Here is a 287,668-nt window from a genome sequence, read left to right as displayed (position 1 = left end):
AAAAAAAAAAAGGTAAATTTGGTATGCAAGGAGAGGATTCTTGAAATGCGACTAAAGTTCAACTGTGATTGGATAATAAAAAGAAACATAAATGAAGAAAAACAATTATTTTCATTGATATAAGACGTTGTACGTTGAAAAAGAAAAGAAAAAATAAAACAAGTTGTCTCATATGGTCTATATGCCCAAAGGAAACAATATTATTTGTAAGAAGTATGGATTACAAATTTTGTAAAAATTCAAAAACTAATATATAATAAATATACAATCTCAAAAACCAAATGATATAATTCTTACCCAAAATGTACTTTGCCTTCCTAAAATTGAAAAGATATATATAAATGAATAGTTCATAATTCTTAATTAAAATTGGATAAATTATGTCAAGATATGAATTATTCTTCTCATTTAACTTGAAGATGAGAGGTTCGATGTATTTTTTTACTCCAAATGTTAAAAAAGAAAGCGATAAAAATAACGTTGGAGAGATTCTATCAACCACAAAAAAAAAAAAAAGAAATTATATATTAAAAATCAGTTTAAGAACCTTTGGCTTTTGATTTTTCGTTAAATTTAAACAAAAAGATCTTCGAAGACTTTTCTTAGATTTATACTTTTTTTTTAATAAAAAGGAAATCAAACTATTTCTAGAATAACTTGTTTTATGACTAAAAGTGTTGCTTTCAAAATTTTAAGGGTCAAATTGACGTTTCTTAGTTGTTTGAAACTTTATCAACTAAAAGTATATTTTACTTTTTCTTTTCTAAAGTTTGAAACAATGCTTTAAATTAATTAAAGAGAAAAACCAGTTTCAAACCATAAACATTCAATTTTGGCTAATTTACTGACTGAATTTTAATTAAAAAATTCTTCATAATTCACTAATTTTGATAAAATAAAGTTTTATTGACTAATTTCGTTAAATAACTTTGCCAAAGTTCATAATTTCAACTAAATAGAAGATAGCTTGTTTATTGTAATATTTGTTTTTCACCATTCCGTCAAATTTCATAACTTCGAATGAACTTTTAAATTGGGACATTTTTAAAATTGTAAGGTTAAAATTGTAACATTCATCCAATAAAATTATTTATCAATAGAAAATGATAAATTTAGAGTCAAAATTAATCCATCTTTTTATCCAACTTTATATAGTAAGTACTACAGAAATGCTACGATATCCTCTTCTTTTTTTTCTTTCCTTCTTGTTCTTTTGCTTTTAAAAGAAGAGGAGAGAGTACTTCTTCATTCGAAAATTCCTTGAAAGAAACATAAAATAAATAAATAATAAATAAGAGTGGTTTGACTGATTAAAGAATATTATAAAAGTTGAAGGGATCGAAATCTATTTTCATTTATCACCTTAGGAATAACTTTTAAAGCTCTTTTTTAAAGAAAAATAATGTAAAATTATTGTCAACGACAAAACTGTAAAAATACTTATATATATAATATAACAATTTTATATTTTATTGATGTTTATAACACAATTGCAAATGACTAATTTATCCTTTAGTTCATGCATGCGATACCACTACGGATGTGTACTACTTTTTAAACTATATTGTGCTTCATTGATTATAGGACGTGATAATTCGAACGTTAGTGTCTTTTAAGTTGAATAGGTGCAATTGATGATAGAACGTGTTTATTTAAATAAAAGTAGTTGTGCATCGAATTGGTGAGCATTCATTTATCGGAGTATATATATGAGTAAAAAATATGTCAATACGTAAATTATTCCATCTTAAAAAACGTTATGAAAATTTTATTAAATGTCATAATCTCTATATTATATAAAAGGAACGAAGAAGAGAGAATCTTTTTTCCTTTTTTTACTTTGGCCCTACTTTATCAATAAAGGTTAGTTTTAACGTTTTGTTGATTGACACGGCTATTTGAATGTATGTGTCTTTTAAGCTACATATATTCATGTATAGAATGCGATAATTAAAGTGTAAATGTCTTTTAAGTTCAATAAGTACAATTGATGATGAATGTGTTGGAATAGCTTAAATTTGTTATCCAATGCTTTGAATGTTATTTACATATTTTTCATCTTTACTTTATTTATGTTTTAAGCAGCTTAATCTTAGAGGAGTGTTTGTAATGTATTCTAAAATATTTCCTCTAATAAAATCGATTTCTCTTTGTATCTCGTGAATGTAGCTAGCACACTGTTAGTAAATCTATGTAAATTTGTATGTTGATTCTCTTCTATTTTACATTCCATCACATGGAACACATGCTTGTTAGAAGGAAGATCTACACATAGAATTGATACATTTATTTACATATCCATTATAAGTACTTTTTAAAAGATAGAAGAAAAAAATATTTGGTAAATTATACTCTTTACGATAAATGTCCACAAATAGAAAAATATTCAAATATTTACAAAACCATAAACTTTTATCGACCTCTATCAATGCTAATACTTAATATTAATTAGTCTTTTATCGATGGATGTCAGTTGAGCTAAGCTCAGACTAAATTTATCTATTTATTTATTTTTCTTTAAATAACCTCTTGGTTTCTTGAAACAAAAAAAAAATCTTATTTAAGGTAAATAAATAAAAAAAAACATCCTAAAATGCTAAACCTTCCTAAAATGAAAATTTTAAATGACCTTTATCTCGGTCGTGATTCACTAAAAGATTCAATCATTTGAATTTACAATAAAAATGATAATTTTTTTATTCAAGTGAATCTTAGTGGTCACTAAGAAGAACTAATAAAAACTATTTCAACCTAAAGTTTTAAAGTTAATTCTAACAATATTTCACTTATAATAGTAGCCATACTTGAAACCTAACCTAAGTAGTTGATGACCAAGCAACAAATAAGAGATTGTAGGAACATTTGACCAAATTATATCTATTTGTCTCCTTTCGTACAAACTTTAAAATTAGTCCAATTAGACTTTCTAGGTATAAAATTGAAAGTGAAGATTTTCATCATAAATAAAATGCAAATTACATCTAATAATCTATTAGTTATAACGGATTTTTACTGTCCTTTTGAAAGTCTACAAACCATTTAAACACAAATTTCAAAGGTTACGAATACTAAACTTCTAATTCAACGTAAATTTGTAACTATGTATTTTCCTTGTCAGCTCATAAATTGAGTTTGAAATCGATAACTTGAGGATTTGGAAATTAGAACTATCTTCCATCACTTCTTTCAAGTGATTTTAGTCCTTCTGGACTTTAATTAGAAAGAAGTTTTAAGACGTAAAGCAAGGACGAGAAGCAAACATCGATGTTTGGACACTTAATAAATAATGTTGACGTTGATCAAAGATATCAAAATCAACATTTTCATCTTGTCATTTTGGGTTGGAAAAAATATAATCTGATTTCAAAAGTAAATAATAGGAGTAAGTTCGATCTCTTGTACTAAAAAAATTTTAAAGTCATTGTTAGCAGGTAATGTTCACTGATCTATTCTATCAGTTCTCTGATACTACACCTGATAAAGATATGTTAAATTTCCTTATAGTACTCAGATTCAAAGGAGATATTGACAAACCTGAAACAATTCAAATTTTGGCAGCGTCGTTCGGATCAGCCGTGAGGGGTATTTACGGTTTTCATCAGTACAAAATTACTATAAGCCTGTGGGCATGTTTTCATCAGTACAAGAAAACAGTAACATATTGAAACCATTGCTCTCAAAATGGCAGAAATCTATCATTTTGTATCATCAAAAGAAAATTCATCAATGGAATTAAGGAAAGCAATGCACCAAAACACCTAGAATTGCATTATCAAGTTGAAGTTCACACACAAATTTGAAAATGTAAAAGGCATAACAGAAAATCAATTACCTACAAAACTTTTACAAGCCAATCGCTTGAAATGGGGTTGTTGGTGCCAATTATTAAAATTAATGCAGTTTTATTCAACTTTTGGAGAAAGTTGCCTAATCCTAATGTGAATGACTTTAATCTGTCTAACCCCACAGATTATAAGCCATTTTGAATTTCTCTACATGCTTAGTTTCAGTGAAACTTTGTCTGACGAAGTCTCCAGAATATCATAATGACCATACCCATGGAACAGCACGTTGATAGGACTTTCTTCACCTTTCTGATACTCTTGACCATACTTGGCTATGTTTATCAGACCATCTGAGCTCCTCTCTCTCATGAATACTGATATTGGAGTCCTGCCAAGTGCAAAGTGTTCAAAGAAAATGCAAAAAGTTTAGTAACTAAATCCCCTTTGACAACCAATTTTGCTTTTGAATATTAAACTTGTAAATACAGCTTTCACCTATGAGGTTTGGGTACAAAGTGCAGTGTTCAAGAAAAAAAAAAAAAAAAGAGTTTAGTTAACAAAGTGTTCAAGAAAATGCAAAAAGTTTAGTAACTAAGGTTTCTTAGACAACCATTTCGGTCTCTTGTTCTGTTATCTAATTTCTTTCAAACCATCTTTTCAAAATCAATTACAGGTTTTAAAAACTAGACAAAAAGATGAAACTTAAACAAAAACTTGCTTTTGATAAGAAAGACATGCATAAAAACCAGTGTAGGAAACTCAGAATTTTCAAAATCAAGGCCTAAATGATCGACTTAAAATCCAAATTCAGTTTTCAATTACAGTTGTTTTCAACTCGGTAGAAGTGTCACACATCAAGACAAAAAAACCATGCAGTATGTCATGCAATACAAAGCTGTCTCAACAAAAAGCTCCCTATGAATGTAAAACTACAAATGTCTATACTTGGAGAGTTTAACCCTTGTGATGGAACAGACATGTGTTAGAGTGTTTGTTGTGGTTCTTGAAACAACCTACCTGATTAAAATCCCTATTAAACTTTTTATTATGTTTTGTTCTTAACAGTTCAAAGAATTTTTGGAAATTTATAAAACAGATTAGAGTAAATTTAGTTATATGGCTAAAAGTAACATATGACTTTGACTTTTGAGAGTATTGCTTTTGAGTGAAAGTAACTTTTTATAAATACTTCAGAAAATATCTAAATACACATTTTGAAACTACTCTTTTTGTAAAAAAAAATTTAAAAGCATAAAGGATAAATAGCTTTAAAAACATTCTCCACTACCCTAAAAGTAAATGTCAAATCCAATTTAATTGTTTTTTTACTAAAAGTACTGATTATTAAACTGAAAATACTTTTAGCCAGGTAGCCAAGTATAACGATAGTTTTTTATTATAATGGTTAAAAGCACTTTAAAAGTTTGGTAATGTCAAGCACACTTGAAAAAATATAGTTAGATTGAACACTTAAAACTGCTATTCTCAAGAACTATACCAATGTGTTTGAATATTTGACTCACAGTTTACGCTGGTGTTACTAAGGTTAAAAAGAACATATATTCTAATAGTGATTTCCTTATTCTAAGTTATCAAGTGATATACAAAAAGTTAAACCCCAAATAATACATACAGTCTATTCTTTTATAAAAACTCTTTAAAATAAACTTCAAAAGTTAATAACACAAAAGCTCTCTGGCTTTTTCACCACTTAAAGTGCTTGAAGAAAAATGAAGTTTACACCAATAAGAACACAAACTAAAATGCATCAAAGTAACACTAATTTAATCTTTTAGGACTCCAAATGCCTTAAGTGTACCCTTAACTAATATCAGGAGACAATCGGCTGGACCCTACTACATTTCCACTACATTTTGGATGTTAAAAAAACTCGATATTAAATCTTAAACACATGGCCAACATGCATTCAACCCATCATCCCCTCTTAGCTCCCTACCATTCGTGCCCTTAAATTTCCACCAATACCAGTTCCCTGTTTGTCAGAACAAAGTGTTTCAATTTTGTTTCTTACTTCTCCTTTTTTGTTTTGAGTTACCATTCGTTTCTTACTTCCTCTTTCTTTGTTTTGGATCAATTTTTTATATAAAACAGTGAGACAAATTTGTGGTTAGCAATATAAATAAAAACTTACTTCAGAACATGAGATGCCATAAGTAACTCAGGTTCTCCACCCCACACGAAAGGTTGCTGAATTCTCTTCACATACGCATCAAAATCTCCTTCAATATACCTAAAGGCATTTTCAATCATCACAATCACAAACCACCCATTTTCTGATTCAACCAAATATATGAAATCCGTGTAATGTGTATCAGATGAACTGAACTTACCACTCTGTTTCCTTCCGCCTCTTTAAGAGCTCATCCACAACCTGTAGTTTTGCATATTACCCATGTTATTCAACATAGTAACCAACAAATGGATGATTATGCATGAATTCTAATCTTACCTTAGCCCTTAATTCATCAGCGAGTTCTCTTTGACGATCATCATCAGGAGCTTCTTCCCCACTTCTCAAACAAGCTCCATGAGCGATTGCCCTAAACAAGCACCGACCATCCGCTAGCACACCTGTAGCAGTTCATTTCAATCTATCTCATATCAAAGCAATTAATAAAAATAACATAGAACAGAGATAAATGGTAAACCCTTATTTAAACTGAACTTGAATTGATATTTTCGATGGCTTCTCTAATGGAATTTTCATCAAATCAAGATAAATTGCCACGCAAATTTTCCACAATACCTGTCACCCTGTAATCAGCAGAGCTCTCATCGTTTTGATTAAATTCAGGGCCGCTCGATTCACACACTTCCTTCTTCTGATCTAACGATACAGCCTCATGACTTGCATCCACCCAATCAAGCGGCGCAATACAGGCACAGACACCAAACAGCAGCCAAGCCGAATCGGGACGGTGGAGCCAACGAGCCGGGCGAGCGTCCCAGGCGACGTTCCAAGATCCCTCTCCTTTGCGCTCATGGCAGTGAATCGCCGGACGGCAGAGATTGCTACTGCTTCCCGCACCAGAAGGCATTATAGCGTGCCATATCGAAGCAGCACCACCGCCCGCAAGCTTGCAGGCGCTGGAATGGTGGCGCTGTCGCCGATCGAATTGGATGGGACTCTGAACGAGTAACCGGCTTTGATGATGGTGGTGATGGTAAACGGCTGAGCCGTGAATGAAATTGGATAGGGAAACGAGAATCCAAGGCTTAGGACGAGCACAAAGTACTCCGAGCATCAGTCACTTACAGCAGTCGAGGCAATCCTGCGCTGCCAGGGACCTGCCCCTTGCTGTGCCTATGCGGCCATAATTAGAGCTCCGGCGGCCAGTTAATCGCTCAGCCTCTCTTCTTTCTCTTTTCTCTTTTCTCTTTTCTCTCTCTCTCTCTCTATCTCTCTATCTCTCTCTCCCACAGAAATCAGAGCAGCTTTTTCTTCGATGATCTGCGACGGCGAAGCATTTTAGGGAAGAGAGAGAAAGAAAGAGATTCAGAAATACTCCTACAGTGGGGCCCACCAGTGCGAAAATGGTTCATTAAATAATTATTTCTTTTTTAGTTTTATTTTTTTCTCTTTTTTCATTTTCTTTAAAATGTAAATTGTTATTAATTAATATTTCCTTTACGAAAAAAATGATTGTTTGTATATTATTTCTATTGGTAGAAAATCAGTACACGCAAGTCAGTGATTAGAATTTAATAATTATTTTTTAAAAAAGAAAAAGTCGATCTTTTTTTATTTGATTAATATAAAAGAAAATTATAATAATATCATTTTTTTTAACAAATAAGTTTGGTGCGCGAATATACCTTAAGAATTTTACTTAATTCCGTCTCTAAAGTCTATGATATTTTATTTTCGATTGCATGTGTCACACGAGTTGAGTTATGTTTAGATCGTTAATAACGAGTTTTAATGAATTAGATTAAAAATTTATTTATCTCGGGAAAAAAAAAATCTCGACCCCTTGTAGTTGAGTCAAGAAACAACACAATTATGATAGCATTAAATATTTAGATTTGTTACTAAATTAAACTTTCAAGAATGAATTTATAATTTTTTAAATACTTTCAACGGCAAAAAGATACAAGAACTTAAAAATTAGAAACTAAATTTGTTAAACTTGTTTTTCGTTTGGAGTATTTGCTAAAATATTGAGTTCGATGTTATTTAGCTTCGAGAGCCCAGTAGGTTTTGAAGTTAAATTTGTGTTTCATGTTTAATGTTGTTTAATACGACCAATTTTTGAATAATTTTAAAAGTAGCAAAATAAATTAAAATATTTATAAGTTATAGTAAAATTTTGGATTCTATAAATGATAAAAACTGACTTCTATCAATGTCACTAATAGAAAATTATCAGCAATGTCTACTATTAATATAATCTGAAATATAATTTTGATATATATTGTAGATATTTTATCAAATTTGTTATTTTTGACAATTTTTTATCGACTTCTAATTTTTTTTGTATTACGTAGAAGTACGTTGCAATCACATTTTTCAATTATAACAAAATTGATTTCAACATTTTCTTTTACCTTTAAATTTTTTAGTTCAACTCCCGTTTGATTTTGACAAGGGATTCAATACGTAACCATTGTAATCTTTTAGTTTGTTATCAACCATATATAGTTTGACTAATTTGGATTTTACCTCTTTACAAAATTTTGTGATAAAGTTGAATATGTCCATATTTGATTTAATGTAAAATCTTACATACATCCTATCAAAAAAAATTCAAAAAATCTTATTTGGTAAGATTCCAATTAATTTGATGGGATTTCTAATTGGCAAACCTATTTTAAATTATTTTACAATCAATTTAAGAAGCAAATAATGAGTTGAATATTATAGCTGCATCTACCTCAAATTGTAGTACAAATGTTAATTGATTGAGTTATTGGATTGTTGTTATTATCATTATTATTAACCAGTTTAAATTAATTAAGTTAAAGAAAAGATAATTTAAATGACCATTTTCAAGATGTGATATTTTATTATATTTTGTAAAATTTATATGAGTTTCTTTTACTATATTTGAAAATGTTTTTTTAAAATGATTTTAATTAAATTTATATTATCACATCTAACTAATTACTAATAATTAAAATCGTGTAATCTTAAATATCAGATATTTATGATATTTATAAAACAGTTATAAAGAAGAAGAACAAATCCTCCTAATAATCTTAAAAGAAATACATTAAAAAAATACAAATATATATATTCCAATTTGTATATATTATCGTGATTATAACCTAAAGCTCAACCCATTTAACCGACAATAAAAGGAAATTTTTAATATAATCCAATTAATGATAAAATTAAGATTGGATCAAATTCAATAGTCTACGTTGTTCCAATTGTTAAGTCATTTAAACAGTACGAACAATTAAGTTACTGTAAACTCTAAAGACAACAAAGTTGGGTTGGGTGGATAAAAAAAATTCACCTACCATTTGTTTACTAATAATTAAAGTGATTTATTACTTGGTTATTTACGTTAATACACATTTTAACTTTGTTATTCACCTCAACTTTTTCAAATATTCTCCTCCATTATTAATTATTGTTAATATCAAGCTCTTACTAATGCTACGTACCTTTGAGAGTGTTTGACTTTGAATTGCTTTTTGCTGACATGAAAACTCCTTAAAACTCTATTACTCTTTTTCATTGTGACAATCGTAACACTATTCAGATTGCTCACAGTAATAATGTTTTTCATATCGCTCACAATGATGTTTTTCTCGAGCAGACAAATTACACACATTGAATATAATTGTCACTTTATCTACTACCATCTCTAGAGCTCCAGCTCCCCCCCTCTGTCTATCCATATCTAATAACACAGCATGCAGCAAACAGACTCTCTTCCCTACTTGCTTGAGTCAATTACATGGCAAAACTCATGTTGGTCTCTACTTTACTGCCTCGAATCTGAGAAGCTGTTAATATTAATGTAATAATTTGTTGTTACATTTGTTAATTTATCATCGTTAGATCATTCTTATCAATATCTAAGTCATAATGTGTACATAAATACTTCCTTTTTGAGCTTTCCACAATTACAAACTCAACTCTACTCGAGAAGGTTTGCTAAGTTAAGTTAAGTCAGGTAGGCCAAGCTGTTTGTAAGCTCTCTGTTCTAACATTTTCGTTCATAAGGAAAGTGTGGTATCGTTGGGTTTCTTCCATCCTCCAATTTGGTTCGCCCGGATTGTTATATCTCCAACGCCATGACATTCCATTTCTTGGTACAAGTACAACCACGTAATTCCAAAGCTTCAATGTGATATGCTTTTGTTTAACATACGTGGCCAATTCTGTAGCCACTCAAATTGCAGATATTGCCCATTTTAATCAATTTATATATGAATTTATAAATTGTACAAAAAAAAATGAAATTGATTCTACCAAATTTCACCTATATGAAATTATTAATAAATAAATAAAATTTTGCTATATTTATAAGAGTTGTATAAACGGTATAAAAATTATATTTGTATTACTATGTCATGTATTAGCAAAACTAACATTAATGCAAATTTAAAAAGCATTTCTTGATATTGCATGGACCCATCCTCCAAACATCATGACAACATATTATAAAGTCATTTGATAGTTATCAATTGTTAAAAAGGAGTGTTGTTTAGCGGTAATTGGTATGCATTAACTTTTTTTAAAGTTGGTGGTTTGAGTTTCTTTATTTTCAATTATTTTATTAAACAATAAAGAAAATAAAATTTAATGTGAGATTTAATTTTTCACTAATTTAATCAAAATTAGAGAGGTCGGAATAATTTAAGTTTTACAAAAGCATTAAATGAGAATCTACCTTTAATGTTGGTATGAATTTGTTGCCTTTTTTTTTCCCTCTTACTATTTCTCTCTTGAGTGATTGAAAGTACTAATTACAATTTTGATGATTAAAAAAGCTTGAACTCTCACACTTAACAAATCAATAAATCAAATATGTGAACCTTCATTTCAAACATCATTTTTCAGTACCATTGCTCACAAGTATTAAACTTTTGGTTTAAAAAAATAAAAGAATATCATACCAATCATGTTAACAAACCAACTTTAACAAATATTCTTCTTTAGAAAAAGCCCTTAAAAAATATTGTTAATGTCAAATTTAAATTATATATATATATAACCCTCTAAACCTATAACAAAATAACTTTGATAAATAATTTTCTTCAAAAAAAGCACTTAATAAAATAAAATAAATAAAATCCACCATCACCAATAATTCACAATAGTGGGGGCTAAAAGTTCTTCAATGTCAGATCAACCATGCTGCAGCAATTTTCCACATGAGCGTACATTTTCCACTATTTTCCCTTTTCAAATTACCACAAATTTCACTATTAACTCTATTTTCGAGTAATTTTACAATTTTCACTATTAACTCTATTTTCCAGTATTTTTGTAAAACTAATTAAATTATTTGAAGACTAACACATTAGAATAGAACTTTTTTAAATTTCTTTTTGTTACAAATTAACGTTGGATAGAAAATTTCATCACGTACGGATGGTTTTGTTGATTTTATAAAGTAAAAATGGTATTTTTTAACGTTCATTTATAAATTTTGAAAATGTCTTTCCCTGTAGCTTGCATGAAAATTATTTGTCATTTATCTTGATAAAATTATACTAAAAAATTTATTATTACAAACATTTATTAAAAACATAAAAGAGAAAGATGCACACATTAAAATATAAAGAGATTTCTTAAGTGCATGATTTCAATAATTAAATTGGTATAAATACTATTCCCTGCAATATTAAAATATACCAAAGAATTAAAGTACACACATAATTGTATTAAGAGGAATATTATTTATTGAGCAAAGAATTAGTGATGTGTTATGAGATCGATTCATCCATCGTTTTAAAATAATAATAAACGATTTATGGGATTATTTATTTATTTTGACTTTACAAATATGTTGCCATGCAGATAATTGCGTGGCCGAAATGTAATAAAATTTCATGAAGGGGTTAAATTTGAATTTCCATTTCACGTGATGACTAAAGTTTGGGGAATTCCCACGTGGTTACTGATTGCCTAACGGACTTCCTTTTAAAGTGACGAGTCACGCTGTTCACCTTGCCTTACCCTGCCCATGCAACGTTTTACGCTCAATTCATACCATAAAACTTACGAAATTTTAATTATATTTTCTATTATTTTTTTTAAATAATAATAATAACATTTGACAAAATATTTTCTATTATTTAAAAAAAAAATCACAAGAAAAAAACATTTGACAAAATATTTTTAAAAAATCAAGTGTAATAAATATTGCTATTTTAATGGTTTTGTTCTATTGAGCGTAAATAGTGTCAATTTTTATATTTTTGAAAAAATCTCTAATTATAATTCGTGATGGTTTTATAAATAATAATTAAATATATAGCAACATTTTAAAATAATTGTAAATATAGCAAAATTGATTGGTGGTAGACTTCTATTTTTGATAGATTCTTATAATCTAGAGAGATTTGCATGGTCTATTAGAATTTAATTGTTATATTTGCAACTACCACATGTTTTTAAGTTTTTTAGATTTATTTTCATTTTGTATTTGATTACTAATAATATGATAAATAATAGCATCTTATGCGTTTGAAATAATTTAGTCATAATTATTTATAGTTAGACAAGTGTTTGAAAAACAGTAGTAAAAAGGGAATTTGAGAGACGTGAAAACAATGAAAAATATGATTAGATTGAAAGCTATAAAATGGAAATAAGTTTTGTATTGTATGTTGAATCTAAAACGTTCAATCCAATCGTGATTTTTGGATTATCTAATTACCATACAAATTCATTCCATTTTTGTCTTTGCAATAGAAAAGTAGATAAAAGGAAAAGTGTTTTAAATAGCAAAATTGTTAAGAATATCTATAAATACATTGACTTTTTCTTGCTCGAATAATATATATCTATTTGAGTCGTTTACAAATTAAAAAATAAAATAAAAAAATATTGCTATATTCGAAAACATTCCAAAATAAAACAAAATAAATAACTCTTCTTCCTTCATAGATAATTATATATATTTTTAATCAATTAAAATAAGTGTAATTTGACATGAAAATTGTAATTAATATAAACATAGGGTTGACGAGTTCAATATTTAATAACATTAAAAGCGGTTAAAGAATCACTATCTATTTTCCAAATTGATAATACTTTTACCCTAAAAAAATGCAAAGTTCAATGTAGACTCCCCCCCTAGTTAGTCGTTTTCGTTTTTAAATTATTGGCCCATGCAATTCCATAGAGCTTTAAGAAAAATACAAGGAAATTTTTTTGTATTTATCTACACAAATACTTAAGGATTAAAATGAGGTTGAATTTTATTGAATTGTATTTTAAAGAAAAAAGATGAACCAAAAGTACTTTTTGCATTAACAAAATTTAAAATTATGTCCTTTATACTTCGGGTGATGTAACTTACAAGCAAAAGGGGGAATGCTCTAAACGTGTTGTGTATTCCTCAAGTTTGTGCACACATCCAATTTTCCAATTAAAAACTTAAATTCACTTTAAAATAACATAAATTCGTTTTGTTCTTGTAATTTTATCAATTAAGCTAACAAATTTTCTTAAACATAAATGAAATTAGATTCACTTATAATTTCTTTTATTCCACGTGCATCAATTTTGAAGAAGTTTATTTAAGTTAGAAGAATTTATGTACATTAATCTAATAGTTTAAATTATAACAAATTAGAAATTGTATTTAATAATTTTCTTAAAAAAAGTTAATTAAATTGATAAATTCACAAAAACCTTTAAAGTTTAATGATATAAATTGGTATATTTAATTTATTTTTCAATTGTATAATAGCACAACTGGTTGAATTTAATTAATATAGTTGATTTAATGTTAATTAACATGTATTCTTGAAGAAGTTCAAATCTACAAACAAAGATAAATTTTATGGTTTTTCTTTTCATTATTGAATTAATTCATAAATCTTTTTTTATTTTTTTTCAACACGTGTTGTTCAATGCAAATCAAATTGTTGACTATCATATTTTATAATTATTTGTTTTTTTTATAATAAACCTAATTTTGATATTAACTGATATATAAATTAATACAAAATGGTGATGGATAGAGGGAAAAAAATTATTTACAAAACATAACAAAAAAAGTAAGAAGAGTGATTTGATATTGTCCATTTCGAATATATCATCGGTGTCTTTGACTTTGGTACCTTCCAAAAATTATTGTTCATGTTGCTACCACAATATATTGTGTACCCTCTTCCTCCTCTTGATTTACTTCCTATTGTTTTATTCAAAAGGAAATTGTCGAAAATGTTATCACTAGAAGGTTCTAGGCTCGACATAAAGGGATCAAATGAATTGTCATAGCAACACTTGTGTTCAATTTTTACATTTTCTTTTCATATATGAGATTCTTAGGGTTAAGACAATATACATGTTAATATCTATATTGTTCGCTCTTCACAACCATCTTCATAATTTTGCTTTTTTGATAAAACTCAGGATATCTCATGCTTTGATGATGAACTTATCTTAAAAATAAGTTTGGCTAATTTTTTGGTGGTTGTTAAATCATAGAACATGGTTTTGTCTTCTAAATTCAATGGACAGTAATTGTTAGCTAACTTAGCTTCATGTTGCTGCAATTCGGAATAATTTATCCTTTGTTTTTTCTTTGTGTAATTTGAAGTTATCATAGCAGGCGATTGATCCAAATGGTGTACTCATTTGGAAATTAGTGAAATACGCCAGGGCCGATGCCATGGGTGACGAGAAAAGCCAATTTTCAATTTGGCGTTACTTTAAAATAACCTCGGGGATTTCATCTATATACTATTACTTTTGCATTAATTGGGGTTCTTTGATTTTATTTGGTTCTATATACTTTGTGAGTTTTATAAAATATAATAAAATTTTAGATTTTATGTATATTTGAAAATGTTCAAACAATTAACTAATAAAATAAATATGGGTTACGTGGTGTGTACGGTAAAATATAACAAAGTCTATGGTAGGTTAATATTTATAGTATAGTCTATCAATGATAGAATTCTATCGTAGATAAATTTTACTATATTTTTTAAAAAAATTATCGTTATACACTTAATTATTTTGAACCTAATCGCGAACAATTCCATTTTTTCATACTAGTTTTCCTTTAATCTTACCGATCCAGCAGGGGTTGGAAATGGGTACAATGGGCCCAGGGAATACTTGGGCCAATTCCCTTTTGAGTTCTTGTTGGGCTAATGCGAATAAGATTGTTCCAACAATTTTCCCATATCTGACAATTTTCTTTTTTCTTTTTTCCTTTCATTTTACAAATTAATTACAACAATTATGAATATATATATATATAAAAAAAACTTTTACAATTTTATCCTTAACCTTTCATATCTGACTTAATTTAGAAATTTGGTTAGTGATTTGCAGCTAGATGAAGACAAGCAAGGGAAAAATGGATACCATTTATTTTGATTTTTGCATTTGTCTCTATTTTATATTAATCATTACATTTAAAAAGAGTCTTACACATGTGAAACTCTCTTTATTAATAATTTTATAATGATAATTTCTTAAAGTAAAATAAAATTATACAACTTAAGTTTATGAAAACAAATTGATTTTTTCCTGTAATTACTATTTTCTGCCAGTTCTATGGAGAAAATACATCATTATTTTGATTTTAAAAATTACCATTGCAACCTCTACAGTATTTTTTAAAATATATTTGTACAAGGACCAAAACAATAAAACAATAAAAATACATTGTGAAAGTACACCGACAAAATAAAAGGACGTTTTGAAAGAACATTCACATCTTAAAATGCTAAGATTAAATCCAAACCTTCGTAACAAATAACTTCAAACCTTCACTCAATTTTATTTCCTGCCCATGGATCAAAAAATAAAAAATAACAACCCACCCTAAATTTAAAATACATTAAACTTAATTTTTATTTTTATTTTTATTTTCTTCACAAAATCACTCTAAATCTGAAGATAATAATAATAATAATAATAATATAGGTTAGATGCCCCCTCCCAACCCCCCCTGCACCCTCGAGATTTAATCCAACCAACCCATATTTATTGGCCTTAAAAAGGTTGATAGAAATGGAGGAAAGTTAACCGGAAAATGTTGCTATGATCTTTAATATATATTTGGACTAATTTTTAAAATAGGAAGTTTTGCCATAAAATAGAAATCTTAATTTAATAATATTTAGCTTAAGACATAATTTCAAATTTTAATATTTTTTTAATATCTCTCTCTTTTTCTGTGGTTAAAATTATAATATAAACAACGTCTGTGCAATATGACAATGGCATCACGAGGGGGGAAAATTAATAAAGAAGAAATTGAAATTATTTATTACGAAAAAAACGTGACCACTCTAAGGTATACGATTTAGATTAGGCCACCAATAATTTTAAAACATAGTACCGATTACCGAAACAAAAATAGCTTTTGTCTAAATCACGCCTAGGTTCATGACCGTGGACCCCCACACACGACTTTTATATATATATATTCTTTTTTTATTTTAACCGTAATTATAATTGATGACAATTTTTTATGAAACAATTTAGAATAATACCTATGTTTTGTATATTGCAAATTTGGCAAATATAACAATAATCTACTTTTAAATTTACTATTTTTGTAAATTTGAAAATGTAAGTGACATAGACTCTATTATTATAAATTTTTTTGCTATTTTTGTAAACTCTTATAGAATAATTGCATCAGATAACAAAAATACTTATAAAAAAACAGTCCATGATATTATTTTTTTACATATTGTAAACATGAAAAATATGACAAATAATTAGTAATATCAAATTACTTTGAAAGGACTATCGGAGAGTTATTAAGAGATATCGACTTTTAAATTTGCTCATTTTTCAACTTAAAAAATGTAGTGATATTGACAATATTATCATTTATTTATTTTTTGCTATTTTTGCGGGTGTTCCTAATAATTAAGTATATAGCAACATTTTTTAAAAATTGCAAATATAGTAAAATCTATCAGTAATATACTTTTATAGTCTATTAGATTATATTTGTAACATGGTCTATAGTGAAAGATTTCTATGATTGATATATTTTGAAAAAGTTTACTATGTTTATAAATTTTTTAAAATGTTGTTATCTATTTAATTATTTTCAATCTAATTGTTATTTTTACAACTATTTAAGTGTGATGAAAGCTTCAAACTAAATATTTATTTTGATCCTTAACCTAAAATTACTATCTCAATTCGACTCTACTCAACTTTTAATATTCAAGGTTAGATTTTGGGATTGATTTTGACATTAAAAAAGGAAAAAGTAACTATAAAATATTCCTAAGTGCTTTTTATGTTTGGTAAAACAAATTATGATTAAATCTTCCAAAATCACATATCAATTACATGTTCATTTTAAGTTCTTTTTCAAAGCAGTTAGTTTATATTATTCTAAAAGTAATTATGGATATTAGTATTAAGTTCTTTTCCAAAGTAGTTATTTAATAGTGTTTATATGATTTTAAAAGTACTTGTGGATATTGGTAAGAAAAGGAAGAGATGGTCCATACAAATTAAAGGTGAGATAATTTGAATCGAAAATTTATTAATCATCAAACACATACAAATATCAGTTAAACTTTTGTTAACGATAGTTAGTAGTTAATTTACGGCGCTAACAAAGTTTGTTAAAAGAGTGAAAAATGAAGACTAAAAAGAAACCAATAAATTTTTTTTGACAATGGCTATGACCAATCATTAAGGAAAACTAATACAATATTAGTATAATTTTTGAAGTCAACTTTACATTGCCTTTTTACTAATAATTCCTGGTTTTTTTCTTCTTACTATTCAAATATTTTGATACATATGAATATAGCACATTAAAATTAAAATTATGTTTGGATTGAATTTTAAAGAAATTTTAAACTAAGTATTTTTATGTGTATAAAAGTATATAAATATTTTAAAAAATTGATCCATGCGTACTCTGCTATTTGAGAAAACGAAAAAGGGTTCGACTATTTAATGTGTTTATCTAAACACAAGACCAAATTCGTTTTTGCCTATATTCCAAATGATTTCAAACTCGCTTCCAACTTATTTGAAATTAAAATTACTAGAACTTTTGTACTATTCAAATCTACTGTTTTTTTTCCTCCAAGTCTAAATTTCAATTAATATATTTTTTAAAAATAATAATAATAATTAGTAATTGTCTTTTTAAAAAACAAAAGAGAAATAAATTATTATTAAGCACAACCAAAGTTTAAATGTCAACGAAAAGATGAAAACAATAGGCAACAATTTAATTATTTGGGTACAATACCCACATGATCAAAGTTTAGTACACCAAACTTTTCCATGTACAAATTTTCACTTGGCTTGCAATTTTGGTGTCATTTCGTGGCATCGTCACCCAACTTTCCCTTACTTTACATTTTGTCTTCTCAACTTTTCTCTTTTTATACAATTTAATAATTCAAACCAACTATCTTCCCAAAGCTTCAATCGGTAATTGAGAGAAAGAAGGAAAAAGAAAACGAAAGAGAGAAAGAAAGCAAAAGAAAAAAAAAATGATTCTTTGCTTGTACTCATAAGGGTTATGAAAATCCAATGATATATGAAAGTTGATTTAGATAATATAGTTCGAGGTCAAATTTTGATAATATCTTCAAGTTGTCGTCATTATTATCTTACATTTGTCAAATGTACTTAGGAATCATTTATAAATGAATTTTAAATATTGGAGACCAACGTAAACGTCAATTTTATCAAAATTTTCACTTTTGAAACTTTATCGACCAAATATAAATCAATATAGATCAAAAGATCAACAAAAATCAATCGATTTTTATTATTCAACGATCGAAAAAGTTTGAACATTTACTAAAGCGACTAAAGTGGGTTCGATGACAATTTAGTTAAAAGATGACTCTAATTGACCGATGCTCACTTTTAATTTGCATTATGAAAGTTTGAACTATTTCTGTCTGTCGTGTACAAATTTACAAATTTTCCATCAATTACAGAATTCGATGGTCAATAGTATTTTGTTATATATTTTTAAATATTTACAACAACTTTATCTGTATTACAAATACTTTTATATATTCTATCTATAAAATTGTTGATTTTTTATTTTAATGTGTTAAAAAAGTGCCATTTTTAAAAATAGTAAAATAAAATAAAATATTTACGAGTTATAGCAAAATTTTGGATTGTATCACTCAGAGTCTTTTATCGCATATTAATGACTATCATGATAGAATTTGTTACAGATGGTAAATATTTCGTAAATTTTACTATTTTTAAAAGTTTCCTCAAACAAATCAATTCGAATTTTAAAATAACAATAATAAATAAAAACTTATATTTTCCTTTTTATTTTTCTTAAGTATATAACTCTTAATACTCCACGATGATTGAAATTAGGGTAAGAAATTATTAAATATAAACATTTTTTTTTCAAATAACGAAATGGTTTTTAATTTTGATAAATTGAAATACATATATACTAACTTGATTGCATATTTACAACAATTTTATTTATATAACGACCAATTTTATTTATTCTATCTCTAAAATTATCTACTTTTTATTAATGCGTTAAAAAAACCAAGTCGAATTTTAAAATAACAATAATAAATAAAACCTCATTTTTTATTTTTTTAAAATTATGGTAAGAAATTATTAAATATAAACATTTTTTAGAAAAAATAACGAAATGGTTTTTAATTTTCCTTTTTATATTTTTTCAAATTATGGTAAGAAATTATAAAATATAAACATTTTTTAGAAAAAATAACGAAATGGTCTTTAATTTTGATAAATTGAAATATATATATATACACACTAACTTGATTGAATAAGTGAAATTGCCAGATGGAATACATGCCGTATAAAATTATAACATTGAACTTTAACTAAAATAATCAAACAGCCACATAGATTACATGCCGAAGATTTTTCTTTTTACGGTTACATAAAATCATAAAGAAAAACTAACGTATTTAATTTATAAGAGTATTAACAAATCAAGAGGATGGATAAGATTGAGATTCAAAAGGAAAGCTATATCTTAGTATATAATATATAACGAATACACGTATAAAAATGTGAAACTTTTTAAAACTTCAATAAAAAGTATAGTTAACTTTAACGTTTGAGGTTACGTATATTTATATCATCTCCGCCATAAAATCAACGTCATAAAACTGAAAAAACCTTATAAATAAACAAATAAAATGCAGCAAAAATTTATTAGGGATATATAATTTAGAGGAATTATGGTAGGTGGAAATAAAATTAAAGAAAAAAAACTTTAATTGATTAAAATAAGTTTGATGATTTTTTTTTGTTACGTTTTTGTAAATAGTTTTAATATTTTGTTATTTTTTAAAATGGGTTGTAATCTATCGTTCATAAGCTTCTACTAGTAATATGGTATGTCACTGATAGATTTAGAAAGCTAAATCTAAATTTTATCATATTTGTAATTTTTTTCATTATCTTATATCGGCAAATATTTAAGATTGATTGTTGTATATTTATAATTGTTCCTAATTTGCAAATATCATTCTTAAAGTACTGTTGTAGTTGTAATTACGCCCTTAAACTTTCAATTACAAAAATTGAATTTTTAAACTTAATAGATGGTTAAATTTGGGCTTTCAAATGATGATCAAAATAAAACGCTCGAATTGATACAAATGCTCTAATTTTTATAATTATGTAAGTTGAAAATTCTAATTTTAATACTTGTATAAGTTTGAATGCTCAATTTTACAATTGAAAGTTTAAGAGTATAATTGTCGCATCATCACACTTTCATTTAGACATTATTTTTACAATTTACAAAAATGAAAATAAAAATACAATAAATTTGTTCATTTTAATCCAATTATAATTATTATATTGATAAAAAAATTTAAAATTAGTTCTTAAAAGTGACTTTTTTACAAAAACAAGACGATTAAAAATTAGGAAATTTATCGTAAATGTCAAAATCGTTCGAACATTTACAAAATATAGCAAAATTTTAAATTCAGTCAATAATTAACACTAATAACGCAACATATTAACATATTATACAATTCTCAACAAAATCAGTATCTAAGAGTATTACTAAAATATATATTAGACAAGAAAGTACGGAGATTAAAATTAAAGAAAAAAAAAGCTTTGAAAGCATAGGTGCCAAAAATGATGGGAAATTTGTGTTCATGTTACTCACATTCCAACTAAAAAGAAAAAGAGATTTGAAAAAAGACAAGAGAAAAAAAAGAAGGTAGTACGAATAATTTCGGGGCGCGCCCTCCTTTAATGTACATTCAGAGCTTGTAAACCAGCCAAGTTAAAAAGCAGATTTGGCCAATCCATGTCCTTGCTTTATTAACGTGATATTCGGATTTGGTAATACCCTTTTTTCTTTTTCTTTTTTAAATTCTATAATTAAATTAATTACCAAATAGTAATATTTATTATAATTATAATATCTCGATTAGATATGAAACGCACAGTTTAATGGTTTTATTATAATTTTAAGCCAAAAAAGTTTTATGAATTTATGTCGGTTTATTGCTTCGGTTCTCAAATTTTAATTTCTGCTTTATAAATTAGAAAGGTATTGAATTTCTTAATGAAAGAAAAAGGAAGCTATTGAACGTGTATCCGAAATGGGAAAAAATAGGAGCTAATAGGAAATATTTATTAGGAAAAAAAAAGTAGAAGTAATCAATAATAATAATAATAAAAAATAGTTTTTAGGGTAAATATTTTATGAAATGTTCTATTTTTTTTTACTTATTTTTACATTTTGAGATTTATGTTTCGTTTTTCGTCTTTTATCTTTATAGTTTTTTTTATAAGAAACTTTATTAGGTTTAAAAAAAAGAAAAAGTGCATCAAATTATCAAAACATTTAGAAAAATTAGCTTATCACATCAATTTTTTTTTGCATATGACAAATATGACAAAATTAATTGTATTAGAGGGCTTTCAGACGGTAATCATAAGTTATCAAATGACTATTAGATGATAATCATAGAGTTACGAGGGTCATTACTTTTAAATTTGTTATTTTTATAAATTTAAAAAATGTTGTAACACATGCTCTATCATCATTTTTTATTTTGCTATTTTTACAAAAATATCTTTAAAAAATTCTAAAGTTATGCTTGGCTTCTTATATAATTTTCGTAATTATATAAATCTTTTAGAATGTCTAAAGAAAAAAAAATTATAAATAATAAAACGGTTGAAATTATTTACAAAATTCTAGATTTTTTTAATGATAAACTTATATTTGTGTTGAATCTTCAATTTATAAATATTTAAGTTTATATATTTGTGTTGAATCTTAAATTTATAAATATTTAAGTTAATTTGGATATATTTGAAGATACGTGAAAATGAAATAAACTGACAAACTAGTTACACTCCATAGAACATTAAAAGACAAAATTCATTATACTTAATTTTTCTATGAAGTGAAAATATTTTGTCAAATGTTCTATTTTTGACAATTTTTTTTAAATATGTATTTTAATAATTTAAATTGCAAGCACGTGCGTGTAGCAAGTTATAGACATGCATCATCTAATTAATATACATGAATAAAACATTTTTTTTCTTCTTCTTTTCTTTAGCAAAAAAGTTATCAAATGCAGCAAAATTAAACAAGTTATCAAATGCAGCAAAATTAAACGACTAGTTGATTTCTTTCTCTAATTTTCTTTTTCCTTTTTGAGTTCCATACAAATTGAGAGATTCAACTAATTATTATTTGTTGATAATCAATTGAGTTATACTTAAATTAACTATTATTTATTTATTTATTTATCAATCATGATTATTGTCCTTTAAGTAATTTGCTATTTAGTTCAACCAACTACCATCCCATTATTTTAACTAAAAAAGAAATATAAGAAGAAAAAGTCAGTCCATTCTCCCAACCATTTGTTGCCAAAGAGGCCTATCTCCATGAGCAACTTGAATTTAAAAAACAATAATAATAAATAAATAAATGATCAAGATATTTTCTACAAGTTTGATTGGTTATTGTTTATTTTTGATTGGCCTATCTCTACAAGACTTGACATGATGCAATTGGATTTTCCATCAAATATAAAACTAAAATTTACCACTCATTTTATGATAATTTCCATTTGAATTAAATACAATTTCGTGTGTGTGTATAAAACAAAATAAGAGGAAAAAGGGTGAATGTTTTGAAATATTAACCCAAAATTTATATGTTGAACGTTTAAGGGTTATTATTAGACATCCAAACTAATGAAATTATGATTTTGATACTGAAGGAGTGGGTGTAAATTTTTTAATAAAAATGATATAAATTTCTTTAATTGATTATTATCCCATTAAATTTTTATTTAGTTTGATAGTTGTTGGTGATTATGATACGAAAAGTATAACCAACCTCTATTGTACACAAGAAAGATAAAGTTAAAAAGAAAACAAACTAAATATATTTTTACAAGTTTAGTTTTCAGTAATTAATGTTTATTGAAGTTAGAGTTTGATAAAGATTATTGAATCAATTCATTTTAGTTTTTGCATCTTAATCTCTATCAACTTTTTACTATTAACTATATTGGTAGGTTCTCTACAGATTGTTTAATATATTAAATTTAATCTTATACCATAAAAATGCCATTATCAATTTTTTTTCTAAACAAAGAAAAATATATTCTTCACAAAATTTAAGTCTAAAAGTTTGTAAAAGTTTTACGCATTTAAAGAGAACAATGTCAATCAAAAACTCACTTTTTGATGGTAAAAGTGGGGACATATAAAAATAATCTCTAACTTTAATTTATATCGATTTGTTATCGTCTCAAGTTATTATCTTGTTTGATGTATTTAAGGATAAGTGACTTTTTAAATTAATATTACGTTAAATAGAATATTATTATTATTATCATCATCATCATCTATTTTATTAGTTGAAATATTATTATCTCAAACTCACTTATCCTTATTTTACTTATCATCATCATCATTTTTCAACAATGTCATCTAAAATATTATCATCTATTTTATTATTATTATTTTTGACCAAAGTAAAATATTATTATTATTATCATCAAGTAATCTCAAACTCTAAAATCAAACATCAATCCATTATCTATTAATAAAATATTAGTTGAAAATTTTATAATACTTATTTCATTTTAATTGAAAAATTCTTAAATATTCTACTTTGGTCAAAAAGCATACAAAAGCTAGATATTTAAACCACGGTCGTCATCAATTTTTCAACAATGTCATCTAATACAAACAGAATATAGCTTTTTTAAGTCGATTACTTTTGACGAGTAGAAATCTTCAAATACACACGTGTTCGAGGTCACAAGGTTCAAATAACATATAATAATTGTCAATTATAAAATTTTAATCCTCAATTAGACTCACAACTCCACTCCACTATTTATGTTTAATTCAAATAACCACACATGTTTATAGAAAGAGAAAATTGTTCACATTTTACTTTTTTTCTTTTTTTTGCTAATATAATATATAGAAATGACTTATTAATTATATATGTCTATAAAAAAAAAAAGTCCACACTTTACATATTCTAGAGTAAAAATAAATCTACTGTTTATTTATTTACTTTTTCCCTTTTTTTTCTAAGATAATTAATATAATGAAGGATTATTTTTTAAAATAAAAAATAAAAAATAAATTAAAATATTTACCAACTATAACAAAATTTTGGATCTATAAATGATAGTCATCGGTAGATTTCTATATTATAGCATAAAAGTTACTATCATAATTTAAAAAATTTGAAATAGTTTGTAAGTATTTCATAAAATTTGTTAATTTTGAATTTTTTTTATAATATTAATCTTATTAGACTTTTTAAAATAAATAAATGAATAAATGGGGATTAATAAATGAAGAACACTGTGAGAAAAGGAAGGGAAGGCATCAATCACATGATGGACGACTTTAAGGAAGGTCGTTACTGTGGATTTGTCCGCACCGAACGCCCACCCTATACGTTCAGCGCATTGGGACCAAAGCATGTGGAAATCATGTTAAACTCGTTGCTAACATTTCCATTTTTTCTCGAGGGGGACCATTTTTGTACGCTATACGCGCAAATAATAATAATTAAATAAATAAAGATTAACCTTTTTTCATCCACCCAAAAGTTTTTATTATTGCCTTCCATTTTATTTATTTTTTACGTATGTATTTAACAGAGCTTTAAAAAAAAATTATTTACGGTGCAAATATTTTGTAAAATATTTTATTTTTTATAATTTTTACTTAGAATAATTTCTAAAATAGTAAAAAAGAAAAAATTTATATATTTGTCAAATTCTCAATATATAAAAAAGGTGTAGCTGTTGTTTTTTTAATTTTGTTGTCATCTAATATCTCATTTTTCTTTTATTTATATATTTATAGAATTTTTGTAAATTTTCTTTTATTGTTTTATTTATATATTTTTTCTAAAATAAAAAAATTTAACAAACTATTTAAACTACATCCAACAAAATTATAAAAGATAAAATTTATTACGGTTATGTATGTTTTTTTTATTTATGAAATGTGTATATACTGTGTCATATTTTTTACGATTTTTCTTTATTTTCCTTTTTACGTTCCCCTTACTCCGATGGCCCCTTTCTCTGCTTCTTTCATTGCACCATTGACCCTTTTTTCCCTCCCCATTTTATTGCTCTTTAATGTTTTCTTTATCTTTTCTCCTCACCTTTAAGTTTATTATTATTATTTTTTGTATTATTGAAGTTAAAGAATTTTAATATTTGAAATATTATATATAAATAATAGAGTGAAATTTCAAACTTATAATTTAAATTGAGTGGTTCATGGGCGTACCTTTTGGTATATACCTATATATATATATATATAATACATTGTTGCATCTTAGATTACATTCAATTTTTTGCTAACTCTTTATAAAGTTGATTGCATTCATAGCTGAATTATATGCTGTGGTTTGATACTTTCTTTTTTAAATTATATTTTGTTAATATTTTTATTGCAGAAAATGTATAGGGATGATTGTAGCTTGATCTTTACTGTAAAGTAATACTTTGGAATATATTGCCTAACAATAAAAGAATGTCAACGTGAATGTGTCTCACTTGGTATAATGTTTGTATTGTTGACTGTAATATTTGAAATTCGATTTATCACTGAAATGCTTGTAAAAGTAAAATAAATAAAACTTGATTTAATAGTTGAAATTAAAACTAAAACTTTGTATTGACTAGTTCGTTCGTGGCTTGTGTATAATCTAACCGGTTCCAAGTTGATTTTCGGCCAACAAATCCTTGTGTGTTTATTCATGAAAAATAAAATTGAGGATAACCCCTTTTTTACCATGAAAATTGTTCGGAGACCAAAATAGATAAAAGTGAAAGATCAATCAAAACAAAAATAGTGTTTAGTTTGATAATAAAGTGTATATATGTATATATAAATAGGTACTAACTATTATTTAAAATGACTAATGCTTGGATGCATCTGTTTTCATATATATATCGTAGCTCTCATCATATAAAAAATGTAAAAAGAGGAAAATCACCGCCAACGACTTATGATCGATTGTATAAAGATAGATGTTCGAGATGAATTTAAGTATTTTTCTTTTAAAATATTGAATACATATTATTTGTGAGTTTTATAATTTCAGAAATATTTATTGAATAAATTGAGTTTCATTCGTAAACCAATAAAAAATAGAATGACTATTTTCTTATAACTTTGCGCTCCAAATACAAATTTCAACTTCATAACTCTAGTGTATAATCTTTAAATTTTATAACTTCAAACTCAATACTCCAACACCACATATATATATATTAAACATATTAATTTCAACCTCTATTAAAATCTATTAAACTATTTAAAATTGTTAAAACACAAAAATTATTATATTATTGTTTAATTTGCTTCCATTTTTAGTAAAAAGAATATAAAGAGTGTATAGATCTAGAGGTTGATGTTATTATATATATATAAAAGATAGGTAAAGAATATAAAGTTAGAAAGACTCGAGCCCTTGTGTACCTATATTAAATTCCTTTATATATATACAACGCACACATACATATACATGTACCTATATATTTATATATAAGGCATGTATGGTTATTTACTAGTTGTCTTCTTCATAAGGGATGTACTTGTAACGTTTTTTATACAATATATATTTTTAAATTCGGCAACAAATATATGAAATGCTAGTAATTATAATTATAAACTTTGATAAAAATATTTTTTTTACTTCATTTAGAAACTAACTTCTACAAGAGATGAGATCAAACTCTCCCATTTCTAACCATGTAACTATTTACAAAACATAGCATAAAATTCGTTAAACTATCTCTAGTTTATTTGAAAATTCTATTATATATTTTGTAATTATTTTATTTTACGTGTTAACTTCCGACAATTTTCCTATTATTTATTAGTTATTTTCTTTATAAGGATGTACAACTTTTACACCCAATTGTAATTTTTATTTATATAATAAACAAATATTTTTCTTTGTATAAATTCATATCAAACAAGAAATACAAGGCGTGTTAATAATTTTTGTTCCAAATTAAAAAAATTTCCATATACTTGTTTAAATTGTCATAAAAAGTTGATTTGAAAAAAATCAAATGGTAAAAGATTAGAAATGGGTGAATTTATAATACAAATAACTTTTTGATATAATTCACATATCTATTTTATCCGTATAGTAAAGATAACAATACAAAACCACGTATCCATTGTTACTTGAGGTTTAAAAGATGAGGATGAGACATATACATGTATCGATTTAAACTCAACTTTTATAAATGAAAATATTTAATTTTCAATTATAATTTTTTTAGTTAGGAATAGTTCATCCATCAACTTTTATTTATTTACTTTTTAAAATTCACATTTGAAAAAATTTACTACACATAAAAATCCATCCAATAAAACTTATTTTGATTCAACTAAAAAAAGTTATTTTTTTAAAATAAAACAATAAAATTTAGAAATTTAATCACATTAGGAGTTTTTGCCCCATATTTATTGAATGAAATCTAAAAGATAGTGTCAATTAATACACTTTAAATTGATATAATTCTTTACTTAAAAAATAGATACAACAATTAACTCATAGTTTTAATTGATATAACATGGTTAATTAATTTTCCTCCAAATTAACAATATTCGTTAAAAAAAAAAAAATAGTTTCAGCACATTAGACTCGACCGGATCGAACCGATAAAGAACCGGTTTCGCACCAAAACCAAGAAAAAGCCGCTAACGCTGACTCCAATGACCGAATCAGAAGTGAAGTATTTCTTTTTCTTACTTTTAATTAAGCGTCCCTGGTCCATCTCTCTTTCTCTTTCTCTCTCTTCCTCTCTCTCTCTCTCTCTCTCTCTCCTGGAAACTCAAGCTAACAACGTAACTCTCTCTTCCCTTTCTCTTTCCATCAGCATTTGGCATTTGATCGAACAAGAAACTCGTTTGCAGTACGGAGTTGCTTATGGGAGCTAATTACAGAATAACAAGCATTGGATCGGTGAGGAAATTGTCAAAAGAGGTAATTCGAATTCATCTTTGACTCACTCTCTCTCATCTATTGTGTTAATGGAACGCAAGAATATCAGAATTAGGGCTCAAATTGAGGTCTCATTATTTTATACTGTATGTTTCTGTTATCTGCTTGGATGATTCGGTTGAAGCTCGGCTAATTTCTGTAATTCTCCGGTGTTCTTCTATTTTTCTTCTTCTTTCTCTCTGATTGGAGCATTTCAGCCATTGGTGTGTACTTTGACCACTGGCTGCGAATAATTTGATATTCAGTCGAACTGGATTTGTTATGTCATTTACAATTTCGGTTCCTTTAGAAATAATCGAAGTAGATGCTATGGAGGAGGTTGATCCGGAGCTCACTTTGACGTTTTTCAGGGGATGAATCTTGTAAATTTGGTTGTGTATATAGAATAAACGCACAATTGGAAGGGATTGAAGCAGAGCTGAACAAATTCAAGGTGCATATTTCTAATTGAATAGCTCTCTTGACTCTGAGTGTGCAGTTTTGATCATTTGATTGTTTCTAACTTATTGAACATTGAAATGAATTATTTATGGAGTTCTAGTCTTCTACTCGGCTTTCGTAGAGCGTAAATTGTTCTGTCATTGTTATCTGTAACCAGAGGATTGCTTCCTCGGCATAACTTCATATAGCGATATTAATATTTGATTTCGAATTTCTTTTGAAGTTATCTTCTATAACTTTATTTGAAGTGCGTTTTAAATATTAATGCCGACTGTTCTGAGATACTAGCTTGTTTAAGTCAAAGTTTACCGTAAAATTTTCCTTTCTCTTCGATTTTTTCAAAAATCATTCAGAATTTCATATTTATAATGAAGCTTTCATGTGCCAAGGCACTTGAACAAATCTGCAATATAATCCTATTCGAGTAATCTATGTTCTCTCAATAGCTGCAGTAGTAAACTGGCCTAGAAGATTAACATTATTGAGCTGCCTCTTTTTTCTTCTCTATTTTCTTTTTAGAAATTATTTTTGGAGCGAGCATAAATTATAAATCTGATTTTATTATAGTAATGAGTTTCTCCTAGGAAGAATTTTCCACTTCCATCTCTTATCTACAATTTCATAATGTTATTTCTACACGAAAATGGAGGAAACATAATCTACCACCGCAAGTTTGAACTTAACAGTCGGCTCGAGAAATATACTTTGTTTAAGTTGAGGTGTTTTTTCGAATGTGTTTCATAGCTTTCATCTTTGTTGAAGATTGGTTTATAATTTGCGTGTTTTAATCTTATGCCTTACAAGAAGAAATGGTGCGTTTATTTTGGCAGCTTGGCTCCAAGCAATTTGGATAATTGCCTTAATGTTCGTTGCATGCGTTGAAAAAACTGAACATGAATTCTCAAGTTAACAGCAGTGGGGATTTCTATGCGGGAAATTTATTGCTTAGAAACCAAAATATTTATTCAGGTTCGAGGCCATCTACTAACAACAGCTTCGCCCAGCATGTACTCACATGTAAGTTGACAAATTATCTTTGTAATTATTTCAAGTCATATTTATATATTCAGTAAATTACAAATTGATGTCAAACAATAGCTTTTTCCCATCTCAATGATTCTGTACATAAAACCATACACACTCATTCGAGAAATCTTTATTGCTTATGTTTCAATATAAAGACCTGCTCCAGGATAGCGTGAGTAACATAATATGATCTTGAAAATGGTGATTCTGTTCGTTAATTTAGACTTACTTACTCTCATCCTTATCCATAACCAAGTGAGTTTTACACTGTAATTGGCTGAAATGATGCTTGGGTAATCTTGTTTCTTATTTCACAATTGATGAGTAATGAAATTGTGTTCTGTGAATCTTCCAGATGGACTCCCAATGTTTCAACCCAACTATAACTTGAACCCAGTATCGATGACACAAACCAACCAGATTTTTACCAACTCAGTCCATACAACACCACCTGTCTCATCGAATGTGGAAAGTGTTGCATATAATCAGGTCTCCACACCATCTTTTCTAGTAAGAGATGAAAGTTCATGTTTCAGAAAGAATGCGGACGACTTCATCAGAATGTTTCAAGATGAAGCTCCTCGTCAACACTGTGACGAACTTCTACAAAGCATTGTGGAATCGTCATGTGTTGGCAATTCTACTCCGTTCAAGGGAGTGGAATCATCATGTGTTGGCAATTCTACTCCATTCAAGGGAACGAAAGACTTCGTGAAGCAGAAAGATCTAGAAATTGATCTCAACAGGACACCAGAGCAGAGACCACCAAAAAGAAGACAGCATACTCCCACGGTATTCTCAGGAGAAAGGTTTACGGATTTACTTAATCTTCCATTGGATGGAAATTTAAGCCTTTACGAAGAAACACAGGAGAATTTTGTCACAGTTCCACTAGATGAAGCAACTCAGAAACGACATGATGAACTATTGAAAGATCTCACAGATACATTATCTGCAGCCATTTCTGAACCAACGAAGGAAGTGGAAAAGGGCAGCGATCAAGCAATTGATCTTAACAAGACACCAGAGCAGAAGACACCTAAGCGAAGAAAACATAGGCCCAAGGTTATAAAGGAAGGAAAACCCAAAAAGTCTCCTAAGCCTGTGACTCCGAAGATTTCCAAGGAAACTCCATCAGGAAAGAGAAAATATGTACGGAAGAAAAACATCAAAGAAGCTACTACTCCACCTGCGAATGTTGTGGAGATTAAAGATTCGAACACTGCAACTAAAACAAAATCTTGCCGGAGAGTAATACATTTTGAGATGGAAAAAACTGGAGATGAGGAGCAGGAAAAGAAGCAAAATGAGAAGGATGTTTCAGAAGAAAACATGGGGAACTTTTGTTTCATGACGAGACCAAACGTTCCAGACTTCTGCTCTCAAAGTACTAGTGTCTGTGGAACAAGTCAAGATGTTCATGACAGTACTCAGCTAGGACCAATGGTGGCTGAAAATGTTCGACCTACAATACCAAGTAACCCTACTCATATGAATCACATGACGACCTCTCACATCTTGCAATCTGAAAGGGAGGCAGCTGAAGTCCCACTAAACAAATCAGGATACAACAAAGCCGAAAATTGGCTCAATGTTCTTAGAATTTTACATCAGGGAAGAGCAAATCAATATCAAACTGGATTCAGTAACGGATACGCACCTGTTCAGCAAAATATCTGTGCAGAAGATATGCAGCAATTTGCGAATCAAGCTAAAAGGAATACTTATTATAAGGAGGTGATGGGGATCAACTCTGGATATTGTCAAACAGTTCCAAATCATCAGTCCAATATCAATGAAGCAAGGGGCTCAAAGAGAGGCCGCCCGCTTACAACTTATCCAACACAGCCGTGCTCGATTACTACACTGGACTCTTCAATGACGTGTCAAGAGGTGCGCCAAATAGGTGAGTTCCAGAGACAAGGCAGCAATATAAACATAGGACCCTTAGAAAATCCTGGGAAGAAATTTGAGTCTGGACTCTATGCAACTCTCCATAAAAGATATTCTACTATCCAATCAAATGAGGGTTGCTCAAGCCACCTCAATACAATTGGGTGCAATCCTACCAATTCTGTTGGCTTTACTGCAGAAATGAAGCAGGCCATGCTCAATGGTCATCATATTAGAAGTAACCAAATCACAGCGAAAGAAATTATTGGTGACAGGCATATTCACTCAGTAGTCCATGAAAACCATTTTCAAAGGCAACAAGTCTCTCACAATCTGCATCCAGCAGTAGATAGGACGTCTGTGGCCTCTGGGTTGAATAAGGTCGCCAGCTATCGCTCATTGATGACTGGTGACAAATGCAACATGATCCAACCATTTCCGCATCCGAAAGCCCCAGAACAAGGATATGCATGCAGACAATCTGATAATAGTATACTGACAGTAAGGCAAGCTTACCAACCCATGATATCAGGTTCGCTAGCAACAAATGAAGTACACAAACAAGGCTACTCGTTTGGCTTTCAGAAATTCCCTGCTAAAACAACAAGTAAGTATATTTGATTCTTCAGATGTGGAATTCGAACGTTCCGTCAAGGTACTAACTACAGCCTCTTAACATTGGTGTAGGTCTGCTAGAAAATGAGATTCTACACAAAATGAAGCGTCTCAGTCTTAATGACCATGAAGTAAGCATCAGGTCGGAACAGAATGCTATTGTTCCATATAAAGGAAATGGTGCAGTAGTTCCATATGTGGAGTCTGAATATTTGAGGAAACGAAAGGCACGACCTAGAGTTGACATCGACCCAGAGACGGAGAGAATATGGAATTTATTAATGGGTAAGGAAGGAAGCGAGGGCATTGAAAGTCATGAGAAAGACAAGGAGAAATGGTGGGAAGAGGAACGGAAAGTTTTTCGTGGACGAGCTGATTCATTCATTGCAAGGATGCATCTCGTGCAAGGTTCATTTCTTATATCTTCCTATCAAACTGCTTAAATCTCGGAAGGGAACGACACTGAGTTTTCTTACTTGAAATTTCTATTTATTAAATGTCTGATTAAAAAAATAAAACCAAAACGAACATTGCACAAGGAGGGTTAAACAGAATCAGCCGTTCTAATTATAGAGGGAAAAACCCAAATGTTTTTATCAGTTATTTTCTTGAATTTCAATCGCGTGACTTCAAATTTTGTTACAGAAAAGGTTTATTAGAATTTATTTGTGTATATATTTTAAATCAAATTTCTAGTTCCTTTGTATAGGCAGAAAATGAGTGTTTTGAAACGATTGAAAAAATGTGTAACGTGCCAATAAATAGACCAATTAATTTAGTTTATTTCTACTTTTTTTTAGTTGAAATATGCGATGAGGTTTCAAATTTCTGAACGCTTCGTCAAAAGGACATGCTTAAGTTGGCTCTTTTTTTCGTTATGCTGCCTTTTAAAAAAATCAATATAGTTAAGTTAACCATATAAAACCTTAAGCGGCCAGAAGTATTTCAGTTCCAAGTTTACACGTTTCTTGTAATTACGAGAGTTAAGAGAGAACTATTCTTGAATATTTGTGGTCAATGTATATACATATAACAAAATTCTCTTGTGCTCTTACCAGGAGATAGAAGATTCTCACGATGGAAAGGATCAGTTGTGGACTCAGTTATTGGGGTTTTCCTTACTCAAAATGTTTCAGATCACCTTTCAAGGTAGACTTATCATTTCGGTTAGAACTCTAGATCAAGGATTCAAGATTGTCTTTGAACCAAAGTTATAAACAAGTGGATCACATTTTCATTTTCATCTCTTTCTGTACAGCTCTGCCTTCATGTCTTTAGCAGCACGATTTCCAGTAAAATCTGCTAGCAACTTGCGAACTCAGGGTGAAGTTGAAACGAGCATAGTGGCCAACGAGTCAGCAGCTTGTGTACTGTATCCTGCAGAGTCTATAAGATGGCATGTTCAGGAACTATCCGTGCCAAGGTTTGAGATGCCCCAGACTTCAATAAACCATCAAAATCAAATTGCAAATTCGGGAACTGAAAAAATTTTCACGGAGCTAGGTGGTCAAATTGTGGAGGAAGAAGTCATATCCTCACAAGATTCCTTTGACTCTACAATTACACAAGGTACTGCAGGGGCCAGATCATGCTCTGGATCCAACTCAGAGGCAGAAGAACCCATCGTTAGTTACAATTCTAGCAGCACTCATTATTCAAATTTCACAGACATCAAACAAATGGAGACAACCGCCACAATACAAAAATCCTTCAGTGACTTGAATAGAAGTTCAGTTTCTGATGAAGTCTCAGAACATAAACACTGGCAATTACCAGATGGAAAACAAGGTTCACTAACATCAGAATGGAATGAGATTGACAATCTTAGCGGCCATTCCTTAATTAATTTCCTTGTAAATATTGAAAACCAACCAAAGCAAGTGCCAGATGCTCCTTCAAACAATCAGTTGCACATTACCCCCGACTGTGGGGTATTGGAGGTAGAAGGCCGTGAAGCATTTAGCGAAGAGAGCACATCTTCAGGGCCGTCGATAGTATCTGGATGCTCTACAGAAAAGAATATGACTTTTCATAGGTTAAACATTGGAGCTCTTGAACAAAGACTGGATAAAACCAGTGCTGAAGATAATGTACAAGCAAGATCACATGAAACAACCAGGATGGAGCATAGTGAATCTGTCAGTGAGCACTCAGTGCACCTGCAGGGTAATGGTATTCAATTTAGATCTCATTGTGAATATAATCTTCATGGAAAGTATGAACCATGTGAGAGGAACAATACTTCCCCGGTAGAAAGTGTGTCCGTTACGAATCCACCCCCGGAATTAGATACACCAGCCGAGAAAAGTGCCGTCTCAAATGTCGTTCATGTGCATGCTCACACAGAAAAGTTGCTGCCTGGAAAGGGAAATCTAATAAACTTTTCAAATAATGAGGCCCATTCTCTATCTCAGGCACATAATGAGGGAAATATTAGCCCTTCGAAAGCAAAAAGAAGAAAGGTCAATAGTGAGAAAAAGGGTGGAATGGATTGGGATAGTTTGAGAAAGCAGGTGGAAGCGAATGGACAAATAAAAGAAAAGGGAAAGGATGCCATGGATTCAATAGACTATGAAGCAATCAGACTTGCCGACGTTCGTGAAATTTCAAATGCTATCAAGGAACGAGGAATGAACAACATGCTAGCTGAACGAATTAAGGTATGTGCAAGCAATTAAAGTTTTTGAAGGCCCACTTTTACTTAAACCGGGAAAACCAGTTGGTAACGGCTACTCTTTCTATCATAAAATAATGTTGCAGGAGTTTTTGAATCGTCTGGTAACGGATCATGGGAGCATTGATCTTGAATGGTTAAGAGATGTACCACCAGACAAAGCAAAGTATGGATATTAAATTTTTGTATTGAAACAGGCGATTTATTTTTTTGATTTATATTTATATAATATAAATAAACGTATCTCTGCTGTAGGGATTATCTACTTAGTGTACGAGGATTGGGTTTGAAAAGTGTGGAGTGTGTTCGTCTATTAACACTTCATCATCTGGCTTTCCCTGTATGCTTTCTCGCAAACAACCAATCATTTATTCAAAAGCTTAATGGAGAGGCTTCTAATATCCATCTTAAATTGCTTTCTACCTAGGTTGACACAAATGTTGGAAGAATAGCTGTTCGGCTTGGATGGGTCCCTCTCCAACCATTACCCGAGTCACTTCAATTACACCTTCTAGAACTGTAAGTAGCAGTGGACTGATGAAACTGTCAGTTTTCAGTATTGTAATCTTCTAACCTTCACTCTGTGTAGGTATCCAGTGCTGGAGTCCATTCAAAAATATCTGTGGCCAAGATTATGCAAACTTGATCAACGAACGCTGTAACCTCTCCATACATTCATTATTTATGTTTGATGACCAAAATAACAAAAAATTGAAATTGATTTCCTTTGAATTCAATTTAAGGTTATAACTGACCAAGTGTATTGCACAGGTATGAACTCCACTACCAGTTGATTACATTTGGAAAGGTGAGTTGTAGCACCCGAATATTTAGTATATCATTGCCGTTATTTTTGTAGACTGTAGGAATTGGTCTTTTTTAAAGTACAACTAGCATATGCTTAATGTAACTATTGATCTGTAATTGTGGCGTCAGGTATTCTGCACAAAGAGCAAGCCAAATTGCAATGCATGTCCTATGAGAGGAGAGTGCAAACACTTCGCAAGTGCTTTCGCAAGGTTTGTCAATTTCTTTGGTATTGTACGCATAGACCATCACGTGTACACTGACCATTGGAAACTGACTTTCATATAGAACTACAAACTAATCTAGGTATATAGACAGAAACTAGTATCACATAATATCAAAAGAGAACAGGATAAAGGCAAGAGGAACTTCTTTTATAGCATGAAAGTTCAAAGTGCGATAAATTCTGTTCATAAATATTGTCCACTCGTGTGTCTATAGGCTTGCCTTCTCAACTCTTAACTAAAACATGAACTGTATTTAGTGCAGTGCCCGACTTGCTCTGCCAGCACCTGATGAAAAGGGCATTGTGGCTTCAACCAATCCCATGTCCACAGAGAAGCAGCCACCTATAGTCACGAATCCTTTGCCAATTCTTCCTCCTGAAGGAAGCACTTACGCGGAAAATACTTCAGGCCCCAGCAAATGTGAGCCAATAGTTGAAGTACCGGCGACACCGGAACCTGAGCCTAATGAGATAACTGAAAGTGACATTGAAGATGCTTTTTATGAGGATCCTGATGAAATTCCTACCATCAAACTCAGCATGGAAGAGTTCAAAACAACTTTACAACACTACATCCCAGAAGGCGACATGTCCAAAGCTTTAGTTGCCTTGAACCCAGAAGCTGCCTTTATCCCAACGCCAAAATTGAAGAATGTGAGCAGGCTACGGACAGAGCATCAAGTGTAAGTTTTTTGTCTCGTTTGTTCAATCTTTTTTAGTATAAACCACGGAGTCGATGAATTAAGAAAGTCACCATAACAAACACAACTTCAATAGAAGCAATAAGATTATAACAAACTAGCAGACTTTGCAAACTTACTGGGAATTTGGTTAAAAAGAAACAACAGAATCTTTTCAGGGAGGAGTAGTCTTGAGACGAGAATTGGGAGAACATTAGATTTAATACCTCGTCATGCTCTTTATTTCCCAACTTTTTCGTAGCTATGCATTAGGCTTTGATCCTTTTGAATTTGAGTCCCTTCTCGTAGTTGGTGGGCTCCATTTGTTGTATTGCGTTTTTAGTATGTGTTGTTCGTTCTTTCATTTTTCTCAATGGAACCTTGGTTTCGAATTAAAAGAAAAAAAATTAAAAACAAAATAAAATAACCAGACGATGTAATTCACTCTATAACTCAAGTATTTATCTAAATGCAGGTATGAGCTTCCAGATTCACATCCTCTCCTGAGAGAGGTAATATTTTCATTTTAGTTTGATACAAACACACATAACGCACTAGAATTGCAACATTTACTCATTTAAACATACAGATGGATAGACGAGAACCTGATGATCCAAGCCCGTATCTTCTTGCGATATGGACTCCCGGTAAGCAGCAGTCAATCTGTTCTATGAACCAATGATTTTCTGTTCCCTTTCCCCTTTTTCCATTTCGGTAATCTAGAAGGACAGTCAACCATCAAATTTTCATCGTTCATGGAAACTAACGGTTTTAAGTAGAAAAGGAGAGAACTATTACCATCAACAGCAATTTAAAAATTTCTATGTCTCTCCAGGTGAAACGGCAAACTCGATTCAACCGCCAGAACAAAGTTGTGGGTCTCAAGACCCAAACAGACTCTGCAATGAAATAACATGTTTCACATGCAATAGTAGAAGAGAAGCGAATTCACAAACAGTCAGAGGAACGTTACTGGTAAACTACAAAGAACACGAACTTGATTCGATACGATGAGAGGCTTTTAGTCTCTTAAACTATTTTTACGTCTCTCTCTTGCAAAATTACAGGTACCTTGTAGAACTGCAATGCGAGGAAGTTTTCCACTCAATGGAACATATTTCCAAGTAAACGAAGTAAGTCGCTTCTAACACCTATCATTATTGGCTGAGAAATAGATAGTCGATAGAAAATCCATAACGTTTTCATATTGGTTAATTATGATCTTTAATGCTCTCTCTCTTTTTTCCTTTCCTTTTTCCAAAAAGGAAATCTTTGGTGACTTTTTTTCTCCCTTTTCTTTTCTCCTTTTTGAAAAATGAAATCTTCAATGCTCTCTTTGTTTCCCAAAAATGACTGCTTGAATTTGAAATCTTTATATTATTTATAATAAAAAATCGGAGATGATTTCTTTTATTTTTTTTATAACTATTGGTCTTCTGATTTTTAAAAAAACATAAACCAACAGATATTTTAATCTTTATACACCATATTTGACAACTAACTTAAGTTTCCTTTTGCAAAGTTGGATAGCATCAGAAAAAGCAAAATAGATGTCGAGGTAGTAAAGTAAAAGTTTATTAGATAGACAAAACTTGGGACAAATCAATGTGAAATTGTAACGGCATTTAATAGTTTGTCTCGCACGATTTTAAAAAAAGGGTGATGATTTTACAAGACAAAACCTATTAAACGCCGTTTTGGACGATTTCCCAAAAAGAATCATAGAGAGAAGAACTACAGAAAGAGTATAAATCTTAGAGAGAATATTAGTTAAAATGAAAGACATGTTAGAAAAAAGTTGAAGTCTGAGAAATATGTTCACGAGACCATGAAGTAAGAAGAATAACGAAATATTAGAGAAAAGCATAAAAAAACCAATAAAATTTTGGATAAGAGTAGTAATTAGAGTGTTTTTTTTAATAAAACAAAACAAAGTTTCATTGAGATTATGAAGAAAGACCAATACTAATAAGTACCAGCTAACTCTGATGGGAGAGAGAAAATTAAAAGAAAGAATATTGATTACAGTTAGAGAATAAAGATATGTATAAAAAAAATAAAAGCTTAGAGGGTGAAAAGTTAAAAGGTGAGGTATGTGTTAAATAGAGAATATTAGGGAAGGAAAGAAAGAAAGAAAAAATATCGTTAAATAGAGACTGTTAAATAGAGAGTATTAGGGAAGGAAAGAAAGAAAAAATATCGTTAAATAGAGACTGTTAAATAGAGAGTATTAGGGAAGGAAAGAAAGAAAAAATATCTTTAAAGTTGAAAAGAAAAATTAGGGATAAACATTAGAGGGCAAACGATATGGTTAGAGAGTTAAAGAAAAAAGAAAGGCAAATTAGAAACCATAGGAAGTTCTACAGTGGCGAAAAGGTTTAGGAAGAAAGTGAAAAAAGAAAAAGGTAAAAGTGGCCGATACAGGATTTTAGAGAGAACTTTTATAGGAAGAGAATCATTTGGAAAAATTACAACATATATTATCTCTCTTTTTTTAAAGAAAATTTATTGATAAATCTATTGTTAGAGAGAGAGAACGCGACACGTTAGAGTGAAAGTTATTAAAATTAATTTTTTTAAAAAAGGATTACACATACACACACAAGATTTTTTTATACTCAGAATTTCCAGGATGAAAAAAAAAGTGTTTTAACCTCATGATAACATAATCGTTACTGCATAATTTCTCTTTTTTAACTTTTTCCCCAAAATCACAGATGTTTGCAGATCATGAATCTAGTATGAAACCTATTGATGTTCCAAGAAAATGGCTATGGAACTTGCCTAGACGAACTGTCTACTTCGGAACATCAGTATCAACAATATTTAAGGGTAAGAATGAGCAAAATTCAAAGATTATACTTCAAACCCAAACGAAAATATTACTTATGTACGAATTTTTCTTGCAACTAGGCCTTGTGACGGAGGAGATTCAGCAATGCTTTTGGAGAGGTATGTATTTTCTTTATTTACCAAAATTCTTGCGTTGGATTTTTCTACCGTCTGCGAGTTATGGTCTTAATTTTAAAGCTAGTGTGATATTAAAACATAAAATCCACTTAAGTAACTGAGCCCTTTTAAGTTAGAGTTTTTAAAAAATGGAATAAACCCCCATTATCACAAAATCCATGCATTGTTCAGAAATGATTTAATATTTGATCTGCATTTCACATTTTGAGAAATTTAAAATAATATATATTATCGAGAATTGAGAAGCTTTTTGGATCCAATTTAATGGTTCTTTGTTTGATTTCAACGACATTGAGAACCTCATTTTTCCGCCAAATTTCTAGAGCCAAAACTAAGAAAGAAAATACTCTATCGAATAAGATTTAATTTTTCAGTTTTGAAATTTGTACTTTTTAGTTTTAAAAAACTGAGCTTCAGTAAAACACTCCTGAAACTATAATACGGGCCATTTATACGGAAATTAAAATTTGAAATTAGAATGTTCATTTACTCTTCACAACCCCAAGACTTGTTCACCAAAATGTTATCAAAGGTTAATCCATGGTCGAACGATTGAAAAATACAAAGGGAAATATTGGTTGTTATTTTAATAGAAAATGACAATTTCACGAACGGATATATTTTATCACCTACACTAAACTCTAAAAATGTTTGCCTACTTGTTTTTAAAAGAACAACGAATATATTTCCTTTTCGTGAATATTATATACCATGAAACTTACATGCTTTTAGCACTCGCGTATTGACTAAGAGAATTTCGCATTCTGAGTCATAGCCATCTCATCTCATATTTTACTTCGTTTTTCATTTTCAAAATAGTATTCGTGTTTTGCTATGTTATACTTCCTATTTTACAAATAGATACAAATTTCAAAAACAAAAAATAGAAAAAAAATCTCAAAGGATCATACTCTTTCCGTTGGGATATGTGTCTAATAAAAGGGTTTTTTAAAAAACTTCTACCCAAGTTTTATACAGTTCACTCCTTAAAATGATATTTAGTTTACAGAGATTGTCTATTTGAATCCAATCTCGATTTTTAAAATATATAATAACATTAAACTGTTTGGTAACCTTTTTAGTTTCTTTTTTTTTTTTTAGTAATTAATTCATTTTTTTATTTTTAAAACAAGACATCTCTTTTTTTAATAATGACTAAATTTGAAAATAGAAAAAGAAAGTTTTCATTTAAATCAGATGCCAGCCATATATGTTTTTTGTTTTAAACAAAAAATTTAAAAATATAGAAAATAAAGGATAAAAACAATGCTTTTAAAGATGACTAGATTACACATAACTCTTTATTTTAAGAAAGTTACAAGCTTTACAGTTTCAAAGATCAGAGTCTCATCTACTAACCATTTTAATTACTTGATTTAATTTGTTTGTTTTTTAGATTATATTTTCTAATTTTTGTTTATAAAGATGTGTTTGGTAACTCATTTAATTTTGATTTTTATATAAACAAATTGAATTTTTTTTTAAAACAAAAATTAATTTTAAATGTTTTATTTAAAAAACAAAGTAAATCTGTTCACAAGCACAACTATTTCTTAAAAGTTAATATTTGAAAAAACATTAAAACAAATAGATTACCAAATACACTCTTACTTTCTAAACATTCCTTCTCAGGTAAGTTTTAGATTCACAAATTTATTATTTGAAATTAACAGTTATATAAATACACACATTGAAATAGTTGATTGAAATTTTAATCATAAAAAAATATTTACCACTATCGTTTATCCAAAATTATTATTATTTACCCGTTTAATTATTCTTTAAAAAGTTTAACTAGATCAGTTTTCAAAAAGGTTTTCAGAAAACAAATTTAAAAACGAGGAAAAGCTTATCGTACGTAGTGTATATACATTTTAAGACTCGATAACAAATCTAGTTTTCTGTTTTTCAAAAACAAAAAGTAAATAACAAATCTAGTTTTCTATTTTCCTAAAAAATTTCTTTATCATTTTCATATTGCTTCCATAACCTTAAAAACATATTTCTTGTTTAAAAAACTAAAAATTGATTTAAGTACCAGACACCTGTTTTTTAAAAATTAATTTTAAAAAACAAAACAAAATAACAAATGAATTACCATTACCTTTTCAAACGATAGGCTTATCGTTTGAAAAGAGATGTTCTCGATATTTTACCGAGCTTAAATTTCCAATCCACCCTGCCATTGACAAATATAAGTAAACATGTAGAAAAAAATAAAACAGGAGAAAAAAACCAAGTACAACGAAGAATTTATAAAGTGATCAGTTATTGAAAAATAGCTATCTGTTTTATTGTAATCTGGAGGAAGCTTAGAAGCTTAAGCGGTATTCACAAAATTCTGAGAAAGACCCCCTTGGACATGTTCACAAAATTTGGAGGATTTTTTTTGTGTGTGTGTGTGCAAAACAAAAGATATTGTATTAAAAATATAGCTTGTTATATTTTAAGATGTAATGTATTAGAAAACAAATCAAAACCACATATTATACCCTAGTCAAAACCTTTTCCTTTTTAATTTTGAAAATTCCTTGTTATAATTACCATAGCCATGAATTCTTTTAAGTTAATATTTGATAACATGAATATTAATATGATAAAATATAACATTTGTATCACAATGAACTTACCTAAAGTACCTAATTGCTTTCATCGTAAAGATGATCTTTTGCAAAAAAAATTAGAATAGACCCTACTTTATAGAGCAAATAGTGTGAAGCATTCCTGTCTTATATAGCCTACGTTAATTGGGTAACTCTTCAAAGAGGCTTAAGAGTCCAAATAACTTCTAATAGTAAATATGAAGGAGAAATGGTTTATGTAGCTATGGGGATGTCATCAAAATTTTAAGTTCTAATTGCAAATTTTTGTTTTTGTGATTTAAAAGTTAAACTAAATCGACTTTCTCCATAGGGACTGGACTAAATTGGTGATTTTAACAATTGAAAAATGATAAGAGTATAGTACAATACCTTTCGAATGTGCAAATTGCAGATTGTGTCTATATGTAAACTCCTGTTTTGAGTCTACTTCCTTGCCTCTGCTTTTCATTTTATCGAATTGTTCCTAAATAAAGGGAAATTGCTTCCAAGAGTTCTCAGAAATTTAGAAATCCAATAAGATTTAGGACACCAAAGATAGGAATTCTGCACCTCACACTGATTAGTGAATTTTTTTTCTATTTGCCCTCATAACGTGACTTGTCGACATGCTAATGGTGAGCTCTTCTTTCTTGTTATTTAGAAGAAACATTGAAAGGAATTAATACTAAAATTGGAAAGATGATCACCTTGATAAATGGGGTTATTAACTCCCTAATATAACAAGCTTCTGATTATCCTTTCTTGTTATGTAGAAGAAACACAAAGGAGTTTATACTAAAATTGAGAAAATGATCACCTTGATAAATGAGGTTATTAACTCCCTAAACTACCAAGCTTCTGATCATCCGTACCTGTGGAGAAAAGAAAAACAAGAATGAAAAAAAAAAAACAAGTTACGGAATTTTGCATCCTATATATGAATATCAAATGGTACATTAGTGTTTCGTCTTTAAATTTTTCATTGCTCCCAGCTACGGCACAATAGTAAAATAGACAGTACGAAAGAACAATCCACTTAATAATGAGATCATTGCGAGATGGGTACATAGAATATCTAACCATCCTTATTGTGCATTTAAGTAGGACTATCATCCATACTGTTGAGATCTGGGTCCATCCTATCAACAATGATTAAGTCTGTAACTATATTCCCATTTGAATGTCGGATCACAAGCTAAATTTTGAGAAATATTGCAGGGTTTGTTTGTGTAAGAGGATTTGATCAGAAAACCCGAGCACCCCGACCTCTGATTGCAAGATTGCACTTTCCAGCAAGCAAGCTAGCCAAGGTGAAAAATGGACAAACAGAATAACCGACTTTTTCTTATGCAAAAAGGCAGAAGGTAAGGTAAGGGAAAGAGCAACAGAAAGGATAACTGACTGCTAAAGAAGATTTTCGACTAACCTATTGTTCTAGATTTTTAATTATTCTTGGTCTAACGTGGAATGCAATCACTGCATGTTAGCCAAGCGGCAGAGGAAAAAATCACCAAATTGAAATTTTAGAATCCATAAGTGAGATGTAGTCTCTACCCTATTGATAATTCTTATGATTATTCTCAATTCATGCTCGAAACAGAGCCCATTCTTCAAATCTTCCCAGCGTCTAACATTTTTTCAGTCATTGTTATACTTTTTGTGATTTACTTACTCAGTATTTGTATGGTCAAAAGTTGAAAAAAATTGCATCTATCACCGAAAGAAAAAGAAATGCAAAATCAACGTCAATTGCATAATTATTAAATTCAGCGTAAAGATTATAGTGAAGACTTGAATCCAGATATCACCAAAATGAAAACGCTAAAGCAATAGCCATGGAATAAACTTATGTACCTCATCTCAATGATACAGGGTCAAGTGTACCACCCAACGCTGCAAGATATGGTCAACAACTATGCAACAGGATATAATAAAAATAAACTTTCTAAAATTTGAAAGAAAAAAAAAAGATTAAATTGGCAGACAAACAACGATGAGTAAAAGACAACAAACCAAAAGACTATATCGGATAAAATGCCAGTACATAATCAATGTATAACACTAGCAGTAACCAACAATCATCTATTTAATACCACATATTCAATTAAACCCTGGAGGCTACTTGCGTCGACAGACTTTAATAGATAAAAGAATAACAAATCCATGATCAAAAAGAGGAAAGATAGTCAAATTGAAGATACAGTTTAAGCACTAAAGTTATGCACGAAGTAAACCTTTAAGCAAGAAACAATAAACAAAGCAAACACAAACGAGAAAAATAAATCAAAGAGAAAGGACAGAACGAGAGGAGTCGAGAAGCTACAGCACGGTTGCACCGGATAGGTAGAAATAGCTAAAGAAAAGCCCCATCATAAAGTACTCCCATTGTAGTAGTATCAGGGTTGGCAACAAGGTCGGGTTGGGGAGTCAGGGTAAGGATCAGGTCTTCGCAGAGAAAATTTTACCATCGTTCTTTTTCTTATTATTTTTATTTAAAATAAATTTAAATTTAAATTAACAAAAACAATTATTTTAAAAATTATTTTGTTTCAAGTTTTAAATAATTCAATTAGCATGTTGATGAACAAGAATACAAACTACAAAATTTCCCAAAATGAATAAAGGAAACAAGCCCAATATATAAATATTTTAAACCATTGTTTTGCATACCTACATTTTTAAAGGAAGAAATGACCTTCAAATCTTTAGCCACAGAAAGAAAGAAAAAGAAAAAGAAAAGTCTATAGTTCTTTTTGCTACAGTTCTGATATGCAAAGTGTAGTATCAATAAAATGATGAGCCTGATACCTGCTGCAATCAACCTCTCATAACATAGCTTTCTTTTATTAGAGACCATGATGTCGATTTTTTTTGCATAATCAGCCAGCACTTATCATATGAACAACAATATTTCGGTTCTCTAATTTCAAAAGATAATTTGGAAGTTCTAGTCATGTTTTGAAAGCAATATAAGTACAATGAACACTTTCAACCTCGACTGCATTTCCTATGAACCTAGATGAGTCAGGATTTTGGGTGTAAAATCAGTGTTTGATCTTATATAAATTCACTCAGCGAAGGTTAATGTAAATATGACTATTGCACATGTTACCCAAACGCATAGATTGTACAAGCATTTTTCAAGCTAGATTTACCACATATATCACAAACAAAAGTACATAAGTAAGATCATATCACTGCCATACTCATCAATAACAAACAAAAGAGTCTCATTTATATTGGTAAACCTACATAAACGTGAATCTTTTATCACAAGTGATGACATAAAATAACTACTAAAGATATTCAGTAAATCAAAAGTGTTCACTCAAATACTTGTGTAAAAAGTTTAAACAGAATGGATGCAACAGTATTAAACAAGGTAGGCACACAAACTGACAGGAGATCAGCCATAAGATGAAGTGCGTAATGAATATTAATTAAAAATAAACACTACAAAAAAGACATCCATGAAACTAATTTATTAAGCTTATGGATTCAGCAAACTTTTCATTTTCTAATGTTCAACATTTCCTACACAGAAACAAGAGAAAAAAATGGTAAAAGAAACCATCCGTTGACTACATATATTTATCAGTGAAATGTTCAAAGGAGTCAGAAACCTAAAAAACAAATTGCAAAAAGGCTCACACTCACAGCTTGGCTATGATCATTGAAGAACGAAATGACAGTATTATATTTACTTGACTACTTGAAAAGAAATGAGAGAATCGAAGATGAAAATGAAAAAGATCGGCAATGGTGTGAATTGAAGGAGAAAAGCAATTTGGTAGTCAAGGCATGTATATGGATCTCATTAAGATACATGTTCAAGTGCGATTGACATTGTTGACACAATATGAGATGTCCAAATGTGCGCCTTACTTGCAAGCATGTGTAGGTGTATAGATTACAAGTGTAACCTTAAGAAAATAGACTGTGGCTGTGCATATCTTCTGCGTAAATTTTAAGATGTATATGCATGCTCAACAATGAATCTTAACCAACTAACAATAAGCAGCCAATTACGTTAGGTGATTCTGATTTATGAGACGCCAAAAACAAATTGATACTTGAGAGAATGACAGCCATGCGTGCTGTATAATCATCCACACAGATGTTAGGTTTCCAAGAAGGTTCTTGCGTGGCAAGTCCAAAGTAGATAATCAAAACCAAGATCAACACGGAAATCAGCCAAATATTTGTAGATCTTTTACTAATTTATGTTAAAGCCTGAACGCAAGTACTTCATAACCAACAGTTACTTTTACAACAAACTAAATTCACACTTAAAATATGAATTAGAGTACTCTGATGGCTCTTGTGGATGCGAATCGTACGATAGAGAAATAAAAAGATGAATAGGAGAAATTGTTACACGAATACCTCAAGGCTTCAGCTCAGAAATGAGGTATGAAAATTGAGGCAAGATTTACACGATAACAATGAATCTTCGCTTCATCTCCACTACTTCTTACTTCAAGCATCAAACAAGCGTTTTATGGAAAGATTACTCTATTCTTTTTTCTTTACGATGTCTTCCAAAAAGGATTCATAAATTTGCGCATTCTTCCATTGAGATTTAACAACATTTCTCAAACGTTCATAGCCATACAGCAAACAGTACACTCATAAAACACTTTCAACAGCAAAAAAAAGGAACTCAAAGCGAGGTCTCGATCGTCCAGAACGATCAGATTAGTTAAATCAAAGCTCTGGAAGAGATTAAAACTGAATAATCCAAAAAAAATCCAGTCGTGAAGAAAACGAATAAAAGCTACGCCAGAAAGAGAAACAGAACACGACGTTTCCTCATTCCAGATCGTACGGACACTTACATACAGCATCTACAACCACGATTTCTCCGGATACGAACGAGAAGGTTCCGGGAAAAAGAAGAAACAGATACAAAAACAACAAACGGAGAAACATAAATCACGGAAACCTAGGGTTTTTCAATCGAATAACGAGTTCTGCTTCGAGCAGAAGAAGAACAGAATCTAAAATGTTAGAGCGCACCTGTGAATGATCCCGTCTTGTATCGTAAGAATCCGAAGTAGTCATCAACGGATTGCTGAGAGTCTGCCGATGACATATCCGAAGAGACGGAGAAAAACCGCGCTGGCCAGAAACGAGAAGTTTCTAAATATGGAGAGCTCTTTTCGAGGGACGAGTTTCGCGCCTCTTTGTCTTTGCAAGTTCCCTCCTAACTATATTTAAGCGCTGGAGTGCATGCCTTTTCGGTGAAACGTGGGGAAACAAGATCACTTTTCTTCCTTGAAATTGGGTATGCGAGAACAAACAAAATATTAAAAATTTTAAATTTTGGACTATGATCAATCCACTAGAAAATGTTGGATTAATGCCAAATATAAATCATCTAAATTAATTTGGTTTTAATCATTTCTCATAAAGGGTTAAGTGTATTTTTAGAATTTGTTTTTTAAAAAATGTATAGTTTTAGAATAAATAATTTTGTCATTCATCATTTTCTTTATTTCCTAAAATATTGTTATGGTGCGAACATAATAAATAAATATTTTCAACTATGCTAGTTTGCATATAAAAATGTTGAAACGTCACACTTCAACTTTATGACTTAAAAAGGAAGTCAACTACCTAAACTATATATGCAATATAAAGATAAGATAAATGGAAGGTATTTGAAGCATATAATCAATATTTAATGGATTTTTTTTGTTTAAATTTATGATAGAGTCAAATCTAGTTTTCATGAGTTCTGTATTCCAATATTGACGAGAAATTGTCATGTTCAACGTAATAAGTTTACATGGTGTGGAGTACATACATGCACGAGCGGATCGGGACTAATTGATTATTATTTGTAATATACATATATATGTATATGTATGTTTATATTCTTTTTGAAAAATTAAAATGTGCAACAATTGTTGTGTGTCTTTTTCTTCACAACATACATTGAAAAATGGTTTCAAATCTTTCCTGAAAACAGATTGTTGGTAAATTATGATGTGACAATAGCAAATATGCACTTTTATATTCTTCCTTTTGTTGCCAAATTATTAATAAGTTGTTAATGATATATAAATAAATAATATAGATTAATTTGCACTACAATAATAAAGGTCTTCCCCAACGCACAGAAACGTCGTCGAAAATCCTAAACTGCGTCGCGGAAGGCTACCGCGACGTCGGCAACCACATCGTGAAAATCACATCGGAGATACTTTCCGTGACGCATCTCGACACAACGTCGATGAAGGTTTTCCCCGCGCACGGTCCATTACGTCGCATATGGCTTTCTTGACGTCGGCGTCGCCAAAGCATTTTGCAACGTCGGCGTTACGAAATATATATTTTTTTCCAGACGGTAGTAGGCAGTACGGCAGTGAGAGACGGCAACGACAACGGTGAAATTTGGCAACCTTAAACTTTCTCCATTTCTCTCTCAAAAATTTGGATTGTGAATGAATTATGAGAGAATTGTCGAATGAATTCAGTTAAATAGGCAAGACTTTCTGCGACGTATTCAAAAACGTCATGGAAAGCAGGTATCTGTGACGTACGAAGTAGGTGACGTCACGGTTTACGTTCGACTATCTGCATCATTTCGTTGTTTTTACACTTTCTGTGACGTGGCACCCTCCGATGTCACTACAAGTCTAACCCTAATTTCGTACAAGGACACGACGTCACAAAAAGATTTATAATAATTTCACTTTTCGCGACGTCAGAGGGTGTCACGTCGCGAAAATTGTAAAAAAAAAAATTAATATTCAACTTTCCTCGACGTGCGTCGCGAAAAGCTTGGACCAAAATGAATCGTTTCGTCTTTCCGCGATGTGTTCGAGAGGGACGTCGCGAAAAAGTAAAACAATAAATTAATTAGTACATTTACTGCGACGTTCGTTTTCCAAACGTCGCGGAATGTGGTATGTGGCGACATGCTAACACGGACGTCGCAGAAAATCCAACAACGTCGACATTACTTTTAGCGACATCGTGCCTCGCGTCGCAATATCTCCGTTTTCTTGTAGTGTGGGATTTTAAATATATGTATGTCTATATATATGTATGTATGTATGTATGTATGTACGTATGTCTATGTGTATGTATGTCTATGTGTATATGTATATATGTATAAATGTATATATGTATGTGTATATAGTCTGTCTACGTGTATATGTAATTTGACACTTCAAAACTAATATTAAAATACAAAAATTGGGAATGTGAGGGGGGGGGGGGGGCACGTGCCTCCTGGCCCCTTAATAGATCCACTCATGTCTATGTGTATGTATATATATGTATGTCTATGTGTATGTGTGTATATATATATGTTTATGTATATATGTATAAACTAGGACAAGTGGGAGACATATTAGGCATGAGCCCTAGTTTCATATATATTCTCTCATACCACTAGAAGTTTTAGTCCTAAAACTCGTAGTTTGTAATCATCTTCTGTTCAATAAAATTGTTATTGAGAAATTAAATATTATAATCTTAAATCCAATAAATCAAGTTCCAAGGCTATTTTTTAATAAACTTGAAATTTATGTGTAAACATAAACGTGGATCAAGTTCGAGTATATAGCCTAAATAGTCTATAGTATATGAAATAAAGGTTGGGCGCCTTATTTAGAGAAACTATGGATGCGGCCCACTTTGTAGTACAAACGAGGTGATCCTGAATCGTTCATGTAGAGACATGAAAGTGGGGCATCCTATGTAAAATGTTTACATAAGACTGAACCATGAATTAGTCTTTTTTACGTTATAACACCGTTTACAGTTTAAAACTGACCATCTCGATTATTGATGACCTGGGTTTAACTATGAACTCCTGTTCACACGAGATTATCCTCATATCTGCATAGGTGAGGGCAGCTCATCAACATTGGCCCAATAAGCCTCCCATTTCAGAGGTAAGATCGGGTGGATAGCTGGGAACATAAGGTACAAGATGGAATTCACTCCTACCCGCTTTAAGGTTAGTAGATAAGTTGTTCTCTTAAGCACTGAATCCAAGTCTTGAACAAGGGGCCCCACCCTCTCATTGGCCCGAGAGGGATTAAGTTTATAGGTTGAACCTTAAACCAATTGTTCAATAGTGGATTAGTGGGACTTAAGGAGCAAGATGTAATCTTGGGGGTAAAACGGTATTTTGACCCAGCCAAGGTTACGAGCAACCTGTGAAGGATTAACTTACTGATTATGGTTTTATCAAATGGACACAAATATATCTATAGTGAGGGGAGTGCAACTACGGGACTTTAGTGGAATGACCCGTTAGTTAACGAATGTTGATTAACTCGGTTTAAAAGAGTTTAGCTAGTTAATCTTGAATCGTTGGAGCCCATGATCTATAGGTCCATTAGGTTCCTCTGCTAGCTCATATGGATTAAACTTAGAACAGTGTGATGAAATAAGTCGAATTGTTCGAATTGGGAGAAGAAAGAGGAAACCGACAAATATAGTGATATAGTCATCGGTCTTCTAATTAGAAATAGAGCTTTATGTTTTACATACTATAAGTATGAATGCAGATTCATACTAAGAACTCGGAATTGATGAAATTTGTCAAAAATAGTAAAAAGTCAAAAAGTTGACTTTTAACTTTGAAAAGTCAAACTTTGACCGGCCTTATATTCAAATGTGATTTGAATTTTGGAAAAATGAATGCGGATTCATGCTCGGGAGGTTGGAATTAGTCAAGATGGACAAAATGGTAAAAAGTCAAAATATTGACTTTTGACTAAGAAAAGTCAAAGTTTGGCTTTTGACTTGAAATATCTAATGACCATTTTACCATTGGACTAAGTTAGTGGGAAAATCCAACATTTTGTTGGATAATCCCACTAACTCTTAGTGGGATATGTGGCTATATGAGATGTAGACACCTAGAAGTGGAACATTAGGTGTTGAGATTTGACAAATTAATTACATGCATTTTTTCATGTAATTAGGTTCTAAATAGAGGTGTTTTCAAATGGTTGAAAATTTTTGGCCTTTTTATTATTCTCCAATATCTCAACCAAGAAATAAACTACTACCTTCTAATCCCCTTTTATCTTCATTACTTTCTACACCAAATTGGGTCCCACAACCTAATTTTTTGTCCAAAGGATAGTAATTGAGTACTAGGTTTGAATTGGTAATAAGTTATCAAAGTTTTTTGAAAGCTTCAAAGGTAATATTTTCTAAAACTCTAATTTGATTGGTTTAGGGTTACATGTTAATTGTAGCAATTAGGGTAGAAATTCAATTCTTTTTCCGTTGTGCATGTCTTAGTTCTATCATATTGTTGTATATATACAATTATAAAAAACATGATTTGTTATGTCATTAAAGCAGAACCTTCTTAGGATGTACAAACCACCACCAATAAAACCCTTAGTTATGAAGACATGTCTTACTACTCTTTTTTTCTTTTTTGATATCAACCATAAAGAATGCACACTTAGACTATTCTCACAAGACTGCTGCTTAACACTTGGTTGTCAATGTAACTCATAATTATTACTCATAATTATTATATTTGGTTATCAACGTAACTCATGAGATATTAATACTTAGGCAAGTAACTACATGACTTTGAATTCATTTGCTCTTACCCTTTTATTGGACTTTATTGACCATCAGAGCAACCTATGAGAGTTCATTCAACAACTTTCCAGCTAACGGAGGAAGACTACCTATTGACTTTACAGAGCAATAGCAATCAGCTCTCGAATACTGTTAGGCCCCCAAGCAGATTCCATAAGGACGTATTTTCTATGGTGGAAGAATCGAACCACCAATTGGACAATACAACACTTTACTACTAATCAACCAAGCTAGTGCAACACAGCAACAAATTGCTCCTTGGAGCTCAAAGCCAATTTAATAGAAAAACTAAGTGCTTATTCCTATATAAACATTTGAGTTTTTTTATCAATTTCTAAAAACAAAAACGAGTTTTAGAAAACTATTTTTTCTTAGTTTTTAAAGTTTGGTTGTGATTTCGAGAACACTCCTAAAATTTGGACATCAAAGCATAAACCAACGGATTGAAGTAGTGTTCATAAGTTTAATTCTCCAAAATCAAATAGTTACCAAACAACGCTTAAAGAATCTAGTTACACTTAAACTTAAAATCCCATTGTTAGAACTTAGAAGGCTCCTCTACAAGAATACAATGCAAAACAAGGATTGTTAATGTGGTTCTTTTGGTTCCTAAGAAAGTAAACGCACAATCCCTGTATCATTCTCACTCCCTCATCATGAGAAGATATCTTAACAAATGAGGCAGAAGGTCCATTTAGCCTCTAATGAGCTATTGAAGATTTTCGCATATCTACCACTTCTGATAAGAGAGTTTGAATGCAAGAAAGCTCTGAAATTTTCCATCTTACATTGCTGACCATCCTTCCAAAGTTCGTTCATTGAATGCCTTGACACTGATGAGAAGATTAAAACTATTCTTCCAAACTAAATGCTTCAACAAATTGGTATTGCAAAAGCAACTTGAATGAGGAGATTGTGGATCACTTATTCCTAGACTGCTCTTTCTCCTCTCAATTGTGGCGGGAGCTTTTCAGGACCTTTGGAAGCCAAGAGGCTTTTCCTAGTTCAGTTAATAAAAGATGTCTCATACCGGGCAGTGAGTTTTGGTTTGAGAAGAAATCAAACGTGCTTTAAGTACCTCTTGGCAAGTCTAAAAAGAGAAAAACTGGAAAAAAATTAATGAAGAGGAAGTCTTTGGTGGTTTATTTGGCTTTGCTCTGAAGTTCTTTGTCCAAAGAGTTGGGTAACTGTCTCTCTACATGTTGGCTTTCGTTTAGCATGTTTTCAAGTAATCCTTAAAAGGCTGCCTCAGTTACACTGTTAGCAATAGTAAAAGGAGGCAGAATTTGAATGGTGCCACATAAACATTTGTCCAGACCAATGCCAATATTAAGATCCAAATTCTTGGAGATCTTCTATATCTAATGAAGAGAAGCCCACTTTGAAATCGTCTACCCTCCACTCATCCAAGTATAGGCTTCAACAGCAATTGAACAAAGGTGGGTTGATACATTAAAAACCTCTAGTAAAATGTCTACCACCGGGTACAATACATAGTCCGTTTTAGAAATTGCGACTTATCAATTTAGTGACTTGGTCACTAGACATTCCAAAAATGTGGTACAAAAATTACCTAATTTAACAACTTAAAAATCAGCACGGGACGGATAGCTCAACTAGTTAATGCATATGCTCCGACTAAGGGGTACCAAAATTCAGGACATAACATAAACCTACAGCCTACTGTATTTGCAGTTTTGCTTTCTCATAACACTAGACAAACACATTTATTCACCGAAGCCATGGAATTTCGATGGAAATCCAATTAATCAAGCATAAAAGTGAAGGGACTATACAGAATGTTGTTGCACTTCTAAAGTAAAGTAATTAGAATGAAAAGAAGAAGCGCGGCAATAAAAGAATACTTAAGAGCAGCCACTAAAATAGCCAAAGAGATGAAGAATAGCTGCCACAAGACCTGCACACTTGCCCAAGCAAGCAAACCAGTCAACGCAACGGCCAAGATGTTATCAGGATCCGGGTCGATCAAAAGTTCAGCCCATTTGATATTGAAAACCGGCCCTCGTTCTTTCTTCAAGTCATCGCCGCCATTAGAGGAGCCGTTTGCCCCATTTCTTTCTCCTTCTCTTTCCTTTATACTTCCGCCAAATTCAGTGTTCTTGTTGCTCGCAAACGCTGTGAATCTTCTGTGGTCACTGGAAATTAGAAATTGGGAGTTGTAAAATGTGTGATGGATAGGAAATTTGTAGAGTGGACGAAAGAGGGAAGAAGGTGATGAGATTGAAGCGAAAGATGGGGAAACCTTCAATTGGTGTGGGATTGTGAGAAACCCTAACATTGTTGTATTGATTTTTGGTTCAATTTTGTCCGAAACGTTCCCGAAATCTATAGCGGTTCGCAGCACACATGGTTTTCGGGCGATGGAAACAAGACGGGAAGAGATGGGGAGGGTAGGAACTTAGTAGTAAATGTGCGTTGTAGAACGCCGGGCGTTATTTTTATTTTTAATTAGACCAATTTCAAAGCTAGTTCTGTTTTTCTATATATATATTATTTCATTTTGATTTATATTTAATTTGTTCCATTGAATTCCTGTACAGATAACTCAAGAAAAAAATATCTCGATGAGAGCTGTTATTTTCGATCTCACAATAGAAGTACAAGCCCTTTTAAGGTTGCGAACATTCAAACTAAACATAAGAGAATGCAAGGTGAGTTCGTGAAGATGCATATTATGTACATATAAAATAACAATACACCCTACAGTTCTCTAGATCAAAGCCGATAATTTTAGTTGAGCTTAATATCCCCATTTGAGGTATTTTATAAATCAAGTGAATTGTATTTCTTTTGTTTAAGATTGCATGCTTTTATCGTATAAATAAGATTGATCAAATGAAATAGTTGCGACTTGTTGGAGGAGTGTTTAAATCAATTAATATGAAAATAGTTTTTTTTGTCTTTGCAGTTTTCAATCATAAAGTAATTAACCTCTTCTAACTCGTTTGAGAGTTGTGCTAGATATAACTGAGAACAATAAAATAAATTCAATAAAAAACTTGTGTCATAATAACAACTATTTTGATTAGGATAAGATATTTTAATCTATTCAAAAAATAAAGTCACAAATGTTAAATTTAAATAAACAATATTATGGGACGATGACCCCTGGTCCAAAATAAATGACTAAATGTATTATTGGTTATAGGTAATACCATCTTGATCATTATTCTTTGGAGTTTAATCTGTTCATAATTTTAGTATGTTTAAATGTTTGATCTTAGCCTGTGCACACTTTCGGTAACCTTAAATTTAGTCAAACTAAATTTTGTTAAAAAAGTTAATAACATTAAAATTTACCATATAAAAAATATAAATTTATTTTTCAATTTAATTAAATAGATAAAAGTGTTTTCATTTGAATGGAATACAATCCTCAACAACAAACAATTTGATACATAGTGTGATTTTGGGACACAAACAAAACCTCACCAAAATATTTTTAAAATCGTATGGACAAACGTAACCTAAAACTTGAAGAGATAACATAAAAGTTTAGATAAAACCTCATAAACACAAACAAAATATTACCAAACTCCTCTAATTATATACACGAACCAAAATAGTTATAAATATATGACATGTTGATATATATTAATGAATCTTTGTCCGCTATCGCTCACATTTTCGTAGATGTATATATCTATATAGTTGTTAAACTTTGGTTATATTCATAAACAATTTAAACTATTTTCTATATATATAAACATATAACAATATCTACGAAATTGAGATTAAACTTGCCTCTAATATCTTACTTCACCTTGTAATTTTAACTTTTGTTTTTGTTTTAAATTATTTTTTACATCAATAAAAAAACAATTATTAACGAAGGAGGGGAGATTATCAAATGATGACATGAAAAGAAAAGAAAAAGCGCAAACGGTAGCTTTTTTGCAGTATGGACTTCCCACTTCCGCCCTAAGCAAATCTCTCCCACGCTATTTTTCCAGCTTCGGACCCACGCCGATGGTCCGTCCGTACACATTTTTCCCTGTACAGTGGCTGTGATGTACAGCTGTGTTGGAGAGAATAGGGCGCCACATTCCCTTTTAGGCAAAGACAAAACCCACCTCTTCCCCCCGACAAAATCCTTTCATTTTCTTTCTTTCTTTCTTTATTTTGTTTTTAATTTTTTTTTCATTTCCTTAAAGGTAAAGAGAAAAAGATACTAAATCAATTTAAAGTGAGAAAAAATTGCTTTTTTTAGCTAATATATTGATTGATCAAATTTTTAAAGGTAGTATCTTTACTATCTCTCTCCCTAAATTTTGGTCTTCTTCCAAAGTCTTTGATGTGGATATATATTAATTGTAGAGTTTATATTTTTTATTTACTTCCGTGGTTGCTAATACAATCTATTAATAATTCCCAAACACTTACTTAGTTCCACTTCTAAATAGTAAGACTTGAAACATTACGAAAAGATCAAAAGAAAAAAATCGTAGTAATTAAATAGAAGATATATTTGTTTAAGAAATCCTATACACAACCTATCGGATTTAAGTAGTCCTTACAAAATATATATTCATAGTAAAGTAAAGGGTGGTGAAACTTTTCATGATCATACACTACAATTTACTTATAATGATAATTTTGGGGCAGGTTTTCGACTTGACTCGTGTATAGTATTGTTGTAAAACTCCTAAATTTACTGAAGAAAAGTTAACTCATTAATTTGAAAGACACACATTATATCCTCTATTTATTTATTACCAATCATGTCAACTCCCATATTTTACTTCAACAAGAAAAGGTGGCAACAAATTTAATATTGGAGGAGAAAAATGAATATATTTGCAAACAGTGTGTAAACGTAATTCAAATTTAACTCCAAAGTTACCAAAAACAAAAATAAACACTAAACTTCATCAAAGTTTAAAATCCAACCGAAACAAATTTGATGATTGAATTTTTGTTATTTATTAGTTCGAGTTTACAATTATAAACTTATAAAAAATATAAGAATCTAATTATTTTTATTAAAAGTTTAAAAGTATAATTAGGTAATTTCTGTGATATCTGACTCGTACCATTCTTACCTGCACAATGTTAATGGATATAATTTACCGACACCTTCTTTATTTACTGTCACGTGTCGTATAAATCATTTAAAAAAATTGTCGAGATTAAAATAATGATTTAAGTTGAAAGTGAGATAAACGAGAGGATGACGTGGCAGGTAGTCAGTCACGGGCAACGTGTGGGGTAAGTCATCAGAGCTGACAGATAGAGAGTGCAACTGAATTGTTTTTACGTGACGAGGAAAGAAACGGATCCCGGTAACGCCAGTTGCCGATAGCGACAGAAATTATCCACTGTGCCGTGTGCCCTTTCTCGTAATATGCAATCCTTACTTCCACACGGTACCAATAAAATAATATCCACTGTGCATGATTACATACTATACAGTGCATGCAGGTCTAATGTGTAACACCAGTTTTAATTTTCTTCTTTCGAAAAGTTATTTATTTATCTTCTGCTATTTCTATCTTAATTATAATTAAAAACAAACTACAAAAGAAAATTTTCTTATTTATTAATATACAGTTTTCACGTTTCTCACTTTCCATTTTTGCACTATGTTTTCTAAATAGCTATAGGAGCTTACATAACAAAATCTAGTTTCTTTTCCTTTATCTAATTTTATTTGACGTGAGCAAAAATATTGGTTAATTTAAAAAAAAAATACTTCTATATACAAACTAAATAAAACACAATTAAACATCTGTGTTAAATTTCTATTTTGGGGCATAATGTTTGTTTCAAATTACATAATTTATATACTTTCCGTTGCTAAATTTTAGAGTTTAGGTATCTTTACTACAAATTTTGAACAATTATTTAACTTTGAGTGGGTAAATTTAAATTTGTTAAAAGTAGTAAGACTAATATTAAGAGGATGTTAATGTTAGTGTAATTCCAGTTAACTTGTTCCGGTGTGTTTACTAATCGAGTAGCATTTAAAAATTTGAAAATTTAAAAGTATAATTACCAAATTGTGTGTATGTTTATATATCTCAATTTGATAATAATCTTTGTAGATTCTAAGAAAATGAGAAGTGGAATATTTTACACGTTGTTGTGATGCTAAAAATTATCTATTTCATAATTTAACCAAAAAAAAAAAGTGATATAATATGCCTACACAATTATGATTGTATTATTTTAGGCTAGTCCATTTTTCTACGCCCCTGGAAGTAAAGGTGACACTGACGTTAAAAGGAAATTTGTAATAGTGCGTATTAATTGAATCCAGTCTATTCCTTTACAATCTCAAGCCCAACACACACACACACACACACACAACCAAATAATATATCTTATAGTTTATTATTAAAACTATTCTGAACCCTATATATATATTTTGGTAGGTCAAATCTGGGTTGAGAAGTTTATAGCAAATGATAGGTTTTATGGGTTTATAACCTAAGCTAAAGTTTAATATTTATTTTTATATTTATGGTATTAAAAAGCGGAATTCAAAATATCTTTTTATAAACAGTTTTTATTTATGTTTGAGGCGGAAAGCTCACTATCTTTGAGTAAAGATTGTTCATATCATTATGTTTATTGTTCATACAGTTTATCTTTTCTTTTTCAAGAGTAGACTAATTAATTAGTTTGATCCTTTTCAGAGAAATTCGTATTCGGTAATGTAAAGAGGTCAGTGTTTCTGTTCACCGAAGAAGTTTATGAGTTTATTTTTTCAAAATTTTGAATTTTAAAAGACGAGTCGAACTTCTTAAAGTAAATAATATGCTCTAAATTATTTATTTAACGTGCATATTAATATATAACTTTAACCACGTGAGCAAATAAAAAGGTGTAGTCCTTAAAAAAAGTAAATAAGTAATAATAAAAAAACAAAAGGTATATTTATAGATAAAAATTGATTGAGAAAATAATTAATATGATGGGCTGGGCATAAATTTTATTATTAAATAGCCCGATACACGCTGGGTAAATGTGACGATAGATTGGGATGATGAAGCATGACATCAGTTTAGCCAAATGACCATTTTCTTTAAATACTAGATTACAAAATTTTGGATTCTCTAAAAAATAAATATTTTCATCCTATCAGTCTCTTGAATAATTTGAAATTTTAGAAGAAAAAGTTATAAAATCTTATTTCATGTCGTATACTTTAATTTATTTAATGTTTATTTAGATGGCTTACCAAACGTAAGTTTTTATTAAACAGTCTAATATCATTTTGAAGTTTGAACAGAATTGTTGTTAGTATACTTTTGTTCACATATATATTATAAATAACACTATTGTCATAGTAGTAGAGGTATATTTAGTATATAAAAAGAAGTATATTATTGACTACTGTATGATTTTATTTTTATTCAAATATAAAAGGATAAATAGTAGTCTACGGCGTATAATGATCATATATTACTATATTTATAGATATTTACAACAGTTTAATCGAGGTTCAAATAATTTCTCTAACATTAAATCATCTTTAACAGCCTACAACCAATTCAATCATACCTCAACTAGGAGATGAGATAATTCAAATAAACACACTGTCAAACTAAGAAAAAAAATCACCCACAAAGGTGAGTTTATCATGTTGGTGTAATGTTTTTACACGTGTTGAAAATTGATTGGTTAAGTACATCCCAAAGCCCCTTTCTCTCTAATGAAATTAAGTTGCGGAAGACTCGGATCCTGTCCCCTCAGTCTAAAGCCTCATATTTTTTTTCTCTTCTCTAGCTAGCCAGCTGCTTCTTCACTTCAGTTTCACTCACAAACCCATTAAACCAATCCTTCTCGAAATGTCCGACAAATTCACACACCCAGATCTCCGGCACCTCATGGCCGACGACAAACCCAACTTTCCGGCCACCCCACAAACCCTAGACTCCTTTTTCCTCCATCACTCCCACCTGACACGTGGATTCTCTCCGGTGCCACCACCGCCTAAATTCCAGCCTCTCCAGCTCGTCCTGACCGAGCCAACCGGTCTGCTTCACTTTGGCTGTTCAGACAATTCCACCGCTACGGGAGGCGGCGGTGGGTCTTCCACGGCTGCCAACGCTACCGTATCATCAGCTCCATTTTTGCGGCGGAATAAGTTGGTAATTGATAACGAATGGTGTAGTCCTTATGGGAACGACGTCGTTGGAGGAAGCAATGGATTTAACAGTAGATGGCCAAGACAGGAAACTCTTACTCTTCTTGAGATCAGATCTCGTCTTGATTCCAAGTTCAAAGAGAGTAATCAGAAAGGTCCCCTTTGGGATCAGGTTTCTAGGTATATTTATTTATTTATTATTACTCAAATTAAATTTCAATTTAATCTATATGATCTTCTCATTCTTGATTAATTTATATTTTTTTAAAAAAAAACTAGAATTCTGAAATGCAAACATTAATTAGATATCTTTCAATTGTTCTTGATTTTTTAATTTTCTTGGATTGATTAATATAATAATATTTTTAAATTATACTTAAATAACATTATTTATTGCTTGAAAAGGACAGCCATGTGTTTTATTTCCATTTTTTTCAACTTTATTTTTCTTCATTTTTTTGTGTGTGTTTTTCGATGAGTTGATTTATATGCATATATCATTATTTATGTATATATTGTAAACTCTTCACTTTGAATTAATGTAAATATATATGTTAGTAAAGATTGTATTTTTAGAGTGGTCTAATCAGTACACTACAAGGAATGTTCTTAAAAAAAACCAAAAAGGAATGTTTTGTTTATTAATTTACAACTAAACAATGTATATAAAAAATCTGACTTAATCCAAACAAAATATACAGCTTGTTAGAGGTGGAAGAAGACAAACTTTAAATGTTCATATGATAACTAACCTGGTTTTTGGATTTTAAAAATTAATGTTTATAAACAATAACACTATTATTAAACTTCCATTCATTAATATGTTTAAAAAAACAAGTCATTCTGTTAAAAAATTAAAACCAAAAACCAAAATTAGAAGAAAACAATGTTAGTAAATTTAAAATGAAATTGCTATAAATAACATTTGGTAATTCCACTTTATCAACATTTAATTACTTTAATATTGATTAATATATATATTGCATAATATACCCTTTTCCTGTATAAAGTGTTCAGATTATTAATAAAACTTAAAAGATATATTAAATTATAAATAGTAGTTTGTGTCTAAAACACTTTTAATTATATATCTCTAATCAACAATACAAATTTTAGGTGGATTTTATAACCCTTTCATTATTTATTTTTAGAAACCAAGTTAATTTTCTGGTTTGCATACTTCTTAAAAAGAAGTTCAATTTTCTTAACCAAAATTTAAAAACTTTTTTTTTTCTTTTGGAGTTTAAAAAGATTGGCTTGATCTTCTAAACAGTGGCCTAAAAAGCATATAATCAGCTGACTTTTTAAAAAGGATATCTGTACATTTAATTTTAAAAAATTAAAACTCAAATGGTTATGGAAAGTAACCTTGAAAAACTAACAACACAACTTCAAATATCATTAACTAAACTTGTATTTGAGTCTTAATACTAAACTTACTGTAACTTATTAATTTTAGCTTCTAAATTTAGTGGTCTTTTAACACATTTTCTAAGCACAAGGCCATGAGTTCAAATTCTTCATTTAGTAGAACCTATTATTTAATTAAGGTCATTGAGTATTCTGTGTTGATTATGCATGCATTGGAAATTTAAAAAAAAAGGTCAAACACGTTCTTAGGTTGTAAACTTTTATGAAATGATAAATTTGTCCTTAAGCTTTTACTTTGCAACTATTTTCTCCTCCAAACTTAATTTTATAATAATTAATCCTTAAACTTTTAGTACGTCCTAATATTTGAGTCGTTTTACATTAATTTTGTAACAAAAAATAAGTCTCTATATATTGTGAAGAGTGTAAGGATTTATAGAATAAAGGCTTGTCATGATATGTAGTTCATAAAACTAATCAGATATCAAATATGTGTTAACATAATTTGAACAGAATTTCACGTCGTACTTCAATTAAATTGCAAAATTCTAAACTTTTAAAAAAAAGCTATTATTACAAATTTAAAAATACAGAGGCTAAATTTGATGGTGTAAATCCTTGATAGAGTTTCCCTATGTTTTCTTTGTGTTTTTTCCCTTGTACCACAAGGAAAATTGGAAAATAACTACAGTGCTCAGAATAACTATCACACAGTCGTATTTCTATATATATATATATATATATATATATATATATATATATCTGTGTGTGTAACACTATCACAAAATTTCACTTGAATTTTTTAATTAATACTTTTCAATATTTTATTTTCTTTGTGTGATTAGAAGGATTGTAGTTTGTAGGGAGGTGGGTGCAATAGGTTGCATGTAAGTATTACCATTTGTTCTACCACCCATTTATTCAAAAGCTTTTGGTGGGGTGTGTTAAATTCTCAGTTCTTTCTCTTGTAGGTTTGAAAATTTGTGTAATACCCGATGAGTTGAAATCACTGTCGAATTGTGGAGAGCATGCATGTTGAATACATGCTAGACTTTTTATATACATTTGGTTGAATCTTCTACAAATTTTAATAAAAAACTAAGTTGTTGATATAGTATTAAATTCATGTTCAGCCATAAGTTACTTACTCGATGATTTAACAGTAAAAAAACAATATTTATGCATGCATGAATTTGATATAGACATATTTTATTTTACAGGTTGATGGCAGAGGAATACGGCTACAAAAGAAGCGGGAAGAAATGCAAAGAGAAGTTCGACAATTTATACAAATACTACAAGAAAACAAAGGAAGGTAAAACCGGTAGACATGACGGGAAGCATTACAGATTCTTCCGTCAACTCGAAGCTATTTACGGCCAATCCAACGACCAAATATCATCTCCAATCATAGAATCCAACTTCTACCGAAACTCCATCGCCAGGTCGGAAACTCCGCCGCCCGAAAAATACCCCAGCGGAGGAGAGAATCATCAAGAAGCTGGTGGGGGGATGAGCCTAAGTTTCACAATTTCGTCTGATTTCGAAACGTCGTCGTCTGGGAACTACCACGATGACGATCTGTCAGCGATAGCGTTTATGATGAATCAAAAGAAGGTGGAGAAGTCGGGGGAAACCAACGTGTCAAAAAGGGATCAAGGTGGTGTTAGTAATAATAATAATAATAAAGGAGAGAGTTGGAGAGAGGAGATAGAGAAAATGGTGGATATGAAGATGAGTAGATTAATGGAGGTGCAGGAGAATTGGATGGAGAAGATAATGAGCAGCGTTGAAGATGGGGAAAAGGAGAGGATTATGAAAGAAGAAGAATGGAGGAAGCAAGAAATGGCTAGATTTGATCATGAGATGAGTGAGTTTTGTGCAAGAGAAAGAGCTTGGCTTCATGCAAGAGAACTTGCTTTCATGGAAATTGTCAAGAGATTTGCTGATAAAGGGTAAATTAATGATTTAATTATAAGAACGATTATAATATAATAATGGGAAAAAAACATCAAACCATGCAATGAAAACTATATCTATATATAAATTTATATCCAAAAGTTCATAGGTGTACGTAGCCATTAATAACTTTTTTTCTCTGGTAGAAAATACATATCCGAGCAAAACTTTTTAATATGACTTGCGAGCTAGTTAGAAGATATATATTATAAAACTCAGTATTAAAAAGTGAATGCATTATCTATCACTTATATATGAAAACAAAATCACTTTAAATTAAATACGAATTGAAACTGATAATTTATGTTATCCATTGGTCTAATATGTATAATATGATAGAAGTGGTGGATTTGAATGTCTAAACTTTTGATAATTTTGTTTGAATTTATGATAGGATATATGTCTGTGTACATTGATCTTGATATTATTTATGTTTTCTAAAAAAGCAGTTCCTCTGACTTATTTGTTAGATGCAGTACAAAATAAAGGGTCAATAAGATACACAAGGTTGGTATAAGAAAAAAACTTGGTGCATCCAGGAACCACAAATGCACTTCGGATACCTTTTAGTATAAAGATTCTATGGATTCATGTATAAATTAAACGAGTTTTGATATTGTAGGGTATGGGAGTTTTCAATTATATATAGACATGATGGTGAACATGAGCTAGTATATATTTATGTTAAGTTTAAACTGTATATTCACTTTGACATTACATAAATTGTTATCGCAAGTCAATTGAAATGTCGTCAAAATATAGTTAGCTGATAAAGTGATAATAGTAAGTTTTTAGACAGAGTGAATAGAGAATAACTATGGAAAACATAAATTTTCATAACATATATTAATCTTTTTCTAAAATGTACGTCAGCTTTTATTCATTAAATCTCGCTCAGATAATTACCGGACTATATATTGTTTAAAATGCAAAGAAATGAAAAATTCGTGTGTATGTAAGTGTACATATAAATAAAAAAGTTTATGAGTATAGGGTCAACTTAGATATACTTTTTACCGGACTATAATAAAACAAATATATTTGCGATCGAGATATACTTTTCATTCTTGTGAAAATTTTGTATCTGTTTAACAACTGTGAGAAAATCTTCCCTGCTATTTGTGGTACGAAAAAAATCATTTTATTTGAAACATATTTATATGGAAAAAAAAACTAGCGAAAATTAGTACAGGGAGGATCAAAATAAATATTAATAGGAAATTTTAAAGTATACTTAATTGTGTTACACTAATTTTTAAGAAGACCCAACTGCAGGGTGGGTGTGTTCGGGTTTGGACAAGTACTTGAATCAATTAATGGTTCAATAATTTAGGTGTCTGCCAGCTACAAGATTTCAGCCTAAAAAAATTCTTATTTCATACTATAATTTGGTGACATTCAATTAATTTTATTAGAGATACCAGTGACATATACTTTTAATTAAATTTCAGTATTCTTCGTAATCAATTCCACTCCACAGTTATTTAAAATCGATTAGAAGACAATAAATTCAAAGATTAAACACCACAAAAACTCAAATTTCAAGATAAAATTGAAATTTAACTTAATCTAAATTTAAAGATTAACATTTTAAACACAAAAATACAGTAAAATCGTAACATTTATACTTAGTGAAATTGAAATTAAATTAAAGACTAAAATGATAATTAACAAACGAATTATAGATTACATATTTGAGATATCATGATATAGATAAATTGATATTTAGATCTTTTGGCCCATCGAATTTTTAAGTCTTCATAGACAACTTAATGTTAGTCATGAACATTATTGGAGTTTGAACGTTATTGGTCGAATTCATCATTTCATTTATCTACTTTTTTTTTTTTTTTTTACCTTAAAAAATAATAAAAGACCTTCATATTTCTTCATAATATTTCTTTGTTAATATGTTTTTCACATTTATCTAAAAATTGTGGGTCTATTTGGGATGGATAATTAAGGGTGAAGTTGGCTATTATAGTTCCTTCCGTGTTTAACCCAGAGATTAATATAGTTGAGGATTAGGGTTATCTCAACTTATCTTCCCCCTTCTCCATTGTTTTACTCCCCTTTCTCCTTTTTGGGGCACTATTCAACTCTCCCTCTATTTCTCTTCTGTTTTTGTTCCTTTTCCTTTCTCTAATGCGTCTCTGTCTCCCTTCTCTCGATGTTTTGTTTTCAACTCTGTCTCCGTTTCTGGTTACTCGACTTCGGCAAGCGTAATGGGTATGGAGGAAGATGAATGATATTTGCTTCTTTATTCAAAATGCTTGTCCAAGGACAATAATGGGGGTGGTGGAGGAAAGCTATTGTTTTTTTTATATACATTAAAAGAAAAAGAGGATTTGGAATTTTTCATCGTAGGTGATGCCAGCTATGGTCATATCGGTAAAGATAGATCGTAGACGCATTCAATATATCAATATTGTATATAGTTGAATCCAAAATTTTAATTTGTGTGTTCTTTTTATAGAGAGGTTTTGCTTTTATTTTGGTTTGTCTTTTTCACTTTTTCAATTCACATATTGTTGTCTTCCCTTACTTCAATTATAAACTCCATAATCTTATTTTTGGACTCTTTTTCCCAATATGTTTTTATATTGTTTAAGCTTGACTTTTAGATTCTAGCAATGGAACTGTTGTCTTCACATGTAAATCCCTCCCCAACGACGACTTTGACTTGATTCTCCTGCAAAAGGATGGAGTACTGTAACATCATTTAAAGATGTTGAAGTTAATGAAGGATGGGTTCTTGTGTCCTCAAATTCGAACCAAAAAACGAAGCTTAGAGTTTAAGAAGAAAAGGATTTATGAAGGTGATGGGGGAAGAACTAGATGGAGAGCTGGCAACACCGCCATAATTGAAGAGATGGGGAAGAAATGAACGTGTGAAATTAATGAAAAGATGGGCAAAGTGTATTGTTGTTGAAGGTCTTCTCTACCCACTACAATTTCCATATCTTTCTCCATAGTTCATGGGGAATTTGGCTTCTCTGTTTTTTTGTTAATCGCATATCAATACTTGTTGATCAGCTATGCTTATTTGGAAGGTTCTGATAAGTTCCCGTTATGAAAGCAATTGGAGTTTTTACTCTTTTAATTCACAACATTTGTTTGTTTATTCATTTAGATGTATGTGGGAATGCTTTTCAAGCAAGCGTTTATTTTTATCAAATATTCTAAATCAATTTGTTGTTTAGTTTTCATGTCTAAGAAAATAAAATTATGACTTAATTAGGAGTTGTTTATTTTCAATATGGCTAAATATTCTGAGAGAATATAAAGGAAAAAGAATGAAAGGTTATTTTAAATGAAATAACTTAATAAACTATGATTTTACAAATATTTAAATTGATTTTTCATAACGAAAACGATCAATTAGATGCAACAAACTTTTCACTTTGGTAAAATTTGGTCTTTTAATCTTAGAAAAGCAACCAAATGTTTCTATTTCTAAAGTATAAAAACAATGACAAACCTTGTGACAAGTTCAAATATCACAAGAGTATTTAAAAAAACGAAAAAACAATATTTAAAATAATTGTTTAAAAGAGTATTTAAACCTAAATTTACACAAAATTAAGTTGTTAATTTTAAAAATTGAGATACAAATTTGTCAAATTTACAAAAGTTTGGATACACTCACTAATCTTGAATTGAGTATGATCCCTATCCAAACTTCCGTAAATTTAACAATTTTGTCCCATAGTTTTCAAAACGCCCCCTATTATCTTATAATTCTGCATCACAAATTTAGTAAATTAACTCCCATATATTTACTTCCTACTTATTAACGGAAATGAACTCAAAAATTGAATAATAGGAGAGTTTTGTATTATAATTTATATACACTAAAATGCAAGTGTGTTTACTTTCCTGACACAAGCTTTTATTGAACCTTACCTGAAATTTCATGCTTCTCTCTTTTTAAACCCAACTTTTCCCCCCTTATTTCATTAATCTTTGAACTATAATTCAACTCCCTTTCTCACATCCCACATCTCCAATGGCTTCTTTCTCCCTCATTGCGTTTTTCCTCTCCGGTTTAATCTTCTTCCTCACAAGAAAACCCATAAGAAACCGCCCTAATCTCCCTCCTGGACCGCCCGGTTGGCCCCTCGTCGGCAACCTCTTTCAAGTCGCCCTCTCCAAGAAACCCTTCTTCGAATACATTGAAGATCAACGCCGAATTTACGGCTCAATTTTTACCCTCAAAATGGGTCCTACAAAAATGGTTGTAGTGAGCGATTCGAATTTTGTTCACGAAGCACTAATTAAAAAAGGGGCGATTTTTGCTGACCGTCCCAGAGAAAATCCTACCCGGATTATATTCAGCAGTAACAAATTTTCCGTGAATGCGGCGGTTTACGGCCCTATATGGCGGTCCCTCCGCCGCAACATGGTGGAAAATATGCTCAGCTCCAGCAAGGTTAAGGAGTTCCGAGACGTGAGAGAAAAAGCAATGGAAAAATTTGTGAAGCGGTTAAGACGTGAAGCAGAGGATAATAACGGCGTCGTTTCAGTGCTTAAAAACGTGCGTTTTGCGGTGTTTTGGATTATGTTAACAATGTGTTTCGGAATCGAGATGGAAGACGAAACGGTTGTGAAAATGGACGAGATTTTGAAATCCGTATTGATCGCACTCGATCCAAGAATTGATGATTATTTCCCGATTTTATCTCCTTTTTTCTCTAGAGAAAGAAATCGAGCGAATCTCGTTCGGAGAAAACAAGTCGAATTCGTTGTTGAGTTAATTAATCGACGGCGGCGGGCACTGGAGAATCCAGCTTCCGACGGTGACGCGACGTCGTTTTCGTACCTGGACACGCTTTTCGATTTTAAAATCGACGGGCGTGGCGGCGAAGGGAAGTCGTCGTCGGCGACGGACGAGGAATTGGTGACACTTTGTTCGGAGTTTTTGAACGGCGGGACGGACACGACGGCGACAGTGATAGAATGGGGGATGGCGGAATTGATAGCGAATGAGGAAATTCAGAGGAAGATTGTGGAAGAAATTAAAGAGACGGTTGGTGAGAGAAAAGTAGAGGAGGAAGACGTTGAAAAAATGGTATATTTACAAGCAGTTGTGAAAGAAGTGTTGCGTAAACATCCTCCGACGTTCTTTGCTCTAACGCACTCCGTCACGGAGACGACGAAATTGGCAGGTTATCCTAAACTATCCCTTACCCGCTAAAATTATTTTTAAATTTTCTATTTTATGAAACAATTTGTCCTAATCCCATATTGGCTATCAAGTCAAATATTTTTGTGAATCATGCTAAGAAAATCATCATGATTTAAAAGAAAAAAAATGGGGTTTGGAGTTTTGGAATTGACGTTTAATTTTAACAAAAAATTTCATGAACAACCCAAGAATCAGACAAGCAATAATGTTGTTTTTAAACCTGCACCTAAATTCCTTGTGCAATCGAAAATAAATAAGTACGTAAATAAATGTAGGTTCAATAACGTTACCAAATAACTTCCATAAAAACCAGTAATTATGAAGAAAGTAGGTACCACATATAACTAGAAATAGAGGGCAAAAGTAAATATTTAGACGCATATTTTGTCTCTCAAATTTATTATTTCAGTCCACTCAAAAAAAGAAAATATGCATAATATATATGCATGATAAAAACTATAATACATATATGTATGTAAAAGAGAAAAAAGGAGGAACTCTTCCTCCTGTGTAAAATAAGTTGTAAAAAGATAGATACACAGTAACGAATGGTAATGCATACCTCCATTTTAAGTTGTACCTCTTGCATCCTTGTAGATAGCAAAATAATAAAAGAATAATTTTTTTAATATATACCTTTTTAAATAAATGAATTGAGTTTATAAGTATTTATAAATATTATCCTCTTTATTTGATTTAAAATTGATATACAATTATAACAAAAAAAATATTTATTTTTGGGTTATAGCTTTTCTTTTTATTATTTATTTTTCTAAACACATTTATGTGATTTTGAAAACCTAAACCTAATTAAAAATTTCTATCAAATAGACTATTTTTCTTAGTTCTTTTATTCCTACTACTGCAATTTTTTTAATCATATTTAGTTAATGTTAATAATATATATAATTTTGAAAAAGCAGGATACGACATCCCAAATGACACGAACGTAGAATTCTTCTTACCCGCCATCGGAAGAGATCCGAAGCTATGGAAGAATCCAGATAAATTCGAACCGGAAAGATTCTACTCCGGCATGGAAGAAGCCGATATTACCGGCGTCAGTGGCGTCAGAATGATGCCGTTTGGCGTAGGGCGGCGGATCTGCCCGGGCTTGGGAATGGCCACCGTCCACATTCATTTAATGCTCGCCAGAATGCTGCAGGAATTTGAATGGGCCGCCTATCCACCGTCCAGCTCCGTCGACTTTTCATGGAAGATGGAATTCACGGTCGTCATGAAGAATCCTCTTACGGCCGTTGTCGAACCTAGGGTTTAAGCTCAAAAACCGTGGCCTCTCATATTACCTCTCTCTCTCTAGCTAGGGAAAAAACCTATATATTATTTTGTAAAAAAATACTTTGCAATAACTTTGATTAAATTCGAAGTATAGGTTATGTGTAATATAGTTAATAGATTCATCAACGTCTAAATTCTTTTAGTGCCTGTTAATTCTTACCGGTCCTATGTTCAAAATTTTATTCATTAGAACTATATATAATTTAGTGAGTAAAAAAACAACTTGTAACCTTTCAATTCCTATAATTATAAATTGATTTTTCATTAACAAAAAACGTTCATGGTTACGTTCTGTATTCCTAATAAAAATAAATAAATACTCCACGTACTACTTCACATAGAGATATATAAATAAACGTGATTATTCAGTTTTCACAATATTTATGAAGAAAATAAATATTTCACCTAGGTTGTTTATCATTATCATTTGTGTTCTCAAACTAATGTTTTAAAATTTACCTTCAAATGGTTAAAATGATTATGATGGGTCAAAATAATCATCTTTAAAAGACGAAGGTATTGTGTTAGATTACGTGGTCACTCTCACATTTGTGGTCGTACTAAAAAAATTGTTAATTTTAATATTTCAACTCAAATATAAATGTCTATAAAATATAAATATTCAATCTCTAAAAAATCAAGGGTCCTTGTTAACAAATTAAGGCTATTGATTAAATGAAATAAGCATTTTTTATGGTAAAAATGACAATACAACAACTTAATTAAGATGTTAATTATTGTAAAGTTCAATTTAGTTTGGAAAAAAATATCCTATTTAATATTATATAATCACAATGATCCCTCGTATATATTTGATAAATTAAATAAAAGAAGAAATGCAAGTATAAACAATAAATTTTCTTCTAAATTTTGATGTTTGAATTCCCACTTCGATATATGTAATCAAACAGAATAGAAATATGCAATAGTAATTTATGAAAGAATCCTACGAAATTATTCTAACCACTGTTTGTAGGTGATTTACTGCAAGCATTGAATTTTGACCTAACCAAAGCAAAAACACATCTTCAAAACACACAAACACACACAGATTACTTACAAAATAAATAAGTAAAAGGGAAAACAGATAAATATGTATATGCTATGTAATTTTCATAAAGCATGGTCACATGAATAGTTTCTTAAAATGGGTATCAAGTAGCTGTACTGTAATTAAATATCATTCATATTTATGTATAAAATTCCTTCAATTAGAGTCGTTCTTTTGCAAAAATAACTATAATAATTGCTTCCAGAGAACTGTTCTCTTAATGAACACAAACAACAGTTCCTTTTAGGAAAGTCAAACAGTGTCTCACAATATTTTATTTGTTCATGGTTTTAGCCTGTGTAAATTCATGTTTTGCACCACAGTGAAATTAAAAACAATGTAATTTGTAAATATGTAACTTTCATTGACTATTGTCCCATTGTCACACTGTTGAGTGCTTGATTGATCTCAAAGTTGATTAGAGAAGTGCACTAGGCAACTGTGGCTGAGGTTTGAGTATTTTAAATGAATTTTGTAATTGTTAAGCGTATGTTTGAAATACATTTTCAAATGTTAAATTTAAAAGATAAAGTAAAGTAGTTTTAATATTAAAAGTGTTTAAATAGAGATGAATTAAAATAAAACATTTTTTTACATCCATTAAAATGGATATTAAAATTGATCTTTTTTTTTTTGTTTGAAAAGCAAATTTACAAAAAAATTACTATCATGTTCGTTAGTTGTTTATAATTTGATAATATATACGAATGGTCTCAAACATCTGATTCTTATTTATTTTATTTGATGTTTAGTATTTTTCTTTCTTTCTAATTTTATCATTTTTTGACATATTCAATAAGGGTATTTTGGTAATTGTGTAATGAACTATAATGTAATATTGGTATAAACTTTAATTCTCTTTGTCATATTGTCTAACCAACTATTATCTAGAGGTGTTAAATGTGGCATCAAAATATATAATATTAAAGGCAAAGGTTTGAGCTCTTATACCATATTGTAAATAAAAAATATATACAATAATACAAATTAAAATGCTTAAAAGAATGATTCACAAATAAAATACAATGAAATATCATTCCTCTTCTCAACACTTAAAACACTCAACACATATATAAGTTACAACATATAACAACACAAAAACGAACAACCAAGAAATTTAGTTGATATTGGTCCCAATATTCTAATAAACGAACATCAATAATCCCGATTTCTTTTGGTGTGAAGCCCATGAGATTGAGTAATTTTGGCCAACACTCGTATTCTATGGGCTTAATTGCATTGTAAGAGATTAAACTTAATTTTCATTTATATCCATTTCGAAATTATAAATGCCCGAATATAATTGATACATGTACCGATTTGAGATAAAGATCTCCAACAATCGAATGTCGTGTCATCCAACTTAAGTCATGTTGCTATCTAGGCTCACTTCCATATCATCTTGATTTGCTTCTACGGTGGATGAAAAAGTCACAACTAAAAGAAAAATAAGAATAAATAGGTTTGCAGTGTAATTAATGTCATGAAAAAATTTGATTCTTAAAATTGATATATGAGAAGGAAATAATAAAGTTTTTGCGTTTGTGTCGATGTATTGTGTCATTTAAGATTCATACAAGAGAGTATTTTGTTTAGATTCTATATGAAGGATAAAAAATAAAGATATTTATCAAACCAAAGAAAACATACCTCATGAGTATTTCACAAGCTTCCCATCCTTATCAGAACGAGTTAAAAATGTGACATCAAAATATATATTATTAAAATTAAATGTTGGATCTCTTACACCATATTGTAAATAAATAAAAACAATAATAAAAATTAAAGTGCTTCAAAGAAAATACGATTCACAAATCATCAAATGAAGGAGGAAACAACGAGTTGTATCCCATCGAGAGCAAATTTACAATGAAGTGCGATAGAGTAAGAAAAAGTGAAAAACATATCAAATGCTATCGATCGATGAGAGTCGAACTCAAGACCTCCCACATAAACTTATATCACAAATGCTATCGATAGATGGTATGTTATGAAATAAAATAGCTTTTAAATTAAATTGTTAAGGATGAGTTTGAAATACATTTTAAAATGTTTAATTTAAAAGTTAAATTGTATTTAACAACAAAACAAATTAAAATAGTTTTGACGTGTATTAAAAGTGTTTAAATAGAGATGAGTTTAGAAAAATATTTTTTTTTACGTCAATTAAGGGTTTGTTTGCGTTGCGTGTGAAAAAATGTTTTTTCTTAAGAATACATTTTCAAACGAACCTTTTTTGTAAAATGAATTTAAAATCTAAACACTTACATGTTTGATTTGATCTCTCTATAAATGTTTATATGCAAAACAAACATTTTGTAAATTAAGGGTTTCTATCATTGTGATTTATTTCATAGATGTTAATGCAAAGTATATTTTGTTAAGAGTAAGACATTTACAAATCTCTATATTTAAATATATATGAACATGTATTGAAAAAATACTCAAAGTATTTTTAAAAAATGATAAAATGAAAAATAGATAGTATAAATAAATATAAAATAATAAAAATAGATGATAGATATTTGGGAGGGAGTACTCTTAAACACAAAATAAACATTTATCTTAAAAATTTGTTGAAGGTGTTTTTTCTAAACTTATGTATTCAATTATCTCGTTTTTCTAAAAGTTATTTTAAACGAATGTAAAACACCTTAATTTATTTTAAAACGTGTTAAATTAAACACTTAAAATCAATCTTTCCGTTTATATGAATGGTTTCAAACATCAAATTATCATTTATGTTGTTTGATGTTTGGTATTTTCTAATTTTCTCATTTTTTGACATATTAAATAAGGGTATTTTGGTAATTATGTAATTAAATAGAATGTAACATTGGTAAACACTTCAATTCTCTTTGTCATAATGTTTGTCATATCGTTCGTATCCGGTAATGAACCATTATCAAGAGGTGTTAAATATGACATCAAAATATATATTATTAAAAGCAAAGGTTCGATCCCTTACACCATATTGTAAATAAAAGAATATAACAATAAAATTAACTTGCTTCAAATAAAAAATCATAATTCACACGAAGCATATCATTCATCACTTTAAACACTCAACACACATATAAGCTACGACATATAATAACACAAAAGCCTATAAATATTATTTTATTTAAAAAGATAAGTTTGGTTCTCAAGGAGCAACGCCACAAAGCTTAGTTGATATTGGTCGCAATATTGCAATAAATGAACATCAATAATCTCGACTTATTTTGATATGAAGCCCACGAGATTGAGCAAATTTGCAAACACTAACATTCTACAGGCTTAACTGCATTGCAACAGTTTAAACTTAATTTTAATTTATGACCATTTTGAAATAATGCTCGAATATCATTGATACACGTACCAATTTGAGATAGAGATCCCTAACAATCGATTCGAGATAGATGTGTTAAGCGTGACATCAAAGTATATGTTATTAAAAGCAAATGTTTGATCTCTTACGCTATACTATAAAAAAATAAAAACATATTTAGCCATGAAGCTTAGTTGACATTGATCTCAATATTAAAGTTAATGGACATCGATAATCTCAATTTATTTTGGTGTGAAGTCTATCAGATTCACAATTTTTGGCCAACATTCACGTTTTATAGTCTTAATTGTATTGCAACTGTTTAAATTTAATTTTCATTTACAGCTATTTCGAAATAATATTCAAATACCATTGATACATGTATCAATTTTAAGCAAAGATTTTCAACGGTTAATATAAGTTAGAGATGTTAAATGTGACATCAAAATATCGAAAATTTTGGCCAACATTCACGTTCTATAGTCTTAATTGCATTGCAACTGTTTCAAAATAATATTCAGATACCATTGATACATATATCGATTTTAAGCAAAGATTTTCCAATAGTCAATATAAGATAGAGATGTTAAATGTGACGTCTAAATATATATTACTAGAAGGTAAAATGGAGGTAAGAAAAAGTAAAACATACACAATATGCTCTCGTTGAGAGTCGAACTCAAGACCTCCCGCTTACTAAACGGGTGCTCTAACCAACTGAGCTACGAGAGCACATATGACATGATCCCTACAATTAAAAATACTAATAAAAAAGAAACAACACTCAAGCTCCATAAATTTATCTTTTTCCTATTCCTCTCTTCTTCAAAGAAATTGAATAAATATATTTTAAGACTCTACATGGTGCTTATATTCAAAATTATTTGTGAGTTAAATGGTTACACGGTGGAAAAAAAAGGGAAATTTAGAGATGTTTATAAGTTTGATTTTAAAAATTTAAATCACCACTTTATATATTTTTTTAAAGTAATTATAATTAATGATAATTTTAAAAATAATAATTAAGGATATAATAACATTTAAAAAAATTGTAAATATAACAAAACTATAGCTCATCAACTCGTATGGTTTATCAGTTAGACTTTTATCATTGATATTGATAAATTGTGCTATATTTATAAATTTTTTAAAATGTTTTTATATATTTAATTATTTTAAATTTAATTGTTAAATTGGTAACAATCAATCCTTTTAGGGGTCGTTTAGATTTGGACAACAATTTTTTAAAATATTTTTATAATTCTAACTCAATTTTCATAAATAAAAGCAAAATTTCAATTTCATCCAAAATTAACCATAATTTGTATTTTTAAACTTTTGAAAAGTGTACGAATATTTTTTAAACTTTAAAAAGTTTATAAATATTTTTTTATATTCATATATATTTTTTAATTTAACAAAAAATAAATTATAAAACTTTTAAATGGGTTATTTGCGCAAAAGTATGTGAAAAAACTCTCCAGCGTTGGTATAAAAGGAATTTTGCCGGGCGGCCTCTGTAATTATATGTTGACCAAGTCCTCCCGTTTGCCGTCTCAGGTGAACTGAGGAAAGCGGAAGAAGAAACTATGCATTACTGGGTGAAAGCTTCCCCCTCTGATTTCTCTGGAACTCTTCCTAAACCTCGCAGGCATTCATCTCTTTCTCTCTCTACGAATTCTCTTCGATTTTTTTTACAATCATTTTCATGGATTACTCCTCTGGAGTTTCAGTGGCCACTCCGCTGTTAACATCGGAAATTCGAAGATCGTCGTGTTTGGTGGCCTTGTCGACAAGAAATTTCTAAGCGATATCGCTGTTTACGACATCGGTACTTATGCTAGTTACTTTATCATTTACGGAATTATACTGTTCTGCTACTTTCTTCATCGACGTGTACTTAATTTTGGTCCGATATTTTGCATTATCATCATTTCCGTAGTCTGGTCGATCTTCTGTTTGTGTTTATTTTTAATAAGGATTGAAGTTGTATTTTGAGTAGTAAACACGTTTCTTAATCCGGTTTTTATGATTTTAATTTTTGTTGATATTGTAAATCGATATTATTGACTCCGGAGTTAAATTATTACGAGACGAGTTTCTGTATTGTTTATGCCTCACAACATTTCGATTATGGAGATTTATTCACTAGAATTTTTGCGATAGCTGTAGAGATCGGTTAGGACGAAGATTTGATGTAAAGGATAATGCAAGAAGAGAATGTATTCGTTAGTGTAGCTTCTAGGGTGAATTTCAAACCTGAGAAAAATTTGTAAGCTACTAAGCGATTCATTCATTCAGGATACATTTGTTGCAATGTTTGTCTGAAATTGGTTCAAGAAAAAATTTTCTTCAAGGAAGCGAATGGACAGCTAATGAAGGTCGTTCCCAGTAGATAGGTAGCGAATGTCTTCATTTTACATTAGAGTTGCTTGGGAAAATCTTGACGTTAATAAACAAGCTGTAATTCACATTGAAATGGATATGCAGATATTTTCATTTGTGAAATGGATAGGCAGGCATTAGGTTCGATCATGTTTTGTTAAAGGATATCATCTCTAAAAAAGACCGAGATGTTGGTAGGGAATTTGTTAGAGTGAATAAATTAGAAAAATGCTCAATGAAATTTGCTGTGGAAGTAAATTTAGGTTGCTAGATTGAGGTCTTTAGGTTTTTTGTTTACTGCATGACATAGCTCATTTGAATGACAATTGATTGTGGTGGATTCTTATCTCTGCAGCAATCATGGTCCTATCGTATTCATGCTGATCAGATTTTAGAAAGAGGAAAATCTGTAATGGTTTTACTTTTATTCAATTCATTAAATCCTTTCTCTGATATTTACTGCAGAAAATAAATTATGGTTTCAGCCAGAATGCACTGGCAATGGCTCAGATGAACAAGTTGGTCCCAGCCCACGAGCTTTTCATATTGCTGTCGCAATTGATTGCCACATGTTTGTCTTTGGTGGACGTTTGGGTAGCAAAAGGTATTTGCCTCTAGTAGAAAAAAGTATAGGAAATATTTGTGCGCCTTAATTTTGGTGTACTGTTTAGTAATAAAATGGGGGCAATCATCTATATTTGACTCTAATTTGTAAATCCTTAATTTCCTGACTAATGTTTGAATTACTTTTTCTAAGAAACATAATCTTCTTATTAAAAGGCAAACAGCCACAAGATTATGGGGAAACAAGAAATCTTCTCCAGCCAAAAATGGGTGGAGACTACAAAAGTACTCTATAGGTTGTAATTTGTATCAATTGGAAAAGTAGTGGTTACAAAATTTTAAAATAAAGAGCTTCCAACAATAGACCAAAAAACGTACGAGCTCCAAAAATCAATGATATTCCACCCTGAAAAATCCTTCCAATATTTTCCCGCCAACTTTCCTTAACCAGGCTATAATTGGGCTGCCTTATTTCTGTTACAATGGTTTCCCAGGAATTTTGTGAGGCATGAGCTTTCCCGTCCTTCAGGTTTTTCTATATCTGGTATTGTACTTCTCTCTTCATCTATTGAAGATATAGGGTATTTTTCTGAGTTGAAACTACTATTGTGTGCTGTAACAGTCAATAAGAACCCCCATTTCCAGCTAACTAGCTACCTCCTTTTAACAACTACCATTCTTGGTATTCGCTTAATATTATTTATCCTTTATAGATGTGTATAACTTGTTATTGGTGATGTTTTTTCCTTATCCATTCTTGTTTCTCAGAATTTTACTTTGTCCTCAAGATGACTGAAATGTAGCGATACCTGGCCTTGGGCTGATCACAGCACTGAATCAATACTTCTAACTCTAAGGATGCATGTTGAGAGAAGGTTGAACCCTGAAAATGAAAGCAAGTTGTAGCATTTATTTGAAGTTGGAATAAAGTCAGGATGGAAATATACGAGAATAGAGAGTTGACTCTTAAAGAATTTATAACTTATGGTGTAGGAAGTAATAGTCAGTCTACGATTTTTTTTAATCAAATAATTTATTTTAACTTTTATTTGTACTTAATTACTTTATTTTAAAAAATTAATAATTTTACTAAAAAGTAAATTAGTGATTTTGGATGCATTTGTATCGATCCACTTGCATGGTTCAAAAACCTCTTGCATGATCCAGTTTGTTCCTCTAGGATGAAAAGAGTTTGCATTTCTTATTAATAAAAAAATTGGAGCTAAACATGGAATACTTTATTATATGTGTTAGTCCTATATTCAAAACTACTCTTGATTCATGTTCTAATTTTCAGATGACTTATACTGATACTGATATTGTACATGTAGGATGGGTGATTTCTGGGTTCTAGACACTGGTAAGGTTCTCTATCCTATTAAATATTTTGATTGTAATGGATAGAAATTGCTTATGTTTGAAGCATAACGATGTTTTCTATCATTTGGCTCTCTCGTGTCTTCAAGATATCTGGCAATGGTCTGAGCTAACTAGTTTTGGTGATTTGCCTTCACCAAGGGACTTTGCCGCAGCCTCATCTTTTGGAAACCGGAAAATTGTCATGTGAGTATTAGTATTTCCATTCTTCTTGGGGGTTACTAATTTCTTTTATATCCTAATTCAAATCTACATAAATTGTGTGCAGGTATGGGGGTGGGATGGTAAGAAGTGGTTGTCAGATGTATATGTCCTAGACACAAGTAAGTTCTGTGGTGTCTGCTTCTTAGTTTCTTTTCTTTTCTTTTCTTTTATTTGTTGTTTCATAATTTTTTCTCCTTTTTGCTATTAGACGTCTTATTTTAAGTTATTGTATAATTATTCTCTAAGTTTGTCTTTTTCTTCTTCTGCTTTTTTTTTTTTTTTTGGGGGGGGGGGGGGGGGGATACGCAGTGTCACTTGAATGGACTGAACTTTCAGTTTCTGGATCACTGCCTCCTCCAAGATGTGGCCATACTGCAACTATGCTTGAGAAAAGGTTGCTTGTCTATGGTGGAAGAGGTATGTTCACATGTAATACTTTCTCTACAAATGAGTTTTCAAAACGACATTCTCTCTCTCTCCCTCTCTTTTATTTATTTATTTATAGAAACAACAATTTTTATTGAGATAGAACATTTTCCTCTATTAATTACCATTAGCATGAGTACCATGGTCCAGTGATGAATATATTTTCTTTCTCCTTGATCTTAGAAACGATTGGCAGAAAAATGAATTTTGAACATAGAAAAGAAAAAATGGAGAAAGATTTGTTATGACATTGAGTGTTGCAAGTAATTTTGAAGCACTTGATTTGTTTTCCCCCCTCATATTTGGTTTTTTAGCTAGCTTGGTTTCTTCCATGCTAGTAACGTTTAAGTTTTGCAAAATATAATAGATATGAAACCTGTAAAGTGAAGGGTTTTTAGAAAAAATAAAATCTGGACCTTTTCAATTGATTTATTCTTTTAGTATGGTAATGGTCATAAATGAGTCGAAGCATTTTTGATAGGGCTTTGGCATTATTTGCGTTGTCTAGGCTTCTCTTTGAATGTCTAGCTGCAATTGTTGGATCTATTATGATCAATTCTTTTTTTTTTTCTTTTTGTTATGCTGCTCAAATTTAAAACAATGCTTGCTGTTTTTAATCATCTTAACCAAGGGTTGAAAGTATGTAAACTGGGAAAATCACTATTTTATGCTATAGCTGTGCTAGATTGAAAACCCTTTTCTTATTTTAGTATGATACCTTATCTATAGTTGACTAATCTTGTTTCATCATTTTGAACGTGGTTCTGTAAGTTTGCATTTTTCTATTAAGCTAATTGACCCTTTTGAATTGATAGGAGGTGGTGGGCCAATACTGGGCGACTTATGGGCTCTAAAAGGACTAATTGAAGAAGGTCAGTAGATGGTTGCTTTTTATTTTATTTTATTTATTTATTTATTTTATAATAAATGTATATGTATATATATATTATAAGTATATAACCTCATCGAAGAGAAGTTTTCTGCTTTTATTGTCTCAAGTTCCATCATTGTTCTTTTAAGGCCATTTAAATCTGAGAAATAAAGTTATTTTTCAGATCTTGCTGATAATATTATACTATTGTTTCAAGGGTATTGAAACATGTTTGAAGGGTAACGACGAGTGATTTACCGTAAAGATATATGAGCTATGATTTGTTTTTTCCTGCGTTCATTATGAAGCTATGACTTCCTTTTCATGGTTACAAGGAGCAATTTCAAGTTGTGGATCCTTGGATTCATTTTAAGGATACCGCATCCTACTTTTTTGTAGTTTGTTGAATACCTTTTTTTTTTTGTTTTCTTGTCCCAAATATAGATACGTATGTGTTAACTTTTTGTTTCTCAGCTTTAACGTGTCTATAGACTAAACACCATTGTAGGACATTTTAGATACATGGAAGGATGAAACACTATTAGAGCAGCATTGTTGTCTGCTTGGTTTGCTTGTTTGTAAACTATTTTGTGTGAGGTCAAGAAGTTCAGGCTCTATGGTTTCATATGGAATTTCTTTTCTGAGGCCCTGTATGTTTGCCTTTTTTAACCAGCTCATTCAATGTTTCTTGGTTTTGTGATAGAGAATGAAAGCCCTGGATGGACTCAGTTGAAGCTTCCAGGTCAAGGTCCTTCTCCCCGTTGTGGCCATACCATTACATCAAGTGGACATTATGTAATTACATTTTACAGAATTTTTGTCCTTTTTCTTCTTTGTACTTCACTTTGAAAAGCTGATATTTCAAGCTTCATCAGAAATGAAAATGGTTAATGAGCGGTCAGGTTGTAAACTTCTATTGGTGGCTAGTATATCATCTTTTATCCCAAATGGGATTAAGAAAAAAGTCTGGTGCGTTGGAGTTTTTGTAGTGAACAAAATGGTTTCAAGAAAGACAATTTACTCAAAATGAAATAGACGCGAAAGAGCAAGATAGAGATATGTTGTTTTGAATATAGAAAAAGAAAAAGAGAATATACTTCTTTTACTATTAGTTTTAAACAAGCTTCCAGACCAAGATATAGTGTGTCGATCCATGAATCTTCCCTCGTACTCTTGAATGTTTGACTGGCTAAATGTTAATGGGAATCCTCAATGTTACTATGGCTTCATAACTGGAGATCGAAAATGCCAAAAATCTTTAACTCGATGAGATGACGTTGATGACGTTGAGATTTTATTTTCGCTATTAATTGTTACTCAGTTATCTTCCACTCTTCCTGTAACGCATTACATCATTTTACAAGGCTATCATAATTTCCCTTAAAGTATTTCGCTCTTTCATTGCTATTTGAATTGGATATAACCCCCTTCTTGTCTTTGCAGCTACTGTTATTTGGAGGACATGGGACTGGTGGTTGGCTTAGTCGCTATGACGTTTACCACAATGATTGCATTGTGTTGGACAGGGGTGAGTGCATCAATACCTCCTTATGCTGCTAAAAGATAAGCTCTTCGATGGTTTTTATGCTCCCTCATAAAGATGGTGAGGTGGGGAAAGAGGTGAATTAGATACTCGGTTATCTTTTAGTTTAGGACTCCAAATTTGTAAAAGTAATGAAAGAAGTATCAAGAAGAACAGGTTGCCTCCATTAAACCCAAAACTTGTCAAACTTTCCTGATATGCTTAATGTCCATCTTTGCTTCATCTATTGAATTGTTTGCCGTGCAGTTGTGAATAGCCATTTTTCTTTGAAATGCAGTAACTGCTCAGTGGAAACGGTTGCCTACTGGAAATGAAGCTCCTTCAGCACGAGCATACCATTCAATGAACTGTATTGGATCACGTCATTTGTTATTTGGTGGTTTTGATGGGAAATCGACCTTTGGTGATTTGTGGTGGTTAGTTACTGAAGGTATTTAATTTATTTTCAGAAAGCCGTTCATTGAATCTTGTCTGCATTGTTCCTTTATTGAAATGTTTGAAGTGTTTTATCACTTTTATGCTCCTTAGATGGTCTCTTAATTTGTATTTTCCTCTGCTAACTGAGAGAAAGTATGGATTGAAGTGTCCCTTCGAACTAGGGAAGTACAAGTGAAATAGCTCATGATTGATTATCGTGTAATTTTCTGTTTGTTGGCGTATTAGTTTAAAAGTCCTTTAATGTATATTGTGTCTTACAGAGGACCCCATTGTAAAGAGGTTGTTTTCCACATCATCCAACGATCTCCCTCAAAATAAGGACTTGACATCATTGAGCAAAGATTCCAATTCTGCACACGAGGTATTGGGACAAAGCCTCTCACTTAATGGACGAATAGCTTATGTGCAGCCTTAGTTCGAATAGGTGCATTTGTGATATAAGTTTAGTGAGAACTTAACTCTTCTATTATTACGGAGAAAAATGACATAGGTAACGAGAGAATACATACTCTTTACTAGGAGAGAAATATTAAAACAACACAATTGGAAATAGATAGCAACCATTAGTCAAAATTCTTGTTTCTCTCTGATAATCATAATCGTAAACCTGTCTAAATATTCTTAATATGTTAATATTCTCATGCAAAATCATTTCCAGTATATTTTATCCACAAAAACCACAGAGCGTTTGAAGTTGCGGACTGGGATAATTTTTTCTTCTTTCTGGGTGCCCCTCCCTAAAGTTTTCCTACATGGCGAAGATCTAGTTAGAATGAACTCATGAGGAATCCTATAACCCAAACTTATTGCAAAATCACTGTCAGGAAACCTTGAAATAAAAAAATTATCGCAAAATCACAGTAAGAATGACATTAAGTGCAGTATTTTGTGTAGGCTTTGCATAGCAAACCTTGAAATAAAAAAATTTACAGAAAGTTTAAGGCATATGTAATTGGTTATGCTTATTGTTTGTAGTCTTGATAGTGAATTACTAGCTGTTACCAATGAGGGTTGATTCCCTTATCCTCTAGCTATTTGATATACCTCCACCGTTATCAATTGGAAATTTTTCTCAAAAAAAGAACAAAAGAAAATGAACATTCTCTTATAGAAAAGGTAAACAAAAGCAGCAGGATTTCAAATGAATAAATTAATAGTACCGAAGAATCTCAGATCACTATCAGTTGCTGTTTTCTTCCTATTTGGCCTCACATTAACAATTACTCACTACTATTATGTTTTATCCTTACCTACACCAAGAATTGTTTCCTGTTGGTATTTTTGTAATACATTTCATGTTATTCTAAACAGGATTCTCACGAGAGGCATAATGCAGTAGTAGAGTTGGGAAAGAGTTTGGGGATTACCATCTCATTCTCAAATCCGGGTCTTCCAGTTGTAGACGAGATGGATGATAAAGAGTTCCTTAATTTAGCATACAGTTTAAGTGAAGTTAAACCTTCTATCTCTGGACGTGCTACGCATATTGAGGTGAGTTGAAAAAATTTCGATGCATGATCATCAAAGTAGGAAATCTGACAGTTTTTTTTTTTTTTGTGTGTGTGTGTGTGTGTGTCTTTCTGTGGAAGGCCATCGAGGCACTACGGAGCCATTGGAGGAATTCTAATCCTAGGTTAATTCCACTGAAAGAGCTTGGGCCATTACTTCGTGATTACCAGCGCTTGATCACTCATAATTATTTGTAAGAATGAAGACTTGGCATTTATCAGATCCTATCAAATCATACAGGAGTTGTGTCTCTTTCTATTTAGTTTAAAATCTCATTATATGTGCGCCGGCATTGATTAATTTGACTTCTACTGGTATCCATTTTTTTTGTTGACGTCTAGAATTAGCTGTGGGGTCTCTGTCCCATAAAGTAATTATCAACTTTAACGCTATTATGGTTTTTCCGAGATATAGTCACAAATCTGGTTTAGGTTACTTGGTAGTTCAACTGATTGTAACATGCTGTCAAATTGAATGCATAACATTTGGTCGTTTGTTTCATCACTGGTGTGAAAAGCACAAACGCGCCTCCTAGTTATATTTTCATGCTAATAATTGCCTTTGGTCATTGTTTAATTTATGTTGAAAATGACAGTGCAAACGATGGGCCTCGGTCAGAATTCATTAGTACCAGTCTTCCTGGAAAGGATGCATATCAATTCTACCATATTAATGACTTCCGTCAGGTATGAAAAGTATTGTTAGAAGTGGTTTATCTTATTTCCTTATCATCGTGCTATCTTTTCTGGTATACTTCAACCTCAGATCCAAATACAACACTGTTAGATATTCGTAGGTATAGCGAATGGTTCTCAAACTTCTCCAATCCATTGGAATTTCGCCTGTGGTCTTGGCCTCGAGCTCTGTCTAAATTCTCTTCCCTTCTCAGTTGGTATAAAAAGAGCTATGAAGTCGGAGGCTGTTTCGTCAACATGACTTTCACTTCCAAATTACAAGACAAGAATGTTTAAACAACTTGGAAGTTAGACTTCAAATTCTACCAAACCTTAGGTTGGGACGCACTCTGTCAAAATATTTCCAGCCTTCCCCCTGCCACCCCACCTCCAATATACCACTGTTTGGTTTTCTTGATAGGTGTAGGGAATAGCTCTTAAAATTCTCCAATACAATGGACTTTTGCCTAGTCTTGCCTCGAGCTCTACGTGTAGATTCTTTTATTTTCTCAGTTAGTATAAAGATATGAGCTATGAAGTTAAATTAACAGGTATTGTTCATAAATCAAGTGACTGAAACGGACTCTAACTTGACTTTTAATTGTACAAAATTATTGGTTTCTAAGCATTTACACCTCACACAATTCCTACTAGTATTTGTTTCTTCTGATTCTATCCAAGTTTGTTGTGCAAACATCTTTTTTACCACTGAATTTGTAGTCATAGTATATCTTATTTTTATTCTTAAATTCACAGTTACGTATGGACGATATCCCTAAGCTTTTGGCAGAGTACAAACAGCTTCGTCTACCTGACTGATGGTTTCTCTAACGTATTTTGTAAGTCATCCCTTCGTTCATATGATTTGAGAGCCTTTTTCAGCCTGAATGTGGTCCGTGTCATCATATCCTTTTATCCAGCCCATGATTTAAGGTCTCAATTTCTCACTAAATGCTTAATGGATTGTTTAAAAGAAGGAGAAAAAAATTGATAGTTCTTTTTTCTTCAATATCTTTGCATATTTTTTTGTTATAGCCTATGGACCATCCGATTAATTTGCTTGGGGCAGAGAAAAACTTTATCCTTACACTCATTCATCCATCCTGGGCTTTTTTATTTAAATAAAATTTTATCCTTGCACTCACCCATCCATCATCCATCCTTGAATCCTTATCCAATTTTTTTTTTTAAAAAAACAAGTTTTAAAATACTACTTTTATTTTAGTTTTCAAAACTTAGCATGTATCCTGAAAACATTGTTAGAAATGTAGATGATAAAACATAGAAACTCATATCAAATATCAAATAGTGTTTTGGGGATTTTAAAAGTTATGCCTATGAACACTATGCCAGTTGCTATGAGGTTCTTTATTTTGTTATTTACTCTTTATAAATGTTCTTCAAAATTCCAATTATGTTGTGACAATTTTATGAATCTGGAACTTTGTGTCCTCATATACATACAAGTGCTACTTGAGCTAAGTTTTTGTTAGTTTAGTATCATGTTGTCACGTCATGACAATTGGAAGGAAAAATAATAACTTTTAGAATTTGTAGTTGACTGAAAATTCAAATCTTTCAAAGACCAAAGACCGAGCTAGTCGATGTGGATAACGATATTTACGATATTGTTGATACTAATTATGATATTGAATAGAGCACTCTCTGCTAGTCTTTCATAGTGAAATATAATAGCCTCAATGTTTATCATTAAACACTTTAAAAATACAAACTTAAAAACAAATGACAAGAAACAATTATACTCATTCATATATTCCTTCTTCGTTTAATGTACTCATCGTTCAGTTCATTGATTCTATATTCTTATTCAATTCCTCGAGCTTTTTCATCCTCCATTTCTCACTCTGCCCCAACAGCTGATAAGATCATGACCATATGCACAAATGGATAATTTAAGAAAATATTTTTGTTGCCAATAAAATATAGGAAAATTTACAAATGATTTTATAGAATTATATACCTCCATTAGTGTAGCGAGCAGCTGAGCTTTCTCATTGCTTTTTTCGTTGAATATATCCTGGACTTCCTTGTATTCTTTTTCCTGTTAGAAAAAAAAAAAAAATCAACTTCTATCTTCCTTTAATACCTGAAACTTGCGTTATAAAATCAATAGAAATCTAGCTTTGAAAAAATTAGACAAATGAAGACGAAATCTTGATAAGATGAATCAAAAGAATTATTTTCATTGAGGAAGAAGCAGCACCTTCTTTTGGCAGATCTGTCCCAGAGATTTCAGTTCTCTCTTGACTGTGTCAATTCTTTTTCGCACATTACCAACTTCCTTACCCATTGGATCTCCCATTACCTCCAGCTCCTTGATCATCCACAACATTGGTTATGTTCCATGTATTTTTTTAAAAAAATGCATATTTCTTTCTACATTGGAGATTTTATTTCATATCCGAGAACTCAAAATTCAATTCTATGATAATTGTTGTTTTTTTTTAATTAGGGTTGAAATTTTAATTTAGTTCTCGTATCTTTTAATGTGTTCAGTTCATGTTCACTTAAAATGTTTAAATTTAGTTCATGACTATTGATTAATCTAACAATTAGTCTACATGGTTAGTTTTTTTTTAAAAAAAATCCCTTTTCAGTCTTCCATAAATTTTGGAAAGAGTACCCAAATGAAAAGTGTAATTATAGTTTTACAGAATCTCATGAAAATTAACACGAACTTGGATGTTCAAACTAAACTATAAATACATTAATCTAGATTCTAATGTTTCCCTATCTTTTTCTTTGTGGATAGCTCTTGGTGTTTCCCCATAATCTTTTTTATCCACTTTGTAAAAAGTTAGTTTCATCCATTTCCACTTAATGTGTGTTGAATTTAAAATGAAGAAGATTGAAATTTTATAATGAACTGAGAAAAGGAGGAGACAGAATTTTGGTGATAATTCCGAAATTCCGAGTTCTTTTTTTCCACTCCGTTACAGTTTTATTCCAGGAACAAATTTTGTTGATCCTATTGATTTCAAGTCGTCTTTTTTTTTTTCTTTTCAAAATCATGAACCTTTTGTCATACATAAGACTAATTCTTTTGTTTCTTCATAAATAAATTAACTCAAATCAATATAAGAATTTACATTATAATTCTGCGATCAAAAGAGGCTAAAACCTTGTACTCTGTTTACATGCGTTTCGTGAAAGATTAATTATAAAACTTACTTCCCAAATTTGTGCCAACCGTTTGGCTTCTTCCTCTGCACGGGTTAACTGAAGTTCAACCTTCTCTTTTACTTCCATTTTCTTCCTCTCAATCTCCTCTTCTCTAGCTTGCAATGTAGATACGGTGAGCTTAGACACCGTTTCATCTTCGTTCCGATCATTACTTCCTTCCAATAGAACTCTATCCTCGTTTCCTCCGCCTCCGTTCTTACTCGTCATAATTTTCTGTTTTTCTTATAAATTTCGTCTGCTAATCAATGATCTTTCTTTTCCACAGCTCCTCGGAAAGCAAGCCTATTTCTTCTTTATACATGTTTGCTTTGGTGATATTGATCGGTCTGGTTGTGGGCTTTTAGATGGCCAGAGCTTTTCACCTTTTGCTTTTGCTTTAAAACTTTCTTTCCAATGCACTCTCTCTGTAACTACAGGTTTGTTTTTTCTTGGAAAATGTTTGAAAGGGATTACACATATGAAATACCCTGAGAATGTCTGAATATTTCTTCCCTTTTTAAATTTGTTTTAGAGGGATGTCAGTGGGCAATTATATCTCTAGAAAAAGGAGAAATTTAGCCAAATTTAAATTTCTATCACAAATTACCATATTGTTTGCTCAATACATTAATTAATTGTTTTTTTTCTCTCTATCTCAAACAAAAGTTGGAGATTTGAAGCTACTATGAGGGATGTATTTTTTTTTTAAATTCTTTTTGGTAAGTATTTGCCAAAGATCTTATGAGCTAAGATCTTGTTGAGGTTAGTTGGCATGGATTAAATTTTAGTTTTTCTGTGTTAAAATGAAAAACTCTATTCTCTCCACTCTTTAATTGTATTATCATGAATTTATTATATTGTTGGTCTCTCTGCCCTAAGTGGTTAGGTTGTCAAAATTGAAGGGAAAGCTTTCCCCACCTGGCCGAGAAATTAAATAAGAATCCTTCTGATTGGTGATTGAGCCAAAAATATTGCTTCAAGCAAGAAAAAGACGTTGTTCTTGCTTTACATTCTCGGGCAACGTTTAAATTAAGGTTATAGTTGGAATTGACTTGTCAAAGCATTTCAAATGCTTCAAAATGCCATTTTTAAGCACTTAAATGTGAAGTGCCCATTTTATTGACCACATTGGACTTCTTGTTGATTGTTTGACTAGAAAAGTTTGATCAAACAAAATCTATTAATTTACTTAAAAACAAGGTTAGACTTCAAAGCATATACTTTCTTATTTATTTGTAGAGATAGTTGCGACTATAACAATTATGTATAATGAATTAGTAGATACAACATAATGTAAAAGAATTTTCAAATATTTTAAAATTTTGAAGTCTATTCATGATAAACATAATGTAAAAGAATTTTCAAATATTTCAAAATTTTGAAGTCTATTAATGATAAACAATATCGATGATAGGAGTTTAACATTGGTAATAGTTAATTAGCAATATAGATACATCATAATATAATAAATTCTGCAAATATTTCAAAATCTTGATTCGGGTTTTGAAGTTTGTTCAGGATAAACAATATCACTAATCTAAAAAAAGGCTGCCCAGTCTACGTTTCTTTCTTCTTAGCTTCAATCGTATATGATGATTGATTTTGACCACGGGAGTAGGATTTCCTGTGCTCTTCTAGACCAACATTCCTTTTTGTCTTCATTCTTTATTTTATTGCTTCTAAAGTGGGAGAAAAATACATGAAAGGAATAATGTAATTTAGGGTAAAAGATATCTGGAAATTCAAAAAAAAAAAAAAACCAACTTTCATCCATATCACGAGGAGACCATAGCCATAAGCAAATGGCATATGAATTGTTTACATCAATAATAACTTTCTTTATTTTCTTTTCTTCTTCTTCTTCTATTTTACTGTTATTTAAAATTTTGGTAGAGACATTCATATAAAGAGAGTGAGAGAAATAAATAGCCCCAAAAATCACAAGGAAATGGGAAAACTAATAATGTGAAAATAAATAAATATTCTTCGGCATTAAAAAGCGAGAAGGAAAGTTGAAAAATAGTGGGCCTAAAGGCATCACATCTGGGCCTATCATTTCTGGTCCAGCCCACTATCTCGACTCTCGAGCATTATTTTCATATCATAATGGAATGAAACCAGCCTTAAAAAAAATAAAAAATATTTATAAATAAGTATAATATCATGATCTATTTGTAATACCATCACGAGTCACAACAAACTAAGATAGATTATTATATGTGTTTATCATGATATTAATCAACAATTATAATAGTCTATTTTGATTTATAACGGTTCATCATAGCACACACTCACCTGTTACTTAGTTAAACTTTAAAAATAATGAAATCAAATTAGATTTAGTACTATATCTATAAGTTAAATTTAAGCTTTTAAAATTGTTGGAATTGAAAAGATAAAATAAAATCACAATGAAATATAAGATTAAATCATAATTTTGAGATGACAAGAAATACAAAGATATATTTGAATGACCATGAACATCAATTTAAAATTATATTATAACTCTTGAGTTATAGTTTATGAATTATAATATATTTATAGTTAAATATTATAATTTGCAAGAACTTCATTTTGTATTAAAAAAGGTTAATTCAATACTAAAAATTAAGAGTGACTAAATGATCCCTTAAAAAAAAAGGAACGAAAGGTTTTATTATTATTTGGAATTGCTATGAAATATAAGAAAAAAATTATTTACAAAATATACCATTTTGTTTCAATATTTTTCTATTTTTGGACATCTCTCCTTTTTCTCGAAATAAATGAATTTGAATTAAAGACAAATTAGGTAGTAGTAATTGTCTCCCTTCTTCCTTATTGGTCTTCGCACGTGCCAGACGGCAAGTAAAGGTGAAATGGTGAGGTGGTTTCCAATTTAATATATTAATATATATTTTGGCGCTTAAACGGTTTATTATATCATCTCTTAAGACTTTTAATTACCCTTTCAAAATTAGCTTTTTAATCTCAAAAATCACAACTTAATAGTAAATGTTTATTTTAACTTTCATGGCTAAATTCCGGCACACTGATTTTTCAAATTTCAAACTAAATTCAAAATTTTCAATAACACATATATATATTACAATAGGTGTGAAAGTCCTTTTTTTTCTATACCACAAGTCTTATATTAGTTAAATTTTCTTTTATACATTTTTGAGTAAAATGCTATGAGATCGGATTGAATCTTCCATTTATAAGATGAGAAGTCATACAAATTATTGTTGAGTTATGGTCATTTTGATGTATTGGTTAAGTAGTCAAATTAGGTTGAACTTATACGTATTTTTAAATAATTAATTGATAATAAATATCTTGTAGAAGTAGATTGTTACTTGGTAATTTTCATAAACAATATTTAAAGTAATATCGTATGTATTTATAATTGTATGTCAAAGTTTCAATTTTAACTCAAACGTAAATAAACTTTTTGAAGTTCATATAAAAATTATATAGATTGGAAAATGTATGTACAAATTAGTTACTAACTACCACTGTACATTTGTTTTTTTTTTAGCATTTGTCCAATTAAAGAGAAAATTAAATTATTGTATTTGAAAGTATGAATGAATACAAAAGGAGATATTAATAAGTTCGAGATTTTAGGAGCAAAATATAATTAAAAATCGAAAAATGATAATCATAATAGCCAATAAAATGATTAATAAATAAATTTGAAAAGAAGTTCAGTCAAAGAGAAATTACATAGATACCCACTCTCCTTCCTTCCTTCCTTCCCTTCCTCTTCTTCTTCTTCTTCTTTCTTCTGCGGCGCCATTTTTACTGCGCCTCTCTCCGCTCCGACACCGTCCCCGATTCCCACGGGTTCGGCTTTGATTCAACCAGGTTTGTTCATCTTCTTCATTCAACATCTCTCTGTTATTCTTTCTTTAATTTGGTTCCTAGATGCTTTTGCTGTACTTTGCTTTTTCTGTCTAATGGTAATTGGAATTCCAAGAATGGAAAGATGATAAAGGAATGAAGTGAAAACGAGTGATTCTTTGGAGAAATTCCGATGTTAAACTATGTTTTCGAAATGCTTGCTTCCAATGTGGTCCTAGTGAGTTCAACCGAGTCTACTATGACTGAGTTGACTCCATTTCAACGCGGATCCGGTCCTTGACCTGTGCGAATCTGTTTTCTTCGCCTTTTCAGTGGTGTCCATTGCTGTTTCTGACATTCTTTCTTTCTTATCATCATTTTGTTATTTATAATGTTATATGGTCTGTATTGCACTAAATCTACATCGTTATTTGTCTTGTTGTTTGTAGGATTTAAGCTTTGAGAACTTTGATACTTTTCTTGGACTCGATGGAACAGGTTAGTGATGATTTTTTGGATTTGAAATGCTTGTTTTTCTTTTTCGTTTTTTTCATTTTTTTCTTAGTCGATCTTATTCGCTATATGGGCTGGCTTCGTAGTATGAGAAAGTTGAGAAGATTGGAGAAGGAACTTATGGTGTAGTTTACAAGGCACGCGATCGTGTCACCAATGAGACTATTGCTTTGAAGAAGATCCGTTTGGAGCAAGAAGATGAGGGAGTGCCAAGCACAGCTATTCGTGAAATTTCACTGTTGAAGGAAATGCAGCACGGCAACATTGTGAGGTACGTGTCACTGTTAATTATCTACCCTCGTTCAACTAGTAATGGTGGTACAATTTTTGCACAATACTGTAAGGGGTTCTTTCCAATTTAGTTAAAATTTTGAAATCGGCCTGTCTTTTTATTGGAAAAGCGTTGTGTTTGAAGACAATGCTGCAATAAAACGCCTTCTGCCACTCTCAGTTTTGACTTCTCTTAGGCTTAGGAGCCTAATGTAGAAACTATTTCTTCAATTCACGGATATGGGGTGGAGTATGTGTAAGTGGAACTTATTTATGTCAAAGGCAGCATCTCTTTCCGTTATTACTGTCATGTGGGTCATCCCGAAATATATGTAGTTCTCAATTAAAACGGAGCATCAATTGATTACCATTTATTCAGTAATTTGCAATTAGACAAATAAATATAAGCATGATATCATTTACCTTTTCAATGGTCTGTCACACTTGTAAAAGTGGCACTTGCACTCTGCCTTCTTGTTATTTTTATAATCAATTTGCTGGAAACTGAATCATTTCCATCTCTCTATAGGTTACAAGATGTAGTGCATAGCGAGAAGCGTCTGTATCTTGTTTTTGAGTACCTGGATTTGGATTTGAAGAAGCATATGGATTCATCTCCTGAATTTTCAAAGGATCCACGCCAAGTAAAAGTGAGTGGCTGCATTTTTGTTTGTAACTTTCCTGGGCTCTATGTTAACTTATATTGATTGTTATTTCTCATTTATATTTTAGTATGAGAGGGTGGATTGATTAATTGGCATAATAACTAATTCACTATAGAATATCATATTTTTATTTTCCATCAAGCGCACATATTTTCTAACAGCCTAATTTTGTGGCTTTCTTAATCATTAAAAAAAACTTTTTGGAAAAATGACGTGTTTATGTGGTACTATGTCAAGGTTGGTCATGGTGTTCCTTTTTAGTATATGCAATACCTTCTCCTTCCTAACTGATATCGTGAATAGGTTGATGCTATATTTTTTGTATCAATTCAGCATGATGCTTTTCTTCAGTTTTGATTCGTTTCTTTCTTTCATTTCCTCATATTTTCCTTCGATCTTGTTATAACTCTTGGTTTAACGATATGGTGCAGTGACTGTCTAACAAAACTTTTTTTTCCTCTTATGTCAAGCAGATGTTTCTTTATCAAATTCTTCGTGGCATTGCATATTGTCATTCTCATAGAGTTCTTCACCGAGATCTAAAACCCCAAAATCTGCTGATTGATCGTCGTACCAATGCCCTGAAGCTTGCTGACTTTGGACTGGCAAGAGCATTTGGTATTCCTGTTAGAACATTCACGCATGAGGTATGAATATACACTGGATGATAATCTTTTCAATTTTTGTAGTAGTGTGAATTTATTACGTTGCATGCTTGTTTAATGGAATATAAATTTGTATCCTTTGCCCTTTTTCTTACTTCCAATGTAGACATTGTGATACGATTTATTCCTCAGAAAAAGTATATTGGAAACATAATTTGGAGCACTAATATGATGTGCAGTTGGTTGTACTTTCAGATAATCATAATTAATGAGGAGAGTTTCATTAAATGGGTGTAAGCGAGCCATATGGAAACTGGCTAGGTAAGTCTAGGGCAAGTTTTCCATCTAATGACAACATTGCCAGGAAAGATTAGCTTTGGCTTCAGCGATCTATAGAGGAAGTCCTTGAATCATGAAGTAACTTTCTGAGCCTATGTAATAATCAGAAGAATGAAAACGCCATATGATCTAAGGTTTTTGAAAATGTTCAGTAACCTTTTGTTCAAGAGTTGATCAGACGTCGTAAAATGTAATGAAGCTAGAAAAACCTAATTGGGATCATCTACTTTTCCAGGTTTGAAATAGAATTTTGAGTGTGCTTGAGAACACGATCTCGAGAGGGTTCAGATTTCTAGTCTGTGACAACATAACTTCATTTTGATGGTTTTATTTTATTTCGCCTTTCATCTTCTTGTTAGTGAGAAAATTCAGATTTCCTCGCAGTACAAATTTAGTGACAATAAGCTGTTGATTTTTTTACCCTCCCAAAAGAAGTAGAAAGGATGACCTCAGTAGGTTTCTCTGTAGTTGGTGAAAGTAGAATGCATTATGAACATTTTTCCTGACCTTTTACCAACCTCTACTAAGGTTTGGAAAATGTATTAATTTCCATTTTTCTTTATCCTTTTTCCCAATAATTCAATTTGTCTATGACTTTTTTCTTTTATGCATCAACCTATTATATTGTTGTGTTCTCAAGTTAATAATAATAATTGGAGGAACCATCTAGGTGGTGACCCTTTGGTACAGAGCACCAGAAATATTGCTTGGTTCCCGACATTATTCCACCCCCGTGGATGTGTGGTCAGTGGGTTGCATATTTGCTGAGATGGTTAATCAGCGACCGTTGTTCCCTGGAGACTCTGAGATTGATGAACTGTTTAAGATATTTAGGTAAGTAGCTTTATTTTTTGCATTTGTCCTCCACTTCCTACGAGGATATGGTCCAATCTATTTGCTAAATTTTAATTGATTACATACTAGCCTGCTATTTTGTTGGTATCATAATATTGTTACAATTGGGACTACACCAAAATCTCTCCATGGTAATCCCCCATGTAGGATATTTAGGTAAGAGTCAAGATGGAGAAAGATAACCCAATCATTAGTGGAATATAAAATAGTAGTAATAATAATAAATAAATCTCTCTATTCCACTAGAGAGGGGGAGAGGATTTAGGAATTTGAAAAATAAAGGAAGCAAAAGGTCTTTTGTACTCCCTTTAAATGGAACCTTTTTTTTTTAAATTTTAATCTCTTTGGATAATTTCATTCATCAATGAAATAGTTTCTCATACATATGAAGCAAGAAAACCCGGTTCATCTGGCTACGGCAGCCTTATATGAATGCTCAATGATGGAGAGTATGATTGGGCTCCAGAGTTTCATTCATAGTAGTATGACTAGGATAGCACCTAAAGCAATATTTCTCATCCAAGTCTATGTCTGTCTATACTAACCTATTCATGCTTTCAACTAACCACTTTGTATGGAATACAAAGAGTTCTGGGAACTCCAAATGAAGATACGTGGCCTGGTGTTACATCTTTGCCTGATTTTAAATCTACTTTCCCCAAGTGGTCTCCCAAGGTAATTGAATTGTATTAATTTTTTTATCCTACCAAAATATCATTGTACGTTTGTTGTTTGAGTTCGCTCGTATTGTACTTGCACAGGACCTGGCTTCTGTAGTTCCTAATCTTGAAGCCGCTGGAATTGATCTTCTCTCTGTAAGTATAACCTTTTTTCTTTGGGGCTTGGTGAAGTGAGAGTATGCCACTTTTTTCCCTTCATTTAAATCTTCATTTATATCTCATGATCTAGATCATTAAGTGTTGGTAGTTGATTTGCCTCTATTTCCTCTTCTTTTGGTTTAAGGAGTTGAAGTGAGAGGCAGTCTTTTATACACACACACACACACACGTACAAACTTCTTTCATTGAGGAAAAATAAAGAGAAAGGTTTCCAACTAAGATATTGCCTAGAGAATAATTACAAAATGTTTTTGAAACCGAACCACAAAGAGAAACATGAATCTCACCAAAGACCAAACCTCATTAGGATCTCTTTCTCCACCACGAAACACTCTACTGCTCCACTCTCCCAAAATTCCCACACACCCCTATGATCCAAAGAAAACAATCTTGTTAACCACAAATCTGTAACATGCTGACAGTATGTATCTGGCTCCCTTACTCCAATCTTATTTTTCAACATAAAAAATATAATAATATCTCTAGTGTAAAGACCTTTGAATTTTGATGCCTGATACAATACTAGAATGGTCCTTTCCTGTTCACATTACTTCCATTAGAAACCATAGACCTCTTGGTCATTAACATATCACTATCCTAGTTGAGCTTTGGCGTTATAATGAATATAACTAATTTCATGTTATAGTAGCAAAGGTGTATGCTATTTGATATCTCTGTCTTGACATATTTAACCATTATGTTTCAGAAAATGCTGTGCTTGGATCCCACCAAAAGAGTCACTGCCAGGAATGCCCTTGAGCATGAATACTTCAAAGATGTTGGGTTTGTTCCCTAATTCTTCTACCAATCCTCCTAAGGAGAGTGTTTATATAGCCTCCTCTATTGTGTAGCATTTTATGGGTTTTAATTGCGTGATTTGAAAAAGAAAAAAAAGGAAGAAAAAAAATACATAAATATATAATGAGTGTGCTGTGTCTGCTTATTAGTGGTTTTTATCATTTTTCTTTCCCATCTGATTCTTGAAAACTTAGAGCAGGTTTTGTTAAATGTGGCTTTTAACAGAATATTGGCTTTCCAAATATACTTCTCTCTTTCATTTCTTGCCGCAAATATATATATATATATATGATATATAAATACACGCATATATATGTATGTGAGAATTCCTGTTTTTGCTTGTAACCTTCCTACCTATCCTTTAACCAAAATTTTGCCCCATGGAATGGATAAGCATTGTTTGAGAACCATATTTATTTCACTTCTTACTTCTTAGCATCCAGACTTGAGGACTATAATAAGGTTTTGCCATCTGTTTCTTTGGTTGAACTTTCAGATTGTAGTTAGTGTATCAACTGCCAATCCAATTCTGTTTTATTTATTCTTGCTCTTATGATTGAGAAATATGTATATTTTGTGAATAAATTTTATTGATATTATTTGAAATAGCATTGTTGTTGTTCTTATTACCTTTTTTTAAACTTTAGCTTTTAAAAACTTATCCTCTACCTTAAATACGACTTTACATATAAAGTTAAACTACTCTTGATTTTTCTTTTATTTGTTTAAAAAGTATCTCTATTTTTATAAAAGTTGTAATATCATCCTAACTTTCAAAACCATTTTTGAAGCATAGATCCATTAGAATGTTATATGGAAATTGGATATTCAATGATATGTTAGTACCCTGAAATGAAAATTGCAAGTCTACACACCTTCACACGGGTTTAAGTTATTGTCATACCTCAAGTCTCAATTTTGAAATATTTGTTAAAGGTTTTAGGTTAATGATGCAACTTCGTTTTCTAAATAAGTAGCAAAATTTAAGAATATCTTTTTCACAATTTCGAAAAAAGGAAAGAGTATTTATTATGGTTCCTCACGTGAAAGGGGAGCAATAGGATAAGTGTGTGGTCAAACATGTTATAGAAGCTTTTTTGTTGGCAATGAGTGAGTGGTAAAGCTTTGGCCATGTGTGAGTATTTGGTACGCAAAACATGAAATCGTGTTTCGAATATCAAACACAAACCCGCCATTAAGTTCAAAAAAATGTTAAGTTATTCACTTAATATTTTTTGCAATGTGTATTCATATTTTTGTGTGCAATTCTTGGAATATTTATTTATGTTTCTTTTTTCATTAATTAAATTTTTTTATTGACAAGAATAAATAAATATTAAAAATTAGGAAGGAATATTGGTTGGTTAGAGTTGATTTTTCAATCGAATCAACTGCGGAATACAAACATATCATTGATCGATTGGTTTAGACTTTTAAATTTTATAAAAATATTATCAGTTTGGATTTTTTTCAATCTCAAACTAACACCAACCAAATCTTCCCTTTTGTTTAATCAACCACCCTTGGTTCGATCAGTTAGCTTGATTTTTCTTTGAAGTGACACTTCTCATTACTGTGTAAATTCCATTAATTCACATGTGTGGATTTTCATGTACAATTTACTCCTTAAAAAAATTTGTGTTTTTTATATAATATACACATATATAATACCGGACTTTGTATTAATATTATAAGTTGGCCTTGTGGTAATTAGTTCTTCTTGTCACCTCCAAATGGTCCAATTTTTGTTGATGTACATTTTTCAATGACTTCAAATATGTAAGTCTAGTGAATTAGAGTGTATATAATGAAATAAAGAGCAATCTAGCTTGAACCTAAAGAGTTCAATTAACCCATCAAATTTTATTCACATTAATTGGAGGTAGAGAATCAAAGCTATAACTCAAAGTTGTTTTTTGTTTTATTTTTATTTATCCTTTCTTAATGTTCAGAGAGAAATATACTACCATTTTATTTGTGTTTTTTTAGAACAAATAATTGCAACCAAAAGTCAAGAAAGTTAGTGCATCAATCATTCGAACTCAAGGTAGATAGTCTTTTAGCCAATTTTCACTCCCAAAACATTATCGTGTATGAGTGGCGAAAATATTTATGGTTTTATAAAGTTCTTTGGATGTGAAGACTGAGAAACTTTGTTGTTTTTGAAAATTAAAAATCGATCTACGTTTTCTTTTAACTTTCAACTTTCAAATGTAAGCTCATCATCAAAGTTGATCTATATTCTTCCTTATCATAAGAGATGTCACATGTGATTTTTTAATTTCGAGTTGTTTCATATAAACAAAATCAACTATAATTATTAACTTGTAACATAAAATTACATTATAAGTACACTATGCATTTGCTTTGTTAAAAAAATTAGAAAAATTGTCAAAAATATCTTGAAAAACCAACCATTATTGACATTAATTTCTCTTGTTAAGGGTAACTTTCAAATTTTCCTACTACACATTAAAAACACTTAAATTTAGGAAAATGTGTGGTTGAAAAAAAAACAACCAATCATAATTCATATTAAAAATAGTGTAAGAAATTTAGACCTATTTTTGTCTAAAGAAATAACATTAAAAAAAAGTGTTAATATTTATTGAAAGTTTGCAAGGTGACAGAGTTTTAAAATGTTAGGGCACAGAAAAATAATAAACAAATCATTAAAAAAAAAATTAAAGCTCTTCATTTCTTAAACATAAAAATTGTTATTATAAAAACCATAGCATTGGGAAAGGAAAATCATAGAGATGTGGACAAAAATATTAGAGAAAAAGAGAAAAAAAGTTCACGTAAGAATACAGGTTGATTTTTGCCTCTTTCGTCCACTTGACGGATTCGTGAAAATAAAAACATGCTTTATATTTCGTTGGTTAACCCGTTGATCTTTTTCTTCTTCTTCTGTTCTTCTTCTTTCACGAAAGCTCCGAAATTTTGTTCCTGTTTCTCCAATCATTTTTCTCTCTGAAATCATAAAATTCGGTGAGTTACTACTTCTGTCTTCGACGATTTTGTTCAATCAACTATCTGTGTTTTTCATTTTTTCCTCTGTTCATTCTTTTGCACATTCAATCTGGCCCCGAAGTATCGTAAATCTTTTCTAATTAGTTTGTCAAATTTTTATTTACATTAGATTAATGCTATGAATTTCTGTTTTGGGATTTTTGTTTTTGGCGATTAAACTAGAACTTTGGAGGTTATTGTATTTCATTTTTATGGTATTTGTTATTAATCTTTCGTTTGCTTTTAGAATCTAATCTCCATTGCAGAAGATGATGTGGGTTTTTTAATATCAGATTATAGAATCAGTGTTTCAACTATGGATTGTGTATCGTTTGGTAGATATTAGCTAACCTGATAGAAGAAAGTAATAATACAAGTTCAGGTTTCCTGTTGGCATTTTCTCTTGTAAATAGGTTTTGAGGATTTGATATGTAGCTGTTAGACTTTCTGGCCTTAAATTTTTGTATTATTTCAGCTGTTTTTCTTCTCCTTGGAGCTGGAAGTTAAAGAAGTATATGATGTGATAAGATAAGCTTTTGTAGGATGTGATTGATTCACTCGTTTGAGGTTCTATTTTTAATGTGATCATGATTTTTGTGCAGATATTATCTGTGTTCTTCGAGTGAAGTTGAAAAATCAATAGCCCATCTTCGGCATTGGAAAAAGTTTAATACAGATCAGATTATCTGGGCTTGGTAATTTCTTCAGAGATGGGCACATCGGAAGCAGCCCTGCAAATCTTTTCAGGGGTTGTACCTCGGGCTGTATGTCCAACCCCATGTTCGAGCAATTTCGACTCCACATTTTCTTTTTTATCGCGAGTGAAATTTGTGAAGAAGAAGGGGGTATTGAGCAATAGGAATTTGTCAAAATGCTCAAGTAGGCTATTACAGGGGATAGGAACAAGCTTTAGTGGGAAATCGAAATGTAACCGTCGTCCGTTATACAGTTGTAGATGCCAACAAGCACAAAGCACAAGTGGTATGACTCCAGAAGGTGGAAATGGAACATGGTTTGGGGATGGTGCAGAGACATCGCGTCCAATCAACAATACACCAAATGGATCAAGTGCTTTGGAGTTTCAAGATGTTCAGTTTGCAAAACAGGAGAATGGCACAAATGGAGCAGTTAGAGATCCTTTTCATAAGATTAGTATTGAGTCGATTGAGGATGAGGCGTGGGACTTGCTTCGGGAATCCATTGTTTATTACTGTAACAGTCCAATTGGAACAATTGCTGCAAGGGACCCTACTAGTTCTAATTTACTAAATTATGATCAGGTCTTTATACGTGATTTCATACCTTCTGGTATAGCTTTTTTATTGAAGGGAGAATACGATATTGTTCGCAATTTTATCCTCCACACGCTTCAGTTGCAGGTATCTAAGCATACATACATCAGAACATCATTTTTAATTACCTTCCATTGTTTTTACTTCCCTGACTAATGCTTGCGATTTGTTATTCCCCAGAGCTGGGAGAAAACTATGGATTGTCACAGTCCTGGTCAAGGATTGATGCCGGCTAGTTTCAAGGTCCGAACAGTTCCTTTAGACGGTGATGATTCAGCAACAGAAGAGGTTTTGGATCCTGACTTTGGGGAGGCAGCGATTGGCCGTGTTGCTCCTGTTGACTCAGGTACAAAGACCATCAAGTATTTCCATTTTCCTTTAGAAGAAAAGTTTATCATTGTATTTCAATATCTGAAAGGTCACACGTATGCTTCTCTATCTTATTAGGATTATGGTGGATAATTTTATTGCGTGCATATGGAAAATGCTCTGGTGATCTCTCAGTTCAGGAGAGAGTTGATGTCCAAACTGGGATCAAAATGATATTGAGGCTTTGTCTTGCTGATGGCTTCGATATGTTCCCTACTTTACTGGTAACTGATGGCTCTTGTATGATAGATCGTCGTATGGGAATTCATGGTCACCCTCTTGAAATCCAAGTAAGAAATCATCAATTTAATTGTAATTGCTTATGTTCTAGAAGTTTTGCCATTAATATATTCAGTGGTTGCCATGGCATTTGAAATGTAAGACGAGGAAAGGGGATTTAGTAATCATGAATAGCCAAGATATTGCAACAATACCTTCAATTGTCGTGGCTCAATTGGGGAGTTCCTCCTCCATCCGCCTTTTTGTGTAAAAGTTTGTTTTGCTACGGGGGTGTGTTCTTTGTGGTAGGATCTTGGAAAGAGAAATAATAGAGTTTTTAAAGGTGTGGAAAGGGACTCTAGTGATGTTTGGTTCTCGGTGAGATTTCACGTTTCCCTTTGAACCGATTTTTTTGTTACTCCTTTACTAAATTCCTTGCTACAGTGGGGTCTTCGTTGCTTGCTTTATTTTTTGTATATTCTTGTATTCCTCTTTTTCTTTTTTTAACTCCCCCCTCATGCAGTTGTTTCTAAAGTAATTAACGGTTTGTGGTATGATTTTGCAGTTGCATTCATAGAAATTAATGTTTTTACGTTTTGCACCTAAGTTACACTGGTCATTAAATGTTCGTTTTATCTCCTTTGTAGGCACTTTTTTATTCAGCATTAGTTTGTGCACGTGAGATGCTTACTCCTGAGGACGGATCAGCTGATCTTATCCGTGCACTTAACAATCGTCTGGTGGCTCTTTCATTTCATATCAGAGAGTATTATTGGGTCGATTTGCAAAAACTAAATGAAATTTATCGTTACAAGACAGAAGAGTATTCATACGATGCAGTCAACAAATTCAACATCTACCCAGATCAAATTCCTTCTTGGTTGGTGGATTGGATGCCTACTAAAGGAGGTTATCTGATCGGAAATCTGCAACCGGCTCACATGGATTTCCGGTTCTTTTCTCTCGGAAATTTGTGGTCCATTGTAAGTAGTCTTACTACAATAGGCCAATCCCACGCCATTTTGGATCTCATTGAATCCAAATGGGGGGATTTAGTTTCAGACATGCCATTCAAAATTTGTTACCCTGCTCTTGAAGGTCAGGAATGGCAGATCATCACTGGCAGCGACCCCAAGAACACGTAATTTACTTGACTTCGTACTGTGAGATTCATTTAAAGGAAAAAAAAAATGCTTCCTCTTTTTTTTATATCGCGTTTTGTTTCTGTTAATGCAGGCCATGGTCATACCACAATGCAGGCTCGTGGCCAACATTGTTGTGGCAGGTATGTCAACTCTCAAGTCAGATTTCTGATCTTATTAGTAGTCTCTAGAACCCTTCAAAGGGCAGCAAAATGTTATCAGAATTTGAAGTTTAGAAGCACTTTATCGGTTTCCATTACTCAATTAGTATCCTAAGTTCACTTTTTCCTCTACAACTATCATTTTGCAACCTGATCTGTTTAAATTTTGGCTTAAGACTTGCTATTCTTTGACAACAAAGGCATATACTATGTATGTCTCTACATTTATTTCCGTTGTCTTTGGACATGAGAATGCGAAATACAACGTTGAAGTATTTTTTTGATCTACCCTTCTCAGCTCACAGTTGCATGCATAAAGATGAACAGACCAGAAATTGCATCAAAAGCCATTGAGATTGCCGAGCGACGTCTGTCTAGAGACAAGTGGCCCGAATATTACGACACGAAAAAAGGAAGGTTCATTGGGAAACAAGCACGCCTATTTCAAACATGGTCAATTGCAGGATACCTCGTGGGCAAGCTCCTGCTTGCCGAACCTAGTAAGGCCAACATTTTAATAACAGCCGAGGATTCGGATCTTGTTAATGCCTTCTCTTGCATGATTAGTTCTAGCCCAAAAAGAAAGCGCGGTCAGAAGAACTCAAATCCGACCTACATAGTTTAAGTTATAGCGTATATCAAAATTCAATACTTCATATAGGTAGTTGTAGCGTATTTGTTATCTACCATTTGTTGAGTGGTTAAGTCAAGTTTGTAGGAGGCTTATTCACATATGTATAGAGATAATATATCTTATCAACATGGACTTCATGCGAAAAGTGGTAAATTTATTATCATGAATAAAATAAATCTTTGTAGGGCATACCTCAATTATTTGAACAGTTCAGTCCAAAGAACTCTTAAAAAAGATGGCAACCCCACTATCTTTTATTACTTTTTGAGTTGAATCGGTTGAGTTCATGTTCAATTGATGAATTAAATTCTAGTAAAAGAAAGGTAAGAACTAAAGGGAAAAAAAAAAGCAAACACTGTGAACGTGTGATGGTTACCGTTCAGAAAGCAGAAAAAGTGATAAGCTTGAATAAACGTAAAACGTAAATTTAGTTCTGCTTATCTCAAATATTCAAAATTTTCTTGTATCAGAACTGTTGATTATGAAAATATTGAAGTTAATCAAGAAATTTTCAGTCCCAATTCATGAAAATTAGACTTAAAATTCTACCATTTTCTTTTTATTACGATTCTCTTACACCCTCAAACTCGGGTGATCATAGGACAATTTTACCCTAAGTTTTCAAAATCTATATCATTCTATTTTCCATCTCGAAATCAATCTGAGGACAGACAACTTTGTCCAAAATCCAAATCATTCTTATTTTCATCTTTCATCTCAAGGTATCTTTGCCCAAAGTTCTGAAATCAGTCTCAAAGAAACTACCTTGATTCAGCAAATGTTATTTCGATCACAACTCCATCAATTCAAACAGCTCCCGAACGACTACTCTAACAAATTTTATATTATCAAATTTCAATTATCTTAATCTTAAAATTTTAAAAAAATCTCTATACAAACAATTAAGTTTCAAACATAAATTTGAAAAACACTTAATTTGTTATCACTTCACAATCAGTTCTCTAAAGCACGATAGAGTCCAATAGTTCCGAAAGTTTCTGCTTCCAAAATCAAACGTATTTAAGAAATGGCAAGTAAAATCTTAATTAATGAACTTTAAAATTTATCAGGTGGGTAGAAATTTACCAACCTTTACCTTCGCAGTTTCACCTTCACGATCGCTTGCGGCAATTCCATTTTCTCTCATATAAAACAGATGGTTAAGAGCATCCAAAAATTACGAAGAAAATTCATTAATTAAAATAAAAGTACAACATTAGGCTCATCATAACACCACGATAATGTTAAGACACTACATGTGAAAAAACAAAAATTCCAAAATCTAAAATCTTGAAGAATCTCTGAACATTCAACTTTGTTATTATACTTAATCGAAAAGACTGAAGCCCATATCCTGCAAACAAAAATTAAACAAGGAATTAGAAGAAATTACATGAACTTAAAAATGATTCTCAAAGATACAAATAAAGAAAACTAGATGAGAAAATTTTGATTGATTCATGATAGCCATTTCAAACACTTCATTAATTTAAAGTTTATGTGAATTGCCATTCAAAATTTTGAAATGTGGCTTTCCACATTACCAGTTCATTTTATAAGGTTACATCGACTAATGCTAGCTATCAAATATGGTATCCCAGCACACAATATCCAAACAAGCATTCGGTCCTAAATTGAGACCCAATCAAGATGAGGAAGATCTTGATGGGGCATGTTGAGAATCCCTAGAAAAAACTAACAAGAATCAAACTGTTTATAAGATAGATGGACAACTACTCTACCCTAGTAGTTTTAAAATGAACCCCATACTATCAAACAAAATTCAAAAAGCAAAAACAATTTTTGAAAAACAAGTTTCTTTAGTGATTATAAATCGTGAGCAGTTCATTCTTAAAAAAACCTAAGGGAAGTAGTGTTTAGAAGCTGAACATATCACAGAATCAATTAAAAACCTACATTGGGTGTTTTTTAAGGTGGAGAATCTTTTAGCATTTTCTACAATATATTTAGGTGCAAAAATTTCAACTGTTTAAAATGCAATTCCAAGAAACGAAGGAAGCTTACATCGTCTGATTCTTCCTTCTCTTCAACCTTCTCCTCTTTCTTTGCTTCAGCTGGAGCAGGGGCAGCAGCACCGCCACCACCACCTCCGGCAGCAACTGCCACAGCAGCACCTCCACCAGAAGGAACAGATGCTAGCTTTTCTCTTCCGGATGCGATGAGCTCTGTAATGTCCTTACCCTTAACATTAGAGAGCAGAAGATTAATTCTTTCCTCATCAACTTCAGCTCCAACTGCAAAACGGTTCGGGAAAGATAAATTATGACCCCATTCAACATATTTGACTACAATGTAACTCCATATTCAATGCAAATGTGAGAAATAAAATTCAGAAGTATAACATGACTTCAGGACTGGGAATAAAGCATAAGAGTCATTAAGATTTAACATTTCATACAAATATAAGATCAAAACCAAATAATAGTCTGACATATGTAATTTAACATAACGTATTGCAGCTCCAATCTCTTAAACCATCGAGAAAAGTACAATAATTAGAGGTTTCATATAATTAAAATCTAATGATGTCCAGCCACAAATAACAAACATTCTTCTTATTGTTACCCAATCCCAAAATGAGGTAGAACAATTAACTATAGCTATAACAAAACTATTAAAGACGAAACTGCATAGTTCGAAATGGCAGAGAATAGCAACGAAGCAAGTAAAATAACAAGATACCAAATAAGAAACATTACTATAAAACTAACAATACATACTAACCAAATAAACACCAAAAACTAGACATCAGCACATAAATTCTCCAGAAGTCCACAAAAAACTATAGAATCGAAGAAAACATAAAGGGAAAATGAGAGGGAGATGAAAATTTACCAGATCCGAGAATATCCTTCAAATCTTTAGCTGATGGGTTGGAGTTGCCTCCCAAAACGGCGAGTAAATAAGCAGCAACGATCTTCATCGTTCTTTGCAGACTGCAAATCGGAAACGGAAGATGGAGAAAGAGAGAGTTTATTTAGGGTTCTGTAAACGTTATTGAAGGCTTCTTATTTATATTATATAGCGGAGAGAAGTAGGGTTTCTGATTTTCCTTTTCGTGGAGTTGGAAGTTTCAAGCCGAACGAAGAATTCGCAACTACCAAGCTTTTGGGCCGACGGTATTTAAATTGGGCCTTATTTGATAGGCCCATTAAATCCAACCCACCTTAAGTCCACATCGTTGGATCTACGATTTATTTATATATCTGTTTACGGATAGACTAATATTTGCAACATGGTCTATGAGTTATTTCTATCAACTCTAGGTTTTGCAAATTTTTTAAAATATTGTTATATACTTAATTGTTTTGAATATAATTATTATATTTGCAACTATACCGATTAAAAATGCATTGCAACAGAGTTTTTTTTTTCTGAACGATAATGAGTTGTGTGTTCAATTACAAATTTGGTAGATGTAGTTTGAAAAGATAAAGGGCAAAATGCACTTTTCGTAAGGTTTTTTGTTATTGTATATTTTGTCTCTGAGGTTTTAAAAGTGACATTTAAGTTATAGAGATTTGGAAAATAATTCTAAATGGTCCAACTGTAAAAGTTGAGTAACAGGAGAATGAGTGGTACTAAAATAACCACTATTCTCATAATTTTATATTCATTTGTGTTGCTTTATTTTATTTTATTTTGTCTTTCTCCTCCAACTTTCCATTCTAAAGGTTTCTTTTGTTCCATGCAGATAGATTTTCAATAATTGGTATCATTTTTGTTGTATGTTTAGTTTTCAATTGTATTTATGATTTAATAAAAACTCATAAATACATTTTCCCATTTGATAGAATTCTTATATATGTCTCTTTGTTGTAAGGACTATCTCTAATAATTTTATCATTCTATGTCGATTAAATTCTAATATATTTTATAAAGTTTGAGATCTAAATTTACGATTTAACCCAATTTTTTCTATTAGCTTAAGTGCTTGTATCTATACGATTTTATATGTTTTTGTTGGATGAATTGTATGGTATAAACTGCAATATAAGATATTTTGATCATATGTCTATTTGTATTATGATATGCATAAATAGTGGTATATCATAGATACGTTGACTTTGTAGATATCTCATTCTTTAAAATAAATTCTAAAAAATCATTTAAAATATGTGTTTAAACGCGCTAGATTTTTTTTTTAATGGTTGTTCCAAATAAACTATTGGTTAAGTAGTTACTTGTAGACGTTTGTTTTCATTCTTTTTTATCTAGGTAAAAAATGCGATGGACATACTTAACACTCGTGGTCTTCAACCTCCTTTCAAGTTAGAATCTAGACTATTGGTATTATTGAACCAAAGAAACCTATGTTAAACAATGGGCTAATCCATTTGTAGCACGCATGTACCGCATAAAGTCCAACGATTCAAACTGTTTCACAAACAAATTATTTAAATTGCAAATAGACTCGATAAAACGACACTTGATAATACAAGGGGGAGAGACCTACGAGGAAAAACAATCCTTCAAACTTCTAACCACAACGAAAGCTTTGAGGATCTTGATGGACCAATTGAGAAATGTCTTCTCAGAGTTAGCAAGGATGAGAGATCCCAAAGAATCACGAACCACCAAAACGACCCTTTTGCCATTTGGAAGATCATCATTTTCTTGTTGGATGATCTCAGACAAATTCCTCCACGTGTAATTTGATTCTATCAATCGACACTTTACAAAACAGAGATTGGTCGCTAAAGTTAATCACATCCTTGTAGCTCCATGCATTCCACGACTGGTCATGTCGTCTCGATCTGAACCCTTAAGCTTCCGATAGCCCAGTCCAGCAGTCCACCGAATTCCAACAACACGTGAAATCAGCCAAAAAAAGAAAAGAAAGAAAAACTACCTAAAGAAGAGCCAAATACTTGTAGAAAACTTGCTTCCTGTAACTTGAGGCTTCTGGACAACGCACTATTCGTAAAAAGCCTCAATATAATGTGGTTTTTTTCACCAATCAATCAAAGGTAATCGTATTTTATCATTTCAGTATGAATATTTAGAATTTGAAAAACAAAAACTTGTAAAGTAAAAATAATGCTTTTTTAATTAATAAACATCACATCCTATATTCGAAAATAAACTGATTTAAATTTTTTTCATATATGCCATCATCGTTTAAAATCAATTTCATATTTGGTTTTACATTTTTTAAGTTCAATTTCATACTGTCAAAATTGAGATTGAAGTGATGTATTAAGTGAAAAAAAAAAAAAAAAAACGATTTTAATTTTCTTAAAATTATTTTCAAATATGTCATAAGATGTCAACCTTTTTAAATTATTGTCAACCCAATAAAAAATGAGGTAACATAAACTAATAAAACATTTCACATCTTCAACGAGATAGTTAATTTTTTAAACGCAACAATTTTGAAAAAACTATATTAGTGAGTTCATCAAGCAAACCCTTAATCATCGTTAATAATCTATTAGCTGATTTATTAAAAAATTACCCTAATGGACAAGACATAATTTTTAAATGACTATAATTAAATTAAACATTTCAGAATATGATCATTAAAAGTTCATCATTCAATTGACATATATATATATATATATATATATATATTACGAATAATTGCAAACATACAATTAAATTCAAAATATTAGTATAAATTACAAGTACAACTATAAAAATATATCACTCACTTATAAACTATATAGAAATACATCCTTCACTTATAAACTATAAAAGTCAATTTATTTAAATTATTTTATTTTATTTGTAATTTTTTAAAAGTATTGGAAGATTCTTAAATATTATTCTTATAATTGTTATGAACTGTAATTTTATATTATTTTAAAAGAAATGTGGATGGAAAGGTTTGCATACCTTAAAAGTAAAAAAATCAAACTTTTTAAAATGGCAATAGACCAAATTGAGAAGGACGTGAACTCAAGCAATCAAATCCTATATTCTACCTTTTGAAAATGTTTCCATAGAATTATAAATATTGTTGGTCATATTACGAAGTGAAAAATAACGAAACCTTCTTCTAATATTCTATCAATCTTCTTTTACTCTGTTCAGTATCCAACAAACGTAAAATAAACTCAAACACCAAAATACAAATTCAACCAACTTCCCAATTCAGCATCAAATTTGTATCAGCAGGAATGAATAATTTCAAACAACAATAACAGCCATTGAAGGCATCTTTCCCTGGAGTCGCCAATTAATTATATACGAAAGCAAAACGTCGAAAGGAACAAAGAGATTGGGCAAAACAGATATATATATATATCTGTAGACTATGGTTAAGATTTAACGTAGACGGTCATACAAGAGACGCTCAAATAAAAGTATTACATAGACTAAATAGACAAGTTTTGCATACAATTACAATATTATTAGCTTCAGGAAATAAAGACCTTATGCATTGAACAGAAAATTTCCATTATGTAAATGGTGAATAGTTTAAATAGCGGCCAGGGGCTCGGCAGGTTTAGCTTCTGCTTCAGCCGGTGCTGGTGTCGCTGCAGGTGCTGCCGAGGCATCCTCTTCCCAGTAGGCAGTCTTCTTGCCAGTTTTTGAAACAGTTTGGAAAACTACATCGCGCTCTACATTTCCTTTCACAGTCACCTTTTGTGCATCAATGTCGATGTCATACGTCTCAACTCCTGAAAATGGTAGCCAGTAGGTACATTCAATTGGTTACAGCAAACGTTTAAGACAGAAGTAAACTTGCAACAAAATTAACCATCATTTAAGAATTCGCTGGCGCATGGGTAATCGATCCACCAGATCTTCGAGTTCACTAAATACCATTGACAGTCTTGGACATAAAACAGAACTAAACTTGCAATAAAAATAACCATGCTTGCATATGATTGTTGAGATTGAACCATGATCAAATATAATATGTGCATCATTTCCCAAAATACAAAACACCACATATTAGCGGAAGAATAATACTTTGCTGCTAGGTGGGCTGCAGTTAAACAAGGTCTTGTGACCCGATCACACGGGTGCTATGTGACAAACTGAACTTTATGTGTTGTATATATATATTTTTAAGTTTCTGTTTTCTGTTATGACCTGGCTGGACTATGAAAAAGTGGCAGCAACCAAACTAGCAGCTGAATATTGAAACATGAATCTAAAAAATGCAATATGAAGCTCCATAACTTGACCCTCGCGCTCGGATACAAATATTTCACATCAAACAATCGCATAGAAAATCACAAAAACTGCAATTTACCAAATAAATTACAAACCTTCCAGTTTTCCCAAGACCCTTTTGACGGCCCCAACACAGCCTTGACATGACATAGCAACCTTAAGGACAGTAGTCTGCACAAAAAACAAATTCCAAACTGTATTCATTAAGATGAAATCAAAGAACGAGTTGAATACAGAACAGAATGTCTGATACCAAGAGATAAAAGTTAGCTCAGCTCACACAAGCACTAAATTTTGACAAGAGAGTTTAATATCAATCGTCCCTTATCAAAAATTTCAATAGAAATTTACTCAGCCAATTCTATCAAACCGAACTTGTATCCAAGAATTATATCAATAGATATTCTCACTCGTTCATCAACAGCTCAGGTTCCCAGAAATAACATAGAACAATAATTAAAAAACGCATAACAGTACAGAAAATTCAAGTTTTGCAAATCGGGACGACACTCAATCAATGAGCAAATTATCGATATATGATCAACGTAAAGCTTTCTTTGTGATTAATCAACCAATTACCAAACAACAAATCAGTCAATATATGATACTAACGAAATACTTCAATGGAGCTCTCTCGGACTTTGACCTCATTGGCTCGGTTACTGTGATTTCCATCGTCACTCATCTCAGATTCAAGTTATGGAGTGGATAAAATTTCAAAAAAAAAAAAAAAAAACCTTCTACTCCAATTTAAATCAACGATTCATGGTCTAAACTTCAGATTTGAAGTTCAAAAGGGACGAACTAACGTATCTTCGATCTCCAAAGCATACGAAAAACGGAGAGAAATAGAGAAATGAAACAAAAGATAAGGATGAAAAACGGAAAACCAAACTTCAAACAATTGCATATAAGAACAAAGAAGCGAGAAATTCGTAGTGGCGCACCTGAGACATGGTTACAGATTAAAGAAATTTGGAAGAGAAACTGTGGAAAAAACTAAAAAGTATTGGAAAATTCGCCCTTGCTTGCCGATCTCGGCGCTGTTGGTTTTGCCAAGCCTTTCACGGGGCTTTAAATAGACTCCGTCATGATGGGTCGGGTCAACCGAATTGATAATAGTCTAATAGTTAAAAAGAGAATCCTCCCACGATTTCTAACAGGATAACTTTCCAATTTCAACTACCACTTAAGGGCGTTTTCGTCAATTCAGCTCTCCCAATGCAAACTATTTGGTAAAAAAAAAAACACTTTTATGTTTTCAATTATTCAATTTTAACTATCTTACTTTTAATAATAAATCATAAATTAAATCACAATATTTCTTGTGTAATAAAATAAATAAAAGATAAATTACTATGCATCATATAAAAAACAAAATTGATTATAAAATATAACAAAATTTTGAAAATGACATTTTTAGAAATAGTTTTTTTTTTTAATTCTATCACTATAGTATAACAATAACTATTCGTGATAGAATTTACTATAGATTATAAATATTTTATAAATTTTACATTTTCAAATAGACTATACACACTGGTATGATTTTTGATATACTTTTTAAATAAATATTGAAATTATTTATAAAATAAAATATGAATTTGGTTTATAGAAATTTTTTAAAATAGTATATTTTACAAAATATTTACAAGCTATAAAAAATTATATAATTGATAGTAATTGATGTGTTACAGTAATACAAGACTATCGGTGATAGAATCTAAAATTTTGTTGTAACTTGTAAGTATTTTAATTTATTTTGCTATTTTAAAAATTATAGTTTTATTCTAAAACAAACTATCATACAACTAAATTTGAGATAGAAAATATTTTAAAGAAGTTCCTTTCCAAAAATCTTAAAATATACCCTTTTTAATTTTAGAGAAATACATTTGAAAGATTTTGTAATTTTTTTCTTTTTCTGTAATTTTTTAAAAAGAAAATACTTATGATTTTAATTATTTTAAATGTTGATATGACGTAAGATGTCATGTCACTGTTTAACATATTCTGACCTAATGAGAATAAATAAACTATTGTAAACAAAAAAACCGTTGAAAATATTTATAAAATATAATAAAATTTTAAATTCTATCCAAGTCTCGAACTTTAATTTTTTTGCTATATTTTGTAAAGATTTTGGTCAATCTAAATATTAAAAAATAAAAAAGTACATATTAAATTTCACTTACAATTTTTTTCAATTCATCATTATTATTTAGAAAAGTATTTTAAAATATAACAAAAACTTATAACTAGTTACAAAATATAAAATCTATCTAATTATCTACCACCCATTCCAATTTTTTACTAAATTTTGTAATTAGTATAGAAAGAATTTCTGTATTATTAAAAAAAAACTTTTTTTTCAAGTACACTAACTTTGGAAATTATGACCACAAATATAAGAAAAGCTTGATTTTGGCAACTTTAATTTTTAAGGCGAAAAGTTGAGAAAAATGTCGCAACTAAAATGGTCACCGATTGAGAAAAGAAAAGAAAAAGGCACACCTTGATTATTGAGTTTCATTAATTATTTTTAAATGGTCCATTATTAAATTGATCAGTAGTTGATTAACTAAAAGGTTATGTGATAAATTGAGTTTATAGAATTTTAATGACTTTGTAATTTGTGTAATAATTTCTTTCACCTAATGTGTGAATTTTGACCAGTCTTCTATTATGAGTTTATAACTAAAAGGTTATGTGATAAATTGAGTTTATAGATTTTTAATGACTTTGTAATTTGTGTAATAATTTCTTTGACCTAATGTGTGAATTTTGACCAGTCTTCTATTATGAGTTTATAACTAAAAGGTTATGTGATAAATTGAGTTTATAGATTTTTAATGACTTTGTAATTTTTGTAATAATTTCTTTGACCTAATGTGTGAATTTTGACCAGTCTTCTATTATGAGTTTATAACTTGTCTTATCAATTTTTTCTACAATTAATCTTTTTTATATGAAAAAAATCCTTATATGATAGCACGATTTAATTTGAATGATGAATTTGAAAATTTGCACATATCTTAAGTTTACTTAAAGCTGTCAATTAGATTGGGTCACGGTTTTATTCTATACCTTGTTTACATGAAATCAATCAGTAGTATTGATGAAAAAAATTGTAAGATTTTAAAATTAAAATTCAAAATTTTAAGTTTTATAAATAAGTTTCAACATAATAATATTATAAAATTTAAAAGTTAGAATTAGTTCTCAAAATGCTAAACTCTACTTATAAATCACATCATAGAAAAAAAATAGAGGATTTTTGTTTATTACAAAACAACTTCTGACTTTAGCAAATTTCTTTTAACTACCTTTTTCCATCAAATAAAATTTTAAAAACAACCGTTTTCGTAAAACAGGTGACTAATTAAATTTGCAACAATTTTAAGAATAATAATTGAGTGTATAATAATGTTTTTAAAAAACTATAAAAATAACAAAACTCTTCAATAGATTTTTAGTTGTATGGTCTATCAACTTCGATATGGTCAATTCCATATACACTATGAGAGTATGTCGACAATAAAAGTATAGAACTTGTTATATTTGCATTTTTAAAAAAATATTGTTATATATGTTGATATTTTGATTAGGATGATAATATTTGTCATTATTCCATAAATATTTATCAAATTGCACCATAGATTGTGTATTTAAATATTTCAAATATATACATTTGTAAACCAATTTTTTCTCCTTGGACTCCACGTACAATTTCTTAAATCTAACCTATTCAAACCCTGAAAATGTAATTTAACTTTCAGTTTAACTTTTTTAGTCGTAAAATATATATCGAACCTACGCATCATACGTGCTTTACATGAAAGCCACTTTTTCTTTGTTTCTTTCTTATATCTTTTCTAAAGACATAAAAAAAAAAAGATACAAAACTTTTGGTTAAAATATCACGACGATCTATATGCTTCTAAGTATCTTATTCAATGTAAGTATTATATGTCCAAATAAATTAATTTGACGATCTATATGCTTCTAATTAACTTATTCAATGTAAGTATTATATGTCCAAATAAATTAATTTAAGTATTATATGTCCAAATAAATTACTTCAGTTCCTAACGTCACCTTGTTATTGATTTTCCCAATCGTTCTTATTCTTATTACTGTCAATAACTCAATCCACCATAAAATGAAATATTTCACCCATAAACATAATATCCAATTTCGACAATCTAACTTAAGATTCACCCAAACATTTGAACACAATTGCAAAATTAATAAGAATCAAAATGATATTTTAACAAACTTTTTATTCAAATGTTTGTTGACATAATTATTTTAAATCACAAATTTCAAATCTTTCAGACCTCCTTTTCTTTTTAGAAGCAAAAAGCAGTAACGATTGGAATTTGGCTTCTTGGTATGCCAAACAGACGTAGAATTTAAATCAAAGTTGTTTTTTCTTTCTTGGGTGTGTGGTTGAACAAAGGGTGGTGGAATCTATATCAACAACAACTGCCCCCTTTTCTCTTTTTTGTTGTTAAGGGTATCGACTTTGTAGTGGTTGTACTACTCCTCTTCTTTCTCGTATTTCAACTTGTACTACCACAAAAACACATTGGTTGTACTACAACTATTACAACTACCAAAACACTTCTATCCATGTGAAGGAAAGGTACGATTCAACTTTGAGTTTATTTTTATCAAACCCTATTTTGTATGTTTTTTCTTTTCCTTGTGTGAAGAATCTAATACATGCCATGTTTGTTGCATGATGATATATGGAATATAATATTGGTTTATTTCTTTTGGGTCGGTTTCGATATTTTCGAATTTTTTATAAAAGGTTTAGATCATTTCATATATATTCGCAGTTTAGAGCTTTCGATTTCAAATTTATTCGACTTTGATTCACGAGTAGTGTACATACAGATTGTTGAACAACTGTCTTCAAATTAATTGTGGCACAAATTCGTTGTGAACTATCTTGTTTTTGTTTTTGTTTTTGTTACTTCCAAAAGTTGACATATAAAGAAGAAATAAATCTATATTTTACCAAACTGAATATTAATGTTCTACTTTTAATGGACAGTTTTAAAATATTGGATATGTAACATACATATATATACGTTTTTTAAATTTGTAAAATAGACCTTCAACATGGAAGAAAAGCAAATATATATCATTTACTACATTTTGATTAGTGTGTTATATCTACATATTGGTGTAATTAGTCTTTTAAGTACATGCGTTAACTACTAATGTGCCTTTATTAAGACGATTATTCAAGAAGCCGAACTGAATGAATACCTAGGCGTGGTAGCAAATTAATTAATATTACTGCAATTTTTAAAAGCCTTAGTGACTTAATAAATGTTGTAATTTATAAGCTTTCCTTAAATTATTTATTTTGGTATATTTGTTTAATTTTGTTACATGTAATTTCAAATGTGCAATTTTATTATTTTTGTACTTTCAATAATGCTTAAGTTTATTAATATTACTAATTTTTGGTTGATTATGTAAAAATATTTTATAATAGGTGTGGACATTTTTGAATGTAAATTTTGAATCGATTGTCTATTGCAATCATTTTATCAATTTTGATTAAAAAAAGTTAACTACGATATACTTAAATTACAATTTATTTATAATATAAAACTATAGTTAAATCTTTCAAATTATGTTGAATAAAATAAAGGAGAATCGTCCAAAATATAATAAAATATTTATAACATATAACAAAAACTTCAAATTCAATCAATGATAGATATTGATAGCCTTGTATGTATTTATTAGTGATATGGATATTGATATGGATATTGATAGACACTGATAAAATTCCATCGATCAATATTATTAATATAATCCAAAATTTCGTTATCTTATAAATATTTTAATTTATTTTACTATTTTAAAATTTTTTCTAAAATAAAATTAACTCAATTACTCAATAAATTTTATTTGGTTGGGTGTTAGTTTCCAAAGGCATTCTTTATTATATATGATCCAATTAAAGCACAATTATATATATATATATATATATATATATATATATATATATATATAATTTGGGTTCTAAAATATGTTTAAAATGAGAAAAGTAGTAAATAATAAATAATTATAATATATTTATTAAAATACCACTTTTGAGTTAATTTTGTAAAATCTCTCCAACAATTTATAATGGAAGGTCAACTCAAGCCATTTTGTTTGTTTTGTGTTGATATCAATGGTGTCAGCATAAAGGAGTGAAATAAACAATTTCTTTTAGATACTTTAAACTTAAAATCTGATGTTTGCTTTTCTAAAAAAAAATCTAATTTTCACTATCTGCATATTTCATTCTGTTCTTCAACCATTCAGATATTTAAATTAGTTCTCTATATATTTTATTTTGTTTTGAAATTTTTATTTCACTTAAACAAACCATTTAAAATGTAATGACCAAATTAAAATGTATCTCAAACTAAATTAGTATGTCTTTTTAACCTATCCTATGGTTTATTATTAATTACTTGTTTCTTTTTTAATTTTAAGTTTATTCTAAAACCCAAAATAACAAAATAAAGAAAAAACTATTGTTTCTTCTTATCTCGTTGAAATAATATACAAAGATGTGTTTAAATTATATCATATAATAAAACATGTTTTAAATTGAAACTAAATCCGTTTTTGGAATATAATGAAAAATAAAAATGTATTTTTGTTTTTGACTGAATTTATTGTTTCTCACAATAATTTTTAGATCACAAACCAAACAAAATCTTGTTTATTTATTTATTTATTACCTTCAGTCTCATGTATGTTTCGGGAGGCTTTTGCATTGCTATAGTGTTTTAGTTTAATTTGTTAGAGAAGCGCATACATAAAGGGAATTTGGATTAGTAAACTTTGATATAATGTTTGGTGTTAAAGCAAAATATATCCGTTTTGGTTCTAATTTTTTTTAACCTCAATTAGTAAATTCAATTACTAATTTGAAATAATCTATCTTATTCAAATTTCACACTTAACTTTTGATATATATGTCCCACTACTAATAATTAAAGGAAAGAGGATGAAATGTTTAACATTGAAAACAAAATTTTAAAACTAATTGGAAGGATTTGACCACTTTTTAAATGTTTATATTTTATTTCATACGAATTCAAACCATCGCTTAAATTTCACTTTGGCATAAGCATTTCAATGGTAAATTATTTGATTGTCTTTGACTCTTTTCGACGGATTGAATATAAAATCAATAAAGGTAATAGATGCTCCCACTAGTTATATATTTCAAACAATAATGTCACGTTACAAATTACTTTAACAATAATGTCACATTACAAATTACTTTAACAATAATGTCAATTAAATACTCTGTAAATAAACATGTTAAGTTTACTTGGGTTAAATTTGAAATCACTTAGATGGAAGTCACAAATGAGTATTAATCTAGTATGGTTTAATTTCAAAAGGATGTAAAGGTAAAATACATATTTACAAAATATACCAAAATTTTGGATTCTATCACTAATAAAACTAATAAATCTTATGCGGCTGTGGTATATGAATGATCATGAAAATATTTTATAAAATCTATTATTTTTTAAAAATTCTCCAAGATATTTATGAAGACAAATTTTGTATATATATTATCTCAACAACTTTAGGTTGAGGGAATCGAACTTTCAAAATCAACCCAATTATCATTAAACTAAACTTACATTCATAAAACTATATTAAACCACTTATTATTTTTAAAAGGTAAATTAAAACTTGCATCCTATTTTTCGAATATTATTGTGTCTAGTTACTTAAGCGTTATGTTTAAATTTGAGGTATTTTTTAAAATAAAAAAATAAATTAAAATATCTTTAAGCAATAGTAAAATTATGAATTCTATTAATGATAGTCACTGATAGACTTCTATCACTAGTGACTATCAATATATATTATTGATATAATCTAAAATTTTTGTTATTTGTTGTAAATATTTTTGTCAAATTTGCTATTTTTAACGATTTTCTATCACTATGTCTTATTAATCAAATAATTCATACGTATAAGAAGACATGTTAATTTAGTTGAATAGATTTATTATGTTCATTACATTTGAAATGGTTTGTTTTCTAGTGAAACGAAAGATTTAGCAAATAAACTATATTGAGAACTAATTTGAATATTTTAATAGTCTAGAGTGAAAATGATTTTTTTTTCTTAGACAAGTAATCATATGAGAGTTTAAGTTTAAATTATTTGAAAGAATTTTTTTATTTAATCCATTAAGTTATTATGCTGACACCATCGATACAAAACAAAACAAACAAAATAGCTTTAAGTTGACCTTCCATAATAAATTATTAAATTGTTTGAGATAATTTAAACGTTAGACGATGCCTATGCCTTCTTTAATTACTGATCTCTAAATATTATTTTGTTTTATATTTTAGTTTTTTTTTTCTAAATTGAGTACTTTTCATTTTAGTTTAGGTAATAAATTGCATGTTTATTAAGTATAACCAACTTGGATTTTTAGTCCATTTCTAAAATGTTTTTTTAGTTTTTAAATTTTGATCAACCTAAATTTTAAATCCGATAAAAAAAATTAAAATTGAAGAGACGAAAGAATCTGAAAAGTTAAGGTATTTGACAAACATTGAAAATAGATTTCAAAATAGATTTTAATTTAATTTTAAATAATTTAAATAAGAAACATTTTAAAAATAATAAAATATTAAAACTATTTATGAAATAGAGTAAAATCCATTCAATTCTTTATAACTCATTTAAGTTTTTTTTTTTTTACAAAAAATGAGTTTTTTTTCCTAATCCAAATAAATCCCTAATAGGTACAATTATAGTCTTATAACTATTAAATTTGTGAGTTTTAATTTGTAAACAATTTAGACGTGGTATTTTAAGATTTATAGTAATTTAGTCTATGTTGTAAAAAAATATTGTTTAAATTTAATAAAATTCTTATACACGTGGATTAATAAAATGACAAAATGTGTTTATAAAAATTTAACACCATTTTTTTTTGTAGAAGTTTTTAATAGTTTAGTTTGTAATAAATTTTAAAAACGATAGATTTTACAAAATATTTACTAATTTATAGCAAATTTTATCTTGATATGTTACGGAGACGACCAGTGATATAATTTAAAATTTTACTATAACTTATAGATATTTTATTTTATTTTGCTATTTTTAAAAATATTCCTTAATTTTTTTAACCACAATTTCATTTTATTCATTTAAACTATTAATTAAAATCTATTTTTGCAATTTTGAGTAAAGTAAAGAATGGGCAACTGGGCCGCCCAAAAAGATAATATTGCCCCACACAGCCACACCCACACTCACAACGACGACGCGCACCCAAAAAAAGGGCGAGAGGGCCAAGAGAAATCCTTTATGTCAATCACGACATGTCGTTTATTTTTATTTTTATTTCAAAATAAAATTATCGATTTTTAGAGGGTAACAGTATTTTATTTTTTTAACTTCTTAGCTCTTTCTGCATAACATTGTACGACGAATTTTGACATTAACACAACCTTTAATTAGTGTATTGTAAATTAATTTTTCCTTATATTTATATTTTTATAGATTTTGTTAAAAATGGAAAATTTTGATAAATTATTTACCTTCTACGTAATAAAACCATTCAAATACAAAATTTATGATACATAATTTTTGTATGAAGTATAAATATTTTATAAAATGTTATATTTTTTACAAAAAAAATTTCTATGACATGTATTTATCGTTGGAAATTTTACTAGTTATTAGAATCGAAGAATTTCAAATTGGCTATATTAAAGAATGAGAGTGAACTCCAAACTTATCAAAGGGTCTGTATATCCTCTTGTTTTGAGTTGTGATAGTTAGAAACATTCTAAGTTTTGTGTGTCAATAACTCTAATTAATTTTTTTTTGTACGTTAGAGGTGGAAAGTAGAAGAATAGGTAAGTATAGAGTTAAAAGTTTTGCGGGAGTACTATTGTAATTAAGTTAAAGAAAGAGAATTATTTTGTGTGATTGTAGCAATTTTTCACATAATATATAGTCAAAAGAAATATTCACTAATGAAAAGCCGAAGAATTGATTAGGGAATACTCAAACCACCCAAATAAAAGTTGGCATTATTTTTGCTAACCCACACCACAAACATGTTATTTCATCCGCAACAAAGACTAAATTACACATTTTTAGTATAAATTGGAGAGGAAGAATTTGAATCCGAGATTTTTTGGTTCTTAGGTGCATATTGTCTAAATTGAACACGTTTTAAAATTTTAACTTGCATATTGTTGAATTTAATGAATTTATATTATCTCCAAGAAAAATGAAGCTAAAGGGTGTAAACTATACATCTATAGGCCAAATCATCCACAATCTTTTGTCTTGTGGGTCACAAAGTCGTACACTAAAAAGTATACAAGCAAGTAACAAAAAATAAAGAAAAAAACTTAGGTCTTCATAAACCATGTTTGATCTCACAACATAACAATAATTTTTGTAAATGTAACAAATTTTAAATCCAATATCTATACAGTCATATCGTTAATACGAGTATATTGGTTATATAGGAAACCATCAACTACATATGTGAGTATGGTAGATAAAAAAAAAAAAATTAAGGTAGATTGACCTAAATGGAACAAATCGAAGGCAATCAATTAGATAAAAATGAGAGGTTAGTCAATATTGGTTTGGGAAAAAATCAAACTAGCATTTATAAAAAATAAAGAATAAAACCAACCAAATCAATTAATTGACCGCTCAAAATCTAATTTATACTCATTTACAATTTGGGTTGATTTGAACATTTACTAAATCGATTATAGTTGATTCAATGATAATTTGATCGAAAAACTAATTTTAATGGACCATTCCAATATTAGGAATACAATATATCATTAATAGATTTTTCTAAACTTACAATTCTATATATGAATATAGTTATATACTAAATTACTAACTCTAAAATACTTTTCCATGCAATCGCTTTTGGTTCATTGACATATCAAAATGATTCGGTCAAAGGGTTCAGATGATATTTGAGTCAGTCCGTGCTGAAAGAGGTTAAGCCAACCACTCTTGGACGTGCAAAAGTGATCGATCACAAGCAATAGATGGTGAAGAAAAATCCTCGTGAATCACGACAAAGGCCCACTCTAATTGGACTTCATTTTTAAGCACCAGCGTGAAAAATGAGTTCACATTTTTCTTAATTTTGTTCCTCGTATCATGACAAACCACCATCATATAATATAACAAAACACCTTCTTTATTCTATCTTTTTATAGACCAACCATATTATAAACATCTCCTACATTATTATATTATTGGGAAGTTTTAACAATAATGTATGCTATTATAAAATTAAAAAAAACTCCAAATAACTTGCACAAAGAACCTTACTATTTTAACGAGATAGATACATAAATTATTCTGGTTGTTGTTAAAGGGATTTGAGATGAAAATTGTATTATCAAATTTGGTATTAGAGATGTTTTGTGAAACCCAAATAGTAAACCTATTGAAGTGTTATCAAGGATAGTACACTAAAAGAAATCAAAGTTACCTTTCAAATTTAATAGGATACACGAGACTTGAGCTACTTTGTTTCATTATTAATTGAATTTGAATGAAAATTTATATTAAATTGTTTTTTTAGCAATTAAACAACAAACAGATTGAATTTTGGATTTTTTTTAATGAAATAAAAGTTGTATATATTTTTCTACTTCTCTCAATTTAAAATAATATAATTGAAATGTGAAATCAACAATGTTACAAAGTAATTACAAAATAGATTTCAATGAGACAATTATAATTATAGTAAGAATAAAAGTTTAATTAACAATCCTTTGCACAATAAATAAATAAACAACTAAATAAAAAGAAGAAGACAAAGGAAGAAAAAGAGGATTGATAACAAAAGCAAAGATAAACAATACAATTTTTTTATTAGATGAGTTATTTAGGATGGACTAACTTTATTTGTTTCTATTTGAATCATTAGTCAATAATTTATAGGCAATTGAAACTTTTTAAATATCCCAACTAAGAAAATAATGTTCAAAATACTTGAATTAAATTTTTTTAAAAATTTATTTAATTAAATTTTAACCTAACAACTATTTTATATAATTTAGTTGAAACATGTATTAATAAAATAATTGCATCATGCTTCATCTCAAACTATTCCAACGTTAATTTTAATTTAAAAAATCGTTGTTTGGTAAACATGCAAAATAAAATAATGACACTCACAAAAAATAAAAAATTGGCATTGCTCTTATATTCAACCTTTGAATGCATTTTAGTTTTTTTTTTTTTTTCTATTAAGAAAAAGAGTGTAGTTCGGCATTTGACAATGTCAACGTTATATTTGATTATTTAAAATCTATATTCGAAAAATATATCAAATAATTAATCATTTTCTTTCAAAGAAAAAATATATAATGAAAGTTGTAATAAACTAACCTAAAACAAACAAACAAATAAATAGCCATTTGTGAAGACTAGTGAGTGCCATTCTATTTCTGCTACTTGAAAGTTGAAACAATAGCTTTGGGAACAATTTTTTCAAGGGGTAATAAATTAAATATTTATAAGATCATGTAAATTGCACAGTAGATAATAATTATATCACTAATACTATTTGGAAACCTATAGATTAAAATATTGCCTATAGCCTTGATATTTTCGTCTCAATATTATAAATTTCATTTTATTTAACTTCTATATTTTTAAATATCTAATAGATAAATTATATCATGAGTCTTACCTTTTTACAAAGCATCACTTATGTTTTTTTTTTATTTAAACAATTTTAACAATAAAAAAGTATTTTTTTCATAGAAAAATTAATTTTATTGAGAGTGTAAATTTAAGAATTTTTATAATACAGAAAAATCTCACAAACTATTTAGAATAAAATTACTAAAAACACAAATTTTTTTTATACATATTTTTCCTAAATAAGATTTAAAACAATTGCCCACAAAAAGAATTAGTTGGGATGAAAATAGTATTTTAAATATATGATCAATTAAGTAATTAATTAACATCTATTTTGAGGTGCCCAGGCAGCAGCTGTATTGATTGACTAACTGAATCTTGTTGATTGCATTCTGAAGGTTTCTTTTAGAATATTGTGTGTATTCTAGTTTTAAATGAAGGAAAAATAATTAGGTGTGTCATTATTATATACAAGAGATATAAATATTAACAACAAATTAGTTGTACCATTATTGAATGGTGCATTAGTTATATCCTATATATTTGATTAATTATGATAATATATAATATACAACTTAATATATGTGTACCTATTATAATCCTAGATTATGAATCGAACAAAATTATTACAAAGGGGACGAAACCTAAAAATTTAAAGAGATAGAAGTTTTGAAGACAAAAGTAGGAAGCTCGAGATGGTAGACCAAGGTTAATTAACTCCATGACTAACCAATAATCACCTATGGTCTAGGAGGCTTGTCGTAATGGGTTATGCCAAGCTTTAAGGATTCATGAATAAATGAATGACCCATTATGCAACGCAAATAACATAGGAAAACCCACGAATATCTTAATACGATCAATGAGCTAGTAGTACCGTTAAAAACATATGAAACTCAAGGTAGCTCATGGAGAACCTTTGCAAAGATGACCTAGTAGTACTATTAAGGACCTATTTAGAGTAGCGAGGAGGTCCTTAAAGTACCTCCGAGAACCCATAGAAGTCCTAGGCTTACTACACAGGACTTTTAGAAGACAAGTTTAAAGGACATAACAAGTACTATGGAAAGAGTTATGCTAGCTATCTTTTTCTTTTTCTAAAACTATATAAGATTTTAATACACTTGAACTCAAACACACACAAATACGAAGTTCTACCGATTATAAATACAAATCTCACCTTTGTTATATTTGTACGTCAAATGATTTATGCTCGACTTAAAGAAAAGAAAAAAATAAAAATAAATGTTACAACGTTGATCACGTGGTGTACATTGGTGTGCACGTGATAACACGATTTCCAAGCAAGAAGGTGTAGGCCCCACAGAAAGCAAATTTTCAATTTCAGAAACTCCAGCAACCCACAGTTCCCACCCGTCTTTCTTCCCATTTCCACCTCCAGCCTATAATTCCCCCAACTTCACTGCCATTTCATCCCCCCCCACCCACAGATCTCGCTTCTCTTTCTCTCTGTAGATTCATTTCCAGCATTTTCTGTTCTTTCCCCCTCTTGAAATTCTTCCAATTCTTTTCATCCTCTTTGATCGGCGAGCGTTGCTTCCATGGCGATTTCTAGAGAGTTGGCGGGTCAAAAATGGGTGTTGTTGACCACTGCACAAACGCCCACAAACATTGCGGTGATTAAGTATTGGGGAAAGAGGGACGAGGACTTAATTTTGCCTGTCAATGATAGCATTAGTGTTACGCTTGATCCGAGTCATCTCTGTACTATTACCACCGTTGCTGTTAGTCCTAACTTTGAGAAGGATCGGATGTGGCTCAATCGCAAGGTAAGGTTTCTTCGAGTCTCTCTCTCTCTTGCTCATTTGGTTAAACTGCATATGATTTTGGTGGGTTTTGGTTTTGAAATTTGGTGTGTTCTTTATTGTTGGATATTTAGTCAACGGTGGTTTGTGAGTAGTGGAATTCACTTGATTTTGACTGTTGGAAATGGTTTTGGTGAAATTGATGTTGGAGTCTGCTCTGTTTTTGATATTTGTGGGAATGCAGTGGAAATTTTGGAATAATTAGGCCCTTTTTGGTGCTGACTCAAGTGAATGGGCCTGGTGATCGGCTGAATGTGGTGGTTCCAGTTACAAAAAGGACTTGACAGTCCGTTTATGGCTGTAGGACTTTTCTGGAGGAGGTCTGTTCTTTGTTGTTGGGGCGATGGAGCTACTTCTTGTTTACCACTTTCCGCTACTTTTCTTTGTCCTTTTGCCCGTTTTAGTAGGGTAAGTAGTTTTTTCCGTCGACCGTTTGGAATGACGTTTTGCATTTATGGAATCTCAAGTTTGGAAGAAACCTTAATGACGAGAAGACTTTTGAGATGGTGTCTTCTTATGTGGAAGTAAAATTTTAGAGGTCAAACATGGCAACGACTCAACAATCAGGTCCATAAGGACATAAAGAACTTTAAGGGAATGAATTTGATCCAAAATGGCTATCCACTTAGGATTTAATATTCTATTAGTTTTCTTGAAATCCAAATGTTATAAAATCATCGAGTTGTCATGTGAGACTAGTGGAAGCGCATACAAGCTGTCCTAGACCCTCGTATGGATATTAAAAAAAATGTGAACGACTCAGGTAGATTACTTTTTTTGGCCTGGTCTAGTAACTTTCCACGTATCTTGACATTTGGTTAAAGAAAAAAAGCTAAATTCCATGTGAAGAACCATCTTGTGGGAGGTCCAACTTGATAGAAACAGAAGGATGTTATGACTTGAAATGATTTGATAGGGCCTTTTCCCATTCCTTCCACTTGTAGTTCTCAAAGACTTGTGCACATTCTTTTGGAAGAAATCACTTGTAGCCTCTTGATATTTGCTTACTGGAATCTATCCATTTAACGCATTGGCACATACCAAACGTATCTTAAAGCTTTTATCATTTATTTATTTATATTTTTTAAGATATCAAAGCATATCTTCATGTGTGGTGTTTTGGACTTTAGATCATTGTAAGGACGCTTTTTATCTTTGTTTTCAATATTTAGAGGAATTTTTGTTGTATCAAGAAGTAGGTAGATGAGGTTTTGTGCATGATATAAAGGGGGAATATCTTTTTAAGCAAATATCTTATGTTACTGGTGGCTATGGTATATTCATTTTAATGTATACGTACACACACATATTATGGCATTTCCCATCAAATTGTAGAAATTGTGATGAAATAAACTCTCCATTTCTTTGTTTGTTTTGGTCTTATGCTGGTCCATGATGGTTCTGTTTTTCTGGTTATTGTAGGAGATATCCCTTTCTGGAGCCAGGTACCAAAATTGTTTGAGGGAAATACGGAGTCGAGCTAATGATGTTGAGGATAAAGAAAAGGGGATTAAGATAGAAAAAAAAGACTGGGAGAAGTTGCATGTATATATTGATTCATACAATAATTTCCCAACTGCTGCCGGCCTGGCTTCCTCTGCTGCCGGTCTTGCTTGTCTCGGTAAAAACCCAATTTCACTCTTAATATATATATTTTTCTCTTGTTGATTGGTTTTGGGGCTTAAGGTTCTGCGTACATAGTTCAGATTTGTTTATAATTTATGGAGTACTGAGTAATTATTTTTCTTGTTTAAAAAATAAGAATGCCACTTTTCATTGATGTGAAAAATACAAAGGAATTAAGAAAGCCAAGGGAGAGGTAAGGTAAGGAACATAGAGGCACGCTATTTCTCAAAGAACTGAAATAAAATGAAATAAGGAGACAAGTGGAAAAATGCCTTTTTCCATTAGACATGTGTAAAGATTGGGGAAATTTTAGAAATGTTTGCAAAAAGGACCTATTGTTTATCTCGATACATGGTTCTGAGGATCAGTTTACTTGCATATGTATATCTTTAGAAATATTGACCACCGTATATAATTGATTTTTTGTTCTACAGTCTTTGCTTTGGCAAATTTAATGAACGTCAAGGAAGATCACAGCCAGTTATCTGCTATTGCAAGGTATCCTTTTTTCTTTGGTCTTCTTTATTTAACCAGAAGTCACTTGTCCTTTATCCCTTCTTTCAAATACAATATTCCGGTTGGTTTTAGGGCACATTCCTTCATTTTTCCGATAGAGTGCTTCTGCTGGTAGAAGATTATACATCTTTTTTGTTTCTTTCTTTGCCTCGTCTTTAAGTTGCCAGGTTGCTTTAGTATTGTTTGGTTTTGCACCCCAAATTTAGTTGATTAAATGATACTGTTTTCTAATTAAAATTGACGTGGTGCCCACATAATTTCCAATTTTAACATTTTGGCCTTGTATGCCCATGTTTACTTCTGCTTTGCATACAGTTCGTATGAATATTGTTGTGCCATATCTATATCAATTATCCCCTTCTATTTGAAAAGATAAAAAAAATAAAAGAAAAGCATTATGCGTATAAAAAGATGATCGGTGTGTAGTCACATAATAGACTTCTAATGTAATAATGTTCCTTTTTCTTTAAAAAAACTGTTATCTGATATTTCATTGAAATTTTTGCTATTTAGTGGCATTGATTCATATATTACAAAGTAATCAGAACTATGTAAATCATTTAGGCAAGGTTCAGGAAGTGCATGTCGTAGTTTATACGGTGGATTTGTGAAGTGGTGCATGGGAAAAGTAAGTTTATCTGTTCATACATTTAAATTTACGAACTTCAGTAATTTGGCTGGTTCTTTTATGCATATAATTCTGCTTTCTGATATACATCAACGAGAATAGTGCTTATGCTTTCTTTTTTGACTTGTATCCTCCTAAAGGAAAAGGATGGAAGTGATAGTCTTGCAGTTCAACTTGCGGATGAGAAGCACTGGGATGATCTTGTAATTATCATTGCTGTGGTATGTAGCTTTTCTCACTTTTCTTATGACATAATAAACATAATCGATCATCATGTTTTTACTTATAAGCGAGGACAGAACAAACTATTCACCAATTGGACACAATGGAGTGATTTTTTATTTCTACAGTTTCTATTGGAGTTCTGGTTTCGTAGTCCACAGTTTAAGGTGCCTTGGGGCCTCTATAATCGATGATGATATTTTCGATTGTAGTATTGCCCATACTTTAGAAGTCACAAAGATAAAAGTCACGATTACAACTTAAAACATGGGTAGAGTTGTGAAATGAACTATAATAAATAATATCATCCAATAGGTGTCATATATTTTTCTTCTTTTCCATTTGTCATTTGACTATGCGATGAGTATGGTTCTTCAAGAATATTATTTCATTTTCTATCTTATTTTTCAAGGTAAGTTCGCGACAAAAGGAAACAAGTAGTACATCAGGAATGCGGGAAACTGTAGAAACAAGTTTGCTTTTACAACATAGAGCTAAGGTATTCTCAATCGTCTTGATTCCTATTGGATATGATGTTTAACAAACTTTGAAATTTCATCGATTCTTTCCATTCTAGGTAGTGTCTTCTAATATCTGCTATTAGGTAGTGTTGTCTCTTGGTTTTTAACCATTTTTTCAGTAGAAAATCTTTGTGCTCCGTAGTCAAGATACATTTCTATTCATGTGTTTATTTGTGTTCTTGTTAATTACAGGAAATTGTACCAAAACGTGTGTGTTAGCGATGGAAGAAGCTATCAAAAATCGTGATTTTGTATCCTTTGCAAAACTCACATGCAACGATAGTAACCAATTTCATGCAGTCTGTCTCGATACTTCTCCCCCAATATTTTACATGAATGATACATCCCACAGGCAAGCTTAATTTCTCTCTCTTTCTTTCTTTTTCAAGTTACCTGATTCACCTTGGAATCTTCGTCTTTGTTCCATTCTGACAAAGAAAGCATGTTTCAGGATAATTAGTCTTGTAGAGAAATGGAACCGTGCTGAAGGAGAACCTCAGGTCTGATTTTCCCCATTCTTAATGCATGTTGGCAGATTAATTTTTGGGTTACCTCTGCAATTGCTGCTAATGTTTTTTTTTCTGATTTCAATCGAACCCCCAGGTGGCATATACTTTCGATGCCGGGCCGAACTCGGTTCTGATTGCACGTAACAGAAAAGCTGCTGTATCTTTGCTTCAGAGGTTGCTTTTCCAATTCCCTCCAAACCCAGAAACAGAATTAAACAGGTAACTGGAATTTGAGAATCAATCTTGTGCATTCAACTCTCTTGGCATGTAGTATCACACAAGTCATCTGAAATTAAATTTGTCATCTTACTATTTTTTATCCCATCAGTTATGTTCTTGGGGACAAGACAATTCTTCAAGATGCTGGGATTAATAGTGTTGAGGATATTGAATCCCTGCCACAACCTCCAGAATTTAACAGTTCATCTCAGAAATTCCAGGGAGATGTCAGTTACTTCATCTGTACCAGACCGGGAAAAGGGCCAGTTGTTCTCCCCGAGAGTGATTCTCTACTTGACCCGAAAACCGGGCTCCCTAAGAACCTCTAGAGAATTTTATTAGTCCTGTGCATTATTTTACTGAAGGTGTGACTCTGAGAGTTCAGGTTAGACGATCAATCAACTGAATATTGAGCCATTTTTCTGGAAATATGCAGTTCTAAGGTAGACTTCTGTTTGTTGTTCTGTTTAATTCAGTCAGTGTTTTTGTTCAATAGCACACAAAAGAATAATTTCAGTGTTCCTTGTTCTTGGCCTCAAGATCATCAATTCTGGGAACCTGTTAATGGTCAACTTCCAAAAATTGTATGAACAAGTTATTTATTCATTGTCCAACAAATTCAGTGTCTTTAAGTATTGTATTAGGCTTCGTTTGTGTAGAGTAAAGTCATGACAAAATAAGTGAATTGAGAATGAGTTTTCCCTTTTTTCATTGTATGCATCATATTAGTTGATATCTACAGAAGCTATGAGCAAATCCAATTTTTTTTATGTGTGTGGGAGTTAAAAATCTTAATGGCTAACGTTTGGGTCGAAGCTCTTGTAAAATTTGATTTCTTAATCGAAAGACATATTTTAACTATGTGAATTTAAAAACAATATGGCTTATAAAAATAATATAAATGGTATTAAAACATTTTTTATATAGTTCTAACATGTGTTAACAGTCATGTTGGGAGTACTGTTTTGCCTTTAAATTATGATCATTTTTTTAGTATAATACTGAGATTTGCATATTCAATTTCGAGAAAATTACTTGAAAAAGTAGATTTTAACTTAAGCATTTGGAATGACATTCAAAACAAACTTTAATTGGTCCATTTTCTAAAAAAATAATAATTGATAGAGCTAATACAAACATTTCATTAATATTTTAAATCTTGAATACAACGAATTAGAGTCAATCCACATCTCATACTATAAATAAATAGCTGTCAAAATGATTTTAAAAACAAAACAAAACAAAAGGGACGTCACTTAGGGGTTAAAGAATAATCTCAGTTTAAAATTAAATGGCAATTTCATTCTTATAATAAAAATAAAATAAGAGTTTAGTTTTTATAGTTTATTATGGAAATTTAATCTTTATAATTTAATAAAATTTATACACATAGTTCTTATTTTGGAACCATAAAAGTTATCAGGGTTAAAATTTTAAAATTACAAGAGTCAAAATTTATAATTAAAAAGTAGTTTTTTGAAAAATAGAAAAAATTGACCAACTTAAATTTCAAATTTCATTAGATATTTTTGACAAATATTCTATTTTTTTACAATTGTACCCAAGAAAAAAAAGAAGACAATCCTAATAGACAATTTCCCTTGAAAATACGTTAAAAAGGAGATGGGAAGCGCTGGAAGGGGAAAATTGGTAAATATCTAAAGTAATGGGGCCAAGAAGCAATTACCAAATTCAAATATCTCTTTATAAAAAACAATCCATCCTGGTGAAGAGACAGGCGAAGAAATGGCGGCAATATCGCGGCTGCAACTGCAGCTTCTCCACTTCACTCCTTCTCTCAAATCGCCTTCGATTTTCTCCAGATTCCCTCACTTCTCTCGCTCTTCTCCTCGTAAATTCTTTCCTCCTCGCCTTCTCTGTTCCGTCTCCGATTCCACTCCTCAGGTTCATCTCCGTTTCTCTTTTTCATTTTGAATGTAAAATCATATAATGTGTTCATGTAGTTGACCGTGTTGCTTTCTCGTTTGATTGTTTATGATTTAGAATTCTTCTTCGGAGGCTGGATCGAGTTCGAGCATTGTTGGAGACCTTCTCGACTATCTCAACGAGTCTTGGACTCAGTTTCATGCGACAGGTACTGCATATTCTATTGTATGTGTATCATCCTTTATCGCTATGCTTTTTTGGTGTTTCGATTCGGATAGGAGTTCCTTGCGTATTTACTGGCTAATAAACTCTAATTAGCGCTGCGACTGCTAGTTTTATATTATGTAGAGTGATTTGGATAAAGTTTACTGTTAAATTGTTTTGGATTGACGCTTTCGTTATTGTTTTTCATTTCTCATCTTGGCGACTGATTTTTGGAATTCTTCATGGCGGATTCTTATGTACTTTCGATTCGACATTCTAGTGATAGAATTTGATACTGATAGGTCCTTATTATTCTTTATCTTTTTTTCCTCTTTCTCGTAGCTGAAGCGAAACGGCAATTAGTTGCTGCTGGTTTTCATTTGCTAGACGAGGATGAAGAGTGGGACTTAAAGCCTGGTGGATGCTATTTCTTTACACGAAATATGTCTTGTTTGGTTGCCTTTTCCATTGGAGAAAAGTGAGTTCTAGAAAATTTCTTCTAGTTTTCAGATCTGCAAATGATTCCGGTTATTTGTAATTTCAATTACGTGGCTTATGAAACTACAGGAGAAAGTTGTCCCGACTCCTGAGTTTTATTTCCTTTTGGCGATTTTTTTTCACCTTCGCTACATGATTGAAGGTTTTCTTTACCTCTTACGATTTCTTGCTGTTTTATTTCTTTACACGAAATATGTCTTGTTTGGTTGCCTTTTCCATTGGAGAAAAGTGAGTTCTAGAAAATTTCTTATAGTTTTGAGATCTGCAAATGATTCCGGTTATTTGCAATTTCAATTACGTGGCTTATAAAACTACAGAAGAAAGTTGTCCTGACTCCTGAATTTTATTTTCTTTTGGCGATTTTTTTTTCCATATCTTTGCTACATGTTTGAAGGTTTTCTTTACCTCTTACGATTTCTTGCTATTTTAGTTGGAATTAATTTAGTTTCTTTGGTGAAACTTTGTCTGTTCTACAGGTATGTCCCTGGTAATGGATTTCATGTTATTGCTGCTCACACAGATAGCCCATGCCTAAAATTAAAGCCTAAGTCTTCGTCGAACAAGTGTAATTGTCTAATGGTCAATGTGCAGACATATGGCGGTGGTTTGTGGCATACTTGGTTTGATAGAGATTTGAGTGTAGCTGGAAGAGTTATAGTGAGAGGTAGTGATGGTTCATATTTGCACAAACTTGTCAAAGTAAGAAGGCCTCTATTGCGAATTCCAACCTTAGCAATTCATCTTGACCGGTTTGTACCTCGTTGTTTTTTTTTTTATTTAATTTCATTCATGGTTGATCTGCTAAAACATAATCTTATCGTACTATGATTAGGGAGGGAAATGATGTAGTTCTATGGTATACGGTGTGGAACTTATTCATAAGGACCAAAGGACTAAGTATACAACAATTGGGGACTAAAACGTTCTATTATCTTACTACGATAAGAGCGGGAAATGGTGTTAGTTCTGTGGTGCCTTTTCTAATAGGCGTCATTATTTTGTGGCTTGTCGGCTTTTGATTATCAAAAGTGTCATTGAGTCATTGACTCTATCCTACTGGCCTATGCATGGGTGAGGTTTCATATAATACAATAAGTTTTTGTGATCATTACAGCCCTCACAGAATTTTTTGGATTTTAGATTTCTAATATAGGAAGTGTAACAAATTATACAGTTTTAGTGATGTCCCTTTTAAACACATTGTTGATATTTTTTTAGTATATTATACATGATTTTTTAAAAACATATTCTAAATGTTTTGGTTTGACTTTTGGAACCAAAAGAATAATATTGATTGCCGACTCTCTAAATTTCTTTTCCAAAAAAAGTTTCTCAACTCTCTATATGAGTATCATGAAAGAGCAAGTGTTCATTTACTATTCCCTTTTCTTCTTGTTGTGGTGATCTTGGTTTCTTCAGCACAGTGAACCAGGATGGCTTTAAGCCAAATTTAGAGACTCAACTTATTCCATTGCTGGCAACAAAGACCGAAGACAATTCTGTTGAGTTGAAAGATAAAAGCAATGATTCATTTTTGAAGGATTCCATACATCCTCTTCTGAAGCAGGTATTTTTTTATTCCTTTAACAACTATTAGTATTGTTTTATTTGTGGAGAGAAAGGGGGAGGGTATAGTCTCCAGGATCATGTCATGGAGCAGTTATTTGGTGCACTTACTCCCACACGCAGAATTGGAGCAAATTAGATCACTGAGAAGTTCTTTATGAGGGACTGACTTGGAACGGGAATGAACTTGCATATCCGAACTATTGATTTGCCATGATAAACAATCCAAAGAAAGAAGGAAAGTCATTCATGTTGCACTCTGTGATCTGAATCCAATACGTATCTTATGGACATTAGCCCTGAAATTTTCTATTGTATGAAAGAAAAAATAAAAACCAATGAGTCACCTTAGCTGAGTGGTAAAGTGTGGAAAAGAAAGTCTCTTAAGGCAGCATGCATGGAAAGGTCGTTTTCATAGTTTTATGTTGGTAATTTAAATAATTTTTATCTTTTTCTTCAAATTTTTTGAAAAGACATACTTTGTTGTTGAACTAAAATGTTGTGAGTAATTTACCAATTGGTTGAGAATAGGAATACCTTGGGTTAATCAAGTTGCAACTTGGTAAAGTTGTAGCCAAACTAAAGACTATTTATGAGTCAGTGCTTTACGTGATTGCCAGGTCATATCAGAAGAGCTCTGTTGTGCAGCTGATGACATAGTGAGCTTTGAGTTAAACGTGTGTGATACACAACCTAGCTGTCTTGGAGGTGGAAATGAGGAGTTTATCTTCTCAGGAAGATTAGATAACCTTGCGTCAAGCTATTGTGCACTAAGAGCTCTTATTGATTCTTGTGAATCTACTAGTGACTTAAAAAGTGAGCAGGCAGTTCGCATGGTTGCTTTATTTGACAATGAAGAGGTAAGATTTTTATTGTGTACTTTGTGAATGATATGTGGATTGAAAGTTATGTTTCTCGGGAATTGGTCAAAGGTTTTTGCCTATTTGGTCTCTCGACTACTTAATATCTTTTCAATTAGGTCACGTTTATAAATGATGGGATTTTACTGCCCACTAAGTAAAACAAATCTGAATTTTATTTCTGTTTTGTTCAGCCTTGTGAATTTTCTATGGAAGTAGATGAATGATCATCATTCTGTACTCTGGTGGTGTGAAAAGCAATACATCTTCCAAGCCCCATGGCTACAAAAGAGATCAGAAGTATATAGGAGGAACTGATGATAGTTTGTCAAAAATATAGAGCCGCCTCCATATATTCTCTTCTACTTTAAATGATGGTAAAATGAGGAAAATCTCTAGTATAGGCTTCTAAAATTGAACTTCCTACTGCCATTTCTGTACTTATTACTGCCCCACACAAAGACGTTTCTTATTCCATACCTACAAAGCTATATTCATTTAGCCTATTCCAGGGTTGGAACCCATCTAGCTTGAATACTATGCTCACTCCAAAGCTAATGTTCAATTTTTCCATATAGCCTATTACAAGGTTGTAACCCACCCAGCTTTAATACTATATTCAGGATGACTTTAGTTTTATTCTATTGGGTTTGAATCCCTTTTTTAGTTAGTTTTGGGCTCCCTTCGTTTTCTGTTTTGAGGCCTGCTTTTTTATAGTCTAATTTTTCGTTCATAAATGAAAGCTCAGTTATTGGAAGATCATTGATGAACTATCCAAATGGACTTTCCTGCAAATAAATACTCGCCGTTTATCATTTATTCGTATTAATAATCTATTGTTCTCTTCTTTTAAATAGTCCTCGTATGAATTCATTTCATGACTGCTGTTTTTTATTTATGTAGTCATTAACTTTTCCTAATTTAGGTGGGTTCAGGTTCAATTCAGGGAGCTGGTGCACCCACCATGTTTCAGGCCATGAGACGCATAGCCAGCGGCTTAGCTCAAGGATATGTTGGTGAAGGTGCTTTTGAGCGTGCTTTTAGGCAATCATTTCTTGGTACGTTCCAACTCAAAGTAAAGCAGGATTCTTTTTTTCCTTCAAGAATCAGTTACTATACACACGTCTAATCTAACTGATGGTAGGAAAAGTAAAACATATTGTCAGACCCTAGTTAGGAAAATATTAGTATTGCTATTAGTAGGGAAATGTTAGTAAACAGCTAGTGAGTTTGTGAGAGCTTTTAGTTATAAATAGAGGTGGTGAGGTTGAGAGAAAGATATGAAAATTTAGTAAAATCTTAAGTGTGAAAATTTTGGGAGAGAATAGCCCTCTCATAAGGCTATAGTATATTATAGCCCCTTTGATATTGCAATATATTTCTGTCTTTTAGTGTTCTTTGTATTCTTGTTATGTGATAACCTAACAAATATGAAATAACTTAGAAGTGTTAGACGTACTTTTCATCCTAAATTTACTGTGAATACATATATGAACATGAAATGCTTATCAAATCATTTGCTGCTATCCTTGAGAGCCCGAGCATCAATATTATTGTAGGGGCATCAGAACCTTTGTTGAGGCATTGATAATTAGCAGCAATTGTGAAAAATATTATAGGTCCTGAATATTTGGTTTACAAGAAGAATAACTTGAACAAAGCATTGATTTACTGTGTTTTTATCTCTAATTGCTTACCCTAAGTCTTTTATTGTAAATAGTGTCTGCGGACATGGCCCATGGAGTTCATCCAAATTTCACGGATAAGCATGAAGAGCATCATAGGCCCGAAATGCAAAAAGGAATTGTCATAAAGCACAATGCCAACCAGCGCTATGCTACAAGCGGAGTCACTGCTTTTCTTTTTAGAGAAGTTGGCCGAATTCATAACCTACCAACGCAGGTATGTAGTGGCCTTGAAAATGCAGGATGACGTGTTTGGATTAACTTTTCGAATGTTTAATTTTAAAACAAGTCATTTTAAAAAAAAGTTGAAATGTTTCGCTACCTCGAACTAGCATTTTGAAACACTTTTAAAATTTATTTAAAACAATTTTATTAAAAAGAAGTTCAAATTATTTTTTCTTGTCAATCCAAGCACACTTAGCTTTTGCTACTTTTACCGACCTACTGTTCAATATGATAGGTTCTATTATAATTAAAATACCATTTTAGTTCTTGCCGTTTAGTCCTCTTTCGTTTTAGTCTCTACTTTTGAACGTTAAATTTTATTCTAATACTTTCACTAAATCTTAAATTCAGTCATTTGAAAGAAAAATAAATTTGTCTGAAACAATCACCGGTTCCATCTATTGCTTTGAGAGTGAAGTGAAATAATACCTAATCTACTACGGGACTAGAAAGATACTTTAACTTTCTATTATTTTAGTTCTTGTGGGTACCTGGCCCATTGTGAAAATTCCGTGAACCATGCTGATTTTTCATTCCTATCCTTGTGTGGCTAGTAATTAGTATTAAAAATAGATATGGTTATTTTCTGAATACTACGCTGGTCTGGTTATAACTTCGATTCCTTCTGATGAAGGCACGGTTTATTTCATTAGTAATCGTATTAGTTCACTTTTAAAATTGGAATGTTCACCAAATTGCATCCCTTTGATAATGGTAGGATTTTGTAGTGAGAAATGATATGGGTTGTGGATCTACGATTGGTCCAATACTTGCTTCCGGAGCAGGTATCCGTACAGTGGATTGTGGAATCCCTCAACTCTCAATGCATAGGTATTACAATTTTTTCCTCTCTTTACTATGTGTACGCTATAGCCCTCCATTCATTAAGGTTTGAACCTAATTTTGAATCATTACTCTTCTGGAAAAACGCTTCGTATTACTTGCTTTGAATAAAATCTATCTTACGCTCTTAAAAATTAAGATCTCATTTGATAACTATTTCGCTTTTTGTTTTTGTTTTTGAAAATGAAGTATTTCCTCTCCATATTTTACAATAATTTGCATATTTTTTAAATACAATACATGCATTCTTAGTCAAGTTTTTTTTAGTTTATAAATATTGGCTTGGTTTTTTAAACAATTGTTATTCTTAAACAATGGTTAGACAATCAATTGAAGGTAGTGATTATAAGCTTAATTTTCAAAAACAAAAACAAAAAACAAAATTTGTTATCATATGGGGCCTAAGTTAGTAGGCACTATTTAAATTAATAATACTATACTATCAAACCTTTATATCACAACAAATTGATTTGTTAAAGTAGTTATATGTTTTCTTTTAGAGTTCTTTTAATCTCCTCTTTTTTTCTTCAGTTTGACTAGGAATCTAGTGTTTTTAACTATAATAGTTAAATGTATATGTAATAATAAATGTACACTTTTTCAATGTAATAATAAATGTATAAATGAAACCATGGTCATCCTTTCTGCATATTGGCAGTATAAGAGAAATTTGCGGGAAAGAAGATATAGACACAGCTTACAAGTATTTCAAAGCCTTCTATAAAACGTTTTCGAGCATAGACCGAAAACTAAAGGTGGATGGCTGACCCAAAAGAGGTATTATCAATTTACGCTTTTCATTTACGCCAAAAACAAAGATGAAATACAACCACCTCCTTTTTATTATTTATATTTTTTAAAAAAATTGGATTTTAGATTTTTGGAATTATTTTTTAGAACAGAATGACCTGAACAAATAAAAAATTAGCGTCATTGAGTAGGTTAAGATAAGATAACCTATCTGAATTAGGTTTTTCCATCTCTTCATTGTGTTTACTGTTTAGTAGGGTTTAGGTTGTGGAAGTTTTCGCATTTTGTTCGTCCAAATCGTCCCTAAAAAGGTGAGAAACAAACAAATTCTTTCCAAATGAAAGTGTGTAGGAGTGGTAAAAGAGAGTGTAACATAAGTTGGGTTTCTTGAACTTTTAAAATTTCGATGATCAAAATTTGTTTTTGTAGTTTTGTTTTTCATAGAACGAACATGGTTAAGTCATATAGATTAAAATAGATCCTTTATTTTACCTATTTTAATATCCTTGTCTTTTTAAAAAAAAACTAATTGTACTTTTAAATAGGCTGAAATCTTTTGGGACTTTGATATTCTTTTACCCCTAATCTAAAACTGCATTGCAAAATTTAAACACCATGAAAACTACCTTTTTCATTTCCAGTTCCAAGTTTTTAAAAAAATGTGTAATTAACTCTTAAATTTTCAAAACATAACTCTGATCGTCTTCGTGTTTTTTAGACTACGGCCATTTCAGGAGCCCTGATATCCCTTTTTACCATCTAGCAACCAACTAGCATCAAAATTTTCAAAACATAACTTCTCATAGTCTTCGTGTTTTTTTGGACTATGGTCGTTTTAGGAGCCCCGATATCCCTTTTTTACCACCTAGCAACCAACTAGCATCAAAATTTTCTAAACATAACCTCTCACAATTTTTGTGTTTTTTAGACTATGGTCATTTTAGGAGCCCCGATATCCCTTTTTTACCACCTAGCAACTAACTAGCATCAAAATTTTCAAAACATATCTCATAATTTTCATGTTTTTTAGACGATGGACATTTTAGGAGCCCCGATATCCCTTTTTACCACCTAGCATCCAACTAGCATCAGTGGTTGGATCTTTTTATAATTTTTTTTAAAAAGAACAAAGAAATAGAAACAATTGCAACACCTACCCCTAGGCATAGGTCCTTGTGTGCAAAGGTCTCTTGCAATACTTTTTTTTGTTTTGTTATTTTGAATTAGAAAAATATCTTTTAAAAATTATTTCTTCTCTCCAAAATGATTACTTAAAACTTGTTTTGTAACTCAAAATGTCAAAAAGCTATACGAAATAATAAAACAAAATTGTTTAGAGATCTCTTAAACTTACTCGTAAAAAATTGAGAACTAAAACAATGTATTTTAAAAATACAGAAATTAAACATCTATTTTAACAAAAGAAAAACATGCTGATTTTCAGAAATGGAGAATATAAATTAAAAAGTAATTAGTAGGTACCCTTTTTCTCATAAGGTAAAGATTTAAATTCTCGTTGGTACTAAAACAGTTATAATATAATATATTAAGATAGTCATCAAACAACTACCAACTAACAACTACTGGTACAATCCCTAAATTGCGATAGTGGCACAATCTTTGTTTACTTCCTAGCAGTTTTAAATGTGATCATACACAATTTTAAAAACAAATTCGTTATTAAATTGAAACTAAATAATTTATTTTATTTGACATTAAACAAAATACAGTATATCTAACCAATGTATTTGATTCAGAACTTCTTATTCACTCTGAAGAAAACAAAAATCAATTAATTTTAAAATGATTAAGCCTAATTTGGTAGCATATTTTTAAAAAATTAATCTTATTTTCTCTGTTTGTATCCTTCATTATAAAGTTAAATTTTTATCAAATTTCTGAACAAAATCAGTGTTTAACACACTACTAATTTTAGTTTTTAAATTTTGAGTTGATTTTTTGAAACAGCATTAGAGTGTCTATGGACTTAGTTTTAAAATAATAACAGAAAGGCTCATCGAACAGTTTTAACAAATCTAAAATCAAAGTTCCAAAACCAACCCAAACAAAAGTTTTGGAACGAATTTTGGGCTACAAGGGAACTACATATGACAATCAAAGTCTCATTTGAATCGAGTGATTTTTTTTTAAATAGTTATTTTTATTTAAACTATTTTGACAAAAGCGATTTAAAATAAACTTTAAAAATTTACCAAAAGCCATTTTAAAGCTGTAGTAACATTTCATTTTTTCGCAAAAGACTAATTTTCAAAATTGAAAACTTTGAAAAATTTTAACTACGTGCACCCATAAAACAATAAGAATTTGCATAAATGAAAAAGTATTTAAAAAAGAAAAAGAAAGCATTTTAGTTACTGCAAAGTATCAAATCGTTGTCGAGATACCATAGATGATCATTGGTTGCAAATATAAATTTTGAAGGTTACACACGGCACAATCTAATTTGAAATAAATAATAAAAAAGATAACGAGTAGGAAAAAAATCAAGTTCATGAAATTTGAAAAGAATAAAATAAAATGAAGATACCACTTTTAAGTTTTACCTTTAAATATAATTTCCTAAGACAGTTCTATTGGCTCATGATGAATGCACTTAGAAATAACCCTTTCTACAAAATAGGGTGGAAAGGCCTAATTTACGCTAATTTTTTTATTTTGCAATCTAATCTTTTAAATCATAAGAAAAGGAAGGTATGTATACACAAACCAATGACACATTACCCATGCAATAAACTCCGAACGAGTGGTAAAAGGAATTCGTACCTTGGGATGTTGACGCTTGAATGTGCAAAGCATCTCATAAACTTAAATAGTGATGGAAAATACATATTATCAAGTAGTGGCGAGGAATACATATTTAGGAACTCATACATAACGATGCTCTCAAGCAAATATGTGTGTCATAAGAAACCATGGACCTAAAAAAATTACATGCCAAATGACCACGTTATAACTATGCTGATTAACTGTATTAATTGAGATGAAAGAAATTTTAAAAAATAAACAAAATCGTTATATATGTTATACTTTTTTTATTAAAAAAAATTGCCCATTTCTTTTGGAGAATGAAGAATGGAGATGGACATAATATATGTTGAAACGAGAGTAAATACCTTCGTAGTAGACATGCCCAACGACAGATGCTACTATAAGTCTTTCGACGTCATAGGCACAAAAGGGAATGGTGGCGCAGTTTACAATCTAATTGACATTCACGATCATCTTAGAACAGGCAATAACCATTGGAATCAAGTATCAATATAAAGTTCATAAAAGTAACAAGTCATTGGTTTCTACTGAATTCAGTGTTAATCCAATAGCTGAAGGCAAAAGATCTACAAGAAATAAATAAATTAATGAAACAAACCTGATCAATGCTGAAAATAGGCAGGATAAAAAGGGATCGGTAAATGAAATGTTGAATGTATTATCTAAAGGGAGAGAGCAAAAATAAATTTTGCAGAAGGAAGGCTTTACTACTTTACTGTTCATTCATATCAAAAGATGAGGTTGAATGAAGAGAGTTATGCATGAGAAAGGGCTGATGAACTTACGACGATAAATAAAAGGCATTCCAAATTGCTGAAGGGGATACTGAGAGGAGTTCGCAAATATCCCTAACATGGAGTGGATCAACTTTTGCACTATAAGGCCAAATAACTCTGTACTATAAGGCCAAATAACTCTGTTGAAGGACAATATAGTTCTATTGGAGGACCATATGGTTCATCACAGCAGAAACACGTTAACTCTACGTTTTCAAATTTACTAAATTCTAAATTTGTGAATTTTATTTAGTGTCACAACTTTTATTATTATTTTTTTAAATTCACTATTCTACTAGATACAAAATTGAAAGTTTGAGTTTCCTAGTAACATAAATTTCAAAAATCAATTGAGTTTTTAAAATTTTATACTTCTTGAACAAAAAAAGTTTAAAGTTTAAAGACTTATTAGACAGAAATTTGAATATAAAGAAATCGATATGATATTTTAAAAAGTTCATTAACTAAATAAATCCAAATGTCAGAGTTCAAGGACTAAATTTATAATTTAACTAAAAGTAATGTATACAGAGGCTTGACTCTATTTACGAAGGCTTTTCCATCAAATTAACTAACCAAGCAACAACACTAATAAACCAACAACAGCAAACGTACTTAGTAAATAACAAGCTATGGTTGATAATGCAAGGATTCTCTATAACATACTAATGAAAAGAACTGAATAGCATCAGCATCGAATGCATTAGCATGACATATCAAAATGTCAAACATATGGAGAAACTACTGAGAACACCACGTCTATGAACTCAATGTAGACGTTCATATATAGAACATGAAGGAATAACTAACGATATCTGGTCACCAGTTTTATTCAATTTTCGTTTTACCAAAAAACTTATTAGCAGATTCATCTTCAGCGAATCAATAGAAAAAACTACTTAGATCACCACCACTGTGAACTTAATGTAGACATGTATGCATATAGGAAAGGATAGAAAACCTACGATATAGTCTGCAATTTATTCTATCAACATTGTAGAGAAAAAACTATTATTAAGGAGTTGTTGACAGAAATCAAATGGAAAAACTAGTTAGAACACTGCCTCTGAGAACTCAACATACACGTACATGCTTATTGAAAAGAAAAGAAAACCTACCATACAATCAGAACTACGTAGACTACAGGATCTGGTCTGTGCGATCAAAGTAGACGTGTGTGAATACGGAAAAGAAAAGAAAACGTATAATATCATAAGCAATTTTATTCTATCTACCTCTCAAAATAGCTATTAGAAAATTCTTCCATGAAATCACACCTAAACAATCGGATATCACACAAATAACAAAATGCCAAGTGGAATGGTTCAGAAAAGGATAAATCGCTTACTTGAGGATTCTGAAAGGCTTCGCTAGGAACCGATCAACCTGACTGATAGAATCTTCAAACATTTCAGCAGGAATCGAACAATCTGAGAGAGAAGCACCGTCGAAAGAATATATAATGCCTCTCATATGAAATTCCATTGTCTCACGGCCTCATCCTCTGCCACCTTCCATGACTCAGGACCTTCAATATCCTCCACTGCAGAGCCCTCCATGGTAAATCAAAGGACCGAAATCTAAACTCCTGGCAGCGATGGAGGCACTAGGTGATGGAGAACTTCGATTGCACACAAAATCTAAAGGAATGGTTCAGAAAAGTATAAATCGCTTACTTAAGGATTCCGAAAGGCTACGCTAGGAACCGATCAACCTGACTGATAGAATCTTCAAACACTTCAGCAGGAACCGAATGATCTGAGAGAGAAGCACCGTCGGCAGAATATTTAATACCTCTAATATGGAATTCCGTTGTCTCACGGCCTCATCCAACTCTGCGACCTTCCACGACTCAGGACCTTCGATGTTTTCCGCTGCAGAGCCCTCCGTGGTAAAGCAAAGGACCGAAACTCTAAACTCCTGGCAGCAATGAAGGCATTAGGTGATCGAGAACGTCGATTGCACACTAAATCTAAAGAAATTAGGATTTCGGAATCGGAAAGCGAACGTACACCAAAATTAATCGAGGGACGGAATTTGGCGCGATTGATGGAGACGGTAAATTTTCCGGAGCGATTACGATCACAGCCAGAGAAGAAATGGAGAGAAAATGCATGAAAAAGGAAATCAAAGATATACTTAAGGAATTCAAATTGAAAAAGAATCTCTATGTATGAGGCCAGAGGGTTCCCCTATGGACTAAACTTGGGCGGGAAACTGACGAAGAAGAAAGAGCACGGAAAATGTAATTGACACCTCACTTTCTCCATTCGGATTTCCCTATTTATAGGGTAGCTTTACGCATTTTTATTTTTTTTATTTTCGTCAAAGGAGCGTATTTAAATATCATTTAATCCTTTTCATTTTATTTAATTCGTTTCATATACACACTTTACAAATACTTTTTAAATTTTTAAGGGTAAATATAATAATAAACAGTAATTATTTGATAATATAACAAATATTTTTTAAAAAAATATAAATATAACCCGCTAGACTGGTATGATTATAATTCTTATATATTTTCGTGTAAATTGTTTTCTTAATTATGATTATAATTCTTATATATTTTCGTGTAAATTGTTTTCTTAATTATAATTCCAAACGATAGTAAGAATTTGAGCTCGAGATCTCTTAATTTTCTGCTTAAATAGTTTTAAATAGTTTTTAGGTAAATCTCTTTATCTCTTCAGATACATATAATTTTCTGCTTAAATAGTTTTTGATAGCCAATAGCCAATAGATTGCTGCTTGAGTCCTAAGAAAAGAGTACATATTATTTTGCAGTTGTTTTTTTTGAGTTAAAACGTGCCAGGACAGAAAATTCGAATTCTACTTTTCTTCTTCAAAGTTTTTACAAAAAAAAAAAAAAAAAAAAAGTTGACAAAATATTTAAACCAAAACCACTAAAATACAAAATACATTACACCTAATTTTTCAACTTTTTTTTACAACTTCCCTTTTCTCTTGATATACATATATTACAAAATACTTTAGAAGCAATTTTTCGCATTGTAAAAATATAATCCTCCGGTCTTCTCTAAACTCAATTTTTCAAGATCTCAATTCTTGAAAGAAAAAAAAAATCTCGTTAGTACCACATTTTTTACCAATGGAGTCGAATTAACAGAAGAAATTAAGGATGCATATATTGCATTAAAAACCCATTACTTGAATAACAAATAAATAAAAACTCAACCAATCACTTTGAGGTTTATTTATTTATAATTGTTTTATTAATCATCTCTAAAGGTACTTTTGAAATGTTTCTTCAACACGAGAATGCTTTCTTATTTACACTTGAGCCAATAAAGCACATAACAAACAATGAAAAGTTCATCCTTGCTTAAATATTATATTTCCAAAGGTCGATAGGAAATAATTTCATTTAATATACTAAATGTAATTATAAGTTATAAACTATAGTCTTTGGTCAGACTAAGATGATTTCCTATAAACATTAATGATTTGGGATTCGCCATTTCCAAGTGCAATTTTCCAATAAATTTATATAAATGAATGATTGATTACGAAAATGGGCTAACAAAATAAAGTGCAAATAAGAAATAAATAATTTAATTTAATATACTAAATGTAATTATAAATTATCTTCGACAATTTTAACCAAAGTTTTTCCTTTAAAACTGCCATATTTGCAATTAACTAAATATATTATCAATGATCTTTATAAAAATCAGAAGAAATTTTCCAGTCTCAACTCTCCACAACAATGTTCAAACCTATAATTAAGATTTCACCATTATATAATCATTCTAATACTATACTAAACCAAATATAGAAAGGTGTTGAAGTAGTACCGAGATTCTTCAGGTACGAGAAGCTGAAGATATGGTGTGTATGATGCTGTATGCAGCAACTTACATTCATAAGTATGAACTTGATGATTATTCACAAAGAGCAACCTCACCACCTTCCCTCCATTATCAAAGCTCGATGCCAACCGAAGCTGCGTTTTGATCAAGGGGTGAAGAAACCGCCACTCGATCCTGCGAGTAGCCAATCCCGAGATTTGCTCCAACTGCTAAAGGTGAACAGGCAATGAAACATGATTTCCATTCACCAGGCGGGTATTTGACCTTGACAAAGAATAAATATCCGAGCATGGGCATGTGTTTTGTTAATTAAGGATCTTCCCGGTTGTGGCGTCATTGAAATGAAATCAAAACTATAATTCGTGCACTTACAGGATTTAGCAGAGTTCATAGCTGAAGATGTGGAATCGATGTTGACAACAATATGAGGTTAATGACTGGTGCTCGCCGCTCGCCAGCAACAGATCTCTCTTGATCCACATTATCTGTCCCAAGTTCGATCTTCACTTGATTGTGTCATTCGAGGTTTCTTACATGACATTTCATGTGGCTAAATTTTCTACATCTGTACAAGCACAGCACTAGTTTTGCAGTGACGAAAAACCATATCCTTCCATACGCTGAAAATGAAACAAAATAAACTGAGAACTGGAACAAAACTTCATGGAAGACAAGAAGCCAAACTGAAGGATAATCCAAAAAAGATATTAAGGGCGTATTTGGATTGAGTTTTTTCTTGGCGTTTAAATAAGTGTTTCCAAGTGCAAAAAAAAAAAGAAGAAAATAGTTGCAAACAATTAAGGGTACCATAGGAGTTAGATGACACAAAACAATGTTCTCATTTTATCATTATGATAGCACGATGTTAATGCTTAAAACTATATTTACTTTGTTCAAAAATAACTTACTTATTAACATCTCATTTTATCACGTTTTTATCAAGTTCATGTAAAATCATTAAAATATCCCATACCTTCGTCCAAGATCTTGCAGGAGCAGGTTGCAGATTCTTCAATTTAACTTTTCGTCATTATCAGTATCAAGAGCAACCTGAACAGCTCAGTCTACTAACACAAACTTCAAACCATCGAGCTTCTTCATCAACCATAAGAGATGTAAGAAGCTCCAATGAAACTGATGGTGGGGAGAAGCATATCAAATCCCAGAAAATATAGATCCTTCTTCTTTGCCCACCTCAGTTCTTCATGCCTGCTCCCTGCCATTTCAAGTAAAAAAATGTTCACTGAAAACCCCACGATATGTCTCAACTACCAGATGGCAGGGAGCAGGCATGGCCCATGCCCCTCACCGGGGCCGCGCTAATCCAAAACTTGCATCTGGTTGCTGTTGGTACTGCTGCAAAACAATTAGAGCAGGGTCAATGATGCGTGAATGAAAATGAAACACATTCTGGTTTAGGAAACTTTGCTCGCTCATTTTCTCTTCCTTTCTTTTTGACTTACACAGCTCCCCTTTTACTGTGATCATTTTGCAAGAAAGGTGAAAGACATATATATGTCCAATGACTCCAATTCAATGGAAAAGTTAGATACTTTCTATGAGTTGATAGCATCCAAAGCTTCTTGATAAAATATCCCCCGCACAAATATCCAAGAAAAGAAGGGTTTACACCCAAACTTGGTACAAAAAGCTTAAAATACAAATTTAATAAAACAGCTTATAAGTCCAAACCTGTGAAAAGGGTTGATGAGTTTGTTCGTGAGGATGAATAAAATGCATTCCAGTTTGCTGACCGGGATACTGAGAGGAATGCAGATACACACCAGAAGATGAATGTGCATCAACATTTGGATTAAAAGGCCTAATCATTGCTTCTCGATGACCGTACCCCAAACCTGCAGGAGATGACTGGGTATTCCATGGCCCAGGTACATGAGGAGGAGGGAGTGGTCTTTGCTGACATTCTGAAACAGCCTGTCTATGAGCAGAGCCAAGTTGTGGAAATTCAGTGTTGTAGTTCACTGCAGGAGCATACATGGGCTGCACAGGGTATGGACCGCCACTGAAGCCAAACCCAGGATCAAATCTCTGCATATACCTGAAGGTGAATTTACAACAAGAAACTTGGCTAAATTTCTATCCCAATGATAAAATTCAGGATGCATCTTAGAAGGTAACATTTATATTTTTAAAAAAATCACGCTTGTCAATAAACACCCCTTTTTACTTCATCATCTACAGTGGTTCATGACTTCAAAATACCTTTTTTCTTGATTTATAATAAGCTTTGTTATTTAACAAATGTTTCCACGAGATTAATCTTCAAGAAAATCAGAGGACCCAAACTGACGCCAGTTAATGTTTTTACTATTTAGCTCAAATTATTTGTCTCAAAAAAGAAGGTGGCAAAGAGGTCAAAAGAGAATAAACAAAAGCTTCAGAGCTTTTCAAACCTGTTTATTCAACTTTTACCACAAGAAGCAGACACTTCAAAAAATTAAGATCAAACCAAGTGAAAAAAGGATTGCATTTCATACCTATCATAACTCCTGTCATAATCGGGGTCCTTGCTGTCAATCTCACGATCTCTAAAAATGGCTACCCTACTATTTGGTTTGTACTGCCTACTAGGCAGCTCCTTGTCAGTCCTACTTCTACTTATTCTACTGCTACTCGTGGAACAGTCAATCAAACCCCTACTAAAATTTGTATCAGGAACTCCAGGAATCATCTTCTCCTCAACCTTTGCAGCACTCAAAGAACCACGATAATTATCCTGTGGTCTAGGATCAGTATCTACTTTCCCACCTGCATGACTACCTGAATTGCTGCTGGAGTTAAATATTCGAGCACGAGCTTTATTATACTCCTCTTTCCTCTCTTCCACACTTTTGGAACCACTCGATTTTGACGAATTTGCATTTCCATCTCTTGCTAGTTGGGACCGCTTCTGTGGCCTCTGTTTAATAGCAACCTTCATGCTACTATTTTCTTCTGCTGGTAGATTTACAGGAATATCTGCAAGGCGGATAGTTGGAAGACGACATTCAGAGGTCTTGCGAACAATAATTTTGGAACCAGACCCATCAGGTAAACTATTATCCAATAGAACCATGGATTGCAGCGAGTAATGTTGGGCAACCCGATGCGCAGCTAACCGTAAATATGAAGTAGGCAGCTGCTGAAACTCTAGTTGCTGTCGAGCAGGATCACGGATAAACTTTTCAACATCTTGCTCCATGCGCAAAACTAAAGCAATGATAACGATTAAATATCAGTTGAAGGGAGTAGATAATTAGCACCATGTTTTCAACAATATAGAAAGTTTATGATAATAATTAAGCACTTGAAGTTATGGTACTAGTCAGAATCATGTTAGACCAAAAAAAAAAAAATTTTTAGGCATCAATACATCATTGTAAAGACCTTTCTGCCAATAGGTTGTCTCCTTTTTTTCTTTTGGTTTAATGAAGCTTCAGTGTCAAAACAGGTAAAAAATGCTTTCCAGTAACTGAGCAACTTCTTGACTACAGTAAATTTAATTCCTAATGCTTTTAGATGGTGATAGTTTTCTTTTTTTGAGAAACAATTTTCCTTGGTAGGGTGAAAAGATATGACTCTATTTATATCTTCTTGATGAGAAACAAGAAATATTATTAAGACAGAAAAAACCTCATAAAAAAAACCTAAGGGCCAAGGGGATGATAGTCATCCCCCGCCCCAAGGAATGATTCCAGAAACACCTACTCCAAATCAAATCAGGTGCCTTCATAGAAAATGTCCCCACAAAACAATCCCTCGACATTTTGCAAGGACCTCCAAGCACAGAAGATACTTCCAACTCAATGAAGCCACCTACCCATAGATTCTCTCTGATACCATATTACTTCTAGGCCATTTCCAGTCAACGCTGACCCTTCTCTTTTCCATAGGCCCATAGATGGTTTCAAACACACAAAAATCAATTGTTTCTACTTAATCTAGTATTTCGTTTTCCATATAATTCGATTGAACTTTAAACTTTTCCTTCGATATCTTCACAAATCTTTTAATCTATCGTTTTCTCCTACTTTCCGTTATTTATTCAAAGCCACACCGCCCCAAGTCCCTAAACCTTCCACCAGTCCACACATCTTCCCAATATTGTCTAACAACCATCCAACCTTTGTCTTGGATTACCTAAAAGCATATCATGTCACATAGCTTCACGATACTGGTCCAAACATATACCACAGCTTCTTGAAATCCACCGAGTAGTTTTTGGCCATAATACTTCTAAATTTCTAATACCATTGATCCAAATGAGGCATTCGAAAGACTAGAACAAACTAAAAGCCTATACAAATCCAGGAAGCAACCAGCCACTTCTAGAAGGCCGTAGCTAGCAACTTTTAACTATCTCCGCCCTCTACAGAACATAACATTAGAGAACTCCTGAAACCAACCACACCATTGACCATCTACAGTAAAGGAAAGCTAAATAAACAACTTACTTGATAGACGCTCCGAGGGTTATGCAAAGCCTCACGAAGGAACTGATCAACCTGATTGATAGCATCCTCGGAAACCCTATCGAGAGCAGAAGAAGCTGAACCAGAAAGGGAAGGAAATGAAGCGGTTGAAAAATGATAGGCAGCAGCGGCATCAGCAACATCCAAGGATTTGGAATTCTTCTTAGGAGACGAAGAAGGGAGCATCAATCGACTCATGGCTTCGTCCAAATCAGCGACCTCCCATGACTCCGGTGCTCCGAGATCCTCAACCGCAGAGCCCTCCATGGCGGAGATGAAGGGAGGAGAACTCAAAGTCCTGCCACGAAGCGAGACATCAAAGATTAGAGAATAAAAGCCCCCAAAGAGGAGATCGAGGTAGCAGGAGAATTTGTGGATCGGAATTGCATTTAGAAATTAGGGTTTGGAGATTCGACGCTGTTCACGGAGGCTGAAGAAGAAAATTCTAGAGAGAAATTGGCGACGGAGATTGTTTGGAAAGTTGAATGGTATGAGACCGTGTTCAAATCGTTGCGTGCTTGTGACGCGCACAATATCCTCCTTGAGTTTCTTTTTCGGTTCGTGTGTGAAGTTGAAGTTTTGTTGGGCCTCGTGGACCAATTTTCAAAAAGTGTGGTTTTAGGGCTTCCTTATATTTTTCTTTTCATATTCTTCCCATTTTATCTTCTTTTAACTATTATTACTCATATATGACTACATGGAATCGGTTCGGTTTAGTTCGATTTGAAGATCCAACCAAATAATATCGAATCGTATTTATGCAATTCCGTTCACTTCAAATTCGATTTTGGTATTTTTCAATTAAAAAATATATATTTTGATTCTGTCCAATTTTGTTCTTTAAATTAAAAGTTGTTTGGTTTTTAATTTGATTTTACTAGTTTGTTAAATATATAAGTATAAAATAAGTGTGTGTATATGTATATAGTAGTTAAAATCGGTTCGACTTGGTTCGTTTCAAATTTGGTTTTCGAATGTGAAACAATATCGAATCGAATTAGTTCAATTTTAAATTTTATTTAAATCGAGTCAAACTCCATTTTTCGATTTCATTTAGTTTTTTATTCAATTTTAACTTATATATACTTCAACTAATATCACAAAATAGCTCCTGCTATTTTATAATATTTGAAGGTTAATAAAACATGTAATAATTTTTTAAATTATTAGTAAACCCAAAATTCATTATTTTAATTATTACAAATGTATTATAGGGTTTAAGTTGATAAAAAAAAAAATACTTATTACAATTATTAGTTGAGGAGCATAAACTAATGTTAGTTCTTATATTTGAAATTTCTGGGTGTTCACACGAGATTTCGAAGAAACGTATTTCTCGAAATTAAACTTTGTATATTGATGAATATTGTAAATAGAATCTCTAATATTTACTCATTTGATGTTTTCTCTCGAATACAAGTTAAAAACTTAGGTCTTTAAGATATTGTAGTTGCAAGTCTATTTGAGACTCAGAATCTTCAAAGTCTTCAATCGAACTTGCACATCTTGAGAGCTTGCAGTTTGAATTTTCAATTATTCACAGCTTTATAGCTTCAATTCTTCCCCCAACCCCTTAAATGAACGACAAATGTCAAATAGAGAAATTTCATGGACTTTAGGTGGGTTTGGGTCCATTTGGTTGTTGGATTTGAACTTGACCTCATTTACTTGTTGGGATTGAGTTTGGGATCATTTGCCTGTTGGACTTGAGCTTGAGCTTGGACTCGAGTCCGTTTTCTTAGTGGGCTTAAGCCCCTTGTGTTGGCCTAATTTTTCATCAGGGACTTAAATTGAGTTAAAAAACTTATTACTCAAATTCAATCAAATTATAATCGTTACAATTTTGGTGCGATGACGTGAAATTTCATTGGTCAAAATTTATGATAAGACTTAAAGAATAAGATTCACAAATCTAATCCATTTACATATTAATTGAGATATGTAGTTTAGAAAGATGTTATTTAAGAATTAGAAAATTTGACCAAACATTTACGTTTCATTGAAAAAAAAGTTTTATTCAATAAAATATAAATATTTTGTCAATATTTTTTTTTATTTTGAAAAAACCCATAAAACGCAAATTTAAAACTTGATGGATTGTTTGGTAATTTTCAATTGTGCCTCTCGCCTCTTAACTGTAAAGAGTAGATCCTTCAATTTACATCGTACTATATGAGGTAAGTTGTAAAATTATTTATTTGCAATAACTCAAACTTTTAACTTTACAAATATTAACAATCTTTAGCTTAATTGAAAATTGTAATCAAAAGGACAGTCATGAATCTCATACATTATTACTCACAAAAAATTTATTGGAGTGTTGGATCAAATTGTGTTTCATTTACAACTTCTGACCGTTTATATATAAGAACTTTTTAAAAATAACAAAATAAATTAAAATATTTAAGCAAAATTTTAGTATCATTAGTTATCTGGATAAAATTTAAAATTTTTACTATAAATTATAAACATTTTATAAAATTTGTTATTTTTGGAAATTTTCTTCCTATATACATATATATAATACTAATAGAATTCAATTTTTTGTTTTAAATATTTTCATGAACTATAAAGTTAATTGTATATAAATTGGAAGTAAATAGAGTGAAATAAATGTATTAGAAATAGTTTATTTATTCTTCAAATAATACTTCTTAATTTCTTCATAAGATTAACAAAATTAGTATAATTTAATATCAATAAAATTAGTTTCTTTATTCAGTTATTACAAATTTCAAATTTACCGTATACAATCATATTTAGCATATTAAATTCAAATACATATTTAACAAACTTCCATGCATAGCCAACAACCTTAATAACCGTCCACTCAAATGTGAAAACCAAACGAATCAATAAAGTATTTACTAATAATATTTTTAACTCTAATTCTTTCATTTTTGGCATGTAGTGAACTCTTCGGTTCTTAAATAAGACCACGATACATAAATCAAATGATATAGATTAAACATTTGACCTCAAAAGATGAAAGTGCACGTTAAGAAAAAAAATCCACAAAATACAATCCAAGATTTTCAAGAAAATAAATATTCAAAAGAGAATTAAAAGATAAATGGAAGAATCAAAGAAAAGAAACATATAGCAAGTAAAATATGTGTCGAGTATTTTGCACAAAATTAACAGAATATATCTCATAATATAATAAAACCAAAGAAAATAATAATATATAAAGTGTACCAAATAATAGAAGAACCACACAAAATAAAAGAATAGTTGCAAATATAGTAATTAAATTTAAAATAATTAAATATATAGCAACATTTTAAAAAATTTACAAATAAAGCAAAATCTGTCAAAATCTATCATGATAGACCATAATAATCTATGAGCGATAGAAGTTTATCACTAAAGAATTTTGCTATATCTGCAATTTTTAAAAAAGTTGCTGTTAAGGGTGTAGTAAGGTTGGGTTGAGAAACATCTCAACCAAACCCATACTTTTATGTTATTTGGGTTAAATCAAGTTTCTAAACCAACCCATAAAATATAAATTGGATTGTCGCGGTTATTCAGAAGCTGAAGAGATTGACAAAGAAGAACATGACGTCGAACTGCAAGTATATGAGATCTGAGATCTAACGAGATGAACTGTGAAGATCAAAGATAGAGGAGAGTTAGAAATGAAGATGTCGAAGACGGAGGAGATGTGATAATATAAAGAATGCGCGGGATAAGTAGGACAAGGAGAGTCAGGGATGAAGGAAAGTCAGAGACGAAGGAGATGTCGAAGACGTAGGAGATGTGAGAGTAAAAGGGATGCGACGCGCAAAGGAGGATTGAGAGTGAGGAGAGGAATATTTATTTATATATATATATATATTTTGTATTAATTTGGGTTGGTTTGGATCAAATTTTTCAACCTGTCCGAGACTAAACACAACTAAAAAAAATTCATTTTTTTCAACCCAACCCAATCCAATCCATATTTTAACCTAACCCAACCCAACCCATATAATATGAATTGAATAATCCAAGTTGTCGGATTACCCAAGTTATTCTTAAACCTCTAATTACTATACACTTAGTCATTATTCTAAAAATTGTCACAAATTATAATTATTCAAAATTAAAACTAGAAGAATGACAAGAACCTAAATATTTTAAACCATCCAACAAAAATAAAATTACACATCCATTCCAAAAGAAAAGAAATATGTGACCAAAGGAGTAAAATCAAAAACTACTAAAACTAATATTTGTAAAAGTGAATTAGAAAATAGAAAGGAGTTCTCATTGTGCACTTCTTTACTGCCTTGGATAGTACACAAAACTAACAAATTAATATATCTAATAATATAATAAATTTACCAAAGAAAATAACTATATATAAAAGTTGTGCCAGATAATAAAAGAACCAAAGTCAAACGTAGAGTGATTATTTTGAACCATCAAAGAAGAACAAATTATACCTTGGTTCAACAAGAAATGTACCAAATGAGTAAAAGAAAAAGTACCAAATCTAATATTTCACTTGAGAGAAAAGCAGAAAGAAAAGTGAAAATGTCAAAAATGACAAATTTGACAAAATATTTACAACATATAGCAAAATTTTAGATTCTATCAATAATAAACAATAATAGACAGTGATAAATGTCTATCATTTTTATCGTTGATAGAATTCAAAATTTTACAATAGACTAAATATTTCAATTTATTTTGCAATTTAAAAAAATATCCTTAATGAAAAAATCTACCATGACCCCAAAATATATATCTGATAATAATAGACCTAAAGAAAATAATATTATAAAAATGGTAAAACAAATTACAAATAATTGAAAAAAAAAACAAAATAAAACTAGAGAAAGCAAACAAAATAAGAATGTAACATAAAAAGAAACTAAACACAGCTAAATGGTGAAAAAAATTTCACCATCCAAGAAAAATAAATTACACAAGTGAAGTAAAAAAAAAAGATACCAAAAATAAAATTACAATGAATGGCATTAAAAAGTAACATAAATTTTTTTACCTTCTCATAAAAGACCACATTCAAAAGGAGTAAATATCAATTCAAATCCAAAACTAAAAAAACTAACATCAAAAAAGAAAAAGAACCAACAAGAGATCATAAATGGCAAAAAAAAAAAAACAAAAAAAAACAAAACAAAAACAAAAACAAAAACAAAAATTCATCCACCAAAAATAAATAAATAAAATTTCATAATCTACTTTAAAATAAAGTAGCAAATGATGAGAAGAAAAGGAAAATGTACCAAGAAGAAGTACACAAAATATTTTTTTGTCAACAGAGGTAAAGGAAAAATACCTTGAAAGCACCACATGCAAACAAACAAAGAAACGTGGTATTTGGTGCAAATAAGACAAAAGAAATGTACCAAAATAATAATATACAAGATATCAAACTAAAGAATATGATATAATTCTAGTAGAATGAGTGTTTATAGACTCAATTTTCAAAATTTTAAGATAACAATAACCAAATGGTTATGGAATTTGGGCATTGACATGAGGTGTAATAAGAAAAATTGATTTCCGGACAATCAATTTTTCTTTAATCACCTCATATCTTTCTAATATGATAAAATATTATACAACAATTGCAATTCACGTAGAAAATCATGAGAAAGGTTATAAGACAGATCCCGTAATGGTAAAGAGAAATGAATACAAAAGTGAAAAATCACTCAAAAGCAATATATCCATCACCCATCCATATACCTGCGTCAAACATCAAGTCAAATTGAGGAAAATAATTCCTAAGCTACAGCTCTGCAAACTATTTCTGCTTTTGCTTAGTTTTCTAATATTAGGATTTTACATAAAGGAAGAAAAACGTCAAATTCCTCAACTAGATTTCGTCTAACAAAATAAATCTGTTTATTTCATCATCTATACTCCTACAAGTAGCTGTCTAATAGAACATACAGCATATTGCAAATAGATAACTAAAAGTGGTTTCACAGTAAAAGAATAAGAGCGTCTATTATAGTTATACGAAAACCATGAATGCAGTTCAAAATATGAAAGACATGAAAAGGTTGGGAAAAGATTGTGAGGACAAGAAAGTAGACTATACTCACATAGGCAATGAGCACAGAACTACAAAGAACATAAATCATGTATGTCAGACGGTTTGTCTCCAACAAACCTGCCCAGATTTCACTCTAAATAATCATTGTCAGACTTCAGAATTACTTATAACAACTAACAACAAACTATGATAATATAAAATCGCTTCCAGACATAACAACTAATACAAATTACCTGCAAAGTATCATCCAGGACAGTGTGTACTCTTCATTTGCATTTGCCTTTTCTCTGCGTCCCAAGGATAGAACATCTAGTACAACTATAATAATATAAAATCACTTCCAGACATAACACAACTAATACAAATTACCTGCAAAAGCATCAAAAACTGTCCTGTAAGGTGTACCGTGCAGTTGCCATTTGCATTTGCCTTTTCTCAGTGTCCAAAGGAAACTGACTGCCATTTGCATATAATACATCACTGTGGCTAGCTAGGGAAGCCGAAAGCAAGGCTTTGAATGTTTCAGTTACCATTGTATAAAAAAAGAAAGAGAACCAAGAAAACAGAATGGGCAAAAAAGAGAAATCACCCCTACCGCAAAAATAAATAACTTCTACCAAGACTCCAGAGATATAAAATTTAATAATATACTTAAGAAAAGTAGAAAAAGATGAGAGAGAAAATGTTGGAAGAAAAACTAAAGAAAAATAAATCCATCAAAAGAAGTAAAATAAAAATACCTGTAAAGTGCCCCGTGATAACAAAGAAAAATTAATCAGAACTAGAAATGAATGATTGTCAAATAACTGGACATTGTAACAAAGAAGTTATCTATCATTATAAAAAGAACATATAATTATGTGCAAATAAAATGTAGAAATGGTAGAAATGTACCAAAATAATAATATACAAGAAGTCAAACTAAAATATAATATAATTTTAGAACGTATAACTAAAGGTAGAATGAGCGTTTATAGACTTAATTTCAAGAAAATAAAAATGAAAAATAGAACAACCATAGGAGGCCTTGAGGTCGGTTGATGATGAAATAGGAAAAAGTAATTTCTGGACAATCAACTTTCCTTTAATCACCTAAGATTTTTTCTACATTGATAAATGTTATACAACATTTGTAATTTATATGGAAACATACGAGAAAAGTTACAGCACATATCCAATAATCATGAAGAGATAAATGTAAGATATAGAAAAAACACAAAAGTGAAAATTCACTCTCAAGTAATATTTATACACAGAATTTATTTTGCAAAATCTACATTGGAGAGAATGTGTTTTTTCTAAATTGAAAATGTGTTTTGGAAAGAGTTTTTTAGAGAAAAAAAAAGAAGAGAAAAAAGGTAAGACAATATTATGTAAGTTTGTTTGACTGCCTGTGCCATAGTGGCACCAAGGCTGTGTCTTCCACACATCGACTGTATGCTGTCTTGCTCGCCGAGTATATTGAAAGTTGAATGAAATGTTTTTTTTTTCTTTATAAAAAAAGTTGAAGACGAAACTTCAAGAAAAGATTCTGAAACGATTTTAAAAACAAAATTTGAAGTGAGAAAACTTTTAGAAACTGTTAATGGATAGGCCTTTTAAAATAAAATTTGCCCTGTGTGGCCAATACCCTTGCTCGTGCAGTTTATCGAAAGTTATGTGAAATATCATCTTTTTGAGGAAAACAAAACAAAACCGCAAAGGAAGACAACAATTCAAGAAATATGTTGGAAAGAGTTCGTAAATAGAATTTAAAGCGATAAAACCTTTAGAAAATAATTTTAGATAGACTGTTTAAACGAGAGATTTTGCAAATATATGTATATACACACACATATATATACATATGTTCTGGAAAGACTTTCTAGAAGAAAATAGGAAGAAAAAAAAGTGTTTTCCACAATGTTTTGTAAATGCCATTTGAAAGTTCGCTTCCGCATGTGCAAAGATGGCACCAAGACAACATCTTCCGCGCACCATGGTGCATGTTGCCTTGCTGCTCATTGCCCTGTGTGTGGCCAACATCCTTGCTCATGCAGTTTTTCAAAAGTTTTGTAAAATATCTTATTTTTCAAAGAAAAAAACAAAAACAAAAACAAAAAGAAACGTCCAAGAAGTGTTTTGGAAAGAGTTCGTAAACAGAATTTGAAGCGAGAAAACTTTTAGAACATGTTCTTGTATAGACCTTTTAAACGAGAGATTTTGCAAATATATATGTATATACACACACATATATATACATATGTTCTGGAAAGACTTTCTAGAAGAAAATAGGAAGAAAAAAAAGTGTTTTCCACAATGTTTTGTAAATGCCATTTGAAAGTTCGCTTCCGCATGTGCAAAGATGGCACCAAGACAACATCTTCCGCGCACCATGGTGCATGTTGCCTTGCTGCTCATTGCCCTGTGTGTGGCCAACATCCTTGCTCATGCAGTTTTTCAAAAGTTTTGTAAAATATCTTATTTTTCAAAGAAAAAAACAAAAACAAAAACAAAAAGAAACGTCCAAGAAGTGTTTTGGAAAGAGTTCGTAAACAGAATTTGAAGCGAGAAAACTTTTAGAACATGTTCTTGTATAGACCTTTTAAACGAGAGATTTTGCAAATATATATGTATATACACACACATATATATACATATGTTCTGGAAAGACTTTCTAGAAGAAAATAGGAAGAAAAAAAAGTGTTTTCCACAATGTTTTGTAAATGCCATTTGAAAGTTCGCTTCCGCATGTGCAAAGATGGCACCAAGACAACATCTTCCGCGCACCATGGTGCATGTTGCCTTGCTGCTCATTGCCCTGTGTGTGTGGCCAACATCCTTGCTCATGCAGTTTTTCAAAAGTTTTGTAAAATATCTTATTTTTCAAAGAAAAAAACAAAAACAAAAACAAAAAGAAACGTCCAAGAAGTGTTTTGGAAAGAGTTCGTAAACAGAATTTGAAGCGAGAAAACTTTTAGAACATGTTCTTGTATAGACCTTTTAAACGAGAGATTTTGCAAATATATATGTATATACACACACATATATATACATATGTTCTGGAAAGACTTTCTAGAAGAAAATAGGAAGAAAAAAAAGTGTTTTCCACAATGTTTTGTAAATGCCATTTGAAAGTTCGCTTCCGCATGTGCAAAGATGGCACCAAGACAACATCTTCCGCGCACCATGGTGCATGTTGCCTTGCTGCTCATTGCCCTGTGTGTGGCCAACATCCTTGCTCATGCAGTTTTTCAAAAGTTTTGTAAAATATCTTATTTTTCAAAGAAAAAAACAAAAACAAAAACAAAAAGAAACGTCCAAGAAGTGTTTTGGAAAGAGTTCGTAAACAGAATTTGAAGCGAGAAAACTTTTAGAACATGTTCTTGTATAGACCTTTTAAACGAGAGATTTTGCAAATATATATGTATATACACACACATATATATACATATGTTCTGGAAAGACTTTCTAGAAGAAAATAGGAAGAAAAAAAAGTGTTTTCCACAATGTTTTGTAAATGCCATTTGAAAGTTCGCTTCCGCATGTGCAAAGATGGCACCAAGACAACATCTTCCGCGCCACCATGGTGCATGTTGCCTTGCTGCTCATTGCCCTGTGTGTGGCCAACATCCTTGCTCATGCAGTTTTTTCAAAAGTTTTGTAAAATATCTTATTTTTCAAAGAAAAAAACAAAAACAAAAACAAAAAGAAACGTCCAAGAAGTGTTTTGGAAAGAGTTCGTAAACAGAATTTGAAGCGAGAAAACTTTTAGAACATGTTCTTGTATAGACCTTTTAAACGAGAGATTTTGCAAATATATATGTATATACACACACATATATATACATATGTTCTGGAAAGACTTTCTAGAAGAAAATAGGAAGAAAAAAAAGTGTTTTCCACAATGTTTTGTAAATGCCATTTGAAAGTTCGCTTCCGCATGTGCAAAGATGGCACCAAGACAACATCTTCCGCGCACCATGGTGCATGTTGCCTTGCTGCTCATTGCCCTGTGTGTGGCCAACATCCTTGCTCATGCAGTTTTTCAAAAGTTTTGTAAAATATCTTATTTTTCAAAGAAAAAAACAAAAACAAAAACAAAAAGAAACGTCCAAGAAGTGTTTTGGAAAGAGTTCGTAAACAGAATTTGAAGCGAGAAAACTTTTAGAACATGTTCTTGTATAGACCTTTTAAACGAGAGATTTTGCAAATATATATGTATATACACACACATTATATATACATATGTTCTGGAAAGACTTTCTAGAAGAAAAATAGGAAGAAAAAAAAAGTGTTTTCCACAATGTTTTGTAAATGCCATTTGAAAGTTCGCTTCCGCATGTGCAAAGATGGCACCAAGACAACATCTTCCGCGCACCATGGTGCATGTTGCCTTGCTGCTCATTGCCCTGTGTGTGGCCAACATCCTTGCTCATGCAGTTTTTCAAAAGTTTTGTAAAATATCTTATTTTTCAAAAAAAAAAACAAAAACAAAAACAAAAAGAAACGTCCAAGAAGTGTTTTGGAAAGAGTTCGTAAACAGAATTTGAAGCGAGAAAACTTTTAGAACATGTTCTTGTATAGACCTTTTAAACGAGAGATTTTGCAAATATATATGTATATACACACACATATATATACATATGTTCTGGAAAGACTTTCTAGAAGAAAATAGGAAGAAAAAAAAGTGTTTTCCACAATGTTTTGTAAATGCCATTTGAAAGTTCGCTTCCGCATGTGCAAAGATGGCACCAAGACAACATCTTCCGCGCACCATGGTGCATGTTGCCTTGCTGCTCATTGCCCTGTGTGTGGCCAACATCCTTGCTCATGCAGTTTTTCAAAAGTTTTGTAAAATATCTTATTTTTCAAAGAAAAAACAAAAACAAAAAAAAAAAAGAAACGTCCAAGAAGTGTTTTGGAAAGAGTTCGTAAACAGAATTTGAAGCGAGAAAACTTTTAGAACATGTTCTTGTATAGACCTTTTTAAACGGAGAGATTTTGCAAATATATATGTATATACACACACATATATATACATATGTTCTGGAAAGACTTTCTAGAAGAAAATAGGAAGAAAAAAAAGTGTTTTCCACAATGTTTTGTAAATGCCATTTGAAAGTTCGCTTCCGCATGTGCAAAGATGGCACCAAGACAACATCTTCCGCGCACCATGGTGCATGTTGCCTTGCTGCTCATTGCCCTGTGTGTGGCCAACATCCTTGCTCATGCAGTTTTTCAAAAGTTTTGTAAAATATCTTATTTTTCAAAGAAAAAAAAAAAACAAAAACAAAAAGAAACGTCCAAGAAGTGTTTTGGAAAGAGTTCGTAAACAGAGTTTGAAGCGAGAAAACTTTTAGAACATGTTTTTGGATAGACCTTTTAAACGAAGAGATTTTGCAAATATATATGTATATACACACACATTGAGATCAAACCAAGAGAATAAAGGATTGCATTTCATACCTATCATAACTCCTGTCATAATCAGGGTCCTTGCTGCCAATTCTCACGATCTCTAAGAATGGCTACCCTACTATTTGGTTTGTACTGCCCTACTAGGCAGCTCCTTGGTCAGTCCTACCTTCTATTTATTCTACTGCTACTCGTGGAACAGTCAATCAAACCCCTACTAAAATTTATATCAGGAACTCCAAGAATCATCTTCTCCTCAACCTTTGCAGCACTCAAACAACCACGATAACTATCCTGTGGTCTAGGATCAGCATCTACTTTCTCACTTGCATGACAGCCTGAATTGCTGCTGGAGTTAAATATTTGAGCACGAGCTTTATTATACTCCTCTTTCCTCTCTTCCACACTTTTGGAATCCCTCGTTTTTGATGAATTTGCACTTGCATCTCTTGCTAGTTGGGACCACTTCTGTGGCCTCTGTTTAATAGCAACCTTTATGCTACTATATTCCTCTGCTGGTAGATTTACAGGAATATCTGCAAGGCGGATAGCTGGAAGACGACATTCAGAAGTATCGCAAACGATAATTTTGGAACCAGACCCATCAGGTAAACTATTATCCAATAGAACCATGGATTGCAGCGAGTAATGTTGGACAATCTGATGCGCAGCTAACCGTAAATATGAAGTAGGCAGCTGCTGTCAAGCAGGATCATGAATAAACTTTTCAACATCTTGCTCCATGCGCAAAACTAAAGCAATGATAAATAAATATCAGTTGAAGGGAATAGATAATTAACACCATGTTTTCAACAATATAATAAGTGCATGATAATAATTAAGCACTTGAAGTTATGGTACTAGTCAGAACCATGTTAGACAAAAAAAATAATTTTGTAGGCATCAATACATCATTGTAAAGACCTTTCTACCAATAGGTTGTCTCCTTTTTCTTTTGGTTTAACGAAGCTTCAGTGTCAAAACAGGTAAAAAATGCTTTCCAGTTACTGAGCATCTTCTTGACTACAGTAAATTTAATTCCTAATGCTTTTAGATAGTGATAGTTTTTTTTTTAGAAACAATTTTGCTTGGTAGGCTGAAAAGATAACTCCATTTATCTTCTTGATGAGAAACAAGAAATATTATTAAGACGGAAAAAGCCTCATTTAAAAAGCCTAAGGGCCAAGGGGATGATAATCAGAGACTGCATGCCTTCCCCCATGACGGAATTCATCGCCAATCACAGCAAAAGTTTAGCTCGTAAATTATTTTATTTTCATCATTTAGCTCTAAGTATTCAGAACATCCAATAGCAACAAAATCTCCCTTTCTTCTCCATCTTCTAAATTTCGTCTTGCATTCATTTTGCAACCCAGCTTTTAAGTCCTACAACTCCTTCAGCAATTAATTCTTCGAATCCACCACCCTGTACCGACTAGAAAAACGGTTAACCAAAAACCCTCCACTAGTCCACACATCTTCCCAAGATTGTCTTACAACCATCCAACCTTTGTCTTGGATTACCTAAAAGCACATCATGTCACATAGTTTCACGATACTGTTCCAAACATATATCACATCTTCATGAAATCCACCATGTAGTTTTTGGCAATAATACTTCTAAATTTCTAATACCATTTGATTTAAACTGCCTATACAAATCCGGGAAGCAACCAGCCACTTCCAGCCCACCTTCGAGAAGGCCGTAGCTAGCAACTTTTAACTATCTCCTCCCTCTACAGAACATGACATTAGACAACTCCTGAAACCAATCACACCATTGACCATCTACAATAAAGGAAAGCTAAATAAACAACTTACTTGATAGACGCTCCGAGGGTTATGCAAAGCCTCACGAAGGAACTGATCAACCTGATTGATAGCATCCTCGGAAACCCTATCGAGAGCAGAATAAGCTGAACCAGAAAGGGAAGGAAATCAAGCGGATGAAAAATGATAGGCAGGAGCAGCATCAGCCACATCCAAGGATTTGGAATTCTTCTTAGGAGATGAAAAAGGGAGCATCAATCGACTCATGGCTTCATCCAAATCAGCGACCTCCCGTGACTCCGGTCCTCCGAGATCCTCAACCGCAGACGAAGCAAGACATCAAAGATTAGGGAATAGAAGCTCCCAAAGAGGAGATCGAGGTAGCATAAGAATTTGTGGATCGGAATTGCATTTATAAATTAGGGTTTGGAGATTCGACGCTGTGCACGGAGGCGGAAGAAGAAAATTCTAGAGAGAAATTGGCGACGGAGATTGTTTTGAGAGTTGAATGAAGTAAATAAACCTAAAAATGTAGCCGTTGCTTGTCGTTGACGCCGTTAAGTTTCAAATTAAGATAGTTTGCTATAATTTGAATATAACTAATCCTTACACTAAACCGCACTGATTACTTACCCATACCATTTGAAAAAAAAAATCTGTAAATTACAATGGGATGTAAATGACATATAAATGAAATAACAATGTAGCAATTCACCAACTCTTGTTATTAAATTTTAATAACTTTTAGTGGAAAAAAATTACGTTTTTTGGAGGGATATTTTTTAAAATACAAAAATAAACTAAAATATTCATCATAGACAAACATTTTAGATTTTATTAACGAGATAAACTAAATAAACTTCTATTATTGTCAGATAAAAACATATGAATATCTATCCATATTTATTATCATATTAATGTCTATCAATATTTATCAAATTGATATAATATAAAATCTTACTGTTAAATTTGTCATTTAAAAAAAAATCTTTATATAAAGTTTTAACATGAAAGGTTGAGATTAAAAAAAAAATGAAAATCAACCAACTTTTTTTTTTACTAGTAATTATTATAAGGAGTTTTTTTTTCTAGAAATAGAATGCCAAAATATTTACTTTCTATTTTTAAACTTTGATTTTTGTATCTTATAAGTTTGGTACCTAAAATTTAAGAAACTGTATGATATGAACTCTTTTAAAATAACATACATATAACTTTTTTAGTATGATATGGACCAAATTACAATTAACTGAGTTGAACTATTTACATATTTAATATGCTTTACCATTTATCATGAAAATTTGTTATGGATAAAAAAAAACTATTTATGAAATATAATTTTAAAGAAAAACTTAAATATATGAAAAGTTTGAGGAATTTTGTATAAATAGTTTTAATATTTTGCTATTTTTTAAAATGTCTATTTATCCAATAATACAATTCTAATAATTTAAACAAAACAACATTCAAATGGATTGTTTTCAAAATAGCAAAATAAACCATATTTACAAAACAGACTAAAATTTCAAAATTAATTAACAAAAATACTAATAAACATATAAATTTTAATATTTGTAAATGTTTTAAATAGTTTTTTATTTAAAACATTTTTCCTAAATTAATTGAGTTTGAACAAAATACATTCACTTAACACATATGTTGTAAGAACAAAATACATTCACTTGACATTCACTTAACCCTAAAATTGATTCAAACATGATGATAAGTTAAAAATTGATTCAAACATGATGATAAGTTAGAGTAAGATGTAAAAAGAGACTGAGCACTAGTAGTTAACTACGATCAGTTATTATCAAAACAATAATTTTTAAAAAGTTTTTTTAAAGAAACTTCACTCTGTCATTTTATTTTTGCCTCTCTTTCTAAAGGGTTCATTTAATCGTCTATTTAGACATTGTTTATTTAATTGCCTATTTAGATATTGTTGATCTTAACTACATCTCGAGATTGTAATACCCACAAATTTATCCCTCAACATTTTAGGACTTCAAAAAGATACCATATTACTTACGAGATGGTATATTCTATAATACATCTAATCGTTGTCCTACCGTATCTAATACCATTACTTAAAAGATGGTATATTCTATAATGCATCTAATCGTTGTCCTAACGTATATTGCAAATCGGCACCCCATTATCTAAGAATGAAAAAAAATAAAAATGATTGAAAGAAAATTTATCAGAAACTAGCAATCAAAGCTTTTGAAATTTGTCTAACTTTCACCTTTTTATATACATAACCATTCTCGATCATCAGTTCAAGCCATCTATGGCTACATGAATAGAACACAACAATAATAATTGATTTTGAGTTCTGAACAACACCCTTAAGCCTTAAAACTACAAAATTGAGTCAATGATTGACAATACCTTTTTCACTCTTCATAGTCTGTATCAGGATCTGCATCAATAATATCAGGAAAGTCATCTTCTAGCAATAAATTCGAGCTCGAATCCCGTCCAAAATCTTCGATTTTATCTGATTTTGATGACATGGGGGAACTATTCATACTTGCATTAGCAAATTCAACGTCATCTTCCGCTACAACCCCTACTTCTGAGATGGCTGCTGCAGTGGCCTGTTCGGTTCTCTTGGGCATTTCTATATTCGCTATGCCATTTGCAGAGGGCTCCTTTTCAATATCATTTGAGGTGCTATACGTCATTTCATTGTTATCTACCACATCATCACTAATTAGAGCCTCGGAGGCCATCTGCTCCATGCTTTGCGGGCCGACCTTCAACAATTTCCTAGAATCGTTACTGTTGAAGTACAGATCTTCCTGGAATTTAAAGGCAGCTTGTGGTTCAGGAGAGCTCAAGCGCAATGGCAAGAAATCCGAGAGGGGAAGGACCCTCGGATGTATTAGAACCTCCATGGCTAAGAGAGCATGGGCACAAAACTCACCAAGTTTGGTTCCATTTTCTTGTTTACCTGAAGAAGAAAATGCCTATCAGTTTGACTCATAAATAAGGTGATCTAGCATCCTCGTTCTCAAACCCAGCCTTCCACATGATCAAACGAAATATCAAAAGAGATTTACCTTTACGAAAGAGCTCGAGACCTTGAGCCAAAGCCAGTGGGCGTACATGGACAGCAGACAAAAAAGAAGCCAGTAGTGCATGAAATGCCGCCAACTGATAATCCACCCAAACCTCAATAGATTCATTGGCTTGGAAAAAGGTGTCGTCCGAGGCTCGTGGCCATTGAAGAGAAGATGTTGCAGTTGTTATTAAAAGATGTTCAACTTTTGCACGCCATCCTTCTTCAGATCTCAAAGCACCAGCCTATACAAATAATCAACGAAAAACAAACAAACAAATAAATAAATAAAGCAGTCAGCAGTTAAAAACCATTTGACACAAATGAACCAAAAATATTCCCATTAATAACTTTTTTTAATAAATTCGTATGCAAAATAATTAACCAAAGAGACAAATAACATATATAATGCCCACCGATGTAAGAAGAGTCTTCAAAGCCTCAAGTGCAGCTATCCTCAAGTGGACTGAGGTATAGCTACAGCTGCTGGTAATGTCCTCTGGTTCATTCCTCTCGTGCTGCCCTTTCATGGAAGTGGGAACTGAAGGGCGTTTTCTCTTATTATGGTGTTGCGGTAAATCTCTTTGCGTGTCCTTTGGATTCACATTAGATGGATCAGAACTCTCATTATTTACAGGGTTCAAATCACCTAGTACATTGTCAATCACATCTCGAGAAAGAGATGCAGCCATTCCTGATTCAAATGCGGCATTGAATAAGTATACATCCCAAAACAATGTTTCCATATAGACATTAAAACAATAATTATAATTATCTCCATGCCAAATGAAACACAATATAATTCTTACCAACACCCAAAGACGTCATCAATGACTTAGCAACTGCGTAGACTTTTACTCTCAGTTCTGCAGAGACACACTTCTTGAAGTACTTCACAATGAGTCGTACAATTGATGCAGCATGTGGCAACAATTGACTGAAAAGGAATTTAATAATAATTATATAAACAAAAATATGGCATCCATATTTTTTTCAGTGGCAATTGACAGGCTAGACTTCACACATTTTCTTCCCAACTTATCTAAGTGGAAACTTTGTATACCATTGGATCATTTTCGTATTCATATAAACATGAAAGATCATTGTTGATCGCATCTTGTAGAGGTGGAAGAAAGCACATGTGATATGTTTATGGATGGGTATTGATTACTGAAAAAGTCTGGGTCTGCATAAAGGTTTTATGGTATATAGTCCGTGTAGTTGAATAGTAGATGCCTCACCTGCGAAGGCTCTTAATGATGGCAACGAGGAGATCCAAACTGACTGAATGCAGCACCGGAAGTTCTAAACACATTGATTCTTGCTGCAGAGATGTCATAAATGGCACTGAAGTGGGTGGCAAAGAACCATCCATCGTCAGCACTCTCTCAACAAGAGCTAATAACGGCGAATGGGAACTGCCACCTGATATAATACAAATAAAGATCAATTTAACACCACTTTCTTTATTTCATTATATTAATTAAGAAAGTGAGGTGTCACAGTAGATGTATATAGATTCATATAGAGGGGAACATTTCCTCTTTTAATATGAGCATAACAAAAAAATGGATGACGTGTTGCTACCTGATGGTTGTATGAACTTGTTATCATTGTGGAACAGCAAACCATCAAGGTTGAAATACTAGATGTTAACATCCGCTCTGAGCTCTTTTTTATTTTGTCCAAGGAACCTTCTGATTGTGAACAACAACCTAAAGGTGGTGGAGGATCTTTTCCTGGTAGAATCAGTAACCTTACAACTTCAATGCCTTTTGAATCTACAAAAAACATTCAAATGCATCATTGTCACCATTTTCATAAATTGAGATAGCTTTACTTGTTTTACAGTTCAGTATACCTTCACCGATGCCTTGGAAGGCCTCATTCAAGTGACTATTGATGGATAACAAAATCTTCTGAATTAGTAAAGACCAGCTATCTTCGTCTCCTTTTGATTTTGGAAGTGATGCCAGGCAATGGGCAAGCTTCTAAATTTGAAATATAAAACACAGAGAAAATTATGGGGGACATTTGACGTTAATATCTACTGTACTATGATTAAAACTACATAAGAGGCACAGTACCTTCAGCATGTTAGAACTACACTTCCCTGAAAATATTTTTGAAACAATTGCAGCTTCGGCCTATAGAATATATCCAATTCATCAGGAAGAAACAAAATCAACTATTTCAACATAAATCCTTTTTTTCTATTTGGCATGGAATTTAAACTTTGTCAGTTTTTGAATTACAAAGATAGTGATCTATAGATAAACAACATGCTGACAAGTGACAGCATGAAGCCATATGTGCTGAAGATGTTGAGTGCAATTATGGGAGAAAATTTAATTATTTCAGCTTCTAATGGTAATACAAACACTCTCTTTCCAGTTTTTTATAGCAGTTTTTTTGTGAAGGAAAAAAATTAAACTAAATCAAATTAAAAATAATAACGATAATAATAACAAACTTCGGAAGCTTAGATTACATCACCAGTGAACAGAAAAGTCAGAAAGCTACCAGAGTTCCAAAATTGTAATTTAAAACAGAATCAATATCACATTATTTGTTAAAGCACTTACAGAGTCATAATGACGATGGATTGTGAAGGGGAAGAAATCTATCAAGGTGCATAACAGATTAACCGCATTATCCTGCATCAAACAACATGCAGATAGTTACATATTTTAAAACAAAAGTTGCAACTACCAATACCAAGCAAGAGTACAAAAAGAGAGATGAAAAATTTCACAAAAGACTAAGAAATTTTTACAAAGAGGATCTCAGTTGGCATAGATAATTAAAATACCATTGTTACAAAATTATTTAGCTCATGAATGCATGAAAATAGTCCATGAAAAATGGACTTACCAAAACAGCTTCAGTATTATCATCATGCAACAGGGTTGAATGACCTTCCAGCACAAGAAGTCCCATCTTTCTTTACACTTTGAAATCTACCCAATCTAATTTGTAAAAGATACATCTTAAAAAGTCACGAAACAAGCAATAATATGGTCAAGCATATTGCTTAAAAGTTTTAGACAATTTTCTTTGATTTTGCTCAATGAAAGTGGTTATTTTATTTTAAAAAATAAATAAATAGACAATTTTTATTTTTAAGCTCAACAACATATGGAGGTGGGATATATGCCTTAACCAATAGTTCTATGCTCATATTGGCAATAAAACGACTTGACAGTAATAACTTACAGAATGTGATTCAATCAGTTATCTATTATTCTCAAGTCAGCATTCAATAGTTGAATCCACAGACACAAAGTCGATGTAGAATCAACAATAAACAAATCCTAAGAGGTATTCAGTTAAATATACACAAGGCACATAAAAATTTCGCTTTTGGAAGGGTATAGTTAACAAATCAATTTGTGTTTGAGTGACACATACAACCCTCACTTGGGGTGAATTGGTTACCCCTTTTTATAATTATGATTTAGTTTCTCTTATTACTCGATGGAAGAGTTTTTTGTAATCCAATTGATAGGTATCCTTTTATAATTTCATCTTATCAATGACATTGTTACCATTTCGAATAAAAAAAAGGGTTGTGTTTGAGGGACAACTTCGTGTGATAGATTTCTGCCAAGGTCAAATGAAGATGTACCTCGAGAATAAATCATAGATTGAAGCACAAGAGGCCACCTTCAGAAACTGAGAATCTGTCTATTGAACAATAAAAACACAAAAAATGAAAACGTTGTAAAATTCTTGGTAGCATTCAAGTATAAAAAAAAGCATTGATGATTATAAGTTGTAAAGCTAAAGACAGAAACAATATAAATAAAAGGAACAGAAAAAGAAGGAACTTGACATTGCTCTGGAACTACGTCACACACTATTTGTGAATATATTCTTTTGTGTCTTCAGAAGAAAAAAAAATTGCACTTTGTATAACACTTGATAAAATATCAGATAACCATGCTCAAGAATAGCAGTGCATTAGGTCCTTCAGTAGCTCCACAATCATTAAGTGTTGCCAAAGGCTATCTTATGCTAATCAGATACATGCCCGATGCATGTCTTTGGGGACCCTCATGTACGAGGAGAGCTGGTTAGACCTGCTATTTCATCCGTAGTTTATCTTACTTGTTCAATCCTATATTAATGAAAAGAATAAGAGCTTGGAAACCCCCAATGCGTGATTTGCATTCTTTCCAAGAAACAATAATCACTTATTGTCACAAATCATGTCCAGAACTCATTTTGATGAATATCTTACAACCAATCATACCCAAATTTCAGAACAAACATATTTACTGTAGTCAAACAGGTCGACTGTCAAAGACGATCCAGCCACATCACATGCTCAAAAGCATAGTTGAATTATTGCAGTTATGTGTCCCAAACAGTAACCGGTATCTTAGTTCTGATGGAATAACTTATCATTTAACTCTTATTCTTCTTCATGTGTACACTATAATTTAACATTTTGCCACTTAATACATGTAAAGAAATAATATAGAATCAATCCCATAAAAAACTAACTGTTACCTGCATGTGAGGTAAAAGCTTGTGAAGCCATTCTGTATATGATGCAAGAAACGACTAGAGCTGCATCGTTGACAAGTCACTCCAAGTAAAATGATTCCCGCCCAACATTTATCAGGCTTTAGAAAGATTGGATGCTAAAATTAGTAACCCACAAAAGGAAGTTGAGCAATATCTAAAAAACAAAGTAATAAAGACAGTCAATATTATTCCCTATCTTCCTGCATGCCAATGAATTGCCAAATATGCAAGCAAGGTTCAAATGTTCAGTTTCTAAGAATTAAACGGTGTTTTCAAAGCGCAAAGGGCGCTCTAAGGCGACAAACTTTCTAGATTAACACTAACTATAAATTTTCTCTCAATAACCAGCAGCGAACTCATTGATTATGAAACTTAACAAGTTCCACTGAACTTCGTTCCAGCTGTTCTTCGAACAAGCTACACATAAGCCGGCAGCCGACAAATAGTCAAATCCACGGGAGTATAAAGCAAAAGCTATGTATTATTAAAAAATTATTTAAATAGAATTTAATGCATGCTTATACCATATCGTTGGAGAGAAGAAGAAACAAACGGTTGACCCAGGAATCAACAGCGGATTTCCAGCTATCAATCAGCTTTTGGTCCTTGGAAGACGAGGATTCAGAGAGAAGATCGTGGGATGTGATCATAGAAACCACATTTGAAAGTTCTGAATAATCAGAAAATGCACGCTTATCGTCGGGAACGTGCTCCCTAAGAAGTTTATGTAGCAAGCGAGGCTTCAAGGCCGGGTCATACATATCCGCAACGAGATTGAAGGCCGCCATTTTGGTTGAATTATGAGGTTTCAATTGTCTAATAACTATCAAGAAAATAAGAAAAAAAAGAATAAGCAACTGTAAGATGGCAATGCGATCTCGACTACCAGTACAATGCACAAAATCAATACCAAACATGCCTGTTCCCCATTAAACAAGATAAAACCCTAATTCCATGAACTCAATGAGTTTTTTCATTGAGTTGTAGCCTCAAAAACAAAAACAACACTGAACAAACTTCTCTACACCTAAGAAGCAAACTCAACTCCGCCAAAACAAAGTAGAAAATACTCCATAAACCCATAAAATTTCAGCAAATAATTCTCAACTCAAATATTCTTGCATGAGAAAGTGGTCGATAAGTACCAAAAGCATCATAGCTTGACAGAAGATATAAAAGCAATCTGAAAACTCACCTTCTACTTAAAACCCTATAATGTACAGTGCCTTCTTAGGCTGGATCAAAGATTGACGATGAAGATTGTGAAGCCGAGAGGAAGACAAAGAAGAGAAAGAGGAAAGAGCTGCGCAAATGAGTTCACCGAGCGGCGGGCGGGAACGCAGATAAAAAAAGGGTAGAGAGAATTGGATATAATATTTGGTAATTTAATCAAATTTGAAAAAGATATATATACTCTACACTTATCTAGTATGCGTAAGTTCCCGACTTCGGTGTTAATCGGTCGGTCGGAGATGGTATTTTTTACAAAATCGACATTGATGAGTAAGTGTCAGTTGATATTAATTGGGTTGATCGACTTATAAATAATTTTTTAAAGTTTTCAATTTGAAACTTTCTGAAACCGATATTGACCAACCCCTCTTGTTTTCCGACGGAACCAATCTTTTCAGGCTAGCATGCTTGCCCAATTTCGACAAGAGTTTCGGATTTAATCTCCTACTTCAATTGCAAGGATAAGGCTACAAAAAAATCTTATAATTTTTTAAATTGTTAAATAGAATTTCTTATATTCTCTAATACATGGAGATAGCCTTAATACATCCTAAAATCCAAGACAATCTAACTTGAAATTTTTATAATTTTTCAAGGAGGACGCTAGTTTGTTATTTTGGACAACTTAACTTTATTTTAGGGTTTTGTTATATATGTAATATATAGTTGATATAAATATAGTTATATATTATTTCACAATGGGAGTGTAATCTATGTTAAAGTCACTATAAGACAATCTCTTTTGCTTTACACATGAACTTTGAAAACACAACTTATTTTATCTAGTAGAAGATGATTAAAGTTGTTAACTTTTAAGTACTAACAAGGAGTCAAAATGGTTGGTTGCTTGTTGGTGAGTTCATAATGACCCGTAATTCATGCCCATCAACAAAAGAAATGGTACCAATGATGAGCCACCATTTCTTTTTATATCCATGGAAATCTGAAAAGTGGGAGTTGATTTGGGATGATTTATATAAATACTTGTTGAGCAAATGACAACAAATAATGAGAGAAACCAAAGTTAAGAAATGTGATTGGAATGAGTAGAGGGAGGCTCCACGATGGAAGTTATCTTAGCCAAATAATTGAGAATCATAATCTATAAGTATGAGAAGTCAACTTAAGAGCGATTGGGTTGTACTACGATTGATATGAAAGAACAAATGGGTTGAACCACCAAGGATCGCAACAGAAGCGATTAGCTAATGGAATGAATGATATGCGGGACAATTGTACTCTCAATCCCAGTTGAGCTCACAACTAACGAGTGTGTGGCCATGTTGCCTTGCTGCTCATTGCCGTGTGTGTGGCCAACATCCTTGCTCATGCAGTTTTTCAAAAGTTTTGTAAAATATCTTATTTTTCAAAGAAAAAACAAAAACAAAAACAAAAAGAAACGTCCAAGAAGTGTTTTGGAAAGAGTTCGTAAACAGAATTTGAAGCGAGAAAACTTTTAGAACATGTTCTTGTATAGACCTTTTAAACGAGAGATTTTGCAAATATATATGTATATACACACACATATATATACATATGTTCTGGAAAGTCTTTCTAGAAGAAAATAGGAAGAAAAAAAAGTGTTTTCCACAATGTTTTGTAAATGCCATTTGAAAGTTCGCTTCCGCATGTGCAAAGATGGCACCAAGACAACATCTTCCGCGCACCATGGTGCATGTTGCCTTGCTGCTCATTGCCCTGTGTGTGGCCAACATCCTTGCTCATGCAATTTTTCAAAAATTTTGTAAAATATCTTATTTTTCAAAGAAAAAAACAAAAACAAAAACAAAAAGAAACGTCCAAGAAGTGTTTTGGAAAGAGTTCGTAAACAGAATTTGAAGCGAGAAAACTTTTAGAACATGTTCTTGTATAGACCTTTTAAACGAGAGATTTTGCAAATATATATGTATATACACACACATATATATACATATGTTCTGGAAAGACTTTCTAGAAGAAAATAGGAAGAAAAAAAAGTGTTTTCCCAATGTTTTGTAAATGCCATTTGAAAGTTCGCTTCCGCATGTGCAAAGATGGCACCAAGACAACATCTTCCGCGCACCATGGTGCATGTTGCCTTGCTGCTCATTGCCGTGTGTGTGGCAACATCCTTGCTCATGCAGTTTTTCAAAAGTTTTGTAAAATATCTTATTTTTCAAAGAAAAAAACAAAAACAAAAACAAAAAGAAACGTCCAAGAAGTGTTTTGGAAAGAGTTCGTAAACAGAATTTGAAGCGAGAAAACTTTTAGAACATGTTCTTGTATAGACCTTTTAAACGAGAGATTTTGCAAATATATATGTATATACACACACATATATATACATATGTTCTGGAAAGACTTTCTAGAAGAAAATAGGAAGAAAAAAAAGTGTTTTCCCCAATGTTTTGTAAATGCCATTTGAAAGTTCGCTTCCGCATGTGCAAAGATGGCACCAAGACAACATCTTCCGCGCACCATGGTGCATGTTGCCTTGCTGCTCATTGCCCTGTGTGTGGCCAACATCCTTGCTCATGCAGTTTTTCAAAAGTTTTGTAAAATATCTTATTTTTCAAAGAAAAAAACAAAAACAAAAACAAAAAGAAACGTCCAAGAAGTGTTTTGGAAAGAGTTCGTAAACAGAGTCTTGATTTTTCACATGTAGTGAACTCTTCCGTTCTTAAATAAGACCATGATACATAAATCAAATGATAGATTAAACATTTGACCTCAAAAGATGAAGTGCACGTTAAGAAAAAAAATCCACAAAATACAATCCAAGATTTTCAAGAAAATAAATATTCAAAAGAGAATTAAAAGATAAATGGAAGAATCAAAGAAAAGAAACATATAGCAAGTAAAATATGTGTAGAGTATTTTGCACAAAATTAACAGAATATATCTCATAATATAATAAAACCAAAGAAAATAATAATATATAAAGTGTACCAAATAATAGAAGAACCACACAAAATAAAAGAATAGTTGCAAATATAGTAATTAAATTTAAAATAATTAAATATATAGCAACATTTTAAAAAATTTACAAATAAAGCAAAATCTGTCAAAATCAATCATGATAGACCATAATAATCTATGAGCGATAGAAGTTTATCACTAAAGAATTTTGCTATATCTGCAATTTTTAAAAAAGTTGCTGTTAAGGGTGTAGTAAGGTTGGGTTGAGAAACATCTCAACCAAACCCATACTTTTAGGTTATTTGGGTTAAATCAAGTTTCTAAACCAACCCATAAAATATAAATTGGATTGTCGGGTTATTCAGAAGCTGAAGAGATTGACAAAGAAGAACATGACGTCGAACTGCGAGTATATGAGATCTGAGATCTAACGAGATGAACTGTGAAGATCAAAGATAGAGGAGAGTTAGAAATGAAGATGTCGAAGACGGAGGAGATGTGATAATATAAGGAATGCGCGGGATAAGTAGGACAAGGAGAGTCAGAGATGAAGGAAAGTCAGAGACGAAGGAGATGTCGAAGACGTAGGAGATGTGAGAATAAAAGGGATGCGACGCGCAAAGGAGGATTGAGAGTGAGAAGAGAGGAATATTTATTTATATATATATATATATATATATATATGATCGAATTTTTCAACCTTACAACCCGAGACTAAACCCAACTAAAAAAAATTCATTTTTTCAACCCAACCCAATCCAATCCAATCCATATTTTAACCTAACCCAACCCAACCCATATAATATGGATTGGATAATCCAAGTTGTCGGATTACCCAAGTTATTCTTAAACCTCTAATTACTACACTTAGTCATTATTCTAAAAATTGTCACAAATTATAATTATTCAAAAATAAAACTAGAAGAATGACAACATGAACCTAAATATTTCAAACCATCCAACAAAAATAAAATTACACATCCATTCCAAAAGAAAAGAAATATATGACCAAATGAGTAAAATAAAAAACTACTAAAACTAATATTTGTAAAAGTGAATTAGAAAATAGAAAGGAGTTGTCATTCTACACTTCTTTACTGCCTTGGATAGTACACAAAACTAACAAATTAATATATCTAATAATATAATAAATTTACCAAAGAAAATAACTATATATAAAAGTTGTGCCAGATAATAAAAGAACCAAAGTCAAACGTAGAGTGATTATTTTGAACCATCAAAGAAGAACAAATTATACCTTGGTTCAACAAGAAATGTACCAAATGAGTAAAAGAAAAAGTACCAAATCTAATATTTCACTTGAGAGAAAAGCAGAAAGATACAACATTTCATAAAGAAAGGTTAAATAAAAGAAAAGAGACGAAGTGTGAAAAAAGAGAATCCATGACGATAATGAAAAGTGAAAATGTCAAAAATGACAAATTTGACAAAATATTTACAACATATAGCAAAATTTTAGATTCTATCAATAATAAACAATAATAGACAGTGATAAATGTCTATCATTTTTATCGTTGATAGAATTCAAAATTTTACAATAGACTAAATATTTTAATTTATTTTGCAATTTAAAAAAATATCCTTAATGAAAAAATCTACCATGACCACAAAATATATATCTGATAATAATAGACCTAAAGAAAATAATATTATAAAAATGGTAAAACAAATTACAAATAATTGAAAAAAAAAACAAAATAAAACTAGAGAAAGCAAACAAAATAAGAATGTAACATAAAAAGAAACTAAACACAGCTAAATGGTGAAAAAAATTTCACCATCCAAGAAAAATAAATTACACAAGTGAAGTAAAAAAAAAAGATACCAAAAATAAAATTACAATGAATGGCATTAAAAAGTAAGATAAATTTTTTTACCTTCTCATAAAAGACCACATTCAAAAGGAGTAAATATCAATTCAAATCCAAAACTAAAAAAACTAACATCAAAAAAGAAAAAGAACCAACAAGAGATCATAAATGGCAAAAAAAAACAAAAACAAAAACAAAAATTCATCCACCAAAAATAAATAAATAAAATTTCATAATCTACTTTAAAATAAAGTAGCAAATGATGAGAAGAAAAGGAAAATGTACCAAGAAGAAGTACACAAAATATTTTTTTGTCAACAGAGGTAAAGGAAAAATACCTTGAAAGCACCACATGCAAACAAACAAAGAAACGTGGTATTTGGTGCGAATAAGACAAAAGAAATGTACCAAAATAATAATATACAAGATATCAAACTAAAGAATATGATATAATTCTAGTAGAATGAGTGTTTATAGACTCAATTTTCAAAATTTTAAGATAACAATAACCAAATGGTTATGGAATTTGGGCATTGACATGAGGTGTAATAAGAAAAATTGATTTCCGGACAATCAATTTTTCTTTAATCACCTCATATCTTTCTAATATGATAAAATATTATACAACAATTGCAATTCACGTAGAAAATCATGAGAAAGGTTATAAGACAGATCCCGTAATGGTAAAGAGAAATGAATACAAAAGTGAAAAATCACTCAAAAGCAATATATCCATCACCCATCCATATACCTGCGTCAAACATCAAGTCAAATTGAGGAAAATAATTCCTAAGCTACAGCTCTGCAAACTATTTCTGCTTTTGCTTAGTTTTCTAATATTAGGATTTTACATAAAGGAAGAAAAACGTCAAATTCCTCAACTAGATTTCGTCTAACAAAATAAATCTGTTTATTTCATCATCTATACTCCTACAAGTAGCTGTCTAATAGAACATACAGCATATTGCAAATAGATAACTAAAAGTGGTTTCACAGTAAAAGAATAAGAGCGTCTATTATAGTTATACGAAAACCATGAATGCAGTTCAAAATATGAAAGACATGAAAAGGTTGGGAAAAGATTGTGAGGACAAGAAAGTAGACTATACTCACATAGGCAATGAGCACAGAACTACAAAGAACATAAATCATGTATGTCAGACGGTTTGTCTCCAACAAACCTGCCCAGATTTCACTCTAAATAATCATTGTCAGACTTCAGAATTACTTATAACAACTAACAATATGATAATATAAAATCGCTTCCAGACATAACAACTAATACAAATTACCTGCAAAGTATCATCCAGGACAGTGTGTACTCTTCATTTGCATTTGCCTTTTCTCTGCGTCCCAAGGATAGAACATCTAGTACAACTATAATAATATAAAATCACTTCCAGACATAACACAACTAATACAAATTACCTGCAAAAGCATCAAAAACTGTCCTGTAAGGTGTACCGTGCAGTTGCCATTTGCATTTGCCTTTTCTCAGTGTCCAAAGGAAAACTGCCATTTGCATATAATACATCACTGTGGCTAGCTAGGGAAGCCGAAAGCAAGGCTTTGAATGTTTCAGTTACCATTGTATAAAAAAAGAAAGAGAACCAAGAAAACAGAATGGGCAAAAAAGAGAAATCACCCCTACCGCAAAAATAAATAACTTCTACCAAGACTCCAGAGATATAAAATTTAATAATATACTTAAGAAAAGTAGAAAAAGATGAGAGAGAAAATGTTGGAAGAAAAACTAAAGAAAAATAAATCCATCAAAAGAAGTAAAATAAAAATACCTGTAAAGTGCCCCGTGATAACAAAGAAAAATTAATCAGAACTAGAAATGAATGATTGTCAAATAACTGGACATTGTAACAAAGAAGTTATCTATCATTATAAAAAGAACATATAATTATGTGCAAATAAAATGTAGAAATGGTAGAAATGTACCAAAATAATAATATACAAGAAGTCAAACTAAAATATAATATAATTTTAGAACGTATAACTAAAGGTAGAATGAGCGTTTATAGACTTAATTTCAAGAAAATAAAAATGAAAAATAGAACAACCATAGGAGGCCTTGAGGTCGGTTGATGATGAAATAGGAAAAAGTAATTTCTGGACAATCAACTTTCCTTTAATCACCTAAGATTTTTTCTACATTGATAAATGTTATACAACATTTGTAATTTATATGGAAACATACGAGAAAAGTTACAGCACATATCCAATAATCATGAAGAGATAAATGTAAGATATAGAAAAAACACAAAAGTGAAAATTCACTCTCAAGTAATATTTATACACAGAATTTATTTTGCAAAATCTACATTGGAGAGAATGTGTTTTTTCTAAATTGAAAATGTGTTTTGGAAAGAGTTTTTTAGAGAAAAAAAAAGAAGAGAAAAAAGGTAAGACAATATTATGTAAGTTTGTTTGACTGCCTGTGCCATAGTGGCACCAAGGCTGTGTCTTCCACACATCGACTGTATGCTGTCTTGCTCGCCGAGTATATTGAAAGTTGAATGAAATGTTTTTTTTTTCTTTATAAAAAAAGTTGAAGACGAAACTTCAAGAAAAGATTCTGAAACGATTTTAAAAACAAAATTTGAAGTGAGAAAACTTTTAGAAACTGTTAATGGATAGGCCTTTTAAAATAAAATTTGCCCTGTGTGGCCAATACCCTTGCTCGTGCAGTTTATCGAAAGTTATGTGAAATATCATCTTTTTGAGGAAAACAAAACAAAACCGCAAAGGAAGACAACAATTCAAGAAATATGTTGGAAAGAGTTCGTAAATAGAATTTAAAGCGATAAAACCTTTAGAAAATAATTTTAGATAGACTGTTTAAACGAGAGATTTTGCAAATATATGTATATACACACACATATATATACATATGTTCTGGAAAGACTTTCTAGAAGAAAATAGGAAGAAAAAAAAGTGTTTTCCACAATGTTTTGTAAATGCCATTTGAAAGTTCGCGCATGTGCAAAGATGGCACCAAGACAACATCTTCCGCGCACCATGGTGCATGTTGCCTTGCTGCTCATTGCCCTGTGTGTGGCCAACATCCTTGCTCATGCAGTTTTTCAAAAGTTTTGTAAAATATCTTATTTTTCAAAGAAAAAAACAAAAACAAAAACAAAAGAAACGTCCAAGAAGTGTTTTGGAAAGAGTTCGTAAACAGAATTTGAAGCGAGAAAACTTTTAGAACATGTTCTTGTATAGACCTTTTAAACGAGAGATTTTGCAAATATATATGTATATACACACACATATATATACATATGTTCTGGAAAGACTTTCTAGAAGAAAATAGGAAGAAAAAAAAGTGTTTTCCACAATGTTTTGTAAATGCCATTTGAAAGTTCGCTTCCGCATGTGCAAAGATGGCACCAAGACAACATCTTCCGCGCACCATGGTGCATGTTGCCTTGCTGCTCATTGCCCTGTGTGTGGCCAACATCCTTGCTCATGCAGTTTTTCAAAAGTTTTGTAAAATATTTTTTTTCAAAGAAAAAAACAAAAACAAAAACAAAAAGAAACGTCCAAGAAGTGTTTGGAAAGAGTTCGTAAACAGAATTTGAAGCGAGAAAACTTTTAGAACATGTTCTTGTATAGACCTTTTAAACGAGAGATTTTGCAAATATATATGTATATACACACACATATATATACATATGTTCTGGAAAGACTTTCTAGAAGAAAATAGGAAGAAAAAAAAGTGTTTTCCACAATGTTTTGTAAATGCCATTTGAAAGTTCGCTTCCGCATGTGCAAAGATGGCACCAAGACAACATCTTCCGCGCACCATGGTGCATGTTGCCTTGCTGCTCATTGCCCTGTGTGTGGCAACATCCTTGCTCATGCAGTTTTTCAAAAGTTTTGTAAAATATCTTATTTTTCAAAGAAAAAAACAAAAACAAAAAAAAAGAAACGTCCAAGAAGTGTTTTGGAAAGAGTTCGTAAACAGAATTTGAAGCGAGAAAACTTTTAGAACATGTTCTTGTATAGACCTTTTAAACGAGAGATTTTGCAAATATATATGTATATACACACACATATATATACATATGTTCTGGAAAGACTTTCTAGAAGAAAATAGGAAGAAAAAAAAGTGTTTTCCACAATGCTTTGTAAATGCCATTTGAAAGTTCGCTTCCGCATGTGCAAAGATGGCACCAAGACAACATCTTCCGCGCACCATGGTGCATGTTGCCTTGCTGCTCATTGCCCTGTGTGTGGCCAACATCCTTGCTCATGCAGTTTTTCAGAAGTTTTGTAAAATATCTTATTTTTCAAAGAAAAACAACAAAAACAAAGAGAAATGTCCAAGAAGTGTTTTGGAAAGAGTTCGTAAACAGAGTTTGAAGCGAGAAAACTTTTAGAACATGTTTTTGGATAGACCTTTTAAACGAGAGATTTTGCAAATATATATGTATATACACACACATTGAGATCAAACCAAGAGAATAAAGGATTGCATTTCATACCTATCATAACTCCTGTCATAATCAGGGTCCTTGCTGCCAATCTCACGATCTCTAAGAATGGCTACCCTACTATTTGGTTTGTACTGCCTACTAGGCAGCTCCTTGTCAGTCCTACCTTCTATTTATTCTACTGCTACTCGTGGAACAGTCAATCAAACCCCTACTAAAATTTATATCAGGAACTCCAAGAATCATCTTCTCCTCAACCTTTGCAGCACTCAAACAACCACGATAACTATCCTGTGGTCTAGGATCAGCATCTACTTTCTCACTTGCATGACAGCCTGAATTGCTGCTGGAGTTAAATATTTGAGCACTAGCTTTATTATACTCCTCTTTCCTCTCTTCCACACTTTTGGAATCCCTCGTTTTTGATGAATTTGCACTTGCATCTCTTGCTAGTTGGGACCACTTCTGTGGCCTCTGTTTAATAGCAACCTTTATGCTACTATATTCCTCTGCTGGTAGATTTACAGGAATATCTGCAAGGCGGATAGCTGGAAGACGACATTCAGAAGTATCGCAAACGATAATTTTGGAACCAGACCCATCAGGTAAACTATTATCCAATAGAACCATGGATTGCAGCGAGTAATGTTGGACAATCTGATGCGCAGCTAACCGTAAATATGAAGTAGGCAGCTGCTGTCAAGCAGGATCATGAATAAACTTTTCAACATCTTGCTCCATGCGCAAAACTAAAGCAATGATAAATAAATATCAGTTGAAGGGAATAGATAATTAACACCATGTTTTCAACAATATAATAAGTGCATGATAATAATTAAGCACTTGAAGTTATGGTACTAGTCAGAACCATGTTAGACAAAAAAAATAATTTTGTAGGCATCAATACATCATTGTAAAGACCTTTCTACCAATAGGTTGTCTCCTTTTTTTTTGGTTTAACGAAGCTTCAGTGTCAAAACAGGTAAAAAATGCTTTCCAGTTACTGAGCATCTTCTTGACTACAGTAAATTTAATTCCTAATGCTTTTAGATAGTGATAGTTTTTTTTTTTAGAAACAATTTTGCTTGGTAGGCTGAAAAGATAACTCCATTTATCTTCTTGATGAGAAACAAGAAATATTATTAAGACGGAAAAAGCCTCATTTAAAAAGCCTAAGGGCCAAGGGGATGATAATCAGAGACTGCATGCCTTCCCCCCATGACGGAATTCATCGCCAATCACAGCAAAAGTTTAGCTCGTAAATTATTTTATTTTCATCATTTAGCTCTAAGTATTCAGAACATCCAATAGCAACAAAATCTCCCTTTCTTCTCCATCTTCTAAATTTCGTCTTGCATTCATTTTGCAACCCAGCTTTTAAGTCCTACAACTCCTTCAGCAATTAATTCTTCGAATCCACCCCCTGTACCGACTAGAAAAACGGTTAACCAAAAACCCTCCACTAGTCCACACATCTTCCCAAGATTGTCTTACAACCATCCAACCTTTGTCTTGGATTACCTAAAAGCACATCATGTCACATAGTTTCACGATACTGTTCCAAACATATATCACATCTTCATGAAATCCACCATGTAGTTTTTGGCAATAATACTTCTAAATTTCTAATACCATTGATTTAAATGAGGCATTCGAAAGACTAGAACAAACTAAAAGCCTATACAAATCCGGGAAGCAACCAGCCACTTCCAGCCCACCTTCGAGAAGGCCGTAGCTAGCAACTTTTAACTATCTCCTCCCTCTACAGAACATGACATTAGACAACTCCTGAAACCAATCACACCATTGACCATCTACAATAAAGGAAAGCTAAATAAACAACTTACTTGATAGACGCTCCCGAGGGTTATGCAAAGCCTCACGAAGGAACTGATCAACCTGATTGATAGCATCCTCGGAAACCCTATCGAGAGCAGAATAAGCTGAACCAGAAAGGGAAGGAAATCAAGCGGATGAAAAATGATAGGCAGGAGCAGCATCAGCCACATCCAAGGATTTGGAATTCTTCTTAGGAGATGAAAAAGGGAGCATCAATCGACTCATGGCTTCATCCAAATCAGCGACCTCCCGTGACTCCGGTCCTCCGAGATCCTCAACCGCAGACGAAGCAAGACATCAAAGATTAGGGAATAGAAGCTCCCAAAGAGGAGATCGAGGTAGCATAAGAATTTGTGGATCGGAATTGCATTTATAAATTAGGGTTTGGAGATTCGACGCTGTGCACGGAGGCGGAAGAAGAAAATTCTAGAGAGAAATTGGCGACGGAGATTGTTTTGAGAGTTGAATGAAGTAAATAAACCTAAAAATGTAGCCGTTGCTTGTCGTTGACGCCGTTGCTTGTCGTTGACGCCGTTAAGTTTCAAATTAAGATAGTTTGCTATAATTTGAATATAACTAATCCTTACACTAAACCGCACTGATTACTTACCCATACCATTTGAAAAAAAAAATCTGTAAATTACAATGGGATGTAAATGACATATAAATGAAATAACAATGTAGCAATTCACCAACTCTTGTTATTAAATTTTAATAACTTTTAGTGGAAAAAAATTACGTTTTTTGGAGGGATATTTTTTAAAATACAAAAATAAACTAAAATATTCATCATAGACAAACATTTTAGATTTTATTAACGAGATAAACTAAATAAACTTCTATTATTGTCAGATAAAAACATATGAATATCTATCCATATTTATTATCATATTAATGTCTATCAATATTTATCAAATTGACTTACTGTTAAATTTGTCATTTAAAAAAAAAATCTTTATATAAAGTTTTAACATGAAAGGTTGAGATTAAAAAAAAAATGAAAATCAACCAACTTTTTTTTTTACTAGTAATTATTATAAGGAGTTTTTTTTCTAGAAATAGAATGCCAAAATTTTACTCTTTTTAAACTTTGATTTTTGTATCTTATAAGTTTGGTACCTAAAATTTAAGAAACTGTATGATATGAACTCTTTTAAAATAACATACATATAACTTTTTTAGTATGATATGGACCAAATTACAATTAACTGAGTTGAACTATTTACATATTTAATATGCTTTACCATTTATCATGAAAATTTGTTATGGATAAAAAAAAACTATTTATGAAATATAATTTTAAAGAAAAACTTAAATATATGAAAAGTTTGAGGAATTTTGTATAAATAGTTTTAATATTTTGCTATTTTTTAAAATGTCTATTTATCCAATAATACAATTCTAATAATTTAAACAAAACAACATTCAAATGGATTGTTTTCAAAATAGCAAAATAAACCATATTTACAAAACAGACTAAAATTTCAAAATTAATTAACAAAAATACTAATAAACATATAAATTTTAATATTTGTAAATGTTTTAAATAGTTTTTTATTTAAAACATTTTTCCTAAATTAATTGAGTTTGAACAAAATACATTCACTAACACATATGTTGTAAGAACAAAATACATTCACTTGACATTCACTTAACCCTAAAATTGATTCAAACATGATGATAAGTTAAAAATTGATTCAAACATGATGATAAGTTAGAGTAAGATGTAAAAAGAGACTGAGCACTAGTAGTTAACTACGATCAGTTATTATCAAAACAATAATTTTTAAAAAGTTTTTTTAAAGAAACTTCACTCTGTCATTTTATTTTTGCCTCTCTTTCTAAAGGGTTCATTTAATCGTCTATTTAGACATTGTTTATTTAATTGCCTATTTAGATATTGTTGATCTTAACTACATCTCGAGATTGTAATACCCACAAATTTATCCCTCAACATTTTAGGACTTCAAAAAGATACCATATTACTTACGAGATGGTATATTCTATAATACATCTAATCGTTGTCCTACCGTATCTAATACCATTACTTAAAAGATGGTATATTCTATAATGCATCTAATCGTTGTCCTAACGTATATTGCAAATCGGCACCCCATTATCTAAGAATGAAAAAAAATAAAAATGATTGAAAGAAAATTTATCAGAAACTAGCAATCAAAGCTTTTGAAATTTGTCTAACTTTCACCTTTTTATATACATAACCATTCTCGATCATCAGTTCAAGCCATCTATGGCTACATGAATAGAACACAACAATAATAATTGATTTTGAGTTCTGAACAACACCCTTAAGCCTTAAAACTACAAAATTGAGTCAATGATTGACAATACCTTTTTCACTCTTCATAGTCTGTATCAGGATCTGCATCAATAATATCAGGAAAGTCATCTTCTAGCAATAAATTCGAGCTCGAATCCCGTCCAAAATCTTCGATTTTATCTGATTTTGATGACATGGGGGAACTATTCATACTTGCATTAGCAAATTCAACGTCATCTTCCGCTACAACCCCTACTTCTGAGATGGCTGCTGCAGTGGCCTGTTCGGTTCTCTTGGGCATTTCTATATTCGCTATGCCATTTGCAGAGGGCTCCTTTTCAATATCATTTGAGGTGCTATACGTCATTTCATTGTTATCTACCACATCATCACTAATTAGAGCCTCGGAGGCCATCTGCTCCATGCTTTGCGGGCCGACCTTCAACAATTTCCTAGAATCGTTACTGTTGAAGTACAGATCTTCCTGGAATTTAAAGGCAGCTTGTGGTTCAGGAGAGCTCAAGCGCAATGGCAAGAAATCCGAGAGGGGAAGGACCCTCGGATGTATTAGAACCTCCATGGCTAAGAGAGCATGGGCACAAAACTCACCAAGTTTGGTTCCATTTTCTTGTTTACCTGAAGAAGAAAATGCCTATCAGTTTGACTCATAAATAAGGTGATCTAGCATCCTCGTTCTCAAACCCAGCCTTCCACATGATCAAACGAAATATCAAAAGAGATTTACCTTTACGAAAGAGCTCGAGACCTTGAGCCAAAGCCAGTGGGCGTACATGGACAGCAGACAAAAAAGAAGCCAGTAGTGCATGAAATGCCGCCAACTGATAATCCACCCAAACCTCAATAGATTCATTGGCTTGGAAAAAGGTGTCGTCCGAGGCTCGTGGCCATTGAAGAGAAGATGTTGCAGTTGTTATTAAAAGATGTTCAACTTTTGCACGCCATCCTTCTTCAGATCTCAAAGCACCAGCCTATACAAATAATCAACGAAAAACAAACAAACAAATAAATAAATAAAGCAGTCAGCAGTTAAAAACCATTTGACACAAATGAACCAAAAATATTCCCATTAATAACTTTTTTTAATAAATTCGTATGCAAAATAATTAACCAAAGAGACAAATAACATATATAATGCCCACCGATGTAAGAAGAGTCTTCAAAGCCTCAAGTGCAGCTATCCTCAAGTGGACTGAGGTATAGCTACAGCTGCTGGTAATGTCCTCTGGTTCATTCCTCTCGTGCTGCCGCTTTCATGGAAGTGGGAACTGAAGGGCGTTTTCTCTTATTATGGTGTTGCGGTAAATCTCTTTGCGTGTCCTTTGGATTCACATTAGATGGATCAGAACTCTCATTATTTACAGGGTTCAAATCACCTAGTACATTGTCAATCACATCTCGAGAAAGAGATGCAGCCATTCCTGATTCAAATGCGGCATTGAATAAGTATACATCCCAAAACAATGTTTCCATATAGACATTAAAACAATAATTATAATTATCTCCATGCCAAATGAAACACAATATAATTCTTACCAACACCCAAAGACGTCATCAATGACTTAGCAACTGCGTAGACTTTTACTCTCAGTTCTGCAGAGACACACTTCTTGAAGTACTTCACAATGAGTCGTACAATTGATGCAGCATGTGGCAACAATTGACTGAAAAGGAATTTAATAATAATTATATAAACAAAAATATGGCATCCATATTTTTTTCAGTGGCAATTGACAGGCTAGACTTCACACATTTTCTTCCCAACTTATCTAAGTGGAAACTTTGTATACCATTGGATCATTTTCGTATTCATATAAACATGAAAGATCATTGTTGATCGCATCTTGTAGAGGTGGAAGAAAGCACATGTGATATGTTTATGGATGGGTATTGATTACTGAAAAAGTCTGGGTCTGCATAAAGGTTTTATGGTATATAGTCCGTGTAGTTGAATAGTAGATGCCTCACCTGCGAAGGCTCTTAATGATGGCAACGAGGAGATCCAAACTGACTGAATGCAGCACCGGAAGTTCTAAACACATTGATTCTTGCTGCAGAGATGTCATAAATGGCACTGAAGTGGGTGGCAAAGAACCATCCATCGTCAGCACTCTCTCAACAAGAGCTAATAACGGGCGAATGGGAACTGCCACCTGATATAATACAAATAAAGATCAATTTAACACCACTTTCTTTATTTCATTATATTAATTAAGAAAGTGAGGTGTCACAGTAGATGTATATAGATTCATATAGAGGGGAACATTTCCTCTTTTAATATGAGCATAACAAAAAAATGGATGACGTGTTGCTACCTGATGGTTGTATGAACTTGTTATCATTGTGGAACAGCAAACCATCAAGGTTGAAATACTAGATGTTAACATCCGCTCTGAGCTCTTTTTTATTTTGTCCAAGGAACCTTCTGATTGTGAACAACAACCTAAAGGTGGTGGAGGATCTTTTCCTGGTAGAATCAGTAACCTTACAACTTCAATGCCTTTTGAATCTACAAAAAACATTCAAATGCATCATTGTCACCATTTTCATAAATTGAGATAGCTTTACTTGTTTTACAGTTCAGTATACCTTCACCGATGCCTTGGAAGGCCTCATTCAAGTGACTATTGATGGATAACAAAATCTTCTGAATTAGTAAAGACCAGCTATCTTCGTCTCCTTTTGATTTTGGAAGTGATGCCAGGCAATGGGCAAGCTTCTAAATTTGAAATATAAAACACAGAGAAAATTATGGGGGACATTTGACGTTAATATCTACTGTACTATGATTAAAACTACATAAGAGGCACAGTACCTTCAGCATGTTAGAACTACACTTCCCTGAAAATATTTTTGAAACAATTGCAGCTTCGGCCTATAGAATATATCCAATTCATCAGGAAGAAACAAAATCAACTATTTCAACATAAATCCTTTTTTTCTATTTGGCATGGAATTTAAACTTTGTCAGTTTTTGAATTACAAAGATAGTGATCTATAGATAAACAACATGCTGACAAGTGACAGCATGAAGCCATATGTGCTGAAGATGTTGAGTGCAATTATGGGAGAAAATTTAATTATTTCAGCTTCTAATGGTAATACAAACACTCTCTTTCCAGTTTTTTATAGCAGTTTTTTTGTGAAGGAAAAAAATTAAACTAAATCAAATTAAAAATAATAACGATAATAATAACAAACTTCGGAAGCTTAGATTACATCACCAGTGAACAGAAAAGTCAGAAAGCTACCAGAGTTCCAAAATTGTAATTTAAAACAGAATCAATATCACATTATTTGTTAAAGCACTTACAGAGTCATAATGACGATGGATTGTGAAGGGGAAGAAATCTATCAAGGTGCATAACAGATTAACCGCATTATCCTGCATCAAACAACATGCAGATAGTTACATATTTTAAAACAAAAGTTGCAACTACCAATACCAAGCAAGAGTACAAAAAGAGAGATGAAAAATTTCACAAAAGACTAAGAAATTTTTACAAAAGAGGATCTCAGTTGGCATAGATAATTAAAATACCATTGTTACAAAATTATTTAGCTCATGAATGCATGAAAATAGTCCATGAAAAATGGACTTACCAAAACAGCTTCAGTATTATCATCATGCAACAGGTTGAATGACCTTCCCAGCACAAGAAGTCCCATCTTTCTTTACACTTTGAAATCTACCCAATCTAATTTGTAAAAGATACATCTTAAAAAGTCACGAAACAAGCAATAATATGGTCAAGCATATTGCTTAAAAGTTTTAGACAATTTTCTTTGATTTTGCTCAATGAAAGTGGTTATTTTATTTTAAAAAATAAATAAATAGACAATTTTTATTTTTAAGCTCAACAACATATGGAGGTGGGATATATGCCTTAACCAATAGTTCTATGCTCATATTGGCAATAAAACGACTTGACAGTAATAACTTACAGAATGTGATTCAATCAGTTATCTATTATTCTCAAGTCAGCATTCAATAGTTGAATCCACAGACCACAAAGTCGATGTAGAATCAACAATAAACAAATCCTAAGAGGTATTCAGTTAAATATACACAAGGCACATAAAAATTTCGCTTTTGGAAGGGGTATAGTTAACAAATCAATTTGTGTTTGAGTGACACATACAACCCTCACTTGGGGTGAATTGGTTACCCCTTTTTATAATTATGATTTAGTTTCTCTTATTACTCGATGGAAGAGTTTTTTGTAATCCAATTGATAGGTATCCTTTTATAATTTCATCTTATCAATGACATTGTTACCATTTCGAATAAAAAAAAGGGTTGTGTTTGAGGGACAACTTCGTGTGATAGATTTCTGCCAAGGTCAAATGAAGATGTACCTCGAGAATAAATCATAGATTGAAGCACAAGAGGCCACCTTCAGAAACTGAGAATCTGTCTATTGAACAATAAAAACACAAAAAATGAAAACGTTGTAAAATTCTTGGTAGCATTCAAGTATAAAAAAAAGCATTGATGATTATAAGTTGTAAAGCTAAAGACAGAAACAATATAAATAAAAGGAACAGAAAAAGAAGGAACTTGACATTGCTCTGGAACTACGTCACACACTATTTGTGATCAATATATTCTTTTGTGTCTTCAGAAGAAAAAAAAATTGCACTTTGTATAACACTTGATAAAATATCAGATAACCATGCTCAAGAATAGCAGTGCATTAGGTCCTTCAGTAGCTCCACAATCATTAAGTGTTGCCAAAGGCTATCTTATGCTAATCAGATACATGCCCGATGCATGTCTTTGGGGACCCTCATGTACGAGGAGAGCTGGTTAGACCTGCTATTTCATCCGTAGTTTATCTTACTTGTTCAATCCTATATTAATGAAAAGAATAAGAGCTTGGAAACCCCCAATGCGTGATTTTGCATTCTTTCCAAGAAACAATAATCACTTATTGTCACAAATCATGTCCAGAACTCATTTTGATGAATATCTTACAACCAATCATACCCAAATTTCAGAACAAACATATTTACTGTAGTCAAACAGGTCGACTGTCAAAGACGATCCAGCCACATCACATGCTCAAAAGCATAGTTGAATTATTGCAGTTATGTGTCCCAAACAGTAACCGGTATCTTAGTTCTGATGGAATAACTTATCATTTAACTCTTATTCTTCTTCATGTGTACACTATAATTTAACATTTTTGCCACTTAATACATGTAAAGAAATAATATAGAATCAATCCCATAAAAAACTAACTGTTACCTGCATGTGAGGTAAAAGCTTGTGAAGCCATTCTGTATATGATGCCAAGAAACGACTAGAGCTGCATCGTTGACAAGTCACTCCAAGTAAAATGATTCCCGCCCAACATTTATCAGGCTTTAGAAAGATTGGATGCTAAAATTAGTAACCCACAAAAGGAAGTTGAGCAATATCTAAAAAACAAAGTAATAAAGACAGTCAATATTATTCCCTATCTTCCTGCATGCCAATGAATTGCCAAATATGCAAGCAAGGTTCAAATGTTCAGTTTCTAAGAATTAAACGGTGTTTTCAAAGCGCAAAGGGCGCTCTAAGGCGACAAACTTTCTAGATTAACACTAACTATAAATTTTCTCTCAATAACCAGCAGCGAACTCATTGATTATGAAACTTAACAAGTTCCACTGAACTTCGTTCCAGCTGTTCTTCGAACAAGCTACACATAAGCCCGGCAGCCGACAAATAGTCAAATCCACGGGAGTATAAAGCAAAAGCTATGTATTATTAAAAAAATTATTTAAATAGAATTTAATGCATGCTTATACCATATCGTTGGAGAGAAGAAGAAACAAACGGTTGACCCAGGAATCAACAGCGGATTTCCAGCTATCAATCAGCTTTTGGTCCTTGGAAGACGAGGATTCAGAGAGAAGATCGTGGGATGTGATCATAGAAACCACATTTGAAAGTTCTGAATAATCAGAAAATGCACGCTTATCGTCGGGAACGTGCTCCCTAAGAAGTTTATGTAGCAAGCGAGGCTTCAAGGCCGGGTCATACATATCCGCAACGAGATTGAAGGCCGCCATTTTGGTTGAATTATGAGGTTTCAATTGTCTAATAACTATCAAGAAAATAAGAAAAAAAAGAATAAGCAACTGTAAGATGGCAATGCGATCTCGACTACCAGTACAATGCACAAAATCAATACCAAACATGCCTGTTCCCCATTAAACAAGATAAAACCCTAATTCCATGAACTCAATGAGTTTTTTCATTGAGTTGTAGCCTCAAAAACAAAAACAACACTGAACAAACTTCTCTACACCTAAGAAGCAAACTCAACTCCGCCAAAACAAAGTAGAAAATACTCCATAAACCCATAAAAATTTCAGCAAATAATTCTCAAACTCAAATATTCTTGCATGAGAAAGTGGTCGATAAGTACCAAAAGCATCATAGCTTGACAGAAGATATAAAAGCAATCTGAAAACTCACCTTCTACTTAAAACCCTATAATGTACAGCGCCTTCTTAGGCTGGATCAAAGATTGACGATGAAGATTGTGAAGCCGAGAGGAAGACAAAGAAGAGAAAGAGGAAAGAGCTGCGCAAATGAGTTCACCGAGCGGCGGGCGGGAACGCAGATAAAAAAAGGGTAGAGAGAGAATTGGATATAATATTTGGTAATTTAATCAAATTTGAAAAAGATATATATACTCTACACTTATCTAGTATGCGTAAGTTCCCGACTTCGGTGTTAATCGGTCGGTCGGAGATGGTATTTTTTACAAAATCGACATTGATGAGTAAGTGTCAGTTGATATTAATTGGGTTGATCGACTTATAAATAATTTTTTAAAGTTTTCAATTTGAAACTTTCTGAAACCGATATTGACCAACCCCTCTTGTTTTCCGACGGAACCAATCTTTTCAGGCTAGCATGCTTGCCCAATTTCGACAAGAGTTTCGGATTTAATCTCCTACTTCAATTGCAAGGATAAGGCTACAAAAAAATCTTATAATTTTTTAAATTGTTAAATAGAATTTCTTATATTCTCTAATACATGGAGATAGCCTTAATACATCCTAAAATCCAAGACAATCTAACTTGAAATTTTTATAATTTTTCAAGGAGGACGCTAGTTTGTTATTTTGGACAACTTAACTTTATTTTAGGGTTTTGTTATATATGTAATATATAGTTGATATAAATATAGTTATATATTATTTCACAATGGGAGTGTAATCTATGTTAAAGTCACTATAAGACAATCTCTTTTGCTTTACACATGAACTTTGAAAACACAACTTATTTTATCTAGTAGAAGATGATTAAAGTTGTTAACTTTTAAGTACTAACAAGGAGTCAAAATGGTTGGTTGCTTGTTGGTGAGTTCATAATGACCCGTAATTCATGCCCATCAACAAAAGAAATGGTACGAATGATGAGCCACCATTTCTTTTTATATCCATGGAAATCTGAAAAGTGGGAGTTGATTTGGGATGATTTATATAAATACTTGTTGAGCAAATGACAACAAATAATGAGAGAAACCAAAGTTAAGAAATGTGATTGGAATGAGTAGAGGGAGGCTCAACGATGGAAGTTATCTTAGCCAAATAATTGAGAATCATAATCTATAAGTATGAGAAGTCAACTTAAGAGCGATTGGGTTGTACTACGATTGATATGAAAGAACAAATGGGTTGAACCACCAAGGATCGCAACAGAAGCGATTAGCTAATGGAATGAATGATATGCGGGACAATTGTACTCTCAATCCCAGTTGAGCTCACAACTAACGAGTGTGTGGCCATGTTGCCTTGCTGCTCATTGCCGTGTGTGTGGCCAACATCCTTGCTCATGCAGTTTTTCAAAAGTTTTGTAAAATATCTTATTTTTCAAAGAAAAAACAAAAACAAAAACAAAAAGAAACGTCCAAGAAGTGTTTTGGAAAGAGTTCGTAAACAGAATTTGAAGCGAGAAAACTTTTAGAACATGTTCTTGTATAGACCTTTTAAACGAGAGATTTTGCAAATATATATGTATATACACACATATATATACATATGTTCTGGAAAGACTTTCTAGAAGAAAATAGGAAGAAAAAAAAGTGTTTTCCACAATGTTTTGTAAATGCCATTTGAAAGTTCGCTTCCGCATGTGCAAAGATGGCACCAAGACAACATCTTCCGCGCACCATGGTGCATGTTGCCTTGCTGCTCATTGCCCTGTGTGTGGCCAACATCCTTGCTCATGCAGTTTTTCAAAAGTTTTGTAAAATATCTTATTTTTCAAAGAAAAAAACAAAAACAAAAACAAAAAGAAACGTCCAAGAAGTGTTTTGGAAAGAGTTCGTAAACAGAATTTGAAGCGAGAAAACTTTTAGAACATGTTCTTGTATAGACCTTTTAAACGAGAGATTTTGCAAATATATATGTATATACACACACATATATATACATATGTTCTGGAAAGACTTTCTAGAAGAAAATAGGAAGAAAAAAAAGTGTTTTCCCAATGTTTTGTAAATGCCATTTGAAAGTTCGCTTCCGCATGTGCAAAGATGGCACCAAGACAACATCTTCCGCGCACCATGGTGCATGTTGCCTTGCTGCTCATTGCCGTGTGTGTGGCAACATCCTTGCTCATGCAGTTTTTCAAAAGTTTTGTAAAATATCTTATTTTTCAAAGAAAAAAACAAAAACAAAAACAAAAAGAAACGTCCAAGAAGTGTTTTGGAAAGAGTTCGTAAACAGAATTTGAAGCGAGAAAACTTTTAGAACATGTTCTTGTATAGACCTTTTAAACGAGAGATTTTGCAAATATATATGTATATACACACACATATATATACATATGTTCTGGAAAGACTTTCTAGAAGAAAATAGGAAGAAAAAAAAGTGTTTTCCCAATGTTTGTAAATGCCATTTGAAAGTTCGCTTCCGCATGTGCAAAGATGGCACCAAGACAACATCTTCCGCGCACCATGGTGCATGTTGCCTTGCTGCTCATTGCCCTGTGTGTGGCCAACATCCTTGCTCATGCAGTTTTTCAAAAGTTTTGTAAAATATCTTATTTTTCAAAGAAAAAAACAAAAACAAAAACAAAAAGAAACGTCCAAGAAGTGTTTTGGAAAGAGTTCGTAAACAGAATTTGAAGCGAGAAAACTTTTAGAACATGTTCTTGTATAGACCTTTTAAACGAGAGATTTTGCAAATATATATGTATAGTATACACACATATATATACATATGTTATGGAAAGACTTTCTAGAAGAAAATAGGAAGAAAAAAAAGTGTTTTCCACAATGTTTTGTAAATGCCATTTGAAAGGTCGCTTCCGCATGTGCAAAGATGGCACCAAGACAACATCTTCCGCGCACCATGGTGCATGTTGCCTTGCTGCTCATTGCCCTGTGTGTGGCCAACATCCTTGCTCATGCAGTTTTTCAAAAGTTTTGTAAAATATCTTATTTTTCAAAGAAAAAAACAAAAACAAAAACAAAAAGAAACGTCCAAGAAGTGTTTTGGAAAGAGTTCGTAAACAGAATTTGAAGCGAGAAAACTTTTAGAACATGTTCTTGTATAGACCTTTTAAACGAGAGATTTTGCAAATATATATGTATATACACACACATATATATACATATGTTCTGGAAAGACTTTCTAGAAGAAAATAGGAAGAAAAAAAGTGTTTTCCACAATGCTTTGCAAATGCCATTTGAAAGTTCGCTTCCGCATGTGCAAAGATGGCACCAAGACAACATCTTCCGCGCACCATGGTGCATGTTGCCTTGCTGCTCATTGCCCTGTGTGTGGCCAACATCCTTGCTCATGCAGTTTTTCAAAAGTTTTGTAAAATATCTTATTTTTCAAAGAAAAAACAAAAACAAAAACAAAAAGAAACGTCCAAGAAGTGTTTTGGAAAGAGTTCGTAAACAGAATTTGAAGCGAGAAAACTTTTAGAACATGTTCTTGTATAGACCTTTTAAACGAGAGATTTTGCAAATATATATGTATATACACACACATATATATACATATGTTCTGGAAAGACTTTCTAGAAGAAAATAGGAAGAAAAAAAAGTGTTTTCCACAATGCTTTGTAAATGCCATTTGAAAGTTCGCTTCCGCATGTGCAAAGATGGCACCAAGACAACATCTTCCGCGCACCATGGTGCATGTTGCCTTGCTGCTCATTGCCCTGTGTGTGGCCAACATCCTTGCTCATGCAGTTTTTCAGAAGTTTTGTAAAATATCTTATTTTTCAAAAAAAAAAACAACAAAAACAAGAGAAATGTCCAAGAAGTGTTTTGGAAAGAGTTCGTAAACAGAGTTTGAAGCGAGAAAACTTTTAGAACATGTTTTTGGATAGACCTTTTAAACGAGAGATTTTGCAAATATATATGTATATACACACACATTGAGATCAAACCAAGAGAATAAAGGATTGCATTTCATACCTATCATAACTCCTGTCATAATCAGGGTCCTTGCTGCCAATCTCACGATCTCTAAGAATGGCTACCCTACTATTTGGTTTGTACTGCCTACTAGGCAGCTCCTTGTCAGTCCTACCTTCTATTTATTCTACTGCTACTCGTGGAACAGTCAATCAAACCCCTACTAAAATTTATATCAGGAACTCCAGAATCATCTTCTCCTCAACCTTTGCAGCACTCAAACAACCACGATAACTATCCTGTGGTCTAGGATCAGCATCTACTTTCTCACTTGCATGACAGCCTGAATTGCTGCTGGAGTTAAATATTTGAGCACTAGCTTTATTATACTCCTCTTTCCTCTCTTCCACACTTTTGGAATCCCTCGTTTTTGATGAATTTGCACTTGCATCTCTTGCTAGTTGGGACCACTTCTGTGGCCTCTGTTTAATAGCAACCTTTATGCTACTATATTCCTCTGCTGGTAGATTTACAGGAATATCTGCAAGGCGGATAGCTGGAAGACGACATTCAGAAGTATCGCAAACGATAATTTTGGAACCAGACCCATCAGGTAAACTATTATCCAATAGAACCATGGATTGCAGCGAGTAATGTTGGACAATCTGATGCGCAGCTAACCGTAAATATGAAGTAGGCAGCTGCTGTCAAGCAGGATCATGAATAAACTTTTCAACATCTTGCTCCAGCGCAAAACTAAAGCAATGATAAATAAATATCAGTTGAAGGGAATAGATAATTAACACCATGTTTTCAACAATATAATAAGTGCATGATAATTTAAGCACTTGAAGTTATGGTACTAGTCAGAACCATGTTGGACAAAAAAAATAATTTTGTAGGCATCAATACATCATTGTAAAGACCTTTCTACCAATAGGTTGTCTCCTTTTTCTTTTGGTTTAACGAAGCTTCAGTGTCAAAACAGGTAAAAAATGCTTTCCAGTTACTGAGCATCTTCTTGACTACAGTAAATTTAATTCCTAATGCTTTTAGATAGTGATAGTTTTTTTTTTAGAAACAATTTTGCTTGGTAGGCTGAAAAGATACAACTCCATTTATCTTCTTGATGAGAAACAAGAAATATTATTAAGACGGAAAAAGCCTCATTTAAAAAGCCTAAGGGCCAAGGGATGATAATCAGAGACTGCATGCCTTCCCCCCATGACGGAATTCATCGCCAATCACAGCAAAAGTTTAGCTCGTAAATTATTTTATTTTCATCATTTAGCTCTAAGTATTCAGAACATCCAATAGCAACAAAATCTCCCTTTCTTCTCCATCTTCTAAATTTCGTCTTGCATTCATTTTGCAACCCAGCTTTTAAGTCCTACAACTCCTTCAGCAATTAATTCTTCGAATCCACCACCCTGTACCGACTAGAAAAACGGTTAACCAAAAACCCTCCACTAGTCCACACATCTTCCCAAGATTGTCTTACAACCATCCAACCTTTGTCTTGGATTACCTAAAAGCACATCATGTCACATAGTTTCACGATACTGTTCCAAACATATATCATCTTCATGAAATCCACCATGTAGTTTTTGGCAATAATACTTCTAAATTTCTAATACCATTGATTTAAATGAGGCATTCGAAAGACTAGAACAAACTAAAAGCCTATACAAATCCGGGAAGCAACCAGCCACTTCCAGCCCACCTTCGAGAAGGCCGTAGCTAGCAACTTTTAACTATCTCCTCCCTCTACAGAACATGACATTAGACAACTCCTGAAACCAATCACACCATTGACCATCTACAATAAAGGAAAGCTAAATAAACAACTTACTTGATAGACGCTCCCGAGGGTTATGCAAAGCCTCACGAAGGAACTGATCAACCTGATTGATAGCATCCTCGGAAACCCTATCGAGAGCAGAATAAGCTGAACCAGAAAGGGAAGGAAATCAAGCGGATGAAAAATGATAGGCAGGAGCAGCATCAGCCACATCCAAGGATTTGGAATTCTTCTTAGGAGATGAAAAAGGGAGCATCAATCGACTCATGGCTTCATCCAAATCAGCGACCTCCCGTGACTCCGGTCCTCCGAGATCCTCAACCGCAGACGAAGCAAGACATCAAAGATTAGGGAATAGAAGCTCCCAAAGAGGAGATCGAGGTAGCATAAGAATTTGTGGATCGGAATTGCATTTATAAATTAGGGTTTGGAGATTCGACGCTGTGCACGGAGGCGGAAGAAGAAAATTCTAGAGAGAAATTGGCGACGGAGATTGTTTTGAGAGTTGAATGAAGTAAATAAACCTAAAAATGTAGCCGTTGCTTGTCGTTGACGCCGTTGCTTGTCGTTGACGCCGTTAAGTTTCAAATTAAGATAGTTTGCTATAATTTGAATATAACTAATCCTTACACTAAACCGCACTGATTACTTACCCATACCATTTGAAAAAAAAAATCTGTAAATTACAATGGGATGTAAATGACATATAAATGAAATAACAATGTAGCAATTCACCAACTCTTGTTATTAAATTTTAATAACTTTTAGTGGAAAAAAATTACGTTTTTTGGAGGGATATTTTTTAAAATACAAAAATAAACTAAAATATTCATCATAGACAAACATTTTAGATTTTATTAACGAGATAAACTAAATAAACTTCTATTATTGTCAGATAAAAATATGAATATCTATCATATTTATTATCATATTAATGTCTATCAATATTTATCAAATTGATATAATATAAAATCTTACTGTTAAATTTGTCATTTAAAAAAAATCTTTATATAAAGTTTTAACATGAAAGGTTGAGATTAAAAAAAAAATGAAAATCAACCAACTTTTTTTTTTACTAGTAATTATTATAAGGAGTTTTTTTTTCTAGAAATAGAATGCCAAAATATTTACTTTCTATTTTTAAACTTTGATTTTTGTATCTTATAAGTTTGGTACCTAAAATTTAAGAAACTGTATGATATGAACTCTTTTAAAATAACATACATATAACTTTTTTAGTATGATATGGACCAAATTACAATTAACTGAGTTGAACTATTTACATATTTAATATGCTTTACCATTTATCATGAAAATTTGTTATGGATAAAAAAAAACTATTTATGAAATATAATTTTAAAGAAAAACTTAAATATATGAAAAGTTTGAGGAATTTTGTATAAATAGTTTTAATATTTTGCTATTTTTTAAAATGTCTATTTATCCAATAATACAATTCTAATAATTTAAACAAAACAACATTCAAATGGATTGTTTTCAAAATAGCAAAATAAACCATATTTACAAATAAAATTTCAAAATTAATTAACAAAAATACTAATAAACATATAAATTTTAATATTTGTAAATGTTTTAAATAGTTTTTTATTTAAAACATTTTTCCTAAATTAATTGAGTTTGAACAAAATACATTCACTCAACACATATGTTGTAAGAACAAAATACATTCACTTGACATTCACTTAACCCTAAAATTGATTCAAACATGATGATAAGTTAGAGTAAGATGTAAAAAGAGACTGAGCACTAGTAGTTAACTACGATCAGTTATTATCAAAACAATAATTTTTAAAAAGTTTTTTTAAAGAAACTTCACTCTGTCATTTTATTTTTGCCTCTCTTTCTAAAGGGTTCATTTAATCGTCTATTTAGACATTGTTTATTTAATTGCCTATTTAGATATTGTTGATCTTAACTACATCTCGAGATTGTAATACCCACAAATTTATCCCTCAACATTTTAGGACTTCAAAAAGATACCATATTACTTACGAGATGGTATATTCTATAATACTTCTAATCGTTGTCCTACCGTATCTAATACCATTACTTAAAAGATGGTATATTCTATAATGCATCTAATCGTTGTCCTAACGTATATTGCAAATCGGCACCCCATTATCTAAGAATGAAAAAAAATAAAAATGATTGAAAGAAAATTTATCAGAAACTAGCAATCAAAGCTTTTGAAATTTGTCTAACTTTCACCTTTTTATATACATAACCATTCTCGATCATCAGTTCAAGCCATCTATGGCTACATGAATAGAACACAACAATAATAATTGATTTTGAGTTCTGAACAACACCCTTAAGCCTTAAAACTACAAAATTGAGTCAATGATTGACAATACCTTTTTCACTCTTCATAGTCTGTATCAGGATCTGCATCAATAATATCAGGAAAGTCATCTTCTAGCAATAAATTCGAGCTCGAATCCCGTCCAAAATCTTCGATTTTATCTGATTTTGATGACATGGGGGAACTATTCATACTTGCATTAGCAAATTCAACGTCATCTTCCGCTACAACCCCTACTTCTGAGATGGCTGCTGCAGTGGCCTGTTCGGTTCTCTTGGGCATTTCTATATTCGCTATGCCATTTGCAGAGGGCTCCTTTTCAATATCATTTGAGGTGCTATACGTCATTTCATTGTTATCTACCACATCATCACTAATTAGAGCCTCGGAGGCCATCTGCTCCATGCTTTGCGGGCCGACCTTCAACAATTTCCTAGAATCGTTACTGTTGAAGTACAGATCTTCCTGGAATTTAAAGGCAGCTTGTGGTTCAGGAGAGCTCAAGCGCAATGGCAAGAAATCCGAGAGGGGAAGGACCCTCGGATGTATTAGAACCTCCATGGCTAAGAGAGCATGGGCACAAAACTCACCAAGTTTGGTTCCATTTTCTTGTTTACCTGAAGAAGAAAATGCCTATCAGTTTGACTCATAAATAAGGTGATCTAGCATCCTCGTTCTCAAACCCAGCCTTCCACATGATCAAACGAAATATCAAAAGAGATTTACCTTTACGAAAGAGCTCGAGACCTTGAGCCAAAGCCAGTGGGCGTACATGGACAGCAGACAAAAAAGAAGCCAGTAGTGCATGAAATGCCGCCAACTGATAATCCACCCAAACCTCAATAGATTCATTGGCTTGGAAAAAGGTGTCGTCCGAGGCTCGTGGCCATTGAAGAGAAGATGTTGCAGTTGTTATTAAAAGATGTTCAACTTTTGCACGCCATCCTTCTTCAGATCTCAAAGCACCAGCCTATACAAATAATCAACGAAAAACAAACAAACAAATAAATAAATAAAGCAGTCAGCAGTTAAAAACCATTTGACACAAATGAACCAAAAATATTCCCATTAATAACTTTTTTTAATAAATTCGTATGCAAAATAATTAACCAAAGAGACAAATAACATATATAATGCCCACCGATGTAAGAAGAGTCTTCAAAGCCTCAAGTGCAGCTATCCTCAAGTGGACTGAGGTATAGCTACAGCTGCTGGTAATGTCCTCTGGTTCATTCCTCTCGTGCTGCCCTTTCATGGAAGTGGGAACTGAAGGGCGTTTTCTCTTATTATGGTGTTGCGGTAAATCTCTTTGCGTGTCCTTTGGATTCACATTAGATGGATCAGAACTCTCATTATTTACAGGGTTCAAATCACCTAGTACATTGTCAATCACATCTCGAGAAAGAGATGCAGCCATTCCTGATTCAAATGCGGCATTGAATAAGTATACATCCCAAAACAATGTTTCCATATAGACATTAAAAATAATTATAATTATCTCCATGCCAAATGAAACACAATATAATTCTTACCAACACCCAAAGACGTCATCAATGACTTAGCAACTGCGTAGACTTTTACTCTCAGTTCTGCAGAGACACACTTCTTGAAGTACTTCACAATGAGTCGTACAATTGATGCAGCATGTGGCAACAATTGACTGAAAAGGAATTTAATAATAATTATATAAACAAAAATATGGCATCCATATTTTTTTCAGTGGCAATTGACAGGCTAGACTTCACACATTTTCTTCCCAACTTATCTAAGTGGAAACTTTGTATACCATTGGATCATTTTCGTATTCATATAAACATGAAAGATCATTGTTGATCGCATCTTGTAGAGGTGGAAGAAAGCACATGTGATATGTTTATGGATGGGTATTGATTACTGAAAAAGTCTGGGTCTGCATAAAGGTTTTATGGTATATAGTCCGTGTAGTTGAATAGTAGATGCCTCACCTGCGAAGGCTCTTAATGATGGCAACGAGGAGATCCAAACTGACTGAATGCAGCACCGGAAGTTCTAAACACATTGATTCTTGCTGCAGAGATGTCATAAATGGCACTGAAGTGGGTGGCAAAGAACCATCCATCGTCAGCACTCTCTCAACAAGAGCTAATAACGGGCGAATGGGAACTGCCACCTGATATAATACAAATAAAGATCAATTTAACACCACTTTCTTTATTTCATTATATTAATTAAGAAAGTGAGGTGTCACAGTAGATGTATATAGATTCATATAGAGGGGAACATTTCCTCTTTTAATATGAGCATAACAAAAAAATGGATGACGTGTTGCTACCTGATGGTTGTATGAACTTGTTATCATTGTGGAACAGCAAACCATCAAGGTTGAAATACTAGATGTTAACATCCGCTCTGAGCTCTTTTTTATTTTGTCCAAGGAACCTTCTGATTGTGAACAACAACCTAAAGGTGGTGGAGGATCTTTTCCTGGTAGAATCAGTAACCTTACAACTTCAATGCCTTTTGAATCTACAAAAAACATTCAAATGCATCATTGTCACCATTTTCATAAATTGAGATAGCTTTACTTGTTTTACAGTTCAGTATACCTTCACCGATGCCTTGGAAGGCCTCATTCAAGTGACTATTGATGGATAACAAAATCTTCTGAATTAGTAAAGACCAGCTATCTTCGTCTCCTTTTGATTTTGGAAGTGATGCCAGGCAATGGGCAAGCTTCTAAATTTGAAATATAAAACACAGAGAAAATTATGGGGGACATTTGACGTTAATATCTACTGTACTATGATTAAAACTACATAAGAGGCACAGTACCTTCAGCATGTTAGAACTACACTTCCCTGAAAATATTTTTGAAACAATTGCAGCTTCGGCCTATAGAATATATCCAATTCATCAGGAAGAAACAAAATCAACTATTTCAACATAAATCCTTTTTTTCTATTTGGCATGGAATTTAAACTTTGTCAGTTTTTGAATTACAAAGATAGTGATCTATAGATAAACAACATGCTGACAAGTGACAGCATGAAGCCATATGTGCTGAAGATGTTGAGTGCAATTATGGGAGAAAATTTAATTATTTCAGCTTCTAATGGTAATACAAACACTCTCTTTCCAGTTTTTTATAGCAGTTTTTTTGTGAAGGAAAAAATTAAACTAAATCAAATTAAAAATAATAACGATAATAATAACAAACTTCGGAAGCTTAGATTACATCACCAGTGAACAGAAAAGTCAGAAAGCTACCAGAGTTCCAAAATTGTAATTTAAAACAGAATCAATATCACATTATTTGTTAAAGCACTTACAGAGTCATAATGACGATGGATTGTGAAGGGGAAGAAATCTATCAAGGTGCATAACAGATTAACCGCATTATCCTGCATCAAACAACATGCAGATAGTTACATATTTTAAAACAAAAGTTGCAACTACCAATACCAAGCAAGAGTACAAAAAGAGAGATGAAAAATTTCACAAAAGACTAAGAAATTTTTACAAAAGAGGATCTCAGTTGGCATAGATAATTAAAATACCATTGTTACAAAATTATTTAGCTCATGAATGCATGAAAATAGTCCATGAAAAATGGACTTACCAAAACTTCAGTATTATCATCATGCAACAGGTTGAATGACCTTCCCAGCACAAGAAGTCCCATCTTTCTTTACACTTTGAAATCTACCCAATCTAATTTGTAAAAGATACATCTTAAAAAGTCACGAAACAAGCAATAATATGGTCAAGCATATTGCTTAAAAGTTTTAGACAATTTTCTTTGATTTTGCTCAATGAAAGTGGTTATTTTATTTTAAAAAATAAATAAATAGACAATTTTTATTTTTAAGCTCAACAACGTATGGAGGTGGGATATATGCCTTAACCAATAGTTCTATGCTCATATTGGCAATAAAACGACTTGACAGTAATAACTTACAGAATGTGATTCAATCAGTTATCTATTATTCTCAAGTCAGCATTCAATAGTTGAATCCACAGACCACAAAGTCGATGTAGAATCAACAATAAACAAATCCTAAGAGGTATTCAGTTAAATATACACAAGGCACATAAAAATTTCGCTTTTGGAAGGGGTATAGTTAACAAATCAATTTGTGTTTGAGTGACACATACAACCCTCACTTGGGGTGAATTGGTTACCCCTTTTTATAATTATGATTTAGTTTCTCTTATTACTCGATGGAAGAGTTTTTTGTAATCCAATTGATAGGTATCCTTTTATAATTTCATCTTATCAATGACATTGTTACCATTTCGAATAAAAAAAAGGGTTGTGTTTGAGGGACAACTTCGTGTGATAGATTTCTGCCAAGGTCAAATGAAGATGTACCTCGAGAATAAATCATAGATTGAAGCACAAGAGGCCACCTTCAGAAACTGAGAATCTGTCTATTGAACAATAAAAACACAAAAATGAAAACGTTGTAAAATTCTTGGTAGCATTCAAGTATAAAAAAAAGCATTGATGATTATAAGTTGTAAAGCTAAAGACAGAAACAATATAAATAAAAGGAACAGAAAAAGAAGGAACTTGACATTGCTCTGGAACTACGTCACACACTATTTGTGATCAATATATTCTTTTGTGTCTTCAGAAGAAAAAAAAATTGCACTTTGTATAACACTTGATAAAATATCAGATAACCATGCTCAAGAATAGCAGTGCATTAGGTCCTTCAGTAGCTCCACAATCATTAAGTGTTGCCAAAGGCTATCTTATGCTAATCAGATACATGCCCGATGCATGTCTTTGGGGACCTCATGTACGAGGAGAGCTGGTTAGACCTGCTATTTCATCCGTAGTTTATCTTACTTGTTCAATCCCTATATTAATGAAAAGAATAAGAGCTTGGAAACCCCCAATGCGTGTTTGCATTCTTTCCAAGAAACAATAATCACTTATTGTCACAAATAATGTCCAGAACTCATTTTGATGAATATCTTACAACCAATCATACCCAAATTTCAGAACAAACATATTTACTGTAGTCAAACAGGTCGACTGTCAAAGACGATCCAGCCACATCACATGCTCAAAAGCATAGTTGAATTATTGCAGTTATGTGTCCCAAACAGTAACCGGTATCTTAGTTCTGATGGAATAACTTATCATTTAACTCTTATTCTTCTTCATGTGTACACTATAATTTAACATTTTTGCCACTTAATACATGTAAAGAAATAATATAGAATCAATCCCATAAAAAACTAACTGTTACCTGCATGTGGTAAAAGCTTGTGAAGCCATTCTGTATATGATGCCAAGAAACGACTAGAGCTGCATCGTTGACAAGTCACTCCAAGTAAAATGATTCCCGCCCAACATTTATCAGGCTTTAGAAAGATTGGATGCTAAAATTAGTAACCCACAAAAGGAAGTTGAGCAATATCTAAAAAACAAAGTAATAAAGACAGTCAATATTATTCCCTATCTTCCTGCATGCCAATGAATTGCCAAATATGCAAGCAAGGTTCAAATGTTCAGTTTCTAAGAATTAAACGGTGTTTTCAAAGCGCAAAGGGCGCTCTAAGGCGACAAACTTTCTAGATTAACACTAACTATAAATTTTCTCTCAATAACCAGCAGCGAACTCATTGATTATGAAACTTAACAAGTTCCACTGAACTTCGTTCCAGCTGTTCTTCGAACAAGCTACACATAAGCCCGGCAGCCGACAAATAGTCAAATCCACGGGAGTATAAAGCAAAAGCTATGTATTATTAAAAAAATTATTTAAATAGAATTTAATGCATGCTTATACCATATCGTTGGAGAGAAGAAGAAACAAACGGTTGACCCAGGAATCAACAGCGGATTTCCAGCTATCAATCAGCTTTTGGTCCTTGGAAGACGAGGATTCAGAGAGAAGATCGTGGGATGTGATCATAGAAACCACATTTGAAAGTTCTGAATAATCAGAAAATGCACGCTTATCGTCGGGAACGTGCTCCCTAAGAAGTTTATGTAGCAAGCGAGGCTTCAAGGCCGGGTCATACATATCCGCAACGAGATTGAAGGCCGCCATTTTGGTTGAATTATGAGGTTTCAATTGTCTAATAACTATCAAGAAAATAAGAAAAAAAAGAATAAGCAACTGTAAGATGGCAATGCGATCTCGACTACCAGTACAATGCACAAAATCAATACCAAACATGCCTGTTCCCCATTAAACAAGATAAAACCCTAATTCCATGAACACAATGAGTTTTTTCATTGAGTTGTAGCCTCAAAAACAAAAACAACACTGAACAAACTTCTCTACACCTAAGAAGCAAACTCAACTCCGCCAAAACAAAGTAGAAAATACTCCATAAACCCATAAAAATTTCAGCAAATAATTCTCAAACTCAAATATTCTTGCATGAGAAAGTGGTCGATAAGTACCAAAAGCATCATAGCTTGACAGAAGATATAAAAGCAATCTGAAAACTCACCTTCTACTTAAAACCCTATAATGTACAGCGCCTTCTTAGGCTGGATCAAAGATTGACGATGAAGATTGTGAAGCCGAGAGGAAGACAAAGAAGAGAAAGAGGAAAGAGCTGCGCAAATGAGTTCACCGACGGCGGGCGGGAACGCAGATAAAAAAAGGGTAGAGAGAGAATTGGATATAATATTTGGTAATTTAATCAAATTTGAAAAAGATATATATACTCTACACTTATCTAGTATGCGTAAGTTCCCGACTTCGGTGTTAATCGGTCGGTCGGAGATGGTATTTTTTACAAAATCGACATTGATGAGTAAGTGTCAGTTGATATTAATTGGGTTGATCGACTTATAAATAATTTTTTAAAGTTTTCAATTTGAAACTTTCTGAAACCGATATTGACCAACCCCTCTTGTTTTCCGACGGAACCAATCTTTTCAGGCTAGCATGCTTGCCCAATTTCGACAAGAGTTTCGGATTTAATCTCCTACTTCAATTGCAAGGATAAGGCTACAAAAAAATCTTATAATTTTTTAAATTGTTAAATAGAATTTCTTATATTCTCTAATACATGGAGATAGCCTTAATACATCCTAAAATCCAAGACAATCTAACTTGAAATTTTTATAATTTTTCAAGGAGGACGCTAGTTTGTTATTTTGGACAACTTAACTTTATTTTAGGGTTTTGTTATATATGTAATATATAGTTGATATAAATATAGTTATATATTATTTCACAATGGGAGTGTAATCTATGTTAAAGTCACTATAAGACAATCTCTTTTGCTTTACACATGAACTTTGAAAACACAACTTATTTTATCTAGTAGAAGATGATTAAAGTTGTTAACTTTTAAGTACTAACAAGGAGTCAAAATGGTTGGTTGCTTGTTGGTGAGTTCATAATGACCCGTAATTCATGCCCATCAACAAAAGAAATGGTACGAATGATGAGCCACCATTTCTTTTTATATCCATGGAAATCTGAAAAGTGGGAGTTGATTTGGGATGATTTATATAAATACTTGTTGAGCAAATGACAACAAATAATGAGAGAAAACAAAGTTAAGAAATGTGATTGGAATCAGTAGAGGGAGGCTCAACGATGGAAGTTATCTTAGCCAAATAATTGAGAATCATAATCTATAAGTATGAGAAGTCAACTTAAGAGCGATTGGGTTGTACTACGATTGATATGAAAGAACAAATGGGTTGAACCACCAAGGATCGCAACAGAAGCGATTAGCTAATGGAATGAATGATATGCGGGACAATTGTACTCTCAATCCCAGTTGAGCTCACAACTAACGAGTGTGTGGCCATGTTGCCTTGCTGCTCATTGCCGTGTGTGTGGCCAACATCCTTGCTCATGCAGTTTTTCAAAAGTTTTGTAAAATATCTTATTTTTCAAAGAAAAAACAAAAACAAAAACAAAAAGAAACGTCCAAGAAGTGTTTTGGAAAGAGTTCGTAAACAGAATTTGAAGCGAGAAAACTTTTAGAACATGTTCTTGTATAGACCTTTTAAACGAGAGATTTTGCAAATATATATGTATATACACACACATATATATACATATGTTCTGGAAAGACTTTCTAGAAGAAAATAGGAAGAAAAAAAAGTGTTTTCCCAATGTTTTGTAAATGCCATTTGAAAGTTCGCTTCCGCATGTGCAAAGATGGCACCAAGACAACATCTTCCGCGCACCATGGTGCATGTTGCCTTGCTGCTCATTGCCCTGTGTGTGGCCAACATCCTTGCTCATGCAGTTTTTCAAAAGTTTTGTAAAATATCTTATTTTTCAAAGAAAAAAACAAAAACAAAAACAAAAAGAAACGTCCAAGAAGTGTTTTGGAAAGAGTTCGTAAACAGAGTCTTGATTTTTCGCATGTAGTGAACTCTTCCGTTCTTAAATAAGACCATGATACATAAATCAAATGATAGATTAAACATTTGACCTCAAAAGATGAAGTGCACGTTAAGAAAAAAAATCCACAAAATACAATCCAAGATTTTCAAGAAAATAAATATTCAAAAGAGAATTAAAAGATAAATGGAAGAATCAAAGAAAAGAAACATATAGCAAGTAAAATATGTGTAGAGTATTTTGCACAAAATTAACAGAATATATCTCATAATATAATAAAACCAAAGAAAATAATAATATATAAAGTGTACCAAATAATAGAAGAACCACACAAAATAAAAGAATAGTTGCAAATATAGTAATTAAATTTAAAATAATTAAATATATAGCAACATTTTAAAAAATTTACAAATAAAGCAAAATCTGTCAAAATCAATCATGATAGACCATAATAATCTATGAGCGATAGAAGTTTATCACTAAAGAATTTTGCTATATCTGCAATTTTTAAAAAAGTTGCTGTTAAGGGTGTAGTAAGGTTGGGTTGAGAAACATCTCAACCAAACCCATACTTTTAGGTTATTTGGGTTAAATCAAGTTTCTAAACCAACCCATAAAATATAAATTGGATTGTCGGGTTATTCAGAAGCTGAAGAGATTGACAAAGAAGAACATGACGTCGAACTGCGAGTATATGAGATCTGAGATCTAACGAGATGAACTGTGAAGATCAAAGATAGAGGAGAGTTAGAAATGAAGATGTCGAAGACGGAGGAGATGTGATAATATAAGGAATGCGCGGGATAAGTAGGACAAGGAGAGTCAGAGATGAAGGAAAGTAAGAGACGAAGGAGATGTCGAAGACGTAGGAGATGTGAGAATAAAAGGGATGCGACGCGCAAAGGAGGATTGAGAGTGAGAAGAGAGGAATATTTATATATATATATATATATATGATCGAATTTTTCAACCTTACAACCCGAGACTAAACCCAACTAAAAAAAATTCATTTTTTTCAACCCAACCCAATCCAATCCATATTTTAACCTAACCCAACCCAACCCATATAATATGGATTGGATAATCCAAGTTGTTGGATTACCCAAGTTATTCTTAAACCTCTAATTACTACACTTAGTCATTATTCTAAAAATTGTCACAAATTATAATTATTCAAAAATAAAACTAGAAGAATGACAACATGAACCTAAATATTTCAAACCATCCAACAAAAATAAAATTACACATCCATTCCAAAAGAAAAGAAATATATGACCAAATGAGTAAAATAAAAAACTACTAAAACTAATATTTGTAAAAGTGAATTAGAAAATAGAAAGGAGTTGTCATTCTACACTTCTTTACTGCCTTGGATAGTACACAAAACTAACAAATTAATATATCTAATAATATAATAAATTTACCAAAGAAAATAACTATATATAAAAGTTGTGCCAGATAATAAAAGAACCAAAGTCAAACGTAGAGTGATTATTTTGAACCATCAAAGAAGAACAAATTATACCTTGGTTCAACAAGAAATGTACCAAATGAGTAAAAGAAAAAGTACCAAATCTAATATTTCACTTGAGAGAAAAGCAGAAAGATACAACATTTCATAAAGAAAGGTTAAATAAAAGAAAAGAGACGAAGTGTGAAAAAAGAGAATCCATGACGATAATGAAAAGTGAAAATGTCAAAAATGACAAATTTGACAAAATATTTACAACATATAGCAAAATTTTAGATTCTATCAATAATAAACAATAACAGACAGTGATAAATGTCTATCATTTTTATCGTTGATAGAATTCAAAATTTTACAATAGACTAAATATTTTAATTTATTTTGCAATTTAAAAAAATATCCTTAATGAAAAAATCTACCATGACCACAAAATATATATCTGATAATAATAGACCTAAAGAAAATAATATTATAAAAATGGTAAAACAAATTACAAATAATTGAAAAAAAAAACAAAATAAAACTAGAGAAAGCAAACAAAATAAGAATGTAACATAAAAAGAAACTAAACACAGCTAAATGGTGAAAAAAATTTCACCATCCAAGAAAAATAAATTACACAAGTGAAGTAAAAAAAAAAGATACCAAAAATAAAATTACAATGAATGGCATTAAAAAGTAAGATAAATTTTTTTACCTTCTCATAAAAGACCACATTCAAAAGGAGTAAATATCAATTCAAATCCAAAACTAAAAAAACTAACATCAAAAAAGAAAAAGAACCAACAAGAGATCATAAATGGCAAAAAAAAAACAAAAACAAAAAACAAAAATTCATCCACCAAAAATAAATAAATAAAATTTCATAATCTACTTTAAAATAAAGTAGCAAATGATGAGAAGAAAAGGAAAATGTACCAAGAAGAAGTACACAAAATATTTTTTTGTCAACAGAGGTAAAGGAAAAATACCTTGAAAGCACCGCATGCAAACAAACAAAGAAACGTGGTATTTGGTGCGAATAAGACAAAAGAAATGTACCAAAATAATAATATACAAGATATCAAACTAAAGAATATGATATAATTCTAGTAGAATGAGTGTTTATAGACTCAATTTTCAAAATTTTAAGATAACAATAACCAAATGGTTATGGAATTTGGGCATTGACATGAGGTGTAATAAGAAAAATTGATTTCCGGACAATCAATTTTTCTTTAATCACCTCATATCTTTCTAATATGATAAAATATTATACAACAATTGCAATTCACGTAGAAAATCATGAGAAAGGTTATAAGACAGATCCCGTAATGGTAAAGAGAAATGAATACAAAAGTGAAAAATCACTCAAAAGCAATATATCCATCACCCATCCATATACCTGCGTCAAACATCAAGTCAAATTGAGGAAAATAATTCCTAAGCTACAGCTCTGCAAACTATTTCTGCTTTTGCTTAGTTTTCTAATATTAGGATTTTACATAAAGGAAGAAAAACGTCAAATTCCTCAACTAGATTTCGTCTAACAAAATAAATCTGTTTATTTCATCATCTATACTCCTACAAGTAGCTGTCTAATAGAACATACAGCATATTGCAAATAGATAACTAAAAGTGGTTTCACAGTAAAAGAATAAGAGCGTCTATTATAGTTATACGAAAACCATGAATGCAGTTCAAAATATGAAAGACATGAAAAGGTTGGGAAAAGATTGTGAGGACAAGAAAGTAGACTATACTCACATAGGCAATGAGCACAGAACTACAAAGAACATAAATCATGTATGTCAGACGGTTTGTCTCCAACAAACCTGCCCAGATTTCACTCTAAATAATCATTGTCAGACTTCAGAATTACTTATAACAACTAACAACAAACTATGATAATATAAAATCGCTTCCAGACATAACAACTAATACAAATTACCTGCAAAGTATCATCCAGGACAGTGTGTACTCTTCATTTGCATTTGCCTTTTCTCTGCGTCCCAAGGATAGAACATCTAGTACAACTATAATAATATAAAATCACTTCCAGACATAACACAACTAATACAAATTACCTGCAAAAGCATCAAAAACTGTCCTGTAAGGTGTACCGTGCAGTTGCCATTTGCATTTGCCTTTTCTCAGTGTCCAAAGGAAAACTGCCATTTGCATATAATACATCACTGTGGCTAGCTAGGGAAGCCGAAAGCAAGGCTTTGAATGTTTCAGTTACCATTGTATAAAAAAAGAAAGAGAACCAAGAAAACAGAATGGGCAAAAAAGAGAAATCACCCTACCGCAAAAATAAATAACTTCTACCAAGACTCCAGAGATATAAAATTTAATAATATACTTAAGAAAAGTAGAAAAAGATGAGAGAGAAAATGTTGGAAGAAAAACTAAAGAAAAATAAATCCATCAAAAGAAGTAAAATAAAAATACCTGTAAAGTGCCCCGTGATAACAAAGAAAAATTAATCAGAACTAGAAATGAATGATTGTCAAATAACTGACATTGTAACAAAGAAGTTATCTATCATTATAAAAAGAACATATAATTATGTGCAAATAAAATGTAGAAATGGTAGAAATGTACCAAAATAATAATATACAAGAAGTCAAACTAAAATATAATATAATTTTAGAACGTATAACTAAAGGTAGAATGAGCGTTTATAGACTTAATTTCAAGAAAATAAAAATGAAAAATAGAACAACCATAGGAGGCCTTGAGGTCGGTTGATGATGAAATAGGAAAAAGTAATTTCTGGACAATCAACTTTCCTTTAATCACCTAAGATTTTTTCTACATTGATAAATGTTATACAACATTTGTAATTTATATGGAAACATACGAGAAAAGTTACAGCACATATCCAATAATCATGAAGAGATAAATGTAAGATATAGAAAAAACACAAAAGTGAAAATTCACTCTCAAGTAATATTTATACACAGAATTTATTTTGCAAAATCTACATTGGAGAGAATGTGTTTTTTCTAAATTGAAAATGTGTTTTGGAAAGAGTTTTTTAGAAGAAAATAGGAAGAAAAAAAAAGTGTTTTCCACAATGTTTTGTAAATGCCATTTGAAAGTTCGCTTCCGCATGTGCAAAGATGGCACCAAGACAACATCTTCCGCGCACCATGGTGCATGTTGCCTTGCTGCTCATTGCCCTGTGTGTGGCCAACATCCTTGCTCATGCAGTTTTTCAAAAGTTTTGTAAAATATCTTATTTTTCAAAGAAAAAAACAAAAACAAAAACAAAAAGAAACGTCCAAGAAGTGTTTTGGAAAGAGTTCGTAAACAGAATTTGAAGCGAGAAAACTTTTAGAACATGTTCTTGTATAGACCTTTTAAACGAGAGATTTTGCAAATATATATGTATATACACACACATATATATACATATGTTCTGGAAAGACTTTCTAGAAGAAAATAGGAAGAAAAAAAGTGTTTTCCACAATGTTTTGAAATGCCATTTGAAAGTTCGCTTCCGCATGTGCAAAGATGGCACCAAGACAACATCTTCCGCGCACCATGGTGCATGTTGCCTTGCTGCTCATTGCCCTGTGTGTGGCCAACATCCTTGCTCATGCAGTTTTTCAAAAGTTTTGTAAAATATCTTATTTTTCAAAGAAAAAAACAAAAACAAAAACAAAAAGAAACGTCCAAGAAGTGTTTTGGAAAGAGTTCGTAAACAGAATTTGAAGCGAGAAAACTTTTAGAACATGTTCTTGTATAAACCTTTTAAACGAGAGATTTTGCAAATATATATGTATATACACACACATATATATACATATGTTCTGGAAAGACTTTCTAGAAGAAAATAGGAAGAAAAAAAAGTGTTTTCCACGATGCTTTGCAAATGCCATTTGAAAGTTCGCTTCCGCATGTGCAAAGATGGCACCAAGACAACATCTTCCGCGCACCATGGTGCATGTTGCCTTGCTGCTCATTGCCCTGTGTGTGGCCAACATCCTTGCTCATGCAGTTTTTCAGAAGTTTTGTAAAATATCTTATTTTTCAAAGAAAAAAACAACAACAAAAACAAAGAGAAACGTCCAAGAAGTGTTTTGGAAAGAGTTCGTAAACAGAATTTGAAGCGAGAAAACTTTTAGAACATGTTCTTGTATAGACCTTTTAAACGAGAGATTTTGCAAATATATATGTATATACACACACATATATATACATATGTTCTGGAAAGACTTTCTAGAAGAAAATAGGAAGAAAAAAAAGTGTTTTCCACAATGTTTTGTAAATGCCATTTGAAAGGTCGCTTCCGCATGTGCAAAGATGGCACCAAGACAACATCTTCCGCGCACCATGGTGCATGTTGCCTTGCTGCTCATTGCCCTGTGTGTGGCCAACATCCTTGCTCATGCAGTTTTTCAAAAGTTTTGTAAAATATCTTATTTTTCAAAGAAAAAAACAAAAACAAAAACAAAAAGAAACGTCCAAGAAGTGTGTTGGAAAGAGTTCGTAAACAGAATTTGAAGCGAGAAAACTTTTAGAACATGTTCTTGTATAGACCTTTTAAACGAGAGATTTTGCAAATATATATGTATATACACACACATATATATACATATGTTCTGGAAAGACTTTCTAGAAGAAAATAGGAAGAAAAAAAAGTGTTTTCCACAATGTTTTGTAAATGCCGTTTGAAAGTTCGCTTCCGCATGTGCAATGATGGCACCAAGACAACATCTTCCGCGCACCATGGTGCATGTTGCCTTGCTGCTCATTGCCCTGTGTGTGGCCAACATCCTTGCTCATGCAGTTTTTCAAAAGTTTTGTAAAATATCTTATTTTTCAAAGAAAAAAACAAAAACAAAAAAAAAAGAAACGTCCAAGAAGTGTTTTGGAAAAAGTTCGTAAACAGAATTTGAAGCGAGAAAACTTTTAGAACATGTTCTTGTATAAACCTTTTAAACGAGAGATTTTGCAAATATATATGTATATACACACACATATATATACATATGTTCTGGAAAGACTTTCTAGAAGAAAATAGGAAGAAAAAAAAGTGTTTTCCACGATGCTTTGTAAATGCCATTTGAAAGTTCGCTTCCGCATGTGCAAAGATGGCACCAAGACAACATCTTCCGCGCACCATGGTGCATGTTGCCTTGCTGCTCATTGCCCTGTGTGTGGCCAACATCCTTGCTCATGCAGTTTTTCAGAAGTTTTGTAAAATATCTTATTTTTCAAAGAAAAAAACAACAACAAAAACAAAGAGAAATGTCCAAGAAGTGTTTTGGAAAGAGTTCTTAAACAGAGTTTGAAGCGAGAAAACTTTTAGAACATGTTTTTGGATAGACCTTTTAAACGAGAGATTTTGCAAATATATATGTATATACACACACATTGAGATCAAACCAAGAGAATAAAGGATTGCATTTCATACCTATCATAACTCCTGTCATAATCAGGGTCCTTGCTGCCAATCTCACGATCTCTAAGAATGGCTACCCTACTATTTGGTTTGTACTGCCTACTAGGCAGCTCCTTGTCAGTCCTACCTTCTATTTATTCTACTGCTACTCGTGGAACAGTCAATCAAACCCCTACTAAAATTTATATCAGGAACTCCAAGAATCATCTTTCCTCAACCTTTGCAGCACTCAAACAACCACGATAACTATCCTGTGGTCTAGGATCAGCATCTACTTTCTCACTTGCATGACAGCCTGAATTGCTGCTGGAGTTAAATATTTGAGCACTAGCTTTATTATACTCCTCTTTCCTCTCTTCCACACTTTTGGAATCCCTCGTTTTTGATGAATTTGCACTTGCATCTCTTGCTAGTTGGGACCACTTCTGTGGCCTCTGTTTAATAGCAACCTTTATGCTACTATATTCCTCTGCTGGTAGATTTACAGGAATATCTGCAAGGCGGATAGCTGGAAGACGACATTCAGAAGTATCGCAAACGATAATTTTGGAACCAGACCCATCAGGTAAACTATTATCCAATAGAACCATGGATTGCAGCGAGTAATGTTGGACAATCTGATGCGCAGCTAACCGTAAATATGAAGTAGGCAGCTGCTGTCAAGCAGGATCATGAATAAACTTTTCAACATCTTGCTCCATGCGCAAAACTAAAGCAATGATAAATAAATATCAGTTGAAGGGAATAGATAATTAACACCATGTTTTCAACAATATAATAAGTGCATGATAATAATTAAGCACTTGAAGTTATGGTACTAGTCAGAACCATGTTAGACAAAAAAAATAATTTTGTAGGCATCAATACATCATTGTAAAGACCTTTCTACCAATAGGTTGTCTCCTTTTTCTTTTGGTTTAACGAAGCTTCAGTGTCAAAACAGGTAAAAAATGCTTTCCAGTTACTGAGCATCTTCTTGACTACAGTAAATTTAATTCCTAATGCTTTTAGATAGTGATAGTTTTTTTTTTAGAAACAATTTTGCTTGGTAGGCTGAAAAGATACAACTCCATTTATCTTCTTGATGAGAAACAAGAAATATTATTAAGACGGAAAAAGCCTCATTTAAAAAGCCTAAGGGCCAAGGGGATGATAATCAGAGACTGCATGCCTCCCCCCATGACGGAATTCATCGCCAATCACAGCAAAAGTTTAGCTCGTAAATTATTTTATTTTCATCATTTAGCTCTAAGTATTCAGAACATCCAATAGCAACAAAATCTCCCTTTCTTCTCCATCTTCTAAATTTCGTCTTGCATTCATTTTGCAACCCAGCTTTTAAGTCCTACAACTCCTTCAGCAATTAATTCTTCGAATCCACCACCCTGTACCGACTAGAAAAACGGTTAACCAAAAACCCTCCACTAGTCCACACATCTTCCCAAGATTGTCTTACAACCATCCAACCTTTGTCTTGGATTACCTAAAAGCACATCATGTCACATAGTTTCACGATACTGTTCCAAACATATATCACATCTTCATGAAATCCACCATGTAGTTTTTGGCAATAATACTTCTAAATTTCTAATACCATTGATTTAAATGAGGCATTCGAAAGACTAGAACAAACTAAAAGCCTATACAAATCCGGGAAGCAACCAGCCACTTCCAGCCCACCTTCGAGAAGGCCGTAGCTAGCAACTTTTAACTATCTCCTCCCTCTACAGAACATGACATTAGACAACTCCTGAAACCAATCACACCATTGACCATCTACAATAAAGGAAAGCTAAATAAACAACTTACTTGATAGACGCTCCCGAGGGTTATGCAAAGCCTCACGAAGGAACTGATCAACCTGATTGATAGCATCCTCGGAAACCCTATCGAGAGCAGAATAAGCTGAACCAGAAAGGGAAGGAAATCAAGCGGATGAAAAATGATAGGCAGGAGCAGCATCAGCCACATCCAAGGATTTGGAATTCTTCTTAGGAGATGAAAAAGGGAGCATCAATCGACTCATGGCTTCATCCAAATCAGCGACCTCCCGTGACTCCGGTCCTCCGAGATCCTCAACCGCAGACGAAGCAAGACATCAAAGATTAGGGAATAGAAGCTCCCAAAGAGGAGATCGAGGTAGCATAAGAATTTGTGGATCGGAATTGCATTTATAAATTAGGGTTTGGAGATTCGACGCTGTGCACGGAGGCGGAAGAAGAAAATTCTAGAGAGAAATTGGCGACGGAGATTGTTTTGAGAGTTGAATGAAGTAAATAAACCTAAAAATGTAGCCGTTGCTTGTCGTTGACGCCGTTGCTTGTCGTTGACGCCGTTAAGTTTCAAATTAAGATAGTTTGCTATAATTTGAATATAACTAATCCTTACACTAAACCGCACTGATTACTTACCCATACCATTTGAAAAAAAAAATCTGTAAATTACAATGGGATGTAAATGACATATAAATGAAATAACAATGTAGCAATTCACCAACTCTTGTTATTAAATTTTAATAACTTTTAGTGGAAAAAAATTACGTTTTTTGGAGGGATATTTTTTAAAATACAAAAATAAACTAAAATATTCATCATAGACAAACATTTTAGATTTTATTAACGAGATAAACTAAATAAACTTCTATTATTGTCAGATAAAAACATATGAATATCTATCATATTTATTATCATATTAATGTCTATCAATATTTATCAAATTGATATAATATAAAATCTTACTGTTAAATTTGTCATTTAAAAAAAAATCTTTATATAAAGTTTTAACATGAAAGGTTGAGATTAAAAAAAAAATGAAAATCAACCAACTTTTTTTTTTACTAGTAATTATTATAAGGAGTTTTTTTTTCTAGAAATAGAATGCCAAAATATTTACTTTCTATTTTTAAACTTTGATTTTTGTATCTTATAAGTTTGGTACCTAAAATTTAAGAAACTGTATGATATGAACTCTTTTAAAATAACATACATATAACTTTTTTAGTATGATATGGACCAAATTACAATTAACTGAGTTGAACTATTTACATATTTAATATGCTTTACCATTTATCATGAAAATTTGTTATGGATAAAAAAAAACTATTTATGAAATATAATTTTAAAGAAAAACTTAAATATATGAAAAGTTTGAGGAATTTTGTATAAATAGTTTTAATATTTTGCTATTTTTTAAAATGTCTATTTATCCAATAATACAATTCTAATAATTTAAACAAAACAACATTCAAATGGATTGTTTTCAAAATAGCAAAATAAACCATATTTACAAAACAGACTAAAATTTCAAAATTAATTAACAAAAATACTAATAAACATATAAATTTTAATATTTGTAAATGTTTTAAATAGTTTTTTATTTAAAACATTTTTCCTAAATTAATTGAGTTTGAACAAAATACATTCACTCAACACATATGTTGTAAGAACAAAATACATTCACTTGACATTCACTTAACCCTAAAATTGATTCAAACATGATGATAAGTTAAAAATTGATTCAAACATGAGTAAGATGTAAAAAGAGACTGAGCACTAGTAGTTAACTACGATCAGTTATTATCAAAACAATAATTTTTAAAAAGTTTTTTTAAAGAAACTTCACTCTGTCATTTTATTTTTGCCTCTCTTTCTAAAGGGTTCATTTAATCGTCTATTTAGACATTGTTTATTTAATTGCCTATTTAGATATTGTTGATCTTAACTACATCTCGAGATTGTAATACCCACAAATTTATCCCTCAACATTTTAGGACTTCAAAAAGATACCATATTACTTACGAGATGGTATATTCTATAATACATCTAATCGTTGTCCTACCGTATCTAATACCATTACTTAAAAGATGGTATATTCTATAATGCATCTAATCGTTGTCCTAACGTATATTGCAAATCGGCACCCCATTATCTAAGAATGAAAAAAAATAAAAATGATTGAAAGAAAATTTATCAGAAACTAGCAATCAAAGCTTTTGAAATTTGTCTAACTTTCACCTTTTTATATACATAACCATTCTCGATCATCAGTTCAAGCCATCTATGGCTACATGAATAGAACACAACAATAATAATTGATTTTGAGTTCTGAACAACACCCTTAAGCCTTAAAACTACAAAATTGAGTCAATGATTGACAATACCTTTTTCACTCTTCATAGTCTGTATCAGGATCTGCATCAATAATATCAGGAAAGTCATCTTCTAGCAATAAATTCGAGCTCGAATCCCGTCCAAAATCTTCGATTTTATCTGATTTTGATGACATGGGGGAACTATTCATACTTGCATTAGCAAATTCAACGTCATCTTCCGCTACAACCCCTACTTCTGAGATGGCTGCTGCAGTGGCCTGTTCGGTTCTCTTGGGCATTTCTATATTCGCTATGCCATTTGCAGAGGGCTCCTTTTCAATATCATTTGAGGTGCTATACGTCATTTCATTGTTATCTACCACATCATCACTAATTAGAGCCTCGGAGGCCATCTGCTCCATGCTTTGCGGGCCGACCTTCAACAATTTCCTAGAATCGTTACTGTTGAAGTACAGATCTTCCTGGAATTTAAAGGCAGCTTGTGGTTCAGGAGAGCTCAAGCGCAATGGCAAGAAATCCGAGAGGGGAAGGACCCTCGGATGTATTAGAACCTCCATGGCTAAGAGAGCATGGGCACAAAACTCACCAAGTTTGGTTCCATTTTCTTGTTTACCTGAAGAAGAAAATGCCTATCAGTTTGACTCATAAATAAGGTGATCTAGCATCCTCGTTCTCAAACCCAGCCTTCCACATGATCAAACGAAATATCAAAAGAGATTTACCTTTACGAAAGAGCTCGAGACCTTGAGCCAAAGCCAGTGGGCGTACATGGACAGCAGACAAAAAAGAAGCCAGTAGTGCATGAAATGCCGCCAACTGATAATCCACCCAAACCTCAATAGATTCATTGGCTTGGAAAAAGGTGTCGTCCGAGGCTCGTGGCCATTGAAGAGAAGATGTTGCAGTTGTTATTAAAAGATGTTCAACTTTTGCACGCCATCCTTCTTCAGATCTCAAAGCACCAGCCTATACAAATAATCAACGAAAAACAAACAAACAAATAAATAAATAAAGCAGTCAGCAGTTAAAAACCATTTGACACAAATGAACCAAAAATATTCCCATTAATAACTTTTTTTAATAAATTCGTATGCAAAATAATTAACCAAAGAGACAAATAACATATATAATGCCCACCGATGTAAGAAGAGTCTTCAAAGCCTCAAGTGCAGCTATCCTCAAGTGGACTGAGGTATAGCTACAGCTGCTGGTAATGTCCTCTGGTTCATTCCTCTCGTGCTGCCCTTTCATGGAAGTGGGAACTGAAGGGCGTTTTCTCTTATTATGGTGTTGCGGTAAATCTCTTTGCGTGTCCTTTGGATTCACATTAGATGGATCAGAACTCTCATTATTTACAGGGTTCAAATCACCTAGTACATTGTCAATCACATCTCGAGAAAGAGATGCAGCCATTCCTGATTCAAATGCGGCATTGAATAAGTATACATCCCAAAACAATGTTTCCATATAGACATTAAAACAATAATTATAATTATCTCCATGCCAAATGAAACACAATATAATTCTTACCAACACCCAAAGACGTCATCAATGACTTAGCAACTGCGTAGACTTTTACTCTCAGTTCTGCAGAGACACACTTCTTGAAGTACTTCACAATGAGTCGTACAATTGATGCAGCATGTGGCAACAATTGACTGAAAAGGAATTTAATAATAATTATATAAACAAAAATATGGCATCCATATTTTTTTCAGTGGCAATTGACAGGCTAGACTTCACACATTTTCTTCCCAACTTATCTAAGTGGAAACTTTGTATACCATTGGATCATTTTCGTATTCATATAAACATAAAAGATCATTGTTGATCGCATCTTGTAGAGGTGGAAGAAAGCACATGTGATATGTTTATGGATGGGTATTGATTACTGAAAAAGTCTGGGTCTGCATAAAGGTTTTATGGTATATAGTCCGTGTAGTTGAATAGTAGATGCCTCACCTGCGAAGGCTCTTAATGATGGCAACGAGGAGATCCAAACTGACTGAATGCAGCACCGGAAGTTCTAAACACATTGATTCTTGCTGCAGAGATGTCATAAATGGCACTGAAGTGGGTGGCAAAGAACCATCCATCGTCAGCACTCTCTCAACAAGAGCTAATAACGGGCGAATGGGAACTGCCACCTGATATAATACAAATAAAGATCAATTTAACACCACTTTCTTTATTTCATTATATTAATTAAGAAAGTGAGGTGTCACAGTAGATGTATATAGATTCATATAGAGGGGAACATTTCCTCTTTTAATATGAGCATAACAAAAAAATGGATGACGTGTTGCTACCTGATGGTTGTATGAACTTGTTATCATTGTGGAACAGCAAACCATCAAGGTTGAAATACTAGATGTTAACATCCGCTCTGAGCTCTTTTTTTTTTGTCCAAGGAACCTTCTGATTGTGAACAACAACCTAAAGGTGGTGGAGGATCTTTTCCTGGTAGAATCAGTAACCTTACAACTTCAATGCCTTTTGAATCTACAAAAAACATTCAAATGCATCATTGTCACCATTTTCATAAATTGAGATAGCTTTACTTGTTTTACAGTTCAGTATACCTTCACCGATGCCTTGGAAGGCCTCATTCAAGTGACTATTGATGGATAACAAAATCTTCTGAATTAGTAAAGACCAGCTATCTTCGTCTCCTTTTGATTTTGGAAGTGATGCCAGGCAATGGGCAAGCTTCTAAATTTGAAATATAAAACACAGAGAAAATTATGGGGGACATTTGACGTTAATATCTACTGTACTATGATTAAAACTACATAAGAGGCACAGTACCTTCAGCATGTTAGAACTACACTTCCCTGAAAATATTTTTGAAACAATTGCAGCTTCGGCCTATAGAATATATCCAATTCATCAGGAAGAAACAAAATCAACTATTTCAACATAAATCCTTTTTTTCTATTTGGCATGGAATTTAAACTTTGTCAGTTTTTGAATTACAAAGATAGTGATCTATAGATAAACAACATGCTGACAAGTGACAGCATGAAGCCATATGTGCTGAAGATGTTGAGTGCAATTATGGGAGAAAATTTAATTATTTCAGCTTCTAATGGTAATACAAACACTCTCTTTCCAGTTTTTTATAGCAGTTTTTTTTGAAGGAAAAAAAATTAAACTAAATCAAATTAAAAATAATAACGATAATAATAACAAACTTCGGAAGCTTAGATTACATCACCAGTGAACAGAAAAGTCAGAAAGCTACCAGAGTTCCAAAATTGTAATTTAAAACAGAATCAATATCACATTATTTGTTAAAGCACTTACAGAGTCATAATGACGATGGATTGTGAAGGGGAAGAAATCTATCAAGGTGCATAACAGATTAACCGCATTATCCTGCATCAAACAACATGCAGATAGTTACATATTTTAAAACAAAAGTTGCAACTACCAAAATACCAAGCAAAGCAAGTACAAAAAGAGAGATGAAAAATTTCACAAAAGACTAAGAAATTTTTACAAAAGAGGATCTCAGTTGGCATAGATAATTAAAATACCATTGTTACAAAATTATTTAGCTCATGAATGCATGAAAATAGTCCATGAAAAATGGACTTACCAAAACAGCTTCAGTATTATCATCATGCAACAGGTTGAATGACCTTCCCAGCACAAGAAGTCCCATCTTTCTTTACACTTTGAAATCTACCCAATCTAATTTGTAAAAGATACATCTTAAAAAGTCACGAAACAAGCAATAATATGGTCAAGCATATTGCTTAAAAGTTTTAGACAATTTTCTTTGATTTTGCTCAATGAAAGTGGTTATTTTATTTTAAAAAATAAATAAATAGACAATTTTTATTTTTAAGCTCAACAACATATGGAGGTGGGATATATGCCTTAACCAATAGTTCTATGCTCATATTGGCAATAAAACGACTTGACAGTAATAACTTACAGAATGTGATTCAATCAGTTATCTATTATTCTCAAGTCAGCATTCAATAGTTGAATCCACAGACCACAAAGTCGATGTAGAATCAACAATAAACAAATCCTAAGAGGTATTCAGTTAAATATACACAAGGCACATAAAAATTTCGCTTTTGGAAGGGGTATAGTTAACAAATCAATTTGTGTTTGAGTGACACATACAACCCTCACTTGGGGTGAATTGGTTACCCCTTTTTATAATTATGATTTAGTTTCTCTTATTACTCGATGGAAGAGTTTTTTGTAATCCAATTGATAGGTATCCTTTTATAATTTCATCTTATCAATGACATTGTTACCATTTCGAATAAAAAAAAGGGTTGTGTTTGAGGGACAACTTCGTGTGATAGATTTCTGCCAAGGTCAAATGAAGATGTACCTCGAGAATAAATCATAGATTGAAGCACAAGAGGCCACCTTCAGAAACTGAGAATCTGTCTATTGAACAATAAAAACACAAAAAATGAAAACGTTGTAAAATTCTTGGTAGCATTCAAGTATAAAAAAAAGCATTGATGATTATAAGTTGTAAAGCTAAAGACAGAAACAATATAAATAAAAGGAACAGAAAAAGAAGGAACTTGACATTGCTCTGGAACTACGTCACACACTATTTGTGATCAATATATTCTTTTGTGTCTTCAGAAGAAAAAAAAATTGCACTTTGTATAACACTTGATAAAATATCAGATAACCATGCTCAAGAATAGCAGTGCATTAGGTCCTTCAGTAGCTCCACAATCATTAAGTGTTGCCAAAGGCTATCTTATGCTAATCAGATACATGCCCGATGCATGTCTTTGGGGACCCTCATGTACGAGGAGAGCTGGTTAGACCTGCTATTTCATCCGTAGTTTATCTTACTTGTTCAATCCTATATTAATGAAAAGAATAAGAGCTTGGAAACCCCCAATGCGTGATTTTGCATTCTTTCCAAGAAACAATAATCACTTATTGTCACAAAATCATGTCCAGAACTCATTTTGATGAATATCTTACAACCAATCATACCCAAATTTCAGAACAAACATATTTACTGTAGTCAAACAGGTCGACTGTCAAAGACGATCCAGCCACATCACATGCTCAAAAGCATAGTTGAATTATTGCAGTTATGTGTCCCAAACAGTAACCGGTATCTTAGTTCTGATGGAATAACTTATCATTTAACTCTTATTCTTCTTCATGTGTACACTATAATTTAACATTTTTGCCACTTAATACATGTAAAGAAATAATATAGAATCAATCCCATAAAAAACTAACTGTTACCTGCATGTGAGGTAAAAGCTTGTGAAGCCATTCTGTATATGATGCCAAGAAACGACTAGAGCTGCATCGTTGACAAGTCACTCCAAGTAAAATGATTCCCGCCCAACATTTATCAGGCTTTAGAAAGATTGGATGCTAAAATTAGTAACCCACAAAAGGAAGTTGAGCAATATCTAAAAAACAAAGTAATAAAGACAGTCAATATTATTCCCTATCTTCCTGCATGCCAATGAATTGCCAAATATGCAAGCAAGGTTCAAATGTTCAGTTTCTAAGAATTAAACGGTGTTTTCAAAGCGCAAAGGGCGCTCTAAGGCGACAAACTTTCTAGATTAACACTAACTATAAATTTTCTCTCAATAACCAGCAGCGAACTCATTGATTATGAAACTTAACAAGTTCCACTGAACTTCGTTCCAGCTGTTCTTCGAACAAGCTACACATAAGCCCGGCAGCCGACAAATAGTCAAATCCACGGGAGTATAAAGCAAAAGCTATGTATTATTAAAAAAATTATTTAAATAGAATTTAATGCATGCTTATACCATATCGTTGGAGAGAAGAAGAAACAAACGGTTGACCCAGGAATCAACAGCGGATTTCCAGCTATCAATCAGCTTTTGGTCCTTGGAAGACGAGGATTCAGAGAGAAGATCGTGGGATGTGATCATAGAAACCACATTTGAAAGTTCTGAATAATCAGAAAATGCACGCTTATCGTCGGGAACGTGCTCCCTAAGAAGTTTATGTAGCAAGCGAGGCTTCAAGGCCGGGTCATACATATCCGCAACGAGATTGAAGGCCGCCATTTTGGTTGAATTATGAGGTTTCAATTGTCTAATAACTATCAAGAAAATAAGAAAAAAAAGAATAAGCAACTGTAAGATGGCAATGCGATCTCGACTACCAGTACAATGCACAAAATCAATACCAAACATGCCTGTTCCCCATTAAACAAGATAAAACCCTAATTCCATGAACTCAATGAGTTTTTTCATTGAGTTGTAGCCTCAAAAAAAACAAAAACACTGAACAAACTTCTCTACACCTAAGAAGCAAACTCAACTCCGCCAAAACAAAGTAGAAAATACTCCATAAACCCATAAAAATTTCAGCAAATAATTCTCAAACTCAAATATTCTTGCATGAGAAAGTGGTCGATAAGTACCAAAAGCATCATAGCTTGACAGAAGATATAAAAGCAATCTGAAAACTCACCTTCTACTTAAAACCCTATAATGTACAGCGCCTTCTTAGGCTGGATCAAAGATTGACGATGAAGATTGTGAAGCCGAGAGGAAGACAAAGAAGAGAAAGAGGAAAGAGCTGCGCAAATGAGTTCACCGAGCAGCGGGCGGGAACGCAGATAAAAAAAGGGTAGAGAGAGAATTGGATATAATATTTGGTAATTTAATCAAATTTGAAAAAGATATATATACTCTACACTTATCTAGTATGCGTAAGTTCCCGACTTCGGTGTTAATCGCGGTCGGTCGGAGATGGTATTTTTTACAAAATCGACATTGATGAGTAAGTGTCAGTTGATATTAATTGGTTGTTGATCGACTTATAAATAATTTTTTAAAGTTTTCAATTTGAAACTTTCTGAAACCGATATTGACCAACCCCTCTTGTTTTCCGACGGAACCAATCTTTTCAGGCTAGCATGCTTGCCCAATTTCGACAAGAGTTTCGGATTTAATCTCCTACTTCAATTGCAAGGATAAGGCTACAAAAAAATCTTATAATTTTTTAAATTGTTAAATAGAATTTCTTATATTCTCTAATACATGGAGATAGCCTTAATACATCCTAAAATCCAAGACAATCTAACTTGAAATTTTTATAATTTTTCAAGGAGGACGCTAGTTTGTTATTTTGGACAACTTAACTTTATTTTAGGGTTTTGTTATATATGTAATATATAGTTGATATAAATATAGTTATATATTATTTCACAATGGGAGTGTAATCTATGTTAAAGTCACTATAAGACAATCTCTTTTGCTTTACACATGAACTTTGAAAACACAACTTATTTTATCTAGTAGAAGATGATTAAAGTTGTTAACTTTTAAGTACTAACAAGGAGTCAAAATGGTTGGTTGCTTGTTGGTGAGTTCATAATGACCCGTAATTCATGCCCATCAACAAAAGAAATGGTACGAATGATGAGCCACCACCATTTCTTTTTATATCCATGGAAATCTGAAAAGTGGGAGTTGATTTGGGATGATTTATATAAATACTTGTTGAGCAAATGACAACAAATAATGAGAGAAAACAAAGTTAAGAAATGTGATTGGAATCAGTAGAGGGAGGCTCAACGATGGAAGTTATCTTAGCCAAATAATTGAGAATCATAATCTATAAGTATGAGAAGTCAACTTAAGAGCGATTGGGTTGTACTACGATTGATATGAAAGAACAAATGGGTTGAACCACCAAGGATCGCAACAGAAGCGATTAGCTAATGGAATGAATGATATGCGGGACAATTGTACTCTCAATCCCAGTTGAGCTCACAACTAACGAGTGTGTGGCCATGTTGCCTTGCTGCTCATTGCCGTGTGTGTGGCCAACATCCTTGCTCATGCAGTTTTTCAAAAGTTTTGTAAAATATCTTATTTTTCAAAGAAAAAACAAAAACAAAAACAAAAAGAAACGTCCAAGAAGTGTTTTGGAAAGAGTTCGTAAACAGAATTTGAAGCGAGAAAACTTTTAGAACATGTTCTTGTATAGACCTTTTAAACGAGAGATTTTGCAAATATATATGTATATACACACACATATATATACATATGTTCTGGAAAGACTTTCTAGAAGAAAATAGGAAGAAAAAAAAGTGTTTTCCCAATGTTTTGTAAATGCCATTTGAAAGTTCGCTTCCGCATGTGCAAAGATGGCACCAAGACAACATCTTCCGCGCACCATGGTGCATGTTGCCTTGCTGCTCATTGCCCTGTGTGTGGCCAACATCCTTGCTCATGCAGTTTTTCAAAAGTTTTGTAAAATATCTTATTTTTCAAAGAAAAAAACAAAAACAAAAACAAAAAGAAACGTCCAAGAAGTGTTTTGGAAAGAGTTCGTAAACAGAGTCTTGATTTTTCGAATGTAGTGAACTCTTCCGTTCTTAAATAAGACCATGATACATAAATCAAATGATAGATTAAACATTTGACCTCAAAAGATGAAGTGCACGTTAAGAAAAAAAATCCACAAAATACAATCCAAGATTTTCAAGAAAATAAATATTCAAAAGAGAATTAAAAGATAAATGGAAGAATCAAAGAAAAGAAACATATAGCAAGTAAAATATGTGTAGAGTATTTTGCACAAAATTAACAGAATATATCTCATAATATAATAAAACCAAAGAAAATAATAATATATAAAGTGTACCAAATAATAGAAGAACCACACAAAATAAAAGAATAGTTGCAAATATAGTAATTAAATTTAAAATAATTAAATATATAGCAACATTTTAAAAAATTTACAAATAAAGCAAAATCTGTCAAAATCAATCATGATAGACCATAATAATCTATGAGCGATAGAAGTTTATCACTAAAGAATTTTGCTATATCTGCAATTTTTAAAAAAGTTGCTGTTAAGGGTGTAGTAAGGTTGGGTTGAGAAACATCTCAACCAAACCCATACTTTTAGGTTATTTGGGTTAAATCAAGTTTCTAAACCAACCCATAAAATATAAATTGGATTGTCGGGTTATTCAGAAGCTGAAGAGATTGACAAAGAAGAACATGACGTCGAACTGCGAGTATATGAGATCTGAGATCTAACGAGATGAACTGTGAAGATCAAAGATAGAGGAGAGTTAGAAATGAAGATGTCGAAGACGGAGGAGATGTGATAATATAAGGAATGCGCGGGATAAGTAGGACAAGGAGAGTCAGAGATGAAGGAAAGTAAGAGACGAAGGAGATGTCGAAGACGTAGGAGATGTGAGAATAAAAGGGATGCGACGCGCAAAGGAGGATTGAGAGTGAGAAGAGAGGAATATTTATTTATATATATATATATATATATGATCGAATTTTTCAACCTTACAACCCGAGACTAAACCCAACTAAAAAAAATTCATTTTTTTCAACCCAACCCAATCCAATCCATATTTTAACCTAACCCAACCCAACCCATATAATATGGATTGGATAATCCAAGTTGTTGGATTACCCAAGTTATTCTTAAACCTCTAATTACTACACTTAGTCATTATTCTAAAAATTGTCACAAATTATAATTATTCAAAAATAAAACTAGAAGAATGACAACATGAACCTAAATATTTCAAACCATCCAACAAAAATAAAATTACACATCCATTCCAAAAGAAAAGAAATATATGACCAAATGAGTAAAATAAAAAACTACTAAAACTAATATTTGTAAAAGTGAATTAATTTTGGTTGAATTATGAGGTTTCAATTGTCTAATAACTATCAAGAAAATAAGAAAAAAAAGAATAAGCAACTGTAAGATGGCAATGCGATCTCGACTACCAGTACAATGCACAAATCAATACCAAACATGCCTGTTCCCCATTAAACAAGATAAACCCTAATTCCATGAACACAATGAGTTTTTTCATTGAGTTGTAGCCTCAAAAACAAAAACAACACTGAACAAACTTCTCTACACCTAAGAAGCAAACTCAACTCCGCCAAAACAAAGTAGAAAATACTCCATAAACCCATAAAAATTTCAGCAAATAATTCTCAAACTCAAATATTCTTGCATGAGAAAGTGGTCGATAAGTACAAAAGCATCATAGCTTGACAGAAGATATAAAAGCAATCTGAAAACTCACCTTCTACTTAAAACCCTATAATGTACAGCGCCTTCTTAGGCTGGATCAAAGATTGACGATGAAGATTGTGAAGCCGAGAGGAAGACAAAGAAGAGAAAGAGGAAAGAGCTGCGCAAATGAGTTCACCGAGCGGGCGGGAACGCAGATAAAAAAAGGGTAGAGAGAGAATTGGATATAATATTTGGTAATTTAATCAAATTTGAAAAAGATATATATACTCTACACTTATCTAGTATGCGTAAGTTCCCGACTTCGGTGTTAATCGGTCGGTCGGAGATGGTATTTTTTACAAAATCGACATTGATGAGTAAGTGTCAGTTGATATTAATTGGGTTGATCGACTTATAAATAATTTTTTAAAGTTTTCAATTTGAAACTTTCTGAAACCGATATTGACCAACCCCTCTTGTTTTCCGACGGAACCAATCTTTTCAGGCTAGCATGCTTGCCCAATTTCGACAAGAGTTTCGGATTTAATCTCCTACTTCAATTGCAAGGATAAGGCTACAAAAAAATCTTATAATTTTTTAAATTGTTAAATAGAATTTCTTATATTCTCTAATACATGGAGATAGCCTTAATACATCCTAAAATCCAAGACAATCTAACTTGAAATTTTTATAATTTTTCAAGGAGGACGCTAGTTTGTTATTTTGGACAACTTAACTTTATTTTAGGGTTTTGTTATATATGTAATATATAGTTGATATAAATATAGTTATATATTATTTCACAATGGGAGTGTAATCTATGTTAAAGTCACTATAAGACAATCTCTTTTGCTTTACACATGAACTTTGAAAACACAACTTATTTTATCTAGTAGAAGATGATTAAAGTTGTTAACTTTTAAGTACTAACAAGGAGTCAAAATGGTTGGTTGCTTGTTGGTGAGTTCATAATGACCCGTAATTCATGCCCATCAACAAAAGAAATGGTACGAATGATGAGCCACCATTTCTTTTTATATCCATGGAAATCTGAAAAGTGGGAGTTGATTTGGGATGATTTATATAAATACTTGTTGAGCAAATGACAACAAATAATGAGAGAAAACAAAGTTAAGAAATGTGATTGGAATCAGTAGAGGGAGGCTCAACGATGGAAGTTATCTTAGCCAAATAATTGAGAATCATAATCTATAAGTATGAGAAGTCAACTTAAGAGCGATTGGGTTGTACTACGATTGATATGAAAGAACAAATGGGTTGAACCACCAAGGATCGCAACAGAAGCGATTAGCTAATGGAATGAATGATATGCGGGACAATTGTACTCTCAATCCCAGTTGAGCTCACAACTAACGAGTGTGTGGCCATGTTGCCTTGCTGCTCATTGCCGTGTGTGTGGCCAACATCCTTGCTCATGCAGTTTTTCAAAAGTTTTGTAAAATATCTTATTTTTCAAAGAAAAAACAAAAAAAAAACAAAAAGAAACGTCCAAGAAGTGTTTTGGAAAGAGTTCGTAAACAGAATTTGAAGCGAGAAAACTTTTAGAACATGTTCTTGTATAGACCTTTTAAACGAGAGATTTTGCAAATATATATGTATATACACACACATATATATACATATGTTCTGGAAAGACTTTCTAGAAGAAAATAGGAAGAAAAAAAGTGTTTTCCCCAATGTTTTGTAAATGCCATTTGAAAGTTCGCTTCCGCATGTGCAAAGATGGCACCAAGACAACATCTTCCGCGCACCATGGTGCATGTTGCCTTGCTGCTCATTGCCCTGTGTGTGGCCAACATCCTTGCTCATGCAGTTTTTCAAAAGTTTTGTAAAATATCTTATTTTTCAAAGAAAAAAACAAAAACAAAAACAAAAAGAAACGTCCAAGAAGTGTTTTGGAAAGAGTTCGTAAACAGAGTCTTGATTTTTCGAATGTAGTGAACTCTTCCGTTCTTAAATAAGACCATGATACATAAATCAAATGATAGATTAAACATTTGACCTCAAAAGATGAAGTGCACGTTAAGAAAAAAATCCACAAAATACAATCCAAGATTTTCAAGAAAATAAATATTCAAAAGAGAATTAAAAGATAAATGGAAGAATCAAAGAAAAGAAACATATAGCAAGTAAAATATGTGTAGAGTATTTTGCACAAAATTAACAGAATATATCTCATAATATAATAAAACCAAAGAAAATAATAATATATAAAGTGTACCAAATAATAGAAGAACCACACAAAATAAAAGAATAGTTGCAAATATAGTAATTAAATTTAAAATAATTAAATATATAGCAACATTTTAAAAAATTTACAAATAAAGCAAAATCTGTCAAAATCAATCATGATAGACCATAATAATCTATGAGCGATAGAAGTTTATCACTAAAGAATTTTGCTATATCTGCAATTTTTAAAAAAGTTGCTGTTAAGGGTGTAGTAAGGTTGGGTTGAGAAACATCTCAACCAAACCCATACTTTTAGGTTATTTGGGTTAAATCAAGTTTCTAAACCAACCCATAAAATATAAATTGGATTGTCGGGTTATTCAGAAGCTGAAGAGATTGACAAAGAAGAACATGACGTCGAACTGCGAGTATATGAGATCTGAGATCTAACGAGATGAACTGTGAAGATCAAAGATAGAGGAGAGTTAGAAATGAAGATGTCGAAGACGGAGGAGATGTGATAATATAAGGAATGCGCGGGATAAGTAGGACAAGGAGAGTCAGAGATGAAGGAAAGTAAGAGACGAAGGAGATGTCGAAGACGTAGGAGATGTGAGAATAAAAGGGATGCGACGCGCAAAGGAGGATTGAGAGTGAGAAGAGAGGAATATTTATTTATATATATATATATATATGATCGAATTTTTCAACCTTACAACCCGAGACTAAACCCAACTAAAAAAAATTCATTTTTTTCAACCCAACCCAATCCAATCCATATTTTAACCTAACCCAACCCAACCCATATAATATGGATTGGATAATCCAAGTTGTTGGATTACCCAAGTTATTCTTAAACCTCTAATTACTACACTTAGTCATTATTCTAAAAATTGTCACAAATTATAATTATTCAAAAATAAAACTAGAAGAATGACAACATGAACCTAAATATTTCAAACCATCCAACAAAAATAAAATTACACATCCATTCCAAAAGAAAAGAAATATATGACCAAATGAGTAAAATAAAAAACTACTAAAACTAATATTTGTAAAAGTGAATTAGAAAATAGAAAGGAGTTGTCATTCTACACTTCTTTACTGCCTTGGATAGTACACAAAACTAACAAATTAATATATCTAATAATATAATAAATTTACCAAAGAAAATAACTATATATAAAAGTTGTGCCAGATAATAAAAGAACCAAAGTCAAACGTAGAGTGATTATTTTGAACCATCAAAGAAGAACAAATTATACCTTGGTTCAACAAGAAATGTACCAAATGAGTAAAAGAAAAAGTACCAAATCTAATATTTCACTTGAGAGAAAAGCAGAAAGATACAACATTTCATAAAGAAAGGTTAAATAAAAGAAAAGAGACGAAGTGTGAAAAAAGAGAATCCATGACGATAATGAAAAGTGAAAATGTCAAAAATGACAAATTTGACAAAATATTTACAACATATAGCAAAATTTTAGATTCTATCAATAATAAACAATAACAGACAGTGATAAATGTCTATCATTTTTATCGTTGATAGAATTCAAAATTTTACAATAGACTAAATATTTTAATTTATTTTGCAATTTAAAAAAATATCCTTAATGAAAAAATCTACCATGACCACAAAATATATATCTGATAATAATAGACCTAAAGAAAATAATATTATAAAAATGGTAAAACAAATTACAAATAATTGAAAAAAAAAACAAAATAAAACTAGAGAAAGCAAACAAAATAAGAATGTAACATAAAAAGAAACTAAACACAGCTAAATGGTGAAAAAAATTTCACCATCCAAGAAAAATAAATTACACAAGTGAAGTAAAAAAAAAAGATACCAAAAATAAAATTACAATGAATGGCATTAAAAAGTAAGATAAATTTTTTTACCTTCTCATAAAAGACCACATTCAAAAGGAGTAAATATCAATTCAAATCCAAAACTAAAAAAACTAACATCAAAAAAGAAAAAGAACCAACAAGAGATCATAAATGGCAAAAAAAAACAAAAACAAAAACAAAAATTCATCCACCAAAAATAAATAAATAAAATTTCATAATCTACTTTAAAATAAAGTAGCAAATGATGAGAAGAAAAGGAAAATGTACCAAGAAGAAGTACACAAAATATTTTTTTGTCAACAGAGGTAAAGGAAAAATACCTTGAAAGCACCGCATGCAAACAAACAAAGAAACGTGGTATTTGGTGCGAATAAGACAAAAGAAATGTACCAAAATAATAATATACAAGATATCAAACTAAAGAATATGATATAATTCTAGTAGAATGAGTGTTTATAGACTCAATTTTCAAAATTTTAAGATAACAATAACCAAATGGTTATGGAATTTGGGCATTGACATGAGGTGTAATAAGAAAAATTGATTTCCGGACAATCAATTTTTCTTTAATCACCTCATATCTTTCTAATATGATAAAATATTATACAACAATTGCAATTCACGTAGAAAATCATGAGAAAGGTTATAAGACAGATCCCGTAATGGTAAAGAGAAATGAATACAAAAGTGAAAAATCACTCAAAAGCAATATATCCATCACCCATCCATATACCTGCGTCAAACATCAAGTCAAATTGAGGAAAATAATTCCTAAGCTACAGCTCTGCAAACTATTTCTGCTTTTGCTTAGTTTTCTAATATTAGGATTTTACATAAAGGAAGAAAAACGTCAAATTCCTCAACTAGATTTCGTCTAACAAAATAAATCTGTTTATTTCATCATCTATACTCCTACAAGTAGCTGTCTAATAGAACATACAGCATATTGCAAATAGATAACTAAAAGTGGTTTCACAGTAAAAGAATAAGAGCGTCTATTATAGTTATACGAAAACCATGAATGCAGTTCAAAATATGAAAGACATGAAAAGGTTGGGAAAAGATTGTGAGGACAAGAAAGTAGACTATACTCACATAGGCAATGAGCACAGAACTACAAAGAACATAAATCATGTATGTCAGACGGTTTGTCTCCAACAAACCTGCCCAGATTTCACTCTAAATAATCATTGTCAGACTTCAGAATTACTTATAACAACTAACAACAAACTATGATAATATAAAATCGCTTCCAGACATAACAACTAATACAAATTACCTGCAAAGTATCATCCAGGACAGTGTGTACTCTTCATTTGCATTTGCCTTTTCTCTGCGTCCCAAGGATAGAACATCTAGTACAACTATAATAATATAAAATCACTTCCAGACATAACACAACTAATACAAATTACCTGCAAAAGCATCAAAAACTGTCCTGTAAGGTGTACCGTGCAGTTGCCATTTGCATTTGCCTTTTCTCAGTGTCCAAAGGAAAACTGCCATTTGCATATAATACATCACTGTGGCTAGCTAGGGAAGCCGAAAGCAAGGCTTTGAATGTTTCAGTTACCATTGTATAAAAAAAGAAAGAGAACCAAGAAAACAGAATGGGCAAAAAAGAGAAATCACCCCTACCGCAAAAATAAATAACTTCTACCAAGACTCCAGAGATATAAAATTTAATAATATACTTAAGAAAAGTAGAAAAAGATGAGAGAGAAAATGTTGGAAGAAAAACTAAAGAAAAATAAATCCATCAAAAGAAGTAAAATAAAAATACCTGTAAAGTGCCCCGTGATAACAAAGAAAAATTAATCAGAACTAGAAATGAATGATTGTCAAATAACTGACATTGTAACAAAGAAGTTATCTATCATTATAAAAAGAACATATAATTATGTGCAAATAAAATGTAGAAATGGTAGAAATGTACCAAAATAATAATATACAAGAAGTCAAACTAAAATATAATATAATTTTAGAACGTATAACTAAAGGTAGAATGAGCGTTTATAGACTTAATTTCAAGAAAATAAAAATGAAAAATAGAACAACCATAGGAGGCCTTGAGGTCGGTTGATGATGAAATAGGAAAAAGTAATTTCTGGACAATCAACTTTCCTTTAATCACCTAAGATTTTTTCTACATTGATAAATGTTATACAACATTTGTAATTTATATGGAAACATACGAGAAAAGTTACAGCACATATCCAATAATCATGAAGAGATAAATGTAAGATATAGAAAAAACACAAAAGTGAAAATTCACTCTCAAGTAATATTTATACACAGAATTTATTTTGCAAAATCTACATTGGAGAGAATGTGTTTTTTCTAAATTGAAAATGTGTTTTGGAAAGAGTTTTTTAGAAGAAAATAGGAAGAAAAAAAAGTGTTTTCCACAATGTTTTGTAAATGCCATTTGAAAGTTCGCTTCCGCATGTGCAAAGATGGCACCAAGACAACATCTTCCGCGCACCATGGTGCATGTTGCCTTGCTGCTCATTGCCCTGTGTGTGGCCAACATCCTTGCTCATGCAGTTTTTCAAAAGTTTTGTAAAATATCTTATTTTTCAAAGAAAAAAACAAAAACAAAAACAAAAAGAAACGTCCAAGAAGTGTTTTGGAAAGAGTTCGTAAACAGAATTTGAAGCGAGAAAACTTTTAGAACATGTTCTTGTATAGACCTTTTAAACGAGAGATTTTGCAAATATATATGTATATACACACACATATATATACATATGTTCTGGAAAGACTTTCTAGAAGAAAATAGGAAGAAAAAAAGTGTTTTCCACAATGTTTTGTAAATGCCATTTGAAAGTTCGCTTCCGCATGTGCAAAGATGGCACCAAGACAACATCTTCCGCGCACCATGGTGCATGTTGCCTTGCTGCTCATTGCCCTGTGTGTGGCCAACATCCTTGCTCATGCAGTTTTTCAAAAGTTTTGTAAAATATCTTATTTTTCAAAGAAAAAAACAAAAACAAAAACAAAAAGAAACGTCCAAGAAGTGTTTTGGAAAGAGTTCGTAAACAGAATTTGAAGCGAGAAAACTTTTAGAACATGTTCTTGTATAAACCTTTTAAACGAGAGATTTTGCAAATATATATGTATATACACACACATATATATACATATGTTCTGGAAAGACTTTCTAGAAGAAAATAGGAAGAAAAAAAAGTGTTTTCCACGATGCTTTGCAAATGCCATTTGAAAGTTCGCTTCCGCATGTGCAAAGATGGCACCAAGACAACATCTTCCGCGCACCATGGTGCATGTTGCCTTGCTGCTCATTGCCCTGTGTGTGGCCAACATCCTTGCTCATGCAGTTTTTCAGAAGTTTTGTAAAATATCTTATTTTTCAAAGAAAAAAACAACAACAAAAACAAAGAGAAACGTCCAAGAAGTGTTTTGGAAAGAGTTCGTAAACAGAATTTGAAGCGAGAAAACTTTTAGAACATGTTCTTGTATAGACCTTTTAAACGAGAGATTTTGCAAATATATATGTATATACACACACATATATATACATATGTTCTGGAAAGACTTTCTAGAAGAAAATAGGAAGAAAAAAAAGTGTTTTCCACAATGTTTTGTAAATGCCATTTGAAAGGTCGCTTCCGCATGTGCAAAGATGGCACCAAGACAACATCTTCCGCGCACCATGGTGCATGTTGCCTTGCTGCTCATTGCCCTGTGTGTGGCCAACATCCTTGCTCATGCAGTTTTTCAAAAGTTTTGTAAAATATCTTATTTTTCAAAGAAAAAAACAAAAACAAAAACAAAAAGAAACGTCCAAGAAGTGTGTTGGAAAGAGTTCGTAAACAGAATTTGAAGCGAGAAAACTTTTAGAACATGTTCTTGTATAGACCTTTTAAACGAGAGATTTTGCAAATATATATGTATATACACACACATATATACATATGTTCTGGAAAGACTTTCTAGAAGAAAATAGGAAGAAAAAAAAGTGTTTTCCACAATGTTTTGTAAATGCCGTTTGAAAGTTCGCTTCCGCATGTGCAATGATGGCACCAAGACAACATCTTCCGCGCACCATGGTGCATGTTGCCTTGCTGCTCATTGCCCTGTGTGTGGCCAACATCCTTGCTCATGCAGTTTTTCAAAAGTTTTGTAAAATATCTTATTTTTCAAAGAAAAAAACAAAAACAAAAAAAAAAGAAACGTCCAAGAAGTGTTTTGGAAAAAGTTCGTAAACAGAATTTGAAGCGAGAAAACTTTTAGAACATGTTCTTGTATAAACCTTTTAAACGAGAGATTTTGCAAATATATATGTATATACACACACATATATATACATATGTTCTGGAAAGACTTTCTAGAAGAAAATAGGAAGAAAAAAAAGTGTTTTCCACGATGCTTTGTAAATGCCATTTGAAAGTTCGCTTCCGCATGTGCAAAGATGGCACCAAGACAACATCTTCCGCGCACCATGGTGCATGTTGCCTTGCTGCTCATTGCCCTGTGTGTGGCCAACATCCTTGCTCATGCAGTTTTTCAGAAGTTTTGTAAAATATCTTATTTTTCAAAGAAAAAAACAACAACAAAAACAAAGAGAAATGTCCAAGAAGTGTTTTGGAAAGAGTTCTTAAACAGAGTTTGAAGCGAGAAAACTTTTAGAACATGTTTTTGGATAGACCTTTTAAACGAGAGATTTTGCAAATATATATGTATATACACACACATTGAGATCAAACCAAGAGAATAAAGGATTGCATTTCATACCTATCATAACTCCTGTCATAATCAGGGTCCTTGCTGCCAATCTCACGATCTCTAAGAATGGCTACCCTACTATTTGGTTTGTACTGCCTACTAGGCAGCTCCTTGTCAGTCCTACCTTCTATTTATTCTACTGCTACTCGTGGAACAGTCAATCAAACCCCTACTAAAATTTATATCAGGAACTCCAAGAATCATCTTCTCCTCAACCTTTGCAGCACTCAAACAACCACGATAACTATCCTGTGGTCTAGGATCAGCATCTACTTTCTCACTTGCATGACAGCCTGAATTGCTGCTGGAGTTAAATATTTGAGCACTAGCTTTATTATACTCCTCTTTCCTCTCTTCCACACTTTTGGAATCCCTCGTTTTTGATGAATTTGCACTTGCATCTCTTGCTAGTTGGGACCACTTCTGTGGCCTCTGTTTAATAGCAACCTTTATGCTACTATATTCCTCTGCTGGTAGATTTACAGGAATATCTGCAAGGCGGATAGCTGGAAGACGACATTCAGAAGTATCGCAAACGATAATTTTGGAACCAGACCCATCAGGTAAACTATTATCCAATAGAACCATGGATTGCAGCGAGTAATGTTGGACAATCTGATGCGCAGCTAACCGTAAATATGAAGTAGGCAGCTGCTGTCAAGCAGGATCATGAATAAACTTTTCAACATCTTGCTCCATGCGCAAAACTAAAGCAATGATAAATAAATATCAGTTGAAGGGAATAGATAATTAACACCATGTTTTCAACAATATAATAAGTGCATGATAATAATTAAGCACTTGAAGTTATGGTACTAGTCAGAACCATGTTAGACAAAAAAAATAATTTTGTAGGCATCAATACATCATTGTAAAGACCTTTCTACCAATAGGTTGTCTCCTTTTTCTTTTGGTTTAACGAAGCTTCAGTGTCAAAACAGGTAAAAAATGCTTTCCAGTTACTGAGCATCTTCTTGACTACAGTAAATTTAATTCCTAATGCTTTTAGATAGTGATAGTTTTTTTTTTAGAAACAATTTTGCTTGGTAGGCTGAAAAGATATAACTCCATTTATCTTCTTGATGAGAAACAAGAAATATTATTAAGACGGAAAAAGCCTCATTTAAAAAGCCTAAGGGCCAAGGGATGATAATCAGAGACTGCATGCCTTCCCCCCATGACGGAATTCATCGCCAATCACAGCAAAAGTTTAGCTCGTAAATTATTTTATTTTCATCATTTAGCTCTAAGTATTCAGAACATCCAATAGCAACAAAATCTCCCTTTCTTCTCCATCTTCTAAATTTCGTCTTGCATTCATTTTGCAACCCAGCTTTTAAGTCCTACAACTCCTTCAGCAATTAATTCTTCGAATCCACCACCCTGTACCGACTAGAAAAACGGTTAACCAAAAACCCTCCACTAGTCCACACATCTTCCCAAGATTGTCTTACAACCATCCAACCTTTGTCTTGGATTACCTAAAAGCACATCATGTCACATAGTTTCACGATACTGTTCCAAACATATATCACATCTTCATGAAATCCACCATGTAGTTTTTGGCAATAATACTTCTAAATTTCTAATACCATTGATTTAAATGAGGCATTCGAAAGACTAGAACAAACTAAAAGCCTATACAAATCCGGGAAGCAACCAGCCACTTCCAGCCCACCTTCGAGAAGGCCGTAGCTAGCAACTTTTAACTATCTCCTCCCTCTACAGAACATGACATTAGACAACTCCTGAAACCAATCACACCATTGACCATCTACAATAAAGGAAAGCTAAATAAACAACTTACTTGATAGACGCTCCCGAGGGTTATGCAAAGCCTCACGAAGGAACTGATCAACCTGATTGATAGCATCCTCGGAAACCCTATCGAGAGCAGAATAAGCTGAACCAGAAAGGGAAGGAAATCAAGCGGATGAAAAATGATAGGCAGGAGCAGCATCAGCCACATCCAAGGATTTGGAATTCTTCTTAGGAGATGAAAAAGGGAGCATCAATCGACTCATGGCTTCATCCAAATCAGCGACCTCCCGTGACTCCGGTCCTCCGAGATCCTCAACCGCAGACGAAGCAAGACATCAAAGATTAGGGAATAGAAGCTCCCAAAGAGGAGATCGAGGTAGCATAAGAATTTGTGGATCGGAATTGCATTTATAAATTAGGGTTTGGAGATTCGACGCTGTGCACGGAGGCGGAAGAAGAAAATTCTAGAGAGAAATTGGCGACGGAGATTGTTTTGAGAGTTGAATGAAGTAAATAAACCTAAAAATGTAGCCGTTGCTTGTCGTTGACGCCGTTGCTTGTCGTTGACGCCGTTAAGTTTCAAATTAAGATAGTTTGCTATAATTTGAATATAACTAATCCTTACACTAAACCGCACTGATTACTTACCCATACCATTTGAAAAAAAAAATCTGTAAATTACAATGGGATGTAAATGACATATAAATGAAATAACAATGTAGCAATTCACCAACTCTTGTTATTAAATTTTAATAACTTTTAGTGGAAAAAAATTACGTTTTTTGGAGGGATATTTTTTAAAATACAAAAATAAACTAAAATATTCATCATAGACAAACATTTTAGATTTTATTAACGAGATAAACTAAATAAACTTCTATTATTGTCAGATAAAAACATATGAATATCTATCAATATTTATTATCATATTAATGTCTATCAATATTTATCAAATTGATATAATATAAAATCTTACTGTTAAATTTGTCATTTAAAAAAAAATCTTTATATAAAGTTTTAACATGAAAGGTTGAGATTAAAAAAAAAATGAAAATCAACCAACTTTTTTTTTTACTAGTAATTATTATAAGGAGTTTTTTTTTCTAGAAATAGAATGCCAAAATATTTACTTTCTATTTTTAAACTTTGATTTTTGTATCTTATAAGTTTGGTACCTAAAATTTAAGAAACTGTATGATATGAACTCTTTTAAAATAACATACATATAACTTTTTTAGTATGATATGGACCAAATTACAATTAACTGAGTTGAACTATTTACATATTTAATATGCTTTACCATTTATCATGAAAATTTGTTATGGATAAAAAAAAACTATTTATGAAATATAATTTTAAAGAAAAACTTAAATATATGAAAAGTTTGAGGAATTTTGTATAAATAGTTTTAATATTTTGCTATTTTTTAAAATGTCTATTTATCCAATAATACAATTCTAATAATTTAAACAAAACAACATTCAAATGGATTGTTTTCAAAATAGCAAAATAAACCATATTTACAAAACAGACTAAAATTTCAAAATTAATTAACAAAAATACTAATAAACATATAAATTTTAATATTTGTAAATGTTTTAAATAGTTTTTTATTTAAAACATTTTTCCTAAATTAATTGAGTTTGAACAAAATACATTCACTCAACACATATGTTGTAAGAACAAAATACATTCACTTGACATTCACTTAACCCTAAAATTGATTCAAACATGATGATAAGTTAAAAATTGATTCAAACATGAGTAAGATGTAAAAAGAGACTGAGCACTAGTAGTTAACTACGATCAGTTATTATCAAAACAATAATTTTTAAAAAGTTTTTTTAAAGAAACTTCACTCTGTCATTTTATTTTTGCCTCTCTTTCTAAAGGGTTCATTTAATCGTCTATTTAGACATTGTTTATTTAATTGCCTATTTAGATATTGTTGATCTTAACTACATCTCGAGATTGTAATACCCACAAATTTATCCCTCAACATTTTAGGACTTCAAAAAGATACCATATTACTTACGAGATGGTATATTCTATAATACATTAATCGTTGTCCTACCGTATCTAATACCATTACTTAAAAGATGGTATATTCTATAATGCATCTAATCGTTGTCCTAACGTATATTGCAAATCGGCACCCCATTATCTAAGAATGAAAAAAAATAAAAATGATTGAAAGAAAATTTATCAGAAACTAGCAATCAAAGCTTTTGAAATTTGTCTAACTTTCACCTTTTTATATACATAACCATTCTCGATCATCAGTTCAAGCCATCTATGGCTACATGAATAGAACACAACAATAATAATTGATTTTGAGTTCTGAACAACACCCTTAAGCCTTAAAACTACAAAATTGAGTCAATGATTGACAATACCTTTTTCACTCTTCATAGTCTGTATCAGGATCTGCATCAATAATATCAGGAAAGTCATCTTCTAGCAATAAATTCGAGCTCGAATCCCGTCCAAAATCTTCGATTTTATCTGATTTTGATGACATGGGGGAACTATTCATACTTGCATTAGCAAATTCAACGTCATCTTCCGCTACAACCCCTACTTCTGAGATGGCTGCTGCAGTGGCCTGTTCGGTTCTCTTGGGCATTTCTATATTCGCTATGCCATTTGCAGAGGGCTCCTTTTCAATATCATTTGAGGTGCTATACGTCATTTCATTGTTATCTACCACATCATCACTAATTAGAGCCTCGGAGGCCATCTGCTCCATGCTTTGCGGGCCGACCTTCAACAATTTCCTAGAATCGTTACTGTTGAAGTACAGATCTTCCTGGAATTTAAAGGCAGCTTGTGGTTCAGGAGAGCTCAAGCGCAATGGCAAGAAATCCGAGAGGGGAAGGACCCTCGGATGTATTAGAACCTCCATGGCTAAGAGAGCATGGGCACAAAACTCACCAAGTTTGGTTCCATTTTCTTGTTTACCTGAAGAAGAAAATGCCTATCAGTTTGACTCATAAATAAGGTGATCTAGCATCCTCGTTCTCAAACCCAGCCTTCCACATGATCAAACGAAATATCAAAAGAGATTTACCTTTACGAAAGAGCTCGAGACCTTGAGCCAAAGCCAGTGGGCGTACATGGACAGCAGACAAAAAAGAAGCCAGTAGTGCATGAAATGCCGCCAACTGATAATCCACCCAAACCTCAATAGATTCATTGGCTTGGAAAAAGGTGTCGTCCGAGGCTCGTGGCCATTGAAGAGAAGATGTTGCAGTTGTTATTAAAAGATGTTCAACTTTTGCACGCCATCCTTCTTCAGATCTCAAAGCACCAGCCTATACAAATAATCAACGAAAAACAAACAAACAAATAAATAAATAAAGCAGTCAGCAGTTAAAAACCATTTGACACAAATGAACCAAAAATATTCCCATTAATAACTTTTTTTAATAAATTCGTATGCAAAATAATTAACCAAAGAGACAAATAACATATATAATGCCCACCGATGTAAGAAGAGTCTTCAAAGCCTCAAGTGCAGCTATCCTCAAGTGGACTGAGGTATAGCTACAGCTGCTGGTAATGTCCTCTGGTTCATTCCTCTCGTGCTGCCCTTTCATGGAAGTGGGAACTGAAGGGCGTTTTCTCTTATTATGGTGTTGCGGTAAATCTCTTTGCGTGTCCTTTGGATTCACATTAGATGGATCAGAACTCTCATTATTTACAGGGTTCAAATCACCTAGTACATTGTCAATCACATCTCGAGAAAGAGATGCAGCCATTCCTGATTCAAATGCGGCATTGAATAAGTATACATCCCAAAACAATGTTTCCATATAGACATTAAAACAATAATTATAATTATCTCCATGCCAAATGAAACACAATATAATTCTTACCAACACCCAAAGACGTCATCAATGACTTAGCAACTGCGTAGACTTTTACTCTCAGTTCTGCAGAGACACACTTCTTGAAGTACTTCACAATGAGTCGTACAATTGATGCAGCATGTGGCAACAATTGACTGAAAAGGAATTTAATAATAATTATATAAACAAAAATATGGCATCCATATTTTTTTCAGTGGCAATTGACAGGCTAGACTTCACACATTTTCTTCCCAACTTATCTAAGTGGAAACTTTGTATACCATTGGATCATTTTCGTATTCATATAAACATGAAAGATCATTGTTGATCGCATCTTGTAGAGGTGGAAGAAAGCACATGTGATATGTTTATGGATGGGTATTGATTACTGAAAAAGTCTGGGTCTGCATAAAGGTTTTATGGTATATAGTCCGTGTAGTTGAATAGTAGATGCCTCACCTGCGAAGGCTCTTAATGATGGCAACGAGGAGATCCAAACTGACTGAATGCAGCACCGGAAGTTCTAAACACATTGATTCTTGCTGCAGAGATGTCATAAATGGCACTGAAGTGGGTGGCAAAGAACCATCCATCGTCAGCACTCTCTCAACAAGAGCTAATAACGGGCGAATGGGAACTGCCACCTGATATAATACAAATAAAGATCAATTTAACACCACTTTCTTTATTTCATTATATTAATTAAGAAAGTGAGGTGTCACAGTAGATGTATATAGATTCATATAGAGGGGAACATTTCCTCTTTTAATATGAGCATAACAAAAAAATGGATGACGTGTTGCTACCTGATGGTTGTATGAACTTGTTATCATTGTGGAACAGCAAACCATCAAGGTTGAAATACTAGATGTTAACATCCGCTCTGAGCTCTTTTTTATTTTGTCCAAGGAACCTTCTGATTGTGAACAACAACCTAAAGGTGGTGGAGGATCTTTTCCTGGTAGAATCAGTAACCTTACAACTTCAATGCCTTTTGAATCTACAAAAAACATTCAAATGCATCATTGTCACCATTTTCATAAATTGAGATAGCTTTACTTGTTTTACAGTTCAGTATACCTTCACCGATGCCTTGGAAGGCCTCATTCAAGTGACTATTGATGGATAACAAAATCTTCTGAATTAGTAAAGACCAGCTATCTTCGTCTCCTTTTGATTTTGGAAGTGATGCCAGGCAATGGGCAAGCTTCTAAATTTGAAATATAAAACACAGAGAAAATTATGGGGGACATTTGACGTTAATATCTACTGTACTATGATTAAAACTACATAAGAGGCACAGTACCTTCAGCATGTTAGAACTACACTTCCCTGAAAATATTTTTGAAACAATTGCAGCTTCGGCCTATAGAATATATCCAATTCATCAGGAAGAAACAAAATCAACTATTTCAACATAAATCCTTTTTTTCTATTTGGCATGGAATTTAAACTTTGTCAGTTTTTGAATTACAAAGATAGTGATCTATAGATAAACAACATGCTGACAAGTGACAGCATGAAGCCATATGTGCTGAAGATGTTGAGTGCAATTATGGGAGAAAATTTAATTATTTCAGCTTCTAATGGTAATACAAACACTCTCTTTCCAGTTTTTTATAGCAGTTTTTTTGTGAAGGAAAAAAATTAAACTAAATCAAATTAAAAATAATAACGATAATAATAACAAACTTCGGAAGCTTAGATTACATCACCAGTGAACAGAAAAGTCAGAAAGCTACCAGAGTTCCAAAATTGTAATTTAAAACAGAATCAATATCACATTATTTGTTAAAGCACTTACAGAGTCATAATGACGATGGATTGTGAAGGGGAAGAAATCTATCAAGGTGCATAACAGATTAACCGCATTATCCTGCATCAAACAACATGCAGATAGTTACATATTTTAAAACAAAAGTTGCAACTACCAATACCAAGCAAGAGTACAAAAAGAGAGATGAAAAATTTCACAAAAGACTAAGAAATTTTTACAAAAGAGGATCTCAGTTGGCATAGATAATTAAAATACCATTGTTACAAAATTATTTAGCTCATGAATGCATGAAAATAGTCCATGAAAAATGGACTTACCAAAACAGCTTCAGTATTATCATCATGCAACAGGTTGAATGACCTTCCCAGCACAAGAAGTCCCATCTTTCTTTACACTTTGAAATCTACCCAATCTAATTTGTAAAAGATACATCTTAAAAAGTCACGAAACAAGCAATAATATGGTCAAGCATATTGCTTAAAAGTTTTAGACAATTTTCTTTGATTTTGCTCAATGAAAGTGGTTATTTTATTTTAAAAAATAAATAAATAGACAATTTTTATTTTTAAGCTCAACAACATATGGAGGTGGGATATATGCCTTAACCAATAGTTCTATGCTCATATTGGCAATAAAACGACTTGACAGTAATAACTTACAGAATGTGATTCAATCAGTTATCTATTATTCTCAAGTCAGCATTCAATAGTTGAATCCACAGACCACAAAGTCGATGTAGAATCAACAATAAACAAATCCTAAGAGGTATTCAGTTAAATATACACAAGGCACATAAAAATTTCGCTTTTGGAAGGGGTATAGTTAACAAATCAATTTGTGTTTGAGTGACACATACAACCCTCACTTGGGGTGAATTGGTTACCCCTTTTTATAATTATGATTTAGTTTCTCTTATTACTCGATGGAAGAGTTTTTTGTAATCCAATTGATAGGTATCCTTTTATAATTTCATCTTATCAATGACATTGTTACCATTTCGAATAAAAAAAAGGGTTGTGTTTGAGGGACAACTTCGTGTGATAGATTTCTGCCAAGGTCAAATGAAGATGTACCTCGAGAATAAATCATAGATTGAAGCACAAGAGGCCACCTTCAGAAACTGAGAATCTGTCTATTGAACAATAAAAACACAAAAAATGAAAACGTTGTAAAATTCTTGGTAGCATTCAAGTATAAAAAAAGCATTGATGATTATAAGTTGTAAAGCTAAAGACAGAAACAATATAAATAAAAGGAACAGAAAAAGAAGGAACTTGACATTGCTCTGGAACTACGTCACACACTATTTGTGATCAATATATTCTTTTGTGTCTTCAGAAGAAAAAAAAATTGCACTTTGTATAACACTTGATAAAATATCAGATAACCATGCTCAAGAATAGCAGTGCATTAGGTCCTTCAGTAGCTCCACAATCATTAAGTGTTGCCAAAGGCTATCTTATGCTAATCAGATACATGCCCGATGCATGTCTTTGGGGACCCTCATGTACGAGGAGAGCTGGTTAGACCTGCTATTTCATCCGTAGTTTATCTTACTTGTTCAATCCTATATTAATGAAAAGAATAAGAGCTTGGAAACCCCCAATGCGTGATTTTGCATTCTTTCCAAGAAACAATAATCACTTATTGTCACAAATCATGTCCAGAACTCATTTTGATGAATATCTTACAACCAATCATACCCAAATTTCAGAACAAACATATTTACTGTAGTCAAACAGGTCGACTGTCAAAGACGATCCAGCCACATCACATGCTCAAAAGCATAGTTGAATTATTGCAGTTATGTGTCCCAAACAGTAACCGGTATCTTAGTTCTGATGGAATAACTTATCATTTAACTCTTATTCTTCTTCATGTGTACACTATAATTTAACATTTTTGCCACTTAATACATGTAAAGAAATAATATAGAATCAATCCCATAAAAAACTAACTGTTACCTGCATGTGAGGTAAAAGCTTGTGAAGCCATTCTGTATATGATGCCAAGAAACGACTAGAGCTGCATCGTTGACAAGTCACTCCAAGTAAAATGATTCCCGCCCAACATTTATCAGGCTTTAGAAAGATTGGATGCTAAAATTAGTAACCCACAAAAGGAAGTTGAGCAATATCTAAAAAACAAAGTAATAAAGACAGTCAATATTATTCCCTATCTTCCTGCATGCCAATGAATTGCCAAATATGCAAGCAAGGTTCAAATGTTCAGTTTCTAAGAATTAAACGGTGTTTTCAAAGCGCAAAGGGCGCTCTAAGGCGACAAACTTTCTAGATTAACACTAACTATAAATTTTCTCTCAATAACCAGCAGCGAACTCATTGATTATGAAACTTAACAAGTTCCACTGAACTTCGTTCCAGCTGTTCTTCGAACAAGCTACACATAAGCCCGGCAGCCGACAAATAGTCAAATCCACGGGAGTATAAAGCAAAAGCTATGTATTATTAAAAAAATTATTTAAATAGAATTTAATGCATGCTTATACCATATCGTTGGAGAGAAGAAGAAACAAACGGTTGACCCAGGAATCAACAGCGGATTTCCAGCTATCAATCAGCTTTTGGTCCTTGGAAGACGAGGATTCAGAGAGAAGATCGTGGGATGTGATCATAGAAACCACATTTGAAAGTTCTGAATAATCAGAAAATGCACGCTTATCGTCGGGAACGTGCTCCCTAAGAAGTTTATGTAGCAAGCGAGGCTTCAAGGCCGGGTCATACATATCCGCAACGAGATTGAAGGCCGCCATTTTGGTTGAATTATGAGGTTTCAATTGTCTAATAACTATCAAGAAAATAAGAAAAAAAAGAATAAGCAACTGTAAGATGGCAATGCGATCTCGACTACCAGTACAATGCACAAAATCAATACCAAACATGCCTGTTCCCCATTAAACAAGATAAAACCCTAATTCCATGAACTCAATGAGTTTTTTCATTGAGTTGTAGCCTCAAAAACAAAAACAACACTGAACAAACTTCTCTACACCTAAGAAGCAAACTCAACTCCGCCAAAACAAAGTAGAAAATACTCCATAAACCCATAAAAATTTCAGCAAATAATTCTCAAACTCAAATATTCTTGCATGAGAAAGTGGTCGATAAGTACCAAAAGCATCATAGCTTGACAGAAGATATAAAAGCAATCTGAAAACTCACCTTCTACTTAAAACCCTATAATGTACAGCGCCTTCTTAGGCTGGATCAAAGATTGACGATGAAGATTGTGAAGCCGAGAGGAAGACAAAGAAGAGAAAGAGGAAAGAGCTGCGCAAATGAGTTCACCGAGCGGCGGGCGGGAACGCAGATAAAAAAAGGGTAGAGAGAGAATTGGATATAATATTTGGTAATTTAATCAAATTTGAAAAAGATATATATACTCTACACTTATCTAGTATGCGTAAGTTCCCGACTTCGGTGTTAATCGGTCGGTCGGAGATGGTATTTTTTACAAAATCGACATTGATGAGTAAGTGTCAGTTGATATTAATTGGGTTGATCGACTTATAAATAATTTTTTAAAGTTTTCAATTTGAAACTTTCTGAAACCGATATTGACCAACCCCTCTTGTTTTCCGACGGAACCAATCTTTTCAGGCTAGCATGCTTGCCCAATTTCGACAAGAGTTTCGGATTTAATCTCCTACTTCAATTGCAAGGATAAGGCTACAAAAAAATCTTATAATTTTTTAAATTGTTAAATAGAATTTCTTATATTCTCTAATACATGGAGATAGCCTTAATACATCCTAAAATCCAAGACAATCTAACTTGAAATTTTTATAATTTTTCAAGGAGGACGCTAGTTTGTTATTTTGGACAACTTAACTTTATTTTAGGGTTTTGTTATATATGTAATATATAGTTGATATAAATATAGTTATATATTATTTCACAATGGGAGTGTAATCTATGTTAAAGTCACTATAAGACAATCTCTTTTGCTTTACACATGAACTTTGAAAACACAACTTATTTTATCTAGTAGAAGATGATTAAAGTTGTTAACTTTTAAGTACTAACAAGGAGTCAAAATGGTTGGTTGCTTGTTGGTGAGTTCATAATGACCCGTAATTCATGCCCATCAACAAAAGAAATGGTACGAATGATGAGCCACCATTTCTTTTTATATCCATGGAAATCTGAAAAGTGGGAGTTGATTTGGGATGATTTATATAAATACTTGTTGAGCAAATGACAACAAATAATGAGAGAAAACAAAGTTAAGAAATGTGATTGGAATGAGTAGAGGGAGGCTCAACGATGGAAGTTATCTTAGCCAAATAATTGAGAATCATAATCTATAAGTATGAGAAGTCAACTTAAGAGCGATTGGTTGTACTACGATTGATATGAAAGAACAAATGGGTTGAACCACCAAGGATCGCAACAGAAGCGATTAGCTAATGGAATGAATGATATGCGGGACAATTGTACTCTCAATCCCAGTTGAGCTCACAACTAACGAGTGTGTGGCCATGTTGCCTTGCTGCTCATTGCCGTGTGTGTGGCCAACATCCTTGCTCATGCAGTTTTTCAAAAGTTTTGTAAAATATCTTATTTTTCAAAGAAAAAACAAAAACAAAAACAAAAAGAAACGTCCAAGAAGTGTTTTGGAAAGAGTTCGTAAACAGAATTTGAAGCGAGAAAACTTTTAGAACATGTTCTTGTATAGACCTTTTAAACGAGAGATTTTGCAAATATATATGTATATACACACACATATATATACATATGTTCTGGAAAGACTTTCTAGAAGAAAATAGGAAGAAAAAAAAGTGTTTTCCACAATGTTTTGTAAATGCCATTTGAAAGTTCGCTTCCGCATGTGCAAAGATGGCACCAAGACAACATCTTCCGCGCACCATGGTGCATGTTGCCTTGCTGCTCATTGCCCTGTGTGTGGCCAACATCCTTGCTCATGCAGTTTTTCAAAGTTTTGTAAAATATCTTATTTTTCAAAGAAAAAAAACAAAAACAAAAACAAAAAGAAACGTCCAAGAAGTGTTTTGGAAAGAGTTCGTAAACAGAGTCTTGATTTTTCGCATGTAGTGAACTCTTCCGTTCTTAAATAAGACCATGATACATAAATCAAATGATAGATTAAACATTTGACCTCAAAAGATGAAGTGCACGTTAAGAAAAAAAATCCACAAAATACAATCCAAGATTTTCAAGAAATTAAATATTCAAAAGAGAATTAAAAGATAAATGGAAGAATCAAAGAAAAGAAACATATAGCAAGTAAAATATGTGTAGAGTATTTTGCACAAAATTAACAGAATATATCTCATAATATAATAAAACCAAAGAAAATAATAATATATAAAGTGTACCAAATAATAGAAGAACCACACAAATAAAAGAATAGTTGCAAATATAGTAATTAAATTTAAAATAATTAAATATATAGCAACATTTTAAAAAATTTACAAATAAAGCAAAATCTGTCAAAATCAATCATGATAGACCATAATAATCTATGAGCGATAGAAGTTTATCACTAAAGAATTTTGCTATATCTGCAATTTTTAAAAAAGTTGCTGTTAAGGGTGTAGTAAGGTTGGGTTGAGAAACATCTCAACCAAACCCATACTTTTAGGTTATTTGGGTTAAATCAAGTTTCTAAACCAACCCATAAAATATAAATTGGATTGTCGGGTTATTCAGAAGCTGAAGAGATTGACAAAGAAGAACATGACGTCGAACTGCGAGTATATGAGATCTGAGATCTAACGAGATGAACTGTGAAGATCAAAGATAGAGGAGAGTTAGAAATGAAGATGTCGAAGACGGAGGAGATGTGATAATATAAGGAATGCGCGGGATAAGTAGGACAAGGAGAGTCAGAGATGAAGGAAAGTCAGAGACGAAGGAGATGTCGAAGACGTAGGAGATGTGAGAATAAAAGGGATGCGACGCGCAAAGGAGGATTGAGAGTGAGAAGAGAGGAATATTTATTTATATATATATATATATATATTTTGTATTAATTTGGGTTGGTTTGGATCGAATTTTTCAACCTTACAACCCGAGACTAAACCCAACTAAAAAAAATTCATTTTTTCAACCCAACCCAATCCAATCCATATTTTAACCTAACCCAACCCAACCCATATAATATGGATTGGATAATCCAAGTTGTCGGATTACCCAAGTTATTCTTAAACCTCTAATTACTATACACTTAGTCATTATTCTAAAAATTGTCACAAATTATAATTATTCAAAATTAAAACTAGAAGAATGACCACATGAACCTAAATATTTCAAACCATCCAACAAAAATAAAATTACACATCCATTCCAAAAGAAAAGAAATATATGACCAAATGAGTAAAATAAAAAACTACTAAAACTAATATTTGTAAAAGTGAATTAGAAAATAGAAAGGAGTTGTCATTCTACACTTCTTTACTGCCTTGGATAGTACACAAAACTAACAAATTAATATATCTAATAATATAATAAATTTACCAAAGAAAATAACTATATATAAAAGTTGTGCCAGATAATAAAAGAACCAAAGTCAAACGTAGAGTGATTATTTTGAACCATCAAAGAAGAACAAATTATACCTTGGTTCAACAAGAAATGTACCAAATGAGTAAAAGAAAAGTACCAAATCTAATATTTCACTTGAGAGAAAAGCAGAAAGATACAACATTTCATAAGAAAGGTTAAATAAAAGAAAAGAGACGAAGTGTGAAAAAGAGAATCCATGACGATAATGAAAAGTGAAAATGTCAAAAATGACAAATTTGACAAAATATTTACAACATATAGCAAAATTTTAGATTCTATCAATAATAAACAATAATAGACAGTGATAAATGTCTATCATTTTTATCGTTGATAGAATTCAAAATTTTACAATAGACTAAATATTTTAATTTATTTTGCAATTTAAAAAAATATCCTTAATGAAAAAATCTACCATGACCACAAAATATATATCTGATAATAATAGACCTAAAGAAAATAATATTATAAAAATGGTAAAACAAATTACAAATAATTGAAAAAAAAAACAAAATAAAACTAGAGAAAGCAAACAAAATAAGAATGTAACATAAAAAGAAACTAAACACAGCTAAATGGTGAAAAAAATTTCACCATCCAAGAAAAATAAATTACACAAGTGAAGTAAAAAAAAAGATACCAAAAATAAAATTACAATGAATGGCATTAAAAAGTAAGATAAATTTTTTTACCTTCTCATAAAAGACCACATTCAAAAGGAGTAAATATCAATTCAAATCCAAAAAAAAAAACTAACATCAAAAAAGAAAAAGAACCAACAAGAGATCATAAATGGCAAAAAAAAAACAAAACAAAAACAAAAATTCATCCACCAAAAATAAATAAATAAAATTTCATAATCTACTTTAAAATAAAGTAGCAAATGATGAGAAGAAAAGGAAAATGTACCAAGAAGAAGTACACAAAATATTTTTTTGTCAACAGAGGTAAAGGAAAAATACCTTGAAAGCACATGCAAACAAACAAAGAAACGTGGTATTTGGTGCGAATAAGACAAAAGAAATGTACCAAAATAATAATATACAAGATATCAAACTAAAGAATATGATATAATTCTAGTAGAATGAGTGTTTATAGACTCAATTTTCAAAATTTTAAGATAACAATAACCAAATGGTTATGGAATTTGGGCATTGACATGAGGTGTAATAAGAAAAATTGATTTCCGGACAATCAATTTTTCTTTAATCACCTCATATCTTTCTAATATGATAAAATATTATACAACAATTGCAATTCACGTAGAAAATCATGAGAAAGGTTATAAGACAGATCCCGTAATGGTAAAGAGAAATGAATACAAAAGTGAAAAATCACTCAAAAGCAATATATCCATCACCCATCCATATACCTGCGTCAAACATCAAGTCAAATTGAGGAAAATAATTCCTAAGCTACAGCTCTGCAAACTATTTCTGCTTTTGCTTAGTTTTCTAATATTAGGATTTTACATAAAGGAAGAAAAACGTCAAATTCCTCAACTAGATTTCGTCTAACAAAATAAATCTGTTTATTTCATCATCTATACTCCTACAAGTAGCTGTCTAATAGAACATACAGCATATTGCAAATAGATAACTAAAAGTGGTTTCACAGTAAAAGAATAAGAGCGTCTATTATAGTTATACGAAAACCATGAATGCAGTTCAAAATATGAAAGACATGAAAAGGTTGGGAAAAGATTGTGAGGACAAGAAAGTAGACTATACTCACATAGGCAATGAGCACAGAACTACAAAGAACATAAATCATGTATGTCAGACGGTTTGTCTCCAACAAACCTGCCCAGATTTCACTCTAAATAATCATTGTCAGACTTCAGAATTACTTATAACAACTAACAACAAACTATGATAATATAAAATCGCTTCCAGACATAACAACTAATACAAATTACCTGCAAAGTATCATCCAGGACAGTGTGTACTCTTCATTTGCATTTGCCTTTTCTCTGCGTCCCAAGGATAGAACATCTAGTACAACTATAATAATATAAAATCACTTCCAGACATAACACAACTAATACAAATTACCTGCAAAAGCATCAAAAACTGTCCTGTAAGGTGTACCGTGCAGTTGCCATTTGCATTTGCCTTTTCTCAGTGTCCAAAGGAAAACTGCCATTTGCATATAATACATCACTGTGGCTAGCTAGGGAAGCCGAAAGCAAGGCTTTGAATGTTTCAGTTACCATTGTATAAAAAAAGAAAGAGAACCAAGAAAACAGAATGGGCAAAAAAGAGAAATCACCCTACCGCAAAAATAAATAACTTCTACCAAGACTCCAGAGATATAAATTTAATAATATACTTAAGAAAAGTAGAAAAAGATGAGAGAGAAAATGTTGGAAGAAAAACTAAAGAAAAATAAATCCATCAAAAGAAGTAAAATAAAAATACCTGTAAAGTGCCCCGTGATAACAAAGAAAAATTAATCAGAACTAGAAATGAATGATTGTCAAATAACTGGACATTGTAACAAAGAAGTTATCTATCATTATAAAAAAACATATAATTATGTGCAAATAAAATGTAGAAATGGTAGAAATGTACCAAAATAATAATATACAAGAAGTCAAACTAAAATATAATATAATTTTAGAACGTATAACTAAAGGTAGAATGAGCGTTTATAGACTTAATTTCAAGAAAATAAAAATGAAAAATAGAACAACCATAGGAGGCCTTGAGGTCGGTTGATGATGAAATAGGAAAAAGTAATTTCTGGACAATCAACTTTCCTTTAATCACCTAAGATTTTTTCTACATTGATAAATGTTATACAACATTTGTAATTTATATGGAAACATACGAGAAAAGTTACAGCACATATCCAATAATCATGAAGAGATAAATGTAAGATATAGAAAAAACACAAAAGTGAAAATTCACTCTCAAGTAATATTTATACACAGAATTTATTTTGCAAAATCTACATTGGAGAGAATGTGTTTTTCTAAATTGAAAATGTGTTTTGGAAAGAGTTTTTTAGAGAAAAAAAAAGAAGAGAAAAAAGGTAAGACAATATTATGTAAGTTTGTTTGACTGCCTGTGCCATAGTGGCACCAAGGCTGTGTCTTCCACACATCGACTGTATGCTGTCTTGCTCGCCGAGTATATTGAAAGTTGAATGAAATGTTTTTTTTTTTCTTTATAAAAAAAGTTGAAGACGAAACTTCAAGAAAAGATTCTGAAACGATTTTAAAAACAAAATTTGAAGTGAGAAAACTTTTAGAAGCTGTTAATGGATAGGCCTTTTAAAATAAAATTTGCCCTGTGTGGCCAATACCCTTGCTCGTGCAGTTTATCGAAAGTTATGTGAAATATCATATTTTTGAGGAAAACAAAACAAAACCGCAAAGAAAGACAACAATTCAAGAAATATGTTGGAAAGAGTTCGTAAATAGAATTTAAAGCGATAAAACCTTTAGAAAATAATTTTAGATAGACTGTTTAAACGAGAGATTTTGCAAATATATGTATATACACACACATATATATACATATGTTCTGGAAAGACTTTCTAGAAGAAAATAGGAAGAAAAAAAAGTGTTTTCCACAATGTTTTGTAAATGCCATTTGAAAGGTCGCTTCCGCATGTGCAAAGATGGCACCAAGACAACATCTTCCGCGCACCATGGTGCATGTTGCCTTGCTGCTCATTGCCCTGTGTGTGGCCAACATCCTTGCTCATGCAGTTTTTCAAAAGTTTTGTAAAATATCTTATTTTTCAAAGAAAAAAACAAAAACAAAAACAAAAACAAAAAGAAACGTCCAAGAAGTGTTTTGGAAAGAGTTCGTAAACAGAATTTGAAGCGAGAAAACTTTTAGAACATGTTCTTGTATAGACCTTTTAAACGAGAGATTTTGCAAATATATATGTATATACACACACATATATATACATATGTTATGGAAAGACTTTCTAGAAGAAAATAGGAAGAAAAAAAAGTGTTTTCCACAATGCTTTGCAAATGCCATTTGAAAGTTCGCTTCCGCATGTGCAAAGATGGCACCAAGACAACATCTTCCGCGCACCATGGTGCATGTTGCCTTGCTGCTCATTGCCCTGTGTGTGGCAAACATCCTTGCTCATGCAGTTTTTCAAAAGTTTTGTAAAATATCTTATTTTTCAAAGAAAAAAACAAAAACAAAAACAAAAAGAAACGTCCAAGAAGTGTTTTGGAAAGAGTTCGTAAACAGAATTTGAAGCGAGAAAACTTTTAGAACATGTTCTTGTATAGACCTTTTAAACGAGAGATTTTGCAAATATATATGTATATACACACACATATATATACATATGTTCTGGAAAGACTTTCTAGAAGAAAATAGGAAGAAAAAAAAGTGTTTTCCACAATGTTTTGTAAATGCCATTTGAAAGGTCGCTTCCGCATGTGCAAAGATGGCACCAAGACAACATCTTCCGCGCACCATGGTGCATGTTGCCTTGCTGCTCATTGCCCTGTGTGTGGCAAACATCCTTGCTCATGCAGTTTTTCAAAAGTTTTGTAAAATATCTTATTTTTCAAAGAAAAAAACAAAAACAAAAACAAAAAGAAACGTCCAAGAAGTGTTGTGGAAAGAGTTCGTAAACAGAGTTTTGAAGCGAGAAAACTTTTAGAACATGTTTTTGGATAGACCTTTTAAACGAGAGATTTTGCAAATATATATGTATATACACACACATTGAGATCAAACCAAGAGAATAAAGGATTGCATTTCATACCTATCATAACTCCTGTCATAATCAGGGTCCTTGCTGCCAATCTCACGATCTCTAAGAATGGCTACCCTACTATTTGGTTTGTACTGCCTACTAGGCAGCTCCTTGTCAGTCCTACCTTCTATTTATTCTACTGCTACTCGTGGAACAGTCAATCAAACCCCTACTAAAATTTATATCAGGAACTCCAAGAATCATCTTCTCCTCAACCTTTGCAGCACTCAAACAACCACGATAACTATCCTGTGGTCTAGGATCAGCATCTACTTTCTCACTTGCATGACAGCCTGAATTGCTGCTGGAGTTAAATATTTGAGCACTAGCTTTATTATACTCCTCTTTCCTCTCTTCCACACTTTTGGAATCCCTCGTTTTTGATGAATTTGCACTTGCATCTCTTGCTAGTTGGGACCACTTCTGTGGCCTCTGTTTAATAGCAACCTTTATGCTACTATATTCCTCTGCTGGTAGATTTACAGGAATATCTGCAAGGCGGATAGCTGGAAGACGACATTCAGAAGTATCGCAAACGATAATTTTGGAACCAGACCATCAGGTAAACTATTATCCAATAGAACCATGGATTGCAGCGAGTAATGTTGGACAATCTGATGCGCAGCTAACCGTAAATATGAAGTAGGCAGCTGCTGTCAAGCAGGATCATGAATAAACTTTTCAACATCTTGCTCCATGCGCAAAACTAAAGCAATGATAAATAAATATCAGTTGAAGGGAATAGATAATTAACACCATGTTTTCAACAATATAATAAGTGCATGATAATAATTAAGCACTTGAAGTTATGGTACTAGTCAGAACCATGTTAGACAAAAAAAATAATTTTGTAGGCATCAATACATCATTGTAAAGACCTTTCTACCAATAGGTTGTCTCCTTTTTCTTTTGGTTTAACGAAGCTTCAGTGTCAAAACAGGTAAAAAATGCTTTCCAGTTACTGAGCATCTTCTTGACTACAGTAAATTTAATTCCTAATGCTTTTAGATAGTGATAGTTTTTTTTTTAGAAACAATTTTGCTTGGTAGGCTGAAAAGATACAACTCCATTTATCTTCTTGATGAGAAACAAGAAATATTATTAAGACGGAAAAAGCCTCATTTAAAAAGCCTAAGGGCAAGGGATGATAATCAGAGACTGCATGCCTTCCCCCCATGACGGAATTCATCGCCAATCACAGCAAAAGTTTAGCTCGTAAATTATTTTATTTTCATCATTTAGCTCTAAGTATTCAGAACATCCAATAGCAACAAAATCTCCCTTTCTTCTCCATCTTCTAAATTTCGTCTTGCATTCATTTTGCAACCCAGCTTTTAAGTCCTACAACTCCTTCAGCAATTAATTCTTCGAATCCACCACCCTGTACCGACTAGAAAAACGGTTAACCAAAAACCCTCCACTAGTCCACACATCTTCCCAAGATTGTCTTACAACCATCCAACCTTTGTCTTGGATTACCTAAAAGCACATCATGTCACATAGTTTCACGATACTGTTCCAAACATATATCACATCTTCATGAAATCCACCATGTAGTTTTTGGCAATAATACTTCTAAATTTCTAATACCATTGATTTAAATGAGGCATTCGAAAGACTAGAACAAACTAAAAGCCTATACAAATCCGGGAAGCAACCAGCCACTTCCAGCCCACCTTCGAGAAGGCCGTAGCTAGCAACTTTTAACTATCTCCTCCCTCTACAGAACATGACATTAGACAACTCCTGAAACCAATCACACCATTGACCATCTACAATAAAGGAAAGCTAAATAAACAACTTACTTGATAGACGCTCCCGAGGGTTATGCAAAGCCTCACGAAGGAACTGATCAACCTGATTGATAGCATCCTCGGAAACCCTATCGAGAGCAGAATAAGCTGAACCAGAAAGGGAAGGAAATCAAGCGGATGAAAAATGATAGGCAGGAGCAGCATCAGCCACATCCAAGGATTTGGAATTCTTCTTAGGAGATGAAAAAGGGAGCATCAATCGACTCATGGCTTCATCCAAATCAGCGACCTCCCGTGACTCCGGTCCTCCGAGATCCTCAACCGCAGACGAAGCAAGACATCAAAGATTAGGGAATAGAAGCTCCCAAAGAGGAGATCGAGGTAGCATAAGAATTTGTGGATCGGAATTGCATTTATAAATTAGGGTTTGGAGATTCGACGCTGTGCACGGAGGCGGAAGAAGAAAATTCTAGAGAGAAATTGGCGACGGAGATTGTTTTGAGAGTTGAATGAAGTAAATAAACCTAAAAATGTAGCCGTTGCTTGTCGTTGACGCCGTTGCTTGTCGTTGACGCCGTTAAGTTTCAAATTAAGATAGTTTGCTATAATTTGAATATAACTAATCCTTACACTAAACCGCACTGATTACTTACCCATACCATTTGAAAAAAAAAATCTGTAAATTACAATGGGATGTAAATGACATATAAATGAAATAACAATGTAGCAATTCACCAACTCTTGTTATTAAATTTTAATAACTTTTAGTGGAAAAAAATTACGTTTTTTGGAGGGATATTTTTTAAAATACAAAAATAAACTAAAATATTCATCATAGACAAACATTTTAGATTTTATTAACGAGATAAACTAAATAAACTTCTATTATTGTCAGATAAAAACATATGAATATCTATCATATTTATTATCATATTAATGTCTATCAATATTTATCAAATTGATATAATATAAAATCTTACTGTTAAATTTGTCATTTAAAAAAAAATCTTTATATAAAGTTTTAACATGAAAGGTTGAGATTAAAAAAAAAATGAAAATCAACCAACTTTTTTTTTTACTAGTAATTATTATAAGGAGTTTTTTTTTCTAGAAATAGAATGCCAAAATATTTACTTTCTATTTTTAAACTTTGATTTTTGTATCTTATAAGTTTGGTACCTAAAATTTAAGAAACTGTATGATATGAACTCTTTTAAAATAACATACATATAACTTTTTTAGTATGATATGGACCAAATTACAATTAACTGAGTTGAACTATTTACATATTTAATATGCTTTACCATTTATCATGAAAATTTGTTATGGATAAAAAAAAACTATTTATGAAATATAATTTTAAAGAAAAACTTAAATATATGAAAAGTTTGAGGAATTTTGTATAAATAGTTTTAATATTTTGCTATTTTTTAAAATGTCTATTTATCCAATAATACAATTCTAATAATTTAAACAAAACAACATTCAAATGGATTGTTTTCAAAATAGCAAAATAAACCATATTTACAAAACAGACTAAAATTTCAAAATTAATTAACAAAAATACTAATAAACATATAAATTTTAATATTTGTAAATGTTTTAAATAGTTTTTTATTTAAAACATTTTTCCTAAATTAATTGAGTTTGAACAAAATACATTCACTTAACACATATGTTGTAAGAACAAAATACATTCACTTGACATTCACTTAACCCTAAAATTGATTCAAACATGATGATAAGTTAAAAATTGATTCAAACAGAGTAAGATGTAAAAAGAGACTGAGCACTAGTAGTTAACTACGATCAGTTATTATCAAAACAATAATTTTTAAAAAGTTTTTTTAAAGAAACTTCACTCTGTCATTTTATTTTTGCCTCTCTTTCTAAAGGGTTCATTTAATCGTCTATTTAGACATTGTTTATTTAATTGCCTATTTAGATATTGTTGATCTTAACTACATCTCGAGATTGTAATACCCACAAATTTATCCCTCAACATTTTAGGACTTCAAAAAGATACCATATTACTTACGAGATGGTATATTCTATAATACATCTAATCGTTGTCCTACCGTATCTAATACCATTACTTAAAAGATGGTATATTCTATAATGCATCTAATCGTTGTCCTAACGTATATTGCAAATCGGCACCCCATTATCTAAGAATGAAAAAAAATAAAAATGATTGAAAGAAAATTTATCAGAAACTAGCAATCAAAGCTTTTGAAATTTGTCTAACTTTCACCTTTTTATATACATAACCATTCTCGATCATCAGTTCAAGCCATCTATGGCTACATGAATAGAACACAACAATAATAATTGATTTTGAGTTCTGAACAACACCCTTAAGCCTTAAAACTACAAAATTGAGTCAATGATTGACAATACCTTTTTCACTCTTCATAGTCTGTATCAGGATCTGCATCAATAATATCAGGAAAGTCATCTTCTAGCAATAAATTCGAGCTCGAATCCCGTCCAAAATCTTCGATTTTATCTGATTTTGATGACATGGGGGAACTATTCATACTTGCATTAGCAAATTCAACGTCATCTTCCGCTACAACCCCTACTTCTGAGATGGCTGCTGCAGTGGCCTGTTCGGTTCTCTTGGGCATTTCTATATTCGCTATGCCATTTGCAGAGGGCTCCTTTTCAATATCATTTGAGGTGCTATACGTCATTTCATTGTTATCTACCACATCATCACTAATTAGAGCCTCGGAGGCCATCTGCTCCATGCTTTGCGGGCCGACCTTCAACAATTTCCTAGAATCGTTACTGTTGAAGTACAGATCTTCCTGGAATTTAAAGGCAGCTTGTGGTTCAGGAGAGCTCAAGCGCAATGGCAAGAAATCCGAGAGGGGAAGGACCCTCGGATGTATTAGAACCTCCATGGCTAAGAGAGCATGGGCACAAAACTCACCAAGTTTGGTTCCATTTTCTTGTTTACCTGAAGAAGAAAATGCCTATCAGTTTGACTCATAAATAAGGTGATCTAGCATCCTCGTTCTCAAACCCAGCCTTCCACATGATCAAACGAAATATCAAAAGAGATTTACCTTTACGAAAGAGCTCGAGACCTTGAGCCAAAGCCAGTGGGCGTACATGGACAGCAGACAAAAAAGAAGCCAGTAGTGCATGAAATGCCGCCAACTGATAATCCACCCAAACCTCAATAGATTCATTGGCTTGGAAAAAGGTGTCGTCCGAGGCTCGTGGCCATTGAAGAGAAGATGTTGCAGTTGTTATTAAAAGATGTTCAACTTTTGCACGCCATCCTTCTTCAGATCTCAAAGCACCAGCCTATACAAATAATCAACGAAAAACAAACAAACAAATAAATAAATAAAGCAGTCAGCAGTTAAAAACCATTTGACACAAATGAACCAAAAATATTCCCATTAATAACTTTTTTTAATAAATTCGTATGCAAAATAATTAACCAAAGAGACAAATAACATATATAATGCCCACCGATGTAAGAAGAGTCTTCAAAGCCTCAAGTGCAGCTATCCTCAAGTGGACTGAGGTATAGCTACAGCTGCTGGTAATGTCCTCTGGTTCATTCCTCTCGTGCTGCCCTTTCATGGAAGTGGGAACTGAAGGGCGTTTTCTCTTATTATGGTGTTGCGGTAAATCTCTTTGCGTGTCCTTTGGATTCACATTAGATGGATCAGAACTCTCATTATTTACAGGGTTCAAATCACCTAGTACATTGTCAATCACATCTCGAGAAAGAGATGCAGCCATTCCTGATTCAAATGCGGCATTGAATAAGTATACATCCCAAAACAATGTTTCCATATAGACATTAAAACAATAATTATAATTATCTCCATGCCAAATGAAACACAATATAATTCTTACCAACACCCAAAGACGTCATCAATGACTTAGCAACTGCGTAGACTTTTACTCTCAGTTCTGCAGAGACACACTTCTTGAAGTACTTCACAATGAGTCGTACAATTGATGCAGCATGTGGCAACAATTGACTGAAAAGGAATTTAATAATAATTATATAAACAAAAATATGGCATCCATATTTTTTTCAGTGGCAATTGACAGGCTAGACTTCACACATTTTCTTCCCAACTTATCTAAGTGGAAACTTTGTATACCATTGGATCATTTTCGTATTCATATAAACATGAAAGATCATTGTTGATCGCATCTTGTAGAGGTGGAAGAAAGCACATGTGATATGTTTATGGATGGGTATTGATTACTGAAAAAGTCTGGGTCTGCATAAAGGTTTTATGGTATATAGTCCGTGTAGTTGAATAGTAGATGCCTCACCTGCGAAGGCTCTTAATGATGGCAACGAGGAGATCCAAACTGACTGAATGCAGCACCGGAAGTTCTAAACACATTGATTCTTGCTGCAGAGATGTCATAAATGGCACTGAAGTGGGTGGCAAAGAACCATCCATCGTCAGCACTCTCTCAACAAGAGCTAATAACGGGCGAATGGGAACTGCCACCTGATATAATACAAATAAAGATCAATTTAACACCACTTTCTTTATTTCATTATATTAATTAAGAAAGTGAGGTGTCACAGTAGATGTATATAGATTCATATAGAGGGGAACATTTCCTCTTTTAATATGAGCATAACAAAAAAATGGATGACGTGTTGCTACCTGATGGTTGTATGAACTTGTTATCATTGTGGAACAGCAAACCATCAAGGTTGAAATACTAGATGTTAACATCCGCTCTGAGCTCTTTTTTATTTTGTCCAAGGAACCTTCTGATTGTGAACAACAACCTAAAGGTGGTGGAGGATCTTTTCCTGGTAGAATCAGTAACCTTACAACTTCAATGCCTTTTGAATCTACAAAAAACATTCAAATGCATCATTGTCACCATTTTCATAAATTGAGATAGCTTTACTTGTTTTACAGTTCAGTATACCTTCACCGATGCCTTGGAAGGCCTCATTCAAGTGACTATTGATGGATAACAAAATCTTCTGAATTAGTAAAGACCAGCTATCTTCGTCTCCTTTTGATTTTGGAAGTGATGCCAGGCAATGGGCAAGCTTCTAAATTTGAAATATAAAACACAGAGAAAATTATGGGGGACATTTGACGTTAATATCTACTGTACTATGATTAAAACTACATAAGAGGCACAGTACCTTCAGCATGTTAGAACTACACTTCCCTGAAAATATTTTTGAAACAATTGCAGCTTCGGCCTATAGAATATATCCAATTCATCAGGAAGAAACAAAATCAACTATTTCAACATAAATCCTTTTTTTCTATTTGGCATGGAATTTAAACTTTGTCAGTTTTTGAATTACAAAGATAGTGATCTATAGATAAACAACATGCTGACAAGTGACAGCATGAAGCCATATGTGCTGAAGATGTTGAGTGCAATTATGGGAGAAAATTTAATTATTTCAGCTTCTAATGGTAATACAAACACTCTCTTTCCAGTTTTTTATAGCAGTTTTTTTGTGAAGGAAAAAAATTAAACTAAATCAAATTAAAAATAATAACGATAATAATAACAAACTTCGGAAGCTTAGATTACATCACCAGTGAACAGAAAAGTCAGAAAGCTACCAGAGTTCCAAAATTGTAATTTAAAACAGAATCAATATCACATTATTTGTTAAAGCACTTACAGAGTCATAATGACGATGGATTGTGAAGGGGAAGAAATCTATCAAGGTGCATAACAGATTAACCGCATTATCCTGCATCAAACAACATGCAGATAGTTACATATTTTAAAACAAAAGTTGCAACTACCAATACCAAGCAAGAGTACAAAAAGAGAGATGAAAAATTTCACAAAAGACTAAGAAATTTTTACAAAAGAGGATCTCAGTTGGCATAGATAATTAAAATACCATTGTTACAAAATTATTTAGCTCATGAATGCATGAAAATAGTCCATGAAAAATGGACTTACCAAAACAGCTTCAGTATTATCATCATGCAACAGGTTGAATGACCTTCCCAGCACAAGAAGTCCCATCTTTCTTTACACTTTGAAATCTACCCAATCTAATTTGTAAAAGATACATCTTAAAAAGTCACGAAACAAGCAATAATATGGTCAAGCATATTGCTTAAAAGTTTTAGACAATTTTCTTTGATTTTGCTCAATGAAAGTGGTTATTTTATTTTAAAAAATAAATAAATAGACAATTTTTATTTTTAAGCTCAACAACATATGGAGGTGGGATATATGCCTTAACCAATAGTTCTATGCTCATATTGGCAATAAAACGACTTGACAGTAATAACTTACAGAATGTGATTCAATCAGTTATCTATTATTCTCAAGTCAGCATTCAATAGTTGAATCCACAGACCACAAAGTCGATGTAGAATCAACAATAAACAAATCCTAAGAGGTATTCAGTTAAATATACACAAGGCACATAAAAATTTCGCTTTTGGAAGGGGTATAGTTAACAAATCAATTTGTGTTTGAGTGACACATACAACCCTCACTTGGGGTGAATTGGTTACCCCTTTTTATAATTATGATTTAGTTTCTCTTATTACTCGATGGAAGAGTTTTTTGTAATCCAATTGATAGGTATCCTTTTATAATTTCATCTTATCAATGACATTGTTACCATTTCGAATAAAAAAAAGGGTTGTGTTTGAGGGACAACTTCGTGTGATAGATTTCTGCCAAGGTCAAATGAAGATGTACCTCGAGAATAAATCATAGATTGAAGCACAAGAGGCCACCTTCAGAAACTGAGAATCTGTCTATTGAACAATAAAAACACAAAAAATGAAAACGTTGTAAAATTCTTGGTAGCATTCAAGTATAAAAAAAAGCATTGATGATTATAAGTTGTAAAGCTAAAGACAGAAACAATATAAATAAAAGGAACAGAAAAAGAAGGAACTTGACATTGCTCTGGAACTACGTCACACACTATTTGTGATCAATATATTCTTTTGTGTCTTCAGAAGAAAAAAAAATTGCACTTTGTATAACACTTGATAAAATATCAGATAACCATGCTCAAGAATAGCAGTGCATTAGGTCCTTCAGTAGCTCCACAATCATTAAGTGTTGCCAAAGGCTATCTTATGCTAATCAGATACATGCCCGATGCATGTCTTTGGGGACCCTCATGTACGAGGAGAGCTGGTTAGACCTGCTATTTCATCCGTAGTTTATCTTACTTGTTCAATCCTATATTAATGAAAAGAATAAGAGCTTGGAAACCCCCAATGCGTGATTTTGCATTCTTTCCAAGAAACAATAATCACTTATTGTCACAAATAATGTCCAGAACTCATTTTGATGAATATCTTACAACCAATCATACCCAAATTTCAGAACAAACATATTTACTGTAGTCAAACAGGTCGACTGTCAAAGACGATCCAGCCACATCACATGCTCAAAAGCATAGTTGAATTATTGCAGTTATGTGTCCCAAACAGTAACCGGTATCTTAGTTCTGATGGAATAACTTATCATTTAACTCTTATTCTTCTTCATGTGTACACTATAATTTAACATTTTTGCCACTTAATACATGTAAAGAAATAATATAGAATCAATCCCATAAAAAACTAACTGTTACCTGCATGTGAGGTAAAAGCTTGTGAAGCCATTCTGTATATGATGCCAAGAAACGACTAGAGCTGCATCGTTGACAAGTCACTCCAAGTAAAATGATTCCCGCCCAACATTTATCAGGCTTTAGAAAGATTGGATGCTAAAATTAGTAACCCACAAAAGGAAGTTGAGCAATATCTAAAAAACAAAGTAATAAAGACAGTCAATATTATTCCCTATCTTCCTGCATGCCAATGAATTGCCAAATATGCAAGCAAGGTTCAAATGTTCAGTTTCTAAGAATTAAACGGTGTTTTCAAAGCGCAAAGGGCGCTCTAAGGCGACAAACTTTCTAGATTAACACTAACTATAAATTTTCTCTCAATAACCAGCAGCGAACTCATTGATTATGAAACTTAACAAGTTCCACTGAACTTCGTTCCAGCTGTTCTTCGAACAAGCTACACATAAGCCCGGCAGCCGACAAATAGTCAAATCCACGGGAGTATAAAGCAAAAGCTATGTATTATTAAAAAAATTATTTAAATAGAATTTAATGCATGCTTATACCATATCGTTGGAGAGAAGAAGAAACAAACGGTTGACCCAGGAATCAACAGCGGATTTCCAGCTATCAATCAGCTTTTGGTCCTTGGAAGACGAGGATTCAGAGAGAAGATCGTGGGATGTGATCATAGAAACCACATTTGAAAGTTCTGAATAATCAGAAAATGCACGCTTATCGTCGGGAACGTGCTCCCTAAGAAGTTTATGTAGCAAGCGAGGCTTCAAGGCCGGGTCATACATATCCGCAACGAGATTGAAGGCCGCCATTTTGGTTGAATTATGAGGTTTCAATTGTCTAATAACTATCAAGAAAATAAGAAAAAAAAGAATAAGCAACTGTAAGATGGCAATGCGATCTCGACTACCAGTACAATGCACAAAATCAATACCAAACATGCCTGTTCCCCATTAAACAAGATAAAACCCTAATTCCATGAACAATGAGTTTTTTCATTGAGTTGTAGCCTCAAAAACAAAAACAACACTGAACAAACTTCTCTACACCTAAGAAGCAAACTCAACTCCGCCAAAACAAAGTAGAAAATACTCCATAAACCCATAAAAATTTCAGCAAATAATTCTCAAACTCAAATATTCTTGCATGAGAAAGTGGTCGATAAGTACCAAAAGCATCATAGCTTGACAGAAGATATAAAAGCAATCTGAAAACTCACCTTCTACTTAAAACCCTATAATGTACAGCGCCTTCTTAGGCTGGATCAAAGATTGACGATGAAGATTGTGAAGCCGAGAGGAAGACAAAGAAGAGAAAGAGGAAAGAGCTGCGCAAATGAGTTCACCGAGCGGCGGGCGGGAACGCAGATAAAAAAAGGGTAGAGAGAGAATTGGATATAATATTTGGTAATTTAATCAAATTTGAAAAAGATATATATACTCTACACTTATCTAGTATGCGTAAGTTCCCGACTTCGGTGTTAATCGGTCGGTCGGAGATGGTATTTTTTACAAAATCGACATTGATGAGTAAGTGTCAGTTGATATTAATTGGGTTGATCGACTTATAAATAATTTTTTAAAGTTTTCAATTTGAAACTTTCTGAAACCGATATTGACCAACCCCTCTTGTTTTCCGACGGAACCAATCTTTTCAGGCTAGCATGCTTGCCCAATTTCGACAAGAGTTTCGGATTTAATCTCCTACTTCAATTGCAAGGATAAGGCTACAAAAAAATCTTATAATTTTTTAAATTGTTAAATAGAATTTCTTATATTCTCTAATACATGGAGATAGCCTTAATACATCCTAAAATCCAAGACAATCTAACTTGAAATTTTTATAATTTTTCAAGGAGGACGCTAGTTTGTTATTTTGGACAACTTAACTTTATTTTAGGGTTTTGTTATATATGTAATATATAGTTGATATAAATATAGTTATATATTATTTCACAATGGGAGTGTAATCTATGTTAAAGTCACTATAAGACAATCTCTTTTGCTTTACACATGAACTTTGAAAACACAACTTATTTTATCTAGTAGAAGATGATTAAAGTTGTTAACTTTTAAGTACTAACAAGGAGTCAAAATGGTTGGTTGCTTGTTGGTGAGTTCATAATGACCCGTAATTCATGCCCATCAACAAAAGAAATGGTACGAATGATGAGCCACCATTTCTTTTTATATCCATGGAAATCTGAAAAGTGGGAGTTGATTTGGGATGATTTATATAAATACTTGTTGAGCAAATGACAACAAATAATGAGAGAAAACAAAGTTAAGAAATGTGATTGGAATGAGTAGAGGGAGGCTCAACGATGGAAGTTATCTTAGCCAAATAATTGAGAATCATAATCTATAAGTATGAGAAGTCAACTTAAGAGCGATTGGGTTGTACTACGATTGATATGAAAGAACAAATGGGTTGAACCACCAAGGATCGCAACAGAAGCGATTAGCTAATGGAATGAATGATATGCGGGACAATTGTACTCTCAATCCCAGTTGAGCTCACAACTAACGAGTGTGTGGCCATGTTGCCTTGCTGCTCATTGCCGTGTGTGTGGCCAACATCCTTGCTCATGCAGTTTTTCAAAAGTTTTGTAAAATATCTTATTTTTCAAAGAAAAAAAAAAACAAAAACAAAAAGAAACGTCCAAGAAGTGTTTTGGAAAGAGTTCGTAAACAGAATTTGAAGCGAGAAAACTTTTAGAACATGTTCTTGTATAGACCTTTTAAACGAGAGATTTTGCAAATATATATGTATATACACACACATATATATACATATGTTCTGGAAAGACTTTCTAGAAGAAAATAGGAAGAAAAAAAAGTGTTTTCCCAATGTTTTGTAAATGCCATTTGAAAGTTCGCTTCCGCATGTGCAAAGATGGCACCAAGACAACATCTTCCGCGCACCATGGTGCATGTTGCCTTGCTGCTCATTGCCCTGTGTGTGGCCAACATCCTTGCTCATGCAGTTTTTCAAAAGTTTTGTAAAATATCTTATTTTTCAAAGAAAAAAACAAAAACAAAAACAAAAAGAAACGTCCAAGAAGTGTTTTGGAAAGAGTTCGTAAACAGAGTCTTGATTTTTCGCATGTAGTGAACTCTTCCGTTCTTAAATAAGACCATGATACATAAATCAAATGATAGATTAAACATTTGACCTCAAAAGATGAAGTGCACGTTAAGAAAAAAAATCCACAAAATACAATCCAAGATTTTCAAGAAAATAAATATTCAAAAGAGAATTAAAAGATAAATGGAAGAATCAAAGAAAAGAAACATATAGCAAGTAAAATATGTGTAGAGTATTTTGCACAAAATTAACAGAATATATCTCATAATATAATAAAACCAAAGAAAATAATAATATATAAAGTGTACCAAATAATAGAAGAACCACACAAAATAAAAGAATAGTTGCAAATATAGTAATTAAATTTAAAATAATTAAATATATAGCAACATTTTAAAAATTTACAAATAAAGCAAAATCTGTCAAAATCAATCATGATAGACCATAATAATCTATGAGCGATAGAAGTTTATCACTAAAGAATTTTGCTATATCTGCAATTTTTAAAAAAGTTGCTGTTAAGGGTGTAGTAAGGTTGGGTTGAGAAACATCTCAACCAAACCCATACTTTTAGGTTATTTGGGTTAAATCAAGTTTCTAAACCAACCCATAAAATATAAATTGGATTGTCGGTTATTCAGAAGCTGAAGAGATTGACAAAGAAGAACATGACGTCGAACTGCGAGTATATGAGATCTGAGATCTAACGAGATGAACTGTGAAGATCAAAGATAGAGGAGAGTTAGAAATGAAGATGTCGAAGACGGAGGAGATGTGATAATATAAGGAATGCGCGGGATAAGTAGGACAAGGAGAGTCAGAGATGAAGGAAAGTAGAGACGAAGGAGATGTCGAAGACGTAGGAGATGTGAGAATAAAAGGGATGCGACGCGCAAAGGAGGATTGAGAGTGAGAAGAGAGGAATATTTATTTATATATATATATATATATATGATTAATTTGATCGAATTTTTCAACCTTACAACCCGAGACTAAACCCAACTAAAAAAAATTCATTTTTTTCAACCCAACCCAATCCAATCCATATTTTAACCTAACCCAACCCAACCCATATAATATGGATTGGATAATCCAAGTTGTTGGATTACCCAAGTTATTCTTAAACCTCTAATTACTATACACTTAGTCATTATTCTAAAAATTGTCACAAATTATAATTATTCAAAATAAAACTAGAAGAATGACAATGAACCTAAATATTTCAAACCATCCAACAAAAATAAAATTACACATCCATTCCAAAAGAAAAGAAATATATGACCAAATGAGTAAAATAAAAAACTACTAAAACTAATATTTGTAAAAGTGAATTAGAAAATAGAAAGGAGTTGTCATTCTACACTTCTTTACTGCCTTGGATAGTACACAAAACTAACAAATTAATATATCTAATAATATAATAAATTTACCAAAGAAAATAACTATATATAAAAGTTGTGCCAGATAATAAAAGAACCAAAGTCAAACGTAGAGTGATTATTTTGAACCATCAAAGAAGAACAAATTATACCTTGGTTCAACAAGAAATGTACCAAATGAGTAAAAGAAAAAGTACCAAATCTAATATTTCACTTGAGAGAAAAGCAGAAAGATACAACATTTCATAAAGAAAGGTTAAATAAAAGAAAAGAGACGAAGTGTGAAAAAAGAGAATCCATGACGATAATGAAAAGTGAAAATGTCAAAAATGACAAATTTGACAAAATATTTACAACATATAGCAAAATTTTAGATTCTATCAATAATAAACAATAATAGACAGTGATAAATGTCTATCATTTTTATCGTTGATAGAATTCAAAATTTTACAATAGACTAAATATTTTAATTTATTTTGCAATTTAAAAAAATATCCTTAATGAAAAAATCTACCATGACCACAAAATATATATCTGATAATAATAGACCTAAAGAAAATAATATTATAAAAATGGTAAAACAAATTACAAATAATTGAAAAAAAAAACAAAATAAAACTAGAGAAAGCAAACAAAATAAGAATGTAACATAAAAAGAAACTAAACACAGCTAAATGGTGAAAAAAATTTCACCATCCAAGAAAAATAAATTACACAAGTGAAGTAAAAAAAAAGATACCAAAAATAAAATTACAATGAATGGCATTAAAAAGTAAGATAAATTTTTTTACCTTCTCATAAAAGACCACATTCAAAAGGAGTAAATATCAATTCAAATCCAAAACTAAAAAAACTAACATCAAAAAAGAAAAAGAACCAACAAGAGATCATAAATGGCAAAAAAAAAACAAAAACAAAAACAAAAATTCATCCACCAAAAATAAATAAATAAAATTTCATAATCTACTTTAAAATAAAGTAGCAAATGATGAGAAGAAAAGGAAAATGTACCAAGAAGAAGTACACAAAATATTTTTTGTCAACAGAGGTAAAGGAAAAATACCTTGAAAGCACCATGCAAACAAACAAAGAAACGTGGTATTTGGTGCGAATAAGACAAAAGAAATGTACCAAAATAATAATATACAAGATATCAAACTAAAGAATATGATATAATTCTAGTAGAATGAGTGTTTATAGACTCAATTTTCAAAATTTTAAGATAACAATAACCAAATGGTTATGGAATTTGGGCATTGACATGAGGTGTAATAAGAAAAATTGATTTCCGGACAATCAATTTTTCTTTAATCACCTCATATCTTTCTAATATGATAAAATATTATACAACAATTGCAATTCACGTAGAAAATCATGAGAAAGGTTATAAGACAGATCCCGTAATGGTAAAGAGAAATGAATACAAAAGTGAAAAATCACTCAAAAGCAATATATCCATCACCCATCCATATACCTGCGTCAAACATCAAGTCAAATTGAGGAAAATAATTCCTAAGCTACAGCTCTGCAAACTATTTCTGCTTTTGCTTAGTTTTCTAATATTAGGATTTTACATAAAGGAAGAAAAACGTCAAATTCCTCAACTAGATTTCGTCTAACAAAATAAATCTGTTTATTTCATCATCTATACTCCTACAAGTAGCTGTCTAATAGAACATACAGCATATTGCAAATAGATAACTAAAAGTGGTTTCACAGTAAAAGAATAAGAGCGTCTATTATAGTTATACGAAAACCATGAATGCAGTTCAAAATATGAAAGACATGAAAAGGTTGGGAAAAGATTGTGAGGACAAGAAAGTAGACTATACTCACATAGGCAATGAGCACAGAACTACAAAGAACATAAATCATGTATGTCAGACGGTTTGTCTCCAACAAACCTGCCCAGATTTCACTCTAAATAATCATTGTCAGACTTCAGAATTACTTATAACAACTAACAACAAACTATGATAATATAAAATCGCTTCCAGACATAACAACTAATACAAATTACCTGCAAAGTATCATCCAGGACAGTGTGTACTCTTCATTTGCATTTGCCTTTTCTCTGCGTCCCAAGGATAGAACATCTAGTACAACTATAATAATATAAAATCACTTCCAGACATAACACAACTAATACAAATTACCTGCAAAAGCATCAAAAACTGTCCTGTAAGGTGTACCGTGCAGTTGCCATTTGCATTTGCCTTTTCTCAGTGTCCAAAGGAAAACTGCCATTTGCATATAATACATCACTGTGGCTAGCTAGGGAAGCCGAAAGCAAGGCTTTGAATGTTTCAGTTACCATTGTATAAAAAAAGAAAGAGAACCAAGAAAACAGAATGGGCAAAAAAGAGAAATCACCCCTACCGCAAAAATAAATAACTTCTACCAAGACTCCAGAGATATAAAATTTAATAATATACTTAAGAAAAGTAGAAAAAGATGAGAGAGAAAATGTTGGAAGAAAAACTAAAAAATAAATCCATCAAAAGAAGTAAAATAAAAATACCTGTAAAGTGCCCGTGATAACAAAGAAAAATTAATCAGAACTAGAAATGAATGATTGTCAAATAACTGGACATTGTAACAAAGAAGTTATCTATCATTATAAAAAGAACATATAATTATGTGCAAATAAAATGTAGAAATGGTAGAAATGTACCAAAATAATAATATACAAGAAGTCAAACTAAAATATAATATAATTTTAGAACGTATAACTAAAGGTAGAATGAGCGTTTATAGACTTAATTTCAAGAAAATAAAAATGAAAAATAGAACAACCATAGGAGGCCTTGAGGTCGGTTGATGATGAAATAGGAAAAAGTAATTTCTGGACAATCAACTTTCCTTTAATCACCTAAGATTTTTTCTACATTGATAAATGTTATACAACATTTGTAATTTATATGGAAACATACGAGAAAAGTTACAGCACATATCCAATAATCATGAAGAGATAAATGTAAGATATAGAAAAAACACAAAAGTGAAAATTCACTCTCAAGTAATATTTATACACAGAATTTATTTTGCAAAATCTACATTGGAGAGAATGTGTTTTTTCTAAATTGAAAATGTGTTTTGGAAAGAGTTTTTTAGAGAAAAAAAAGAAGAGAAAAAAGGTAAGACAATATTATGTAAGTTTGTTTGACTGCCTGTGCCATAGTGGCACCAAGGCTGTGTCTTCCACACATCGACTGTATGCTGTCTTGCTCGCCGAGTATATTGAAAGTTGAATGAAATGTTTTTTTTTTTCTTTATAAAAAAAGTTGAAGACGAAACTTCAAGAAAAGATTCTGAAACGATTTTAAAAACAAAATTTGAAGTGAGAAAACTTTTAGAAGCTGTTAATGGATAGGCCTTTTAAAATAAAATTTGCCCTGTGTGGCCAATACCCTTGCTCGTGCAGTTTATCGAAAGTTATGTGAAATATCATATTTTTGAGGAAAACAAAACAAAACCGCAAAGGAAGACAACAATTCAAAGAATATGTTGGAAAGAGTTCGTAAATAGAATTTAAAGCGATAAAACCTTTAGAAAATAATTTTAGATAGACTGTTTAAACGAGAGATTTTGCAAATATATGTATATACACACACATATATATACATATGTTCTGGAAAGACTTTCTAGAAGAAAATAGGAAGAAAAAAAGTGTTTTCCACAATGTTTTGTAAATGCCATTTGAAAGGTCGCTTCCGCATGTGCAAAGATGGCACCAAGACAACATCTTCCGCGCACCATGTGCATGTTGCCTTGCTGCTCATTGCCCTGTGTGTGGCCAACATCCTTGCTCATGCAGTTTTTCAAAAGTTTTGTAAAATATCTTATTTTTCAAAGAAAAAACAAAACAAAAACAAAAACAAAAGAAACGTCCAAGAAGTGTTTTGGAAAGAGTTCGTAAACAGAATTTGAAGCGAGAAAACTTTTAGAACATGTTCTTGTATAGACCTTTTAAACGAGAGATTTTGCAAATATATATGTATATACACACACATATATACATATGTTATGGAAAGACTTTCTAGAAGAAAATAGGAAGAAAAAAAAGTGTTTTCCACAATGCTTTGCAAATGCCATTTGAAAGTTCGCTTCCGCATGTGCAAAGATGGCACCAAGACAACATCTTCCGCGCACCATGGTGCATGTTGCCTTGCTGCTCATTGCCCTGTGTGTGGCAAACATCCTTGCTCATGCAGTTTTTCAAAAGTTTTGTAAAATATCTTATTTTTCAAAGAAAAAAACAAAAACAAAAACAAAAAGAAACGTCCAAGAAGTGTTTTGGAAAGAGTTCGTAAACAGAATTTGAAGCGAGAAAACTTTTAGAACATGTTCTTGTATAGACCTTTTAAACGAGAGATTTTGCAAATATATATGTATATCACACACATATATATACATATGTTCTGGAAAGACTTTCTAGAAGAAAATAGGAAGAAAAAAAAGTGTTTTCCACAATGTTTGTAAATGCCATTTGAAAGGTCGCTTCCGCATGTGCAAGATGGCACCAAGACAACATCTTCGCGCACCATGGTGCATGTTGCCTTGCTGCTCATTGCCCTGTGTGTGGCAAACATCCTTGCTCATGCAGTTTTTTCAAAAGTTTTGTAAAATATCTTATTTTTCAAAGAAAAAAAACAAAAACAAAACAAAAAGAAACGTCCAAGAAGTGTTGTGGAAAGAGTTCGTAAACAGAGTTTTGAAGCGAGAAAACTTTTAGAACATGTTTTTGGATAGACCTTTTAAACGAGAGATTTTGCAAATATATATGTATATACACACACATTGAGATCAAACCAAGAGAATAAAGGATTGCATTTCATACCTATCATAACTCCTGTCATAATCAGGGTCCTTGCTGCCAATCTCACGATCTCTAAGAATGGCTACCCTACTATTTGGTTTGTACTGCCTACTAGGCAGCTCCTTGTCAGTCCTACCTTCTATTTATTCTACTGCTACTCGTGGAACAGTCAATCAAACCCCTACTAAAATTTATATCAGGAACTCCAAGAATCATCTTTCTCTCAACCTTTGCAGCACTCAAACAACCACGATAACTATCCTGTGGTCTAGGATCAGCATCTACTTTCTCACTTGCATGACAGCCTGAATTGCTGCTGGAGTTAAATATTTGAGCACTAGCTTTATTATACTCCTCTTTCCTCTCTTCCACACTTTTGGAATCCTCGTTTTTGATGAATTTGCACTTGCATCTCTTGCTAGTTGGGACCACTTCTGTGGCTCTGTTTAATAGCAACCTTTATGCTACTATATTCTCTGCTGGTAGATTTACAGGAATATCTGCAAGGCGGATAGCTGGAAGACGACATTCAGAAGTATCGCAAACGATAATTTTGGAACCAGACCCATCAGGTAAACTATTATCCAATAGAACCATGGATTGCAGCGAGTAATGTTGGACAATCTGATGCGCAGCTAACCGTAAATATGAAGTAGGCAGCTGCTGTCAAGCAGGATCATGAATAAACTTTTCAACATCTTGCTCCATGCGCAAAACTAAAGCAATGATAAATAAATATCAGTTGAAGGAATAGATAATTAACACCATGTTTTCAACAATATAATAAGTGCATGATAATAATTAAGCACTTGAAGTTATGGTACTAGTCAGAACCATGTTAGGACAAAAAAAATTTTGTAGGCATCAATACATCATTGTAAAGACCTTTCTACCAATAGGTTGTCTCCTTTTTCTTTTGGTTTAACGAAGCTTCAGTGTCAAAACAGGTAAAAATGCTTTCCAGTTACTGAGCATCTTCTTGACTACAGTAAATTTAATTCCTAATGCTTTTAGATAGTGATAGTTTTTTTTTAGAAACAATTTGCTTGGTAGGCTGAAAAGATATAACTCCATTTATCTTCTTGATGAGAAACAAGAAATATTATTAAGACGGAAAAAGCCTCATTTAAAAAGCCTAAGGGCCAAGGGGATGATAATCAGAGACTGCATGCCTTCCCCCATGACGGAATTCATCGCCAATCACAGCAAAAGTTTAGCTCGTAAATTATTTTATTTTCATCATTTAGCTCTAAGTATTCAGAACATCCAATAGCAACAAAATCTCCCTTTCTTCTCCATCTTCTAAATTTCGTCTTGCATTCATTTTGCAACCCAGCTTTTAAGTCCTACAACTCCTTCAGCAATTAATTCTTCGAATCCACCACCCGTACCGACTAGAAAAACGGTTAAACCAAAAACCCTCCACTAGTCCACACATCTTCCCAAGATTGTCTTACAACCATCCAACCTTTGTCTTGGATTACCTAAAAGCACATCATGTCACATAGTTTCACATACTGTTCCAAACATATATCACATCTTCATGAAATCCACCATGTAGTTTTTGGCAATAATACTTCTAAATTTCTAATACCATTGATTTAAATGAGGCATTCGAAAGACTAGAACAAACTAAAAGCCTACAAATCCGGGAAGCAACCAGCCACTTCCAGCCCACCTTCGAGAAGGCCGTAGCTAGCAACTTTTAACTATCTCCTCCTCTACAGAACATGACATTAGACAACTCCTGAAACCAATACACCATTGACCATCTACAATAAAGGAAAGCTAAATAAACAACTTACTTGATAGACGCTCCGAGGGTTATGCAAAGCCTCACGAAGGAACTGATCAACCTGATTGATAGCATCCTCGGAAACCCTATCGAGAGCAGAATAAGCTGAACCAGAAAGGGAAGGAAATCAAGCGGATGAAAAATGATAGGCAGGAGCAGCATCAGCCACATCCAAGGATTTGGAATTCTTCTTAGGAGATGAAAAAGGGAGCATCAATCGACTCATGGCTTCATCCAAATCAGCGACCTCCCGTGACTCCGGTCCTCCGAGATCCTCAACCGCAGACGAAGCAAGACATCAAAGATTAGGGAATAGAAGCTCCCAAAGAGGGATCGAGGTAGCATAAGAATTTGTGGATCGGAATTGCATTTATAATTAGGGTTTGGAGATTCGACGCTGTGCACGGAGGCGGAAGAAGAAAATTCTAGAGAGAAATTGCGACGGAGATTGTTTTGAGAGTTGAATGAAGTAAATAAACCTAAAAATGTAGCCGTTGCTTGTCGTTGACGCCGTTGCTTGTCGTTGACGCCGTTAAGTTTCAAATTAAGATAGTTTGCTATAATTTGAATATAACTAATCCTTACACTAAACCGCACTGATTACTTACCCATACCATTTGAAAAAAAAAATCTGTAAATTACAATGGGATGTAAATGACATATAAATGAAATAAAATGTAGCAATTCACCAACTCTTGTTATTAAATTTTAATAACTTTTAGTGGAAAAAAATTACGTTTTTTGGAGGATATTTTTTAAATACAAAAATAAACTAAAATATTCATCATAGACAAACATTTTAGATTTTATTAACGAGATAAACTAAATAAACTTCTATTATTGTCAGATAAAAACATATGAATATCTATCATATTTATTATCATATTAATGTCTATCAATATTTATCAAATTGATATAATATAAAATCTTACTGTTAAATTGTCATTTAAAAAAAAATCTTTATATAAAGTTTAACATGAAAGGTTGAGATTAAAAAAAAAATGAAAATCAACCAACTTTTTTTTTTACTAGTAATTATTATAAGGAGTTTTTTTTTAGAAATAGAATGCCAAAATATTTACTTTCTATTTTTAAACTTTGATTTTTGTATCTTATAAGTTTGGTACCTAAAATTTAAGAAACTGTATGATATGAACTCTTTTAAATAACATACATATAACTTTTTTAGTATGATATGACCAAATTACAATTAACTGAGTTGAACTATTTACATATTTAATATGCTTTACCATTTATCATGAAAATTTGTTATGGATAAAAAAAAACTATTTATGAAATATAATTTTAAAGAAAAACTTAAATATATGAAAAGTTTGAGGAATTTTGTATAAATAGTTTTAATATTTGCTATTTTTAAATGTCTTTTATCCAATAATACAATTCTAATAATTTAAACAAAACAACATTCAAATGGATTGTTTCAAAATAGCAAAATAAACCATATTTACAAAACAGACTAAAATTTCAAAATTAATTAACAAAAATACTAATAAACATATAAATTTTAATATTTGTAAATGTTTTAAATAGTTTTTATTTAAAACATTTTTCCTAAATTAATTGAGTTTGAACAAAATACATTCACTTAACACATATGTTGTAAGAACAAAATACATTCACTTGACATTCACTTAACCCTAAAATTGATTCAAACATGATGATAAGTTAAAAATTGATTCAAACATGATGATAAGTTAGAGTAAGATGTAAAAGAGACTGAGCACTAGTAGTTAACTACGATCAGTTATTATCAAAACAATAATTTTTAAAAAGTTTTTTTAAAGAAACTTCACTCTGTCATTTTATTTTTGCTCTCTTTCTAAAGGGTTCATTTAATCGTCTATTTAGACATTGTTTATTTAATTGCCTATTTAGATATTGTTGATCTTAACTACATCTCGAGATTGTAATACCCACAAATTTATCCTCAACATTTTAGGACTTCAAAAAGATACCATATTACTTACGAGATGGTATATTCTATAATACATTCTAATCGTTGTCCTACCGTATCTAATACATTACTTAAAAGATGGTATATTCTATAATGCATCTAATCGTTGTCCTAACGTATATTGCAAATCGGCACCCCATTATCTAAGAATGAAAAAAATAAAAATGATTGAAAGAAAATTTATCAGAAACTAGCAATCAAAGCTTTTGAAATTTGTCTAACTTTCACCTTTTTATATACATAACCATTCTCGATCATCAGTTCAAGCCATCTATGGCTACATGAATAGAAACAACAATAATAATTGATTTTGAGTTCTGAACAACACCCTTAAGCCTTAAAACTACAAAATTGAGTCAATGATTGACAATACCTTTTTCACTCTTCATAGTCTGTATCAGGATCTGCATCAATAATATCAGGAAAGTCATCTTCTAGCAATAAATTCGAGCTCGAATCCCGTCAAAATCTTCGATTTTATCTGATTTTGATGACATGGGGGAACTATTCATACTTGCATTAGCAAATTCAACGTCATCTTCCGCTACAACCCTACTTCTGAGATGGCTGCTGCAGTGGCCTGTTCGGTTCTCTTGGGCATTTCTATATTCGCTATGCATTTGCAGAGGGCTCCTTTTCAATATCATTTGAGGTGCTATACGTCATTTCATTGTTATCTACCACATCATCACTAATTAGAGCCTCGGAGGCCATCTGCTCCATGCTTTGCGGGCCGACCTTCAACAATTTCTAGAATCGTTACTGTTGAAGTACAGATCTTCCTGGAATTTAAAGGCAGCTTGTGGTTCAGGAGAGCTCAAGCGCAATGGCAAGAAATCCGAGAGGGGAAGGACCCTCGGATGTATTAGAACCTCCATGGCTAAGAGAGCATGGCACAAAACTCACCAAGTTTGGTTCCATTTTCTTGTTTACCTGAAGAAGAAAATGCCTATCAGTTTGACTCATAAATAAGGTGATCTAGCATCCTCGTTCTCAAACCCAGCCTTCCACATGATCAAACGAAATATCAAAAGAGATTTACCTTTACGAAAGAGCTCGAGACCTTGAGCCAAAGCCAGTGGGCGTACATGGACAGCAGACAAAAAAGAAGCCAGTAGTGCATGAAATGCCGCCAACTGATAATCCACCCAAACCTCAATAGATTCATTGGCTTGGAAAAGGTGTCGTCGAGGCTCGTGGCCATTGAAGAGAAGATGTTGCAGTTGTTATTAAAAGATGTTCAACTTTTGCACGCCATCCTTCTTCAGATCTCAAAGCACCAGCCTATACAAATAATCAACGAAAAAAACAAACAAATAAATAAATAAAGCAGTCAGCAGTTAAAAACCATTTGACACAAATGAACCAAAAATATTCCCATTAATAACTTTTTTAATAAATTCGTATGCAAAATAATTAACCAAAGAGACAAATAAATATATAATGCCCACCGATGTAAGAAGAGTCTTCAAAGCCTCAAGTGCAGCTATCCTCAAGTGGACTGAGGTATAGCTACAGCTGCTGGTAATGTCCTCTGGTTCATTCCTCTCGTGCTGCCTTTCATGGAAGTGGGAACTGAAGGGCGTTTTCTCTTATTATGGTGTTGCGGTAATCTCTTTGCGTGTCCTTTGGATTCACATTAGATGGATCAGAACTCTCATTATTTACAGGGTTCAAATCACCTAGTACATTGTCAATCACATCTCGAGAAAGAGATGCAGCCATTCCTGATTCAAATGCGGCATTGAATAAGTATACATCCAAAACAATGTTTCCATATAGACATTAAAACAATAATTATAATTATCTCCATGCAAATGAAACACAATATAATTCTTACCAACACCCAAAGACGTCATCAATGACTTAGCAACTGCGTAGACTTTTACTCTCAGTTCTGCAGAGACACACTTCTTGAAGTACTTCACAATGAGTCGTACAATTGATGCAGCATGTGGCAACAATTGACTGAAAAGGAATTTAATAATAATTATATAAACAAAATATGGCATCCATATTTTTTTCAGTGGCAATTGACAGGCTAGACTTCACACATTTTCTTCCAACTTATCTAAGTGGAAACTTTGTATACATTGGATCATTTTCGTATTCATATAACATGAAAGATCATTGTTGATCGCATCTTGTAGAGGTGGAAGAAAGCACATGTGATATGTTTATGGATGGGTATTGATTACTGAAAAAGTCTGGGTCTGCATAAAGGTTTTATGGTATATAGTCGTGTAGTTGAATAGTAGATGCCTCACTGCGAAGGCTCTTAATGATGGAACGAGGAGATCCAAACTGACTGAATGCAGCACCGGAAGTTCTAAACACATTGATTCTTGCTGCAGAGATGTCATAAATGGCACTGAAGTGGGTGGCAAAGAACCATCCATCGTCAGCACTCTCTCAACAAGAGCTAATAACGGGCGAATGGGAACTGCCACCTGATATAATACAAATAAAGATCAATTTAACACCACTTTCTTTATTTCATTATATTAATTAAGAAAGTGAGGTGTCACAGTAGATGTATATAGATTCATATAGAGGGGAACATTTCCTCTTTTAATATGAGCATAACAAAAAATGGATGACGTGTTGCTACTGATGGTTGTATGAACTTGTTATCATTGTGGAACAGCAAACCATCAAGGTTGAAATACTAGATGTTAACATCCGCTCTGAGCTCTTTTTTATTTTGTCCAAGGAACCTTCTGATTGTGAACAACAACCTAAAGGTGGTGGAGGATCTTTTCCTGGTAGAATCAGTAACCTTACAACTTCAATGCCTTTTGAATCTACAAAAAACATTCAAATGCATCATTGTCACCATTTTCATAAATTGAGATAGCTTTACTTGTTTTACAGTTCAGTATACCTTCACCGATGCCTTGGAAGGCCTCATTCAAGTGACTATTGATGGATAACAAAATCTTCTGAATTAGTAAAGACCAGCTATCTTCGTCTCCTTTTGATTTTGGAAGTGATGCAGGCAATGGGCAAGCTTCTAAATTTGAAATATAAAACACGAGAAAATTATGGGGACATTTGACGTTAATATCTACTGTACTATGATTAAAACTACATAAGAGGCACAGTACCTTCAGCATGTTAGAACTACACTTCCTGAAAATATTTTTGAAACAATTGCAGCTTCGGCCTATAGAATATATCCAATTCATCAGGAAGAAACAAAATCAACTATTTCAACATAAATCCTTTTTTTCTATTTGGCATGGAATTTAAACTTTGTCAGTTTTTGAATTACAAAGATAGTGATCTATAGATAAACAACATGCTGACAAGTGACAGCATGAAGCCATATGTGCTGAAGATGTTGAGTGCAATTATGGGAGAAAATTTAATTATTTCAGCTTCTAATGGTAATACAAACACTCTCTTTCCAGTTTTTTATAGCAGTTTTTTTGTGAAGGAAAAAAATTAAACTAAATCAAATTAAAAATAATAACGATAATAATAACAAACTTCGGAAGCTTAGATTACATCACCAGTGAACAGAAAAGTCAGAAAGCTACCAGAGTTCCAAAATTGTAATTTAAAACAGAATCAATATCACATTATTTGTTAAAGCACTTACAGAGTCATAATGACGATGGATTGTGAAGGGGAAGAAATCTATCAAGGTGCATAACAGATTAACCGCATTATCCTGCATCAAACAACATGCAGATAGTTACATATTTTAAAACAAAGTTGCAACTACCAATACCAAGCAAGAGTACAAAAAGAGAGATGAAAAATTTCACAAAAGACTAAGAAATTTTTACAAAAGAGGATCTCAGTTGCATAGATAATTAAAATACCATTGTTACAAAATTATTTAGCTCATGAATGCATGAAAATAGTCCATGAAAAATGGACTTACCAAAACAGCTTCAGTATTATCATCATGCAACAGGTTGAATGACTTCCAGCACAAGAAGTCCATCTTTCTTTACACTTTGAAATCTACCCAATCTAATTTGTAAAAGATACATCTTAAAAAGTCACGAAACAAGCAATAATATGGTCAAGCATATTGCTTAAAAGTTTTAGACAATTTTCTTTGATTTTGCTCAATGAAAGTGGTTATTTTATTTTAAAAAATAAATAAATAGACAATTTTTATTTTTAAGCTCAACAACATATGGAGGTGGGATATATGCTTAACCAATAGTTCTATGCTCATATTGGCAATAAAACGACTTGACAGTAATAACTTACAGAATGTGATTCAATCAGTTATCTATTATTCTCAAGTCAGCATTCAATAGTTGAATCCACAGACCACAAAGTCGATGTAGAATCAACAATAAACAAATCCTAAGAGGTATTCAGTTAAATATACACAAGGCACATAAAAATTTCGCTTTTGGAAGGGGTATAGTTAACAAATCAATTTGTGTTTGAGTGACACATACAACCCTCACTTGGGGTGAATTGGTTACCCTTTTTATAATTATGATTTAGTTTCTCTTATTACTCGATGGAAGAGTTTTTTGTAATCCAATTGATAGGTATCCTTTTATAATTTCATCTTATCAATGACATTGTTACCATTTCGAATAAAAAAAAGGGTTGTGTTTGAGGGACAACTTCGTGTGATAGATTTCTGCCAAGGTCAAATGAAGATGTACTCGAGAATAAATCATAGATTGAAGCACAAGAGGCCACCTTCAGAAACTGAGAATCTGTCTATTGAACAATAAAAACACAAAAAATGAAAACGTTGTAAATTCTTGGTAGCATTCAAGTATAAAAAAAGCATTGATGATTATAAGTTGTAAAGCTAAAGACAGAAACAATATAAATAAAAGGAACAGAAAAAGAAGGAACTTGACATTGCTCTGGAACTACGTACACACTATTTGTGATCAATATATTCTTTTGTGTCTTCAGAAGAAAAAAAAATTGCACTTTGTATAACACTTGATAAAATATCAGATAACCATGCTCAAGAATAGCAGTGCATTAGGTCCTTCAGTAGCTCCACAATCATTAAGTGTTGCCAAAGGCTATCTTATGCTAATCAGATACATGCCGATGCATGTCTTTGGGGACCCATGTACGAGGAGAGCTGGTTAGACCTGCTATTTCATCCGTAGTTTATCTTAACTTGTTCAATCCTATATTAATGAAAAGAATAAGAGCTTGGAAACCCCCAATGCGTGATTTTGCATTCTTTCCAAGAAACAATAATCACTTATTGTCACAAATAATGTCCAGAACTCATTTTGATGAATATCTTACAACCAATCATACCCAAATTTCAGAACAAACATATTTACTGTAGTCAAACAGGTCGACTGTCAAAGACGATCCAGCCACATCACATGCTCAAAAGCATAGTTGAATTATTGCAGTTATGTGTCCCAAACAGTAACCGGTATCTTAGTTCTGATGGAATAACTTATCATTTAACTCTTATTCTTCTTCATGTGTACACTATAATTTAACATTTTTGCCACTTAATACATGTAAAGAAATAATATAGAATCAATCCCATAAAAAACTAACTGTTACCTGCATGTGAGGTAAAAGCTTGTGAAGCCATTCTGTATATGATGCCAAGAAACGACTAGAGCTGCATCGTTGACAAGTCACTCCAAGTAAAATGATTCCCGCCCAACATTTATCAGGCTTTAGAAAGATTGGATGCTAAAATTAGTAACCCACAAAAGGAAGTTGAGCAATATCTAAAAAACAAAGTAATAAAGACAGTCAATATTATTCCCTATCTTCCTGCATGCCAATGAATTGCCAAATATGCAAGCAAGGTTCAAATGTTCAGTTTCTAAGAATTAAACGGTGTTTTCAAAGCGCAAAGGGCGCTCTAAGGCGACAAACTTTCTAGATTAACACTAACTATAAATTTTCTCTCAATAACCAGCAGCGAACTCATTGATTATGAAACTTAACAAGTTCCACTGAACTTCGTTCCAGCTGTTCTTCGAACAAGCTACACATAAGCCCGGCAGCCGACAAATAGTCAAATCCACGGGAGTATAAAGCAAAAGCTATGTATTATTAAAAAAATTATTTAAATAGAATTTAATGCATGCTTATACCATATCGTTGGAGAGAAGAAGAAACAAACGGTTGACCCAGGAATCAACAGCGGATTTCCAGCTATCAATCAGCTTTTGGTCCTTGGAAGACGAGGATTCAGAGAGAAGATCGTGGGATGTGATCATAGAAACCACATTTGAAAGTTCTGAATAATCAGAAAATGCACGCTTATCGTCGGGAACGTGCTCCCTAAGAAGTTTATGTAGCAAGCGAGGCTTCAAGGCCGGGTCATACATATCCGCAACGAGATTGAAGGCCGCCATTTTGGTTGAATTATGAGGTTTCAATTGTCTAATAACTATCAAGAAAATAAGAAAAAAAAGAATAAGCAACTGTAAGATGGCAATGCGATCTCGACTACCAGTACAATGCACAAAATCAATACCAAACATGCCTGTTCCCCATTAAACAAGATAAAACCCTAATTCCATGAACAATGAGTTTTTTCATTGAGTTGTAGCCTCAAAAACAAAAACAACACTGAACAAACTTCTCTACACCTAAGAAGCAAACTCAACTCCGCCAAAACAAAGTAGAAAATACTCCATAAACCCATAAAAATTTCAGCAAATAATTCTCAAACTCAAATATTCTTGCATGAGAAAGTGGTCGATAAGTACCAAAAGCATCATAGCTTGACAGAAGATATAAAAGCAATCTGAAAACTCACCTTCTACTTAAAACCCTATAATGTACAGCGCCTTCTTAGGCTGGATCAAAGATTGACGATGAAGATTGTGAAGCCGAGAGGAAGACAAAGAAGAGAAAGAGGAAAGAGCTGCGCAAATGAGTTCACCGAGCGCGGGCGGGAACGCAGATAAAAAAAGGGTAGAGAGAGAATTGGATATAATATTTGGTAATTTAATCAAATTTGAAAAAGATATATATACTCTACACTTATCTAGTATGCGTAAGTTCCCGACTTCGGTGTTAATCGGTCGGTCGGAGATGGTATTTTTTACAAAATCGACATTGATGAGTAAGTGTCAGTTGATATTAATTGGGTTGATCGACTTATAAATAATTTTTTAAAGTTTTCAATTTGAAACTTTCTGAAACCGATATTGACCAACCCCTCTTGTTTTCCGACGGAACCAATCTTTTCAGGCTAGCATGCTTGCCCAATTTCGACAAGAGTTTCGGATTTAATCTCCTACTTCAATTGCAAGGATAAGGCTACAAAAAAATCTTATAATTTTTTAAATTGTTAAATAGAATTTCTTATATTCTCTAATACATGGAGATAGCCTTAATACATCCTAAAATCCAAGACAATCTAACTTGAAATTTTTATAATTTTTCAAGGAGGACGCTAGTTTGTTATTTTGGACAACTTAACTTTATTTTAGGGTTTTGTTATATATGTAATATATAGTTGATATAAATATAGTTATATATTATTTCACAATGGGAGTGTAATCTATGTTAAAGTCACTATAAGACAATCTCTTTTGCTTTACACATGAACTTTGAAAACACAACTTATTTTATCTAGTAGAAGATGATTAAAGTTGTTAACTTTTAAGTACTAACAAGGAGTCAAAATGGTTGGTTGCTTGTTGGTGAGTTCATAATGACCCGTAATTCATGCCCATCAACAAAAGAAATGGTACGAATGATGAGCCACCATTTCTTTTTATATCCATGGAAATCTGAAAAGTGGGAGTTGATTTGGGATGATTTATATAAATACTTGTTGAGCAAATGACAACAAATAATGAGAGAAAACAAAGTTAAGAAATGTGATTGGAATGAGTAGAGGGAGGCTCAACGATGGAAGTTATCTTAGCCAAATAATTGAGAATCATAATCTATAAGTATGAGAAGTCAACTTAAGAGCGATTGGGTTGTACTACGATTGATATGAAAGAACAAATGGGTTGAACCACCAAGGATCGCAACAGAAGCGATTAGCTAATGGAATGAATGATATGCGGGACAATTGTACTCTCAATCCCAGTTGAGCTCACAACTAACGAGTGTGTGGCCATGTTGCCTTGCTGCTCATTGCCGTGTGTGTGGCCAACATCCTTGCTCATGCAGTTTTTCAAAAGTTTTGTAAAATATCTTATTTTTCAAAGAAAAAACAAAAACAAAAACAAAAAGAAACGTCCAAGAAGTGTTTTGGAAAGAGTTCGTAAACAGAATTTGAAGCGAGAAAACTTTTAGAACATGTTCTTGTATAGACCTTTTAAACGAGAGATTTTGCAAATATATATGTATATACACACACATATATATACATATGTTCTGGAAAGACTTTCTAGAAGAAAATAGGAAGAAAAAAAAGTGTTTTCCCAATGTTTTGTAAATGCCATTTGAAAGTTCGCTTCCGCATGTGCAAAGATGGCACCAAGACAACATCTTCCGCGCACCATGGTGCATGTTGCCTTGCTGCTCATTGCCCTGTGTGTGGCCAACATCCTTGCTCATGCAGTTTTTCAAAAGTTTTGTAAAATATCTTATTTTTCAAAGAAAAAAACAAAAACAAAAACAAAAAGAAACGTCCAAGAAGTGTTTTGGAAAGAGTTCGTAAACAGAGTCTTGATTTTTCGAATGTAGTGAACTCGTTCTTAAATAATAAGACCATGATACATAAATCAAATGATAGATTAAACATTTGACCTCAAAAGATGAAGTGCACGTTAAGAAAAAAAATCCACAAAATACAATCCAAGATTTTCAAGAAAATAAATATTCAAAAGAGAATTAAAAGATAAATGGAAGAATCAAAGAAAAGAAACATATAGCAAGTAAAATATGTGTAGAGTATTTTGCACAAAATTAACAGAATATATCTCATAATATAATAAAACCAAAGAAAATAATAATATATAAAGTGTACCAAATAATAGAAGAACCACACAAAATAAAAGAATAGTTGCAAATATAGTAATTAAATTTAAAATAATTAAATATATAGCAACATTTTAAAAAATTTACAAATAAAGCAAAATCTGTCAAAATCAATCATGATAGACCATAATAATCTATGAGCGATAGAAGTTTATCACTAAAGAATTTTGCTATATCTGCAATTTTTAAAAAAGTTGCTGTTAAGGGTGTAGTAAGGTTGGGTTGAGAAACATCTCAACCAAACCCATACTTTTAGGTTATTTGGGTTAAATCAAGTTTCTAAACCAACCCATAAAATATAAATTGGATTGTCGGGTTATTCAGAAGCTGAAGAGATTGACAAAGAAGAACATGACGTCGAACTGCGAGTATATGAGATCTGAGATCTAACGAGATGAACTGTGAAGATC

General features: G+C 31.9%; 23 protein-coding genes, 5 long non-coding RNA genes, 1 other non-coding gene and 5 pseudogenes across 43 annotated transcripts; 8 read left to right on the top strand and 26 right to left on the bottom strand.

Annotated features, from left to right (window-relative positions):
- Positions 1-3,732: 3,732 nt before the first annotated feature.
- On the bottom strand, positions 3,733-7,281 carry LOC101214075 (OVARIAN TUMOR DOMAIN-containing deubiquitinating enzyme 4). The gene is made up of 5 exons (XM_004142407.3): positions 6,553-7,281; positions 6,256-6,377; positions 6,137-6,177; positions 5,938-6,036; positions 3,733-4,173 (listed from the first exon to the last, which is right to left on the bottom strand). Exons 1-5 carry the CDS (start codon positions 7,049-7,051, stop codon positions 3,993-3,995), a joined length of 942 nt encoding a protein of 313 aa, XP_004142455.1. The 5' UTR covers positions 7,052-7,281; the 3' UTR covers positions 3,733-3,992.
- Positions 7,282-28,238: 20,957 nt separating this feature from the next.
- LOC101218961 (protein ROS1A) lies at positions 28,239-44,012 on the top strand. Of its 3 annotated transcripts, none has more exons than XM_011657540.2 (21): positions 28,241-28,465; positions 28,834-28,916; positions 29,755-29,941; positions 30,306-32,450; positions 32,531-32,866; positions 33,517-33,607; positions 33,717-35,118; positions 35,219-35,298; positions 35,388-35,472; positions 35,560-35,651; positions 35,722-35,790; positions 35,904-35,940; positions 36,069-36,151; positions 36,429-36,848; positions 37,321-37,357; positions 37,435-37,492; positions 37,681-37,820; positions 37,913-37,978; positions 39,563-39,677; positions 39,759-39,797; positions 43,616-44,012. In XM_011657540.2, the coding sequence occupies exons 3-21, from the start codon at positions 29,818-29,820 to the stop codon at positions 43,729-43,731; spliced, it is 5,535 nt and encodes a 1,844-aa protein (XP_011655842.1). In that variant the 5' UTR covers positions 28,241-28,465; positions 28,834-28,916; positions 29,755-29,817; the 3' UTR covers positions 43,732-44,012. The 3 variants fall into 3 exon arrangements, with proteins under 3 accessions (XP_011655846.1, XP_011655842.1, XP_011655844.1); XM_011657542.2 differs by having other exon boundaries at positions 28,246-28,465; positions 28,773-28,916; XM_011657544.2 differs by lacking the exons at positions 37,321-37,357; positions 37,435-37,492; positions 37,681-37,820; ... (2 more) ...; positions 39,759-39,797; positions 43,616-44,012 and having other exon boundaries at positions 28,239-28,465; positions 36,424-36,651.
- On the bottom strand, positions 36,866-47,663 carry LOC105435594. 3 transcript variants are annotated; one of them, XR_004216767.1, is made up of 5 exons: positions 47,417-47,663; positions 44,252-44,310; positions 37,644-43,269; positions 37,451-37,564; positions 36,866-37,225 (listed from the first exon to the last, which is right to left on the bottom strand). It is a non-coding gene; the product is annotated as an uncharacterized LOC105435594 (long non-coding RNA). The 3 variants fall into 3 exon arrangements; XR_004216766.1 differs by having other exon boundaries at positions 44,252-47,663; XR_969637.2 differs by having other exon boundaries at positions 37,644-44,310; positions 47,417-47,647.
- A 5,942-nt stretch (positions 47,664-53,605) lies between these two features.
- On the bottom strand, positions 53,606-54,466 carry LOC105435592. Its single transcript, XM_011657539.2, has one exon. The coding sequence runs from the start codon at positions 54,285-54,287 to the stop codon at positions 53,802-53,804; it is 486 nt and encodes a 161-aa protein (XP_011655841.1). The 5' UTR covers positions 54,288-54,466; the 3' UTR covers positions 53,606-53,801.
- Positions 54,467-59,694: 5,228 nt separating this feature from the next.
- Positions 59,695-63,608, top strand: LOC101219202 (trihelix transcription factor PTL). The gene is made up of 2 exons (XM_004150445.3): positions 59,695-60,281; positions 62,693-63,608. The coding sequence occupies exons 1-2, from the start codon at positions 59,803-59,805 to the stop codon at positions 63,429-63,431; spliced, it is 1,218 nt and encodes a 405-aa protein (XP_004150493.1). The 5' UTR covers positions 59,695-59,802; the 3' UTR covers positions 63,432-63,608.
- Positions 63,609-67,353: 3,745 nt separating this feature from the next.
- Positions 67,354-70,071, top strand: LOC101217068 (cytochrome P450 77A3). Its single transcript, XM_011657538.2, has 2 exons — positions 67,354-68,599; positions 69,543-70,071. The coding sequence occupies exons 1-2, from the start codon at positions 67,441-67,443 to the stop codon at positions 69,896-69,898; spliced, it is 1,515 nt and encodes a 504-aa protein (XP_011655840.1). The 5' UTR covers positions 67,354-67,440; the 3' UTR covers positions 69,899-70,071.
- Positions 70,072-74,937: 4,866 nt separating this feature from the next.
- Positions 74,938-75,011, bottom strand: TRNAT-AGU. The gene has a single exon. It is a non-coding gene; the product is annotated as a tRNA-Thr (tRNA).
- A 747-nt stretch (positions 75,012-75,758) lies between these two features.
- LOC101219439 (protein GLUTELIN PRECURSOR ACCUMULATION 3) lies at positions 75,759-88,136 on the top strand. Its single transcript, XM_031885597.1, is given in 16 exon segments — positions 75,759-75,930; positions 76,013-76,110; positions 77,130-77,268; positions 78,560-78,588; positions 78,695-78,801; positions 78,874-78,928; positions 79,119-79,226; positions 80,051-80,107; positions 80,810-80,901; positions 81,550-81,634; positions 81,927-82,079; positions 82,348-82,448; positions 83,399-83,578; positions 83,677-83,789; positions 84,192-84,282; positions 87,740-88,136. Coding segments are annotated over 16 exon segments (1,686 nt in total). The 5' UTR covers positions 75,759-75,868; the 3' UTR covers positions 87,956-88,136.
- LOC101217540 (hypothetical protein) lies at positions 85,945-87,696 on the bottom strand. The gene is made up of 4 exons (XM_004150437.3): positions 87,463-87,696; positions 86,495-86,605; positions 86,252-86,332; positions 85,945-86,147 (listed from the first exon to the last, which is right to left on the bottom strand). Exons 1-4 carry the CDS (start codon positions 87,679-87,681, stop codon positions 86,073-86,075), a joined length of 486 nt encoding a protein of 161 aa, XP_004150485.1. The 5' UTR covers positions 87,682-87,696; the 3' UTR covers positions 85,945-86,072.
- Positions 88,137-91,131: 2,995 nt separating the features above from the next.
- LOC101217311 (cell division control protein 2 homolog A) lies at positions 91,132-96,435 on the top strand. Its single transcript, XM_004150436.3, has 9 exons — positions 91,132-91,302; positions 91,728-91,776; positions 91,878-92,062; positions 92,591-92,711; positions 93,200-93,373; positions 94,341-94,504; positions 95,113-95,200; positions 95,287-95,340; positions 96,071-96,435. Exons 2-9 carry the CDS (start codon positions 91,768-91,770, stop codon positions 96,158-96,160), a joined length of 885 nt encoding a protein of 294 aa, XP_004150484.1. The 5' UTR covers positions 91,132-91,302; positions 91,728-91,767; the 3' UTR covers positions 96,161-96,435.
- A 2,464-nt stretch (positions 96,436-98,899) lies between these two features.
- On the top strand, positions 98,900-103,199 carry LOC101217778 (neutral/alkaline invertase 3, chloroplastic). Of its 2 annotated transcripts, none has more exons than XM_004150438.3 (7): positions 98,900-99,153; positions 99,777-100,553; positions 100,647-100,812; positions 100,914-101,125; positions 101,702-102,195; positions 102,291-102,339; positions 102,656-103,199. In XM_004150438.3, exons 2-7 carry the CDS (start codon positions 99,885-99,887, stop codon positions 102,980-102,982), a joined length of 1,917 nt encoding a protein of 638 aa, XP_004150486.1. In that variant the 5' UTR covers positions 98,900-99,153; positions 99,777-99,884; the 3' UTR covers positions 102,983-103,199. The 2 variants fall into 2 exon arrangements, with proteins under 2 accessions (XP_004150486.1, XP_031741456.1); XM_031885596.1 differs by lacking the exon at positions 98,900-99,153 and adding an exon at positions 99,168-99,255 and having other exon boundaries at positions 102,656-102,989.
- A 952-nt stretch (positions 103,200-104,151) lies between these two features.
- LOC101218016 (60S acidic ribosomal protein P2-4) lies at positions 104,152-106,118 on the bottom strand. Its single transcript, XM_004150440.3, has 3 exons — positions 105,848-106,118; positions 105,017-105,246; positions 104,152-104,345 (listed from the first exon to the last, which is right to left on the bottom strand). Exons 1-3 carry the CDS (start codon positions 105,933-105,935, stop codon positions 104,319-104,321), a joined length of 345 nt encoding a protein of 114 aa, XP_004150488.1. The 5' UTR covers positions 105,936-106,118; the 3' UTR covers positions 104,152-104,318.
- Positions 106,119-109,235: 3,117 nt separating this feature from the next.
- On the bottom strand, positions 109,236-111,304 carry LOC101218412 (copper transport protein ATX1). Its single transcript, XM_004150443.3, has 3 exons — positions 111,088-111,304; positions 110,236-110,311; positions 109,236-109,638 (listed from the first exon to the last, which is right to left on the bottom strand). The coding sequence occupies exons 1-3, from the start codon at positions 111,094-111,096 to the stop codon at positions 109,436-109,438; spliced, it is 288 nt and encodes a 95-aa protein (XP_004150491.1). The 5' UTR covers positions 111,097-111,304; the 3' UTR covers positions 109,236-109,435.
- A 12,906-nt stretch (positions 111,305-124,210) lies between these two features.
- LOC101210057 (diphosphomevalonate decarboxylase MVD2, peroxisomal) lies at positions 124,211-129,692 on the top strand. The gene is given in 11 exon segments (XM_004150797.3): positions 124,211-124,647; positions 126,106-126,304; positions 126,744-126,807; positions 127,390-127,453; positions 127,594-127,674; positions 128,088-128,174; positions 128,389-128,406; positions 128,409-128,548; positions 128,648-128,696; positions 128,800-128,924; positions 129,034-129,692. Coding segments are annotated over 11 exon segments (1,275 nt in total). The 5' UTR covers positions 124,211-124,419; the 3' UTR covers positions 129,254-129,692.
- Positions 129,693-130,644: 952 nt separating this feature from the next.
- Positions 130,645-137,780, top strand: LOC116404099 (probable aspartyl aminopeptidase). The gene is made up of 10 exons (XM_031886313.1): positions 130,645-130,829; positions 130,929-131,019; positions 131,358-131,493; positions 131,990-132,262; positions 132,933-133,080; positions 133,700-133,939; positions 134,865-134,997; positions 135,660-135,841; positions 136,568-136,680; positions 137,351-137,780. Exons 1-10 carry the CDS (start codon positions 130,671-130,673, stop codon positions 137,457-137,459), a joined length of 1,584 nt encoding a protein of 527 aa, XP_031742173.1. The 5' UTR covers positions 130,645-130,670; the 3' UTR covers positions 137,460-137,780.
- A 2,196-nt stretch (positions 137,781-139,976) lies between these two features.
- LOC105435590 lies at positions 139,977-143,375 on the bottom strand. Of its 3 annotated transcripts, XR_969633.2 has the most exons (5): positions 143,021-143,365; positions 142,685-142,928; positions 142,357-142,596; positions 140,577-140,664; positions 139,977-140,381 (listed from the first exon to the last, which is right to left on the bottom strand). It is a non-coding gene; the product is annotated as an uncharacterized LOC105435590 (long non-coding RNA). The 3 variants fall into 3 exon arrangements; XR_969634.2 differs by having other exon boundaries at positions 140,577-140,685; positions 142,685-143,375; XR_969632.2 differs by having other exon boundaries at positions 142,685-143,363.
- Positions 143,376-144,626: 1,251 nt separating this feature from the next.
- Positions 144,627-149,859, bottom strand: LOC101209648 (R3H domain-containing protein 2). Its single transcript, XM_031886311.1, has 6 exons — positions 149,289-149,859; positions 147,340-148,051; positions 146,534-146,900; positions 145,815-146,197; positions 145,214-145,461; positions 144,627-145,105 (listed from the first exon to the last, which is right to left on the bottom strand). Exons 1-4 carry the CDS (start codon positions 149,578-149,580, stop codon positions 146,147-146,149), a joined length of 1,422 nt encoding a protein of 473 aa, XP_031742171.1. The 5' UTR covers positions 149,581-149,859; the 3' UTR covers positions 144,627-145,105; positions 145,214-145,461; positions 145,815-146,146.
- A 4,834-nt stretch (positions 149,860-154,693) lies between these two features.
- On the bottom strand, positions 154,694-155,796 carry LOC116404098. Of its 2 annotated transcripts, XR_004217027.1 has the most exons (3): positions 155,699-155,796; positions 155,563-155,616; positions 154,694-155,462 (listed from the first exon to the last, which is right to left on the bottom strand). It is a non-coding gene; the product is annotated as an uncharacterized LOC116404098 (long non-coding RNA). The 2 variants fall into 2 exon arrangements; XR_004217026.1 differs by having other exon boundaries at positions 154,696-155,616.
- Positions 155,797-160,867: 5,071 nt separating this feature from the next.
- Positions 160,868-163,005, bottom strand: LOC116404096. Its single transcript, XM_031886310.1, has 2 exons — positions 162,548-163,005; positions 160,868-161,478 (listed from the first exon to the last, which is right to left on the bottom strand). Exon 2 carries the CDS (start codon positions 161,357-161,359, stop codon positions 160,892-160,894), a length of 468 nt encoding a protein of 155 aa, XP_031742170.1. The 5' UTR covers positions 161,360-161,478; positions 162,548-163,005; the 3' UTR covers positions 160,868-160,891.
- A 1,690-nt stretch (positions 163,006-164,695) lies between these two features.
- On the bottom strand, positions 164,696-167,566 carry LOC116404094 (proline-, glutamic acid- and leucine-rich protein 1-like). Its single transcript, XM_031886309.1, has 7 exons — positions 167,425-167,566; positions 167,151-167,344; positions 166,805-166,988; positions 166,373-166,500; positions 165,980-166,257; positions 165,565-165,808; positions 164,696-165,455 (listed from the first exon to the last, which is right to left on the bottom strand). The coding sequence occupies exons 3-7, from the start codon at positions 166,936-166,938 to the stop codon at positions 164,896-164,898; spliced, it is 1,344 nt and encodes a 447-aa protein (XP_031742169.1). The 5' UTR covers positions 166,939-166,988; positions 167,151-167,344; positions 167,425-167,566; the 3' UTR covers positions 164,696-164,895.
- Positions 167,567-167,691: 125 nt separating this feature from the next.
- LOC116404097 lies at positions 167,692-182,643 on the bottom strand (annotated as a pseudogene).
- A 1,860-nt stretch (positions 182,644-184,503) lies between these two features.
- Positions 184,504-195,767, bottom strand: LOC116403762. 5 transcript variants are annotated; one of them, XM_031885315.1, is made up of 14 exons: positions 195,085-195,767; positions 190,442-190,740; positions 189,897-190,013; positions 189,005-189,063; positions 188,249-188,343; positions 187,959-188,030; positions 187,461-187,520; positions 187,235-187,364; positions 186,961-187,154; positions 186,614-186,798; positions 186,182-186,309; positions 185,788-186,066; positions 185,373-185,616; positions 184,504-185,263 (listed from the first exon to the last, which is right to left on the bottom strand). In XM_031885315.1, exons 5-12 carry the CDS (start codon positions 188,312-188,314, stop codon positions 185,876-185,878), a joined length of 1,026 nt encoding a protein of 341 aa, XP_031741175.1. In that variant the 5' UTR covers positions 188,315-188,343; positions 189,005-189,063; positions 189,897-190,013; positions 190,442-190,740; positions 195,085-195,767; the 3' UTR covers positions 184,504-185,263; positions 185,373-185,616; positions 185,788-185,875. The 5 variants fall into 5 exon arrangements, with proteins under 5 accessions (XP_031741175.1, XP_031741174.1, XP_031741176.1 ...); XM_031885314.1 differs by lacking the exon at positions 195,085-195,767 and adding an exon at positions 191,115-192,633; XM_031885316.1 differs by lacking the exon at positions 195,085-195,767 and adding an exon at positions 191,115-192,633 and having other exon boundaries at positions 189,005-189,059.
- A 3,238-nt stretch (positions 195,768-199,005) lies between these two features.
- Positions 199,006-203,564, bottom strand: LOC116403654 (proline-, glutamic acid- and leucine-rich protein 1-like). 2 transcript variants are annotated; one of them, XM_031884970.1, is made up of 11 exons: positions 203,500-203,564; positions 202,747-202,838; positions 202,457-202,528; positions 201,960-202,019; positions 201,734-201,863; positions 201,460-201,653; positions 201,113-201,297; positions 200,681-200,808; positions 200,290-200,567; positions 199,875-200,118; positions 199,006-199,765 (listed from the first exon to the last, which is right to left on the bottom strand). In XM_031884970.1, the coding sequence occupies exons 2-11, from the start codon at positions 202,807-202,809 to the stop codon at positions 199,206-199,208; spliced, it is 1,914 nt and encodes a 637-aa protein (XP_031740830.1). In that variant the 5' UTR covers positions 202,810-202,838; positions 203,500-203,564; the 3' UTR covers positions 199,006-199,205. The 2 variants fall into 2 exon arrangements, with proteins under 2 accessions (XP_031740830.1, XP_031740831.1); XM_031884971.1 differs by lacking the exon at positions 202,747-202,838 and having other exon boundaries at positions 203,500-203,520.
- Positions 203,565-204,397: 833 nt separating this feature from the next.
- Positions 204,398-216,430, bottom strand: LOC116403655 (annotated as a pseudogene).
- A 1,866-nt stretch (positions 216,431-218,296) lies between these two features.
- Positions 218,297-239,511, bottom strand: LOC116404085 (annotated as a pseudogene).
- Positions 237,371-237,838, bottom strand: LOC116403955. Its single transcript, XM_031885903.1, has one exon. It carries the CDS (start codon positions 237,836-237,838, stop codon positions 237,371-237,373), a length of 468 nt encoding a protein of 155 aa, XP_031741763.1.
- Positions 239,512-241,212: 1,701 nt separating the features above from the next.
- LOC116404084 (proline-, glutamic acid- and leucine-rich protein 1-like) lies at positions 241,213-248,871 on the bottom strand. The gene is made up of 14 exons (XM_031886295.1): positions 247,822-248,871; positions 247,149-247,447; positions 246,604-246,720; positions 245,713-245,771; positions 244,957-245,051; positions 244,667-244,738; positions 244,169-244,228; positions 243,943-244,072; positions 243,669-243,862; positions 243,322-243,506; positions 242,890-243,017; positions 242,497-242,774; positions 242,082-242,325; positions 241,213-241,972 (listed from the first exon to the last, which is right to left on the bottom strand). Exons 5-14 carry the CDS (start codon positions 245,020-245,022, stop codon positions 241,413-241,415), a joined length of 1,917 nt encoding a protein of 638 aa, XP_031742155.1. The 5' UTR covers positions 245,023-245,051; positions 245,713-245,771; positions 246,604-246,720; positions 247,149-247,447; positions 247,822-248,871; the 3' UTR covers positions 241,213-241,412.
- Positions 248,872-252,226: 3,355 nt separating this feature from the next.
- Positions 252,227-258,018, bottom strand: LOC116404086 (annotated as a pseudogene).
- A 1,865-nt stretch (positions 258,019-259,883) lies between these two features.
- On the bottom strand, positions 259,884-271,732 carry LOC116403701 (proline-, glutamic acid- and leucine-rich protein 1-like). Of its 2 annotated transcripts, none has more exons than XM_031885199.1 (14): positions 271,575-271,732; positions 265,821-266,119; positions 265,276-265,392; positions 264,384-264,442; positions 263,628-263,722; positions 263,338-263,409; positions 262,840-262,899; positions 262,614-262,743; positions 262,340-262,533; positions 261,993-262,177; positions 261,561-261,688; positions 261,168-261,445; positions 260,753-260,996; positions 259,884-260,643 (listed from the first exon to the last, which is right to left on the bottom strand). In XM_031885199.1, exons 5-14 carry the CDS (start codon positions 263,691-263,693, stop codon positions 260,084-260,086), a joined length of 1,917 nt encoding a protein of 638 aa, XP_031741059.1. In that variant the 5' UTR covers positions 263,694-263,722; positions 264,384-264,442; positions 265,276-265,392; positions 265,821-266,119; positions 271,575-271,732; the 3' UTR covers positions 259,884-260,083. The 2 variants fall into 2 exon arrangements, with proteins under 2 accessions (XP_031741059.1, XP_031741058.1); XM_031885198.1 differs by lacking the exon at positions 271,575-271,732 and adding an exon at positions 266,492-267,540.
- On the bottom strand, positions 270,890-275,265 carry LOC116403954 (annotated as a pseudogene).
- A 3,714-nt stretch (positions 275,266-278,979) lies between these two features.
- On the bottom strand, positions 278,980-280,325 carry LOC116403718. Its single transcript, XR_004216554.1, has 4 exons — positions 280,168-280,325; positions 279,779-280,054; positions 279,370-279,611; positions 278,980-279,260 (listed from the first exon to the last, which is right to left on the bottom strand). It is a non-coding gene; the product is annotated as an uncharacterized LOC116403718 (long non-coding RNA).
- Positions 280,326-280,504: 179 nt separating this feature from the next.
- LOC116403953 lies at positions 280,505-281,443 on the bottom strand. The gene is made up of 3 exons (XM_031885902.1): positions 281,212-281,443; positions 280,943-281,131; positions 280,505-280,782 (listed from the first exon to the last, which is right to left on the bottom strand). Exons 1-3 carry the CDS (start codon positions 281,441-281,443, stop codon positions 280,505-280,507), a joined length of 699 nt encoding a protein of 232 aa, XP_031741762.1.
- A 484-nt stretch (positions 281,444-281,927) lies between these two features.
- LOC116403860 lies at positions 281,928-282,268 on the bottom strand. The gene is made up of 2 exons (XR_004216769.1): positions 282,220-282,268; positions 281,928-282,003 (listed from the first exon to the last, which is right to left on the bottom strand). It is a non-coding gene; the product is annotated as an uncharacterized LOC116403860 (long non-coding RNA).
- A 325-nt stretch (positions 282,269-282,593) lies between these two features.
- LOC116403952 lies at positions 282,594-286,679 on the bottom strand. The gene is made up of 5 exons (XM_031885901.1): positions 285,073-286,679; positions 284,402-284,700; positions 283,857-283,973; positions 282,891-283,028; positions 282,594-282,656 (listed from the first exon to the last, which is right to left on the bottom strand). The coding sequence occupies exons 2-5, from the start codon at positions 284,663-284,665 to the stop codon at positions 282,594-282,596; spliced, it is 582 nt and encodes a 193-aa protein (XP_031741761.1). The 5' UTR covers positions 284,666-284,700; positions 285,073-286,679.
- Positions 286,680-287,668: the final 989 nt, after the last annotated feature.

Source organism: Cucumis sativus, chromosome 5 (assembly GCF_000004075.3).
Source record: "Cucumis sativus cultivar 9930 chromosome 5, Cucumber_9930_V3, whole genome shotgun sequence".
Lineage (NCBI taxonomy): Eukaryota > Viridiplantae > Streptophyta > Magnoliopsida > Cucurbitales > Cucurbitaceae > Cucumis > Cucumis sativus.
Note: the sequence above shows the minus strand (reverse complement) of the source record. Positions and strands in the feature narration are given on the sequence as shown.

What these genes read in the sequence shown, in the direction of transcription:
- LOC101218961 (XM_011657540.2), top strand. Translation starts at nt 29,818, where the DNA reads ATGAATTCTCAAGTTAACAGCAGTGGGGATTTCTATGCGGGAAATTTA. An exon ending in CGCCCAGCATGTACTCACAT is followed by an intron (nt 29,942 to 30,305) that starts GTAAGTTGACAA and finishes TGAATCTTCCAG; the next exon opens with ATGGACTCCCAATGTTTCAA. An exon ending in ATTCCCTGCTAAAACAACAA is followed by an intron (nt 32,451 to 32,530) that starts GTAAGTATATTT and finishes ACATTGGTGTAG; the next exon opens with GTCTGCTAGAAAATGAGATT.
- LOC116404096 (XM_031886310.1), bottom strand. Translation starts at nt 161,359, where the DNA reads ATGGTTCTATTGGATAATAGTTTACCTGATGGGTCTGGTTCCAAAATT.
- LOC105435592 (XM_011657539.2), bottom strand. Translation starts at nt 54,287, where the DNA reads ATGTTAGGGTTTCTCACAATCCCACACCAATTGAAGGTTTCCCCATCT.
- LOC101217540 (XM_004150437.3), bottom strand. Translation starts at nt 87,681, where the DNA reads ATGACGAGTAAGAACGGAGGCGGAGGAAACGAGGATAGAGTTCTATTG. An exon ending in GACAGATCTGCCAAAAGAAG is followed by an intron (nt 86,333 to 86,494) that starts GTGCTGCTTCTT and finishes TTTTTCTAACAG; the next exon opens with GAAAAAGAATACAAGGAAGT. An exon ending in TGCTCGCTACACTAATGGAG is followed by an intron (nt 86,148 to 86,251) that starts GTATATAATTCT and finishes TGATCTTATCAG; the next exon opens with CTGTTGGGGCAGAGTGAGAA.
- LOC116403953 (XM_031885902.1), bottom strand. Translation starts at nt 281,443, where the DNA reads ATGCTGAAGGTACTGTGCCTCTTATGTAGTTTTAATCATAGTACAGTA. An exon ending in CTTCCAAGGCATCGGTGAAG is followed by an intron (nt 281,132 to 281,211) that starts GTATACTGAACT and finishes TGTTTTTTGTAG; the next exon opens with ATTCAAAAGGCATTGAAGTT. An exon ending in GATAACAAGTTCATACAACC is followed by an intron (nt 280,783 to 280,942) that starts ATCAGTAGCAAC and finishes TATTTGTATTAT; the next exon opens with ATCAGGTGGCAGTTCCCATT.
- LOC101218412 (XM_004150443.3), bottom strand. An exon ending in GGTCTTGGGAAAACTGGAAG is followed by an intron (nt 109,639 to 110,235) that starts GTTTGTAATTTA and finishes TACCATTTTCAG; the next exon opens with GAGTTGAGACGTATGACATC.
- LOC101219202 (XM_004150445.3), top strand. Translation starts at nt 59,803, where the DNA reads ATGTCCGACAAATTCACACACCCAGATCTCCGGCACCTCATGGCCGAC. An exon ending in CTTTGGGATCAGGTTTCTAG is followed by an intron (nt 60,282 to 62,692) that starts GTATATTTATTT and finishes TTTATTTTACAG; the next exon opens with GTTGATGGCAGAGGAATACG.
- LOC116403654 (XM_031884970.1), bottom strand. Translation starts at nt 202,809, where the DNA reads ATGGGACTTCTTGTGCTGGGAAGGTCATTCAACCTGTTGCATGATGAT. An exon ending in ATGATAATACTGAAGTTTTG is followed by an intron (nt 202,529 to 202,746) that starts GTAAGTCCATTT and finishes TGTTTGATGCAG; the next exon opens with GATAATGCGGTTAATCTGTT. An exon ending in TGAAGACTCTTCTTACATCG is followed by an intron (nt 200,119 to 200,289) that starts GTGGGCATTATA and finishes TTATTTGTATAG; the next exon opens with GCTGGTGCTTTGAGATCTGA.
- LOC116403952 (XM_031885901.1), bottom strand. Translation starts at nt 284,665, where the DNA reads ATGGCGGCCTTCAATCTCGTTGCGGATATGTATGACCCGGCCTTGAAG. An exon ending in TTCTTCTCTCCAACGATATG is followed by an intron (nt 283,974 to 284,401) that starts GTATAAGCATGC and finishes ATCTTTCTAAAG; the next exon opens with CCTGATAAATGTTGGGCGGG. An exon ending in CCTTTTTTTTATTCGAAATG is followed by an intron (nt 282,657 to 282,890) that starts GTAACAATGTCA and finishes AATACCTCTTAG; the next exon opens with GATTTGTTTATTGTTGATTC.
- LOC116404094 (XM_031886309.1), bottom strand. Translation starts at nt 166,938, where the DNA reads ATGGATGGTTCTTTGCCACCCACTTCAGTGCCATTTATGACATCTCTG. An exon ending in GATGACGTCTTTGGGTGTTG is followed by an intron (nt 166,258 to 166,372) that starts GTAAGAATTATA and finishes CATTTGAATCAG; the next exon opens with GAATGGCTGCATCTCTTTCT. An exon ending in TCTCGAGCTCTTTCGTAAAG is followed by an intron (nt 165,456 to 165,564) that starts GTAAATCTCTTT and finishes TTTCTTCTTCAG; the next exon opens with GTAAACAAGAAAATGGAACC.
- LOC116403955 (XM_031885903.1), bottom strand. Translation starts at nt 237,838, where the DNA reads ATGGTTCTATTGGATAATAGTTTACCTGATGGGTCTGGTTCCAAAATT.
- LOC116403762 (XM_031885315.1), bottom strand. Translation starts at nt 188,314, where the DNA reads ATGGGACTTCTTGTGCTGGGAAGGTCATTCAACCTGTTGCATGATGAT. An exon ending in GTAGTTCTAACATGCTGAAG is followed by an intron (nt 187,365 to 187,460) that starts GTACTGTGCCTC and finishes TTTCAAATTTAG; the next exon opens with AAGCTTGCCCATTGCCTGGC. An exon ending in GATGACGTCTTTGGGTGTTG is followed by an intron (nt 186,067 to 186,181) that starts GTAAGAATTATA and finishes CATTTGAATCAG; the next exon opens with GAATGGCTGCATCTCTTTCT.
- LOC101217778 (XM_004150438.3), top strand. Translation starts at nt 99,885, where the DNA reads ATGGGCACATCGGAAGCAGCCCTGCAAATCTTTTCAGGGGTTGTACCT. An exon ending in GTCACCCTCTTGAAATCCAA is followed by an intron (nt 101,126 to 101,701) that starts GTAAGAAATCAT and finishes TCTCCTTTGTAG; the next exon opens with GCACTTTTTTATTCAGCATT. An exon ending in GGCAGCGACCCCAAGAACAC is followed by an intron (nt 102,196 to 102,290) that starts GTAATTTACTTG and finishes CTGTTAATGCAG; the next exon opens with GCCATGGTCATACCACAATG.
- LOC101218016 (XM_004150440.3), bottom strand. Translation starts at nt 105,935, where the DNA reads ATGAAGATCGTTGCTGCTTATTTACTCGCCGTTTTGGGAGGCAACTCC. An exon ending in GAAGGATATTCTCGGATCTG is followed by an intron (nt 105,247 to 105,847) that starts GTAAATTTTCAT and finishes ACCGTTTTGCAG; the next exon opens with TTGGAGCTGAAGTTGATGAG. An exon ending in AGAAGGAAGAATCAGACGAT is followed by an intron (nt 104,346 to 105,016) that starts GTAAGCTTCCTT and finishes TTTTGTTTGCAG; the next exon opens with GATATGGGCTTCAGTCTTTT.
- LOC101209648 (XM_031886311.1), bottom strand. Translation starts at nt 149,580, where the DNA reads ATGGAGGGCTCTGCGGTTGAGGATCTCGGAGCACCGGAGTCATGGGAG. An exon ending in TATGACAGGAGTTATGATAG is followed by an intron (nt 146,901 to 147,339) that starts GTATGAAATGCA and finishes ATTCACCTTCAG; the next exon opens with GTATATGCAGAGATTTGATC. An exon ending in CTCATCAACCCTTTTCACAG is followed by an intron (nt 146,198 to 146,533) that starts GTTTGGACTTAT and finishes ATTGTTTTGCAG; the next exon opens with CAGTACCAACAGCAACCAGA.
- LOC116404099 (XM_031886313.1), top strand. Translation starts at nt 130,671, where the DNA reads ATGGCGGCAATATCGCGGCTGCAACTGCAGCTTCTCCACTTCACTCCT. An exon ending in TTAGCAATTCATCTTGACCG is followed by an intron (nt 132,263 to 132,932) that starts GTTTGTACCTCG and finishes TGGTTTCTTCAG; the next exon opens with CACAGTGAACCAGGATGGCT. An exon ending in TTTTAGGCAATCATTTCTTG is followed by an intron (nt 134,998 to 135,659) that starts GTACGTTCCAAC and finishes TATTGTAAATAG; the next exon opens with TGTCTGCGGACATGGCCCAT.
- LOC101217068 (XM_011657538.2), top strand. Translation starts at nt 67,441, where the DNA reads ATGGCTTCTTTCTCCCTCATTGCGTTTTTCCTCTCCGGTTTAATCTTC. An exon ending in GGAGACGACGAAATTGGCAG is followed by an intron (nt 68,600 to 69,542) that starts GTTATCCTAAAC and finishes TTGAAAAAGCAG; the next exon opens with GATACGACATCCCAAATGAC.
- LOC101214075 (XM_004142407.3), bottom strand. Translation starts at nt 7,051, where the DNA reads ATGCTCGGAGTACTTTGTGCTCGTCCTAAGCCTTGGATTCTCGTTTCC. An exon ending in CTGATGAATTAAGGGCTAAG is followed by an intron (nt 6,178 to 6,255) that starts GTAAGATTAGAA and finishes GCAAAACTACAG; the next exon opens with GTTGTGGATGAGCTCTTAAA. An exon ending in AGGCGGAAGGAAACAGAGTG is followed by an intron (nt 6,037 to 6,136) that starts GTAAGTTCAGTT and finishes AAATGCCTTTAG; the next exon opens with GTATATTGAAGGAGATTTTG.
- LOC116403701 (XM_031885199.1), bottom strand. Translation starts at nt 263,693, where the DNA reads ATGGGACTTCTTGTGCTGGGAAGGTCATTCAACCTGTTGCATGATGAT. An exon ending in ATCATTAAGAGCCTTCGCAG is followed by an intron (nt 261,689 to 261,992) that starts GTGAGGCATCTA and finishes ATTCCTTTTCAG; the next exon opens with TCAATTGTTGCCACATGCTG. An exon ending in GATGACGTCTTTGGGTGTTG is followed by an intron (nt 261,446 to 261,560) that starts GTAAGAATTATA and finishes CATTTGAATCAG; the next exon opens with GAATGGCTGCATCTCTTTCT.
- LOC116404084 (XM_031886295.1), bottom strand. Translation starts at nt 245,022, where the DNA reads ATGGGACTTCTTGTGCTGGGAAGGTCATTCAACCTGTTGCATGATGAT. An exon ending in TCCATCGTCATTATGACTCT is followed by an intron (nt 244,229 to 244,666) that starts GTAAGTGCTTTA and finishes TATATTCTATAG; the next exon opens with GCCGAAGCTGCAATTGTTTC. An exon ending in TCTCGAGCTCTTTCGTAAAG is followed by an intron (nt 241,973 to 242,081) that starts GTAAATCTCTTT and finishes TTTCTTCTTCAG; the next exon opens with GTAAACAAGAAAATGGAACC.
- LOC101217311 (XM_004150436.3), top strand. An exon ending in AGGATCCACGCCAAGTAAAA is followed by an intron (nt 92,712 to 93,199) that starts GTGAGTGGCTGC and finishes TATGTCAAGCAG; the next exon opens with ATGTTTCTTTATCAAATTCT. An exon ending in CTGGAATTGATCTTCTCTCT is followed by an intron (nt 95,341 to 96,070) that starts GTAAGTATAACC and finishes ATTATGTTTCAG; the next exon opens with AAAATGCTGTGCTTGGATCC.